The sequence below is a fragment of the Carassius auratus genome, chromosome 38 (genome assembly GCF_003368295.1).
Source record: "Carassius auratus strain Wakin chromosome 38, ASM336829v1, whole genome shotgun sequence".
NCBI classification, from domain to species: Eukaryota; Metazoa; Chordata; class Actinopteri; order Cypriniformes; family Cyprinidae; genus Carassius; species Carassius auratus.
Window position 1 is genome coordinate 19984664 of NC_039280.1, and position 288358 is coordinate 20273021.

The following is a 288358-nucleotide window of genomic DNA, read 5'->3' on the forward strand; positions in this document are numbered from 1 at the left end:
GGAAAGACCTGATCGACACAGGATTAAACCCGACGGGGATCTCATCTCACCTTTTCAAAAGACTCCAATTTGAAGCTAAGAGACAAGATCGAACTCTTACACCTCAAACTTATGAACTGAATGTACAGGTGTACAGACAGGATGACATCCAGTTTGAACAGGTTGTTTCCATTCACCTGACATTCGTTCCGATGAGTCTAATACATTCCATGTATGTCCCACCAATGAACACTCATACATTGCTCATCGACAAAGACCTGCTAGAACACTTTGACCCTTTTCTGAACTTCAAACAGCTAAAAGACTTCGCTCAAGTGCGAGAACCTCTTTCTCTCCAGCCACACAGGTTGCTAGAGCCAGACTGTCAGGTCGCAGAGGTCACGGGAACTCCCACAGAGCCAGACGGTCAGGTCACAGAGGTCACGGGAACCCCAGCAGCCAGCCATGAGTACAACGCCCTAACAACAGGCCCAAGTTCAAGCCTCTGTACCTTAGTCAACAAACAGGGTACGGTGGTACCAGCTTACACCAAAGGGGTCGCCGTTCGGCTCAACCTGCAAGGTGGTCAAACCTTACACCACACGCTGGGTTTCTTCCAATCCTCACCTGAATGTGTGGAACTCGGACTCACACTTGCAAACAACAAGCATGTCAAACACCAACACCTGTTCCAGCAATGTGATAACATCACAAAAACACACAATGTGATCGTGTACTGGAAGAAGGTAAAAAGACACTCGAAGTTACCAAGTCTAGACGAGGACTTTAAAGATCACACTGACACCCTTGCCAAAACTGGCACACTAAACAACATTCTGTGGTCACTCCCAACCCACCCACCCACATTCAAGGTTGAAGTGATTACACACAGCACAAGAACTTTACTAGCTAAACTGCCTACCTCAGAATCGCTTACGCAGGCTCCGTTGTCTACAAAGACCAACATAGCGGACATGCGGGCTTCTGAAACCTTGATAATGACTTTGCTTTACCACCTCTCAGACCCCTCCATCCACCCTGGCAACCAGTCTACAGTCACTGACAACCAAAGCCCCAGACCACTGCATGATACACAAACCATGCTGCGTGCACAGAACAATATTGTGGGTTGTGCACCGTCTGACATCACAATGCCAGGGCGTGTAATGCCACGGAGCAAAAGGGGGATAAGGCCAATATGTTTCCATGACGCAGCATGTGCTGCACCACGCAGCACCAGAGCCACTGACAAAACACTGAAGCAAGCGTCATGCCAGCAGCAAGATGTGGCAAAACATGGGCGAGGGCGAGCTAAACCCAGTCACCGCCCACGAAGCAAAGAGACTGTCCTGTCCAACCAAAGACAGGCCTTGTTTGTTTCTTTCTTCCCTTTCTCTCTCTCTCTCCCTATTATCTGTACCAGGATGCTGCTGTGGTTTGCCGTGCCGTGCTGTCAGCCAAAGAGAGGACAGCTGCCACCGAGAAAACCGCTGAGACTCCTGACTACCGATGACAGGGCACACTACCCCAGCACTGTAACCGAATACAGCTGTACAAGGTTCAGATGGAGAGAGGACTCCCTCACTCACACTGAGGCCGATGTCAAACACCTGTTCAGCCAATATGAGAAAGTGACGGTTACACAAATGGAGTTAGGTGGACACCACCACCGCTCCAAACAGTTCCCGGGAGCTTTGCTTAGAGCCGCTGCTGCCGCCAGAATGTTTAACATTGTTATGTCCAGTGTCAATGCAGCGAACCAGACTGTAAACTCATTGAAACCACTGTTCACTGTCTTCCAGAAGGACTTTACCCAGACTCAGCTGTTAACAGCATTAACAACAGACATGCTGTGGGAGGTTAGCTCCTCCAATGTCAGCCTAACCACGAGTAAAACCCCACCATACATGATACCCTTAAGCCTCGTGTTAACTGTGTTGTCTTACACCATCACCATGCCAGCTGACCTGCTACGAATGCACCTGGCCAACTCTCTGGATAGCGCCTTCCTACGGCACGCAAACCCCAAACAGAGAGAAGTGAACGTGCCCCTGAACCAACTCATCAGCGAGTCAAACCAAGTCTACAGACCTAAAGACATTGTCAGTGTCAGGATGTGGAAGAGCAACACCCACACCAAAACACACATTCCAAATGTGGTGGCCTACCACGACACGACACACAGCTGTACCTGGCCCCAAACATGCACATGTGTACTTTAACCAAAGACATTCATTATCTCTGCCTTAGCAAACCCTTCCTCAGACACAACTCTGAAGGAATCTGCGAGCTGCAACCCTGGGTCAGCGATACGCGCTGCCCTGCCGAAGCCAAGCCTCGTACACAAGTCACAGAAACGCAAGCAGAGATTGTGGGTAACAGATGGCTCGTCAACACTCCTGTGCGCTCAGCTATGCTGACCTACGACCAGCATGACACCGCCACCCGTGCCAACCTGCTGGACCAAGTACTGAAAGGTACCACCCAACACATTGACATTACTCCTGTCGACACAGCCCTCCAAGCACAGCCTCGACAGCCCGTTCTGAACCAGTCATCTGCGGTCCTAGCCTGGACTGCTGCCGACACTGCACGGGGCATCTCCACTGTCAGTGGTCCCAACCTGACTCTTGGCGTGACCTTCATCCTATACAGGATACTCAACGAGATGCAAACCTCTACAGCCAAACTCACGACAACTGTGGCTGGAGGTCTCTGATGGAATCCCCGGAAAAGGGGGTGCCCAATCAAAGACAACACCGAACCTCATCAAGCTGAGTCCTCAGCTTCAGGAACCACCTGCCATCATGACCCACCTGCTACATGACCATCACGATTCACCAGTCATCTGCCCATCCTGATGATTGCCGTCCGATGATGTCCACACAGGGACTTCATCTGACGAAAGGGGGAGGTGTAACAGATATGCAGGTCATCGATTCATGGGTTCAATTCAAGCCACAAATGAAACCCCGTTTGTACTAAACGCCTGGCCTGGCGCCAGCCTGGCTGGACTTAAATTATTTTACGATACCCATGCGAGCCTCAAAGGAAACCTGAAAACCCCCCCCAAATTCCTTAACACACACACACACACACAAAGAAACTTTCTCAAAGTTACTTTTTTTTTGTAAGTCCTTATTAATATGTATTTTGAATGTTTGTGTATTGCATAAAAATGGTTAATCCTGGGTAAATGGTTAAAGTGCTGACTTATAAGTGGAAATGCGTGATTTAATTCTTATACTTTCTCAAAGAGTCATGTTTCTGCAACCCCCACTCCTGACCAGGTCGTAAAGCTTTATGACCCCTGGGCAACAGAACAGGAAATCTAAGCCTTAGGAAAGAATGGTCAAATGTAGTCTAAATGTGTATATATAGTATTGTTTCCTTTTTGTACATTAGATGTTTCCCATATAAATTGGGACTATCTGCAATTTATTATCGTGTGTTAATCTTTAAAGGTGTGTAATTCTGCATTTGAATGTAACTTTGTGTTTCTATCAGTTATATATATATATAATATATATTGTTTGGTGTTTTTCAAATCGTCATGCTTTGACAGACCCACTTATCTAAAGTAAAGTAATGAAAAATGTATTATTCTGGAATTACGAACATGCTAGAATATCCCTGATGAAATCGGACAAGTCCTAAATTATTAGGGTGGGTTGGTTCACGAGACAAAGGAACTTTCCCTCCACTTTAGATCTCGGATGTTCATTGGCTGTTTACGCAAAAAGGGGCGGGAACCATCTCAATCTATAAGGGTCGACCGAACAAGGCCCGCCTAGTTTTTCTCGTTCTTCCGACCTGTGCGTTCTCGGACACGTCGCTCCGCGCGGCCTCGGGCCGCGCTTGGTTCTCCTCCCCCCTCAGCACACGGACTGAGGAGAGGAAAGCCATTTTCATGGCTCATTTGGAAACTTTCATTTTCGTTGTTTTCTTTTCTTTTCTTTACTAAGTTTATTCAACTATTCGCCTCTCCACACAATGAAGACGAATTCTGGAACATTGTTTGTTGAACCTTTCAAATACCGCGCGAAGATGAACGAACACCTCTTTGCAACAAAGGAACACGTGACTCCACGCTCACGCCAAGATCCAGCGCAGCTTGCACGCGCGTCACACGGCCTCCGGCCCACGCGCGCAGTTTTCAAAGGACCACGTGACATCACACGTGCGTCGCCCCTACCACGCTCACCCACTGGGCCATGCAAGTATCGTTTTCTATGGAGATTTAAATGCTGCTTTAAAGTGTTGCTATTATTTGATTCGTTGTTGGTTCCACTAAAGTTTACTGACTGATTTTCATACCTGAGCTCATTCTGTGATCTCTCTCGCTTTCTCCACTTCTCTCTCTCTCTCTCTCTCTCTCTCGCTCTCTCTCTCTCTCTCTCTCTTTTATTTGGATTCCGTTATGTCTTGTAAATGTTTATTGTCTGTATTTTCGTACGCATATTTACTCTGTGTGATTTGTAGTTTGATGTATTACTAGTTGAATTATTAAAAACCCATATATAAAATGATTGGCTTGGACTCCACCCCACTCACATTACGAGTCACTGAAATGTTTTGGTCTTTAGCTACAAGCTTTAAATTTAGAAACTAAATTTATCATAATGATAGGATAATGTTTTCGTGGCCAGAGAATATTTTTCCTTGAATTATAAAAAGTGATATCTTTATTGAAAATTGATAGGTCAATCTGGCTTGCTGGACAATCCACTGTTTGATCTGCAGTAATTTACAGTAAGAGATATCACAACAATTGATATGAAGAATGGAATATTGACATATTAATGAGTAAATTACAGTGCCCTGTGATTAGTATTGGTATAGGCAATTGAGCTATTTTTCATAATCAATAAAATTTAATGTAACTGCCATCTGAGATATATATTAATCAAATTCCTGATTAATAATTCAAATTCCCTATATATCATTTGAGTTAATTACTACGTAAAACTCATTGTTGTTACATTAGCTTGTGATGTTGACTCAAGTACATGAGAGCCCAGAGTAGCATGGACATCCAAACTCTAAAATCTATGAATGTGTGCAGAGAAGACCAACCTGTCGCATCACAAACCTGTTATAAGGGGGCACCCCTTGCTAAAGAACTAGAGGAAGTGACCCCCCTTATGGAGTGAGCTCTAAGACCTATAGGCAAAGCTTGACCATGCGCCTCATAAGCCAAACCAATAGCCTCCCAGACCCAGTGAGACATAGTCTGCCTGGTGGCAGCTGCTCCTCTGTTACCACCACCATAACAGACGAACAGCTGCTCCGACTTATGCCACTGGCTAGTGCGGTAAGAGCACGGACTGGACACAGTCTATAAGATTTCTCCTGCTCCGACGTTGTGAACGGCGGAGGGCAGAAGGCCTCTAGAATGACCAGGTGTACAGCCGAAGACGGAACCTTAGGCAGGTAATCAGGATGAGGATGCAAAATCACTTTTACCCTGCATCCCCAATTCTCTTCAAATAAGTTATTGCCATGAGAATTTTTTTTTTTTAAGTCAGAAGTGTATCAGATGCTGACTCTAAAGGTTCAAAGGGAGGTTTTAACCAGACCCTCGAGAACTATAGCTTAGTCCCAAGAAGGCATCAAGGTTTTCACTGCAGGCCTCAGTGGTCTGGCCTCACAAAGGAAGCAAGAGAGCAGAGGGTGTCTCCCGAGTGGCATCCCATCAATCAAGGCATGGCAAGCCAAAATAGCGGCCACATAAACCTTAAGAGTAGCAGGGCATGTGCCTGTTGACAATTTCTCTTGCTTGAATTCCAGAACTGAAGCAATGTGGCAATTGACTGGATCAACATTGTGTACCACACACCGCCTGTCAAATACACCCCATTTACTGGCATAACTCTCTCTCTGGTAAAGGAAACCCTAGCACTAAGAATGGTATCAATAACCTCCGGCAAAGCCCTGTGTTCCTCAGTTGGTACCCTTCAGGGGCCAAACATGAAGATTCCACAGGTCGGGCCTGGGATGGAATATCGTGCCCCTGCCTGAGGCAGATGGTCCCTCCTCTCTGGAATCGCCCACGGCGAGCTGTCGAGGAGAGATATTATCTCCCTTGAGTGCTTTGACTGTACAGTTTCAGCCTCAAAGTTTGAAGATTGGGCACACTCCACCATCCTTCTTAGGAACCAGGAAGTATCTGCTGTAATATCCCGACTCTCTCCTTGGACGAGGAACATCTTCTATGGTCTCTTTGCCCAGAAGAGTCTGTAGCTCTCGAGACAGTACCTGCATCAGCTCCAGTTTCACGGAAGTGGAGACCATGCTGTTGAAGCGTGGAGGATGAAGAATAAATTGGATCCTGTATCCTATACGTACTGTATGTTAGATTTTCCGTGTCCTGAACGATGGCAGGAAACACTGGAACATTTAACATCTTGCTGGAAACCACCGCCCTCCGAAGCACAAGAAGTGGCAGGGATGGAGGGGTTTTATGAGGGTAATGGGAAGGGAGGATCGCTCCCTTGTGTGCTTAGAGCCACTAGCTCAGTGCCCTGAATCGGTGAACCAGCAGGGGACGACCATACTAGCTGCTCTAGAGACCTCCATAGAGGTAGTGAGCCTCTTAGCACCGCTAGTTTCCAGACGGTAACCGAGAGAAGCGCTCGCTGGAGATCGCTGCGCCCTGAAACACCGGCAGGGTTGGCAGAACGGTCTCCTGAGGGCAGTGAGGAGAGACGGGCACCATGTAATATGGTGCCAATGGCCCCTCCCCTTGAGTCAAATCCATGTCTCGACGCAGCTCAGCGACTGCTTCCTCGTGTGCCCATAGCCACTAGCTGAGTGCCCTGAAGCGGTGTACCAGCAGGGGATGACTGTACTAGCTGCTCTAGAGACATCCGTAGAGGTAGCGAGCCTCCCAGCACCGCTAGTTTCCAGGCGGTAACTGAGAGAATCGCTCGCCGGAGATTGCTGCACCCTGAATGACTAAATCTGTTACATAGAATGGCCAAAAGCACGAGCCGGTTGCTTAGTTGCACAGGGAGACAAATCTATTGCTCGACGAAGCTTAGTGCGCCTAGAGCCACTAGTTCGGTGCCCTGAAGCGGCGGACCGGCAGGGGACAACCGTACTAGCTGCTCTAGAGACCTCCGTAGAGGCAGCTCAGCGACCGCTTCCTCGTGTGCCCAGAGCCACTAGCTCAGTGCCCTGAAGCGACGGACCGGCAGGGGAAGACTGTACTAGCTGCTCTAGAGACCTCCGTAAAGGTAGTGAGCCTCTCAGCACCGCTAGTTTCCAGGCAGTAACTGAGAGAATTGCTCGCCGGAGATTGCTACACCCTGAAACATCGACAGGGTTGGCAGAACGATCTCCTGAAGGCACTGAAAGAGAAGGGCACTGTCAAATTAAGCCACAGATGTCTCCCTGTGCTGACTAAAGCTGTTACATAGAACGGCCGAAGGCACGGGCCATTTGCTTAGTCGCACAGGGAGACAAATCTGAGGCTCGACGAAGCTCAGAAACCTATCCTCCAGCTTACTACGTTTGGGGGTCTCTTGTTCGCGTGGCCAATCAAGCTGCAACCTGTCCACCGCACGAGTAATCTCTCGCGAGTGGAAAGCTCATAGGCGGGCTGCTCATGGCACGAAAACCCAAGAGATATATAATCCTCCTCGTGAACTGAATAAACACCAGAGCGAGCTTCAAAATCATGAGAGAGGATGCGTGGATCCGGTGATACCACAAGCGAAAGGGACGAGCCCGTCGCTCACTCGTAAGGGACAGTGTTTTCTCTACTTCCTGTTGGCCTTCTGTAGCTAATCATAGCTCCATGTAGCTGTTTTTATTTTATATTTTTTCTCTATAATCTTTCTTACTATCACTGTCTGTTTGTTTGTTTTTTAAATTGTAAAATATAACTTAATTCACACCATATTTCTGATATTACCGATCAATCTCATCAGATTAACTTTGATCGTTCACTCTTCCGTGACTGCAGCACACCTGCAAAGCGTTAGCACTCGTTAGCTTGTCATTAGCGTTTTCTTTTCTCCTCTCCTCTCCTCTCTCACGCTGCAGTTTTCCACAAGTTCATCAAACAACCGCAGTAAGAATATTTCATCAAGCACGGTGAGTAATGGCTTCTCCTACAATTGTTATTTGCACCTCTTGCCACATGTACAGTTTATCTATCTCTGTCGCTGATGAGGGATTTACATGTGATAAATGCAGGGAAACAGTTAGGCTGACAGAGAAGATTTCAGAATTAGAGACACGCATCCAAACTTTAATTGAGGACAGTAAGAATGTTAGGGCTCTAGATATGGCTTTGGATGCGTCTAGCTCAGGGATTCCTGTACATTGTCCGGTTCCAGCAGAGCCCCTGCAGCAGGGCAACTGGGTGACGGTGAGGCAGCGTAGTCGTGGGTCAAAACACCGCTCTTCTGTTCCGATCAAAACATTAAACTGGTTCTCCCCACTCAGTGATGCACCCACTGAGAAACCTGATGAAAGTGCTCTAGTTATTGGCGATTCTATTGTACGGAACGTGAATATAGAGACACCAGCCACCATAGTCAAATGTTTACCGGGAGCCAGAGCGCCTGACATCTTGGCAAATCTAAAAGTGCTGGCTAATGCTAAACGTAAATACAGTAAGATTGTTATTCATGCCGGCGCTAATGATGTTCGACTTCGCCAGTCGGAGATCACTAAAAATAACTTTAAAGAGGTGTGTGAACTTGCCAGCACGATGTCAGACACTGTAATATGCTCTGGTCCCCTCCCTGCTTACCGTGGTGACGAGATGCATAGCAGATTGTCATCACTCAATGGCTGGATGTCTAAGTGGTGCCCACAGAATAACATAGGTTTCATAGACAATTGGACGAGCTTTTGGGGCAGACCTGACCTGTTTAAAAGAGATGGTCTTCATCCCTCCTGGGGTGGCGCCACTCTTCTGTCTAGAAATATGGCAAATAGTCTTAGTGTTTATACTTGACTAACTGGGGCCCAGGTCAGGAAGCAGACAGACTGGCTAAACCGACCGTCTGCTAGCTGCCTCCCGTCACAGAGGTCAGTTAATTCTCAGCACATAGAGACTCTTTCACCTAGATATCACACTATAGAGACTGTGTCTGTTCCACGAACTAGAAAATACAAAAAACGTCCAAACCAAGTTAAGGTTAACAATTTAATTGAGGTTCAACATATAAAAAACAAATGCAATATGGATAAACAAATGATAAAGATTGGCTTATTGAATATCAGATCCATTTCTACGAAAACACTTTTTTTAAATAATATGATAACTGATCATAATATAGATGTGCTCTGCTTGACAGAAACCTGGCTAAAACCTGATGATTACATTATTTTAAATGAGTCCACCCCCCAAGATTATTGTTATAAACACGAGCCGCGTCTAAAAGGCAAAGGGGGAGGTGTTGCTTCAATTTATAATAACGTTTTCAGGATTTCTCAGAGGGCAGGCTTCAAGTATAACTCGTTTGAAGTAATGGTGCTTCATATAACATTATCCAGAGAAACCAATGTTAATGATAAATCCCCTGTTATGTTTGTACTGGCTACTGTATACAGGCCACCAGGGCACCATACAGACTTTATTAAAGAGTTTGGTGATTTTACATCCGAGTTAGTTCTGGCTGCAGATAAAGTCTTAATAGTTGGTGATTTTAATATCCATGTCGATAATGAAAAAGATGCATTGGGATCAGCATTTATAGACATTCTGAACTCTATTGGTGTTAGACAACACGTTTCAGGACCTACTCATTGTCGAAATCATACTCTAGATTTAATACTGTCACATGGAATTGATGTTGATAGTGTTGAAATTATTCAGCCAAGTGATGATATCTCAGATCATTATTTAGTTTTGTGTTAACTTCATATAGCCAAAATTGTAAATTCTACTTCTTGTAACAAGTATCGAAGAACCATCACTTCTACCACAAAAGACTGCTTTTTAAGTTATCTTCCTGATGTATCCGAATTCCTTAGCATATCCAAAACCTCAGAACAACTTGATGATGTAACAGAAACTATGGACTCTCTCTTTTCTAGCACTTTAAATACAGTTGCGCCTTTACGCTTAAGAAAGGTTAAGGAAAACAGTTTGACACCATGGTATAATGAGCATACTCGCACCCTAAAGAGAGCAGCCCGAAAAATGGAGCGCAGCTGGAGGAAAACAAAACTAGAGGTATTTCGTATTGCTTGGCGGGAAAGTCCTATATCCTACAGAAAAGCATTAAAAACTGCTAGATCTGATTACTTTTCTTCTCTTTTAGAAGAAAACAAACATAACCCCAGGTATTTATTCAATACAGTGGCTAAATTAACGAAAAATAAAGCCTCAACAAGTGTTGACATTTCCCAACACCACAGCAGTAATGACTTTATGAACTACTTTACTTCTAAAATCGATACTATTAGAGATAAAATTGCAACCATTCAGCCGTCAGCTACAGTTTCGCATCAGACAGTGCACTATAGACCCCCTGAGGAACAGTTCCACTCATTCTCTACTATAGGAGAGGAAGAATTGTATAAACTTGTTAAATCATCTAAACTTACAACATGTATGTTAGACCCTATACCATCTAAGCTCTTAAAAGAGGTTCTTCCAGAAGTCATAGGTCCTCTTCTGACTATTATTAATTCCTCATTGTCATTAGGATATGTCCCCAAAACCTTCAAACTGGCTGTTATTAAGCCTCTCATAAAAAAGCCACAACTTGACCCCAGAGAACTAGTTAATTATAGACCAATCTCGAATCTCCCTTTTCTGTCCAAGATACTAGAAAAGGTGGTATCCTCACAATTATATTCCTTCTTAGAGAAAAATGGTATATGTGAGGATTTCCAGTCAGCATTTAGACCGTATCATAGTACTGAAACTGCTCTCCTTAGAGTTACAAATGATCTGCTCTTATCATCTGATCGTGGGTGTATCTCTCTATTAGTTTTATTGGATCTTAGTGCTGCGTTTGACACAATTGACCACAACATTCTTTTGCATAGACTTGAACACTTTGATGGCATCAGTGGAAGTGCATTAGCATGGTTTAAATCGTACTTATATGACCGCCATCAGTTCGTAGCAGTGAATGAAGATGTATCATATCGATCACAAGTGCAGTATGGAGTACCTCAAGGCTCAGTTCTAGGGCCGCTACTCTTCACACTTTATATGTTACCCTTGGGAGATATCATCAGGAAACATGGTGTTAGCTTTCACTGTTATGCTGATGATACGCAGCTCTATATTTCCTCGCAGCCCGGTGAAACACACCAATTTGAAAAACTAATGGAATGCATAGTCGATATAAAAAATTGGATGACGAGTAATTTCTTACTGCTAAATTCAGAAAAAACAGAGGTGTTAATCATAGGGCCTAAAAACTCTACTTGTAATAACCTAGAACACTGTCTAAGACTTGATGGTTGCTCTGTCAATTCTTCGTCATCAGATAGGAACCTAGGTGTGCTACTTGATCGCAATCTTTCCTTAGAAAGCCACGTTTCTAGCATTTGTAAAACACTACTGATCATAATATAGATGTGCTCTGCTTGACAGAAACCTGGCTAAAACCTGATGATTACATTATTTTAAATGAGTCCACCCCCCAAGATTATTGTTATAAACACGAGCCGCGTCTAAAAGGCAAAGGGGGAGGTGTTGCTTCAATTTATAATAACGTTTTCAGGATTTCTCAGAGGGCAGGCTTCAAGTATAACTCGTTTGAAGTAATGGTGCTTCATATAACATTATCCAGAGAAACCAATGTTAATGATAAATCCCCTGTTATGTTTGTACTGGCTACTGTATACAGGCCACCAGGGCACCATACAGACTTTATTAAAGAGTTTGGTGATTTTACATCCGAGTTAGTTCTGGCTGCAGATAAAGTCTTAATAGTTGGTGATTTTAATATCCATGTCGATAATGAAAAAGATGCATTGGGATCAGCATTTATAGACATTCTGAACTCTATTGGTGTTAGACAACACGTTTCAGGACCTACTCATTGTCGAAATCATACTCTAGATTTAATACTGTCACATGGAATTGATGTTGATAGTGTTGAAATTATTCAGCCAAGTGATGATATCTCAGATCATTATTTAGTTCTGTGTTAACTTCATATAGCCAAAATTGTAAATTCTACTTCTTGTAACAAGTATCGAAGAACCATCACTTCTACCACAAAAGACTGCTTTTTAAGTTATCTTCCTGATGTATCCGAATTCCTTAGCATATCCAAAACCTCAGAACAACTTGATGATGTAACAGAAACTATGGACTCTCTCTTTTCTAGCACTTTAAATACAGTTGCGCCTTTACGCTTAAGAAAGGTTAAGGAAAACAGTTTGACACCATGGTATAATGAGCATACTCGCACCCTAAAGAGAGCAGCCCGAAAAATGGAGCGCAGCTGGAGGAAAACAAAACTAGAGGTATTTCGTATTGCTTGGCGGGAAAGTAGCATATCCTACAGAAAAGCATTAAAAACTGCTAGATCTGATTACTTTTCTTCTCTTTTAGAAGAAAACAAACATAACCCCAGGTATTTATTCAATACAGTGGCTAAATTAACGAAAAATAAAGCCTCAACAAGTGTTGACATTTCCCAACACCACAGCAGTAATGACTTTATGAACTACTTTACTTCTAAAATCGATACTATTAGAGATAAAATTGCAACCATTCAGCCGTCAGCTACAGTTTCGCATCAGACTGTGCACTATAGACCCCCTGAGGAACAGTTCCACTCATTCTCTACTATAGGAGAGGAAGAATTGTATAAACTTGTTAAATCATCTAAACTTACAACATGTATGTTAGACCCTATACCATCTAAGCTCTTAAAAGAGGTTCTTCCAGAAGTCATAGGTCCTCTTCTGACTATTATTAATTCCTCATTGTCATTAGGATATGTCCCCAAAACCTTCAAACTGGCTGTTATTAAGCCTCTCATAAAAAAGCCACAACTTGACCCCAGAGAACTAGTTAATTATAGACCAATCTCGAATCTCCCTTTTCTGTCCAAGATACTAGAAAAGGTGGTATCCTCACAATTATATTCCTTCTTAGAGAAAAATGGTATATGTGAGGATTTCCAGTCAGCATTTAGACCGTATCATAGTACTGAAACTGCTCTCCTTAGAGTTACAAATGATCTGCTCTTATCATCTGATCGTGGGTGTATCTCTCTATTAGTTTTATTGGATCTTAGTGCTGCGTTTGACACAATTGACCACAACATTCTTTTGCATAGACTTGAACACTTTGATGGCATCAGTGGAAGTGCATTAGCATGGTTTAAATCGTACTTATATGACCGCCATCAGTTCGTAGCAGTGAATGAAGATGTATCATATCGATCACAAGTGCAGTATGGAGTACCTCAAGGCTCAGTTCTAGGGCCGCTACTCTTCACACTTTATATGTTACCCTTGGGAGATATCATCAGGAAACATGGTGTTAGCTTTCACTGTTATGCTGATGATACGCAGCTCTATATTTCCTCGCAGCCCGGTGAAACACACCAATTTGAAAAACTAATGGAATGCATAGTCGATATAAAAAATTGGATGACGAGTAATTTCTTACTGCTAAATTCAGAAAAAACAGAGGTGTTAATCATAGGGCCTAAAAACTCTACTTGTAATAACCTAGAACACTGTCTAAGACTTGATGGTTGCTCTGTCAATTCTTCGTCATCAGATAGGAACCTAGGTGTGCTACTTGATCGCAATCTTTCCTTAGAAAGCCACGTTTCTAGCATTTGTAAAACTGCATTTTTCCATCTCAAAAATATATCTAAATTACGGCCTATGCTCTCAATGTCAAATGCAGAAATGTTAATCCATGCATTTATGACTTCAAGGTTAGACTATTGTAATGCTTTATTGGGTGGTTGTTCTGCACGCTTGGTAAACAAACTACAGCTAGTCCAAAATGCAGCAGCAAGAGTTCTTACTAGAACCAGGAAGTATGACCATATTAGCCCGGTCCTGTCCACACTGCACTGGCTCCCTATCAAACATCGTATAGATTTTAAAATATTGCTTATTACTTATAAAGCCCTGAATGGTTTAGCACCTCAGTATTTGAATGAGCTCCTTTTACATTACTCCTCTACGTCCGCTACGTTCTCAAAACTCAGGCAATTTGATAATACCTAGAATATCAAAATCAACTGCGGGCGGCAGATCCTTTTCCTATTTGGCGCCTAAACTCTGGAATAACCTACCTAACATTGTTCGGGAGGCAGACACACTCTTGCAGTTTAAATCTAGATTAAAGACCCATCTCTTTAACCTGGCATACACATAACATACTAATATGCTTTTAATATCCAAATCCGTTAAAGGATTTTTAGGCTGCATTAATTAGGTAAACTGGAACTGGAACACTTCACATAACACCGTACTTTCTACATCATTAGAAGAATGGCATCTACGCTAATATTTGTCTGTTTCTCTCTTGTTCCGAGGTCACCGTGGCCACCAGATCCAGTCTGTGTCCAGATCAGAGGGTCACTGCAGTCACCCGGATCCAGTACGTATCCAGACCAGATGGTGGATCAGCACCTAGAAAGGACTTCTACTGCCCTGAAAGACAGCGGAGACCAGGCCAACTAGAGCCCCAGATACAGATCCCCTGTAAAGACCTTGTCTCAGAGGAGCACCAGGACAATACCACAGGAAACAGATGATTCTTCTGCACAATCTGACTTTGCTGCAGCCTGGAATTGAACTACTGGTTTCGTCTGGTCAGAGGAGAACTGGCCCCCCAACTGAGCCTGGTTTCTCCCAAGGTTTTTTTCTCCATTCTGTCACCGATGGAGTTTCGGTTCCTTGCCGCTGTCGCCTCTGGCTTGCTTAGTTGGGGTCACTTCATCTACAGCGATATCATTGACTTGATTGCAAATTAAAACAGACACTATTTCAACTGAACAGAGATGACATAACTGAATTCAATGATGAACTGCCTTTAACTATCATTTTGCATTATTGAGACACTGTTTTCCAAATGAATGTTGTTCAGTGCTTTGGCGCAATGTATTTTGTTTAAAGGACTATATAAATAAAGGTGACTCGTCACGCAGATCCGCACAAGAGCCCTTCGATGAAAAGGTGGGTGCAGTCTGAAAATAGCTCAGACGAGCACAAAGCATCTTTACGGAGAGCAGTTCACAATGCTCCTACTCGCCCATCTCTAAAGCCAGAACCACGTTCTCTTCCCCCAAACAAACAAAACAGTAATAATGTGTATCCAGCTTATACATAAGGCGAGAGTATGGAGGAACACAACACTTACCATTTCGTTGGCACATCCTACGAAGATCTGTAGCTGATGAAAATAATTTTAGACAAAATCTGAAGACAAAAGACCTGTGGATGCACCTGTGGCTTAACTATTTATAGCCCCGTGTTGCGGGTGGGTGCGCGCCCCGATGCCGTCATCAACCGAAGCTATATTACCACCGCGTCAATTTTATTGACGTGTTACACACATTATTCACAGCTGGTCACGAATAAGATGTTTCCAAATGTGCTGAGCAGCGCAGCATCGACTGAAGCTTTCGAAAGGGAACTGGGCTAATATGGTCATACTTCCTGGTTCTAGTAAGATCTCTAGCTGCTGCATTTTTGGACTAACTGGACTTTGTTATTAAGCATGCAGAGCAACCATCCAATAAAGCATTACAATAATCTAACCTTGAGGTCATAAACGCATGGATTAACATTTCTGCATTTGACATTGAGAGCATAGGCCATAATTTAGATATATTTTTAAGATGGAAAAATGCAGTTTTACAAATGTTAAAAACATGGCTTTCTAAGGAAAGATTGGTATTAAATAGCACACCTGATGATGAAGAATTGACGTATACTGTTGTGCCTTATACAAACTCTGGTTAGGGAATCCATCCTTATAAATCAGATTTATAACCAACACTAAGGTTACGGTTATACAGTGCATTCATTTATTCATTCATTTTTGTAAAAAAACCATTGAAGAACATGCGATTAATATATATTTGTATTAGCTTATTTGTGCATCTACCTCTGAATATGTTTTATAATCAATTGAGAACAATACACAAAGTAATGATTACTTTTAATAAGTGCATTGCAAGAAATAAAATGCAGTGTTTAATTTTGCAGTAAAGTTTAACTGTTTGGTTTAGATAACTTTGCATGGCTGTGTTAATTTTTTTTAGAGTGCATTGCAAAAAATGAATAATAGATGTCCATCTGTTTCCATGATGGGCTAGAGCAGTGGTTCTCAAACCTGTCCTGGAGTACCCCCTGCCCTGCACATTTTGTATGTTTCCTTTATCTATCACACCTGATTCAACTCATCAGTTCATTAGTGGAGACTGCAAGACCTGAAGTGGGTGTGTCAGATGTGGGGAGACATACAAAAAGTGCAGTACTGGGAGTACTTCATGGAGAGGTTTGAGAACCCCTGGGCTAGAGTTTAGCAGAATTTAGCTCCAGCCTTAATCAAACACAGCTAAGCCAGCTAATCAATAGATTACTAGAAGGCTATACAGGCAGGTGAGTTTATAAGGGTTGAGGCTAAACTCTGCATGGCAGTGGCCTGAAAGGGCTAAATGCAGTTTTTAAAGCATGAATAAATATTAAAGCATAATAAATTAAAATGTATTTTTGTAGAAAACTTTTAACTTGACATTATTTGAAAGTGCCCTTTTTGAAAATGTGTATCTAAATGTGTTAAGCACGTCATGAAAGTGTGCACTAAGTGTGCTTTTATTTCATTAGTAATATATTATCTGTAAATACAGTTGTTGTTTTTTTTTTGTTGTTGTTTTTTTATCCTTTTAATATAAGTGCACATTCAAGACATTTATCCCAATTCTTTTTTACAGGTGTGAAGATAGAGATACATTTTTACAATTCTTCCTGTTTCAAAACTCTATGGACTCCCCTACATGTGACCATGTTAACACATAACCAATCATAAGTGTCAGTTGTTCAAAATTTTGAATTATACTTGATCTGAAATCTGAATAAACAGGCTTTCATTATTTAAATGAACCAATACAAATAGAAATATATATATATATATATATATATATATATATATATATATATATATATATATATATATATATATATATATATATACTCAGATTATGTAATACATATGAAACATGCACACAGGTGCATGCTATGGGGATGACGAGTCAGTGTTGCAGACTTCATCTCTTAAACTGAAAACAAAGCAATAGTTTTTGCATGCGATTGAACACTTATTAGGCTATCTAGGCAATTAAAGGCTCATAATTATGGTTTATATAGTTTATTAATAAAGGTGCAACTAATAGTCAACTAAGGCTTAAAATGAACTAGTCGACCAGAAAAATCTTTAGCTGAGGGTAGCCCTAATGCATATTGACTAATTGTTTATGAGAAGCTTACACATAAGAGGCTGACAATTAGCTGAATATATAGTCTTCTTGTTTAATTAGAGATAGTTAGCCTGCATTTTAAAATCTTTATTTGAAAGTGGCAATAAACAGTGTTATTTTAAAACCTTTATCTTGCAACATAATATTGCACTCTACAATATTTTTATGAATAAACCTATGACAGAGACTATGAGCCAATCATTGTGTGCATAGTTCGTAAGTATGCTGACTTTTAGTTTAAGACTTCTGTCTATTTTTTAGTAAAAGTTTGTGTCAGTAGCTTTGTGAATAGGTTTTAAGAGAAAATTCTAAACCAAAAACTTGTACTGCTATTTAGGAGAACTCTTTGTGGTAAAGTAAAATATTTAGTGAATACAGGCCCGGGAATCTAAGGGTGCAAAAAAATCTAAATACTGAGAAAAGTGCTTTTAAAGCTGTCCAAATTAAGTCCTTAGCGATGCATTTTACTTATCAAAAATTATATTTTTATATATTTATGGAAGGAAATTTCCAAAAAATCTTCATGGAACATGATTTTTACCCCAGAATTTGTCTTTAGCATTTGAGAACAATGGCTAGTCAGTGACTGAATTTCCACAGAGAACCTCAACAACCTGAACTGGCTACTGTCAAGTTATTCCTGAACAATTCTGTCTGCATCTTCCCAAAATGCATAATGCTTGTGTGATGTATTTTTATGGCAGCCCACTCCCAGAGCTCAGAAACAATGTGCGCACTGATCGGTGTTATATAACGCAACCTTTGTATCCTGTTTTAGTGGGGGCTTTGTTTTGGATATCTAACTGCAGATTTCAATGTCTATACCGCTTTCCCACTCTCTGTGTCTCTGGAGCTGTCTCTCTCTCACTCTCAGAAGGCTCCGCAGTGCTGCCTAACTGATGGAGACGACCCACATTCCCTAATCCTCTGTATTGTTCCACTGTGCTGCGGAATTATGGCAGGCACTGGGCTAAAACAATGGAGAACCAAATGTCTCATATCCACGGGCCCAAACAACTCTGCATTTTATCTCTGTGCTGACGGAAAACCTGCCCCAGATGACGTGACATAGCTCACAGGAGAACTCATTATGCAATGCTCTTCATTGGCTCAAACATTCCCTCTCAAGACTCCGACTCACAGTAGTGCGAACATAACCCTGTGTTTAAATTTCAATCGAAATTAATTATTTGTTTATTGATATTGATATTAATGATATTAATTTATTATTTGCTATTTTTACCTTTCTGGTAAGTGTGTAAAATAACTAATTACTGATCATTTACAATACAAAGCATTCCTTTAAACATCACGAGGGAAATTAGCTTAATGAAAGTAATAAAGCGCTCAGAGAAATAATGCAATTATTGACTCGGAGAGGAAAATCTGTGTATGTTGTTGCTGCCATATAAAGTTGAGGTCATTTTTCAGGCCATGCACATGCTAGTGTCTCATCTCCAAATTGATTTTTGAAGCATGCAAGCTTGCATAAAACAAATGATCAGAATATGGTATTATCCATCTAACATATTATCAAACAAATCAAAATCTTCCATATCGAGTGGTGTCGGAAGGTGAAGGGAACAATAAACATAATCTTCAATAATAAAGATAATGAGGAATTAATTGGATATCACATTAAATAATGGCATTTCTTCTCTGCCATTGTTGTTAGACCCAGCTCCACTAGATTGATTCAATTCTTCAGTTATGCATTGTCGTAATAACTAATTGTGGTTAGATAAGCATAATATCCTTAAGATATTATTCCAAACCCAAGGACTAACAGTTAAATGTTGAGGACACTTTAAGTTGCGCATAAAATTCACGAATGTGCCCAAATATGTTGTTATAGTTGCTTTGCATTGCATGCAAATTACGAAGTCACAATCATTATTGACAAATCTGTCCCCCATACTATCATCATAATTAGAAGCCTAAGAGCAATGCACAGTTTGAGAAATTCCATTTCAAAACAAGACCTTTAACATATTGTCATAAATGACACTAGTAGGGGCAGAACTAATCTACAATGCAGCACATTTCCCAGGAACTCCATTTATCACTCACAAAATAACAGCTTTAATGTTAAGGAACAGAGAGGCTGGTGATACAATATTATGAGAAATTACATTAAAAAGTAACCAGATACTATATAAGTAAGGCTATATAAGAACATAAGAACATAAATGCCATGTAATCTATCCAGAATAGACATGTATGCTAATAGAACAATCTGCTGTTTAGAAAGTTGTCAAACTTGTCTTACAGACAGTAGTGTCATTAGCATATGTTATAAAGTTAATGAAAAGCTGAAAAACTGGAACGCCTAATGGATCTTAAATGCATCCAAACACAACCCAAGGTCTCAAACAGACAGATGGAGAGAGAAATAGAGATTTTGAGAGATCAGGGATTTTTATAGAGATACCTTATTCCATAGCAGCAGGGTACAAACATTATGTTTAGCTCAAACTGGGGGGAATTAAACTTCTATTTATGCTATGATTCCAAGAAAAAGTGTCTCGACACTCAGGTGTACTCTTGGGTGACCAAAGGCAATTACAGAAAGATAATATATATATATATATATATATATATATATATATATATATATATATATATATATATAGCCTGTACTTCTTTGTAGCTTTAGAAATAATGTTTAAAACATATAGACATCTGCACTTCAGCAACCACATATGACCACACAATGCCTTAGAAATCGTCTAGTAGTCACTCAAAGCAACTTAGCAACTGCATAGCAAGTGCCTAGCAACCACTCAAAAAAAACTTAGCCTTAAATGCTTGGCATTGCTTGATAGCAACCATCTTAAAAACTGCTTACAAACCACCCTCCAAAGAGTGCGAACATGTGACACACAATAGCAAGTAGCTATTAAGTAAACTAGCAAACCATACAGCTGCTTTCAAACGTCACAAAAGCTTATATAACATATATTCAGTCTGCAAATTGCTGTTCAAACTGCACAAGTATTCAAACAAGGGAGCTAACTGGTATAAACTTCCAAAACATGCTAAATATGTCTTGATAAACTAATTTTACTACACTTGCATTTCAGCTGAGCTACTGACTATTAGTCTTGTACACAACAAACCAAATATCCAGAATCAAATAGCCTACTTTTTGTAGCAGCATGCAAATTCTTGAAAAAGTGCTTGCTGGTTTGCACACAACTTTATCTAAAGCTTGCAAGTTTGAAGCTGTCTGCTTAATACTGTAATAGACGTGGCTGTCTCATTGCAAAATAAAATGCTACTCATAGGGGAAAAATTGTGTCAGTAAGTCATCTGAGCTTTGTCTGACAGACAAAAATCAATGATCAATTTCAGACAAGCACTACATGCGCTAGTGAAGCCAACTAAATTGTCACATTCACACAAAGAGCAGAAATGCTTTGCTAGCTGATCGAAGCCTGTCTAGCAGAACAGTCTGACTGACACCATCAGCCAAACCTGAAATCACTGAGAAGGACTTGATTTGCCTGTTTTTTATACATTGACAAGCTGAAAATTTGCTGTTGTGATTCATCATCTAAAATAAATTAATTAATTAAAATAAAAAAGCAGCACTTCTCAGGCATGATCGATTTCTCAAAAATCCATAGTTTAAACAATTTAGTGTCTCTTGAAGTACAGTTATGTTTTTTTTTTGTGTGTGTGTAATTAGAAAACATTTCTTATAGGTGATTTGTGTCTTTTGTTTGTTTATTTAAATGGGCTATCAACTGTGTCAACTGTAATCCCGGATATACACTATAAAATTCTAGGTCTGATTTTTATGTTTTCTGGAAATTTTGAGTTGCATTTAAATGGTTCATTATGTCAACTTTAGCATTACATGCTGTTTTTGGTTTGAGGTAGAAAAACCTGTTTGTGCGATCAACATGGGAGGACAGTTTGGGGAAACCTATTCATGATCAATATTCATGCAATTATTTTTGGTATTTCAGAAATAACAGGCAACTAATTTGTGTTTTAAGGCATTCGATTATTTCTATGTTGTATCTTGATTCCCAACAGAAGTAACCACAAATCTTCATATAGATGCAATTCATAACTTCTTATGAACTGAAAATGTAAGACTTAAAGGTCTGAATCCAATGTATATTTAAACAGGATTGTGAGGGATATATATATATTTACACTCTTTACTATAGCTTCCACTGCATAAAGGTCCTTGAATATGTCATTTTTACAACTCATAGCTTTTATGCTGTTTGATAAAGTTTTGGTTTACTGAAAGTCTTTTAGAAAGATTTTGTCAGCTGTACAATTGGCATGATGTCAACAGTATCCACTGATCACACAGTACTCCCTCACAGCCTTATTTTCATCCCTGTTCAGAATTAAATATGGTGCTATGTTTTAAGAAAGTAAATAGGGTCAGTGTTTTTTCTGATTTTCTATCAACTTAAATTGATATTTGATGTGCCATGCACCGACCAAACACCAAATGATCAACTAAGGGCGGTCATTAGGTGTAGCTCTGCAAATGGTGAGCTCTGAGCACCTGGTGTGGGGGCACTTTGTTCCTGGAAAGGGAGTGCTGTCAGATTGGAGGGGCTGTAACCATGGGAGACTGGTCATAATGGGCGCCTGGCCAGGCCAGACATGAGGACAGCTTTTCCACTGGCAGGTGTTGTAAGAGCTCACCCAAGGTGGCCTCTCTGAGCATAGCAGGGCTGATTGGCTGATTGAAAGGAATGTGTTATCTCGCTCCACTGGGTGTGGTGGGCTCATGCTTTCTCTGGCAATAAGACCCCCTATGACCAGAAGCAGCCTACAAAAAAAAAAAAAAAAAAAAAAAAAAATCTATATCTATCACCCAGCAATGTCATGCATCCACTAAGAACAACTTTTTTCTAAGAACACATTGGCTGCTTAAAAGCACATATAAATGCCTTATTCTGCATATTTTCCATATTTCCCTAATTCTACCCCATACTTAAACTTAACAACCTTACGGTTAATAAGAATCAAATTAGGAGTTTATTGAGACAAAACTAATTTGTTAAAAGTTAGTTAATAGTGAAAATTGGTCCCCATACTAAACTGTGAGCAATATACTATATAATATGATATTTCTTGCCATGATTGTACAAAATAACACAGTATTTAGTCACATGCTGCTATTCTTCTCCGTTCTTTATTAGATATATACTGTAAATATTGGTCTTTTGTAGTCTTATGTGGCATTGATGTAGGAGTTTACATAATACCCTAGTGTATATAAATAAAAGTGTAGAATGGGAGAACAACATAAAGGAGTTATCATACCAGGGGAAATTATACCTGTATTATATTTGGCAACCATATGGCCAATCAATTAGGAAATGCAAATTATCTGTACAAGATGCAACTTGAGCAATTCCTTGGACTCTTGCACACCTAGTACAACCACGGTATGGCTTATTAAAAAACTCATTTAATAAGCTTTTAAATAAAGTCACTTGGAAACAATGGAAAACATGTTTGCATGTGATTAAATGCTTATGGAGCTTCTTTTGATTGTTCACCTTTAAATGGTTTTCATCTGACGAATTCCCTTCTCCTGCAGTAATAAGATTACTCAAGGGAAGTTTTCTCAATTTATATTTCAGATACAATTACTGAGTAGCTGTTTTTTTTTTTTTTTTTTTTCGTACAGTGTACTTCATTCCTTAGAAGAACCAGTCCCACTTTATATTGTGTCAGTAATACCTGTGTACTTACATAGTGTCTAGTTGTGTACATAGTGTGTAATCACAGTGTGAGTATACATTGGTATCTACAGCTCTAATGTCTGTTTAACTACACATACTTTATTTAACAACCCACTGAATGGTATATGTAAGTACAAATGTGTAACAGGACATTGATATCAACACTTTTTGGTAATGAAAGTACAAATCTACTCCACCCCCTGGATCAAATGGTTCCAATTACTCTTATACCTGTTGTGACTAAATGTAGTTATATAACTATAGTACTAAGTGAAGTGAAAAAAAAAAGTGTTGTTACCAATGTCCTGTTACACATTTGTACTTACACAAACCATCCTGAGGGTTGATACATGTGTGTAGTTATTTAAATATTACAGTTATAGATGATATATACTGTATCAATCTGTATTTACACTGTGGTTATATGCTACGTACACATCTAGTTACTATGGAAAATACATACAATTACAATACTTACAATACATTACATTTGTAATGGTTCTAAAAATAAGCTTCATTTATATATCTCTTCTTTCTCTCTCTTTTTTTAAGTCACTGAGGCATTTTCTTGACAATTTTCACCCTAACACTTTTTTTTTAAATTAATTATAATTATAATTAATTATAATTTTTTTATTATTATTATTTTTATATATAATGAATTCACTATTTTATATACCCTGGCATTAATTGAGCATTTGAATTGTCTGAGCAGTGCTGCTGATGTAATGACTTTCCTGTCTCAAATAACATTCATATACATGCAGCCAAAATGCTAATTGGGGTCCTTCTAAAAACCAGCTTAATTGACTGAGGCGCTGGCCTGCTTGTCTGTTTATTTGTTCGCTTATCAATCTGCCATTTATTGGCACAGAAAGCTTTTCTTTCTCTGTCCTGAGTGGATGTTTTATTTTTCAAGAGTAAATTGTGATGTGGAATTGCTTCTAGGTAAAAAACTGAATAAACAGCTGATAAGCAAAATGCATTCGTGGTGTAGACTTCTGCGTTACAAATGGAAAGGGTTCGCTGAACCTGAAACTGTAATTTGCATATTACCATGGGTCCAAATGGAAATAATTATTTTAAATACTAAATGCCTATTCACAGCTCAGCTTCCCTCCTGGTTATTCTAATCAATGCTTCACAGACATGAACTTTTTTCTTTCTCTCTCTCTTTCTTTTTTTTTATTTTTGCAGACTAAATAATGAACCCATCTGCCTGTGGTATGAGTATACTGTTTCTATGCATAGTCACTGTACAGAGCTCAACACGTGTATAAAAAGACCAAACACAGTTCTCAAGCTTGTGAAATTCAGCATAAATAATTAATATTCTTTCCAAGACTTTTTAGTTATTCTAAAATAAGGGGACAGAAGGAGAGGAATCTTTACTCTTGGGTTAAATGTTGTTTTAGTATCCCCCTGATGTTATTAACGCTGAAAGCAGTCTCTGAAGCGCTGAGCAGGGGTTTCGCTTTGAGGGAACCAGAAACCAGAGGCGTGTAAGTGGAACTCAGTTTCTGGCACATTTCCAATAGCATTCTGGGATCAAATCCTCTGTATGGCATGAGTGGTGTGCACCATTGAACTACTGTTGATTCATTTCAATTGGTTTGAAATGCAGTTTGAAAGCTACTTGTGCTGCTCTCAAAATGCATTTGTGGACTGGCCTGAAACTGTGCAAAGAGAGATATTGATAATATATGAATTTAAGATGCTTGGTCTGGTCAACATTAGCATATGCACACGTGAAGGACTGGGTTTGACAGTACATCATTCTCATACTGTCTTTCCTCTATGAATATATATATATATTTTTGAATGATTTATGTTGCCAAAACACAATGAAAGTAGCATAAATGTATTCCATAAAAGCATGCACAATATTCCAAGCCTACCTATGAAAAACAAAACTGTTAAAACATTCTGCCAAAAATCTTCTCTGTCTCACAGAAGAAAGAAAACAATGGCAATGGTAAATTGAGTGTTTAAACCTAGACTGAAAATTAGTTTGCAGTTCTGCTTGTAGGATAGAAACACATTTTACCTTTTAGAATTTATAACAGGCCATAATAGTTCTGCATATCATTTTGTTAATAAATGTATTTTCAAGCTATATTCGTTTCATTAACCGTTCATAATTCTCATCATTATCTTCATTTTCTAAGTTTGCTTGATGACAAGCATTGCTTGGGGCAAGAGTGGACCTTTTGAAATCAGTCCTCTTTATGTAGTCTGGAAGGAAAAGTCTATAATTTGGGTATTTGACGTGATGCATAAATGTTTAATGGTGTGTCGTGATAGTATAGTTGAGATGCAGAGACAGTTGATTGTCATACACACCTGGAGTCTGGAAAAGGTCTGGGTGATTAACGAGCAGTTTTGTGAAAATAAAGAAAGAAAGAAATAAATCCCAGTAAGTAGTAGCTATTCTCATTTGGGAATCTAACTAACATATCTCACACAATGCATGCATTTGTTCAAGGACAACGAGTAACAAATAAGAAAATGCCATTATAGTTCAAATGTGCTGGGAAGCATAAAACCTGAATGCTGCATAACTCTATGAAGTCAGTCATTTGTCATGCTATGCGGTTGTTGTGCGTCATTCTCTTTCACGGTGGGTGAATCTCATCCTAATTTCCCCATTCCTTTAACTCAGTTTTGAAAACCACTCAACATAGAGGACACATTTTACATGTTCTTAGTGCAGAAAGGCAAATAATCACTACAGTGAGACGATCTCTTCCTTTCAAACACTTATGTGCATGCAGACACCTGAGAAGACACACTTGTAGTGTTTATTTTATATTCTTAAATGAACAGCTCTTAAACCATCATTTGTATTTGCTTAATGAAGACAGTAATTAGATGCCAGTATCTTTGTGGTTTCTGGATAAAATGAATTTGAATTCCATGTTAATCAAGTTATTTAAGTCATTAGGTTTATCAGAAAGTGACACTTAAGCTTGAGTTTTATTCCATGCTGGCTAGATTTAAGGCTAACATTTATACAGTATATACATACATAGTTGAAAATATAAATTTTACACTTATTTATTGACCAAATACCAATTTTGTCCAAGAAAATACTGTCTAGATTGAGATAGGCTCTCTCCTTTTAATTCCCCCTGCCACCAGCTAGCAAGTTTGTCAGTTTTTTTTCTTTCTTCTTCTTCTTCAAGCTGTGCTCATAGTTTTCTTTTTCAATCAATAGTGAAAGAACTGTCTCAAAAAGGCACAACAGTGTTATTTTTGCCCAGTTGGGTTGTGTTGAATGCTTGATATAATATATATTGAACTTTTGCCTAACTATTGTTAAAATAAAAAATTAAAAAAATAGATTAGTAATTAAAGTTGCTAAATTACAAAGCTGCTTTTAAAATATTCCCTGAATCAATTTTGACCAGTTATTTCCTTTATTTTTAATTCCACCAACAGTATAGTCCAAAAAACATCAACCTTGAGTGCAGCTGAGGATCACACAGACTGAAAGCCTGTTATAAACACTGAACGTCAGAAATAGTGTGTGTATTATACAGAATCGACAGGATTAAAGCATTTTAATCACTTCTCTCAAACACTATTTTGGCTTTCTCAGTTCCTGCTCACCAGTCAACGGTCACTGCTTGAGTGATTTTGGTGTGAGGGAAAAAACTCCAACAAAACCTTCAAGTTTTAAAAGAACACAGTCTTCACTGCAGGCAGTTTCAAAGTTTCGATTAGTTTTCTTCTACTTTACACACATGTTGCTGTCACAAACACGGATAGACAAAGTGGTATCAGCATTCAGAGAATGGTTGGATCTTGCTTAACTTGTTATTTCATATCCACATTCCCAACTCCCAACACTGTTCGGTTACTGATTCTGAAAAAATAATCAACCAAATGGGTCAAATCAACCCATCTTCTTTACCAATCACTCTCAACTCAGCGTTCACGTTGAAAATAAAATAAATAACCCATTGTGTTTTCAGCATGTGGCGAAGAGTTTAGGACAACCAATCAGGGGAGCGTTTCCCAAAACCATAGTTGCTAACTAAGTTAGCAACTTTGTTGGTTGCAATACAATTCCCCATTGCCAACCAACTAAGTTGCTAACAGGTTAGCAACTATGCTTTTGGGAAACGCACCCCAGAGCTGTCCTAATATTAGTTATTTGACATTCATGGCTCAGCTGATTAATCTATAACTGAGATCCCATGAGTAAAAATGAAGCAACTTGAGATGATTGTTAGAAAAATAATAATAATAATAATAAACTTTTTCCATATGGTCAACAAAGAAAGGAAAAAAAGAGAGTCTTCTGCAAAAGTTCTCTTACAACAAGACAAAAAAGAACTGAGAAAAATTGGAAAACGTCTTTGTCTTCATCTCCTAGTTATAGCAAATAAAACATGTTTTTATACTGTATCTTAGGTCTATAACATCTTGAAACATACACTAATTTTACCGCTCCTTCGTGTTAGTGATGATGAAAGCCACGGCTGCAACATCACATCGGATTCATCAATACTGTAGGACATCTGGACAATAGACAAGATGAAGGCTGGTTGTAAGACAGTGTTTTCAGAAAGATTTAATGCATTTTGTTCTCTCAGATGCTAAATGCACATAAATAAGACCCTTCCATTTTCCATTTGATAGTTTAGATGGTACATAAGAACGTCAGGCGAGTGAATTTAGGCTGTAAAAGATAAGAGAGAAAGTTTGAGAGGAACTTTTAATTTTTGTTAATGAAATGGAGTGTAGTGTGAACAGCTGACAAGCCTCACACCGCTACGACTCTCATTTTAGGCAGCCGTTCGCGTTTATAAGAATCTAGACATTTTCTGTTGGCATGGCTTTCTTTTTTACTCAGTGCAGTGGAAGCTAGCACATCTTCAAAGCATGCTCACCCACACTCAGATTATCTGCCAGTGAAAATGCTGTGTGCACTCGGCAGTGATAACAATAGCAAACTTTTTTAACTTCAAAGTAGTCTCAGATTCTATTATGTATTATGTATATTTTTGTTGTGGGATTCCCAAGGGGCTCTTCAATGAAACATTATAACTTTTTTCCATTTACGTGCCGGTTATTCAGAATGAATTTAGCAGGAAGTAGTATCATTTTTAAATATGCTCTTGGACGAATAAATCCGAAGAGTGACCAACCAATAATAAAACAAATAATAATAATTAATAAATAAAATCACAATATGACCTTTACTCAGTGCTATTATTATTATTAGAGGCAAAATGAGATTGTTTATTATATTATTGTAGATACATTAAAGATATTTTTTAGTAGCTTTGATTCAGAGTACCTACACACTAAAGAAAAGGAAAGATACAACTTGAAATAAAGCAGAAATACAATAAAATATATTTACGAAAGTACAACTGAACTGTTCAACTTCTCTACTTATTGGTAAATAGCATGTGACACTTCCTCCCCTTTGCAACCAATGGATTTGCAAGCATTTGCTTACTCAGTGTAGGCTCCCTCAAGACCAGAAACAAATATTGTGATAAAAATAATTGGTAAATTTGATTTACTGACCTGAATAAGTTCAAACCAGTTCAATCAATCTTATCAAATTCCTTATTCAGTTTTTGTTTGTATTCCCAGACATTCAAAGAAGTGTCAGTGTGTCATTTTGCATGCATACAATGTTGAAAATATATGTAGTAAAATATAGCTTTTTCATTAGGGCTACTGTGCACTTCCATATAGATGTATATAAATGATCAAATTACTCATTAATCAAATAAGTAATTAATTTAGCTGGGTTCTAGTTTAAATTTACATTAATAGCTGTTTGATTGAAATTATGGTTCTTTAAAATAAATACTGAAGGTTTTTGTTTTTTTTTCAGCTATTTTGTCCAGTCCTATCATGCTTTTTGTTTGACCATGTTCCCCATACTGATTCATCAAACTCACTGAATTACGGTGTTAGAGGGACCTTATTTTGTCCACATTACATACTTTTCAGGTTTGTTTTCTCACTGGAAATCAAAGTGTAAAACAGAGCCCAGTAATCTGGTATTGTGTCTTTTTTCTTCCATTGGGTGACTGCAGGTTGCAGAGATTTCATAATGGGACATCAGTGCCACCATGTGGTGTTCAGTCTCACAGGACCATGTTTGGTGGTCAGTCTGCCATGCAAGCACTGGTCAGCAACAGAACTACAACAATGACTCCATTAGAATTCACTGCGGATCGTCTATCGTGCAGCAATGGCATTTCCAGGCTGTGTGTGATATTGTCAATGCTTTCTGTTGCATAAAATTATGAACTGATGCGCCTCATGTCTTGGAAGGGAGTTGTTGAGATAGTGTGTTGCCATAGAAATCTGTGAGTTCAAAGCAAATAATTTCACTGATTAAATTTTCATATTTTAATTAAAGTCACGTTTGAAATCGAAACAAGTTCAATTTCCCACTTTTTAATTGTTCCAATCAAATTCCTATTGAAGTGAACTGATTACTAAAGTTATTTAATCAGGAAAAAAAAAAAAAAAAACTGAAACAGTGCCACTGCTTGTTAGTATTAAAAAAATATGACCTCATTATTTAAATATTATAGGAGGAGCCAAATTATAAAAAGCAACACTGGGAACATAGATAAAGAGGCCTGAATGAGAGTTTGCATTGCACACTTTAAAATGTATCAGGTTCTTAACATAAAACACATCTGGCAGATTCACAGTTTTGTTTTTGTTTTACCTATAAAATCAAGAGAAGGGTTGCATCTTGAATTGTGCTCACAGAAATCGCTTGAAAAACAGTTTCTGTTCCACGGCTCGGTAAGCTTTCAACACTTTTCTTTTTTCAGTCTCGAGGAAGACTGTATGACATTCACGTTACATGATTTGACTGATTATTTTATGTAGAAAGGGCGACAGTGCACAGCATTAATATTAATTATCATTTATGTTTTCATAACCATTGGCCAAATTAGAAAATTCAACTAAAATGAAATCATCGAGAGCAAGGGGGCCCCGTGGTGTTTTGGGGGCCCTCACAGCTTGAGTATTTTGCATATATGGAGGATCGGTTCTGCCTACACAGGATCGTTTTCACCAAATAACACAATACCAAAAGAAGTGGTATTTATTTGACAGAAAAAATACCACAAGCAAGCTTTTCATTCAAACACTTGTTTGTTGGGTTTCAGATATTAAAACAATAGGTATACTGTTCAAAATGAAGACAAAAGTACTACTTTGTAGTTGCGAAACATTGATGGATCAAGTTCTTATTTACTGTGATGAATTACAGTGCACCTGTGTGAACTTGAGGAGAACAAACTTTATACATCCACCAAAAATCACTGGCACGCCAGTTTATTAAAACTCGATGAACAAAACTGATGAAGAAAGGTGAAAAGAAAAGATCTAGCAGCATTTTTTGTCCACTTGGTTTAATAGTGTGTTATTTAGCACAACAAAGAATGTTTTTTTAGAGTTTCACTTTATGGTCGCTGTATACCACATGCATTCATTTCAAAAGAGGTAAAAGTGATTCTGATTGGAGATTTGCCAGGCAACCCAAATTGCCAAGTCATGCTTTGTGAATAAGAGGGTAGTGGTGCATTCTTGGCAGCAAAGCACCTCAAGCTAGGTGTTCCATATACATGAAATGATTTGTGAAGTACAACTGGCTCAAGAGCCGAAGAAAAGTGCTGATGCGTTTCAGATTGGCCAGTAGCTTCTGTAATCACATTCATATTTTACTATCAGCGTGTGTGTGTGTGTGTGTTTGTGTATGATGTAAAGGTAGGGACGACACGGGTAGTGATTTCCAACTCTTTTATTAACACAAAACCAAGAGAAAAAGGTGAGGACGTGAGACGAGGTTGAGAGGAGCACTGATGGTCTCGTGGCTGCTGCTGGATCCTGCACTTTAAGGCCATCCATCTACCGAAGAAAGCAAAAAAAGAAAAAAGAAAAAAAAAAGCCTCTGGATTTCAGTGGCTAACTGAAGGAGCAGCTTTTAAACCGAGATTTAATAAACTAACATCAAAGCTTTTCCCTCAACCACCTCAGGGGAGAGGGAGCCAAATTCATTAGAGGCCCACTCAGCTTAGGCAACCCAGATGACAAACTGTTTCACACATTTTCTCGTGGCACTAAATATAACTTGCCCCACCCTCCCTCACACACACTTACTCTCTTTCTTTTCATATTAGATGCTTGTTCATTTTATGATACGATGATGAATTCGGGGTGAAAAATACTACCTACTTTTCAATTCTACTTTCTTTATTCACTGATTTATGCACTATAGTCCAATTACAGTGTTTGCAAGGCAGCATTACATTGATATTCCTCAAATATTCTGGTTTGGGTTTGAGCGATGCTCGTGCTTATTTTACAGATTGCTATGTTTTTTGGTTTTCATGTTTTCTTTGTGCATATTTAACTTTGCTATTTTCTAATGCTCAGTTAACTAATTGCACACTAATAATCTAGTCTTATTTTAATTTATTATATAATGATGCCTAAATTAAGTTCTATTTCAGTGTGTCACTGAAGCACAATTTTGGAGAGTATCCACTGAACACAAACAGCGTATGCTGTTCTGTGTCAGCCGCACCACATGGATCCATCGTTTTCGTTCAAATCAAGGCTTAAATAAATGTAGAAAACATATTTGTTTGTTTCTACCATATTCTACTGGTCAGACGAATATTCCCTTCCTAATCTCACAACATTGGTTGCGCAAAAGTTGATGTGTCGAGTTGCTATGGATGCTCAAACAAACAGAGCAACACAGAGCTAAAAAATGTGTCCAAATATGCCTTCTTTCATACTTTTATAGCCATATAATAAACTGTTGATTTTGTTGATGGAAGAAAACAAGACATGAACCAAAACCTACACCCAAACTTCCTTTGCTGCCTTGCAAACACTGATATTGAACAGAAATGTAAATCTAGTTGTTTTTGTGTTGTTGGGGTGAATGAGAGGCAAGGGCTATGCTGTTACTTCTTCCTGCTGGGAGTGGGGGACTTCATGCCACGGGGCGGAGCAGAGGATTTGGCATTTTGGGGAGGAGCAGGAGACTTGGCCGCAGCAGGGGCTGGGGTGGCAGGCTTAGCAGTGGGAATTACGATGGGAACCGTGGGAGGCATGATCCTCTTGGGTGAGGGTGTGGGTTTGATGTCCGGAACCCTGTCGCCGTGTTTGTACACGCTGACGACGATGTCCACTGACTCGCCGCCGTACTTGTTTTGGACTGTCATGGTGTATTTGCCGGAGTCCTCCAGGGACACGCCTTTGATGGTGAGGCTGGCGAACTTGCCCGAGTCCATGGCAATCACGTACTGATCGCCGGGTTCTACTTCTCGATCATTCTTAGACCAGCTGACTAGAGGTTTGGGGTCACCGCAGACTGTGCAGGTCAGACTCAGAGTCTGAAGAAAAGGAAAAACCAAATGCATAATGCATATTTAATCTAAAAGCATTCTCAGAGGAAGTAGCTTGTCATTATCATGCTAAAGGCATAAATATGAGAAACAGAATGACTACGTTAAGCAGATGCACATAATTCCAAATGATAATATGATATTCTGATGGTGCAATGGCAACTAAAAATCCTATGTATCTTTCTTTAACAATTATTACTAGAATCGATTTATACAATATATTTGTATTTAAATATACTATAAATATACCATTTTACATATATTCATTATTTTTTACATGTGTAAATTATGTATGACCCTGGACCACAAAATCAGTCATAATGGTCAATTTATTGAACAAGTAAGCTTCCCATTTATGTATGATTTGTTAGGATTGGACAATATTTGGCTGAGATGCAACTATTTGAAAATATGGAATCTGGGGGTGCAAAAAAAAATCAAAATTCCTGAGAAAATCACCTTTAAAGTCGTCCAAATGAAGTCCTTAGTAATGCATATTACTAATCAAAAATGTAGTTTTGATAAATTTATAGTAGGAAATGTACTATACATCTTCATGGATCATGATCTTTACTTAATATCCTAATGATTTTTGGCATAAAAGAAAATTATTAATTATAAATGACCAATTAATTAATTATGACCCATACAATATATTGTTGGCTATTGCTACAAATATACTTTTGAGATTTAAGAGTTCTGTGGTACAGGGTCATTTACTTACATTCCCACACAAAGAAATACATCTAAAATGTTCTTCACCCTTTTAAATAATTTGTACATCTACAACTTCTTGATGCTTTTTTTTTTTTTTTTTTTTTTTTTTTACTTTAAGAATTTTTACAGTGAAAAACAGATTTCTGAAGAATGTTTTCTAGCCTCTACATGACAACATAAATCTAATGCAGTTTTTAGATTTATGTTGCTTCTATTATGCCACAGTAGGATTTTTTTCTAGTTTACATGACATTTCACAGTAATGGATTTCAACAAAGTGACTCATTTGGGCTTTTTAGGGAGAAGAGCAGCTCAATGAAAACTCAGATATACAGTAAGAAGCCCTGCGGTGGGGAGCTCTCACTGGAAACCCACTGTGTATGTGACCTCTGCAGATCATCATGTGAAAGGTCTCATCCCCCACACGAGTTCACCTCATGTTTGCTTTAATGGATCCGAGAGCCTCTGACCTACTATGTTTATTTGATCTGAAAGAGAAAGGGATGCCAGGCATTTCCAGCATCAACTATTCAGGCGAATCCTAATCCCACCAATATCCTTTCACTAGCAGAATACACCATATTCCCCAAGATGGCTTCATGCTGCTTGCAAGCAATGGATTATGAGGCCAAAGACAATGAACAGATCTCAGGGAGTGGAGGAGTATGATGCCCTCCAGCGCACACTCCCAGGGCTGAAGTGAAGAGCCACAGAATGGCACTCACCGGCACGACTGCCTGCGGCAATACTGATCACTAATGCATTGGCTACAGCTCTCCATGAATGCTCTGGGTGCAATGCAAGTTTAGGTCCATTGATAACATTTGAGGCATAATGGTGATTACCACAGAAAAAAATAATGTTGTCTCATTGCTCAGTTTCTAATAGCAAACAAAATCCATGGGTACAGTCAAGCATTTTCAATGGATAATTCTTTAATAATAATTCTTTACATTTATATAGCGCTTTTTTTCTAGACACTCAAAGCGCTTACATAGTCAAGGGGTATCTCCTCATCCACCACCAGTGTGCTGGATGATGCGACGGCAGCCATAGTGCGCCAGAACGCCCACCACACACCAGCTTACTGATGGAGAGGAGACAGAGTGATGAAGCCAATCAGCGGATATGGGGATTGTTAGGAGGCCATGATGGTCAGAGGCCAATGGGCGAATTTAGCCAGGATGCCGAGGTCACACCTCTACTCTTTACGAAAGACATCCTGGGATTTTTAATGACCACAGAGACTCAGGACCTCAGTTTAACGTCTCATCCGAAGGACGGTGCTTGTTGACAGTATAGTGTCCCCATCACTACACTGGGGCGCTAGGACCCACACAGACCACAGGGTGAGCACCCCCTGCTGGCCTCACTAGCACCTCTTCCAGCAGCAACCTAGTTTTCTCAGGAGGTCTCCCATCCAGGTACTGACCAGGCTCAGCCCTGCTTAGCTTCAGTGGGCAACCGGTCTTGGGCTCCAGGGTGATATGGCTGCCGGATGTCTATGGGGCCGATGTTACAGTTACAGTCACTATTATCTAACTATTAACTATGACTTGTGCCTCAATAAAATTGCTGCTTAATAATTGTTAATAAGGTAGTTGTAGGATTGAGGGATCTAAAATATGGTCATGCAGAATAAGGCAATAATATGGGCTTATAAGTACTAATAAACAGCCAATATGATGAGTAATATGCATGCGATTAAGCAACTAGTTCATAGAGAGAAGTGGCCCCTTAACTAAAGCGTGACCCATCATTTTAATCTGGCACTTACAAGAATTATTCAGTAAAATTAAATTATTTACTTTAATTTACATAAAGACATATAAAAAAATCCTTTTGATATGTGACTACTTTTCGAGGTAGATTAACTTTTGTTTTAGAGTAAGACTTCTAAGTCACCGAAAGTCTATGGGTCTTTGTAAGTCACTGGGAGTCTAATTAGTAGTTATTTCAGTTTGCTTTATGCAAAAAGTCCATCCCAGGCTATTTCATGATATAAAAATGCCTGGGTTCACTGTGTTTACCAGGTGTGGTCAAAACATTGCAGTTGAAAGATTGGTTTCAACTTCAGATAGACAAGGTCAGTAAGCTATTGTACTGCACTAACCTCAAGCCAACACTTAGCAAGTTTGGATACACCATTTGGCAGCGTAAAAGTTTGGACACAATTAGTTTCTTATGATCTTAAAAACCTTTTGATCTAAAGGCTTTTGCCTAAATTCCTGAAATTATGTTTATAGACAAATTATGTTTATAGACAAGGATTTCTGCTTTCTGGCTTCACTACTGTTCGGATGCTCTTGCTTACTTCTCTGTTGTCCCTGTTTATGTACTTTTCTCAGATTTTTCTAAGATTTTAACTTCAGCAGATCAGCACAGGGCTCAAACAACAATTTTTTTGTCACAAACAGTAAACTAAAAACATTTCGGGTCTGGAATAATACTAAAAAAGAGAAGACTATTGGCCCCCACTGCCAGAGAGACACAGCTACCTACATTCAAACGGACAAGAAAGAAAATGCCTCTTGTGGAATCTATTTGCTAAATGAACTGCCACAGACTTCTACAAAGAATTGCAGTACTTGAAACAAAGTTACATGCTGGACTTCCAAAACAGGGAAGAGCATGCAGCACATCGTCATCACGGACCCCCTACAGCCAGAGAGTCCTGTGAATCTAATGAATCTAAATGGTTTTTACCAAGTGTAGGGGAACAAGCCAAACTGATTGACACACTAGTCAATGGCACAGACAGGGAATGAGACCCAAAAGCACTCGAGACATCAGATTGTCATGAGTATTTCGTATTGCTGCAGTAGCCTCCTCTACCCCAGATACAGCTATGACAAGGCTTGCAAACACTGGTATTAAATCACCCCCTATACGCCTAGACAACTGATTAAAGCATTTGATGGGACACTACTCTTACCCCCATGTTGTTTCCAAACCTGTAAAAGCTTGTTCATGATCGGAAACCAATTTAAGATATTTTGGATGAAAAACATGAGGCTTGTGACTGTCCCATTAACTGCCAAGTAAGTTACACTGTTAAGGTCCAGAAAAGTATGAAATACATCGTCAGAATAGTCCATCTGCCATCAGTGGTTCAACTGTAACTTTATGAAGCGATGAAAAGTAAGCAAAGTAAGAATTTTTGTAAGCAAAGAAAACAAAAATACAACAATACAACATTTACGACGATATAACAAGAATTCAACAATTCCTTTGTCAACTGTCTCCTCTGTCTCTCTCCATATCACCATATGCTGCATAAAAATAAATAAATAAATTGAACACTTTTGACCTGATTCAGCATGCACATGGACCCACACACAATCCTTAAACGGAAGATGATACTTGAAAATCACTAAAGCATCTATAAAGACAGCCTTCATGCTTTTAATGTGAAACTAGCCGCAACTAGACAGACCTTCTTCTCAAACCTTATAAACAGTAACTTAAACAACACCCATACTCTTTTTGCTCCCCCAAGTCAGATCCCCAGTGAAATTCTTTCTGAAAGCAAATGCATTGAATTTGTTTCCTTCTTCTCTTTTAGCCTGTCTAATTAATATTCATTAGCCTCTTTTCTGATTGGCCTGCTGTTTTCTGAGTGCCGCATTGCCAGGCAAATCACAGGCCCACTCAAACCATGTAAGAATAAATGTCTGTGCAAGTGTGTAAAATAAAAAACTGGTGATATATATAATAATTTGTAGTTGTATATACATTATGATTTATTGTGGCTGTAAAAATAGTTGCCTGCTGAAATTGAAATGTATGTACATCTTCAACATGATGTGCTAGATAGACACGATGAGTTTGTCTTTACTATACACATTAGTTGTGATCCACCTCATATTAACAATCCTGTCAGATCATCCATCCTTTGAGTGAGAGTGTAACATTACAGGTCGTGGTTAAAGTTAACCTTTTCTACACGTTTCAGTGCCATTGTTGCTCAATGCTCAGCAATGGCACGGACGCGATGTGGTCTGGGGGTTTGACAAAAGGAGAGTGGAATGGTGGGCACTGCTCGGGGTGGTGACTGAAGAAGGTTATTGTGTAGTTCTGATGTCAACTTTATACGGAAGTCACAATGGTTCGATAAAAATCACAGCTACTTTAAGCAGGCTGTGTGCATTTTACTGTGGACTGACTGTTCTGAAATGTATATAGTAGTTAAAAGTTATCAAAAGCCAGGAAATTTCAACTTTGACAATATGGGACCTTTGAAGAATAGTATACACTCCTGCATTTAAATGCATCTGCAAATTATTATTATTTTTGTTTGTTTTATCTAGATATATAAATGTATAAAAGCAAGTAAAGGCAGCTCCCTTTAAAATCACAGAAGTTGTAAATTAATCAAGCTCTTAATATATTGTGTGCACTTTGTTGATTATAATGAGAGAACTTGAATTTAGATGTTAAGATGTTTTATAATCCATCCATTCTTCCTAAACAAACCAAATTAATCCAAGGAATTTTAAAATAAAAATGTAAATAATATTTACTTGTGACAAATAGGCCTAATATGTGAGGGTATTGACATTTTGAATATAGATCCATGTATGTAGCCTAGCTCATTAAAATAAGCTACCCACTTTTAATGCTCCGATGCAAAACGATGTTAAAAGTTAAATGTTTAAAACCTAAAATATGGTGTAATACTGTGCAGCTATAAGCACAGGCTCATTTGGCTTGACATTTATCCTGCTTGAATTTGTTCAAAGAAATGCACATAACTTCTTAAGTAGGCCTACTAAATTTTCATTGTGAATATTAAATGTTTTAACTACAGTGTTTTTATTTCATTTTCCCTGACTACAACCATCAAATGTAACACATCCGCTAGGCAAAGCTGACGGCTATTTGCGAAAATTTGCTTTGATGCATTTGTTTGATAACTTGTGGTTAAAGCGCCACTCATGTGCACTCATGGGCACTCGCGGCAGTAAAAAGGTCACTCTGGTTGGCCACCTACTGTACCTTGATTCTAGAGGTCAAAAAACTAAACATCAAGTCAAGAATCTTTGTGTGATTCTGGAGACAGACCTTAGTTTCAGTAGTCAAATCAAAGTAACTAAATCAGCATACTATCGCCTCAAAAATATTGTACAAAATAGATTTTTTGTTTCCAGGCAAGACTTGGAGATACTTGTTCCTGCCTTTATTACAAGCAGGGTGGACTATTGAAATGGTCTCCTCACCGGCCTTCCCAAGAAGATTATTAGACAGCTGCAGCTCATCTGACTAGAACCAGAAAATCTGAGCAATTCAAACTAGTCCTCAGGTCCTTACACTGCCTTCAAGTTATATTTAGGATTGATTTAAAGTACTTGTTTATAAACCACTCAATGAGCTAGGACCTAAATACATTGCAGATATGCTCACTGAATATAAACCTAACAGACACTCAGATCATTAGGACCGAGTCAGTTAGAAATACCAAGGGTTCATACAAAACAAGAGGACTCTACTTTTAGCTAATATGCTGCCTCCAGTTGAAATCAGCTTCCAGAAGAGATCAGATGAGCTGAAACATCAGCCACATTTAAATCTAGATTCAAAACTCATCTGTTTTGATGCCAGCATCCATATTAGCCTGCAGCCCAAGGACCTGACTCTCTGTGGTCATTAAGAATTCCAGAATGTCCTTCAAAAAAGAGTAGGGGTGTAACCCTGGCATCCTGGGCAAATTCGACCACTGTCCTCTGACCATCATGGCCTCCAAACCATACCCATATCTGCTGATTGGCTTGTCTCCTCTGTTCCTCTCCACCAATAAAAAGCTGGTGTGTGGTGAGCGTTGTGGTGCAATATGTCTGATGTTGCATCATCCAGGTGGATGCTACACACTGGTGGTGGTTGAGGAGATTCCCCTCTTCTATGTAAAACACTTTGAGTGCCCAGAAAAGCACTATATAAATGTTATACACACACACACACACACACACACACACACACACATATATATATATATATATATATATATATATATATATGTATATGTATATGTATATATATATATATATATATATATATATATATATATATATATATATATATATATATATATATATATATGTAATGTATATGTATATATATATATATATATATATATATATATATATATATATATGTATATATATATATATATATATATATATATATATATATATATATATATATGTATATATATATATATATATATATATATAGTGGTCTTTTCAAAATGATTTTCAAAGAAAAATCATATCAGAATTACATTACTTTATGCATTTTGGTCTATTTTTCACATTTATTATTATTATTATTGTTTTATGGCTCAAACAAACCTTCTTTTCCATGATAGTCGCAACATCAGGAAGACCACCAACCACTTTGCCACGATCTGACAACGAAAACATCACAAAGTTAATTTTAGGAATATAATTACATATCAAAGCAGGACCCCCGAGAGTTTTGGAAGTGATTGAGTATACTCACTCTTTTCAGCATATGCTTCCGCTCTGAAGGGCAAAAGAAGAATAGCAATGTTGAGTTCATTAGCAGTCCTTAATATTTTACCAAAACACTGATGTACAGCTCACATGCTTTGCATCTCTAAACATTTAGGATGTGGAAAGCCATGTGGTGGTCTGATGCACTGGTTATCTTACTTGAGTCTCTGGAATTCTGCGTAGGCGTTGTCGTAGACTACAGTGGGGGGGATGGGGTCAGGGAAAAAAAGAATAAAAGTTAAGAGCATATAAAACATATATATATATTTTTTTTTTTAAGGAAAACAGCACTGTCTCTCTATTCGCCGAGACTTGTCCCGGAGGCATGACATAAAAAGAAAATCAGCTCTCATTATTTTGATAGCATTGTTTTCCTGCTTCGCTGGAAATAGTTGTTCTTCCCCTACTCATTACTGTCACCATTCAGCAAATCGCATGACCTGTCAGATACCAGCTCTTCATTATGTTTGTCATCAAACAGTCTGTTGACTAACTGAGACCACTGCCAGTATCTGCACCTTTGATACTATAACAGCATTTTTTCATACCTGGATTTCCCTAAATACATTTCCTGTGTGTGCAGCTGCAACAGTAGCATTTACTTCCAATTATAAACATGTCTAGACAAGATCAATGCAATAACAAGAGTTTGAGTTGACCATCTTTGTTATAACTCTTGTGGTGTAGTGTTTTGGAGTGGAAAAAAACTTTAAAAATAGACAAAAAACACTTCACATGACAGTCTTGCCATCACCTCCAGCAATAATGTTTTTTTCTTATTAATGCCTATTCTGGTAGTGAGGTTAAAACTGTTTGAGCTGTTGTTGGAGTAGTTAAGGTTAGATGTAATTGGTTTCTCTTTCACAATGCTCCCTTTTAAAGACAAAACAGATATAACTTCATGTGATATTTACAACCATCTCTCTGCCCATTAAAACGAAATGAGAAGGAAGTGGTTGTTTGTTTGTTTCTTTTTTTACTTTTTTCTCTTAATACCTCTGGAAGGCTCCAGGGTCAAATGGCAGGTTCACCAGGTTCAGATTACACCGGCCTGCCACAGAATCTTCAGCCCCTGGTCAGTCAGATCTCTAATTTTTCCAGGTAGGAGTGCTCCTTAAACATATATCCAGGCATGCTGTAGTATTCATGGATGCTTCGGCCACCGGCTGGGTGGCCAGGTACAATGGCATGCAGTATCAGGGTTTTGGATGGGTCCCCAACTGCACTGGCATATCAATTACCTCGAGTTGCTAACAAGGAGGTTTACGCTCCCGTCGCTTGTTGCAACTCGCGAGCCACCTCCTCCTGTGGAGTCAGAAGCATCTGAGGTTCCTTTTGTGCCATCCACATCCTGGGAGTGTTAAATTGAGCAGCACTTCTGGGAGAGTGGAGACTCCACCCCTAGGTGGTTCATCTACTCTGAAGACGGTTGATCTGGAGACAAGTTTCTTAGGGGGGCCAGGAAGTTAAATCCTCCTAGGCCTCCCTCCCTGCCCTCTTGGGGTTTGGCATTGGTGCTAGGAGCCCTGCAAACTGGCCCCTTCGAGCCTTTGCAGACAGTCGAGGTGACATTTTTATATGAAAACCCTGCTCCTGACTGCATTTGCCTCGATCAAGGGGGTGGGGAACCTGCAGGCATTTTTGGTCTATGAATCTTGCATTGAGTTTGGGCCGGCTGATTCCAGTGAAACACTGAGACCCTAGCTAGGCTAAGTGCCCAAGGTTTCTATCATTCCCTTCAGGGACCAGGTGGTGAACCTGCAATCGCTACCCTTGGAGGAGGTAGACCCAGCCCTAGCTTTGCTCTATCCTGTATGCTCACTGCAACAGTATGTGGATAGAACTCAGAGCTTTAGGACCTCAGAACAGCTCTTTGTCAGTGAAGCATAAGGTGTGTCCTTCCCGCTCAGGCTGCGTGCTCACTCCACCAGGAGTGTCACATCGTCCTGGGCGCTAGGAAATTTGTAGAACTGCGAGCTGGACGAGGCCTAACATGTTCTCTAGGTTATATAGCCTGTGTGTTGAACCAGTTTCCTCCTGTGTTCTCACCTCAAACAGGTAGTGGCACTGAGAGGCCCAGTTCAGAGTGGGCTTGCGGCATCCTGGGTGCCTAGTTCTCCAGAGAGTCCCCTGACCAGGCAGACTCTGTTGAGTCCTCCAGCATTGGGTGGCACTAGAGGGGGCAGCACCTGTGGCGTGTTGGTAGGAATCCCATTGGCCATCACCGATGTGAAGTCGAGAGTGACCGACTGAAAGGTAACATCTCGGTTACATATGTAACCCTCGTTCCCTCAAGGAGGGAACAGAGTAGAGCTGAAGATCTTTGCCCGAACCCGACGGGACCCGTCGGAACCCGACGGGTTCGGTCGGGTTCGGGCTTAATTTATATCATCTTATGCGGGCTCGGGCCGGGCTCGGGCTTGCGCTCCGGTTTGCGAGGTAAACGAGCGGTCATGTGATGTGTTTCGATTAGCGCGAGAAAGATGCGAAAATGAATGCTGAGCAGGTGTAATGGAGGCTTGACTCTGGTGATTACGTTTTGGTTGCACCAGCAGGCACCAGCAACTAAAGCAAACTCGTGAGCGAGAAGTGGAAACGTTTTGACCATGTCTATAATGAGAATAATGAGTGAATAATGACGCACCATCAGTGAGCGCAGGAACGCGCTGAAGACATCTACAGTGGATTCAATCATTTTCCTCCACAAAAACATGTAGACCTAGCCTAATCTCTGTGAGTAAAGGTTTTACAAATGATAACTAAATATTCATTGAGTCTTAAATGCATAATGTTGACAGAGTATTTACACTAATGTTGGCATTAGGCTATTCTTTTATAAAATAAAGCAAATCCGGCAGAGCCTTTATCTTAATTTCGTTATTGCCAAATACCCATCTTAATTTAAAATTTATCTTAATTTAATTTTTTTTAAATGACTCGTTTTTATTGGTGCGTTGGTCTATTTATAGGTTAAATGAGCCCATATGTGTAGAATGCTGAGATGTTACGATGTTACCGAGGATTTATTTTATTTCTTTATTCCAACTTCCGAGTGGTCTAGTCTACGTTAGTTATGAGTAAATTATGTTAAAACATGAATAAATTACTCATTGTTGACAAAAGGCAAAAGAGCTGTGTGCGTGCGCACATTTGAATAATGTCGGGCTGTAAACGGGTTCGGGCTTTAAAAAAGTTGTCAATCAAAATGTACTTGTCGGGCTCGGGTCCTGTCGGGCCTAACTTTTAAGGCCCAATTACAGCTCTAGAACAGAGCTGTCACATTCCATCACCACAGTTGCTGTACCACCACTTAGCTGCCGGTTTACCGGCTTGTCTCCTTAGCGAAAACATGAATGAATGTGGTGCACTTGCTGACTCTTATACTCACACAGTGATCAGTGGCAGCTGGATGCAACAATGGCATGCCAATGTGCATTGGCTCGTTTAGTTTACACTCTAAGTGCATTGGTCTCTCTAGCAAGATCACAATTTGTCGGTCATCACCGACATGACGTCTCCATTTCCCCATTCAGGGAACAAGGGTTACATGCGTAACCGAGTAGTTTTCAGAACACTTTGCATAGGGCTGGATCGGACATATGTTATTTTATGTTTTAACTAAAGGGAAAGACCTGTTAAATGTTCATTTAAAGGGATAGTTCACTTTCAAATTAAATTTTGGTATGTTTTAGCTTACCTCAAGGACATCCTAGATGTAGGTGTCTTTGTTTCCGCAGTAGTTTCCATTTTGATATTTTTAGGTCAAAAACGTTCTTGTCTGTGACTCATATAATGGAGGTCTATAGTCACCACCTCAAAGAGCATGCACAGAGGAGTCCAAATTAAACAATTACCCATTGTAAGTAAACATTGATGACCTAAGACACGAAACGAGCGATTTGTGTAAGAAAACGAACAGTATTTATATAATTTTTAACTCTTTTACACAACCATGTCCAACTGATCTGAGGGCGCGCGTGCTAAATGATGTGACGTGTGCGCGCGGAAAGCACCGGAAGTGATCTCTCGCATGTGTACGTCACTCATTGTTTACTGTTTACCACACGATACGCCACCAATCTGCACTGTCTGAAATATAATGCAGTAATTGTAATTATTTAATTTATTTATAATGCACCCTATAATCCTTGCGATTATAATAAAAATACAACACATTACTCACTCTATTGACGGCGTACGATTTGGTCCCTCTGGCCTTGGACACCGCCTCCAGTTTATACGTGGCAAACAAAACACAATGTGCAAACTGCTGCGACTCAACAGCGGAGAAAACTCAGGATCTTCAGTCAGGCAGGTGTGTGATACGATACTGTCAATGTCCTCATCATCGTCCTGTAGCTAGTTGTGACAAAATATGCTCTCCACTTCTGTTGGCATCTCACAACACTTGCTACTAAAACACCACCAATTTTGAAGAGATCTCTATCTCTCTGAGGCTTCAAGACGTGCTGCCTGCAGCGGATGCTTCCTCCATTGCTCTAAATACTTGATCTGTTCAAATAAATATGGTTGTGAAAAAAATTAAACGTTGCCTGTTGATATATTGAAAACGTCTTCCATTGCAATTTCCTGTACGTCTAAATATGTTTAGATCATCACAGTGAAAGGTAACACTTCCGAAATCTCTGTCAAAACCATAGACAGTAAGTGCAAACAATGAGTGACGTACACGTGCGAGAGATAACTTCCGGGGCTTTCCACGCTTGCGCAGACTAAGCCAGAGCATGCGCAAACGTCACACGACAACAGGAAGCACACATGCCCTCAGATCAGTTGGACGTGGTTGTGTATAAGAGGTAAAAAACTATATAAATACTGTTCGTTTTCTTACACAAACCACTCTTTTCGTGTCTTAGGTCAACAATATGGGGAATTGTTTAATTTGAACTCCTCTGTGCATGCTCTTTGAGGTGGTGACCATAGACTTCCATTATATGAGTCACAGACAAGAATGGTTTTACCTAAAAATATTAAAATGGGAACTACTGTGGAAACAAAGACACCTACATCTTGGATGCCCTTGAGGTAAGCTAAAACATATAAAAATTTTATTTGAAAGTGAACCATCCCTTTAAGTTTTGTGGTTACCACTGTGCTGAAGATTGGAGCTTGTATTTAAGTGAATTAAGTTGATAGTGCATATTGCTCCATTCAGTAAGGAATAATTGCATTAACATTAAGCCAGTGACAAGTAACTTCCTATTTGTTCACTGCAAATGTTTGCAACACTAGCTATAGAAGGTATTATAAGTGTACAACAACAATTCATATTAGTTACTTTTTAGAAATAATTAGTAGTATGATGTATTGATGAATATTATTTAGACTTTACCTTATTTTACTGTGTCATAGCTGGTAAATTTAGGTGTCTTTAGTCAACACATGAGATGTTTTTTTTTTACAACTCACGTTGTCCGGAGAGGTCCAGGCTACGAGAATTGGTCTTCTCCGGATCCACAATCTCAATAGTGTACATTCCTTTATCCTTATCAGTAGGCTCGACTATCTCCAAAGTTGCCATTGCTGGGTTGCCACCAATTCTCATCCTTTCTGATGCAGCAATTTTAGAATCCCTTGAAGTAAATGAATACAGAGTAAATGAATGCAAAAAAACAAACAAAACATTATTATCTGTTTATCACTGAATGACAATACAAAGCCAATACAATCACATGCATGCTTTTAACATGTTACAAGGAAGGCACATTTAATCCCAGTCCCTTTTTAAGATCAATTGTTTGCTAATTTTCCATAGTGTAAATGGTCTCAAAACGTTAGACATGCCTTTTTTTCAAGTGGGGCATCAAATTAGCATGTCCCTAGTGTAAAATTAGACACGGCGGGTGTTTTTTTGTGTCGCAACTGAATGTGAAATTTTCCCCTGCGCTAATACCTGCTCTGCGTGTGATTCAAAATGTGCAACAGGGGGAGGAAAGACCCAGAATAGCCACTTCAAAATGCTAATACGGGGATTTAAGAAGCCATAAGAGCAGGAAGAGGCTTTTCTCACTACGTTAGAATTTCACATGCTACTGAATCACCTCCAGGGCAGAGCATTAGGCAACTGCAATCAGAATGATTTGTTTTGTGTTGGCAACAGAGCGAAAAACAAGACAGACTCTTTATTCTTGTAATTTCCTGTAGTTCAATAGTCATTTATTTTGTACACCTCACATTTAACCAACACAAAACTATAGACCAAAATCTGAAAATCATGTTTACATGTACAGTCGTTGTCATGCCTGGGGACATGAAGAGGCATGTGCATTTCATTTTAATGGTATTTGTGTACCTTTTTTTTTTTTTTTTTTCTAGGAAATCGTTTCAAGTGAGAGTGGAAAATGTGCATACTTTTGTTTCCAATGGATCTTCATCTCCTCTGTGTAATATTTCATATGGCACTGAAGCATAATGCCCTCCGCAGTGCACTGAATCGACAACTCAGAGGCGCTGGATCCTGTCCAGGTCCAAACAAGAAGGAAAGAGATCTTAAAATTCACCAACACGGGCTGGTTGGACAAAAAGCTGCATTGCTGTGATTCACCATGTGTTAAAGCTTTGAAATTTATGCAGAGATTTTCAAATAGGCACCCAGCTACAATGAATGAGTGTTTTTTTTTTTTTTTTTTTATTCAAAAATAATCTTTTTACTGTTATTTTATTGTCTTTTGTTTGTTTGATTTTTTTGGGAGAAAGAAGAAGAATTGTTTTAGTACAATGGAAACTGAAGTGGGTAGAAGTGCAGTGGATTGCTGAACCACTGTAGTTCACATTAATTGTGTATAAACAAGTTTGTGAATCTGATGAAACATACTTAACCTCAAAATCATATTCTGTAATATTTAAGTAATATTTGACCTCAAAATCAGAAAGAAATCAATTATATTTTGCTTAAAGAAAAAAAACATACAATTAGTTTTGCATGGTGAGAAAAAATAATCACGCAAAGTTTCCTTACAAATTCTCATTACTGTAATTCACTGTTTGTGTAGAATCACAGGGATGCTATAGTCTATTCAAGGGTCCCAATCAATAACAGAGAAGCACCCCGGATGGATCCATGACAGGGCTCAAAAATGATATATTTAATTTAAATTATTGTTATATATTTTACCAGTCTAAAGTTTGGACACACTTGACTGAACTTATGTTTCTAATAATATTTTTGAATTAACAGCTTATGCTTAAAAGCGTGAAATTAGTTTTATAAAATTGTAATATAGTGGTATCTTTATCTACTGTGTATATGAATTTTAATCAGATGGCTTTACTGTTGTGCTTATTTTTGCTCTTTTTTTAAAATATGGATATGCTTTCAGAAGAATCACTTAAACACCAAATCATCATGACATGCTTTTTAGCATAATAGTATCAGAGTCACTCTTGGGTTTCAGTCATACAATTCATCACCAAGACCCCGACAGCTCCAGCACAGCACTAAAAATGAACTATGGGAACCATAAAAAGTTCCTAATTGAAGTTCTGGTCCATTTTAAGTTAGATGACCAGATTTAGACTCAGATTTAGAAGATGAGAGAAGGGCGGAAGGCGGTTGATTTAAAATCAGTTGATATTAACACGAGTAAAAACATCCTGGCTTTAAAGAGCCAAATGACAAACATGATGATACATGTCATACACACCAGCGAGACGACTGAGCTTGTTAATGATGTCATCAAAAGCTGTGGGCGAGAAAAAGACATCTTTAATACACGTTTTATGGAACATTTTCCAGCACACATTTACATTTTTCTATATTTGATAAGACAATCCTGAGAGATGGTACCTTTGCCAGAAACATCAATCTGTGACACATCTTGGCCTCTGTCATCGGTGATGGTTGCTTTATATAGTCCCACATCCTTCTTGGAGAACTAGATTATCAGGATAAAAAAATTGAAGAAAAAATATACAGCATCTCCAAAAACAGGCCACCTGAGTGATGCTTTTTTTAGAGCATTAACGGCAGAATAGTTTTTGTGCTACATTGTCTTGGGAGTAAATTATAGCTTTTTCATATAGTTTTATAAAAATAGTTTCGACAAAAAATGTCAAAGAAAACCAGCATTACAAAAAAATACTACGGCACTCAATTGATTGAGACCCCTGGTTTCAGTCCTTAGGGAATCAGCTTTTAAGGTTATTTCTCATGTGAAATCTTGAAAGATTTCATCTCATGTGAAATCTTCCTGTAGTAGTTCTCATAAGATTTCAGGAGCGATTATAACAAATGCAGTATCATTTTGTCATGCGTCAAGCTTCTTTGTATTTATGGAAGTTGCACAAGCTGTTTTACTTTGTAACTGGGAAGAATATCGACTGAAAAACCAGAGCAATTACTCATAACAGTCCAACAGGGATTATTTGTCGTTTTACTGAAATAACCTTAGCTATGGTACTTAGCATTGAGCATGCTTCAGAACACTTTTGATACATTTTAAACTTTGATTATGGAAAGCACAAACACAAACATCTGTTAATGTCTGCACCAGTGGCCACGAACCCATAAATGGTTCACAGATCTGTTCTGCTCTCTGGACATGATAAATAATAATAAATTTAATTTTAAATTTAATACTGCTAATAAATTGGAATTAGCCATATATTTATATGTATTGGATTGCCATATCAGGATACCATGCATAGGAAAACATTTAAGAGAAGAAGAAAAGCTTCCCCTTATATTTAGATGTTGACATTAAAAGGCTGGTCATTAAACTCAGTTTTGTTTTGTGTTTAAGCAAATTCACCAATGCTTAAAACAAATTTAGCCCATGTGTAAGGCTTTTAGATCACTTTTCTATTGTTTATGTATTCACTGGAAATATTAAATAACCTGGAATATAATATTTGGGTCAACTGCTGTTTTAATAGATGTGTTATTTTAAAGCTTTTTTGGTAACCTTGAGTGACATTAGACTAAACATTTTTTAGTTTCAGTGTTTTTGAAGTGAAGTGCTCACATTAATTAGGGGGAACTTGCAGACTCCTGAGTTCAGGTCAGCAGGCACCTCAGAAATCACCTTTACGTTGTCCTTATACCATTGGAACACAGAGTCCTTCTTCAAATTAGCCACCTGAAGGGGGTCACACATGCAAGAAAACACCATTTATCAGCACCCAGTCTTCAGTTTGATGTACAATTTGCTTTGGCTAAATCATTCCCCTTCAACTCGCCTTGCAAACAAGAGTGACAGAGGCATTATCCCCAACTTGAATGGAGAGGAACTCCATAAAGTGAGGGCCTGGGAAAATAAAAATGGAAAGTGGACAATATGGGAAACTCAGAATCAGTTAGAAAACTATACTTAAAAAAATCAACCTAAACCAGCCTAAGTGGTTTGCTAGTCTAAGCCTGGCCAAGATGGTTGTTATCTGGTCTAGCTGGGAAGTCAAGATACAAAATTTGGGATTCAAATTCTACTAGTCTGAGAAGAATCTACCACATAATTCAGTATAAAAACTGGCATATTATTAAAATCTTTTCTAGCATGTTCTACGGAAGCAAGCTGTACAGGTTTGGAAAAACAATGAGGGCAATGAAAGGACTTTCATTTTAGGATGAAATATTCATGCAAGCAATTGTTTTTCATGAGGGAACCAATAAGAGATTTTTATATATAATGCAAAGCTTGTTTGTAAACCACAGAAAAGGAATACCAAGAATGGATTACAAAACCGCAGGTTGTAATTCACTCTATCTGAAGTTTATTTCAACAGCTACATCAACAGGATGAGTGCCGTACCCTCTTTCACACGAATGTACTCCTTCCTTTGGTATTCCGCCTCAGCCAGCGCTGCCTTGAAGGCTGGAAAAGGAAAACAGAGCAGGAACTATAAGAGGTCAGTGAGTAGAGTTCAACAGAGGAGCACAATATCTCAAGATGAGAGCTGCAGAAGCCCTCGAGCGATGCTGGCTCTCACCGTCTCCGATCAGCACCAGAGAGGACTGGGCCTTGCCTCTGCCATCTTGGATCTGCACGGTGAAAGTGCCCTCGCTGTCGTCAGTGAAATGATCCATCACCATCTCAATAATGCCCGTAGCTGCATCATGACTCATTTTAGTTTGCTGTGAAAAAGCGGGAGAGGTAAACATTTCTCTCCTGGGCTTTTCTTAGGAGGCTCACGCAAATGGAACAGAAAAACATAACAGATGGTAGTATTGCAATAGAGCTGAATCTATTTATTTGGAATGGTTATGTTTTCCAGCACAGCAAAGGTCGGAGCTAAGCTTAAAGGGATAGTTCACAGAGAATTCAGTAATCAAATACAAAACCGGAATGGCTTTCGTTCTCCCGCAGAACACAAAAGGTATTACTTATAGCAGAAAGTCCATGCTGGCCTTTTAGTTCAGTGAAAGGGATGCAGCAGTACTATATCATAAAAGAATAAAAAAAAAAAAAAAACAACAAAAAAATTAACATTTTAAATTGCATAATTATACTGTATATATTCACAGAGATCTTGATCTTGAACTGATTTAAAGCTGCAGTAGGTAACTTTTGTAAAAAAGATATTTTTTACATATTTGTTAAACCTGTCATTATGTCCTGTCAGTAGAATATGAGACAGATAATCTGTGAATAAATCGAGTTCCTCTGGCTCCTCCCAGTGCTCCTATTGCCATTTGCAGAAAGTCATCCGCTCCCGGTAAAAAATAACCAATCAGAGCTGCGGTCCGTAACTTTGTTTGTGTTCAAAATGTAGAAAAATGTATATAATAAGCGAGTACACCATGAATCCATTTTCCAAACCGTGTTTTTGTCTTGTCCTGAATCACTAGGGTGCACCTATAATAAGTGTTTATATTCGGACTATTTTAGATTGCTTCGTGGGTAACGCGGTGGAGTAACCCAGTACCTTTGTGATTCTTCATAGACATAAACAGAGAGAAGTAGTTCCGGCTACGATGTTCTTCCGCAAGACGCAAGCAGTTCTGTTTATTAACCGATAGAGCGTCAAAAGTTCCCTACCGCAGCTTTAACTTATTCAATTATTTGTGTTTGTGAATATTAAGTTGGATGTCAAAGGATATTAGAATATGCTAAATATATTCACACTAGAAATATACTACGATATTGCATATAATATATCAGCCAATAGATATTGAAAATAATCTGATAACCAATATGATACAGAAAATTTTGTGTATACCTGAAGTTAAATATTTTCAATACATAATGACTTTAGTCATTTTGAAATTAGTACAGAAGTCATATGGGCGCTGTTTATGATGCTTTTACTGTGTTGTTAAACAGCTTATTTTATTTTTCATAGAGGAAAGAAAGTCCTATGGAGTTTGGAGGAGTAAATGATGACAGAATCTTCATTTTGGGGTACACCATCTCCTTTAATATAAAACTCTCTGCTTTCTGTTTATGAAATAATGAAGACGTTGGTTGCCTGTACCACTTTATTTGCAGTTGTTTACCTCACAGTTGACAAGCTCCTTGTTACTGGCAAAGAATTTGTAGGTCACGGCAGAGGTGATGGCCTCAGCTTGCAGCCAAAAGCGCACACGGCCTCTCTCTAGAATCTTATACGCCAGTTGAGTCTTCAGAGGAATAACTGCAACACAAGAGAGGTGATGTGTGACATGTTGACATGTTGTCTTGTGTGTCGTCCCCGTTCATTCGCATGACTTTACACTTGAGTAATAACACATGCCAATCCCATATAAAAATATCAGAGTTTATTTTAAGCAACAAGCCATGTCCCTTGTTACAGTGAATGTGAAAATGCTTAAATGCTATTTTCAGGCACAGCATGAAGCTAAACCCATTTAACTTTGGTAAAATCAATGTAATAGCCTCAAGTGTTTTATAAAACAGTGGTACTAGTAATTTGGGGGTGAAAAAAGACACTAATGTTCAATAGATAGTCACATTATTATTAATAATATGTCATGTCATCCAGTTTATTATTGCAGGGTAATTTATGGTTGCCAAGCAATGAAGCAATTAGGCAGATTAAAATTCAGGGTTCCCATGCTTGAACATTGACATCTACTGTATCTAATGTAGATACATTTCAAACCTCAGAAAAAGTAATTTTAGCCAATAATTTTTGTTTAGTGCAAAGAATATCGAAAAATGTATACACACCATAGAAAATTTGGAAACATGATAATTCTATACATTAATAGTAGGTAATTAGTATGCAATCATGTTTTGACATTCCAAATACTATAACAATAACTATGAATTAACATGCAGCAAAGGATGTTAATAAACAAACAGTGAAATGTTACAATCATTTCCATGACCTTTTTCTGATTTACTTGAATTGCATCATTTTACAAGCTTGGAATATTTCCAAGACTGTGGGAACCCTGAATACACTGTTCAGTTGAAGTCTCGAGTACACTTGTTGAACATGCTTTGTGTTCAGTCTTTACTATCCAGGGTCACTCACTTGGGTTGCGTATGTCATAGCTGAGGGCCAACATCTTCTCAAGCTCTAAAATGGAAGACAAAGGCAACTTTCATCATTAGCAACACTTCAACAATCAAATCTTATTAGCATTATTATTTTTATTACTAAGGATCTTTGTACAATATGTAATATTATAGCAGCCACTTCACTGCAGATGATGTAGCATCCATAATACAGATCAACGTACTGACAAGTCAGCCAAATCAAATAAGATCTGAATCTGTCAGAGGAATGTTTTGATAGTGTCTGGCTCGCTATATAATTTTGAGGAAGGGCATTAATAATGAAAGTGATAGTCATAATATATTAACAGGCCTCACCTTCTGCTGAGATCTTGTAGCTGGCGGAGACACCATCAGTCAGGGTAACAGACACAGAGTATGTGCCCAAATCCTCTTTGTCTGGGTTCTTAAAAAGCAAAGTTGAGCTAAAGAAACAAATGAGCAAACATTAGTGTCTGTTCAGTGGGACAACAAAAGGAAAAAAAAACTGAATTAAATATGCACAGACTGTGGCATTGCCCTAAATATGCTTTAAGCTAACATGTTTCTGGTCCAGATCTAGTTAGGACACATCGTACGTGTGTTTTTCTTACTGGCTGCCTGATGTCTTCACGGCGATTCCCTTAGAGAAGTCAGTGATTTCTTGGTAGGACTTCTTCCACACAAACTTCGATTTCTCCGCCATTTGGCAGCTCTCAAAAGAGAGATAAATGTCACCTGATTCCTCGTCGACTCCACATTTGATTTCCTGGGTGCCTTAAAAATAGCAAAACAGAGAAGAATTTGTGCAGACTACAAAACAGTTCTGTTCCTTCTGATGAGAACAAGCTGGAGAACACAATATTAAATTGACCGGATTTAAATAATGAATATTATCTCCATATACTAATTCATATATATATATATATATATGTGGATACATGTGATCTTAATATTAATTAGATTATATTTTGCTCCTCTGAAGATCTAAAATGGACTACAAATGTCACGTATAAAAATGTCCCGTTGATGACATTTAACACCACTGACGTCAAATGCCATTGGTTCCAATGTGTCTTGTAACCAAATGTCATTGAAATCAAACCTGATGGAGCACCCTCTTTTATTTTCCATAAAAATCAGCTTATATTTCTGTCTGTTTGTCACACAAAGCTATAGAATGGCTTCAGAAGACATACTATATATTTTATTAAGGATGATATAATATTGTGAGCACCACTTTTACGATAAGTCTCATTTTGTGGCTTTACAAACCCAGTTTTAATTCATTTTCATTATTTGGAAAGTGGCCATGATGTTCTGGAAATCCACTTTTTCCACACAGCAAATCATTCCGGAAAATAAGTTTAAACCAAGAAAAGAATAGCGGTATTTTTATGTGCAGTCGTGACCTTAAAGATATCTTTATACCTGATTTAATGCATAAAGATTACGTTCATAAATTAGTTGATATAAATCAATGTATATAGGTGGACACTATTTTTTATTTGAATAAAGCCAGTTAATTAAGATTTTTAAAAACATTTTCAGTGTAATGGTGTACATGCATATTCAAATTTGCTTCATGATAAAAGCAAATGAAATATGCAAGGTGTGAAGAGGTTTGTGAATGATTGTTGCAGTTATGACCAATCAGCCTACACAGGGCTTCCCTTCTGAGTCGTGCTAGAAGGAGAACATCTCATACAACATCACACACATACTTTATATAGACAGACGAATCCACAGTGCACTCTACTGGCTGACAGCATTTTATCAGCCTCAAAACCTTTCAGGTTGCTCAGAGTGAATCATCGTGGATCATCCCATTTTCCTTATCTGCGAATGTGCAGGCAGCTGCTCCCCAAGACACTTCAGAACGCCTCCCATGGTGCCATCCACACTGCCCCGCACGGCTCTGAACTCCTCTCATTTCATCCAAAATACAGATCCCTTCTTTTAAATCCACTGATATTCAGCTATTCTGAATTCTGGGTGGTTTTGTAAGTGCTTATAGACTATACTGACAACATGTGTAACTGTCAAAACGGAATGTAACTTCTGGTTTTACTGTGCACAATTCCAAAAAGCCAATCTTCATATACTCTAGTAAAAACCATCCCTTAAAATGCAACTACCCAACCAATATTCACATAGAGGATTACATCCTCTCTAGCCAAAAGCAGGGAAACACCCTGGATGGATGACTAGTGTCACCAAGCCAATGAGGTCCATACTGAAGGAAGCCATCCGTTCATCCCTCAGAAGTATGTTAATTGAAATCTGCCATTTTTGCTCATAGACACTCAGTTCCGGGCACAGACATTTGAGCTAATCTGGAGCCATACGTCATGTGACTGATTGGCTGACAAGGCACTATGCTGAGATGTGACATCAAAAATGGTTCCAGCCCATTCCATGCTTTAAGAGCCTTCAAGAAAAAAGTAGAAAAAATTTAAGTAGAAAAACATCTATACGAAAAAAAAAAAAACATTTTGTCAGAATATTCAATAATTTTTACAAAAGCAGTCTATTGAGAAAAACTGGTAAGTCATCGAACATGAAAGGCTAGTTGGGCCATGCTAATCAGTTAACCATCATGTTGACCTTTTCCAAAAACCTAACTCTGTTCTGTTATGTAATGATTTCCACAATATTTTTCTGGTTAAAAAATCATTTTTCATGTGTAAATGAATGACATTTCATATTGACTTCGAACTAAATTCCTCGAAGCAGTGGTTCTCCACAACTTTAACACCTAAAATATCATTATCATTAGTTTCCCAGGGATGTTGACAGAAATTACTTTTCTGAGGGTTAAAAAAATACAAAGCAATTGGACATTTAAACTTTAATTAGATTATCATCACAAAAAAAGCAGCCAATCAATAAACAAGAACCATTTTTCTTCTTAATTTTATTATGTAATATATGTTATAAATATGTTTCTGGATGCTAGACACAAGTCCGACAGCTGTGCTACACAAAACTGACTGAAAAACTGAAGTAAAGAGTAGTTGCTATGGAAACAATACTTGTTCTCGTCTAGTCTCATTGGTGTAAACTGCCATGTGTTAGAATGATGCAGAACACATTCTTTTGCAAGTACTTGCAAGTTTAATTTTGTCTTGGTTTGATCTTTTACTGTAAACAAAACCCCTTTCAAAAGTATATCTTCCAGCACCCCCAATATTCTCTCATTGAGATTCGCTGCCTTAAAGGGAAAGTTCAACCAAAAATGAAATATGAATCTAAAAACACAAATTAATTATGAATCTAGCAATTTAATCCGAGTCTTGAGAAGAGATTAGGTTGCTTTATATATAAAAATATATAATTTAGCTTTTTATTCACATATAAACACACACATAAACAAAATTAATCACATACTGTAAACACGAAAGCTTGTGCATGTGTTATAGAACAAACCTCATTGATTCTCACGCAACACATGTGCGCATTTGAGCTTTCGCGTTGACCATATGTGATGTGCTCTATGTATGTGTCAATCACTGTTTAGATGCAAATAAAATCCCAAATAAAATCTGTTCATCGTATAAATTGATCATATCTCTTGACAAGACTTGAATAAAATCACTTGATTTATATGGATTTGTTTAACTATGCATTTATGACCTTTTTAGTTACCTGGACTTCCATTGGAAGGCAGTTTTATTAAAAATATCTTAATTTGTTTTTTGAAGATGAACCAAATTCTTATGAGATTGTAATGACATACAGGAGAGAAATTGGTAACAGAATTTTCTTTAAAAGTACTTCCAATCAACCATGTCATCTAACAATCTATGTACGAATCAGCAAAAAATCCAACACTAATCGTCTCATAAATTGTGATTCCTAAACTCAAACTGAACAAAAATGCTTTTCATTCAAGTTCATTCAATGTGCATACATGCTCTAGAATAAACAAATGACACTAGTATAGGGACCAATTCTCACTATTAACTAATTGCTTATTAACATGCCTATATTGGCTTTTTATTAGTACTTATAAAGCACATATTCTGCATGACCATAATATACATTATTTAGTACCTAAACTCAACAACTACCATACTAACTATTAATAAGCAACAAATTAGAAGTTAACAGAGGCAAAAGTCCTAGTTAATTGTTTGTTAATGTCAGTGTGACCGTAAGGTTTTTCCCATTTCTCTATGTGTAAGTATTCATATTCATATATTCCCATTCAAATATGTACGCATATTCATTCACAAGTATTTCCTTCAACTGTCCACTCTACAGAACTGTTTTACCTGGCAGTGCCTTGATGCATACAGGGTCAGAGGGGGTTGAAGCCACGCCAATGCCATTGGCGTTCTCTGCCCGCACACGGAACACACAAGACTCGCCTGTTTCTAGACCCTTGACCTGCAATCATTCAAACAATACGTTTGATAAAGCCATAGAGAAACACACATACTCCCATGTCTAGCTGAAGCAATAGTACAAAAGATCTGAGGATGTGAGTTTGACGGCACAAATCGATACCTTAAGATAGCAGTGGTTGACTGAACTTTCGTTGACTTTGCTCCAGTTATCCGAGCCTTTCTTGGATTTCTCAACAAAGTATCCAGTAATGGCACTGGCACCGTTGTAGACAGGAGCCTTCCACTCCACCACCACAGAATCATCCCTTACTTCAGTGGAGATCACGTCATAGGCTGGACCTACCGAAGCCAAACACAAGGAAATCAATGCTCAAGTTTTTCTTGCTTTCAATCATGTTTTATAAACATTTTGGTGAATCTCATGGAAATATGTGCAGATGACATTTCAACCTAAAACGAAACAAAGAAAACGTGACTTTCATGTTAATTATCACCCTTATTCTCATCACTGTAATTAATATTGATTCTTAAATTCTGAAATTCAGCTGTAATGTGAAATAATTTTTTTGGGGGGATTTTAGGGAAACTATAAATGGAAATATAACTTTACAGCTTCCAGGAGAATCACATTGGTCCATTTGTATTTCTTGTCTGGTCTTGACTGTTTAATACACGAATATTGAGAGGCAGAGAGAGGAATATTATCAGGATATAATGCATGCCATATCTGAATATGTGTGTGAAAACGGTTATTGATCATCTTCGACTCAGTTCAACTGAAACAAAGTAACACTGTAACATGTTTTGAAACATGTCCTGCTAATGTTATTAATACTTCAGTTTTAATAATGGTGATATAGTGGATTGGTGGCTGCCAGCATGGTGGTGGTTGCAGGTTTATTCCCTGCAGGGTCAATATAAAACCAGTTCACATTTGAAGGCTTTAAAGGGGTTTTTAACCATGCAAACACAAAGACATCTTGCTGTTGAGGATCTGTGCCTCTAATAAGAAAACTGTCATCTGCTAAACGACAAGTGCCCATGTAATGTTTTCCAAGTGTTGTGGTTTGGAAGACTCATGCATGAGAGTGTTTTGCACACATGAGACTTTTACTTCCTCTAAAGTGTTCTTAGGGCAGCACATAAAAACACCAAATTTTACCATATTTATATTGTGCCAAACATATATTTTCTTCTTTCTTCTGTGGAAATAAAGAGATACAACTATGAAGAATCTTCATAGAGCTCTTTTCCACCAACATCAGTTAATTGAGAAAAAAACTCCAAATAGAGTAATACAAATAAAATAAAATAAAATAAAATGAAATGTAATGAAATAAAATATATTTGACTACCATATAAAATAGAAACATACCAAAGAATTGTTGTCTTTTTGAATTCAGATTCTATATGGTGCAACAATATCCTGCCAAAAGACCATTAGTTCTTGAATGTGTTGCTTAAAAAATGAGGAATGGAGAATAAGATTCCAGAGCTGCAGAGGGGGGAGGATTCTCAGTGACAGGGCTCAAGAATAAAGATGGCCTTTTGGCCCGGGACCAATGTGAGAAAGTTTTGTGCCAGCTTGCAGAACTGTCAATTGCCCTTTCAGCCCAGTGCTGCATTGCCAATGAAAATCTTACATTTATTGATCTTGTACATCCTTTGTTATGCCTTGGAAACTTAAACATTTAGCTTTCTGTGATCTAATCTACATTGCTGATTCAAAATGAAGTGAAGTGGCAACACAACATAGCCCATAATTAACACTAATTAAAGCATCAACAAATAATAACTTGCAATGAGCAATACATTTTAGTGCTTCTAGTTCTGTGTTACCCAGCATAATAGCTGGTTAACTTAGATGATGTTTTGTCAAAAAAGCAAAAATGCCTTTTTTTTTTCCATTGTTTTATGTATAGATTTACATTACATTACATTTCCAGCTTATTCTACTTTTTTTCCTAAGGAAAATAAATCTCCGTATTGGGAACAGCTGATGGAAGATTCTTAAAAATGTCTTCTTTTGTGTTACACAGAACACACAGCAGCATACGGGTGTTCAATGGCATGGAAATTAGTAAATAGTGTTATAATTTTAGAAGTAAAACTATGTTCACATGATGCATTACCTGGCTCAGGCATGGTCCAAGCCTCACATTTGAAGGGAGCGCTAGGGGTCGAAACATCCCCCAGTCCAATCAAATTAGCTCCATAGGCCCTAAACTGATAAACTGACCCAGCTGTCAGACCTCCAGCCTTCAGAAGGAAAAGTTCATTTTAGTAATTATGTTATGTATATTATAAATCAATCAATATAAGCTGATAACAATGACATGCACGTGATGCTGCAATACATGGCCACCTTGTGCAGTCTTTCCTTGATGGGTGGGACGTTGACCTCCTTCCATGTCTTCGTGGCCACATTGCATTTGTCAATGTAATAATCAGTGACGTCTGTTCCTCCAGAACGGAGTGGCTGCTTCCAGTTGAGCACCATGGATTCCCCGTCACAGTAGAGAAGAGAGATGTCATAAGGGGAAGAGGGCAGCTCTGTGGAGAAGACAGATTTCTTTAGCTGGTCCTCCCCATTACTCAATGTCTTGGACAGAGAGGAACATGCGCTGGCGTGCAAGCCTCATCTCGGGCTTATAATATGCAAATTTCTGGGCGAAGCGTTGTGTCTGGAGGAGTAATATAGGAGGGTGGAATGCATTGGTGTAAGCCTCAAAATATGGCAGTGTTTTTTAACAAGAGAATTTAGGGCTTTATTCTGGAACAGCTGCTTTGCTATCTACTGCCTACATAAACAACTGCCTTGTAAAGCAGCATCACAAGCTAAAATAGAACCTGAGGGTTTTTTTTTTTTTTTTATTCATTATTCTTTTTTTTTTTTTTTTTTTTTTTTACGGAACTAAAACTTTTATCCAGCAAAGAGGCATTACACTAATCAAAAGTTATATTTGTATTTTAAATAAAAGCTGTTCTTTTGAACTTTTAGAACAAATAAAAATAAATTGTATCACCGTTTCATATATTTTTGAGCACCAAATTACTGTAGAATAATGTCTGAATGATCATGTGATTACCCTTGGTAAAGGCTGCTTAAAATACACATTTGCCATCAAAGGAATAAATTATATTTGGAAATATGTGAAAACCAATAAACCAGCTGATCTTAGCTTGTTTTACTGTATTATTTATCACCAGACAAAAGTGAATTCCTTTGGAAACTGATGCTAAAATGTTTAATAGTAGTGTAAATAGAGAGTAAATTAGATAAAAAATGGATTATTTTTAATCAGGCTGAACAACTTATACTAGACTGAAATAAAATTTTGATAATGAATTAATTATATTTCTAACCTATTTTTTAGCCATCTTGAACTGAGTTCAAAGCATAATGGGACTGCATCATACACAAAGAATACCTTACAGCTGACCAAATGTCTTTAACAGTAAAATGATCCTGCTGAAAGTCTCCAAGTCAGACGTGAAGCTATAATGCTAATTGTATGATGAAAATGGTCGTTGCCCATTCAAAACATGCTATAAAAATGCTCGGGTGATATGAGAGCATATCACAGTTTTAGTGCAGTTGCTAGGTTGTTTGGAGTTGTTGCTAGGTGCAGATCAAAAGAGCCCACCTTTAGGTTCCTATGATATTCTTACCCCTGATATGGCTTGGGTCAATGTAAAACTAATTTTAAGGCTATATTGTGTGTGTGTGTGTGTGTGTGTGTGTGTGTGTGTGTGTGTGTGTGTGAGTGTTTGACTGTCAAATAGAGTAAATGAAACACTCTTCTCAAGCCACACACGTTATCAGTAATGTCCATAGCAAAAAATGGTATGAGATTAGATATACTACATCAGAGCTGCTTGATTAAAACATCTTATTCCATCTAATAAATCAATGGAACGAAATCATCTAATTTAATTTCCTAACCACTGTTTTGACTGGCTCTGTACTACAGACAGGCCAGCACTCTTAGGACAAAAAGTTTTTTTTTTTCTTTTGAAGTCTCCGAGCATGGAATTGTCCCCCAGAGTCCAAACAGAGGATTGCTGTTAGCTAAATCTAAAGACTTACAAAGCAAACAGCTCTACAAATCATCCAGATCTGTAAAAATTTAATGGTCTGCTGGCTGAAATCATTTCTACTTGTTGACTAAGTGTCCCACAGAGACACAGAAAGAAAAAACATTCTGACTCATTTGGTATAAATTATTAAACCAATTTTGCAAATGGTATGAGGTTTGAGGGAAATATAAAGATTTTTATAGCCTCTTCCATGTAACTGTCTACTAGGGGTGGGTGGTATGATATCTTTTGTATTTATTGTCTGATGGTTACATATATACATATACATATATATATTAGGGATGCACGGTAATATTGGCACAACATTGTTCACACCTGACTTGATGTTATAGTCCATGGTACTGTAAAATCACTGTAACAAACATTCTCTGATGGCCTTTAATAAAAATAGCAGAATATCTACTGGCATTGGCACACTTCACCGCTCTGCTCTACTGTATACTAAAGAAACCTTTGACGTCTAGAATTCATCATTTCTGTTGTTATTGTGAGTACCTCCTATGAATAAAGATAAATAAAGACCTTTTCCGGCTTGTTGTAAAGTCATTAAAAAGAAGTCTGGCGAGCCATTTCTGGTGGGTGCTTTTTTTTTTGTCATTTGTACACCATGGGTTTATCAATACCAAACACCTCCTGCTGAAAAACAGCTTTTGGATGTGTTTGGCAAGAAGAAAAGGATAAAAATAAATGGTTTATTGATGGAATATCAAAGGCAGACTTACTAAGAGCGGCTCTCACAGAAAGAGGAGCCGATTCCTGGGATTCATCACTGAGACCATGCTCATTGATGGCTTGAACACGGAAGACATACGTCTCACCGGTGGTCAGTCCGTGCACAACAAACCTGTGAGAACCCAGTAATGAGGCAGTGAAAGAGGAAGTTTCTATTTCATTATTTACGGAATAACATCCTCAGAAGAAACATGTCAGCAACACAAACTAGTTTTCTGGTTTTCCAGTGGCATTTAATATTGTAATGTGATCGCATTTTGTTTTAATTTTTGTTAATAACCACATTCACAATCATGCACTTTAAGACACTTTCTGCAAATCAGATTTAATTTGGTTTCCCATTACTTTTTTTTTCCCCCAAGCATAAGAGACACAAATGTAAAATACTAAAGTTATTGCTAAAATTAAGTGAAATTGTAATTAAAATGTGATGCATTTTGTGATAATTCCTGAACCTTTGGAGATTTTTTTTTTTTTTAGTTTAGGCTTTATTAGGTTAATTAGTTTGTTGTAGATGCTATTTTAGTAAACACACCTACTTCTAGCAAAAAATTAAAAAAAGGAAAAATTATAAATAATCATTGTGAGTACCTCCTATGAATAAAGATAAATAAAGACCTTTTCCGGCTTGTTGTAAAGTCATGCTATTTTAGTAAACACACCTACTTCTAGAAAAAATAAAATAAATAAATAAACATTGAAAGATCTGCTGTTGGGGACTTGCCATTAGCTGTTATATTTGTAACTAATTTAATAAGGATTGGGCACGGTTTTGGGGATGTTTTTAATTGTCAATTATAAATATAATTATGTTTCAAGTTGGGCTTTGTGTAATACAGGAGCTAAATATGAATTTGGTTGAAGTATAATGGGTTATTTTTTTTAATTTTTATTATTTATTTATTTTTAAATACCAGAATGGCTAAATAGACATAAATAATGTCATTTGTTCTCAGTAATTTGCTGAATGTTCATACAAAAGATGAATAAGGCAAATTTTTTAAAGCAATGTACCTCCTAGCTCATCACTATAGTCAGTATAGCTCCATTATCAATATAGCTCCTAGTTCAACAATAAAGTAACAAAATAACATTTTTATTTCAACACACAAGATGTTTGACCAATTTTTGCTTCAGTTTTTGATGCCTGGGAATGAGAACAGCTTGCTCACCTAGAATGAGCCCATACCTGGGCTGTATTTCCCAAAGCCCTTGGCACCAAAAGCCTCTACGATCTATACAAGCTTACAATGCCTTTGAGAGACACAGCGCTGGTCTGCTTGTGGGGCCTGTGATTGGCTTAGGTCTGGTTCTCAGATCTTTCAGACGAGAATCAATATAATATTGAATAAGGTTAATGAGTTCCCTTGGAGGAACTCATTAGGTTAAATCGGCAGCACCTTTATTATTATTTTTTATTTTTATTTTAAAGTTCATTAAATGTTAAAAAATATTTTCAAGAGTATCTCAGAGTTTCTGATGCTTTCATACCCTATTCATGAGAAGTGCCTAAAATCATTTCACCTAGTCTAAGCACATACCTAGTCTGCTTATGGGGCTTGTGATTGGCAGAGGTCCAGGCTTTAGATCCTTTCACGCAAGAATCAATGTAATATCCAATCAGGTTATTGGGATCCTGTGGAGGCTCCCACTGGATTAGAACAGAAGTGTCTGTCTCTCTGGTTGCAATGACTTGTCCAGGAGCAGAGGGCACACCTGAATGAACATAGAACTTAATTTCAGGGGTGATTTCACCAAACAGTCCAATCAATCCCTTGACGACCTATCATGCATGAATTAGTTCCACTACAGAAAGGCAGATAAAAAATCATTACTGTCTTAATGACAACATCAAAGGCAGAGCAAACTTCAAAGATCTATATGCCATTTCATATGCATTTCAATATGTCAATATCTTAAGTGAATACATCAGAGGCACTGTACCCTCTGTGACATGCTTTTTTAGGGCATTTACCCTTCAGCTGCAGGGTTGTTACAGTGTCGGTGGGCTCAGAAGGCTCGCTGACGCCGTGCATATTAGCAGACACCACACGAAACTGATAGTCCTTTCCCTCTAGCAGGTCGAAGACGGCATAGCGAGGAGATCTGATAGGTACTTTAGTGTTAACTTTCTGCCAGGATCCAGCTCCGACTTGAAGCTGTAAAGATCCAGAATGAATAAAAACACACTATTGCATGAGTATATATTGTGTGAGAAATGATAATGACTGCTTAAACCTCAACAACAATAACAACAGTTGTATCTTCTAGACAGTAATTCAATTTATTAAATAAAGATTAAATAGAGCCAAAGATTGACAATGGATTTGTCACAATGCCAAAGTCTGCAATCACAACACATTTATTTTTGTTTTTATTTTTAGAAGGAACAGCTGAGACAGCTGGGTACTGAAATAACTGAGAACTCTGTTAATTTAATATTGGGACAACAGATTAAATAAAATGAGAGAAAATTAACTTTGTTTGCATAATTGCATAAGCTTTTACAGCTATTCATACTCAAGTCAGAAAACATGTAGCATGTAGCATTTGAGACATATAGACAGTCGAGATAAAACAAAGACAAAAATACATTCGCAACACACAGCTTTGCCTGACTATTATTATTACATTAATAATAATAGTAATAATCTTGTAATGCCGTTTTTAGTAATAGTCAAAAAGTAGGAATAATACTAAAACTAAAAATGGGTCTTCGATATCAGTTACTGGTTTAAAGTATATATACTATATAATTAAAACAACAATATAATTCAATATCTATCTCTGAGCCAAGAAAGATTCATTTCTGAGAAATAAATTGTTCCTGTGGGCTTTGCTGCATCATTTAATGCAAAACAAAAAAATATTATTATTAAACATTCTTACACCATAGGTGCTGCTTTGTGGATTAAAGGTGACAAAAGAAGAAAAGTAAACTGCTGAAATAAAGTTTGTGACCACTCGGCTGGGTTAACGTCTGGCAGTGAGCTGAAACTAACCTTCTCAATGTAATACCACATGGGAGCTTTGCTATGGTAGACTGGAGGGACCCAACTGAGCACAACATATGTTCGGTCCGTCTCTGAAGCACAGACTTTAGAGGGAGGTCCCGGAGCTTTTCCCTCGGCTGCAGGCAAAGCACATCAAACAGAATTACTGTTTCTACCCTGAACACACACACACTAGGAAATATCTTAGCAGTTTCACTAGCTTTCAAAGCAACTTTAATATTATGGACTGATATGCGAATATCTTTGCTGCCGCCACTGCTGCTATGTATATACACACACATACTGAACACATATACATGCACATGGGTGACACTGGTTGATGTGTTCATTTCAACTTGAAAAAAGAACCACAGATGTTTGGACGTACCCTTCCTTGTGGAATTCTCATCAAAAACTAATCAGTACCTCTCAGAAGAGAACCAATTATGGGCTAGATAATTATTGCTCGTTTTGAAAGCAAAAAGCATGAAAGAATAGGGGGGAAAGCACTAAGTGACAGCTGCTGTCATCTAATACGTTATACAAATTCAAAGACACAAACTTGACTGAGTGACAAAAGGAAGAATATTTTAAGGCAGCTCCACCCCACAATATTTTGGGATGCAGGTAAAGTGGTTTATAGATAATTTTTGAGCTCTTGAAGGTCACTGAAGGATAGGAATATCTCCATTGGATTGTCCAACAATAGAAAGCAACTAGGCGGAAGCTGTGTACATGCAATGGTCACTATAACGTAGTAGCCATTAATGATCATGTGATCATGCCATTAAATAATATATGCTATAGAATACAATTTACAGAGACTGCATCAACAAATAAACAATAATAATTCAACGGTTACCTTCAAGGTCATCATAGTAAGTCACAACGTCAAGTCTTCCACCAAGTTTTTTGGCTGTTGAAACAAAAAGCAGTACATTAAGGGCATTATTAACACGTACAGAGTTGATCACTAAATGTAACTTCGTGAGGACTTCGTTTTGCTCACCACGAATTCTCTCAAACTCTGTAGGGTCCAGAGCGGCGATAGGCTCAGACATTCTGGAGGGTCTGCCAATGCCATGAGAGTTGACGGCACGCACGCGAAAGTAATAAGAGTGCCCTTCAAGCAGGCCCTGCACAGCATACTTGCAGTTCTTTACAGGGGAGTCATTACACTGCATCCAGCTCTCTGTTCCAACTTCACATCTGCCCAATAAGAGTGAAAGAATAAACATGGACGACAATAAATATGGACAGTAATCAAGAATATCCTATCATTACTTCCACGCTGCTGTCAAAGAGTGAAAATTACAGCCCACTTTTACACTCCGAGGAGATGATATGAGCTAAGGAGCATTCATACGTAATTGCAGAACCATGCACCACTTAACAGTCTGATTACCGATAGTCCGACGAGAGTACATTTCAGCTCGATGCTAATGCAGCTCAAAGTGACAGGGAACAAAATAATCACAGCATCTATTAGCATATGCAAAGCATGTTTCTGGCAAGAAAATATGTGTTAGTAAGCAATTTTCTAAGTAGCCTATATTGGAAGGGAAAACAAACTGTCTTTTGTGTTACAGACAACCTACAATTAAGCAACTTTAATATAACACTTAAACCACATTTAAAACTTAAGCAAGTTGGCGCCGTGGCTTAGTTGGTTAAAGCGCTTGTCTAGTAAACAGGAGATCCTGGGTTCAAATCCCAACGGCCTAATGGTTAGAAAGTTGGACTCCCAATCGAAGGGTTGTGAGTTCTAGTCTCGGGCCGGACGGAATTGTGGGTGGGGGGAGTGCATGTACAGTTCTCTCTCCACCTTCAATACCACGACTTAGGTGCCGTTGAGCAAGGCATCGAACCCCCAACTGCTCCCCGGGCGCCGCAGCATAGATGGCTGCCCACTGCTCCAGGTGTGTGTTCACAGTGTGTGTGTGTTCACTGCTCTGCACTTCGGATGGGTTAAATGCAGAGCACAAATTCTGAGTATGGGTCACCATACTTGGCTGAATGTCACTTTCACTTTTCAATTTTAAGAGACTGTGCAAATGTTATCTAGCACAAACACACTTCTCATGCAAAACATAAGAGGAAGTTTACGTTTTAAACAACAAAACACAGAATACAGGAGGAATGCAACTGAGAACTGACACTATGGTTTTTGAGCCCACAACAGCAATTTGCAGACCCCTATGATTTGCAAGATACAGAATCCAGTCATAAAAACAGAATTTACTGAATAACACAGAATGTTATGGACATTGACATATTTTGGATTTATATATCTAAAGTAGGTCAGTACACCTAAATCAGAACACGATACGGACCAGTGTCTGTGAATATTAAGATGCAAAAATACTATTTAAATATGAATCCTGCATGTTCTGCATGTTTCTGTGAATGAATGTGTAATATGTTTCATTTACTATGCTCACAGTGTTTTCAGCCTCATTTTATGAGTACATGAACATACAAACAATCTTAAGAACTGCTCTGGAAGCCATCATGAGCATTTTACTGTTTTAAGTAAAACTATGAGCCTGTCCTCCAACAAAAAACGACCAGATAGGTCGTTTGAGCAAGCACCGTATTACGACCTGTATTTACGATTTATAGTTAAGTGCCCTCTAGCAGGCATAAAAATAATGACAGTATCGCTTTCCGTCTGTCGTCATGATGTATAACGTCATTACCAATCAAAACACATGTTTATTATGCAATGTGTGGACATATATAAAATATATATAAAATTAATTAATTGATCATTTATTTATTTTTTTGATGATCATGATGATGATGATGATAAATAAAATTGTATTTAACCATTAAAACAGAGTCTAGAAAAAAAAGAAAGAATAATAATTGAATCAAAATTTAATTAAAAAAAATAGGGCCCTAAATTTAAGACAGGGCAAATATGGGTGGGACCAATTAAACATATGTTCTGTACCAACTGGCCATTCTATAAACAGCAGTTAACTTAGTAACACCAGTAATTTACTGGTGATGTTACTGTACAACAACTCGTCCTGCGAAATAGAAAAAATAGAGCCCAATATTTCAACATCCAACATCCCTTTCAATTTACAGACTAGTTTCTGTAGGAGGCTAGCTAATTGCATCGGGCATATAACGATAACATTTGTCAATCAGGTAGATTCTATAATAATCCTCAGTTGCATAGAAAGAAGGCCTACTTGCAATGAAAAGGCTGACAGTGACTTTATTTAAATACTCTAAGTAGGTTGTTGTAGCGCATTTAGCACCTGATTAAAATGGATTGCAGGTGATATGTGGATATTGTGAACGATTCTGCAATGAAACACTGCACGCTAAGCTAGTGCTAGTGCTAGTGCAAGTGTTATTCACATAGAGAATTCCTGTACTGCAGTTCAAAAAAGGATGTGACAAACAGGTTTATTCCAGCAAAAAGTCGAGCAGATATTTGACATTTTCCTATCTAATGCAATGACATTTTAAATTATCCAACTTGAACTTGTATAAATGTATTCCATAAAATAACTCCCACTGGGAAGACACCTTAGTCAGCGCAGTCACCTGTCAACAAAGTATCCAATGATGGGGCCTTCGGTGGTGGTATTAGGAGGTTTCCAGGACACAATTACATAATCTCTATTAGCATCATGGATCTTAATGTCCATTGGGGCTCCGGGAGCTTGAGGAACTGGAGGTGGACCATCTGCCAAGACAAAACATGATGACTCCTACACACCACTGATACGCTGAGGGAATCACTCCGAAACAGAAGTATGTGCTATATAAAATGAATTATGCTAATCCTGACCTTTAAAGGGCAGGAAAAAGAATCACACAAGATTTTCAACAAGCCTTGGAGAAGTTCACAACTCTTTACCATCAACGAAGACGTAAGCCCTGTGGACCGCATCTCCTCCCTTGGTGACCATGCGGAGGGTGTAAAGACCCTCATCATCTTTAGCGAGCTGAGTAAGCGTGAGCTTGGCAACACCTCCGCCAGACTCCATTTTCACCCACCTCGACTCTTTCAGGAGGTGCTCTGGAGAGCCCAAAACACAACATGGGGTATCAGAGGAGAGAAAATGAAACTATTTATTTTGCAGAATCTGTAGAGTATAATCTGATGATTCAGGCAATGAGATTGGAGTGAAATGAGTCATAAACCACAAATGGACATAAAAAGTCATTTTGTTCTGTACACGACTCGACTGTAGAACAATCACCTACAGAACAACTGGAAAATTAATATATGACTGGGGTGAATGCCACAATAAATAAATACAGCTGTCATTAGGACAGTTACTGTCTGTAGCTATATGAAAAACAGTATCTAGATCAAAATATATTCATAATGAAATATAAAAATTATTATTTATGCATTTGTAGATGTAAAATACACTACAAATGTAGAACAAATATCTATTTAACAATAAATAGCAATCATTTCCTAAATATATTTGATTCAGTTTAATGCTGGGCAGCAATAAATCGCGATTAATCACATTTAAAATAAAGGTTTCTGCATATTTATTATATATATATAGATAGATATAGATATATATATATATAGATATAGATATAGATATATATACATGCATGTATATATTTAAGAAAAATATTTTATTTTTAGATATTAAGTATATTTATAAATATTTTCAAAATATATAAATATGTGTCTTTATTTATACATAATAAATACACACACACACACACAAACTCACACATTATATAAACAAAAACTTTTATTTTAGATCTGATCAATCATGATTATTTGTTGCCCAGCACTAATTCAAATATTTTATTACATAAAAAAAAAAAAAAAAATCCACTTTTATGAAATCCAATTCAATTTCGAGTGATGACAGATACAAATCATTAAATAAAAGTAGCGTCCCAAGCTAATGAATAATTGGCTAAATTAAAAGCATTTTAAATTAACTGCAGTATTTGCATTGCTGCATATTGTCAAAATGCGTAATTTCTGCATCATTAGCAGCATTACAATGGAATTGCAATCTGTTTGTTTGAGCAGCCATCATAAAACACTAGCTTAATCAATAATATGCATTAGGGGCGGGACATCTGTTAGCTAATCAACAGATAATGGGGGATTGAAAACAGTCCTTTTTCCCTATTCATTTTGGTGCAAAAAAAAAGTGTTTATTTCACATTCAGCAGCTACTGTAACTCTTGTAGTTACATGTAATCATGGAATTCATATAGGGGCTGGTCACACTACACTTGTCATCCCATTGACTTCCATTCACGCATAAAAGATGTAAAGATGATTCACATTTATCTGTGTTCCAAACTGTGACCTGTAAATGTGTATCATGTAAAATCCTGTGACCAATAGAAGATCAATATGTCATAGCAAGACCTCGCAGCTGAATTAAAAGCACATACATCTATCATTGTTGGTTGTTTGTTGAATTTATGTTTTTAAGAAGATGCTGCAGAGCGTGGCGTCATTCCACCACCGTTGCAGCATCACATGCTCAAAGTCCAGTATGACCACAGCTTTATTAACAATAACCACACATTCATACAAAAATGTTTTTGCGTTAGCCTTTGCTGGACACTTCCTACCATCTCTGAACCACATTGCCTCAGGCTGCAGGTTAGCCATGTTGGGGTTAACAGTCATCTTGCAGGTCAAAGTGGCCTTATCGCCTTCTCTTCCAAAAGTCACGTCAAACGTCTCAGTGAAGTTGATGTTAATCTTCGTATACTTGATCTCAGGTAAAACAGAATCTGAGAAACACCAAAACAGTTTGTGTCTTTCATGACTTGTTTTTAAATCATATCAGATATTCTAGTGAATAGAGAGCTTCACACTTACACTGGGAAGGCATCCAGGAATAAGGAGTGGGCGTTTCTTCCTCTTTGCACCCTATGGAGTCGACACAAAAAGAAATTATTCATAGTCTAAATTTGGTTCTCCAGCAAATGTATCTCACTTAGATTCCAGAAAACGGGAGGAAAAGTCTTACTCTTCACAATGATGGAGGCCTGGGAGGAGGCCTGTCCATGACTGTTGGAGGCTACAGCCGTGTACATCGCAGTGTCATCAGTTGCACACCTACAACAGCATGCATAACTCATTCACAGGTGTCAACAACTTTAATCAATACACGGCTGGATCACAACACCGCTTCACCCACTCCACTAATTAACCAGTCAATAAATAATCAGCATGATGGCTATTTGATTGGATATATGCCACAGTCATTTCCTAATTGACATTTGGAAAGCACATAAAGTGCTTCACCCATCATGATGGATAAATTGGCAGTTAACTAATGCTCTAATGTCAAGAGGATAATTGCCCCAAACTAAATGCTAATGTAGACGTGCGCCTGTTTTCGGAAAGTGTTCAACATGGGAGGCTGTGAGGCTTGAATAGCAAACACGAGACGCAAAGGACAAGACTGTAATGTGACTTTCAGAGTGACCGTACTATATAAGAGCCTTCTCCCCCGGCCCCTGCGGTCTTGAGGAGATTGGCTGTGTGTCAAAAAGTGAAAGCTTCGGCCATTTTAGATGAAATGTGGAACGCCAAGCTTCACCTGTGAGGTTCGGGCTCTGAATGCAAGCAGCCGTCAGGAATGTGACATAAGGTCCAGGGTCTGATTCTGTGGGACTGACAGGGTGACAGCAGTGAAAGTCATCTCTCTGTAAGGCGCCGGAGTGTCAGATGACACCAAGCTCAGCACTCTGACATTAACAGCTGACAGGAGCTCAAGACGTGGGCGGCGCACCGAACGGCCCTGGACTAAATTGGAAAAGTTTGCATGCAATCCCAATGACGTGACTTCCTTTTGTGGAAATTCACTTGCTAGTTACTTTTTATTATGTTTTAGAGGGTGAATCACATGACCCCCTGCCCTGTGCCCAAAATATTGTAAGAAAAAGCATTAATAAAATATATTTAAAAAAAATGGGATTATAGATATGCATGAGAATATAAGGACAAAGTAAGCATAATTTTCTTAATCTCATTACTGTAAAAAAAATTATAATAATTATGTAATTATTATTTAATTATGAATTATTTGCACATTTTTATATATATTTTTTGTACTTCCTTTAATTTATTTAGATTATTTAAATAAATCTTCTAAAAAGGGATCTTTTCATTCTTCTTTCTTTTACCTAGTGGTGAAGATATAATAATGTCACAATGCAAAATATTATTGGATCTAAAATGGGCTATGATATATCTATATGTGTACGTATTTTGGTGAAATGTAACCTGTACATGTTTCCTGCTCTCTGTGGTAAATGAATAACTAGGAGGTGAGCATGTAATGAGCACTCAACCTGAGTCTTGTCACTCATTCGAGTTTGTCACTCATTCTGTTCAATACAGATCATCAGTAAACCACATTCTGCCACCGCATCACTAAAACGTCCAAAGGTACACAGAAAAGTTCAATTTACTTGAGGATGGAGAGGGCATGGAATCCAGCGTTGTTCTCCACAAAGTACTTTCCAGAAGAAACGTCCAAGATGACATCATCCTTGAACCTGTAGAATATTTATGATAAAATAACAGCAGATCCTCTTGGAGTTTCATTATACATGATCACACATATAATGGAATGTTTGATGCATTTGAGAGCAACTGCACTGAACCCCAGCAAACCGGAAGCATGGCAGGTCTGTTTGTGGGATATATTCTCACCATTTGACTCGTGGAGTGGGATATCCCTCCACAGTGCAGAAAAGTTTAATAGCACTGTTTTCATACACTGTATGGGACCTCAGTCTAACCACAAACTTGGGGCCCCTGATCATGGACTCCTCGCGGATGTGTTTCTCAGGCATCTTCTTCTCCACCTCATGAGAGGAGACAAACAATTGATTGAGCTGTTGGATCATAAGAAGCGATCACGAAAAATATATATGTCCCAATATAGACTCAGTCCTAATTAACCTTTGTTTCACTCGTCTATTACAGCAAAAGTCTTTAAACTGCATTAAAATACAGGTTGATTTTACTGTAACAAAAGCATGTCAAAAAATGAATGTTTAAGGGGCTTTACCACTCCTTGGATTCTCTTCTGTGTTTGGTGTTGATACTTCACCTCTTCTGCCACAGAGCTAAAAACACACACATTTTCATACTCTACAAAAAGTTACATTTTGTACCACTAAATGATACATCTTAGTACTTTAAAAGTGCATATTAATACTTTAACAATATATTTTAGTGTCTAAAATACATACATATTAGTACCTTTTTAAAGGGTACCGCCTTAGTGACTCAGTTTTGTACCTTTTTTTCTAAAAGTGTATTAAAAAATTATAATAGTATGCTCATAGCATTACTCTATACATGCAGAATGAGAGAAACAGAGATCAGGATTCATCTACGCCCCATGTCATCTCAGGTTAACAATCAGTTATTTATTATGGTATGCATCCAAACATGCAGAAGCATATCATAATTCACGCATTTCAAGCAACACAGTCTTAAGTGTAAAAAAAAAAAAAAAAAGAGAAAGAGAAAACATTTGATATTTGATCTTCTTATATATTTGACCCATGGTTCACATGAATTAGCAGTTATATGTTTTAACCTACAATAAAAATGTACAAAAGAATATTGACATTTTGACCCCTCAGAGGGTAAACAATAAATACCAATATATATATAGAATATAATTAATTTTGTAATAATACATTTACAATATAATCTCCTTTTGATCACCATTTTAGGGCAAGTTTTTAATTTTAATAAACAAAAAAACTGTAAATGTTCTTATCGTTAAACAATTTTAATGTCAAAGCTTATTATGTTGGCTTGGCAACAAGCCAACATACTGTTATGCTATTTAAACTTCTTCTTTTTTTTCTTATTATTATTTTTCTGACAGAAATTCTAAACGCTACTCCTCCTAGGGCTTTAAAGCCACAAGCCCCAAACTCGGCAGACACCTGCGGGATAGAGCGGTGGTGTGTGCTATATCTTTTCAGAGTGATCAGACTTAAAGTTTTTTTTTTATTAATTTTTAAATGTCAAAATTCATTACCCATAGACTTACATTGTCTGAGAAAAATTGCGCCCCTACAGTTGCAATGACATTTAAGGGCGGAGTCGGGTTTCGTTTCACTTTTAAACTGGTTAAAAATACTGCTGCTCAGCCCAGGCTGTCTACACGGAGCCGAGAACTAGCGAATTCATTCTTATTTAAGACCTTTTAAAAACGCGATTACACGCAATCCACACGTTAGAACACACCAAGAGCTAAATTCAGATGTTTCTGAACTGTTTAAAGTAATAACATTATATATTCGCGGCAGCCAACTGCTCGCGAGCTGGCGATGTATTTCTCTGAACACTTGAAGTCCACAGAGAATTTACAGCCTTTCGCATTAAAACACTGCAGCGAAACGGCACAAAACAATTAGAATAATATATTATATGGTTTTAAAGTAGTTTTGGCCACTGTCACGCTGGTCTTAGCTGGTTTCTAACTGAATCATCATGTTGAACGTCACAGATGAGCTCGCGATGTATTTGTCTGAACACTTGAAGTACACATTTACAGCCTTTCACATTAAAACACTGCAGCGAAACGGCACAAAACAATTAGAAGAATATATTACACATATGAAAATGAGTGTTTATATGTGCTTGTGAGATTTCTCTGTCAGGCTTAACGTCGCAGCAATTGCTCAGCGTTGCATGGTAAAGCAGGGAGCTACACTGAGACCAAAAGGGTCGCATGCATCACTGATTATTTTTGTATCTACTTATGTGTTATGCTATGATTTAATATGACCATTTATTAAAACAGAAATGTGTATTTTAAGAATACGTTTTATAACGTGCTCCGAGCATTCAACACATCAAGTTGGCTTCAGCCCCGCGCTGCGGGAAACTGAACTGAGCAGCTGATGGCGCGTGTGCACGAGAGAGAGCCGCGCGTATCGCGGACAGGGACAGCAACACTGAAGAGAGCTGTCGTTCAGGACGTTCACTTCCTCCTGGACCTGAACGAACAAATTCAAATCGCAGTTTAAATAAACAGAAAAAAGAGCGAAAAGCAAAAGAGCTCAATTCAGCAGCGCGGTGTTGTTCAGGGAGCAAGCAGAGACGCGTCTCAAAGTCTTCTTGCTTTTGTACCGACAACAAATACATACAAAATATGTCGAAATACCCGTGTTGGAAAGTGTGTTCGAATAAGTATGTGGTTATGTCTTAAGTGAAAGTAAAGATTTGCAAAAAAAAAATCGGATGTGTATCATCATAATGGATGCGTTTGTCTCTTAAAGGGACCGCGCCTAATTTACTAGCTCTGCTGTCAGTGTCTTTAATGTATGAAAATTAAAGTAATCACTCACTGCTCTTGACTGAATTACCTTGTAGTACAAGAATTTATCCAAAGTCAATCCAAAAATAAGATAGAATTGTTTTACTAGTGGGTGCAGGCCACTAGTTCATTTATGTAAGTGAGTATGGCAAAATAGTGATCTGTGAAATATTATACCCACTAATTCTTCATACAGTAGGCTACCAGTGAAATTGATTTAAAAAAATAATAATTAAGGACCTGCCCATGTTTTGCTTAAGTGTTTCTTTCTTTAATTGTTAATGCAACCTTTTCACACCACAGACTGAACCAAATTAAGCATTTCTTGCTTGGTAACTGTTCAACAAAGTATTGATAGTTGTGTAAATATTGTCATACTGACAGTCTGAAGTTTTGGTTGATTCCATTACATATCTTTTTATCAAAGTTATCCGAAATTATCAAGATGAATTTGTTCTGAGTTATTGTCATATATTATTACCAGTTTCTAAACTACAGCAAATAAACTGTGATTATGTGAGAAATGTTGAAGGTGTCTGAATACATTTTGGTTTGATTGTGTATTTTATCTTACAGTGAAGACTATGCAGTGCTATTTTACATTAACAAAAACAAACTTAAAAAAAGTAAACATTATGTAAATAGCACAAATAAATAAATAGAATGAACATACAGTACAAATTAAACAATTTTAAACAGTGTGTAACTGCATCATCTATACAAACCATTGTGCTTGGACCCCTTATGATCTCCTTGATTTAAAATGCATTGTTTCAGTAATCTTGTGTGTCGTTGCCCACAACGCAACGGTGGCAGGACTGTGAAATACATACACGAGAAAAATAGGCATGACTTATTTCACATCCAGCTAGACAACCCTGTCATAGCTGTTATCATAGCCCAGGCTTTTTATTAAAAAAAGAAAACAGCAAGGGAGCATGGAAAAAGACTGTTGCAGGTGTATTTTTTTATGGCATTATTATGTGTATTAATTTTGCAGCGGGGCAACTCAATGTTGGGCACACAAGTACTTTGGCTCTTTTGCTCCATGGCCAAGATGGCCAAGCCAACATCAAAGTTAGTTCACTAACTTTTAATTCTAGTATTATATCTGAAATGTTTAATTGTTTCCAGGCAGTATTTGGGTATTTGGTGCAATATGTGTCCATAAAATATATATGATTGGTCAAGTTAAAGTCTATACCTTAGGCCCTGTAACTGATCACCATTTCTTTTCAGTTCCTCACCATTTGAATCACCTTCAGTTCAATTTAAATGGTCCTGCGGTGTGATAAATGCAGCCTGTGGTCTCTCTCACCAATATGAGGTCACATAAGCCACATGCATAATTAGAAAAGAGTTTTACATGGAGTATAGCATGTCACACTGCAGGCCTTGTCAAGTATTTCATGTCAACTACCCAAAGGACAGTAGAGACATGAAGGGATCAGTTATAGTTCAGCTACTGTAGGCAACAGGCTGTATTAGCAGAGCTCCAACAATGTTATATGTCATACAAGATGTTGCTATTTTATTACAAGTAGTTTTAGTATTGCCTTAATTATTATGTTTAGCTGCAATGATTCATTGAACTTGAACTTGCTGCTATATATATGTGTATGTATATATATATATATATTTTTTTTTTTTTTTTTTTTACCTTACCTGCTGTATTCCTGAACAACATATTTAGATTCAATACTGAGGTATTCTTGATCGAAATGCTTGTGTCTGGTAACAACTGCAGCCATGTTTGGCAACCCCAAGAACCTATGAATAAAACCTGGAACAAAAACATGCATTGTCTTTGCACGCAAGACAAAACATAATGCGTTCATTGACAGATGCATCAATTCCAATGCTTAATTTCCAATTTCACTGTTTCACATTATTGGGGAAACAGGTTCGTAGCTCATTTTGCCAAGTGTGGCCTACTCCTGGTATAATTTAGGTGTTAGGAAAGTGGACCTGTTTGTGGAGGTGAAGAGGAGGGGGTGTTCTGGAGCTTTGGGCCTCAAGGAAGCCAAAACTCACAGCAGTTTAAAATTAGAGATTGGGGGTTGGGATATCGGACAGTCCAGGAAGATGGTTTCTACTGTATAGTGTACATTAATGCCAAGCTATTCTTGTGTAAATATCCTGAAATATTGATGGATAACCAACTGCTCATGACTGTTTATCTTCTATTATGGATAAATAAATTACACTACAATACAAACAAGAACACATTCCTCATTTCTTTTTGTTGAATAATTACACAACAAACATTCATGCATTCTCAATGCAACATTACATTATCTCATTCACATATGAAGCCCACATACAAGCATCTGCTGTTTATATTAGACACTTCTTATATATGCACAGATTCCTTATTTGGCAGACGACATGTAAAAACGAACTGTTCCTCCTTTGCATTAGGCATCAACAAGTGCGACAAATATTTCAAAGGTCATTTCATTCAACAGGTCAACAATTTTTCCACAAACAAAACAGTGTCAAAGTTTGTACAGGTATTCATTCACCCATATTAACAAAGCACTGAAAGTAGTTCAATTGGCAACTTTTTGTGCATCATTTCAAAGCCAAGTGCATCGCCCTGTCAAGCAAACATCATTCTAGACAGATCAACATCCAACCAAGGTAAAGTTCAAAAGTTTCCATCAGCCTCAACGATTTTGTTTTTCCACAAGGACAACTCTGCATTATAATTTCGGATCAAAAGTGTGGAAATACGGGGCCAGACATAGGCTACTCACCTCAGGAGAATACAAGAGCGCGACGCGGAGGTAGATGAGCCTCTACCCGCCTGTGAGAGACCAGCTGATGAAAAGCAAAATATTACCCATGCGGAATGTTGCCTCTCCCGCAACCCATTTATGGATAGGCCTTAGACTATATATAGCATTTACACTAACTTACCACATCATTTCGCACAGCTATTAAGATACCAGACAGACGTTTAAATTGACTCTGGATACTGAATGACTTACAAAAAAACAAGAGATAGTTGAGTAGGTGAGTCGAACGGAAATCATTAATAATTTTAAAATAAATGCATAGGCTAATTGGTTTTAATTAGTGAAAAAGACTCAATACCAAAAGACGTAATGCACTCTTTCCGTATTTTTTGAAGCCACAGTTTTTTCCTTTTATTTTATTTTATTTTTTATTATTAATTATTTTTATTGTTTTGTATTATTACTGATAAAACAAAAATTTTGTTTTTATTGTTTAATGTTTTATGAGAAATTGTCTTCTAAATACATATTCCATCAGTAGGCTATGTGGACCGAAGGGTTACACAAACAACGGCCTCGAAATTTCCAGTTTTTAAGGGTGAAAGGGGAAAAAAGCAAAATAAGGTGCATTTATAATGCCAGAAATATTTTGTTGTACAGCAACAAGTCTAAATTGAAACATTTTATAAAGTTCTTAAATGTTAGTTTTCAGAAAATCAGAAAGTGCCAATTTAGGACAATCCCGTTCATACAACATTTTCTAGAAGAATCTGTAACAATAATGACATTAGAAAAAATCCAAATTGTAACATTTTACATCAATCTGCATAATCCTCCTTCACGTGACACATAAATTGTTGTTGATCACATGACTTGACAGCACACGCGCAGTTGCGACGTCACAAGGCAAGCAGGATCGTTGCACGCAACAGAAGCCGCAGTCTCTGTCAGGAAAGGAAGTGACTCTATGAAGTGACTCGACCGCACAGTGTTTCGGAAAGATAGTGCCTAGGTAGTCCTACTTTAAGACTTACACCCCAGACTAAATAAAAACTTTTAAAACCAGCGCTCTCGCATATCAGTAGGACGTAAAAACTGTGTGTAAATTGAACCGGCGGCATTTCAGACAATAACAGGTAAGTTAAGTTAACTGACGTCTTAACATAAGTTTGTTCAAGGTTATATTTATTTAACTTGTTTGTTTATTTATTTATATATCTATCTATCTCACACTTGAATATGTTACTTTTGGTCGCAACGTTGATATGCTCTCTATGCTATGACTTTGTCTTATAGAAGTTTTTTGTTGTTGTTGTTGTTTTTGTTTGTTTGTTTTTTACAGTGTACGCTTTTGAACGTTGATAAATCATCTTTTGTCCTCGGTAAGGTAACAGGACTTGTACCATCAGGAAGGATGAGATTCATTGCAGTTGCTGTCATTCTCTGTGCTGGATGTTTCTGGCCAACAGCCTCTGCCCATCCTCGGTAGGTCACGCAAATACATTAAGATGCGTGTATTTATACATACATTTAAGTCTGGGTGCAGTCAAAATCAATATTGCACAAATCCTGTATGTATTTTCCCTTCTTTGTTGAACAAGATACACTTTAGCTTACAGTGTAAACATTATATACTCAATACAAGATGTTTGAAAGGGTATACATTAGTAAACAAAATATTATGCAGACTTTTTTAACGACTTTTTACAGCATTGATAACAGAAAACAGTTCTTAGTACAATTCCGGATTAATTCAACTACTTTTGTTCAACTATTTAAAAAAAAACGGCTCATGATTTAGGAATCTTGACTACACTTGTCATGCTGACACAAATGTCATGAAAATCATTGTTTTTTCCCAGTACTGTTAAAGGAAATGGTATAAAAAGTTGTATGTGAAATTTCTGCACAAATTATGACTGTAATAATAATAATAATAATAATAATAAAAATAATAATACTTAAACATCATGGTAGTTTTTGTTGTACTTTTTTATTTTTTTTATTTGATTAATGACATTTAGATAATAGTACCACTAATAAACATGGTCACAGTATTCATTATTGTAAACCAATAAAAATTATAATAATGAAAATCTAAATTTATTGAGAAATACCATTCAGAATTAGCAAAATGAGAATTTGGTGCATTGCAACTAATATAATTTGGTTAATTGTCTTCAACTATTCACATGCCCACTTTAATGGTTTTAATATGCATTTGATACTGTGACCATGTTTTCTGCCTAGGTTCATACCATTTATTGATTCCATGTTTTGTGCAAAATGTTTGTCAGATTGCAATTGTCACCCTGAAGTCATGAATAGTGAATTGACTGCTTCTTTTAGGAAAGAATGGACAAAACTCATCCTGACCCATCAATGGCCAGAGACATTTTGCAGTGTATTGTATTGTATTTTCTTTCCATTGTTTTATTGCCATTACTGCAGGTGCACCACATACTGCTCCTCCACTGGGGATCAGAAGATAAATTATGTTGTTTTTCATTTATAGGTGGAAAAAAATTGTACAACAAATGTAAGCTTTTGGACTCTTCACGGATTATGGTAGGTTTATGATCAGTGAATATATAAGAAAATTGTTTGATTGCAAGGAATTGAAAAAAAGTCCTGCTGAATGAATGCATAATACACTTTCCCCATATGTTTATGTTGGTGCAACCCTTGTTGTCATGCATTCTGAATAATAATCTTGTAATGATGAAAAATGCCATTGACTTTAAGGATGATTACAGTTTGTGTCAGTAGAAATGTTTGTTGTTTTTGCAGGCCCGACTCTGGCATGATGTGCAATACATCCTGGCATTTTAATGCCAGTTTGATTGAGGTAATTTACTCAAGTTGCTCACCCTGTTGAATGTCATATATTTTAGTTCAGAGGACATGTGCTTAACATGCTGTATGTGCATGTTTCCCAGGACTTGATACCAGAGATGAAAAAATATTGGCCAGATCTTTTAAAACCTTCCTCCCCCGAATTCTGGTATGTTACAAATGTACTTTTCATTTATTTATTAAAGTAAAGGATGGAAGTTTTATTGTGTTGTTTTATTGCTTAGGGAATATGAATGGACAAAGCATGGAACCTGTGCTGCAAAAGCAGACTCTCTGAACAGTCAACATAAATACTTCAGCAAAGCTCTTGAGCTGTACAAGAAGTTTAACCTTACTAAGTAAGTTCTTGTTCACCTGATTTTGTGGCTTTCCAGTACATTAGGAAGTTGTGAGATGGATAGAAAGCAAAAGATGAGAGTATTTATAAATGACAACTATCAGATATTTCTGACTCAAAATTCTGATTGAAGCCTCACTCAAAGCTTTTGTAAAATAGCACTTTCATGCAAAACTGTGATGCACTACAATTTAAATTCTATATTAAAGGGTTACAATTTTGTCATTATTTATTAATCCTCAAGTTGTTCCAATTCCTGGATGAATGTCTTTATCCTGTTGAAGTCAAAAGAAGATATTTTGCAGAATGTTGGTAACCAAACGATTGCTGGTAGCCGTTGACTTCCACAGTATTTTTTTCCCTATAAAATGGAAGTCAATGGCTGCCACCAACATTTTTTAAAATATTTTGTGTTTAATAGAAGAAAGAAAGTCATAAAGGTTTGTAACAACATGAAGATGAATAAATTAGGGCTGCCCCCTAATAATTGACTAATCGTTAGTCAACCGGAAGAAGCTTGGTTGACCAAAATTTTATTAGTTGCTTACTTACATAAAAATATAATTTAAAAAACGTCCACAGACAAAGTCATGCAGTTCATGGCAGAAAGATCGTTAACGGTTGGTCTTTGTGGTAATACAGTACTCAGGCAGGACATCCAAATACTTCACTATCATTCATCAACCTCAAATAAGCCTTTTCATCTGAAATATGTTAGTATTAACTTTACATGGCTGCTCAATCTAATGTTATCCTAGGGAAATGTGCGCTATTCAAGTGTCTATGCATGAGATAGAGGCACCGGTGCAGTCACTTGCTCATAAAATACTCCCTCATTTTTGCTCATACAGATAAGAGAAATAAATTAAAATGTGGAAAGACTACATTTGTTTGTGCACTAACAATAAAAACAAAGCGTTGAGCTTTTGTAAAATAATGATAGCAAACAGGATGCGCTTTCTGCAGTCTTAACCTCTGTGAACTTGAGTGTGAAACTCCGTGTATACTTGTCTTACAGACATTCAAATTTTGTCTGTAGAGAGTGAAATGTCTTATTTTAAATGAACCAGTTTAAATGGAGATTAAATATTCTCAGAATATGTGTCTGTATGAAACATGCATACTTGTGCGTCCACTACTGCGGAGATGATGAGTCAGTGTCAGTGTCTCAGACTTCATCACTTCAGCTGGAAACAAAGAAAGCACTAGTTTATCAATAAATTAAATAAATGTTAATGCAGTCTCCTTACTGTTTTTTTCTGACACATTCATTATCATTAATTCTCTTAAAAGCTCAGTTCGTCTTCAGAACACAATTTAAGATATTTTGGATGAAAACCTAGAGGCTTGATATTGTCCCATAGACTGCCAAGTAAATAACAGTGTCAAGGTCCATAAAAGGTATGAATCAAAAAGGTAATCATCATCAGAATACTCCATCTGCCATCAGACGTGCAATCTGGGTTATATGAAATGAGGGGAACACTTTTTGTAAGCGAAGAAAACAAAATTAATGACTTCTTTCAATAATTCCTTTGTCAAAGGTCTCCTCTGTGTCCCTCCATATCATTGTGCTGTGTATGCTCTTCTGTGGCCTCCACACCACAAGGATGCACAGTTTTATTTCAAATCCAAGGTAAATACACACAGAAACAGTGCATCCTTGTTGGGCAGAGGACGCAGAAGAGCATACGCAGCAGCACGGTGATATGGAGTGACACAGAGGAGAACATTGACAAAGGAATTATTGAATAAAGTTGTTATTTTTTGTTTTCTTCGCATATGATCCGCTCCGTGAGATCGCATCTCTGGACCGGAATCAAAGTCCAGATGTGTGCTGCTTTTTATTTTATTTAAATGGTTTATTAATAAACATGCGATTAGTTGACTCATGCTTAAAATGAACAACTACTAGCCGAGCAGAAAAATCTCAAGTCAAAAGCAGTCCTAGAGTAAATAATGGCAACATTTTAATTTCTGGTTGAACTATCCCTTTAATGTAGCAAATAACAACACTGCTTGGCCAGCATAATCAATTCAAGCATTCATTCATATTACATGCCTTTTAATAACAAGTTTGGGACACATCCTAATTAAATCATTCCAGCCTATAATGGCTGCATATTTATATAAACACTACTGGTTAATTTATTTCTGCTATCTCAAATTAAAATGTGGTTCCCAACAGCATCGTACCACGCAGCAGTATTTGACATAGGTTTCCTCATGAATCTTGTGTGTTTTCAGTGTTTTAGAGAGCAACAGAATCGTGCCCTCTGAGCAGCAGCACTACACAGTAAGTAGCTGAACTGACATCCCTGCTTGCATTATCATTTAAGAGACACTGAACTATATGTGGTTCTTTGGAGATGAAGTAAATATACTTCTTTGACCTGACAGGTAGCACGTAGTTTGTAATTCTGTTGAGAGCTGTTTACTGTAATGGTTCAGCCTGCTGTTTTCGGTTCCTGTCTGTGATTCCACAACTTCTGATTACATGAATGATATAACTGAAATAATGATCAGGTTCAAAATTTCCCAAAAGTGTCATCCATCTAATAAGAGAACCCTTCACTGTGTGTGTTACTGTTGCCCAGCCACAACACCAGTATTTCAGCACTCATAGCCTGACTTCTCGCAATCTTTAGTTGGGTGTTTTCAACTTCTCTATTTTTGGGCTGAAGTAAACTAGAATCTTGTGATTATGGTCATCTGTGAATAAATGTGTCATTTCCGTGTTTTTTTTTGTTTTGTTTTTTTTAGCTGTATGAGGTGGAGACAGCCATTACTAGCTTCTACAATGTGAAGACAAAGATTCAGTGTGTCCATCCAGTAAAGGTATGAATGAAGAAAGACAGATTATTCTGACCAACCATTGTGGTTAGAAAAAAAGATTGAAACGGTTGTTTGAAGATAAAAAAGACAGGAACACAAAAAGGAAAGTGTATTAAATATTACATTAACAGCACAACAGTGACTTACTGGTGACTACACGCACACACACAAAATAATTATGGTAAAGGTATGGAAAAAAGGTAAAGATATGTTACAGTGAGGCATTTCCAATGGAAGTGAATGGGTTTGATTCATAAATGGGCATTTCAGGTGTAGTATGATTTTAGTAAGAAAACATCACACAACCTTTTCTACATAAAATGTAACTTTTACAACTTTGTTGCCATGAAAACTTAAAACGTAATGCTTCACTTGATATATAATGGAAACTTAAATAAACTATATGAAAGCTTCACACTTCTGCTTTTAAGTCTTCGGCTTTTATAATGTCCCCAGTGTAAGTAAATACCTTTACTTCTGAAAATAGGAGCCAAGTCAAATTAATTTTTGTGGTAATCAACATAATTTACATTTATGCACTTAAGTGACTAAGTGACTTATCCAGAGCGACTTCTAATAGAGGAACATATTGTTTTATGAAAGTCTATTTTGATTTCCTCATGACTTGATATCGAGTGAGACTGATCTGCTCAGGACAACAGTTAGATGCACAGTGTGCACAGTTTGCCATCAGTTTTGCTCAAATGAAAATCTCATTTCTTACTGCATTTCTCAGGGAGACCAGGTTCAGATTTTGGGTCAAATAGAGATCTGCGTTGACAGGGATTTCCAGCTGATCGACTGCCAAAAGTCAATTGAAGAAATCTGCAGCAATGACATCCCAGCAGTGTCTGTCAGCGGCCAGTCAGAGCTCAGGGTGTGTGATCACTCCACGCCGGTCTATTACCCCCCAGTGCCCAGCAGATCATAGAGGTGGCAGCCCACTGAACATAAGATGAGGATTCTGTCTGTCTGAAATGCTGGAAACAGTTGAAAATCTTTCCTGTTTACACTATCTTTTTAAATAATTGCACATTCAATTTTCTTGTTGTTTTAATTGATGATGCTGGAACAATCTAGTGAAGATTTAAGGGTGTCACAGACTGCTGTATTCTGTGGTTACTGGGTTAATTTTTTTATTGGTCTTGTAGTTTTTACAGTCTATCTTACTGAGCCATACTGCTGTCTTTTTCTCCGTTTTTTTTTATTTTTTTTATTTGTCCTCATGTTAATTTCATAAAAACATGTCCAGATCAAATTTACCACAAAATGTCAAGGAGAGTATAATATTAATGTGTTTTACTTTAGGAAAGGTTTTTAGCTTTATAACACACATTTTCATCACAGTTAAACACATATCCCACCTGACCACTGTGCATCTAGATATTGTTCTTTTCTCCCATTCACATTGTTCTAAATGATTATCATTTAGTAGTGCAGTAGTTTTATTACTGTAAAACCATACAAGTTTGATGTATTGTATACATGTTTGACAATATAGATAATACACCACTGTTGTGTTCATAAATGATACATATTTCTTTTAGCAAATGTGCTCAATTTCCATTTAAAAAAATCACAATGCAATAAACTCAGTGATCCTTTAAGGCTTAAAGGATGACTGAAATTATTGCATTGAGAAAGAAACAAAGACTTAAGAAAATAAAAATGATTTGGTTTTCTTAAAGTTTAAGCAAACCGAATAATTTTTATTTTCTTAAGTCTTTGTATCTTTCTTTCAGTCTAGCTTAACTGTAAATGTGCCATTTAATATATTTCATCTGATAAATTTGTTCTGATGATTTGGATTGAAAGTGGCCATTCATGCCCTAGTTTGCGATGTTAATGTGTAAAATATGTGGTAGGTTTGTTGCTTTGGGCCTAATGGCAGCAGTTGCACATAATGCACATTTAAGCTTCTGCCGCTGGAGGGCAGCACATGCATTCTGCCAAAAAAACAAAACAAAACAAAAAAAATCAAAATGCTGTTTACAGATACTTTGTTCACATGTACATTTTATGGTAGTGGACTATAGGAAAAAAAAAAGTTGCCATACGCACAAAAATGTTACAGTAAATAAACAGTGTCTTTCTGGCTTTTAAACTGTATTTCAAACAATTATTAGATGACGGCCACATCAGATGTGGGCTTTTGATATGCAACTCAACTTGTGAAAGACATGCCTGTTATCTTTTGATTTTATACTGCAGGTCAAAGACTTTTTATACAGTAGGTACAAAGTTTTGCCACTTTTACGCTAGTTGATAAATGCCTCACTTAAACACCAGTAACTCAAACTTTTTTGTAATGAAATACCAATTAAATAAATGCAGAAAATTACATGTGTGTTTGAATCTTGGTTGTTTTGAAAACTCAATATGTGTCCCTGCTCAACTGTTTTTCTCAAAGTGGGTATTTCCTGATGGTTCCACACTACACTAACTCCCACAACAAGGAGCAAAAGTGAAAGAACGTGGAATGTTAAATTAGGAAGCTTAAAGTATACTGTTGAAGATGTTGACATTTAAACCTTCCAAACAGTTCAACACCAAAGCAGAAAAAAATTGAGAAATTAACTTGTTTTTGTTAAATACAATATTTTGTCGGTTATATAAACAAATGGTAACTATAGATGACTGTTGAAAAATCTAATAAGCTGTCAATGTAGGAAGCATTTTAAGTTATCACTTATACAGTGAAGGCATCCAAAAAGTGGAAATCTTGATTCTATACTTTTTTTTGGGGGGGGGCTGTGTTCTCAGTCAGTATCGTATGTTTTATTTGCGTAGAAGACAATTGTATAATTGAGATGCAAGTTCATTGAAATCCATCCTACAGTACCTGGGGATTACACAGGTCATGTTTATTTCTAAAATGGTAAGTATTTTTTATTCTAACACCAATCTATTGAAATCAGTTGAGAGTGGAGTATGTTTATTGTTATATTTGTATATGAATATTTTATATATATATATATATATATATATATATATATATATACATATATATATATATACATACACAGGTGCTGGTCATATAATTAGAATATCATCATAAAGTTGATTTATTTCACTAATCCCATTCAAAAAGTGAAACTTGTATATTATATTCATTCATTACACACAGACTGATATATTTCAAATGTTATTTTAATTTTGATGATCATAACTGACAACTAAGGAAAATCACAAATTCAGTATCTCAGAAAATTAGAATATTGTGAAAAGGTTTAATATTGAAGACACCTGGTGCCACACTCTAATCAGCTAATTAACTCAAAACACCTGCAAAGGCCTTTAAATGGGTCTCTCAATCTAGTTCTGTAGGCTACACAATCATGGGGAAGACTGCTGACTTGACAGAAGTCCAAAAGACAACCATTGACACCTTGCGCAAGGAGGGCAAGACACAAAAGTTAATTGCAAAAGAGGCTGGCTGTTCACATGGCTCTGTGACCAAGCACATTAATAGAGAGGTGAAGGGAAGGGAAAGATGTGGTAGAAAAAAGTGTAAAAGCAATAGTACACGCAACACTGGAGAGGATTGTGAAACAAAACCCATTCAAAAATGTGAGGGAGATTCACAAAGAGTGGACTGCAGCTGGAGTCAGTGCTTCAAGAACCACTATGTAAAGACGAATGTAAGACATGGGTTTCAGCTTTCGGATTCCTTGTGTCAAGCCACTCTCGAATAACAGACAGCGTCAGAAGCGTCTTGTTTCAAAAAGGACTGGACTGCTGCTGAGTGATCCAAAGTTATGTTCTCTGATGAAAGTAAATTTTGCATTTCCTTTGGAAATCAGGGTCCCAGAGTCTGGAGGAAGAGAGGAGAGGCACACAATCCATGTTGCTTGAGGTCCAGTGTAAAGTTTCAACAGTCAGTGATGGTTTGGGGTGCCATGTCATCTGCTGGTGTTGGTCCACTGTGTTTTCTGAGGTCCAAGGTCAATGCAGCCGTATACCAGGAAGTTTAGAGCACTTCATACTTCCTGCTGCTGACCAATTTTATGGAGATGCAGATTTCATTTTCCAACAGGACTTGGCACCTGCACACAGTGCTAAAGCTTCCAGTACCTGGTTTAAGGACCATGGTATCCCTGTTCTTAATTGGCTAACAGACTCGCCTGACCTTAACCCCATAGAAAATCTATGGGGTATTGTGAAGAGCAAGATGTGATATGCCAGACCCAACAATGCAGAAGAGCTGAAGGCCACTATCAGAGCAACCTGGGCTCTCATAACACCTGAGCAGTGCCACAGACTGATCGACTCCATGCCACGCCGCATTGCTGCAGTAATTCAGGTGAAAGGAGCCCCAACTAAGTATTGAGTGCTGTACATACTCAAACTTTTCATGTTCATACCTTTCAGTTGGCCAAGATTTCTAAAAATCCTTTCTTTGTATTGGTTATATTCTAATTTTCTGAGATACTGAATTTGGGATTTTTCTTAGTTGTCAGTTATAATCATCAAAATTAAAAGAAATAAACATTTTAAATATATCTGTGTGTAATGAATAAATATAGTATACAAGTTTCACTTTTTGAATGGAATTAGTGAAATAAATCAACTTTTTGATATTCTAATTATATGACCAGCACCTTTATATATAAATATACACACAGACAAAATGCATATAAATAACTAGTACATGTTCATGAATTAAATAAATCAATGGAATGAATTAGGTTGTGGGAACTTCATTTGAGCTCCTTTCAAACCACTTAGCACACACACAATACCTAATCTTGTGAGTATAGATAAAAGTGCAACATGTAATTCTTGAGTTCACACTGGCTTCAGATTTTCCCTTCTTCTGTTGATTAAAGACAGACAAACGTCACCTGGCTTTTAAATTTAGATGACCTCACTGTCTTTCATATGTGAAAAGAGCTCTGCATGTTTCTTGAGAGTGGACTGCTGGTGGACACTCAGGGCTGAGTCACCACTGTCCTTCAGCCTGAAAGAGTGATGATGAGTAAGAGCTTTGTGTGTGTAGATGTGAAACTGTGTCTCTGTCTCTAGACAGTTAATTTGCTTTATCTGAAGATGAGGGACCATTTGAAGTTCTACAGAACCCCTCAGTGGACAGAGGTCTGTTCCAAACCCTAGTGAGCTGTCTACTTCCTACATAGGATTATGTCTTATCAGGTACTGTAGCAATGCAACGTGCCATACAAATAGAAATTTAATAGAAATACAAATAGAATATAGTTATTGTAAACATTCAAACTTGAATTGAACGTTTGAAAAATGAACTGGAGTAGAAAGTGTGATAACTAACCCTTTATGGAGCAATTTTTTTAACAATATAAACTGTATTTAATTGATAACTTAAACATAATGTGTTACTTTAATAAAAGTAATAAATAAAAATCTGATTACAAAACTCACATTAATGTACTACATCCGACACTGCCAATATGCAATGTTTAATTGTAATTTAATGCATTTTAATGATTTAAAATGTGTGACACACACACAGGTTTCCAGATTAACGACACCAACAGGAACGAGCACCTTTAATTATGTTTTATTAAATAACAGAGATTTTACCTAAAATATGACAAACACATGAGGGTTTACAGAATAAGATTTCTCTGAATGATTCGAGCAGATATACAAGTGAAATAATTTGTGAACAAAATGCAGGTGTGCAAACATCTTTACACAGAAACCTGCCAAATCACTGTGTCTTTTTAAATAAAGAAAATAAGTGGCTTTTAATCAATTATTTGCAAAAGTTTGTGAATGTGTGGAACATTTCGCCTTTTATTTTCAGTTAAAAGATCTGAACATGTTTATGTTGGAAGGTCACTGTAGACAATGTCTACTCTAGATTTCACAGTTTCTGTCCTGCTGTAAAAACTCTAATTCCCTGAAATCCGGTTAACTTCACCTAATCCCTTAATGGGAAATCATAGACAATGAGGGAGAGCTTTGAAGATTTTCAGACAAATCCTTTGATGAACTAGAAAAATGACATAAAATAGAACTGATTTCTTCATCATCACTAAGATTGTACAGGAACTGGATACCAGTTTCCGATGCTGGTTATGAACAATTTATTTATTTATTTTTTTACTTTGTTTTTGTAAAATATCCCACATCCACAAATAAGATAACAAAATCTAAATTAGTACAAACCTGGCTGCACAATGGTTCTTTTAAATAAATAAATAATAACAAATATATATATATATATATATATATATATATATATATATATATATATATATATATTAGAAATCTCCTTTCTAAAAGAAACTTATATGAAGATTTACTTGAAACAATCTTTAATATCATTAACTATTAAAATCAATCATTTATTTATCGGTTTATTCAGTGTATTCATTATTCATTTAGTTGGCAATATAGCGAGGTTTACATAAAATTCAACTCAACTTTTCTTCTGTAACTGCCACTTAAATTTCTCTTTAGTAAAGGAGTTGGGATCTATGTATCTGTCTCTGTCAGAACACCCAAACAACTGCCTTGAATCCACGCACTAAACCTCACAGCACGGTCTACATTCCCTTAAACATCAAATCTCTTTAAGAATTCAAGCAGCATACGGCCTTTAAACTTGTCAAGATGATTTTCAAAGCTTGTCTTCTTTGTAAAAATTTTAGATAATATCACAAAGAAAATAAGAATGTCTCAGAATTATGATGTATTTGCATGTGTACCACACATTATAAACATTTTATGGATTAATAGAAAGTATTTTAAAGTAAAAATAAGTAAATTTCCATTAGACATTTGTATATAGAAATGTAACAGTGAGCGTATGAGAATAAATGTCTGCTGTTGCATCCATCCTTTCTCACTCTTTAGCTCTGTTTTAAGCAGTGTGAGGGAGAGAGAGAGAGAGAGAGAGATTATGTCAAAAAAGACTGAATTAAACAGCTCTCTCCTGTCTGATGGATTACTTTCAATATGAATGGAAGCAGCAGTGCACCTGTAAGTTAACCCGTATGGAGCACTGACAGACACAGCGGGTGGAGTTCTTTCCGCTCCTTTATCTCATCTGCCAGAACACCATCACTCATGGACGTGCAGCATTCACCACTGGACCGAGAAGGCCTTTGAAATTCCAATTCAGCCCCACAATTTTATTGAGGCAGCAAACCGGGTGCAGAATTGTAATCCAAATTTGAATTTAACCCTTGAGTATGTACAAAAGGATCTTTGTTGCCATTGATGATTCCATAAAGAAACTACCTCCATAGAATCTTTGGTTACACCTTATCTTAAGGTATCTTTGTTACAATTATACATTTAGGTAATGAGTACTAACTACATGTACACATGTACTACGTGGCTTAGGGTTACTTGTATGGCATGTAATTATGCACAATTTATTATTTTTACAATAGGTGTAACAATGACACCGTAAAATAAAGTGTTACCCAACCTTCCCATTTCACAAAATGTACTTTATAGTGGAAAAAGGGTTCTTTGAAAAAAGGATGGGAAAGGATATTCTTCACTTTGAGAAAAAACATCAATAATTCACTAAAAGGTTTAGGGGGACAAAATGATTCTTCTGTGAAATCCCTGCAAAGACCACATTTTGGAAACTTTATTTTTGTGCTTGTTTCCACTTCAGAATAAGAAAACCCATAAATGTGACATAATATGTATAATAAGGATTGCTTGACTGTGATATATAGTAGCATTTATAAGATATTAAGTTGAAATGAGAAAGGCACATTGTGAAATATAAATTTGGAGAATTAGAAATTGTGTCATGTTTCCATATGGGCTTTGAATTCCCATTGTAAACTTGTACAAGTTAGACAGGACACCAATCTCTGGCTACTGTTCTTCGTAATGATAATTTATGTTTATGTACACTTATTTACAGATTATTCAAGCTTGCGCTTTCCCTTCAATAGGCATGTGCTACCTTTGTAAATTATTAAGCACACTGGTCTTGGTATAAACAAACAACATATCATTGCCTGAGAAAATATAAAATTTTCATACGCCGCATTTCTTACATTTGCTGCTTGACTGCAGAGCTGAGGATAACTTGCAGCATCCTATCTTTAAACCTCAGGGCTATTACAGTCAGACAGTCTCCTTCTAGCCCCCACGGCAGGAGTTACACACCATTACACACATTAGCCTCTATGATAAACACACTCCATCCTAACACAGCACAGTGTGCTTCAGTGTGCTCCACTTGACACAGGTGTTCGGCACGGAGGCTTTTATGCTGCTGGATCAGCGTGCAGGGGACACCTGTAAACCCCTTGAAAGACCTACCATTTCTCAAGGCTGATTTAACTGTGCTAATTGGCCTTTGTCTGCGATACATCACAGGGCAAAGAGTTTATTCCACCCAGGAACTCAAGCACAGTCCTTTAGTCTTCATTTTTTTTTTTTTTTTTTTTTGAACATTATAAATTAACTGATTGCTGTGTGAATCATACAATGACTTTCAGTAGTGTTGGCTATTTTAAAAAGTATATCAGCTTTTTAAAGGTTAAAAGGTTTGTCTTGTGTTCTGTCAATTTTAATTGCCATTTAATACTTAAAAAGGAGGACAAACCGTTGACTTTCAAAGAAACAAATTTTGGACTTAAAATTAGTGCTGTCAAAAGATTAATTGCATTAATCGCATCAAATATAAAAGTTTTTGTTTACATAATGTGTATGTACTGTGTACATTTATTATGTATATATAAATACACACATATATAGCATATATATTGAAAATATTTGCATGTATATGTATATTCTAATAATCTATATTATATATAAATATACTTCATATATAAACTTAACATATTTTCTTAAATATGTACATGCATGTTTTCGTATTAATAAAATAAACATACACAGTTCACAGACATATATTATGTAAACAAAAACGTTTATTTTGGGTGTGATTAATCGTGATTTATTGTTTGACAGCACTAATTTAAATACATTCGCATGCATAAATAATAGTAATCTAACTCTAAAATAAAATGCTAAGAAAATTGATAAAATCGAGATATAAATTTTGATTTGAATCAAGGTGAGGATAACACCAAGGATGACATTTTGTAATATTTGGTGGATTCACCAGGATAAAAACAATAAAATAAAAAACCAATATGCAACTTATAATGAAGTTTTGAGTTCCCAAAGTGCCTTTCAAGGATGCAAAATGGTCTGGAAATCAGCCTGTATTTATGAATTTGTCAATAAATCACTGAATCACCCAATTTGTTCAAAAACGCTGAATCATTCAGCAACAAAACATTTAGAATTAGAGTCAGTTTAGAACTATTTTTCATTGGCAGAATAGAGCAAAAACAGTCAATATTGACAATATTATGTCTAAAATGTACGTCGTTCAACAATTTATTTATTCGTTTGTTAATTATACACTGGATAAAATATATGATCTACAGCAAGTGAGCATCCGGCTGAAGGCTGCGCTGGTAGACAGACATGATTCTTCAAATCAGTAGGGCTGTACATATAATCTATCACGTCGTAGTGATGTTCCAGATAAAAATGGCTTACAGCACCTTCAAGAATGGGGTGTAATTCACAACCTGAAAGCTGTGGGTACCGCCAGGCGTCTGAAGATGTCCCTGCTCAGCCTTTCAAAGCACGATTAGCCTGTGAGGCCAGGTCAGTCCTTTCTATTTATAGAGCACAGCCAGCTCTGATGACTCACCGCCTCATTTAGCCAATCAACATTAAACTCACTAAATAAATAAATAAATAAAGTCTGTGTAAACAACTGTCTATATCTCTAAAAAAAAAAAAAAAATTCTTAAATATTCTATTGGACAAATTTGGTGTGGTGAAATTTTTGTTGGATATTTCTCATTTGTAATAATTAAGAAATACGCAACAACTGCTTAGAAATTAGCAAGGCATTGTAAATGCAGACATGCCTCTTATGGAGCGTGACATAATAAAGTCAATGCCACAAAACAACAACAACAACAACTTAAAGCCATAAAATAAACACCACTATTATAGAACACAACATGTTTTTAACTCTACACTGTTCGAGGGGGTTGTATCACTGCAGTCTCTCTTTGCTCTCAGCACAAAACCCCTGTGGCTAAAAAGAGCTGCGGTCAGAGCATTTACCTGCTAGAAATGCTAGAAACACTCCAGGCATCGCAGGAAAATGCTGCAATAAAAATAAAAATTCATCTGAACTGATTCAGTTCAGCGAGTTTGAGCTTCATCACACAAAATATAAGTTAATTTATGTGCATAGTAGCACATATAATAACATATAATTCAGTTTATAATGATACGCTGAGGTTTCTCAACCAACACTTTGACCAGACAGAACTGTAAATCTATGGTTAAACATAATTTCATGAAAATAGAGCTTCTTACAAACTGTTCACAGAAATCTTTTCTTATAAAGAATCATATCTCTCTCTCTCTCTCTCTCTCTCTCTCTCTCTCTCTCTCTCTCTCTCTCTCTCTCTCTCTCTCTCTCTCCGCAGTATGTCAGATGAGGATGTTCAAATGCAGTATTTATGAAAGACAAAGAATATCTGGGTTACCAACCACATCCACTGAGATTATGAAACGCAAAACCACAGTACACCCAGCGTTCCCAGAAGTCCACAAAAGCTTAGGTTGTCCCTCAGATTTGAAAAATTGAATTACATATGTGACCCTGGACCACAAAAGCAGTCATATAACACGGTTGTATTATTAATTAATACAAATGCATTAGCCTATATGGGTCATTGATTATTCATTTATCCCAAAATTCATTAGGGATACATGAAGGGATTACATGAAGATATTTTGTACGTTTCCCACCATAAATATATCAAAACTTAATTTTTGATTAGTAATATGCTTTCCTAAAGGGACTTCATTTGGACAACAAAGGCGTTTTTTCCAAATATTTTGATTGTTTTTGTTTAGTTTTTTTTTTTTTTTTTTCACCCTCAGATTCCAAATTTTTAAATAGTTGCATCTCGGCCAAATATTGTCCAATCCTAATAAACCACATCAATGGAAAGCGTATTAATTCAGCTTTCAGACGATGTATAAATCTCAATTTAAAAAACCTAACCCTTATGACTGGTTCTGTGGTCCAGGGTCACATATTCTGAAAATACAGAAGTTAAAGTTTTTTAAACACTCCTCCAGTTTTCCATTTGCCAGAAAAACAATTCTTCTGCCCCAAAATCAATGCTGAGCCAACAATCAGAGCATTGGATGCATAGCACCAAAGAACCCCAGCATTAATTTATTTCAGGGGCATTAATATAAGGATGGTTTATTAATAGTCCCCTCAGCATATTTAGCTGAGATAGAACAAACAATTTAAACATAAAGAATGACAGCGTTCAGCTTTAAGGAGCTCAGTGTTTGGGGAGGGATCTTCTTCACTACAGTTGAGTGTGAAGGTGGTTCTGAGGAGGACAGCTCCAGTCATCTCCGCCGAACTACAGCGAGCAAACGTCCCAGAACCTGCAGGTTTGGCTCTGTCATGGCCTCCCCCCTCATAGATCAGCATTGTGGATTAGTGGAGGGAAGGCGACTGTAAATCCCCACTGTCGTGCTGATCTGGATTTAAACGCTGGACAGATACATTGTGGTTTGAGGATAGTAGCAGGCGAGCCGGTACAATGGATACGAACATGCGCAAATTTACGGTGAGAAGATGGTTTTCCGTGTACCTGCGCAGAAAGTCGCGATCCAAAAGCTCGAGTTTATGCAAACTAGAGGTAGGTGTCACTTCATTTGCTTCGTTCACCAAGCTGTGTGTCTTATTTCTTGAATTGAAGGTGTGGAGTGCTTGTAAACAATGTCGAAATCTGACGTTCGCGGTGTAAAGTTGTGATGAAGTGCGAAATGTAAAAACGCAACGCGAAATATTTCAGTGTTCGTTGTTGCCGAGATTTATAAACAATGATCCTTTTTGGTTATTTACATCAAACATGCAGTGTATTTTCGATTTCTCATAGGTTTGGGTTTGAAACAGCCTGAACTGAACTAGTCAAAGAAAGCAGATGCTAGCCTATAGGAATGTGTAGCCTAGAGAATTCCCCATAATTTGGAAACCATACTGAAGGATCCTAAAGAATCCGCTATAAAGATCCCACTGCTGTCCTTACAGTATGAATTGTTTCCTGTTGTATGTTGTGTGTCTTTACACGTTGCATATATCGTATGGGGTTAACTGCAGCAGGTGCATTTTCCAAAGCTATAATAGTTTTGAAAGAGTTTCTTTTCATTTCTGTGTTGTACAGGAGCATTTCATCACTGGTTTATAAAGCTTTTGGGACCCTATTTGATCGGGACTGGACACTGACAATGCAACAAAACAAACAAACATTTATTTTTATTTTTTACTTTTTTTATTGCACTATATTTTACATGTTTATAGGTAAAAACTACATTAATGTATTGCACATAAACCATCACATTCGTTTATGCTGTATTTAAAAAATAAAAAATAAAATAAAATAAGAAAATGTTATCAGGTAGATTGAGAATTATCTTTACAATATACTCTTGTACTCTTGATTTCACATTATGCCTTTACCAATGACACTGTATAGTTCTGCAAGTTCTTCCAGCCACAACATCCAGTATTTACTCCAGAATGTTTTTTTTTTTTTAAATATTCTATTATATTTTATATTATATTATATTATATTATATTATTATTATATATATTATTATTATTATTATATATATTTTTAAGTATAATTAGGCTCAAGATTGAACTACTTTTATACATTTGATTTAATTATTATTATACAATTTAGAACGACTGCAGTGAGATTCTCAGCAGAAGCAGTACACATCAATCTAGACACAAGTAGAAGCAGTAAACAACAGCATGTCCTGGTTTGATTTCTGGTTTGAGTCCTGTGTTGGTTTTGCTGAACCCTCAAATATCTGCTGGCAACAAAGATCAAAGCTGACAAACCTGTCTCTCAGTATTAATAGCTAAGGCCTCAGAAGAGTTGCATTCCATGAAGCATCTGTACCCGGATGTCCACTGGATGATGAAATGGACACAACTTTTATGTCTGTTGTTTCTGATACCTGCACAATAATCTGATGTGTGTGTCTGGAATGATAATGATAGACTACAGTAGCTTGTCATTTAAGCACTTATTAGTTTTTGTTTCTTCATGGATTCAATTTACTTTGTCTTTTTGCAATAGAGCTTTCCTTTTCAGTGTTGAGCAGCTAAATGTTTGAATGAATTTCTGATGGTTTAAAGCTCCATGCACCATTGAACCTGACACAACTCTAGACACAGGCTTCTGTAACGATGGGTCATGGGATGTTCTATGATTTAAATATTGGAAATCCATAATATGCTGTTTATTATTAGATTAGGAAAGTACTGCATGTACTCTACAAAGTAAATGACCACATTTAGCCTTCATTATTGTCATTAAAAACCATATTCTGAATGACGTTTATTCTGAAAAGTCTATTGGAGAAGCAGAAATAGATGTTCTTCATTCACCTGCTCCAGGTTATGATCCTCAGGCTATAATAAAGTCCCACTGCGTACTAAAGTTATTTTCTACAACCTTAATAACTGTATATATGAACTCTTGATTTGAAATGTCAGTAAGTCTGAGCATTAGGAGTTTAGATGCTCAGTCACAGTGTTTTGAGAAGGTCTTGGTATCCTTTAATGCAGATAAAGACAGTCTGCAGTCCCAGAACCCTGGAGAGCTGATCATATTTAGACACCAGTGATAAGTATAGTCTGCATATAACACAGGCTGGAAATGAAAGGGCTGGAGTAATTTAGTTAGTGCTAGGCCCATCACTAAGCTTAGCTTTGAAGTCATCAGGTTTGGCATAAGCAATCATGTGGAAGTAAAATGATAAGAAGACATGTTTAATTAAATGTGAGGTCAGTAATCAACATTGCACAATGCGAGATGAAAAGGTCAGTGAATGATGTCAGTCTATGATGTAATAGCAAACGACTGCCCAATGTGATGCTTACATGCAATATATTGCATTGGGTTTTTAGTATTGTGGTTTTTGATTTGTGATCATTTTAAATGAATAGTTCAACCAAAAATGTAAAATTGCTGAAATTTTACTTACCATGAATCCATCCAAGATGTAGATGAGTTTGTTTGAGAACAAACAGAACAGATGTGGAGAAATTGAAATCATAACTTGCTCACAAACGCAGTCAATGGGTGCCGTCAGAATTAGAGTCCAAACAGCTGATAAAATGTCACGATAATCCACACTACTCCAGTCCATCAGTTAACTTCTTGGGAAGTAAAAAAGCATTATAATAAGCAGTGCTTGTTTGTAATAAAGAAATCCATCTAAATGTTTATAACTTCAAAGTGTTTGTTCTGGCTAAAATATCAGTCCTCTATTCATAATATAGCTTTTTCTGTTGAAAAAGTCATCTTGTCTAAATCAGGAAAGATGTATGCACTGTTCAAGCACAGTTTACAATTAAAAACATTTCCAAAAGAACGTCTATAAAACAAAAACAGGTAATGGATTTCCTCAATGGAGTAAACATCGTTGTTTGAAGAAAATGTTTTAATATATATATAATTTTTTATTTTTTTTTATTTTTTATTTTTTTACAAACATGAAGGTCATGTGGATTATTTATATTTGAATTGAATTCTGCCAAAGTGCGCACTTGTAAGTGTTAGTTAAATGCTTAATGTTAATTACGTGAGTACAGGTCTGCTCACATATGAAAATAATATATGAAAAAATATTTTAATAACTGAAAGTTGTTTTGTTTTTTTCATTGTGTTCAGCATGGTTGGGCCCATTTGAATTTGTGAGGGGCCGTGGGTTGAGAACCACAGTGTAATAGAAACTTTAATGCTTTGTTTGAAAGAAATATATCAAAATATCAATATATCAAACTTTCCAGGCAGAGTAGACTGACCAGGTGTTTATCCAGCTACAGTAAGTCATTCTGGACGAGTGTGGTCCTTGCGCCTCCCCGCTTCTGCACATTATGTTTCTCTTCCCGCTTCAGGGGTTTGTTCCATTCGACTGTAAGTGTCCTGTGAAGTGGATATTCCACAAGATATTCCACCACGATTCCAGTTTGAAAGAAGTGAAACATGACTTCTATGCAGATCTCATGATTATGGTTAAAAAAAAAACATTCTCACTTCTATAGTAAGTGTTTTCTGTTTGTGAAGACACTGCAGGCAGTGGTGTAGCGCAATTCTGCGTTCTTAAGTGAAGAAAATCTGTCGATTTCCCATGTGCAGGGAGCAGAGAGCAGTAAACACTATGTAGGAAACATGACAATCGGAACACATTTCATTCACAAAGTTCTCTTCTAATGAGCTGGTTTTCTGAATAAGATGCTTTAAACAAAAGAGACATGCGAAATATGCAGAGCAGGTGGTCACGAGGACCAGGATAAAAACAAAAACACTTTCCTAGACCTATAAGTAAAAAAAATAATTGTGCCAGGAGGATATTAAGCATCTCTGATGAGCCTCATGTGGTTCCCATCAGACCATTTCAGCTACAAAAATATCAACCATTCAATTTCAGTACATTAGTATAGACAGATACTGTAGCACAGGAAGAATAGTGATATATTTGTCTCTTTAAACTGAAAGCTTAAAAACAGGTAAACCTGAGGTAAAAAAAAAAAAAAAAGGAGAACAGCATGAAGGTGATAATTAGCCCTCAAAGGCATTATTCTCTTATTCTCCATTCAGTTTTTGAGGTCTTTATCTGACCTATTCAGTCTCATTGTTTTTATTTAGGTATTAAAAATACAGCGACGTTAATTGAGTCGCTATGAAATTTACAATTGCTCACCGTTCCCATAGGTAGCAGAAACAAAGCAATATTTTTATGAAACAAATGACATTCTTCTGCTGTGGTAATAACATCTTTATCTGTGTTTACAGAATCGAAGAAATATGGACATGAATAGAGAATGAGATGAGAATATAAAGGTCACAAATGAGTATGCATCCATTTACAAAGGACAATTTTTATTTTTTTACTCTCCTTGTTGTTGTACTAGACACATATATTGGGCTGATTTATTTCTTTATTTAAAATTCATTACGTTCATGATATCAGGTAGCTATTGCCATATCATATCAGCAAGATTTCAGTAATCCTTTTTTGTAATTCTGCTCTCATCATTCTGTATCCAGGGTCACGTGTGGATTATTAACAATTCATCATATGGCTAATCTACTTATACACGAGCTGAAGTCAAATCTAAGCTAAAGTCCAGGCATTTATTTCTATATAGGGATCTTACAGATCAGTATCCATATCAGGTTATGTAATGCTGTCCAGATCGTCACGTGTCAGATTTGCAAAGATACTATAGATTTTATTATGACACATGCAATTGTTTTCAAATGGCAGGTAATTACTTCAGTAAAATTGACTTTCTGAAAAATATGTACATGCCAAGAACTACTGAGAATTATATTGTAAAAAAAAAATAATAAAGTGAAATAATAGCGTACTTAGTCAACAATAAAAGCTGTAATGTTTCTGAGGGCAATGATTTTACAGTGATGTGGTGACTGAAAACGATTTCATTTTGAAACTAAAACGAGTTTTTTTTTATGGTTGTGCTAATTGTTTTGAAAGCTTTGACCTTAGTTTGTAGAAATGTGTAAAGTATATCCATGATCATGTAAAAATATATCATGCACATCTATCTTATAAGTTCTGACTGGATAAAGCAGTTCATAAATGCAGGAAAACACACCCATCACTGCACATTCTATACTTTTATCTATATTTATTTTTATACTAATTAATATCTATTTTCAAAATGTGAAAAACCTAGAGTAGACTGCTATATTACTTTTCTGAGCACCTGGCATGTGATTTTCACCTGGTGGAAAAACTAAATCATAAAGTTTTACATTGAAGACTAATATTAATAAATGTGATTCTGGGCAAGTAGAGTCCAAAAGTGCACTTCTTTCAGCTTCTGATGCAATTTGCTGGTCACAGTTCTCTGATTGTTGGTAATTTCTGTGCAGAAACATATAGTGTTTCACCAGGAACTCTTCTGTTGAGCAGGATTATTAAAAACAAAATCATAATAATAATACAACAATGTGGGTTAAATTCATCAAAAGCATATACTGTATTATTGAAATTAATTGTGGAAATTGTGGAAATCTGACTAAAATGTATCAAATCTGAACTGTGGTGAGCATAAAACAGTGATTACTGGATATTTGTATTTCGATTTATGGCTTGTTATAACAATGTCATACTGTGTTGCTTGTGCTGTAGGACTAATGTTATTTGATAAAGTGAGTTTACATGCTGTGAGCTCTCACGCACAGACAGAAGCTGGTCTAGTGTGTAGGCTGGTGCAGAGCATCTATGATATTACTATACCACACTGAAATATTTCAAGATCCATCTTTAGATTACAGTACCATCACAGCAGTCCTGCCGCAGTCTACTGCAGTAAAATGTAAATAGATTTTTGGTACTGGTATTGTAGGAGAATAAAAATAAATAAATAAATAAATAAATAAAAATAAGCTGCTTGCTGGAAGTGTTGTTTATCTGCACACACTGTCCTGAATTGTTTTAGCACCCGGTTTATATCACATTAAAATTAACCTTCACTTTATTTGCCCTTTATTTCTAAGCCATCGAGCAAGCCATCAGATCTGAACATCAGATCAGGTCATACCAGCTCACTCTCATCATGCTGTTGATAATATCCAGGGATGTGATTAGACAGGGTTCACCATCCCTATCTAGAGCTGGTCCCATTGGCTATTTATATGTGATTTATACATATCATTTTAAATTTTCCAGACTTTACAAAATGAGCCATAGTTACATCTAAAGGAAGTGTGTTTCAACTAATTTTGAAAGCTATATGTATCAAATTCTGTATCTCATACACACAAAGCATATGGCATACTTATTTTGAGTGGAGTTTGGCATTAGCTAAGCTAAAGTATAATTTTACTTTTTTTTTCCCAACTGACTCCCAACTAGAGAAACATCTAAATGTAAAAAAAAAATTTAAATAAAGAAAACCAAGCAATTTAACATTAAACAAAATCAAACGCACTCTTGTTTAAACTCACTCAGTAAATGTAAATTTGGCCAAAAGTAATCATCTTAGAAGGCTGCATAACTGCTGCCTTTCATTTGAAACAGACTTCACGTGAGGAGTGATGATAATGTCATACAATTCACAATGGGTTTTTATTGACCCCCGTTGAGCAAAATAAAATGAATTTAGTATCTGTTTGTTTTTGATTGCAGTAGCACAGCTTTTGCACAATCAGAAGAAAATTATTTTGTGAGATGAGTCTGAAAATGGAACCACTCAGGCCGAATCCTAAATTGAAAACAAAATTGAAAAGCCTGTTTGGTTTGTTTGACAATTGGAAGGCTGTTTTTTTTTTTTTTTTTCTAGAAGTGACAAATTCAAAATCAGTCTTCATAGATCATTGCCTTGCACTTAAATTGGATTAAGAGTTATGTGATAATATAAAGGGAGAGTCCAGGACTACTTGTCACACTGTAAATATTTCTTTATGATTTGTCATATACACTCACCTAAAGGATTATTAGGAACACCTGTTCAATTTCTCATTAATGCAATTATCTAATTAACCAATAACATGTCAGTTGCTTCAATGCATTTAGGGGTGTGGTCCTGGTCAAGGACAATGGACAATCTCCTGAACTCCAAACTGAATGTCAGAATGGGAAAGAAAGGTGATTTAAGCAATTTTGAGCGTGACATGGTTTTTGGTGGCAGACGGTAGAGCTGAAGATCTTTGCCCGAACCCGATGGGACCTGGCGGGTTCGATCGGGTTCGGGCTTAATTTATATCATCTTACGCGGGCTCGGGTCAGTCTCGGGCTTGCGCTCTGGTCATGAGATGTGTTTCAGTTAGCATGAGAAAGATACGAAAATGGAGTATGTGTAACGGAGGCTTGCCTCTGGCGATTACGTTTTGCTAGCACCAGCAACTAAAGCAAAGTCTGAGGTGTGGAAAAGTTTGGACCATGTTTATAATGAGAATAATGAGTGAATAATGACACACCATCAGTGAGCGCAGGAACGCGCTGAAGACATCTACAGTGGATTCAATCATTTTCCTCCACAAACATGTAGACTAGTCTAAACTCTGTAAGTAAAGGTTTTTCAAATGATAACTAAATATGAATTGAGTCTTAAATGCATAATGGGGACTGAGTATTTACGCTAATGTTGGCATTATTCTTTTATTAAATGTCAGCTGCTAGTGGTGAAGCAAATCCGGCGGAGCCTTTATCTTAATTTCGTTATTGCCAAATACCCATCTTAATTTAAAATTAATCTCAATTTTATTTGTTAAAAAAAGACTCGTTTTTATTGGTGCATTGGTCTATTTATAGGCTAAATGAGCCTATGCCAATTTGATAAGATGTCACAGAGGACTTATTTTATTTCTTTATTCCAACTTCCAAGTGGTCTAGTCTAAGTTAGTTATGAATAAATTGTTAAAACATCTATAAATGACTCATTCTTGACTAAAGGCAAAAGAGCTGTGTGCGTGCGCACATTTGAATAATGTCGGGCTGCAAATGGGTTCGGGCTTTTAAAAAGCTGTCAATCAAAATGTACTTGTCGGGCTCGGGCCGAAACCTGTCGGGCTCGGGTCCTGTCGGGCCTAACTTTTAAGGCAGGATTACAGCTCTACCAGACGGGCCGGTCTGAGTATTTCGCAATCTGCTCAGTTACTGAGATTTTCACACACAACCATTTCTAGGGTTTACAAAGAATGGTGTGAAAAGGGAAAAACATCCAGTATGCAGCAGTCCTGTGGGCGAAAATGCCTTGTTGATGCTAGAGGTCAGAGGAGAATTGGCCGACTGATTCGAGCTGATAGAAGAGCAACTTTGACTGAAATAACCACTCGTTACAACCGAGGTATGCAGCAAAGCATTTGTGAAGCCACAACACGAACAGCCTTGAGGTGGATTGGCTACAGCAGCAGAAGACCCCACCGTGTACCACTCATCTCCACTACAAATAGGAAAAAGAGGCTACAATTTGCACGAGCTCACCAAAATTGGACCGTTGAAGACTGGAAAAATGTTGCTTGGTCTGATGAGTCTCGATTTCTGTTGAGACATTCAGATGGTAGAGTCAGAATTTGGCGTAAACAGAATGAGAACATGGATCCATCATTCCTTGTTACCACTGTGCAGGCTGCTGGTGGTGGTGTAATGGTGTGGGGGATGTTTTCTTGGCACACTTTAGGCCCCTTAGTGCCAATTGGGCATTGTTTAAATGCCACGGCCTACCTGAGCATTGTTTCTGACCATGTCCATCCCTTTATGACCACCATGTACCCATCTTCTGATGGCTACTTCCAGCAGGATAATGCACCATATCACAAAGCTTGAATCATTTCAAATTGGTTTCTTGAACATGACAATGAGTTCACTGTACTAAAATGGACCCCACAGTCACCAAATCTCAACCCAATAGAGCATCTTTGGGATGTGGTGGAACGGGAGCTTCGTGTCCTGGATGTGCATCCCACAAATCTCCATCAGCTGCAAGATGCTATCCTATCAATATGGGCCAACATTTCTAAAGAATGCTTTCAGCACCTTGTTGAATCAATGCCACGTAGAATTAAAGCAGTTCTGAAGGCGAAAGATGGTCAAACACAGTATTAGTATGATGTTCCTAATAATCCTTTAGGCGAGTGTAGATGACACATGTTTATACAATCCACAACTCTTAAACTTCCCCATGTGTCAACTAGCCCAAGTCTCTGCTGTATCACTTCCATCCCCAGGATCCAAAGGTGAATTATCACCAAAGCAGAGTTTAAAACTCATCATCATATTCTGCTGACCATCATGATGAGTTGTCATGAGGCTCTTTTGATGGCTTGGCTTTTATGTGCATAGCTCAACCGGAGCTGTCAGAATAGTTAATCAGGCCTCAGTGCTGAGGTTGAAGATTGCATATCCTCAGTGTACTCATCATCACGTTACAAGTAGTGGCCCGGTCTGGACTGTGGTTATGTAATGCAGCTGCACATTCATTTATTAGTTTGTGCGGCGTGCCATAAGATGGATTAAGCGGTGTCTCTGAGCTGTGTCAGTCCCAGCACGGGTGCATCATTCAGCTGTGCTCAGCATTTGAGTTCACAGGCACATTTCTGCACTGTGGCAGTACAGACTGTCCCCTCTACAGGCGCACACCCTCACTGCTGGGGTACCTGGCATAGACCCACTGAGAGAGAGAGAGAGAGAGAGAGAGAGAGAGAGAGTGGGCTGTTATCGGGAGATGACTGCATTTGGAACACAGCTGACCCATCGCTACACTCCTTGGTTACTGTTACTCACTCACTCTCTCACACAAACAATACAGAACAGAAGTAAATTAGAGATTTCTGTTATTTTAAACAAAATGTGCCCATAAATGGTAAAAATGAATGTAAGTCGTGGCATTTAAAAATATATAAATATGTATACGCATACTGTTTTGTACATCCACTTTAGAAGCTGAGGTAAATAATATATAAAAGGCGCACAGTGTCACACACACAAAGCACCGTCATTGTAACAAGCATGATTACTAAAATAATGTAAAAACATGTAACAAAATGTACATAAATAATATGAAAGAAAACTAGATTAATATTAATAATATTAATAATATTCGTTATTTCAATGAAAAGAAACATCAAGTGTGATTTTTTTTTTCGTTTCCAAAAAATGTTAACAACATTTTAATGTAAAACAACATGAAATGTCCCATTGCGTATATACACACAGTACAGACCAAACATTTGGACACACCTTCTCATTCAAAGAGTTTTCTTTATTTTCATGATTATGAAAATTGTAGATTTACACTGAAGGCATCAAAACTATGAATTAACATGTGGAATTATATACATAACAAAAAAGTGTGAAACAACTGAAAATATGTCATATTCTAGGTTCTTCAAAGTATCCACCTTCTGCTTTGATTACTGCTTTGCACACTCTTGGCTTTCTCTTGATGAGCTTCAAGAGGTAGTCACCTGAAATGGTCTTCAAACAGTCTTGAAGGAGTTCCCCGAGAGATGCTTAGCACTTGTTGGTCCTTTTGCCCTCTGTCTGCGGTCCAGCTCACCCCTAAACCATCTGGATTGGGTTCAGGTCCAGTGACTGTGGAGGCCAGGTCATCTGGAGCAGCACCCCATCACTCTCCTTCTTGCTCAAATCAGTGTTCATTTCGTTGACTAAATATTTTCGTCATTATTTTCGTCACGAATATATTTTTGCAGACGAAAACGAAACGAAAACTAAAAAAGAAGGCACTGATGGAGACTAAAACTATGACTAAATTGATTGACATTATCGTCAACGAATAAAGGACGAGACGAAAATAGACTGTGACGAAAATCAAATCAGCAGACGAGAGAGATGCGAGGAATGAACAAAAGAACCGGCAAAACAGAATAGGCGAGACTGCATGAGAGAAGAGAACCAATCCGAGCCTGACTTATTGAGACGTGAAGCGAAGGTTTTCAGTTTTTAAATGAGCTCCCGGGAAGTCGGCATTCGAAGAGGTGATGTCTAAAAAAGCGACTAAATGTCCACAGCTCACTTCACGTTTGACGACGAACAAAACAAAACAAAACAAAGCGTAAAGCACGCGGAGCGCTCATTCGTGGCAAGAACACAACCAATTTGAAAAGACATTTACAGACGAGCCACCCGGACATTTTCTCAAATGTAATTTCACAACGATGTTCTTTTGTTTATTGAGCTAAGCAAAACTGGAAAACTGCAGTTCGCTGGCGCCGATACAGGATGGCTGCCTCCGTGACGAGCTCCGCATATGTTTTTGTGTTTTTGTTAGTTTGTCCTGTCTTTAGTTATATTCCTGCCATCAGTTTCACCAGGGAAGAACTGCTGAACATTCGGCAGAACGCACCACAAGATGTTTTTCCGGATTTCAATTATTCAGATGTTTTAGTGAACGTTGTTATCGGAGGAGCGGCGGCGCTGATCAAGCGCTTCAGGACGCGCAGACGGGGGAAGCGAGCGGGAGCGCTCGTCAGACTCAGGAAGCGCGGATTTCGAACGCCGTTGCCTAGCATCCATCTGGCAAATCTCCGCTCTCTACCCAACAAAACGGACGAACTCCTTCTGCTTTCTCGGACTAATAAGGATTTCACACACTCTGCTGCTCTGTGTTTCACGGAAACCTGGCTGAATGACACCATACCGGACAGCGCGCTCCATCTGCCGGGCTTTCAGCTGTTTAGAGCGGATCGCGAATCAGAATCCACTGGGAAATCGCGCGGCGGCGGGACATGCTTTTACATCAATGAACGGTGGTGTACAGATGTAACTGTGTTAAAGAAGACGTGCTGCTCAAATCTCGAAACACTCTTCATTAACTGCAAGCCGTTCTATTCGCCGCGGGAGTTTCACTCGTTCATTCTGGTCAGTGTTTACATCCATCCTCAAGCGCATGTGAGCTCAGCTTTACAGAAACTCGCTGATCAGATCACAGAGACAGAACAACAACACCCTGACTCTGTTTTAATCATTCTCGGGGACTTTAATAAAGCCAATCTGTCCCGTGAACTGCCAAAATACAGACAGCATGTTACATGTCCCACAAGAGACAGTAATATATTGGATCACTGTTACACCACAATAAAGGATGCATTTCACTCTGTTCCACGAGCAGCTTTGGGACGTTCTGATCACCTTCTGGTTCATCTTATACCGTCCTACAGGCAGAAACTAAAATCAGCTAAACCTGTATCAAGGACTGTAAAAAGATGGACTAATGAAGCAGAGCAGGATTTACAATCTTGTTTTGACCTCACTGATTGGAGTGTTTTTGAAGCTGCTGCCACCGATCTGGATGAACTCACAGAGACCGTAACATCATATATCAGTTTCTGTGAGGATATGTGTATTCCTACAAAGACTCAACTAATTTACAATAATGACAAACCGTGGTTCACTGCAAAACTCAGACAGCTCCGTCAGGCCAAAGAAGATGCTTACGTGAAGGGGGACAATGTCTTGTATAAACAGGCTAAATACACATTGGAAAAGGAGATCAAAGTGGCAAAGAGGAATTATTCTGAAAAAATAAGGACTCAGTTCACTTCCAACGACTCCGCATCAGTGTGGAAAAGTCTAAAGAAGATCACCAATTACAAGACACCACCCCCCAGCACCGTAGAGAATCAACGACTGGCAGACGATCTGAACGAGTTTTACTGCAGGTTTGAAAGAACACCCATCACCTGCCCTGAACGCCTCCTCACACAACCATTCACACCCTTCACAACTCCTGCAACCAGCCCTGAATGCCTCTCCAAACTACCGTTCACACCATTAACAGCTCCTGCAACCCATCCTGAACACCTCTCCAATCAAGCACTCTCACCATTCTCACCTCCTGCACCCCCCCTCTCCCCCACACCTGCAATTCAGATCAGCGAGGATGCGGTGCGCCAGGTCTTCCGGAAGCAGAAAAGGAAAAAAGCACCAGGCCCAGATTGTGTTACACCAGCCTGTCTGAAATCCTGTGCTGACCAGCTGGCCCCCATCTTCACACAGATCTTCAACAGATCGCTGGAGCTGTGTGAAGTCCCTTCATGCCTCAAACGTTCCACCATCATCCCCATCCCTAAGAAACCCAAAATTACAGGACTAAATGACTACAGGCCTGTGGCTCTAACGTCTGTAGTCATGAAGTCATTTGAAAAACTGGTGCTGGGCCACCTGAAGGACATCACTGGGCCCTTGCTGGATCCTCTTCAGTTTGCCTACAGAGCAAACAGGTCTGTGGACGATGCAGTAAACATTGGACTGCATTATGTTCTGCAACACCTAGACAGACCGGGGACTTATGTGAGGATCCTGTTTGTGGACTTCAGCTCGGCCTTCAACACGATCATCCCAAACCTCCTCCTGCCCAAACTAAATCAGCTCTCTGTGCCCACCTCCGTCTGTCAGTGGATCAACAGCTTCCTGACAGACAGGCAGCAGCTAGTGAGGCTGGGAAAATACACATCCAGCACCCGTACAATCAGCACCGGAGCTCCCCAGGGCTGTGTTCCCTCCCCACTGCTCTTCTCCCTGTACACTAACGATTGCAGATCTAAGGACCCCTCTGTCAAGCTCCTGAAGTTTGCAGATGACACCACACTCATCGGCCTCATTCAGGACGGTGACGAGTCTGCTTACAGACAGGAGGTAAAAGAGCTGGCTGTCTGGTGCAGTCTCAACAACCTGGAGCTTAACACCCTCAAAACAGTGGAGATGATCGTGGACTTCAGGAGAAACCCCCCTGCACTCCCCCCACTCACCATCATGAACAGCACTGTGACTGCAGTGGAGTCATTCAGGTTCCTGGGAACCACCATCTCTCAGGACCTGAAGTGGGACATTCACATTGACTCCATCGTAAAAAAGGCCCAGCAGAGGTTGTACTTTCTCCGCCAGCTGAGGAAGTTTAACCTGCCACAGGAGCTGCTGAAACAGTTCTACTCCACCATCATTGAATCCATCCTCTGCACTTCAGTAACTGTCTGGTTCAGCTCAGCTTCTAAATCTGACCTCAGAAGACTACAGAGAGTAGTCCGGACTGCTGAGCGAATCATCGGTTCAACTCTCCCATCTATTCAAGAACTGTACTTATCCAGAGTGAGAAAAAGGGCTGTCAAAATCACTCTGGACCCCTCACATCCAGCACACTCCCTCTTTGATCTGTTGCCATCTGGTCGACGCTACAGAGCACTGAGCACTAGAACGACCAGACACAGGACCAGTTTCTTCCCTCAGGCAATCCATCTTATGAACAGCTGACAATAATGGCGAACACACTACACTTTATATTTATATACACACACACTTTATTTATCTAACACACATACTTAGTATACACTTAAATTTTGCACACAATATATATGTACAAACATAACTTCACTTTGTAATATACCTGCCTACAATTGTCATTTGTATATTGTCATTCACTATCTACATATTTGTATTTTTTATTCTTTTATTATGTGTTTTATGTTCTGTCGCTGTCATTCTGTTGTACTGCGGAGCTTCTGTCACGAAAACAAATTCCTCGTATGTGTAAACATACCTGGAAATAAAGCTCATTCTGATTCTGATTCTGATTCTAGATGTTGTAGCATTACATATTACGAACTGAAAAGTACTGTAAAATAGCCCCTTCTTCAAGTTAGATGGTAATACGTAATATTATGATACATACATTTGATTAATACTAATGTTTAGTATATTTTATAATGTTCTACTTGTTGACAATATCACAAATATTTCTATATTAGTCATGTGAAACGTGAATGTTCACATCCTATCATTATACATACTAATCTAGCAATATTGTAGTATTTAAAACATACAATATTGCTAGACAAATGAATACCTTATAAAATCTTGTTACTTTTTTTATCCACCCAACTTATTAAATATTTACTTTAAATGTATGCACTTATTGTTCAGCTCAGCTGTAAGCTTTAAGGTCCTGGACCTAACGTTATTTTTCTTTTATTGATGGTCAATTGGCAGCTAGTTATTGTTTACATTATCATGACAGTGTTTGTTGTTGCATAAAAGCTTTTGAATCGAAATAAAGACACAGTTGTGTTGAAATAAAGTTGAATTTGTGTTTTGTATATTTTGGTTAAGTTTGTTTCCTATACCAGCTGTAAAAAATTGTCTAGTAAGTCTGCTATTGATTTTAGTCTTATTTTAGTCGACTAAAATACCAAGCAATTTTAGTCGACTAAAATAAGACTAAAATTAAAACAAATCAGATGACTAAAACTTGACTAAAACTAAAAAGAATTATAGTCAAAAGACTAAGACTAAAACTAAATTAAAATTTTGTGTCAAAATTAACACTGGCTCAAATAGCCCTTGATGCCCTCAGTGTGAATCTACAATTTTCATAGTCATGAAAATAAAGAAAACTCTTTGAATGAGAAGGTGTGTCCAAACTTTTGGTGTGTACTGTATATATATATATATTACAGTTTTACAGAGTAAAGGAATTTTACCATAGCATTTTTACAGTTTTTACTGTTAAATTGGTATTAATTTACCTTGGAGCAATCGTACTGTAAATGTGTACTGTAAATTTTAATTATAATTTTGATTGTGAGTGTGTTTGTGTGTGTGTGTGTGTGTGTGTGTGTGTGTGTGTGTGTGTGTGTAACCTTAGACTGTGCCAGATAGAGTGTCACTATAATTATACTGTAAATCACTTTGGATAAATCACAACCTGCTAATTAGTTTTAGTTTTATATTTAACTAGGCTTGTACACTGTAAAGGCTCTTATTTTAAGGAGCTTTTTGTAACTGATAAAGATGTCATGAATGCTTCATAGTTTAAATTCTTTATAATGTTTCTAATGGTTTTTTTTTTAGATTTTTTTCTTCTCAAAAATCTAATCAAATCTAAGACTATCAGAGTGAAGAACAACTTCTGCCCAACTGCAGCCTGCATACTTGTTATAATGAGCAACTGTTAGCTGCTGTACACTGAAGACAAAGTGTAATGTCTTTTTTTTTTATATATATATTTATATGTTCTGTTATGTATAATTAAATTAAAAGTAACATTTTTAAAATGAAGCTAGCCAGTATTTGTTCTAAACAAATAATAAGCTGGTGTCAAACCAAAATACTGTTTATTTTTTTATTTTTATTTTTTTTTCTTTATTTTTTCCTCTGACAGAATTTGCTTCTAGACAAACTGAAAAAAGAAAAGAAAAGAAGAACAGGTTTAAGACATAATCCATGATTTTCAGTTATAAAATTTTATATAAAAATATAATTATTTTTAGTGTAGTTAAATGGATACTCCAACCCAAAATGAAAATGTTATTATTAATCACTTACCCCCGTGTTGTTCCAAACTCGTAAAAGCTTCTTTTGTCTTCAGAACACAATTTAAGATATTTTGGATGAAAACCGGGAGGCTTGTGACTGTCCCATAGACTGCCAAATAAGTTACACTTTCAAGGTCCAGAAAAGTTCGAAAAGCATCGTCACAATAGTCTATCTGCCATTAGTAGTTCAACTATAACATTATGAAGTGACAAGAATACTTTTTGTATGTGAATAAAACAAAAATAATGACTTTATTCAACAATTCCTTTGTCAACAGTCTCCTCTGTGTCTCTCCAGATCACCGTATGCTGCGTATGATCAGTGTTGCCAAATGCTTTCAATTAAAAGTAGCGAAAACTGGTAGCTAAATCTCACTAGATGACATCATAATGGTAAATTCACTGATCTATGTAAAGATGAATGTAGATCAGTGGGCAAGATCAGAACTTAGAAAAGAAGGTTTGTCCAACAAGTTCCTATATTTGTTTCTAAACTGTTGAAAAAAGTCTCAACAGCGCCAGGAAAGTTGCTAAATCTAGCTACAAAGTAGCTAAATTGGCAACACTGTGTACGCTCTTCTGTGTCAGTCGCGCCACAAGGATGCAAAGTTTAGAGCATTATCAAATTAGCCAAAATATTTAAACAAAGAGACAATAACCAGTTGCATGTAGCTCTTTGTAGATGATAGGTTTTCTAAATTCTGCTGAAATCTGTCAAGCTTTCTGCAGGTTCCACATGGACCTGTGATTCTTTATTTTTTTATATTTTTATATTTTGTATATTACGCATTTTTGCAAAAAAGCACATCATAAATGAATACGGCAATGAAATTCTACACTAATGATCACACCATCTGAACACGTTTCCTTGACCTGTTTACTACTGCTATTCATAATCCCAGCTGGCATCATATCACCAAATATGTTTAAACACACAGCTTTATAGCAAAAGCATTTGTTTATTTCCCTCTGAGTCGTGCCTTTTGTTGCTTTGCTTTTGCAGGATGACAGCATCTTAAAGGAGTTTGATATCAGCCATCATGTGAAGGAGGGCTTCGAGAAAGCAGACCCGTCACAGTTTGAGCTGCTCAGGGTGTTGGGTCAGGGCTCCTACGGAAAGGTGAGCTTTGAAAATTCTGCATCGGACTTTTTCTCTGTTTGGTACTATAATGCAGTCTCATCGATTGCTAAAATTAAATATGCCATTTGTTTGGATCTACTTTAATTAATGCAAATGGACTTTGGGGTAATGGATGTAAAACCATTTTCAGTGTCCTTTTAAACCCTTCAGTTGAACTTTACAGAGTCAGGATTTGTATTACATAATTTGAAATGATTATCCCATGTCTTAAAGCAAAAAATAACAGCCTATTCTAAAAAATAGTAAGCTGTATGTAGGCAGCACATTATAATTGCATGATTAACACATGGGCCATTTAGTAAGGTTGGCTGCATAATCAGAGATACTTTTGAAAGAAATTGTAAGATAGCATTCACAAATGTATTTATTTATTTTCAGCAGAGAGGGCAGTCACAGCATGCAATGCATTGATCTAAAATAAATGTTTAATAGAGTACTGCATTGTTAGCTTAGCAACATGCTAATGCCAAATTCCTCTGAAATCAATTGTGTGTTGACGTATCTAGGTTATTTATATGAGTTCCTTCCTATGCAGAATATTTTAGATTAATCATTCATGTTAAGTGTTAGTTAGGATGTTGCCTTAGCTGGTTGTGTTGTGTTTAGAAGTCACATGATACTGTAGCTGTATGTGAAGAAGACTTTTGAAATTTTAGCCTTCATGCCTTAAAATGCTGGCTGCACAGGGAGTTTTAGAGCATGTAAACAATGTCTGTCAGTCTTTACACAAAGATGTCATAGATCTTAAAACTACTTCACATATACTGTCATCTTTTATGGTGTTTTATCACCTTTTTGGAGCTTGACAGCCCCTGGACTCTGACTAAGGACTTGTTTACACCTGGACGCTTGTGTGTTTTAAGCAATCTGATATTTATCTGATTTGTTAAAACGGTTCCATTTACACTAAATGTGTTTTCACAAAACGAAAAATAAATCTGATCTTCAATTCCTATGCTATATGCAAATTCAATGAAACGTCAATCAAAAAACATCAATGAAAGCAACCGATATGAGCTGCATTTGATTTATCATCAAGCCCTAAGATCAAAGCAGACCGCGTGAGAGAGAGTGGCACAGGTAAAATAATCTAGTCTTACTGCTTTTTACAAAGATAAGAGTGTATTTAGCATCTGCAACTTACTTTCAGTTTCATTTGCGTCAGTTTGTGTGTCAGCTTGCTAAAGAGATACTCAGATACTTATCTGTGGTGATGTGTGTTGCTGTCATATCCGGCTTAAACGTCATATAGCCTATATTAGACGATTTTACACTTATTTTTTTAACATTTTGGGAGGTGCAAAATTTACATATGTGGTTTCAACACCCTTTGTGTGTTTTTTTTTTTTTTTTTTTTTTTGCCTTACGTTTTATTTTACAGGTGTTCTTGGTTAGAAAAATCAAAGGTTCAGACACAGGACAACTCTATGCCATGAAGGTCTTAAAAAAAGCAACATTAAAAGGTAAAACTGATGCTTAAGTATGTGCTCTGAATTGTGATTTCTAGTGTACAATTTGTGTGCTTTGCATTTGTCAATCTTTCCCTAGCATGCATTGATGTAAAAGCTTCAGTTATTATTTCACCGCAGCATGACATCTAACCTGTGAGTCATAACTGAGCTGCTAGGAGGCCTGAATGCTCTGCTCTCTAATTGATTTTTAAGGAGTATCTGAATCATCAGATTGTTTAACATGGGGAAAAGGTCCCCCTCAGATACCCAGGCAATTTTCCCGAGTGACAGTTTTTCATTACTGTGCACTTCAGATCCGTAGCTTCCCTGGAACAAAGACAATGAATTAATCTCAAACAACGAACAAAGCAGATAAACCTGAAGCCTTAAGCAGCAAACTTGACTTTCCTAATCACCTTTGTTTTTACACAACAAACACAGACACAAAACAGCAGTTATCACAGTGATTCATTATGCTTGGTTTGGAGTGGTAGTTTATTTCACAACCTGTTCACAACCCACATAACTTACTCACTAAGTATAACCATGGTTACATCCCAAAGTCTTGGCTCTCGGCGGACGATGTTGTGCGAGTTTTTCATGTGCGTGTGAATGAAAATAACAGTATTGGTAACTGTGGCACCTTACTGTAAGACCACAGCAATGCTGCAGCTGTAACGTAAGACAGACCATTCATTGTAAAGCACCGCATGAATGACCAGTCAAAGGTTTGTAGTTAAGTCCTGCAGGTTTAAAGGTCATGTCTGTAATGTTTTGATACTAATATTCATAGAAGCAACTAAGAACAGGTCATTCATGTAAACTGACTTTAAAAAAGAATATAAATCATATATCAGGCACAGTTCAGATAATTTTGCATGCATGTAAACATCAAAAAGAATGAGATCTGATATTTTACATGTGGTTTTATATGGTGCATATCTAATTACTGTACTTGTGTCTAAATGCCCATATCCGATCTTTTCTTAATGACTGTGTTTAATAATCACTGTAATGTAATACTCATTTAGACATCTGCATATCCAAACTAGGATCTTGGGAGCTACAAGATGGCAGGCAGCTTTAAAAATTTGTCAAGTGCACAGCTTATTAATAGGGTGACAAATTATTAGTTTTTCTGCAAACATTTAAACCAATGAGTAGTAACCACTACAACATTCATATGAAGATGCTGTCAGGTTATTTGTGGTCATTAAAACCCATTAACTGAATTGCCATTATTTGGTAGAAATCCATATAAATGTCACAGGCATTATCTTGTTCTGGAGTGCATTTCACAAAAACAACTATGGTTGCAAGTTTCGTCATTACCAATATAGTTCAGTGGAACTTTTGACCATAGTTAGCTAACAATGCTTTTGGAAACATACCCCAGTTTAGCTTCTAATCATTGTTTTCTTTGTCACTTTTCCTGAGTTGGTAGTTTGTTGCCATAGTTTCTAATTAGTTTCACACCTGTTCCCTGTTCTGTTGATTATCATCAGTGATGTGTGTATTTAAGCCTCGGTTCTGTGTACATTGTTGATGTGAGATGTGTGCTGTGTTTATTAAAGTCTTGTTTCATGTTCATTCTGCGTCACGAATGATCCCTTTTGGGATTTTACTACTTCCTAACCATGACAATAAGACTGCCGGAGTATGCCAGTATTAATAGAAATTCGGGCTGTCAAAATAGCTGAAAAACTAAATTCAAATTTTGTACTGAAATATTATCAGAATTCCAATTATATTCTAATTTCAAATGCATAATTTCAGTTAGGGTGAAGAAAAGCTTTCGGCTTCTCTTCTGAGGCCACAAAAGGGCGCATCGAGCAAAATATTACTAATGCACGTTTATTTAAAGCATAAGAAAACATGACTGTGGAAGAAAAAAAAAACATATTATTTAAAATAATGTTTATAAACCAATTATAATTAATTAAGTTGCTTAAACAACTATAAATAAAACAGCGTCATGTAAGCATGCATAGTTTAATACAAAGGGCGGAAAGCCAGTCACGCAGATTACATTTTTTTTTATTTAAAAACATGAGATGCAGTGGGATGGGGAACAAAAACCCACCATAAAGTCTTGAGATATGTTTTTAAAAAGTTGAACTTACATTAATTTGACGTGGCTTTCTAAACAAGCAGCTCTCTTGTGCGAAATGCGAGTCCAACGGTGTCAGCTTGGTTTCAGTTTTGATGTAAACAAGAGCTTCTCCACATTGATGTTCTCTTTTTTTTCTACTGGCTGAATAGGCAACATAAACCTTATAATGCAATGACACTTACGTTGTCATCAAATCTCGAAAGCAACTGATAAACTCAGACACTCTTCTCACTCATAATAATGTTGTGGCATTCATGTGCGTTCAACTCGTAAATACGATCTATCCAACATGACTTTTGAAGACACCATTCATCTCATGTAGACTACAAATCTGTGAAAACTGTCAAAGTGTATTACATGTTTATGTAGTGTTTCTTTACATAGTGACATCGCCAACTACTGGCCTGGCATGCATACTACAGCATCTTCATTTGTTTTTGCAGATCAGCGTGAATGGGGATAATTTTTACAGCTATGTCACCTGTTTACAAAAAATGCAAAGGGAAATCTTTTCCATTTTTGGCATATTTAGAATGTACATAACATTTTTTGACTGAACACTTAACTTTCACGTGCAGATGATCTGTGCTTTACAATTTACTGTGCACTTGTGTGTTTTTGTCAAGGGAATTAATAAGAGTGAATCAATTATTTGTGATTATTTATTCAATATTTTATTTGTAATGCCTCTGCATTTTGTTTCTATGTATTTTAAGTGCGGGACAGAGTGAGATCGAAAATGGAGAGAGACATTCTTGCAGAAGTGAATCATCCCTTCATTGTCAAACTCCACTACGGTGAGTTTTTTTTTCCATTTCTCAAGAGGAGACTGTAAGCAACAGAACTAGAACATTTACACAGGAACCCCCTGTGCACTGCTGAAATGACAATGTTGTGGAGTGACGAACTACATGTAGCAATGCTTCTAACTAAACAACATTCTACAGTTGTATGACGGTAGCTCAGATGTTTACACAGAACTATAGCAGTATAGTACTATAGCTTACAGTAATGAACTATCATGTATTTTTTTTTTTTTCCATTAAAGATTATGTCTGATCTGATTGTAAAAATGTATTATATTATCTGATAATTATTTAATTAAAAATAGATTCCCAGTAGCTTGACTGCAGCATTTAAACTGAGTGGCATGTAACTCTTCAGGTTTTTGCAGTTTTTTTTTTTTTTTTTTTTTGTGCTTCTGAAAATAACTGCTTAAATGTCACCTTTGTTGCTTTTCCACTCAGCCTTTCAGACAGAAGGAAAGCTGTACCTTATATTGGACTTTCTCAGAGGGGGAGATCTTTTCACACGCCTCTCAAAAGAGGTCAGTTTTTATGAAATAGCTCGAGTCAACTAAATATTTCTGCTGTTACTATACAGGCAAACGTGGCATGCTTGTTTGGTTCTAAATGCTTCTATAAAAGGAATAAATAATTCAAAAATCATCTTTATATCATAATTTCATGTTGTTGTCATTCCCAAATACTGGGTGCGTATACCTGGTGTGCAAAATAAAATATAAAAAATAAAATAAAAATAAAAACCAAAATAAAAAATAAGTCAACAAGTTCAGACCGCTCATTTGCATACAGACATGGCATTTACTTTCTTGCAAGCAACCCGCCAAAATAAAAGCTTGCCGATTTTATGTTTGAAAATGATGAAAATTCATTAAAAAAGTTAATGTTAGCATTGTATTTTTAAGTACAAATATAATAGTGTTATCACACTGATTATTATGTTTATTGTTTTATTAAAATCAAAAAATGCAATAATACTTTAATGACTATTTTTATTTATTTAATTTATACTGTTATATTTATTGAGTCACACTGTGTGCAGTGTAAGAAACAATCCAAATCTCCACCTTTATTTTCTCCATGGTACACAAAAGAAGATGTTTTAACAATGCGCTTGCTGCACTTTTCGAGTGAGAGTCAATGGGAAGAGATGTTTGTGTTTTGTTCTCCTGGGGAGACAGTCGTAAATATAGATTTGGGATGACATGACAGTGAGTAAATGAGTAGACAGTTATAATACCAGTTTGTGTCCACTCATTATAGGTTGAGCTGAGTTGATATTGCTCAGTGATAGGCTGTAAACATTTGGTCATTCAGTGATGACCAAAACATCCACATGTGCATTATGAACTGTAATGAAGATGTCATTTGGTCTGAATGCCTTGGTAATTAAAGGCATGTCTAGCATCTATTTTCTGATGGGTGGTGTAATTGGTCTCTCTTAGCCCTAACTCAACTGTAATTCTCCTTAATGGAGTGTTTGATTTTCTTGATCACATCACTTTCTTATCTTCTTAAACTTTCCTCAAGGATCTGTTTCCTTCACGCTTGGGAACAAATCTGATTATTGATCTATTGACAGCAAAGCCTTTCTGAGCTGTGAATCACACATTAAAGCAGCAGAGACTATCGCAGTGGAAAATGATCAATGCTGATAAGGATTAAGGGGAAATAATTTGTTTTACATTGATTAGCACAGTTTGTGTCTGGCAGTTGTATAGAGTTTGTAATTTATCCCCTGCTGAAGATATTCTCATCCACTGAAAACAAGGACATGTGTGTGTGTGTGTGTGTGTGTCATATTTATAACAGAGTTCTTTAACCAATAAGTCAGTGGTTTAACGCTATAAAAAGTACATGCGGCAAACCACCTACTGTAGAATAACTTTGTTGCCGTGGCAATCGGAAGAGAGATGACAAGGTTTATTTAAAAGCATAATCTTGGGCTTTTAAGATGTGACATCATCGCGTGTGCTGGTAGTTATACTGATAGGTAATGTACTGTTTTCCCCAAATGATGACATCTATTTCTGTGCTACAGACGTGTGCACTGAAGGTTCAAGGCACAGAAGCGTTTATGGCTGAAAGCAAGAAAGAATTGTTTGCATTATCTATGACAAGGCCAGTATTTTATAAAAAAAATAAAAAATAAAAAATAAAAACCTCAACAGATGGCTCATACTGAGTGCATGTTCTTTATTTTATTTTATTTTCATTTATGGAAATCAGTTGTTGCTAAGTCAAGCATTATTACTACGGCCCATACTTCTAGTTTAAACAAACCCATAAGCCTAAGTTTTGTAAATGGGTTGATACCTCAAATCATGCAGCTTATTGAGGATATGTGTGCTATTGCTTATGCCCAGACTTGTGATTTGCACGTGATGGATGATAAAATTAATAATATCAGAGTTTATAAAGCTCTTTTGACTTGGGTGAGTAGGCAGCCTCTTAAAAAAGCCCGTCAGTGCTGTAGAAACCACTCAGAGCTTCTTGATAGCTACCCAGAATGCCCTAGCAACATGACACAAGCTCACATTTTCTTCTAAAATATATGTAAATTGTGTTTTGTGCCATTTATAGATTCAGTTTAGATTGGGTTTACACACATTATTCCCGTGGGACTCTCCCACTCAAATGCATTTTGTTGTTCTGCGTTTGAAAATCTCCAGCACGTAGAACGACTTCACCCCAGTATCTGGCCTCTCTGTTGAAAACAGCCCCACACTTATCTGGAGCAGACGTTTCCTTCAGACATTGATTAATGTGACTCGTTCGCTCAGCTAAACATGCTGTTTTCTCCACCTGTCTGGGCTTTATTTTGCACGTCACTCTTCATCAGTCACATCATTCTGTCTTTATTCTGGTTGTGTAGAGAGAGTTGTATTTATTAATTGCCTGTGGAGGTCTTTGTGTCATTTTAACATCATATAGGCCACTTTGCTTTAGGATAACGAGATTATATGCAATCAGGCATGAATTGTTGAAATCACTTCTCTCCACCAGGCCTTTTTAAATTAATAATTAACTGGTGTAATTTTAGAAAATGAAAACGATTTGCCAAGTTTTCAAACAGCAAAAGGGGATTGAATCACATCTACGATCAGTCACTCACAGGAAATCGAGAACCTTTTTTATTAATTTTATTTATTTGATATAATTTCTTTAAAATGGAAACCTTTTGTAACAATATGCATTACTATTCAAAAGGTTGTGTTTTATTTCCTTCGAAATAAATATTTGTATTTAGTGCGAATTTGTTAAATTGATTAAAAAAATAAGGATAGTAATGACTTATATAGTTACAAAATAATTCTAATTTGAATAAATGCTGTTCTTTTTTACTTTTTATTCATCAAAGAATCCTGAAAAAAAGTATCACAGGATCCAAAAATATTAAGCAGTTTCCAACGTTGATAACCAATCAGTATATTAGAATGATATCTGAAGGATGTAGTAGTAATCAAGTAGTAATGACTGATAAAAATTCAGCTTTGCATCACAGAAATAAATTATATTTTAACGTATATGAATGTAGAAAACACTACTTTAAATTGCAAATATATTTCACAATATTACTGTTATTTGATATAAAAAAATGCAGCCTTGATGTGCAGAATAAACGTATTTTCTTCATTAAAGCTGTTTATTTTTTTGTATTTATTTGTCTGGAACAATGCACATTAATAATACATAGATGTACAATGTGCCAGAATTAGCCAGAAGGCTATTTTGCATATGCAGTCCCTGGACTGATGGTAAAATTGTCACCCAAAAAAAACCTATATATAATACATACATACGTTATAATACACATAAAGTCATGCATAATACATACTGTGTAATTCTATCCCAACACAATAAAAATCATCATCCGCTTAAATATTATATTATAAATAGTACCAACAAATTAACATCAGTTCACTCATACACATACAATCCAACTATTAGACAATATCAGAATCAGAGTGAGTTTTATTGTCATAATAATAGATAAATAATATGTAAAAAAAATAATAATAATAAAAATATACAAAATAGACAATGCACAAAAAGCCAAAAAATAAATATAATATAGACAGTTATGATGTACAGGTATGATGTGTGCAAATTTGAAATGTAAACGAGTATGGTGTTAAATGGGTAGAACAACAGTTTGCCAAAACAAAGCACAAACAAAATATAATATATACAATTATGATGTACATGTAAAATGTGTGCAAGTGTAAAAAGTAGGCAAGCAATATACAAATAAAACTGATATAAAATCAATAATAATATAAGCATACAGACAAACCTTAATCATTCAGTCAGTACTAAACCAAACAACCTCATACATAGCATAAAAAAAAAACTGGTAGAGTGTAAGTTTTAGTGTCTAAAATTAATGTTGAAAACGTTGTCTCTCTATTAACTTCTGATGTGCAGTCTTGTACCTTTTGGTGCCGATAAAAGTTTGATCCTGGCTTATAATAAGATGACTTTTTTTATATGGGAAAATGAATGGGGAAGATACTTGAGAAACGCAGGACGATGATGGCTGGGCACTGGTGTATAATTATTATAAACAGTGAATAGCCTTAAGTTTAATTACAACCATAAACTGTTTTTGCTAGATTGCTAGTGCTATGCAAGTGTTTTTAGGGTGAGTGACATTCTCATCTCACTCTGTAGATCATTTTGTTGGACGAAAATGTGTAACGATAGCTACACTTTACATAAAGAGCAACCCCTGCACATTTACTTCCTCTGACTAATCAGACTCTCTGTAAGTGTGAATTAAAAAAGGAACTGGAGCACTTTTAGCGAGATATTCGTGCACTTGATTCAATTTGGATTCTCTGCACAGAAGCGTGCCTGGGATGTGAGACGTAAATTAATTACCTCTGGTGCTCAGATCTCTCATCTGGCTGCAACAGCTGCTGCTCTCCTGGCTGGAACTTGTTACGCCAATCTACTCTCCTCAATATGGCACTCTCTGTCCCCTGATGCTCTCCACACAGTCGAAATAAATCTCCCGGTGATTCAAATTAGCTTGGAAAAGAGCAGTTTGTGGACTTCCAAATGTAAGAACACACTGTGTTATTGCAGTCACTGGCCAGGTTCTGCTTTAAAGGAATATGCTGAGTTATTTACAGCTGACTTTTATTTTAAGTGCATTAGCATTAATATGATTCCCATTTGATTTTGTGAACTGCAGGTACAGAGACTTACTGCATAGACATTCATTTATAACTTAGAACTATCAGCCAATTAAAAATGCTATTTTAAGAAATGCCACGCAATATGGTATGACATCATTTCACGTCGAGGTTGACTTGTTCACTTATTTAATAAACACAGGTAAGACCCAAAAGAGCTGGGTTCCTATTAACTTATACAGTACATTTTAGGTAAAGCATTAGCTAAATAAAAATCTAGATTTTGGTCTTGTGGATGCTTGGATCCCCACTTCAATGCAAATATTTTTTCTCCAGGTGAAAATCATAAGCCTAATTTCTACGAAAAGTAATAATACATCTCTCTTCAAATAAGCCGCATGATTTGAGGTATGATTTGTGTCCAGGATAAATAACATGACAAAATGTAATTACTCATTTATGATGTTTTTTTTTTTTTGTTTGTTTGTTTTTTTTTCTAGGTAATGTTTACTGAGGAAGATGTGAAGTTCTATTTGGCTGAGTTGGCCTTGGCTTTGGATCATCTTCATAGTCTGGGCATCATCTACCGTGATCTTAAACCAGAGAAGTAAGACCAAACCCCATGTATTATCAGTAAACAGCAATCATGTGTTCTAATTTACTCTGCAGCCTACTTAAGTGCCCTAGATAGTGACCTTATGCCTGTAAGACCACAAGAGTGACCTTGTGTTGATAACCTCAGCATGACTTCGATTGGACGTAATGCTCAGGAGGGCTTAAGTCCTGCATTTTCAAGCAGCAGTATAATCCACATCTGGATTAGAGTCAAAAGAACTCTGTGAAACTCTCATGTAATTACAGTCATAATTCAGAGGTTCAGACTGGGTGATGAGAGCGTCCTGTTTCTTTGGTGCAGTTACAGCAGCATCTGTTTTCTGTCCTTCTGCTGGATTCAGAGGGCTTGGCAAAGCTTATTCCCTAACATTACACTGAAATGTGTACAGTATAGACGAGCTGTACTACACTATTGTATAATCTAGCACATCATTGAGATGTTTTGTTCCAAAAGAGAAAAAAAGAAAAGAAAAAATAACATTCTGAGTCCACTTTAGACATTCTACTAACAGTAAGTAACTTTGCAACTGCATGTCAACAAGCAATCATCAGAGTATTTGTAGACTATCTGCTTAAAATCTACCACAGCATACAACATACTACGAAAACTTTGCAAGAATGTCAATTTATTCTACAAACCCTAACCTAACAGTCTACTCTGAGAGTTAGTAGACATGTAGTTGCAAATAAACAAGAATAAGTTGACATGTAGTTGCAAAGTTACTTATAGATAGTAGAATGTCTAAAGTTGACTCAAAATAAAGTGTAACAAAAAAAACCTATGGGTTATCAACAGACAGAGAGTTCTTATGAGACCTCTTATAGAGAAAAGGATAAACTAATCATTAAGCTTGTCCATTGTTGAATTTATTGTAGTAAACAAGGTAACCACATGAGTAGGCTAGCATAATCAATGTCATTCTTAAGAACCATTCCTGACCTAGACCAGCAGAAAAACATCCTTATTGTTGAGCCATGATAGCCTTACTATAATCCTTCCTGTGCTCCCACTTACAATAATGCTCTTTCATGGCATGTTTCTCTCATATCTACTCAAACAATGGGCTAAAACCAATGTCATCTGCACTCTGAATTGGCTCATGTGGGAGATTCATTGCTGGAAATAATGAAAGGGACACTCCATACGCTGGAAGAGCTATTTCTCCTTGCTCTTGTCTGAGAAGGTGAAAATGGAGGTGGCCTGAGAGCAGGTCTCGCTGGAGCGCTGTATTTCTCTTAAGGGCACGCTGCTCTGAGACCTGTCATAGGTGATTAATGGCATATAGGCAGAGGCAACCCAAAGGACACTGCACCAGTACATTCATTAAGAAAATATACGCTCAATCCTTTCACCCCTACACACTTACAAGAGCTTTAAAGGAAGTGTAGCGTTTACCTCGTTGAGCTATGGTATTCTTGATTGTGGTATTTAACTATATTTTTATGTATATTTTAATTTCATTCAATGTTATTATTATTTTATTTACACATACAGTGGTGGCCAAAGTGATTAGAACACTAGTATTTTCACCAGCTAAAAGAAAAAAATGGTTTAGGTCAGTTATTTTATTTTGCTGTAGTGTGTCAGAAGAAAATATCAGTTTGCATTTCTAAAAAGAAAAAAAAAGAACAGAAAGTGCAACATTATGATACCTTCAGAGTATCAGTACAGTACAGTAATACAGTAATATAGAAATTAAGTGTAATCCACTGTTGTTTCACCTTCCCAGCATTCTCCTTGATGAAGAAGGCCACATAAAGATCACAGGTAAGCAGGATTTGTTTCATGCGCTCTCACCACATGACCCAACTCTTTGTTTGTCATTGATCGAAGGCACAGTGTGTTGATGGTTTAATATCTTCTCTGCACTCTCAGATTTTGGCCTGAGCAAAGAGGCAATCGACCATGACAAACGAGCGTACTCGTTCTGTGGGACCATTGAGTACATGGCCCCAGAGGTGGTCAATAGACGAGGTCACGCTCAAAGTGCTGACTGGTGGTCCTTTGGTGTCTTAATGGTAAGTGTCCTTGCAGATTGTGAAGGATCATAGTGGGCTGTGTGAGCACTGCAGTGTTTTAGTGTTATGAGTGTGTGTAGCATTAGCCTGGGGCTCAAGGATAATGTGGCCGCAGCTCTGTGGGGTTCCCACAGCCCATTTTGGTACAAAATTACACATTACATTAGTTTGACTATGTTTTAATGTTATGTTAATGCATTAACTAGCCTTACAATGCTGCATTCCATTCAACTCAGAATTGTACATGTTGAACTGCATTTATTTTTGTATTTATTTTTTTATTTGAAGGTAAAAACGCAAATAGGTCGGCAGACAAAAAGACAGACAGACATTCAATCATATTTACTTGAAGCTTCCAGTGTTCCAATATAAAATATTAAAGGGGTTTTGTATTTTACATAAAAATTATCATAATTTAGAAGTAACAGGCTATTTTCTGTCTGGTTCTTTACCCCCCTTTTCTGAATGCTCTGTTTGAATAGGCGTGGTAGATTGTAGACTTGATAATAAACGGCCACTACTATGATTGGCTAATTGTTGTGTTTAGACAGTCTACATCCTTCGAAGATGGACGCTTCCACGCTTTTGGGCTGAAACATAAAATAACTCATATATACACATTATAAATATCGAGCAATCTGTAAGAAGAGACAAAGCAATAGTAATCACGTAATAAAACAGTTACTTACACTTGTGTGATGTGACATAACTGTCAGGTCTAATATAGTTGGCATGTCATGGTGTGCCTACTATGAAGAGCGAGGAACTAGGAGCAAGGAAGAAAGAGAACGCAGGAGGATCATAACCAACTGTCTTTAATGACATCGAGGGAAACACACTTTCCAGAACAAATAGTTGACGTTGTCGTCATCCAATGCCGTCACCACGAAAGGGAGATCTCTATGTGCTAGTGTGATGAAGCATGCAGCGAGAAAACCAGAGAAAACACTATTAAAAAACAAAAACAAAAACTAGGAGAAAGGGCCCTGCTTACTTTTTGTTAGGTGCTGTCTTCTGTCATGGTGTGTCTACTGTGAGGAGCAAGGAACTAGGAGTCTTTAATGACATCAAGGGAAACACACTTAAGACACGGAATCGACGATCAAGACAGCACAGAAAACTCAAAACAAGAAACCCTTTAAATACACCGAACTAGAGGAGGGACACAATGAAGAACACCTGAAATCAATAAACATAATTGAACATGAGGGAAAACTGGGTCACGGAAAGCACATGGGGAAGAAAACATGGAACGTAGGACTGACATGGCACAGTATCATCTTTTAATTAGCACAGCAATCTATCTGACAATCCCACATCAAATTGTGCCATGTTTGTAAATGAATGCATGGTAAAAGGACAGAGTTCTTACTGATGCTGTCTGGATCTTTTTTAAAAATAAAGTAAATTCACTACTTCCTAACATATTAGGATCAGATGGAAGGCAATGCAAAGACCACAGCTCTCCAGCTGGAGAGAACAGCAGTCCTTTTCTTCTGAGGGGTGTTCGTCCTTCCTTCGTGTTCGTTTCTTCTCATCCTCCTCATTCTTCTCATTCTCCACCTCCTTCTCATCCTCCTCCTCATTCTTCTCATTATCTATCTCCTTCTCCATTTCCTTCTTCTCATCCTCTTCTTAATTCTTCTCATCCTCCTCCTCATTCTTCTCATTCTCCATCTCCTTCTCCATTTCCTTCTTCTCATCCTCCTCCTCATTCTTCTCATTCTCCATCTCCTTCTCCATTTCCTTATTCTCATCCTCCTCCTCATGGTGCTCATCCTCCTCCTCATTCTCCTCCTTCTTGCGGTCAGTGTCGTATAATTTTATTTATTTGCTTATTAAATGTACGTTGAATGAAGTATACACTGGTTATAACCAACACTTCTATATTTAGCTGTAGATCATGCTGTAGACCATTACTCTGCCTCAGAAATCTGTCCAAAATCGGTTCATGAGGAGAAAACAGACATGTCAGCCAGACACTCTACTCTGTTAATGGCACTCACGTGGTGCTCGCATACTTATCACAGATGAAGTAAATAAAATGCAGAATTGTCAAATACGCTGCGTTTCAGACATTTGATGAGCACGGATACTTTATACTGCTTAATACAGCGCCATATATTTCGAGAATAAAGTTCAACATGATCATATGCTGTTTAGATGCTAATACAGAGGGATAGATACGCTTTGATCTGTGTAGTTTGATGAATGTGACTCAATACGACAGACGACTAATAAAACACAAATTTCTGGCCATTATTGAAACTGGAAAATGTTGAATAAACCCAAAACAATCATGAAAAGCTGTTTCATCATTAGCGCTCCTGCAGTCACTCTAGATAAACTGCGGCAAGTGAGTCATGCAGCTGCACTCAAAACACTCTCGCGGTACTCACGCAGTCTCAAGTCGGACAATATTTCTTACCGGTATGCCTAATGCCTGATGCTCAGCGAGTCAGCTGCCTAAGATCGGATGCAGCCAGTACTTCTCATAAGAGATTCCTGATGGTTTTAGAGGGTGGTTAGTCCTCGTCGCCCCCTGTAGTTCACAGAATGGTACACCAGGGTTCTTATGCCTTCAAGTAAATCCAAGCACTTCCAAAGACATTTCAATTTCCAGCACTTTACGACTGGCTAAATTACCTTTTTGCATACATACTCTTACCTTAGTTCAGCACATTCACGGATATCCCACAGACACCCTTACTTGTAAATTGTTGGATTTGTAGGCGCATTAGCAATTTCATTGTTCTAAACAAAATCCTCAAATTGCCACAGGCAGTGCATTTGGACCGGTACAACGTTTTGTATGAATTTCCTTACATTTATTTGATGTCCTTAGATTTTGTCACGATAACGATTAATGTTTGTGGGGGAATGACACATCATATTCATACATCTTCAATAGGTGATTTTAGTAGGGTTCCCCAGCATCATAATTAATCACACGGCATTGAACGCTACAGTTGTGTTCAGATCATGCGTCACTTCACTGGACTCTCTCCAACATGGCCATCATAAACAGCGGAAACAACGTAAATAAGAATGAATTTTAGTAGCATAACAGATGGTTAACCCATTCGGATTTTATTTACAGAACATGCACGAACATTCCTGATTAATGACTGATGATTCCACTGCATCTCACGGACTATGCCACAATTAATTCTTGTTTACGTTGTTTCCGCTGTTTATGATGGCCATGTTGGAGAGAGTCCAGTGAAGTGACACAAGGGGTATGTTTCTGAGGAACAATGTGGGACACCTTGCGCGGCGGTGCCCCCACCCCATGGGCAGACTCACTGATAGTGGTTTACCCATTTCTAGCACATACCACCTTACATGGTATATTAATAATGCCCAATTCCCCTAAACGTATTATTGCTAATGTATGCTCATGACATAATTGATAGATGCACTTCCACTTACGATTTACTTTAGCTATTTTATTTATTTTTCATTACAATTTATTCACATTAAATAAATTATAATATGAAATTATAGGATTAAAATTAATTGTAGTTGCTCAACACCACAGGAACAGTTAAAAAAAAAGTCTAACATCACAACTCAAGGGAAGGGAATTCACTCTTTCACTAATCCCTATATAGTGTATGGCAGTTGAGTTCACTATATCAGGAAGGAGTGAACAAATAAATAAGTGAACGGATTCGGACAGTGACGTATAGCCTACACTGCGCGTGAGACTTGGAGCTGTTGCAAAAACATTGCCATGTGTACTTTTATATTACATGTACCTAATTTTTAGAAAATAATACTAATAGCAGTAATACTCAAAATTACTTAATATTGCAGTTATACACATGCCTCCCGTATCAGCTTTGTGGTATATAATAAAATCGATGGTATATAATAAATAAAAAATGTGTAATGCTTTTATTTTCATAATCATTAAATCCTATTAAAATAACATACTGAGAACAAAAATTAACACACATAAACGTTCATAATTATGTATTTATTACTTTTAGTATCTTGATACTTGCTCAAGCAGCATTTTGCGCTCAGATAAGATGGTTGTTGAGCGTCCTCAGGTGACCGTTAATTTTACATCAGAATACACTACCTGTTATTAACGGAAAAATGTAAATTATCCACCAAATAATCATAATTTTTGTAAGTTAACAATGATGCCACCTCAGTAAATTAGTCAAATATTAAACTGAGTTAATCAAGCATTGATTATGCGTGACACAGTCTCAATTTGTGGGACGCATGAATTGGGCTTCAAACACTGTGTGCGCACGTGCTACCCAGGATGGGTGGTCACCCTAATTAAAGGTGAAATTGCCAGTTGTTCGTGGATGCTTTGATTCTTGTTGAATATCTAGTTTCTTCCAGCGGGGGAGCAGATCTTGTGTAAAGTTGTGAGTAGGTTGTATTAGTACGACTTTGACAAGCAATCGGGGGCAAAGTATCTACAGTATATCAAGTGCTCGCTCATATCAATTCAGTCCATTGCTTGACAAACAACACGGCGAATTCGCTTAAATTCATGACTTGAAATATGGTAAGATACTCTGTGGGAATCCTGCCAAATCCTGATTGAACGTTTCTTATGGAGATGGATTCTGTCAGGATCCTGCCAAGTCAAGCACCCACACCTGTTTCTTATGAACGAGCTAATCAAGGCACTAATAAACAGGTATCTCAGCCTCAGTTCTGGGTCAAGCCTCGAATAGTATTCGATCAGTTCTCCATCAAGCAACCAACAGGAACAGTCTCATCGTACTTGTCTTCCGAGCTCCTGCAAGCCGGACGTAATGTATACTCACCTTTGTGTTACACTAACCTGTGTCCTTGTTCTGCTGCCCTCAGGACCGCAGATCACCGTGTAGGGTCCAGTGATTCGACGGTCGCTGTAGTCTCCTGTGATTATCCCGAGCTGGTACTGTCTTCGGCATCTAAGAAGGAAGAGAACATTAGTGAGCGTTCCGTGACTGTGGCTTTGACACCTCTGTACCGATCGAACTCACCTGTTTGCTATCCCGTTCCATGTGATAACCATATAGCCCGCACTTGAATAACGGAGCTTTCACCGTGCACCTGAGGACTAAGGATACACAGAGCACTTGTACCTTTTAAATAAATACACTGTTCTGAATTCACCTACCTCTGTGTCCCGAGTTTATCCTGACAGGAGGCTCGACGCAAACCGAAAGTGAATTCAGCACAGCCCAAGGACAGTGCTTCCGCTAACCCCGCTTCCACGTTGGTGTATATGGCAAGTTCAGTCTCACGACCAGCGCCCTTCTCCGGCCTGGAGGAGGACTGCAATTAATTTTTATCACAATGCTTGCTCATCATGGAGCAACACATGACCCAATACCCTACAGAGAGATTCAAAAAATTTTATTATCCTGCAATTATCTGGGGCTGCGTTGAGATGGGCAGAAGCGTTGTATTTTCAGGAAACTGTGGTCACCTCATCCTTCCAGAACTTCATTTGCCATTTCAGAGAGACGTTTGGGGAGCCTATAGACGATGACTCTTCCACAGATCTTCCACAGATCTTCCCCCGATCGATCCCCCATTAACCCCAGGATGGGTTCCCGATCCCCCGTTAAGCCCAGGGTGGGTTCCCGATTCACAGTTAAGCACAGGATGTGCTCCCGATCCCCAGTTAAGCCCAGGATGGGCTCCCGATCCCCAGATAAACCCAGAAGTGGCTCCTGAACCCCAATCAAGCCCCGAAGAGACTCCCGATATCCCATCAGGCCCCGAAGAGGTTCCCGATCTCCCAACAGACCCCGAAGAGGTTTTCCGTTCACCAGCTCAGGTTTGCGCGGAGTCCCCTGCTGCACTGCAGCCCTTCAGACCCGTGTCTCCACCTTGGCCCGTCAGCCCGCCAGCTCCACGCCGTCTCTGCATCCCTTCGGCTCCACCGAGGCCAGTCTTCCCAAGGACTCCTCTGGGCTCCCTCATCCATCCAGACAAACCTCGGTCGGTCGTCGCCCAGCTTCTGCCATGGACTTCCATGTCTCCGGCTTCACCTCGACCCTCCACCCCTTTGGCTTCACATGGCTCCTCCCTTCCTTTGGTACCTCTGCACATCCTTGCTCGTCTCATCGTCGTCCTGGTCAGCCAAGTTCTCAGCTCTGTCTCAGGCACCGGCGACGTCGACCTGGTCCGTCGAGCACTGCGTTCTGCTGGTTTCCGTCATGCACCCTGGGTCCGCCTCCGTGGATAGGCCTGGGGATGTTGCCCAAATCCCCCTGTCAAAACTCCCCCTTGGTTCCTCCCACTGTCGGCTCCACCATGGTGTTGGCCTAAAGATTCTCCAGGCTCCACGTCCTCACGACAGACCCCCACATGGCTGGAAGGAAAGGTCCACTGGGGCGGACCCTGGAGGGCGGGGTAGTGTCAGGATCCTGCCAAGTCAAGCACCCACACCTGTTTCTTATTAATGAGCTAATCACTAATAAACAGCTATCTCAGCCCCAGTTCTCGGCCAAGCCTCGAATAGGATTCTATCAGTTCTCTGTTAAGCAACCAACAGGAACAGTCTCATCGTACTTGTCTCCCAAGCTCCTGCAAGCCAGACGTAACGTATACTCAACTTTGTGTTACACTAACCTGTGTCCTTTTTCTGCTGCCCTCAGGACTGCGGATCACCCTGTAGCATCCAGTGATTCGACAGTTGCTGTAGTCTACTGTGATTATCCTGAGCTGGTACTGTCTTCGGCATATAAGAAGGAAGAGAACATTAGTGAGCGATCTGTGCCTGTGGCTTTGACACCTCTGTAACGAGCGAACTCACCTGTTTGCTATCCTGTTCCATGTGTGACTACCATTCAGCCTGCACTTGAATAACTGAGCTTTCACCGTGCACCTGAGAACTAAGGATTCACAGAGCACTTGTACCTTTTAAATAAATACACTGTTCTGAGTTCTGTGTCCCGAGTCTATCCTGACAGATTCGCTGTCTGATAGTTCCTGGCGAGTGATAGCTGTCGCAAGCAGTTTGAGCCGTGCGAGCCGTTGAGCATACTTACTGAGCAGTGGTGCCACGTATATATGTCCCATGTCTAATAGGAGAGTGGTAGTGATTGGAGCGATTTGACAGCTGACTGCATCAACTGGTCACAGCCTATGCCTCCGTGGCCTGACTGAAATAACGCTGCACTTGATGTCTGAAAATTATATTTATTGGACACTTCCTCACAAGATATACATCAGTTGATCTCTTCTTGCTGCTGTACTGGGCCATAGATTATTCTATTAATTAAAAAAAAAGATCTGCTTAGGCAAAAACACCTTCTATTATTGCCTTGCAGCTGTTGCTGGTAATTGCTTCTAGATGAGGGTACGTCCTCTGAAAATTTCCATTTCCTTTGAAGCAACTGACTCACAGCCATTGTTGGAGCAAATCATTTTTGAAGAGGTGCACACTTATAGGTATCAAGAGCTCAGATGAATACGACACCTGATTTCAAGAGCTTGTGATTAATGTTGAGATGAGTGAAGTATAATTTATGCTCAACTAGCTACACCCACCAAATCTACCATTGGGGACTTACTGGAATACACAGCCAAATCTTGACTCATTGGGCAGACAAAACACAACTGGCTCAGCAACATGACCTTTTGTGGTACAGAAATTAGCCAAATGACCTTTAAAGGTTTGACAGTGAATTCAGGACATAGGGACTATTTATAGGGTCAAATTGATAGATCAGTATTGCATTCAAAGTTCTCTAAGCTCTACCTTAGTAGATTATTTTAAACTGTATTATCAGCCAGCTCTCAGTGTAAATACATTTGACCCGAGTTGTTGTTTAGTGGAATTGTTGTGGACTCTCTTTTTAAAACTACAGCCCATTTTAACTGGCTCATTTTAAAATATCCACAGCATAACCCAGCCTTAAAATGAATTTACTCACAGGGAAAAGTGTTACATAAGAATGAGCACGCTGAGACAGATTTAGTTTCACAGTATGCGCTGTTACTGTGTAGCAGTGCTGAATACACACTTCTCTTATTGTATCATCCGTACATAAACTTGCTAGAGCAAAGCCTAATGCTTCTATTACTGTCCCCAGTTTGAAATGCTGACTGGATCCCTGCCATTTCAAGGCAAAGACCGCAAAGAGACAATGGCACTTATTCTCAAGTAAGAATTATTGTTGTATTTGTGCATTTTCTGACAGCCTGATGTTTTTATTTTTTTCTTGGTTTAAAGATTTGTAATTCTAAAGTTGTCCCCACAAATGGATCTGTCAAGATGATTTGTGATGTTTCTGGCTATGTATCATAGTCTCATTTATTTTCAGAAGTAAATAACAGATTTAATGTTGTTTTTTTTTGTTTTGTGTTTTTTTTTCTCAGGGCAAAACTCGGTATGCCACAGTTCCTCAGCCCAGAAGTCCAGAGTTTACTGCGGGCTCTTTTCAAAAGAAACCCTTCCAATAGACTAGGTAGGCTACCATACATGAACCAAACACTGCCATAAAGCAGCAAATATTCAATTCACCTGCAAGCTACAGTCTCTCATCCATAAAATCCTAATCCAGCCAAGATGGTTTGCCAGTTATAAACTGTAAAAAGTGGTAACCTGTGATTATGAGAAAACCAATACATGTGCATAATTTCTGGAAAGCCCGAAAGACCTTCCATGAAAGTCTTACTATTGAAGTTCTTTACTCACCCTCTTTCTTTTGTTTTTTATATTTCCCTCCCACTGTTGGATGTAATTTAATGTTTGCATGCAGATAGTACAAGTGCAAAGAAGCAGAACCTCTAATAAACAAAAAGATATCTTGAAGCATTTTAATAAGCTTAGACCTTTAGTGCACTCAGAAGGCTCTGTTATTACGTAGAGGTTACACTATTAGCTTGGTGTTTTTCATTTATTGTCCAACTGAGAGGAATGATGATGATCGCAGATTTTTGTATCTTTGTGACTGTAAGGATGGGAATCATAAATAATTTATTGATTCTTGGTGACTCTTTTAAGAAAATGTATGTGTTTTTTAGGAAGAAAAAAAAGTACAAATTTAGAAACAATTTCTTTATGTGAGATAAAATATAAAACAAAACAAGCAACATAAAATGACACAAGAGGAGCTCATTTCAGTGGACTAGGGGTCATCAAAGACCAGCAAATCACTGATTTAAATTGTTTATTCCAGTAGAAGTGTAAACAATATGAAATGCTGAGCACAGTAAATATCAAATGGTCACAGTGATACCTCTTTTAGTTGAACATAGTGTAAAGCAATTGTGTATTGTTCTTATGACAGCAGCAGTGGGCATGAATCTCATTTTAGTCTGAGATGATTTCCTATGTGAATGACTGCAGTCAGACTTCCAGACGCTGCTGCTGAATGTTTGTCAAAGCTGAGATTGAATTTAGCTGGGTGAATCATTTTATCCATAATTTATAAGGCAGAGATAAATGCTATCGAGACCTTGTGTTGACTGTGGCTTAATATTCTTCTGCTTCAGATTAGTTGTATACATTCCAGCCAGGTCCCGACTCACTCGTGTATGACTACTAACATAGTTTGAATGTTAAAATGAAAATTTCATTTCATTTCATTTATTTATTCTCTTTTCATGGTAATGCAACACAAAATACCAACACAACAAACCAACAAACACACAAAAATACATTCCATGACAAGAAGAACAGGAGTAAGATGAAGAAAAAAAAATCTTATAAACTCCTACCCCATTCTTATATTAAGAAAATTACAAATTACAAATTAGATGGCCTCACTGACATGACATATATAAAAAAACAAACAACAACGACTCCAGCAACAAAAACAATGACGAAACCATCATTGTTGTTATAGTTTTAATGATTTTCACATTCATCTCCGTACAAATTAAATATCTTCTGTTTATACTTATATTTAAATTGAAGAATATTTGAACAACATTTTAAATCATTTTCTAGAAAATTCAATTTTTTCACACCAGAAACTGAAACACACATTTGTTTGAGGGTATTTCCAGCAAAAGGTTGTTTAAAATCATTATTTCTTCTGCTTGTCTCAATATTTACAGTAAAAAGGGTTTGCAATCCATGTGGTAACAGGCAGTGTTTTGCTTTATGAACAACTAATAAAGTTTGTAAAGAAACCAAATCCTTCAATTTGAGTAGTCCTGACCTCAGAAACAGTCCTGTAGGATGTTCTCTTGGAGCAACTCCATTAATTATTCTTATAACCCTTTTTTGCAAAATAAATAAAGGCATTAAATTAGTAAAATAAGAGTTTCCCCATACCTCCAAACAATACATCAAATATGGCAAAATAAAGGAACAATATAAGATTCTCATTGCCTTATAATTTAACATAAACTTTACTTTGCTCAAAACGGCAATGTTTTTAGAAATTTTATATCTTACATAAGCTATGTGTGACTTCCATTTAAATTTTTCATCAATGAGTACTCCTAAAAACCTAAATTCTGACACTCTCTCAATAATTATTCCATTTAAAGTCAAACTAACATTATCAGGACATTTTTGATTTGTAAACAACATAAATTTTGTTTTACTTAAGTTCAACGACAGTTTATTTTTATTAAACCATTTCTGAAGTAGGACCAATTCTTGTTCAATAGTTTTCATTAATATGTTTAAATTTTTCCCCGATACAAAAAAAATTTGTATCGTCCGCAAAAAGAACAAAACGCAAAATCTTTGAATAGTCACAGAGGTCATTAATATATAAAATAAATAATTTAGGCCCCAGCACAGAGCCTTGAGGGACTCCACACTGTATTGTTACCAACTTAGATTCATGGCCTATATACTCTACATATTGTTGTCTATTTTCTAAGTAACTAATAATCCAATTTAATACTACACCTCTAATTCCATATGTCTGTAATTTAGATATCAATATAGCATGATCAAGAGTGTCAAAGGCCTTTTTAAGGTCAATAAAAACTCCATCTGTGTGATTTTTATTCTCCAATTCAGTAGTAATGTCTTCTGTGATTTTCATCAAAGCCATAGCTGTTGAGCGGGTACTTCGAAACCCAAACTGATTATCAAAGAATGTTTTTCAAGAAAACAATCAAATTTTTAACCAAAAGCTTCTCCAGAATTTTTGAAAATTGAGAAAGCAAAGATATAGGCCTATAATTTGTGAGACTATGTCTATCACCAGATTTAAAAAGGGGAATAATTTTAGCCACCTTTATTTTATCTGGGAAGAAACCTGTATCAAAAGACAAATTAATTATATAGTTTAATGGTCTAATAATACAACGTATAGTTTCTTTAACAATATACATATCTAAGCCATCACTATCGCATTGAAAATTTGCTTTTTAATTTAGAGACAGTGGAAATAATTTCACTCTCACTAACTTCATTTAAAAAAAAGGGACTGCATGACTCTGCTTTCACTTGTCCAGCTTTTATTTTCATCATGTGATGGTATAGTTTTGGCAAGATTTGAACCAACATTGACAAAAAATGAATTAAATTCATCAGCCATTTTTTCACCACTTATCTCAACGTTCTGTTCATTCATCAAGTATAATGGCTGACTATAATTCATTTTACTGTCCATAACCTCCCTTAAGACTTTCCACATTCTTTTGATATTGCTTTTGTTTTCCATCAACAAATTTGTATAATAATCTTTTTTTGCACATCTCATTATAGAAGTCAGCTTATTTTTATAAGCTTTATATTTTTTTTCTGCGTTTACGGTCCGATATTTTACAAAATCCCGATAAAGCTTATTCTTCTTTTTACAAGATTTCAATATACCCTTCGTTAACCAAAGCTTATTATTATTTCTTGCTTCATCATTCAATATTTTTATTGGGCAATTTTTATTATATAACCATAGATACTTTTCAAGAAAGAATTCATAAGCCTTATTTACATTATTTGTACTATAAACATTGTCCCAGTGTTCTTTCATAAGATCATCCCTAAATCTGTTTAATCTTTCCTCAGTTCTCAACCTAATAACTTTACTAAACTTTTCTTTATTTATTTTAACTTCACAGAAGTGAGTTAGAAATATCGGCAAATGATCAGTTGTGTCACTGTTTTTTCCAATATATTTACAAAAATGTTATCAATTAATGTGGCACAACTGGAGGTTATTCGGCTAGGCCTAATGGTAGGATAAAGGCCTCTGCTATACATTAAATCTAGGAAATCTAAACTACTAGTATGATTAGACACATTCAAGAGATTTATATTGAAGTCCCCGCAAATTACAGACACTTTATTTTCATTCATCCCAACTAATAATTGCTCCAGCTTGTTGTTAAATACTGTAATACTAGACCCCGGAGTTCTATATATGCATGTGACAACAATATTCCTCTGTTTCTTCATTTCGATCTCAACAGTCAAACATTCCATTAAATCTTCTGTTGCAGTAGTCATACACTCAATTTTTTTGCATTTCAGATCACTACTAACATATAGAGCAACCCCACCTCCTCTCTTATTAATCCGATTAACATAAAACAATTCATAACCCTCAAAATAAAATTCTGCACCTTTCTCATCCGTTAACCAGGTCTCAGACAAAGCTATAACAGTAAATTTATTTTGTAATGTGTTCAAATAATCATGTATTTTACAAAAATTTGAATACAGGCTTCTACAATTCAAATGAATAAGAGAAAATGAACCAGCCGTTTCTATTTTACTAGTAAATTCTGCATCTGTATAATACATACATGATGGAATAGTTAGTGTGATGGAGAAGTGTTGCACAACAGTAGGTTTACTGAATCAAAAATTCTAATTATTTTGTTCAAAGAGAAAATGATTTCAGTGATAATATGTTCACTTTTAATAAGACTTTTAATAAGACTTGCAGCAGAAATGCTAAATTTTATATATATATATTATATCATATATTTTATTTATATATAAAATGAACTTTAATTTTTTGTGCTTTTGATCTGAAACATGAAAAAGAGTAAACACTGTTCATTTACAGTACATATACTACAGACCAGTGTTCAGGGTAACACATTACATGTAATGTGAGGTATGTAATCAGATTACTTTTTCTAGTAATTAAAGTAACACATTACTTTCTAATTTACAAGAAAATATCCAAGTTACTTTTTTTTAGGTAAGTAATGCCAGTTAATTAGTTTTCCCATTTATTGACTGGCAGCCCTCTACTACTGTACAGAAGTAAATTCACATTTCATTCTGAGAATTATTCAATTCACTTTTGGTTTGAAATAGCTTTTACATTTGCCAAAAATATAACTTTATATTAAAAACAAACAAACAAGCAAGCCAAGCCCAGATGAGAAAAAGTAATGTAAAAGTAACATAATGCATTCCATTCCATAAAAAGAAACTAAGAAACTACCGTCAAAGCTTTTTGCAGCCAGCTGTTAGAGCATCTGCTAACAGGGGCTAACTGGGTTATGCTAACCAGACAAACATTCACCATTTAGTTGTGCATTATAGCTTAGCACTTTTAGATTCCTATTTGTTGGGGCTTTAAAAGTTTAGCTAAAGCAAGTGGGACACAGCTGTAGAGGATTTTATCAGAGTGCTTTCAACACTTGTCTGACTCACAGACCGACCGATGGGATTCATGGGAATCTTATCCTTTAAATAGTTTTTTTGTGACAGATGGGTTTTAGGAGAGGTTTGTTTTATGAGGCATTTCAACCCATCCAGGGATTGTTTGTACAACCTGTTAACTGACTGAATGTTTCTGGATGTTTTGCAGGTGCAGGACCTGATGGAGTTGAAGAAATCAAGCGGCATATATTTTTTGCAACAATAGACTGGAATGTGAGTTCCAAACTTTGTGCAAAATACTGTGTAATATTTTGTAATGTTAATCGTGAATGTTAGTCTTGAATATGTAGGCTGGTAACTTGCTGTGTGTTATAATGTGACTCGGGTCTCATTCGTAGCATACTGTTTTCCACATGTTGCATGGTAAACAGGTTTCCATTAATAAATCCTAAATTACTGAATTCTGCTAACAATTTTTTTTAAACCATAAATGCCATGCGAAGTTGATCTCACTGGGTATTTCACTATTTTAAATGAGATTCCAATCCAAAGAGACCATACTGTTAATGTTCAGTTTTAGGGGAGCTGTGAACAGCACAGGGAATAAGGGAACATCGCTTCCCAGGATGTGCAGAGGGTCTTTTACCCAACAGTTATTGCACATCACTCCTGCACTTAAAGAAGTTTGAAAAAAAGTAATCTATGTGTATCATGTCAGAAATAAAAACAGTTTATTAGTAGTGATTTTCAAAATTACATTTGAAGTTACTTAATATTTTTACTTCTCAAAAATACTGTGCACCTTTTAAATAATTTATTATTATTATTATTATTTTGAATGATCAACTATTAAAGTAATATTTAAATATCCAGACATAAGTGTAAATGCTCTATGTATTCACTTTTGACTAATCCAACACTTCACATTGATTTGTAATGTTCTATTAAATTACTTCTCAATATTCACATGAAGCTCCATTATGTCTTGATCCATTTTGTTCTGAAATATGTATAACCTCTAGCATTGGTGTCTTAAATTATGTATTTTTGGTCAACAGAAATTGTACAGACGAGAAATCAAGCCTCCCTTCAAACCAGCAGTGGGCCGACCAGAGGACACATTCCACTTTGATCCTGAGTTTACCACCCGCACACCGACAGGTGATGAAAATAGATTTTCAGATAACTCATTTAGCACTCCTTTGCTATTTTATTTAAATTATGGCTGGGAGAATTATTGTAAGGCTTTGCTTTCAAGTGTCACAGACAATGTGCAAGCTGGAAACTATTCTTACATAACAGTCTGTGCCCAGCAAGCTCAGAGAGAGTGCAAAATCAAATTAGAGTGTACTGCTGCAGCAGAACCTGTTTACCAAGAACCCTCGGGTCCTGCCGCATAGTGCACCCAGTCAATTCATACTGCTCAAATGGGATCAATTGTGTTTCTATTCATAGAGAGACTGTGTCCATGTTGCCTTTCTAAATATGTTTGTATCTGTGTGCTTCTACAGACTCACCCGGTGTTCCACCCAGCGCTAACGCACATCAGCTCTTCCGCGGCTTCAGCTTTGTGGCCTCTAACCTGGATCAAGAACCACCACTGGCGGAGACCAAACAAAACTCTGTGAACCCAATAGTACAGGTGAGCATCACTTGGAGAACTTTTACGGTGTTGCACGCCGGCAACCATCCCATCCACAACTGCACTGCAATGTTCTTAAAACAGCCCAAATGAAGTTAAAATTCACTCAAAATACCTTAGAGTGCATAGCGAAAAGTATCTTTTCAGCTGCAAAGAAACATGATAAAAACCACTCAAAATACCTTAGCTAATGTATGACAACTAAAAGCCATTCAAAATAAATTAACAATTCTGAATACTAATGTATTTGTGAGCATTTAAAAAAGAAAATCTTAAAAAAAAATCTTAAAAAAAAACAAAAACACGTAAATTACATTTTCAAAATACAACTACACAGTGAAATGCTAAAAGTAATTGAAAATACCTTCCAACTACATAGTGATGCTATAAAAACAATCATAATACCTTAACAAAGGTATAACAATTAAAAAACATTCAAAATACTTTAGCAGCCACATAACTGCATGCAAAAAAACACTTAAAATACCTTAGCATATGTAGCAACATGCTAAAATCAACACAAAATACTGCAGAATGCATAGCGAAATACTAAAAATCACTCATAATACCTTAATAACTGTATACCGACATCCTTAAAGCCACTCAAAGTACCTTAGCAAGCCTAACGCATCTATAAGAAAAAATACATTAAAACATTAAAAATACATTAACTATCACTTAGCAACATCCAAAAAACACTTTTAGTGCAACTAGCGATATGCTAAAATCTACTCAAAATACTGCAACTGCATAGTGAAATGCTAAATGCCACTCAAAATCCCTTAGCAAATGTATACCAATTAAAAGCCATTCAAAATACTTTAGCAGGTACTTAGCTATATGCACAAAAACTTAAAATACTTTAGCAAATATAGCAATGTGCTAAAATCAACTCGAAATGGCCAAAATGCATAGTGAAATGCTAAAAATAACTCAAAATATTTAGCACCTGCATAGTGGCGTGCTAAAAGCCACTCAAAATACCTTGTATACCATCTAAAAGCCATTCATAATACTTAATATAATAATAGTATTATAAAAGTAACCATGTAGCCACAGTCGACTAAAAATATCGCATAGTAACACTCAAAATACCTTAGCAACTGTGTAAAAGTACCATAGGAACCACCCACTTCATTTAATCGTCAATGCAGCAAATTTTGCACTGGCAAAAATCACCTTCCATTTCATCAGAAAATGTACAAATGCATTTTCTTTCGTGATGCAAGATACGAGAGAGAGAGGATACATAAGTAATATTTCACATATGCATGCTTCGCTACATTGAGGGCTATTTGCTGACATATAAGAAATATTGCAGTCAGCCAAGCCAAAGTTGATTTATGTATCCGTTTAACCTTGGCTTTACACATGGAGTCAATTCAGGCGGATTCCTCAGGGCAGCAATGCTGCGTTGCACAGCACAAAGCAAGAAGAAAGAGAAGGAAAAAAGAGCCCTGTGTTACATAAGCTGAACTTATTCTGCCAGATGGTTCATACCTGAAGAGCTGCTTTATTGAAGTGTCTGCTCTGTGGTGGCAGTGACTGGAATGATATGTATTGATTGGTGAGGATGCGCTGGCACACGAGCGGATATCTGCTCTGCGGTGACATTGTTTAGATCATTCTGATCTGATGTGGCATCTGTCGAGCATACGATATTAACTTGCTCTGATAGTGCTCATGAACATGCATGAGTGCAGCTATTTGTGGAGAATTTCTAAACATGTGCCGTGAATTGCTTTTGTTTTCGGGAGGCGTTTCATTTACCTGAAGATGCTGTCGGTTACTTGCATCTTTGACGTTTATGACTGTTTCACTTTAAGCCGATGATAAATGTATCTCCATGCACTGTTACAAAGCACTGAAGACCAGACTTGTATTTCCTGAAGGAAAAACAATGCTTGTAAAGCAGCAAAAAGTGGTGGTAAAGTTTTAAGGGAAGTTTAGGTTTGAGATAAAAACTGAGCTTCAGCCCCTGTCCCCAGAAAAAGGAGGGGAAAAAGGGATTCTTCTGATCTACATGTGTGCAGTTTCTGTCTGGAAGGGCAACATGTGTATAGCAATAGCTTTAAACCATGTCAGTATTTCATTTTTGTCTCTTGTGTAAAAAAAAAATGTTAAATTGTCAACACAAAAGTAATGAAAAAGTTTTAATTTTAAAGCGACAAAGTAACATATTTTTAAATTTTTAGTTGGACTATCCCTTTAGATATATGGCACAGACCAGCCATGGACATATCGATGTACATACTTGTGGCTTATTGTCAAAAAGAGGGAATTAAGAAAATTAAAGGGAATCTAGTATAAAAAAAATTGTTAAAGAACTAGAATTTATTGTTCAGTAATGCACTTGACCTATTTTCAAATTTGGTTACACTTTGTTTTAAGGTCCAGTTCTCGCAATTAACAAACCATTAACTACGACCTTTGCCTTAATAAACCCCTAATTTGCTGCTTTTGATTGTTAGCATGGTGTTTGTTAAGTTTTATAGCACTGATCAGCCCAGGTGAGAAAGTTGGTTATCTTGTCGTGGTACACTGTCTTTGCAGCACTAATTTTCAGTTGTTTTTATGACATTTTTTCACAATTTATTAAGCACGTCAAAAAAAAAAAAAAAAAAAAAAAGCATATATCCAGACCTGTGAGCTTAATGGTGCGTGGTTCTGTGTAAATGAAATGGGACGTCAGAGTCACCTTGTCGTTGTCAAACCTTGTTGTTTGTCAGCTATGCATGAGTGTCACATAACGTGTGATCACAGAAGAAATGGACCAAACACAGTTCATTATGCAAATGTTAAAATGATGCAATCCTGAACATTCAACAAGGTCAAGGTTTTTTGAAAAAATAAGTTGTTAAATAAATAATTTGTTAAAGAATCACAGATGGGGAAATTTTCAGTCATTTTCATACAGGGTGAAAGATGTGGGCCGGTAAGTGAAAGGTCTTCTGGTCAAACCCCTGAAGGGAGAAGTCAATTATCATCAATGTGCCCTTGAGCAAGACACTTAACTAATTAGCCAATCAGTGCATGCTCCTGGAGGACAGTTAGACGGTGTGCTATAAGATGCTTGGGGATAAATCATCTTCTACAGTAGACACTAATCCACGCTTCAAAATGTATGAATGCCGCTGTATTAGATTACAATAAATGATACAACTGTTTGAAATGAATAGAAGGTTAATGGGAAATGTCCATAGCTGAAGTGATATTGTCATTTTACCACTCATAATATCCAATAAATGACCAGTGATCATGCATGCATTTTATTGCAGCAACTTCATGGCAACAACATTCATTTCACTGACGGCTATGAGCTGAAGGAGGATATCGGCATTGGAGCGTATTCGGTCTGCAAACGTTGTGTCCACCGAATCACCAGTGTGGAGTACGCTGTCAAAGTAAGGGTGAAATCTAATCTTTGAAAGCACTGGGTTCCATTAAATGCTCTTTGTGTGACAAAACACAGTGTTATTTAGTGAACAGCAGAGGTACTGGCGGTTACATGCAAGCATTTTGATGAATGGCTGTAGAGCACAGCTTCACTCAGTGTCAGTCGAGGCTTTATCAGACACCGCTGTGACCAGCCCACTTCATTTCAGATCATCGACAGAGCCAAGAAGGACCCGTCTGAAGAGATTGAGATTCTCCTGCGATACGGCCAGCACCCAAACATCATTACTCTGAAAGATGTGAGTCACACTTTGAAAGAAATGCTACTTTAGTTGAAAGAAAACCCCTTACTATGCCATGCAAATGAGAATTTCTGACAATTTAAACTGTGCCCATTATTTTGTGATCTGCATTTAAAGTTTCAAAACAGTATTCATGGATTTTAACTGTTCTGTATGAATGGGCAGAAATTTCAATTTGAAGATGCAATTGTTACATTTCTGGAAGCATGTTTCTACCACAAAATAAAAAATAAAACTAGGTAATTGTGACCTTTTTATCTCACACTTCTGACCTTAAAGTCAGAATTGCGTGATATAAACTAAAATTTGCAAGTAATAAAGTCAAAATTGTGAGTTATTGAATTATTACCTTGTTTTATATATTTATTTTTATTCAGTGGCGGGAACATGCTTCCATATAAATGTTTCTTATTTGCAGTTTCAGAAAGTGTAGTTTTCAATAATACATTTCTCGTCCATACATATGTTTATTAAATGAATAACGTATAACAAAAATTTTATGAACTATATATTAACTTTTATGAGACAGTTTCCTAAAATGCTCTAATTTGCCAGTAATAGTCATTAGTCACTAATAGTCAGTAAATGTTGATATTCATTTTGATGACATTAAGTCTGATGTCTTGGTGCGACCTTGGACAAAACGTAGTTTAGAGAAATGTCTAATCAAAAAAAAAAAAAGTATATATATATATATATATATATATATATATATATATATATATATATATATATATATATATATATATAATAAAAACTAAATAAAATATTATTCTTCATATTAGGGAATAAATAGACATAATTAGTCCAAATTAAAATAATTTTCTTATTATTTTTGGACTTTTTTTTTGTACAAATATCTAAACCTTCTTGCATCTATTTCAGAAGCAAAATGACTAGTTTTATGGAAATATTTATAAATATTTTGTTAGTTTTTGCTTAAAACCAAAAAAAAAAAAAAAATCAAAGGGAAACCAAGATTATTTTTCTTACCCCATTGGCAGATATGTTTCTTGCTTTAGATATATATAGATATAGAATTTGTGGAATTTCATCCTCATATATATATATATATATATATATATATATATATATATATATATATATATATATATATATATATATATATATATATATATATATATATATATATATATATATATATATATATATATATATATTTTTTTTTTTTTTTTTTTTATTATTATTATTATTATTTTTTTCACTGATAGCTAAAGATCTAATAAAACTCTTTTGATGTGTGTTGAAATTCCATAAATCCAGTTTCAAATTCCCTTCCTGTCATTCCAGTTTAACTTCCTGTCTTTTGTCTTATCTCAGCTTTCCTACCATGTTAACCTGCATTACTGTTGATCCAGTTTCACAAGTTTCTCCTCCTGGGCTCTCTCTGGTGTGCTGATGTCTGCAGTGTGCAGTGTGATGGAGAGAGTTACCCGTGCTGTGCTGTGTGCTGCAGGTCTATGACGATGGCAAGTTTGTGTATCTGGTGATGGAGCTGATGAGAGGAGGAGAGCTGCTGGACCGGATCCTGCAGCAGAAGTGCTTCTCAGAGCGCGAGGCCTCAGCTGTGCTCTGTACCATCTCCAAGACTGTGGAGTATCTGCATTCACAGGGGGTCAGTTTGCATGTGCTCACAGTGGGGACGCTAAATACTTCATTGTTTGGTTGCTACTGATGATAAAACTGCCATAAAGTTCAAATACAGCAAATGACACAAGATTTTAGTCACTTTGTGAACTACATTGTTTCTTCATCTGTGTCCAGGTTGTGCATCGAGACTTGAAGCCCAGTAACATCCTGTACGTCGATGAAACGGGCGACCCAGAGTCCATCAGAATATGTGATTTTGGGTTTGCCAAACAGTTAAGGGCTGAAAATGGTCTGCTCATGACACCGTGCTACACTGCAAATTTTGTAGCTCCTGAGGTACTTACAATATCCAAACAGAATAAGAGAATAAGGGTTAATCTAAGGGCCAGTTTTACTAAGCAGGACAAATCAGCGCAAGAGTGCAATTCCAAAACAGCACCGATGGGTGTGAAAAATTCTGCATGTGAATTTCTAACAACACACAAATCGCAACATCTCATTTACATATCGACCAGCACAATATACCAAGCGCAGTGCAAATTGCTAGCAGTTTTGATAGACCTGGTATTTTGTGACTCCTAGTTGAGGGTTCCAAGTTGTCTTTTATTTCCTTAAGCAAAGTAAAAATAACATGGCTTGGCAAACAATATTTTCTGATAATGTGTTCTTCTGGCATTCAAAATTAATACTTGTGTAAAAAATCCTGCGGTGCCTCCTCCTAACAACAATAATTGCAGCCATTTCAAGCGCAAAATAGTTTAAGAGATGCTTTTTGTGGCATTAAATAATGCTGCAGATGCCAGTAATTTGACAAGCACAAATGTTAGTAAAACATGTTGCATGATTCATTTTCCACCATAACTTTTGCCTCGGAAAGGGACACTCTTTCAAATGCATATTCAGTAAGGTGCTAATTCTTCATTGTGCATCTTTAGTAAAACCTGACAGTATTATTTTAATGCCAAAAAAAGGTTTGCGCTGGTGCAAGTTGTTATTAAAACAGGCCTTAAGTCTTTTATTATAAATGTTCACAACAAACCTGTGATTCGTTCAGGTCCTGAAGAAACAGGGATATGATGCCTCCTGCGATATCTGGAGCCTGGGAATCTTACTCTACACCATGCTGGCAGGGTAAGTTGAGTCAGGATATATGCTACATTTTATATATTCACTACCATTCAAAACTTTAGGATCAGTAGGATTTATATATTGATTGATTGATTGATTAAAAATATATATAATACAGCTATTCAATACTTTTATTCTGTAAGGATCGTTCAATTTAACAAATGAGAACTTTAGGACTTTTTGTACTTTAAATTTAAGCAAATAAGAAAGATTTTTAAAGGATCCCACGACACTGAAAACTGAAGAAATGGCTACAGTAAAATCAGCTGTGCCATCAAACAAATAAATAAATACCATTTAAAATTATATTAAAATAGAAAAATTATTTAAAATAGTTTTACTGTATTTATTAAATAAATGCAGCCTCAAGAGGCATGAGAATAATTTTAGAAATCTCACCAGCACCAAACCATTTAAACAGTAGTTTATAAAGTATAAAAACAATCACAATTTTACTACCAAGTTTGGACATTTTCTTGTGATATTAAATCTTCAGATTTAATTAAACAAAAACATTAATTATTAAAAATTATTTTCTTCTTTTGACTATACTAGGCAGTAATTATAATAAAGAAAGTTGAATGGCAGACATAATGAAGGAAAAGTAGACATCAAGGGTGCTTCTCATTTCTTGTGCATCCTCGTTTTCTTTCGTCTTAGCCCCGCCCCCTTAGGATATGAGGGAAGGATGCAAGGAAAGAACATGAGGATGAAGGAATCAAAGGATGAACAGATGTGAAGGGGGAGGAGAATTTATACATGTGTCACGTTTGGTTGATAAACCCCCCTTGCTCATGACTCCTCAGAAAGCCTCCTCACTCCTCGATCCTCGCCTCCTCGAGGTGCAGTTAGAGAGTTCGGATGTCCAACAAGATGTCTGAGCTTGATCAGTCTCCAGGTCACAGGATGGAGGACGGAGGAGTTAGGAAACAAGGAGGGATTTTGAGAAGCACCCAGGTGTCCAGGATACATATTGCATAAAGTATAAGTTAATCAAATTAAGAATACGTATCTGTGTCCAAACCTAGTAGTTACAATAGTAAAAACTTTCAACTTAAAACTTTAAAAAACAGCTAAGAGTAGTCCTAGTCAAACAAAACAAGCAACAAGTTGAAAAAATCCTGATTCAGGTGTCACCTTGTAACCACGCTGCAATGTTTATTTTCTTAAAGTGTGCTTATTATGGGGAATGAAAGGCTCATATTTTGGTTCTAGGAGTCCCCCATAAAAAGCTGACATGCATACAGGGGCAAGCAATACTTGCATTGTCTTATAATATGCATTTTTATTTTTAACTTACAGTATTTGCTCAACGACCCTCAAATGATTTGTTGAATGATACATTTTTTTAACCCCCTCCTTTGCGTGACTGCGGTGATTGGTCCGATTGGTCTCATGTTCATTTCATCATGCCTGTAATGCCATTTGTGAGTGCAGTACTCCTTTGTGTACAGCGTTACTCAGAAAATCATTATTTGAACCACTACAAAAGTGGCACCTAGTGGCAAAGAATGAATTTGCATTTTAATTCAGACAAATGTGAAAAAAAGTGGGTGGGCAATATGCTAATGTTTAATGTTGACATCAACATGAAATGGCTTGGGATTTTGTTTTAAAACTGACTTGTTTCAATAATTCAGAGTCGACTTTTTCTTTTGAGAGACTATACACGGTGCACTTTTTAGACTTGCAGGATGTTTTCATTCACTTAGAGCTGCGTTACAAACTGCATAAAGGTCATTTTCAAAAATCCATAATAGGGGCACTTTAATCTCAGTATGAACAGATTTGTGTTGCTCTAAATGAACTGATAGTGCTCATCTAGGTAACGCTAACACTGTTTCTGACATCAGTCTGCCCACATTACCTAAAAGTCCTGTCTCAGTTTTCTTCATTTTCTATGACATTATGATTGACCTGTCAAAATAAACAAACCAGAGCTCTGTGGCACATCCTTTCTCCCATTGCCCGGTTGAGGGACTAATTTCTAGAGCAGGGTGGAGGCGATTACTAGGTACGTAAGCTGGGTCAGGTCACAGAGTATTGTCCAGGATACTGAACACAAAGACAGAGCTATCACGAGCCAAGCAGCTCTCTCAGTTTAATGTCCCTGACTATGGGTTGAGCTTTAAACCTCTGTGAAATCAGAGCATTTGGAAAAAAAATGTGAACGCTAAAAATAACACAGTGGAAATGGGAGTATTACAAAAATGAAAGCCACTCTTTTCTTTCTCTTCTCACCCTTTCTCTGTAAGGGCACATTCACAAGTTCTTTCACACACTCAGCACTCGTTCTGTCCCACAGTTTCACGCCGTTCGCTAACGGCCCTGACGACACACCAGAAGAGATCTTGGCTCGCATTGGCAGTGGGAAATATGCCCTTTCTGGAGGCAACTGGGACACAGTGTCTGACGCAGCCAAGGTATAGAGTCCATAAACCAAATTTCTTCTGCCTTTTGACAATATTCAGTATGGATGTTAACATCTTTTTGTTGTTTAATTCAGTAAATAAAGTAGAAATGAGTTAATGTAAAAAAAAACTCTTGAAATAATTACAATTCTGCTTAATTGCATAATTTAAAAAATCATGTTTTCCTGAAAGAATTCTTTTATGCTTTCCAAGACTGCATTTATTTGACCGAAGATAGAGTAAAATCAGTCATATTTTGATATATTATTACATTTTAAAATAACAGTTTTCTATACAAACATATTTTAAAATGTAATTTATTCCTGAGCAATAATTGAGCACCGAATCATCATATTATAATGATTTCTGAAGGTTCATGTTTTATATATGTATGTATTTATTTTGAGAATAAAATACTTTTTTGAAAACATTAAGATTTATTTATAATTTTTTTGACTTGTAGTGTATGTCAATATTAAATTTCACACTAATAGACAGCAGTGTAGATAGATTATTTAGGCAATAAAAACCATGCAGAGATTGTTTTTGAGTGGTGACACAAACTAAAACTTTGGAATTGTATTATTTGGTTCAAACAGAATAGATTTACAGAAACTAGTTTATTGACTCTTACACCGTATCGGGAGAAGGAAGGTTTGGAAAACTAGTCTGTTAACACACTCTTCGCCCAGCCCTAGAAATATTGTGCATTCAGTCTAATGTGTGTTTAGTCTTTACCATCAGCTGTGAAGATGCTTCACTTTCTATGATTTCAGCTTCAAAATATGTCATTTTTTGTCATCTTTGAACAGGACATTGTTTGTAAAATGCTGCATGTGGACCCTCATCAGCGGCTGACGGCTCCTCTTGTTCTCAGACATCCCTGGATAGTGAACCGCGATCAGTTATCTCAGAGCCAGCTGATCAGACAGGACGTGCAGCTGGTGAAGGTACTGCTCCTGTCATCCCATGATTCCCTTCTTCCAGAGCCACGCGCCGCTATCAAAGTGCAATGTCGCCACCTCATGTTTACCTGTAAAACTGCATCTGTTCTGCTTTACAGATGAAACTAACAACAACACAAAAAACTTTAAACCTAAAGAAATTAATCTTTCTTTTAACTTAATTAAAAGGAACTCATTATAATTTCGAAGTTTATAATTTTTAGTCCTGTTAAATACATTCTGGATTCATATCTATTCTACAAAAAATAATGTAGAAAATGTGCAACTTTGTATTAACAATGCAAAAAGGAGGGGAAATATAGAGGATAGATATTACATCAACTGTTTTTATTTTATTGTATTTATATATTTATTTATAACAGTGCATAATGTACCATGCCCAAAAAGTTAGATGTTTAAAAATAATAATAATAATAATAATGCTCACTAAAGCTACCTTTATCTAATCAAAACACAGTGGAAAAACTGTGAATATTGTAGAGTATAAAAAAGAGAACATTTTCTATTTAAATATATATTTTAAAATGTAATTTATTCCTGTGATGCAAAGCTACATTTTCAACAGTCATTATTTTAGGCATCAGTATATCATTATATCATAAAAAAAGTATTATCAATTATCATTATTATCATTATCAGTTGTGCTGCTTCATATTTTTGTGAAAATCGTGATACTTTTTTTAGGGTTCTTTAATGAATATGAAGCTTAAATCATCAACATAAGCAATTTATTTGTAATAGTAATCCTTTGTAACTAACAATGTAAAAAAAAAAAAAAAAAAGGTATACTGTCACTTTAATTATTTTATGCACCATTGCTGAATCAAAGAATATCTTACTGACACAAACCTTTGAACGGTATGAGGTATTGTTGCAGGCAATTTTAACTGATCGCAGATCACTATTTGTACTTTGTCATTGTATAATTTATGATATATTAATTCAGCCCATGACATTATTTCCTAGGGGGCAATGGCTGCCACATACTCAGCTTTGAATCGGTCACCTCAGGCCCCAAAACTGGAGCCAGTGCTTTCTTCTTGTCTGGCTCAGAGAAGAGGCATGAAAAGACTCACATCCACTCGTTCATAGCACTCCAGCCAGACACATGAGCTTCTACAGCTTTAAGAAATGTCAGAGCGCTCCGGCTTCGGACAAGCCACCAGACGACCGCCAGAGCATCCGGAGCAGAGTGGAAAAATTGGATTGACCACAGAGTGTCAGAGCAATCTCCAAAGAGCGACAAATGATCTGCCAAGTGTCTCTGCTGATGTCAAGAGATTGATGAGGGCCAGATGCAAACATCACAGCTATCAGGGCTGAAAAACAGATCTTCTAGAGCATGACACTGGTGTTCTGTGTGTGTGTGTGTGTGTGTGTGTGTGTGTGTGTGTGTGTGTGTGTGTGTGTGTGTGTGCGTGTGTGTGTGTGTGTGTGTGTGTGTGTGTGTGTGTGTGTGTGTGTGTCTGTGTGTGTTCCACCCCTGTGGACTTCAGGAGTGGCGCATCATGAAGTCTGTAGTTTTAACGGTGCATAACAAAGATCACAGTTATCATTCCCAAACTGTTGCTATCACTTACTGCAGACACTTGGATTAGAGCCATGTAGAAGATGCTGTGGTCTATCATGGTGACCGTGCTGCACCTTTAGCAGTGTGCCAGCATTATTAGCATCTTTTGAACATGCATGCCATGTACAGGATGTATTTTTATGACAAACAAATGGTTCTAACATGCTAATCAAAGCACAAGGAACATCGTTGATGTTGTTTTTGTTTTTCTAACCTTCTGTAATGTCCCAGTTTTACTTTTTTAGTTTATCTTTTTGGGGATTTTATTGGGACTTATTATTGAGACTATAGAAAAGAGACGTTTTTAATTGTAATGTTTCTATTTTTATTTTATTTTTTCCCTATTGCGTATTTGCACCACACTAGTTTTATTTATTTATTTATTTATTTATTTATTTATTTATTTATTTATTTATTTATTTATTTATTTATTCATGCTTTCATTCATTCATTTATGTTTTTGTTAATATAACAGTTAATTTATATTTATGATTATTTAAATATTTATGTTTTTTTAAATATGTCTGCTACCTTTTTCATCTATTTATTTTTAAGTGACCTTTATGCATAAACATGAAACCTAAACAAGTGCCACACTTTACACTAGATAAACTGAATGATGATAAAAATAAAAAATAAAAATTGTTTAATATGACAGTGTATGAATTTTCACTTTCATGGAAATGTAAAACAAAACAAACAAACAAAAAAAAAAAAAAACCTGTAAATACAGTTTGGACAACCAAAATGTACGTCTTAATATCACCAATCTTAAAAACACAAGACATGATTTATGTACTGAGGTCATTGCTATTACACCTATAGCTATCCATCATAATCTTCTATTAGTTTATGTTCAAGTTTACCATCATTCTTCCATTAAATGTCACAAATAGCCTATATGCATTAGCTCATGACCATGTATTAGGAAATCTGTTTTCCACACATAGCGCTCTCTGTTCTGTGAAACTCCAGAAATTATGTTTGCATGCCATACACAATTTGTAGCAGCCTCTGAAAGATTAATGATAGCAGTACAGATGAAATAACCTTTTTTTTTTTTTATGATAAAGCGACAGTGATCAACACATTTTCCAAAATGAAGCTCTGAAATGTAGACAAACACCTTCTGGGCTGTTTGAGGACCTTCAGCCAAACTTTATCTTCTGTTGGTGTGGCTTATTTTTTACAGGTGAAAAGCTTTACATTTTGTGTTGTTGTTTTTGATGATGCTGATTGTTTTTTTTCCCCTTCTGTTTTAACAATACCCCAAAACGGGGATATGTCAGCGCATAAGAGCTTCTACTAGCTTATGTTAATGCTGTACATCTGATGTAGAGACTCTACCAAACAGCAAGAGCATTAGGATCTGTCCTTGCTAGAAAAGAAATTATACTCTTATGCCTTGTGTTGGCTCGTATTCCAACAATTTATAAATAAACAACATAAAAGTGTGATCAAACTGGTCTCAGTGTTATTACGTGTGCTCATGAAAACTGAGCCAAACTAAAACTGAAACGAGAAAATTCAATCAAATTCTAGTGAGCGAGTTTTTGGATGGTCAGATTAATCTTATTTTAGTGAATAAAGTACAGCTTTTTAGCTATCGCTTCTTATCGAGTTTAACTTATGGTCCGAGAGTTTAATTTATGGTCCGAACCCAGAGTCTTTGCTGGGTTAGCCTCGAACAACAATATACAATGCAGAAAAGGCTATTAACTGGTTGATTCTGCAATTAATTGTACTATAAATTAAACACTACGATTGGAAAATACTGTAAACTTATAAACTTAGTGATGACGTTCAAAGTCTCCGACAGGGCCTGTAGTCACATTTAGCAAATTGTTAGCTAAAATGTAAAAAATGTAAAAAATGTTTACAAAAAGTGGTGTGTAACTTGTATGTTACGTCGTAGAATAAAACGTGAAAGTATCTTGACAGTGAATCACAGACCTTATTTTAGGGGATTTAACCAAACTCCCATTCAGAAAACCCACTGTCTCTGGGAGGATGGACCCAAAAGTGCTAAAATGCTAACACGCTTCTGGGTTTTTGCCTACAAGGTGACATCATAGTTTTTTGACTGGCACTGGCACTTTAAAACAGTATCACGTCACACCGACATATTCGCAAAGCCCGCCTCCTACGTCAGGATTGGCTATCGAGTTTTAAAATCTTTCTACGATTGGTCAGTTTAGAGGTCAATCATTTTAGAACGTCCAACCATTGCGTTCGTCGGTAAGATGAAGGGCGGGGCTTATCGGAACACGGTTGTGTGTCAATGCTGAACTTCGAGGAAGTGTCAAATAATATCAACTGAGCACTGTTTCACCCGACGAGCTGCGATGGACAAGTTGCGCCGTGTATTAAGTGGAGGAGACGATAATGAAGAAGTGGGACTTACATCACAGGTATAAGGAGAACGTGTGTTTATTTTGCAATGTGTCTTCGTCTGTAATTGATAGGACATTCCCTTGTGATGTTTTACTTTCAGTTTTTACAAAAGTGCTATGATACAGTAGGCTAGATGTAGCAGAAGTTAATTCCAAGGTAATAGAAGTATACCATATTTATACAGCATGGTACTCCAGTGTCCTTCAAAAATACTATGTTATTTAATGACAGTCATGACAGTGTTAATGTCAAACATCATGTTAGTGTCATATCACAAACCATAGTATTACCATGGAACTTTTTAGTCAGTGTAGTGTTGCTCATTTTTAACCGTGCTGATATTCAATTTAGTCTTTCTTCTGTTTATTTGCATATAATTTTTATGTGTTAATGATATTTGTTAACATTGCTGATTTTTCATGCTTCCTGAGGGGAAGGATCATGTGAGGTAAGGTCATGACCTCCGGATGTTATTTAGTTTCTGCAAGCCAATCTGAAAAGTCTGAATCTGGGCTTGAAACACTGTTGCAGACCTTACTTGTTTTTCCATTTACACCATGTTTTACTGTAGGGTTAATATTATGAGGTATCACATTTTATGTGATCCCTTTAAGATTCATCATGCTTTAAAATCAAACTGTGAGCTCTACAGTGCTGCTGTGATGTGTTTTGTTTAGTTATGTACACTAATTCTGTTAATCTTAACAGTTTATGATGTGATGCATGTATGGTTGTCATGTGAAGTTTTATAGGGAAAAGCATGAACCGTAGTCCATTTTCTTCCTGTCTTGTTCTTGTTCCTGTGGGTCTGTGCAAATATATATACGTCAGAGCCCTTTTAATGAATCAGATACAGTCATTAGCAAGTTAAAAGCATGAACTCTTGGTATTCATGGGGCATTATGAACCATGTGACATCCTGTAATTGTTCTCTGTAGATCATGGACAGCACATCACTCAGTTTCGGCACACGGGTGAAGTGGTTTATCATTTGTTTCGCTGGAGGGGTCCTGTGCTCAATACTCGTGAGTTAACTTTCCTCATTATTTCCCAGTAAGGTTTTATCTGTCCAACAATTTGCAGCCTAGTTTATTTCTAAGACACTTAGTCATCTGTTGTTACGTTACTCTTTAAGGAATAGTTAACCCCATAACTACTGTACCATAGAGACAAGTACCACTCAATTATAAGAAATGACCAAAATGTTTTCTTTAATTTGATGTTTGACAATATTTTACATTTTACTTTAACTTGACATTTATGAAGGCCAAATTATCACCCTAATTTTAGATATTTGACACACACTTATAGATACATACATACATATGCACACACACATATATATATATATATATATATATATATATACACACACACACACACACACACACACACACACATGTATATGTGTGTGTGTGTGTGTGTGTTTGCACTCATCAGTAATGTCAAAATGATTAAGATGGTCAATCAAATCGAGAAGGCGTGCTTTACTGCTCACAGAAACTGTGCAAATTCCAACCCATTTATTTGTTTTTACCAGAGAAAAAGAGTGCGGGGTAAGAGGAACATTTCAGAGTGTTAAAATTAAACCATAGTCTTTTAAGTCATTCCTATCTTTCAGTTGAACGTGATGAGACAGAGGTTTTTTCTATTTTTATTATTCATACAAATGAGATCGAATGAGTACACATTTTAAAATAAAAATAGTATTTGTAGAGAGTTAAAAATGTATTACAAAATGTCTTAAATATGTTCTTTTATAGTTCTTTCTTTTCTTTTTATTTATTTCCCTAAATCATTTAAATCATTGATTTGTTTAATTCCTTTAAAATAAAAACATCACTGCGATTTTTAGTCTTTTAAATGAAAAGATATACCCCTTACAAAAAAAGAGGTCCCCTAAATGTTCATGATGTGTTTGGTCCACCCAAAACTTAATTGAATTTCTCACCCTCGAGATGTTATTATTTAGACTAATAGGCTTATCTTCCCCATAAATCTCATTCATACTCGAGTTCATTTAAAAATTATGAAATGCTACTAAGCACCATAGATTATTGCATGTCACATAAGCGCTTACCATGCAACGCATATGCACAGTTTAATTGAGAAGTTTGAATAACAGGTTCGATTTTTGTGTTTTTTACAAAAAAAAAGGTAATTGATAGCAAAACCCCATCGCTTTTTGCAGTGCAACACATGTGAAACCATGATAACAAATGTGTGAATTGGGTGCCTAACCCTGTTCTTCTTCCCCCTGCAAATTGCCTTCAGTTGGTGTGACAGCACATTACTGATAACACTTACAGCAGCAAGCGTACACTATGCATGTATTCTGATGTACATCATGCCAGGGAGGAGTTTTTAAAAACTATAACATCTGTGTATATTAGAAATCTACTAAGAATCACATTGACACCAATTTCTGGACGGGTTGTAATAAAAACTCGAGCTCCATTTAGCATACCACTTTATATTTTTGTTATCGTGTGCGACAACATTCAGTTTAAAATGTGAAAGTGAAAGTGAAAGTGACATACAGCCAAGAATGGTGACCCATACTCAGAATTCGTGCTCTGCATTTAACCCATCCAAAGTGCACACACACACACACACACACTGTGAACACACACCTGGAGCAGTGTGCATCATTTTTGCTGTGGTGCCTGGGGGCATTTGAGTCATGGTATTGTCTGCCTGAGACTCAAACCCACAACCTTAGGGTTAGGAGTCAAACTCTCTAACCATTAGGCCACGACTTCCCCCATATCAAATAAAGTACAATAAGTACACTATTTGGGGCCACTGTATATTTTATGCACGGAAAAGCTTTGTAACACCACTAGGTGGCAGGGCTGCTTAATTTGTTCATGTTCAAACTTTGAGTCTGTTAGTGGATTAATCAAACTGGGTTTCTTTTAGCACAGACACGTTGTTTCAGAGAAATATTTGAAAATGTACTTACAAGTCTTATTACATCTTCTGAAACAGGGAACTGGACTCCTCTTCTTGCCCAAAGTTGGTGTTAAGTTGTTTGCTGTATTCTACACGCTTGGAAATATTGCAGCAATTTCAAGGTAAGTGTAATTATGGCTTGGTGTTGGGCATGCATGCAATCGAACAGTCTCATAAATGTTGATTCAGTGTCATTATTCTGGATGTGTGATTAGATTTACTGTATATTAAGTGCTTTATAGTTTTGACATTAAATTTCTATATGTAACCGGTAAGAGGCACAAATCCTACATTTTTATTGTGAATATTATTAAGTTTGCTACATAATGTTATCAAACATAAAATCAATAATTAGTCAAAAGAACATTTTGCAGATATAAAATATTAGTGTTATTGCCTGGACGTCATGCAGGCTCAAACTATCGACCCAGCTAACACAATTATTGAAGCAATCACGTTTTCTTTGATTTAATATACATTTATCAGTGACTACAACATGTAGTCTCAAACTGGTCAACCTATTGATTATATGTTTTTTGCTAAAACTAGAAACCTGATATACTTGTTTTTCCTGCATGTATGCAGTAAAAACATTTTTTGCAATGAAAAACAACAACAACAACAGCAGTCAGCTGACATTTGCTACATAATAGAATTATATATACATTGGGTACGGAAAGTATTCAGACCCCCTTACATTTTCACTCTTTCTTCTATTGCAGCCATTTGCTAAAGTAATTTTAAGTTAATTTTTTTTCTCATTAATTTACACACTGCACCCCATATTGACAGGAAAAAAAAAACAGAATTGTTGTCATTTTTGCACATTTATTAAAAAAGAAAAACTGAAATATCACATGGTCCTAAGTATTCAGACCCTTTGCTCAGTATTTAGTAGAAGCACCCTTTTGATCTAATAAAGGCCATGAGTCTTTTTGGGAAAGATGAAACAAGTTTTTCACACCTGGATTTGGGGATCCTCTGCCGTTCCTCCTTGAAAATCCTCCAGTTCTGTCAGGTTGGCTGGTAAACGTTGGTGGACAGCCACTTTCAGATCTCTCCAGAGATGCTCAATTGGGTTTTAGTCAGGGCTCTGGCTGGGGCATTCGAGAACAGTCACGGAGTTGTTGTGAAGCCACTGCGTCGTTATTTTAGCTGTGTGCTAAGGGTCATTGTCTTGTTGGAAGGTGACCCTTCGGCCCAGTCTGAGGTCCTGAGCCCTCTGGAGAAGGTTTCCGTCCAGGATATCCCTGTACTGCCACCACCATTCTTCACTGTTGGGACTGTATTGGACAGGTGATGAGCAGTGCCTGGTTTTCTCCACACATAACGCTTAGAACTAAGGCCAAAAGTTCTATCTTGGTGTCATCAGACCAGAGAATGCTTCAGGTGTTTTTTAGCAAACTCCATGGGGGCTTTCATGTGTCTTGCACTGAGGAGAGGCTTCCGTCGGGCCACTCTGCCATAAAGCCCGACTGGTGGAGAGCTGCAGTGATGGTTGACTTTCTACAACTTTCTCCCATCTCCCTACTGCATTTCTGGAGCTCAGCCATCATCTTTGGGTTCTTCTTTACCTCTCTCACCAAGGCTCTTCTCCCCTGATAGCTCTGTTTTATATATATATATATATATATATATATATATGTATGTATGTATGTGTATGTATATATATATATATACATACATATATATACATATATATATATATATATATATATATATATATATATAAAAAAATTTTCATATTCTGTGAGCAGAAGAACAAAATTAACTGCCCCTCACCCTTAATATCAATGTTTAATATTGACCTCGACATCAGGAAATTGTTCATGCCTGAAGGCATGATTGCATGAAGAGGATTAGTCCTCTAAAACCCATCTATTTGGTGTGGTTTCATAACTTTTTGCTTTGTCAATGCACCAGCTCAGAGGATGGCAATATAACACTCTTTTTCAAGTTTTCAAAGTCTTGTAAGTTCCCTTCAAAGATGTTCTCTTGCTCCCATAGGCACGCATTGTCTTTTAAGTAGGGCATCAAAGTTTGTTCTCCTCAATTTACAGTGTCTTTGGGTTGCCATGTGGCAAGATGTTCTGTTCTCAAAGATTGAAACGGGTCTGTCTGGTTCTCTGAAATCACCAGCAGACTGAATGTTCTCAGTAATCAATACAATATTTGAAATGCACGATTGAATTGTCTTTACATGGTCTAGGATTGAATAAATTGATGATTCATTTGTCAGTGTTTAGTGATAGGTCTTGGTAACTTTCCAAAAGGAAAGATATAAAGCACTAAGAAAGAAGAAACCAGGTCTTTTTGCTTGATTTATCCCTGACCCTTAGTTACACTTTGAGAATGAACAATAGCCAAAATTAATCCAGGCCAGATTATTCCTGCTGGTCGTGGTTCACACCATGGCCGCTGTCAGCATTTTTAAGGGGTCATATGATGCGATTTCAAGTTTTCCTTTCTTTTTGGAGTGTTATAAGCTCTTGGTGCATGAAGAAAATCTGTAAAATTGAAAAGACTAAAGTCTCAAACCCAAAGAGATATTCTTTATAAAAGTTAAGACTCGTCCACGCCTTCCTAAAACCCTCCTCGTTTAAACATGCCCCCATGTGTCCACGTCATGATGTGGGTAGATTTGCATAATGCCACCCAAATGTTCACGCAAAGAAACTAGCTGTTACTTTCATGTCGTGGAGACGCGATTTCATTGTGAAAGCAAAACTACTTTGTTTGGCCTTCCAAAAGAGGACACAACTAGAACTCAGTGCTTAAGTTGTATTTACAACACTGTTCCAGAATAGTTCAATTGAAATATACAATACAGATGTGTGCAGCGCATTTCATGGAGGACTTTTCTCTGATCCTGGGAGAGAAGACTACAGTGCTGCTGTTCTGACTCTCAGTCTGTAAGTACTTTTACATATGTAAAGGATTAGCAATTGATGATTCAAACGTGAGTTTTGAGCAGTGTAGAGCAGCTGTTCTCAATTCCAGTCCTCGCGCCCCCCTGCTCTGCACATTTTGTATGTTTCTCTTATCACTTTAGACGTTTGTTCTATTCAAACGGAAATGCCCTGCAAAGTTTACATCACTGGATATTCAATCCAATCAAAGTGCACTGAAGTGTGTGAAATGTGAATTTGAATTGTATTTATTTACAGAGCTATATGATGTCACACGTGTCCAAGTGTGAAAACGTTACGCAGCACAAATCTGTGAATGAATTTTCCAAAGTGAGGTAAACTTCAGTAGATTTTCCCTGCTCCGGAAGTAGGGAGCAATGAACACTGTGTAGGGACCATGTCAATGGGAACACAGTTCATGTACAGAGCTTACTTCTAATGAGCAGATTATCTGAATCTGGGCCTGTATTCACAAAACAAGAGAAATCTTACCACTAAGAGTTCTCCAAAATAGCAGTAAAAGATTTTAGCTAAGAGTTGCTTAAAACCTATTCATATTCATAATATTTTAGTAAGAAATAGACAGAAGTCTTAAACTAAAAGTAAGGGCGGGGTTGATCTCGTTGCTATGCATGATGTCTGCATGCTTACTAACTATGCACACAGTGATTGGCTGATAGTTTCTGTCAGAGATTTATTCATAGAAATATTGTAGAGTGCAATATTATGTTGCCACATTCAAATAAAGATTTTAAAATGCAGGCAAAGTGTTTATAATTAAACAAGTAGACTTTATATTCAGCTAATTGTCAGCCTCTTATTTGTATGCTTCTCATAAACAATTAGTCAATATGCATTAGGGCTGCCCTCGACTAAAGATATTTCTCGTCGACAAGAAGTAGTTCATTTTAAGCATTAGTCGACTGTTAGTCGCAATTTTATTAATAAACCATATAAATCATAATAATGAGCCTTTAATTGTCTAAATAGCCTAATAAGCACTCAAGAGCACACAAAAAAGGCTTGCAACAGCGCACAGGCAAGTACATAATAATTATGAATTTGATAGGGAAAAACACCACATTACAATTTATTGTAACATTGTAATTTATTGTTTATTGTTTATTATTTGGAATGCACTAGTTCTTTCTGTTTTTGGTTTAAGAGATGAAGTCTGCAACATTGATGCATTAATTTTATCTGTATGACCAAAAATGAAAGTATTTTAAGAGCAAATGATCGCAACAGCCTTTTAATAAGAAGAATAACCATGGCTGATAGTAAGACATGCAAACATAAAAGAAATTCAAACTGGACACGACAACAGCTACTGTAAATATTAAGGATATAATAAAACATTTGGAGTTGGGATAACCTCTAAACCAAAGCCAATAACTTTTTAAAAGCTCATTATGGTCAAATGTTTCTTAAATGTTCATATCACAGATTTAGGAGCTAGAAATACTCTTAGTCCTAAATTTAGGACTGACACGCCCACTATTTTTAAGATTTTCTCCTAAATCTGCAAGTTAGGAACTACTTTTAGCCTTAAGATGTTTTGTGAATATGGGCCAAAGTTTGTTAACAGAGAGACATTTAAAATATGCAGAGCTTTGGGGTGCGAGGACTAGAAGTAGAGCTTGTTGTTTGTCATTTCTCCGATCAAAAATGCAGTTTTATATTTGCAACGCAATACGTAAAAAAACAGTATAAGTCATTATAATCCTTAATTATGTCTCCACTGGATGCAACCAATGGCTCGTTTATAATGGATTATATAGTTTTTTTTTTTCTTGCCGTGCCAGTGTTCTGACACATCACAGTATGACAAGGGGAGTAACATTTCCATCACTCGTTTGAGGCATTCGGCCAATCACAACACACTGGTTAGCTAGCCAACCAGAACACACCTCTGTTTTCAGACCATTGAGCTTTGTAAAAAAAACTGTGCATTTCAGAAAGGTGGGGCATAGAAGAGAAACAAAAATGTACAGTATGTGGAAAATAATGTGTTTTTTTTTTGTGTTTTTTTTACCTTAAACCGCGTAAACAAATTTCATCACACCAAATCCGTAAGAAAATATATATTTTTACCAACATCATATGACCCCTTTAATGTCATGAATAATAATAATAAAATAAAAAAAATCTTCTACATAAAATGTATTTTTCCCCCTTTGATTTTGGGATAAAATACTTACTACCTGACATTTTTTGGTTGTAAATGAAGCGTAATGTAGCTAAAAGTCCAGGAAAGCATGACATTGCAGTCACTTATTTCCATTCGTGATGCAGGAACCAGGAAGAGACCCAGTTAGTAACCAGGGCAGTGAGATGGAAAAGTGACCCAGAAGAATTCTGCCAGACTGCACCTTTGCATATCCAGAGATAGATTTTTACTTTGAAGAACTCAAGCCTATGAGAAATCATTAAACTGAGCCATTTGGCCACTTCAGTAAAGATCTGAGCAGGTTTGATCAGTAACCAGACGCTGTCCTTAATCACAGACTTGTCCTGACAGAGCTACAGAGGTGAAGTCTTTAGAGTGAAGGGTCATGCTGTCTGGGTTACCTGCTTTGAATACACAACATTGGTTCTGGGCATGGTAGCAGTTTGGAAATCTACTGGCATGACATTGTAGTAGGTGGGTGAGTGTGATTTTACCAAGTACAATATGTTCCTGGATCAATATCCTTGTCAATCCTGGAACAACATTCTAATCAACCAATTACAATCGAGATATAACTTTTCAAGAAATATCTGCTTTAGGCTTAAAATCAGGGTTCGGTTCTTCTACACTCTTGTTAATCAGCCATCATTTCCAACCTATTTAAAAAATACATTATGGGTAGGGTTAGGTTTAGGGGCAGGGATTGGGTTAAGTTTATATTTTTGGATAATAATGTTGATCCAGGATCATCAAAAGATGTTGATCCAAGAACATTTCTTACTTGACAAAGTCACTGCAACCGTAGTTGGTACTAGCATCAGGAAACCTCATTTAAAGGCCATGACCCAGACTGAAGAGATGATGTAGATCAGGGGTGGTGAACATTGATCCTGGAGGGCTTGTGTCCCTGCAGAGTTTAGCTCCAACCCTGAAAAAAAAAAAAATCTACCTGTATCTTGAAGACCTTGATTAGCTTGTTCAGGTGTGTTTGATTAGGGTTGGAGTCAAACTCTGCAGGGACACAGGCCCTCCAGGATCAACGTTCCCCACCCCTGATGTAGATCATGCTGTTTATTTACTACTCTGCATTTACATTTAGAAGACCTGGTGATAATTTTACAAAATAGCATTTTCTTTTTTGCAATATAGTAATGAGAATGATGTTTGAGTTGTTTTGGGTGTTTTGTATTAGGAACAGATTTTTGGTGTGTGTGTGCACTCAATTTTTGTAAAAAAATCCTAAAAACCGGTTTTATTTTCTTGAAGATAAATATTATTTCTTATTTCTTTTGAAAAATTATCTGAGCATATTCTTGACTTGTGAATTCAGATTGTTCATTTCTCAGTCTTTGTTTTTGGCATGTAGCTTGAAGTAATTCATACGGTAGTGGACAAGCAAGCCCTCTTTTCTTCTGTAGACGGTTAGGCAGCGTTTGAAAATGTCAGATTATATCCGCCCTCGATGCCTGCTCTCGTAGGAGAGAGAATGACATCATGGCTGGCTCATGCATTAGTGTTTCTATGATCTAATGAATGTCCTGGTTAAGGTTCCTTGAGTAATGCAGGGGAGATGGGTTCAGCCCCTTGGGACCTGAGCACAGACCATCTACTCTCAGTGAGTCTGGAGTCCTTCTTCCCCATTGTGATACTAACTGATTTGGCCGATGTCTCGCATCATAAATTAATAATAAAAAAAGTTATATAGATTTAGGAATTATGCTAATTGGTGCCTTTGGTGACTTCAAATCACTCAAGTGAAAATCAATTCAGTTTTGCTTTTGTGAATTCGGGAGATTTAAAATGTGTAGCTTCTACCAAGAGCATTGCAATATTCATGATAAATTTGTGATAAAATTGCCAACCAATCAGCAAACAGCAGCTGACTGTGATCCCAGCAGTCTATGATATAAACAGATAGTTTGGCCTTAACAAGGCCTTAACGTTACACCTGATAAGGATGTTGCCAGATTGGAAATGTCCAAGTATCGTACCAGAAGTTAACAATTATCGTATTTGGAAGAAAATTATTACATTTACATAACTACATTTTGACATGACCTGCAAATTACCAATAGGAGTATGGTTGGATGGAAGCAGTGCGACAAAAATACTATCCCATAACTTTGCACAATAATCTGACAATAAATGTGGCACACCCAGATTTTCATTTGCACACCCAGAGTCTCTTTTCTGGCTACACTACTGGTTTCAATTTGTCTGTTTCGTTTCCTAGACATCAGATGATCCTTCATTGAGAGATCTTTGTAATGGTCTGAACTCTATTTCAGTGATTAGACTAATATTCAAACATCTGATTCAAATAAATAAGTAATGATTAAATGATTAAACATCATTATTTCTCATGTTTATAGTTTTCCTAAATCACTTTTTCTTGATTTAATTTTTTTCTCAAAACAGTAGGTTCAGATCTCTGAACAAGGCAAGCCAAGTCACCTTTATTTATATAGCGCTTTAAACAAAATGCATTGTGTCAAAGCAACTGAACAACATTCATTAGGAAAACATTGTGTCAATAATGCAAAATGACAGTTAAAGGCAGTTCATCATTGAATTCAGTGATATCATCTCTGTTCAGTTTAAATAGTGTCTGTGCATTTATTTGTCAGTGATATCGCTGTAGATGAAGTGACCCCAACTAAGCAAGTCAGAGGCGATGGTGGCAAGGAACCGAAACTCCATCGGTGACAGAATGGAGAATAAAACCTTGGGAGAAACCAGGCTCAGTTGGGGGGTCAGTTCTCCTCTGACCAGACGAAACCAGTAGTTCAATTCCAGGCTGCAGCAAAGTCAGATTGTGCAGAAGAATCATCTGTTTCCTTTGGTCTTGTCCTGGTGGTCCTCTGAGACAAGGTCTTTACAGGGGATCTGTATCTGGGGCTCTAGTTGTCCTGGTCTCCGCTGTCTTTCAGGGATGTAGAGGTCCTCTGTAGGTGCTGATCCACCATCTGGTCTGGATACGTACTGGATCCGGGTGACTGCAGTGACTCTCTGATCTGGATACAGACTGGATCTGGAGGCTACGGTGACCTCAGAACAAGAGAGAAACAGACAAATATTAGCGTAGCTGCCATTCTTCTTTTGATGTAGCAAGTACATCAGCTATACAATCTTTGATAGGGAGCCAGTGCAGTGTGGACAGGACTGGGCTAATATGGTCATACTTCCTGGTTCTAGTAAGAACTCTTGCTGCTGCATTTTGGACTAGCTGTAGTTTGTTTACTAAGCATGCAGAACAACCACCCAAAGCATTACAATAATCTAACCTTGAGTTCATAAATGCATTGATTAACATTTCTGCATTTGACAATGAGGGCATAGGCCGTAATGTAGATATATTTTTGAGATGGAAAAATGCAGTTTTACAAATGCTAGAAACGTGGCTTTCTAAGGAAAGATTGCGATCAAGTAGCACACCTAGGTTCCTAAATGATGACGAATAATTGACAGAGCAGCAGCCATCAAGTCTTAGACAGTGTTCTAGATTATTACATGCAGAGTTTTTAGGCCCTGTAAATAACACCTCTGTTTTTTTCAGAATTTAGCAATAAGAAATTACTCGTCATCCAGTTGTTTATATCGACTATGCATTCTATTAGTTTTTCAAATTGGTGTGTTTAACCGGGCTGAAATATAGATCTGAGTATCATCAGCATAACAGTGAAAGCTAACACCATGTTCCTGATGATATCTCCCAAGGGTAACATATAAAGCGTGAAGATTAGCGGCCCTAGTACTGAGCCTTGAGGTACTCCATACTGCACTTGTCATCGATATGATACCTCTTCATTCACTGCTACGAACTGATGGCGGTCATATAAGTACGATTTAAACCATGCTATTGCACTTCCATTAATGCCAACAAGGTGTTCAAGTCTATGCAAAAGAATGTTGTGGTCTTTTGTGTCAAACGCAGCACTAAGATCCAATAGAATTAATAGAGAGATACAACCATGATCAGATGATAAGAGCAGGTCATTTGTAACTCTAAGGAGAGCAGTCTTAGTACTATGATACTTAAAAATAGTCAGAAGAGGACCTATGACTTCTGGAAGCACCTCTTTTAGGAGCTTAGATGGTATAGGGTCTAACATACATGTTGTTGGTTTTGATGATTTAACAAGTTTATACAATTCTTCCTCTCCTATGGTAGAGAATGAGTGGAACTGTTCCTCAGGGGGTCTATAGTGCACTGTCTGATGCGATACTGTAGCTGACGGCTGAATGGTTACAATTTTATCTCTAATAGTATCGATTTTAGAAGTAAAGTAGTTCATAAAGTCATTACTGCTGTGGTGTTGCGAAAGGTCAACACTTGTTGAGGCTTTATGTTTCGTTAATTTAGCCTCTGTATTGAATAAATATCTGGGGTTTTTATCATTAACATTTGTTTCTCTGGATAATGTTATATGAAGCACCATTACTTCAAACGACTTATACTTGAAGCCTGCCATCTGAGAAATCCCGTTGTTATAAATTGAAGCAACACCTCCCCCTTTGCGGCTCATGTTTATAACCGTAATCTTGGGGGGTGGACTCATTTTAAATAATGTAATCATCAGGTTTTAGCCAGGTTTCTGTCAAACAGAGCACATCTAAATTATGATCAGTAATCATATTATTTACAAAAAGTGTTTTTGTAGAAATGGATCTGATATTCAATAAGCCAATCTTTATCATTTGTTTATCCATATTGCATCTGTTTTTTATTTGTTGAACATCAATCAAATTGTTAATCTTAACTTGGTTTGGACGTTTTTTTTATTTTGTATTTTCTAGTTCGGGGAACAGACACCGTTTCTATAGTGTGATATCTAGGTGAAGGGGTCTCTATGTGCTGAGAATTAACTGACCTCTGTGACGTGAGGCAGCTAGCAGATGGTCGGTTTAATAGTCTGTCTGCTTCCTGACCTGGGCCCCAGTTAGTCAAGTATGTTATCAACAATGAATTACTTGTTCGCATCAGATTTGAATTTCTTATTAATATACGCAAGAAGCACGTTTTGGAGAGTACAATTAAGTGCATAAAAAAGTACAACTGCCAACAATTTTCACAATAACTCAATGCACATTACTTTATGAGCCAACTTGATGCATTAAATCTCAGTTGAATCTTATCAACTTCTGAACATTCTTTCATCATGTGAGCCATCACATGCAAAAGGATTCGGTTATCAGACATACATGTATATTAAAGAAATATCGTAGAATGTTTTCGGTTTACATGTTACACTACATACAACTTTGTTGCATACTTTATAGTATTTTAGTATTTTACTTACAGTTGACATCTGTATAGAAATAAGTTTGGAGAAAATGCATGAAAGTGGGAATTTCTTCAACATTTTGTTTTCCTAAGTGATTATTGGCTGCTTAATGACTGATTAATGCACCTAATGAGCACCTTTTGGTGTTTACTGTGAGTGATGGGTACATATGCCTTGTGAATTTAGCTCATTCTGTGTGTCTATTCTTCACAGCACCTGTTTCCTGATGGGCCCATTCAAACAGCTGAAGCGAATGTTCGAGCCCACCAGGCTCATAGCCACTATTATAATGCTGGTAAGAAAGCCTCTGGCCCGCCACACTGCGTCACCACTGGAGAACTAATGAGAAAAGACATTTTGGAAAGGCGAATTAAACCTTGTAGCAGAACAGTTGACTCATTCTTATTAGATATTCTCCTTATTAGATGTTCTTTTTACCTTGTCATTATATTAGATACAAAATGTCAAACCAAGTGCATTTAAGAAAATAACAATCCAAGAAAGACACTGTTGAGTTATATGAGAAGATGAAACTAGCTTAGCTACATAGGCAACAGTTAGCATGGGATATTACAGATATGCACATGCATACAGGCTAGCAGGGCAGAAGGAATGCTTCAGCCTTTTACAGTCACAAATCTGGAGGCTCTTAAAGGGACTACGAGGCATTAAGAGATTCAAAGGACTGTTGTTGTAATCCAGAAAAATCACTGTGTGACACTTTCACATATAATCTCTTTTGGGTCTGAATCTGTTCACACTTGCTCCATCACAACGCAATAAGAAGCTTGTTGTAACCAGACTATCAAAGGATTGCTACATATTTCTATGCAGAATTATGATTGGCACCTTCTTATAATGTTATTGATGATTGCCATTCTCATTCAAGTCAAAATATAACTAGTTATTTAATTACTCTGGATTACTATAAAGAGAATAATAGGCGTTTGACTCCCTAATATCTCATTGTCTGGAGTAATCCCAGATTGTTTATCTCACCAGCTGTTAATAGAATAATTGTTTCTCCATATATACAAACATAAACATTTATGAAAAATATGTTTCTATGCCATGGTTTGTTAAGATGCGTTTGCTTTCCCTCCAGCTATTCCTTGTGTTGACATTATGTGCAGTGTTTTGGGTAAGCTTTTTTAAACCGGTTTATTTCTGATATTTGGTTGACTGTTCACTTGAATGTATATTATACATATTTTATATGTTACATACAAACATATCTTTGTTGCCTTGCAGTGGGACAAAAAGGGTCTGGCGATCATCTTCTGCATTTTGCAATTTTTGGCTATGACATGGTAAGTTATAGGCTGTCAATCATCATTAAAAATATATATACATATATATTTATAAGATAAGTTTCAGATAATAAAAAATTATTATTGTTTGAAGCAAACAAAAAAAATATATAATTTTTTTTTTATCTCTTTTGTTTCTGTTTGTTCTTCGTATACTTTTGTATTTTTAGTGTAATTGAAAGTAACAAGAAAAGGTTTTGATTTTCAAAATAAAACAGCTTGACAAAACCTTGAATTAATTTAATAATTAATGTTATTGTTATTATTTATTTATTAATTTTTTTTAAATAAGTGAATGAATGAGTGATGTTTCAATAAAACATTTTACAAGAATGGGTGGATAAAACTTTATTGAAAGTATGGAATTTACGATTCTTTTTACTACATTGTTAAGAAAAAAATAAATCTTCTCCCCTATAATTACAGATTCTCTGATTTAAAAATATATATATATTTATGTTCTTTCAAAAGTCTGTTTATGAAATAATATATTTATGAGTGTTTTAGTTATAATTTATTCTGTACAAATCACATTTAATTTAGTTAAGCCTAGCCTTCTGACTTTTCATCTAAAGATAAAGTCTCATTGTACTTGTGATACCATGATTTAAGTGATATTGTGTATCTGTATGAGTGTTTCATGAAGCTTATCCTGGAATTGAACTACTAGGCCAAATGCTAATTCATGCTAGCAGCTAAAGACCTGAGCATGTTCTGCAGTGCTGTGCCCAGGGTACCTAAAACAAATCTTCCCTGGAACCCTGCTGCAAGAGCATCTAATAATGTAGACTGATTACCTGTTAATTAAACCGTGCATGCGATTTGTCACCAGTGTCTGGCTGCGCGGGTTTAGAGGCAGGTGGTTGAGTCCTTGGCAAGGTGAGGAAGTTGGCCAAAAATAGGAGCATGATGGGAATGAGTGATGTGACTAATAAGAGCAGTGATTATATACTGTAGGTAGAATATTGTAGGTGTAACTGATGGAAGATATCGATCATTAAGAATAAAGTTAGACATTCTGATAAGAAACTAACAAGAAAAAATTCAAGCATTTTATAATTAATTTGCAGGCAAAAAACAAAACAAAAATTGGATTGCGGTGAATCCATGTGAACAACTGTGAACCATGTGATTTTGCTTGCAAATTCTGCAAAATAGCAGAAAATGTGACCATACCTTTAGGTTTAGATATTTTAACCAACCCAACACACTATTAAACTTAAGCAAGGCAAGTCACCATAATTTATATAGTGCTTTTTACAATGCAGATTGTGCCAAAGCAGCTTTATAGTATTAAACAGGGAAATAGCGTGCCATTATCCTCTGGCAGGATGAAACCAGCAGTTTAATTCCAGACTGTCTTAAAGTCAGATTGTGCAGAGGACTCATCTGGTTCCCGTGGTCTAGTCCTGATGCCCTTCTAGATTACGTATTCTGTAGTGGAGATCTGTCTTTGGAGCACTTCGAGTTGACATGGTCTCCGTTAGGGTTGGGCCGATAGACAAAGCCATCGTCCAGTGCCCTAATCCCGCCCCACCACCGATGTCTTTGTCCATCATTATATTTCACTGTAGACATCGCACCAATTTGGTAGACATCGCCCAACCCTAGTCTCTGCTGACATTCAGGACTGTTTAAGCCAAATTTAAAATGTGTGGCTTGTGCTATTTCTGTTCTAAGCAATCAAACTATTTTCATCTCCTGGATGTTAAAGCAGGTGAAAAAGAGAATCGTAGACCTATACTGAAGGAGGGCCATATCTAGAAACTACAATAGAGAAACTACCCTAGCAACCACATCCATTTGAACGTATATTTGTTCACGCTTTGACTTATATGACCCAAGAATGATAGGTAGAGAGAGATGGGCAGATGTGCAGTATTCCCTTGCCACTGGTGGAACTGGGCAGCAGAAATAATCTGATCCTCTAAGCGTGTCCTGGACCCTTCACGTGGCCACGAGTAGCGCACAGGTGCAGAACCGGTTGGACGAGAATCTACACTTCACTACTCTGAAACAAGCTCTTCGAGATGAGATAGGAATGTTTTGTGTTTGTGGAGTGATTTTTATTTGCTATATTAAATCTACATTTCTTTACTTTATATGCATTCCACATGGTTTTCCTCTGTTAGAACTAGAAAAGATGTTCAAAACGAACTTCGGCTGTTGCTTTGACAAAGCTATGCCTGAACATTTAAGAAAAGTTTCAATAGGCCTTAAGCTTTGAAGGTTTTGTTATATTTTACACAGCATTTCTTGTATGCTGAGTCAGAGGAAGAGAGCAAACACTGTATGTGTGTGTGTGTGTGTGTGTGAGAGAGAGAGAGAGTGTGAGGATGGCCGTTTGAGGGCTCCTGGCTGCCCAGTTTTTCACACGTCAATGGGCCAGATTTTATTGGCCGTGTAATTGCCGTCAGTTTCACTGTGAGGACATTCTCTTCCTTCTCACTGTGACACAGACCACCGCCAGCCTTCCTCTGACTGCAGTCACTCTGGCAACCGCTTTTACCGCATGTATGAAGAGGATACCGGGAAATCTGTAGGGAGGATTCCCTGATGCTAGACATTTCTGAGAAGCTGTCAGTGCATTCACATTTCAGTTGAAGTCAGTTGTGTGTAACGAAATCCCTAATTAGTTGTTTAATCAGCTGAAACATGGGGTTTATATTGGGATATATTTTAGACTGTATATTCGTTATACTTTGTATTGTTGTACATTCTGTCTGTCTGTCTGTGTGTGTGTGTGTGTGTGTGTGTGTTTGTGTCTGTCTTATAAGTGTATTTATATAATTTATATATAAATGCATAGATTGTATTTATTTGCATGTAAATGTAATTAAATGTAATTTTATTTAACTAGGATACACAACATTTATCAAAAGTGGCAGTAAAGGCATTTATTTGTTATATGTTACAAAATATTACTGAAATACATAATATTTTTATTTCTAATTACTATTATTTTTTTTTAATTATTATTATTTTATCTCAAATGTTGGTCAAATAAATGTAGCATTGGTGAGCATAAAAGCCTGAACACTTGAACTCGCAGGGAAAGCACATCTACTATTACGTCATTTCATTACTTTTACTTTAAAAGCAAGCTGTAACTGGCATCTCTGACGTACTTATGGATTTACTCCTTTATTTTCAGATTGTTGTGTTTTTGAATCCGCCAAGCGTTTAATGGGACATTAGATATTAACACTGTGTGTTTGTGTGTTTTTAGGTACAGCATCTCCTACATTCCATTTGCACGGTAAGTAAACACCTCCTCACATGTCTTCTTCAAAATTGATTAGATTTTTTTCCTACATTTTTTTTTTTAAACCCTTAGTAACATTTTGTTAACTTAATAATGTTATTATTCAGAAAATGAAATATCACAGAAGAAATGATTTAATAAGCCATGTCGATGTTGTAAAATAAGGCAATGACAGGCAGTTCATTCCAGAGATTTTACCACATTGAAGTGTGCAGTGTTGCCTGGCAACTGTAAAAGTTCAACAGGTAAAACACAGAAACAATATTTGCACTGTTATTGCAGTCCTGCAGCTAGTTAAGTCTGATGGTGTGGCCTTGGTTGTGTGGGCTCTACCTGTCATGTGCAACACCAAAGTTAAAACTGTAGTTTACCAGTTTAAATACCAGTTAACTTTGGTGGAAGCTAGGAGTTTGTCTCCAAATGGCAGCGTGTCAGACAGTGACACCGTCTCTCTCGGTTCATGTTTGCTGGGTGGGATTGGGTTGTGTACACATGGGGAGCTGATTCTCTGAATGAAAACATGTTGTTATTTACTCATGGGCTTGCCTTCACCATATGGCACTAATCCCCCGCTGGAGCCGCTCTCCCGGTGCCATGCAGACAGCTGCTTGTTTATCCACTGCAATCCTGAGCTCAGTAAAGTTCTTTATCTGAGACCTTTATAAAGACATTTAAAGGGTATTTTGCTTATCCATATCTGTTTCTTGTTTTGAGTTTTATTGTGGCAACCTACACTCAGGAAAAAAGCTGTCACTGGGGTGCTACAGTACCTTTCAAAAGGTATATTTAACGTAGCTTTTAGGGACTAATATGTGCCTTTACGGTACCAATAATGAAACTTTTTAGGAACAAAGGTGTACCTTTAGAAAAGGTACCGCAACAGTTACTTTTTTTTTTTTTTTTTTGAGAGTATACTGAGACTGATTAAAAGTATGTATGCTCTTACCTGTTGAAAGTTTGTTACATCTTGGATAGGCAATTTTAGTTAATATCAATCCTTTATAAATCTTTTTTATAAGCATGTATGTCATGACTTCTAAAAGGGAGCCCTATAAATAGAGAGTAATTCATCCAAACTACTAATTCCGTCACGGTTTGCTTACTTTCAATACTTTTTTTCTTTTTTCTTTTTTTTTCTGTGGAGCACTAAGAGAAGAAATTCAGAAAAAAATGTTTGTGCTGCTCTTTTTCATACAATGGAGTGAATAGGCCACAAAAAGATCCAAAAAAGACGATAAAAGTACAATAATCGTACTGTTAGGGGGGCTGTATGGCATCCTTTTTGACTGTACTAAAGAAAAAAAATCCCATAATATGTTTGTGGATATTTAGAAAACATGGCAAGGTCACGTGCTTTTTTTTTTTTTTTTTTTTTTTTTTTTCAGAAAACAATGCTATAGCCAGTTATTCTTCTTTAAAATTCGCGTTCCGTGTTGGAATGTCTGTTTTTATTTTGGTCTGTGTGACTCCACCCACTGCCAATTTACCGAATTGAAATGCCAGATGGTGGAAAACACAGCATATTGTAGCCATGGAATCCAGCAAACAAACTGGGTCACAGATCACCGGTTCTACCCTAAAAAGAAACTTCTATGGCATACCATACAGTATGAAGCACCGTTCGCACCAAGAACGGAAACTATAGAGATAATGATATTAGAGTCTACACCAGCGAATGATATCGTCTGTTTAATCTCAGCGCAGGATGGATTCTGATTGAATGTCAATGTTTGTATCGTTCTTCAGTTGAAAATGATTCCAAAGATATTGTTTCTCTTTGCCCTTATATTTGTAGTGTGGACATTCTTTATTATTGAGAATGATTTTTAGAACTATATATTAATCATTATCCTATATAGTTATCGTCCTAAATGTGACCGTGGCTTTTATACTCAATATGGCATCCAGCGTGGGTGCTGAGTCTGAGTACGAGGTGCGGGAGAAACAACTCTCTCCAATATTTTGTATTTGGACAATAGTGTAACTGCAGTGGAGAGGAAGGTTATCAGTGATTAATGAATAAAAAAAAAGAGCAGCCATGGAAATTCTACAAAATGTCCTATTTTGTGTTCCATTGAATGCCATGAGAATGAGTAAATTACAACAGAAAGCAACAAGAAGAAAAATGTGGTGTAGAAAATTGCAAGTGGAAATCATGAAAAGGGGTGGTGCAACACATTAATGTAAAAAATAGCCTGTGGTAACACTAGAAACTAAACAAAAGGCATCGTAAACAGCTTACAACACACAAAGTATTCAAGGGGCTTCGACTGGAATGTCAAGCATCATTGGATTTCTAACTAGAAAATAATCTTTGTAACATATAGCATCTCTTGCTGAACCAGACAACCCCCTCCTTTCCTGACAGAGGTAATGGTGCATGTTTCTGATGGATTCTGACAGCAAGGATGCCCCATCCCCCCAAACTTACGCCCTGCCTGCTTCAGAAAACAGTTCTTTGCCAAAGATTCCCTCTGTATTCCACCTGCTGCTTTAGTTTCATTCGCAGACCAAACCCTTGACTCATCTTTCCATTTTTCTGTAGATAGTTCATCTTTGGATGCCCCTCTCACACTTGTTTCATTGATGATCGTTTTCCTAGAAATAGCCGCACACTTTGACAAGCTCAGTAATGCTGTTGATGGGTGACTGGGAATCATGGGTTAGGGCTCATTTCATTGTGTTTTTGCTGGATTAGCATGAGCTGTTTATCCCACTGATCTGTTTTGAACATTGGGCTGTGCACATGTTTTTTTCATGAGCATGCTGCATATCTGCAATCTAATATTGTGATGCTTTTAATGCGCTTTTTATTTGGCCATTAGGAAGTCCATGTCATTAGATCCAAAGTCCATGTCATTAGATTAAATTCACTGTTCTTTGTCTCTCCAGTATGAGAGTGTTAAGATGTTTACACAGTGATTTAAACCGTTCATCCATATCTTGTTTGAATTCTGTATGAATTTGTTCTGTGAAACAAATCCAAAAAAGAGTGCCATGATTTATTTATTTGGTCTATAATGAAAGTTTGGATCACAACAATGTTTATAATCTTTACAAATATTTTTGTATTTGTGTGTGTGTTTCATGGTGCAAATTATAAATTCTAATCATTTCCTTGTACAGTTTTGAAATGGATGAATAATTGATTTCAGTTGATTCAAAACATTTTTTTGATAAGTACAGTGATGGCCAAAATAATTAGAACACTAGTATTTTTTACCAACTACTTTTACTGCAGTGTCAGTAGGAAATATCAGTTTACATTTCCAAACATAAATTTTGGCCATTAATTGTAATAATCCATTCAGGTTTTTGTTTGCACAAGGACCCTGTCAACAGCCAGTGCTCCACAAAAACACACAGGGGCCACAGTATAAAAGGGTGCCGGGAATACACATCATCCTCTATTTCATCTTCAGGAATATTTAGTTTGAAGCATGCATTTCCGGTAAGAACAGTTTCTCTTCTTTACCATGGCAAGCACTAGTAAGGTGTTTAAGAAGTGTGTGGATCCGTGTCCTCAATATTTGACACCTTATGACACACAATCTTTTTTTTTTTTTTTTTTTTTTTTTTTTTTGCGCCAGTGTGAGCTTTTTTTTTCTATGAAAAAACTCCGCTCTCATTCGTCTCTCTTTTCGGGCTAAGAGGGACAGCCATTGGCCCCCATGGTTCAGGACCCTCGGTTGCTGAGGCACTGAGGAAAATGAGATTGTGGGGATCTTAGATAGACCTGGCTGATGAGTTAAAAAAATGGTCTTTCCCTTTCGCGCTCATCAATCAAGGACTAGAGTGAGCTGCTGGACGACGATGGTCTGATCCAGCAGCTAATGCTTTGCTGGCTCAAAGCCAGGATGAGCAGGGGATGTCAGATGAGGACGGAGTCCTCCCAATCCTCCTGCCTCGTGTATGATGAACTGCTTGAGCTTATGCAGCCATGCCACGGAGAGGCTTGAATTGCCATTGAAGCAGGCCAAGAAAGTGATGCCTCAACGAGTGTTTCCTTTTCAGCCTTAGCCCCACCAGCTTTCAAGAATGAGAATTATTCCTTTCTAGCCGTGAGTCTTCCATTTCTTCCCGATCTCCACAAAAAGGCTTAGAAAAATACATTCTCGTCTTGCATCCATAGATTTCAGCATACTAGTTATGCCATCATTGAGGGGATATGTGATAATGGTTATGAGATCATTACACTATATGCTGGCCTGCTATCTCTATATGGTGGAGTCATCTTCTCTTAAGGCTCCCTCCCTGCCGTCCAAACCCCTTCAGGATACATCTCGTTTGAATGGCAGGTCAGGCTGCAGCCTCGTCGCACACCATGGTGGTGATTCAGGTTCATCTGCTTAAAGACCTGGATAAAGGTCAGGGTCTTTCCCCTGATAAGTTGGCTGAGTTGCGCTGCACCACAGACCTTGCACTCCATGCAAGTAACCATTGGCAGATCCCTGGCAGCCATGGTAGTTACAGAGAGACATCTGTAGGTGAATCTGATGGATATCAGGTTGAAAGAGAGAGGCTTTCTTCTTGATGTGCTGGTTTCCCCTTGTGAGCTTTTTGAAACTTCTGTTGAGATGGTGGTCGAGAAGTTTAAGGAAGCCAAGATGTGTTGGCTACCTTCAAATTCTTCATACCACGAAGGTCTAAGTTTGAGCCCAGACCAAAAAGGGGTCCTGGCCCATCTCGATCTAAGGATCAGACGCAGACTCAGAAGACTAGTGTGGCAACTCGCGTCCCTCCCCTAGAGGACGTAGTGTCTCGTTCCCTTCTCAGGGAACCATGGTTATATATACGTAACCTGAGAAAATTTCTGTGAGGAGCACTGGCTGCTGTCATGTATACAGTCAGGTCCATATATATATTTGGACACTGACACAATTTTCATATTTTCAGCTCTGTATACCTCCAGAATAGATTTAAAATGAAACCATCATGATGAATTTGAAGTCCAGGCTTTAAGCTTTAAATCAATGGGTTGTAAAAAATATAAGATGCTTAGAAATGACAACTAAACTTTATACACAGTCAGTCACCCCTTTTTTTCAGAGTTTCAAATGTAATTTGACAGAAATATAATCTTATATATATAAATATTAATATTTTGTTGAGAATCCTTTGCAGGCAATGATTGACATAAGTCTTGAACTCATGGACATCACCAAAGACTGGGTTTCCTCCTTTGTGTGGCTTTGCCAGGCCTTTACTGCAGCTGACTTCAGTTATTGTTTGCTTTTGGTTCTTTCTGCCTTTAGTTTTGTCTTCAGCAATTAAAAGGCTTGTTAAATCAGGTTGAGGTCAGGAGAATGACTTGGCTATTGCAGAATATTCCTCTTTTATTACTTTCAAAAGCTCCTGGATTGCTTTTGCTGTAAGTTTAGGATCATCGTCTATTTCTACTATGAAGTACCATCCAATCATCTTTGCTCCCTTTGACTGAATCCGGGCAGAGGGGATATCCCTGTACACTTCAGAATGCTTCCAGTGCTTCTGTCTTCTGTCATGTCATCAATAAACACCAGTAACCCAGTATCACTGGAAGCCATGCATGCTCATGCCATCACACTGCTCCACCATGTTTCACAGATGATGTTGTATGCTTTGGATCATGACTTGGTCAATGCCTTCTCCTTACTTGAAGGGTCACATGATCTCCCTGAAGTCTTCTTGTGATTGTAGACTTTGACAGTGACACACTTACCTCCTGGAGAGTGTTCTTCTCTTGGCTGGATGTTGTGAAAGGGTTGTTCTGTACCATGGAGAGGACTCTCCAGTCATCCACCACTGTTGTCCTCCATGGACATCCAGGCCTTTGTATGTTGCTGAGCTCACCAGTGCCGCCTTTTTTTCTCAGATGGTACCAAACTGTTCGTTTGGCCACTCCTAACGTTCCTCTCTGATGGATTTTTGTTTTTGAAGACTAACATTTGTCTGTTTCACTTGCATGGAGAGATCTTTTGAATGCATGATGTGGGTTCACAGCAATTAAATTATTTTTTTAGGTATTTGAGTACTTCGACTTAAATAAAATTCAAATAAGTTAAGCTTTACAGTTTTTATTTGTTAATGTTAATTCAAGTAATAAAAATAAAGGTTTAATTATATATATATATATATATATATATATATATATATATATATATTATTTTTTGTGTAATAATAAGTAATAGCAAATGTTTTTACTTTCAGTTTAATCCTTGTTTGTGTGAAATGTCTTGCTGACTGTAAACAAAACTTTTCCACTTTTTTTTTGTTTTGTTTTTTCACCATTTGAGATCGAAATATTGACACTGAAAATATTAGCCTGACAAATATGTTTAGCCACATCAGCCCAGCCCTAATATGCAGCTCAAGGTCTTGTATCCCTGCTTGAAATAATGGATCCTTTGAGTAAAACATGTAAAGAATATATAAATGAAATAATAAGAAAATAAAGTTTATTGCCCAGCCTTAATATCTACCCCTCCTTCTCTGTATAGTACTTATGTGGAACAATATAACACATTTATATTTGTGGGAATAATATGCTAAAAACAATCCCTTAATGTCTCTACTTTTGTATTAGCCCCAAATGTTTTTTTGCTCTCTGGCTTATTCAGCTTTTATTTCTATTTTATTTTTTGTGAAGGAAATCCGCTCGCTGCGCTGTAGAGCCAGGGCTTCCGTTGCTCCAATATTTCATCAGACAGCACGGGGAGTCAATCATCATTTATTTATGTGCTGTATGTGCAGAGCTTTTAAGGCCAAGCTCTAAACAGTCTCCTGATCGCACGGCTGTGTGGGTGCGTGTAATGCAGGAGGGATGAGTAACAGATCTGCAGACGTTCGTCAGTCTCCCTCCCTATTCTCTCGTTCTTTTTCTCTCTGATTCTCTGCTCTTTCTTTTAACCTTGACTGCTTTCACGCCTCCTCCACTTCCTGTGAATTTTGAGCATGACCAAGTCTGCATAGCAACACATTTAGAGAGGGTGATAGAGGCAGAGGCGGAGGAGAGAAGAAAAAGGGTGGATGCTGAAGCGAGGAAGGCACCGTGACCTTGTTCTGCTGTTGCCTTGGAGACCGTGATGGTTACCTCATCGTTTAGCTCCATATCAGGACTGAACGACGTCACTAAAATATATATTTCAGCCTAATAATTTCATCTTAATATTTATTATGCATTTGCTGTTGTGTCCTAATAAGACAGGACCGTCATTTTCGAGCAAAAAGCCATTATTGTTGTGTGTGTGTGTGTGTGTGTGTGGTCTATATTTTTAATTTAAGCATTTTACAGAAATTGCTTACTGTCCTTGTAACAGAAGTTTAAATCTGATACATAAAAGATCAAAGAAATGTGCCTAGAAACAGAAATAAAAACCGATACAATTTTTGATTTGAATATTTATAAATGTTGAAATTAAGATTAATAAATGCTTTAGAGCTATTTTTTATTATCTTAACTAATGCAATTGACAAATATGAACAAATGGAACCTTACTGTAAGCGTTACCAAATCTTTTACTAAATCTTTACTAAAATCTTTCACTAAAACGACTGCCCCAAATAGTGCATTACAGTCATCAAAATCTATAACCCTCACTCCACAAGGGGGTTGGTCATACGATGGATTCCCGCCAAAACACAATAAAATATGCAAGAGCTCTGTCTAACTACAACAAAGAAAAGAAATCGTTCAAAACAAGCCAGGTTTTTTTTTTTTCTCCTCAGAACAAAGAATTAAATTGAATGTTAAGGTAATAAAGCGCATTAACATGCAGCTGTGAGTTTATTTGGGATTAGGTCTGGTTTTCATAATCAGTATTTTCATTATCCATCTGTTTCTCTGGATTATGCCTGTGACCCCCCCCCCCATCCATACGTTTGTCGAGTCATCAGCTGTAAGCATAAATGTCTTTTTTGTTTTCACAGGGATGCTGTTATTAAGTGTTTCACCTCCTGTTTGAGCTAAACTCTCCAGTATTTCATCTGACGACCAGACCTGCAGAGTAAATACGAAAAAAAAAAAAGTTTGTTTTTCCCTTCGATCTCCAAGCCACGCTGTCCTCCGTGACCTTAAAACCTTTGCTCTTTTGTCTTAATATAATAATTTTAAATGAACATTGTGTAATATTAAGGGTGAATATGTCATATCTGCATTTATTACTAGCCTTACTTTTTTTTTTCTAAGGTTTTTTTGATATTTTTATTTTGTGTGTGGCAGATAAATGCTTAATAGAGGATATACTGTGAGTAAAAAAGTGCCTTGTTATTAAATGTGATTTTTATGAATGAATACTACTGTTCACTTTTGTACAGAAAAAAAACTGCATTTCTACCAAAGCAATTCTACCTTTCCGTATGATACCATACACCAAATGAATAAATGCAATCCTCAAAATGTGTTCTTTCATTGGTTTGTGATGTTATGTGTCTGTTTAACAGAGAGTTAACGTGTCAGATGTTATAATCTTCTGACTGATGTGTTCAGAATAATAATGTTGGTTGTTTGAGCCCAGGGCACCTCAGACATCTGTCTCACCACACACTCCGAGTCTCTGGAGATCAGCTGAGGGTGTTCCATCCGTATAACCTGCGCTTTCTTTTGTGCTCGAGAATCTACTGTATGTTTCTGTTTAATACACCTATACCATGGACAGGTTTGTTCCTTGCCTCCGAGCCTCACGTGTTCTTCACATGACCTAATAACCTGGAGTCTGTTTTTAGACCACCTCAGCAAGGAGACTGTGGTTCCACAGATGCGGTTTCCATGACAACTGTGGGAGGGCTCTGTGTTCTTGAGCATCCCTCCTCCACCGCACACTTCTGTGCACAATGCTGATCACGTGGCAGTAATTACCTTGGTGGGATCGTGGGTATAACTGTGGATAGACCCTCCAGCCTATGGCTGAGAAGATGCTTTAGATTTCACACTCCAAAAAACACAAAGTGAGAATATGTAGGCCATTTCACATCGGGTTGCAAACCATCAGTTTTCATCTTGGTTCATTTTGATTCATATGAAAGCGTTTTACTGTAATCTCTCATTTTACATTTCATTCTGATGGCAATCTTTGGATGTTGTTCATGAGAAGGAAGCTCTTTTTGTGTGCTGCTTTATATTAAAGAGAAACCTATTGATTTCCCCCATCATTTGACTGGAGCTGGAGCACTTCACAGTGGCTGGGTGACAGAACGGCTGTCATTGAGGGGGGCGACGGATCAATAACGATGGAGGTTGCTTGTCTTTATCCTCCTCTGTGTTATGCCATGGTCACCAAGGAGAAAATATTGACAATCAGCAAAAAAAAAAGTGCATTCAATTGCATCAGCGTCCATTCCAATACATCACTATTTCAAATCTGATATCCGGTTCTAATTATATAAAGAATAATGTGCAGATAATCATTATCCAAAAACTTTTTTGGACACTTAAGTGCAATTTTATGTTTTATATTAAGTATTCAATATAACAGCATTCGTTGTGTAATGCTGACTACCACAAGAATGTATTTATAAACTGTCTTTAAAAAAGAGCAAAAACCAAATTTATAGTTAGACATGATTAATAGAAGTAAATGGAGAGAAAAAATGCAGAACTTAAAATGTAAAACTATACCTACAATTTATTTATTATTATTATTATTTTTGTGTGTATGTGTGTTAAAAGTTGTGTATAGGCTTAAGCTTTAAATCTATTATTTAAGCCAAATATATATATATATATATATATATATATATATATATATATATATATATATATATATATATATATAAATATAGAGAGAGAGAGAGAGATTTACGTTAATTATTATTATTTATTTATTTTTTTACTAAAAATCATGATAAAATAATTGTAATGTTAACGGATGGGCCCCATTTCCTCTTATTATTTTATTAATTTATTTATTGAAGAAAATAATATGGTATGGATTGTCATTACATTTATAGAAATTCAATATTAAACAGACAAACATTTATTTAGAAGCATTTTTGTTTGGTTTAAATAAAGCAATAGATAAAGCTATAGCTAAATATAATCACTCATGACATCCATGGTTAATGAACCATAGAAGTGATTACGCAGCTACAACAGTGAGGACTTGGCTGTATTGTTTTGTGTCGTGTTTAATGCAACGAGCTTTTATTAGGTACATTCATAGAGGCACTTGTGTGAGCATGGCTTTGTTGTTTTTATCTTTATGCTGTGACCACGCCCCTTCTGCGCGACGCCGGATAAAGCCCGCAGATGCCCCGCCCCTTGTCAGTCTAGCGGAGAGATGCGGAGCGAGATGGACTACTGCGTCTAAAACCCAAAGATCAGGTGGACCGAGGCGAATGGACCAATATTTCTCCCATCACTCACGCACAGATTATTACTTCATTATTTCGCGCACCGATAGCGTTCAAAATGCCTTTCCCACCAATAAACCTGCACTCACGGATATCCTCGCCTAGAAAGGAGCTGTTCAGGAAAAAGAAGAGCAGGGACAATGTCGCACCTCCTGAACCCGCGTTCAGTCAAAGGACAGGAGACGACAAGGAGTCGGAGAAAGATAAACTATCCACATCGTGGACATCTGCCAATCTAAAGCAGCTGGGACGAAGCAAGCCGAGCAGAGTGCCTCCAGATCCCGAGACGGACAGCAAACATTCGTGGTTGAGCGTCCCCAAACCCTTGGCTACCTCATGCGAAAGCGTCCCACGGTCCAGTTCTGGAGAGTCCACCCATAAATACGCCTCCAGGAACTCTCTAGCAAAAGAAGGCGGCGAGCAAGAGATCCACTTCTCCCTCAGCCTGACCCCCGAAGCCATCCTGGTCATCCAAAAGCGCAACCTAGAAAAGCAGATGATGGCCAAGCAACAGAAGTGCTGCGCTTCCGCGGACTTGCGACACCGGCGGGTTTTCCCGTCCAAGAGAGCTCAGGGCAGCTCCAGTAACAAGAGCTCCGGACCTGTTGCCAAACTGGACGCTTCCAATGACATTAGCACCATTGTGAAGATCTCCCTCCTCAACGATCAGTATAAATATGATGATGTGGAGTACGAGGAGGAGGACGGAGACGTGGACGAGACAGTCATGCGGAAATGTAAAGAGTGGCTCAAAGGTGTAGAGAGTGCTGCTGCTTTTGGGAAAGTGGATAAACTGTCACCTCTGCCTCATATTAAAAGCTGATTAACCCGAACTCAGCCTACTTCATTCCACACCGAAAGGTCCACTGTGAAGTCTTCAGTTCACGAGTTATGTGTCAAACACAGAAGTCACCTAATTTGCGTTTAGAAATAATGTCACACAGAATGCGTGCTTGCGTTGGACGGAGCGCAATGTAATATAGAATACTGAGTCGCCTTTGTAAAAGCTGAACTTCAATTTTAATGCACATGTGGCTCTCGCACACAGGACGCGTTCTTCTTTTCAGCAACAGATTTTAACTTGACTGTGCGACTTAAAATCTTGGCACACACACACACATCTCTCTCTCTCTCTCTCTCTCTCTCTCTCTCTCTATATATATATATATATGAAGTTATTGGAATGGAACAGAATGCAGAGGTGTTCTAAAAATGATTGTTTTCACATTGATGCGCCATTTAAACCTGATGGCGCAAGTGGCGATGCACTGGCCAAAAAACGACCTTATGACGCAGCGCACATAAAGCAACAATAAATAAACATGTCTGACTGAACGCAAGAACGCGTCCTTTGCGTACACACACTCAGCGTTTTTAATGGACTGACTGGAATGGTTTTTTTTTTTGTTTGTTTTTTGTTTTTCTGGATTGAGATGTATTGCTGATCACTGAATTTTTGCAGGTTACCTTTACGCATTGAATGAGAAGCAGTAGTGTTTTTTGCACATTGCTATTGTTTTCACTTTGATGGGCTGAATGACGGATGTTTGTTTCGATCTGTGGAAGTGAGAGGATGCGAATGTCGACCGGTGAAAGGCATCCAGAGGCCACGGTCCTTCCTTTGTGCCAGAAAACAATAGCCATCAAGGCGACCCTGTCTGAAAGCCTTAGAATAGACACTTAATATCTGAAACTTGTTAAAAGTTTGTGTGTAATATGCACTCGGTGACTGTTTGATCGACGAACCAGCCGTGTACAGTATTTATTTTGCAACGTGTGTTTATATGCTGTGTGTTGTTCCAGGTCATTTATAAGGTTTCTGATAATAAAATCGAAAATACATGTTTTCATTAGTATTATTATTATTATTGAAAGAACATCTGTGAACAACCAGTAGTAGCTTTAAAATGGCATACAACTTTAGGCCCTAGGTGAATTATTGGTTATATTGGGTATGCCTTACAGAATCTCCTCTAGGCCCAAGTGTTCCATTTATTTTATTAACATTCCAATTCTAGACATTCTAACATTCTACAGTAAATTGTTTACATCTTCAAAACACTCGATGAATATGAAAATAAATCAGAAACATAAAAAGGTTAACAAAAATTTTATTGTGTGAAAGGCAGATCGCGCTTCCTTCCTTTTTCTGCCGCTAGTCTTTACAAACCTTAAATGGGAAGACTTCTTACAAATATTAACTGAAGTAGGAAAAACCTGAGCACAATGCGCCTACAGTGAACAAAGTGAAATGAATGAGCTATAAACTATTAAAAGAACTGAGGTTGTGAAGCTCGCGCCCGGGCAACAACCACTAAAACAGATCAGGACTGAAACTCATCACACTCAACTTTGAGCTTTTTCTGTGGAGCAGCTGTAACTGCAGATTGAGTTTAACAATGAAAACAATACTTAAAGTCATTCAGAACATTGCTAATTCTTGAGGTTTAGCGTCTGTTATCACAAATGCATGTACAGCAGTTAACACTACTGTGTTTAGCTAGCTGTTAGAAAAGCTGTTTGCTATAGTGGGGTGGTTCTGATGCAAAAACACTCAAAGACATAAAAACACTAGTTTGGTTTGGTACCTAATATCGAAAGCTTCAATAACTTAATTATTTGAGTTTTGTATGGGAATAATGTGTAATAACAAAAAACCTTCAAAATTATGCATTTAGGTTTTTGGCTCTATCCAAAATGACTTTCTTTAATATGCATTTTGACTTCATGTCAGTTGAGAGTTACAGTATTTATCCATATCTAAGTCAAATGCAAAAAGGCGATTATTATGGTGAAAACTTAATTAAAGCTAAAACAAATCAAATATGTATTTATCTGATAGATCTATCGCTTTTTTTCCAACTCAAATGTCATACAAACAAACAAAAAGTTCATTTTCATGTAGTTAGTCAACATCTTCATAGCTTCACTGGCCTGATTATGACAATGAAAACTGAAGATATTTATCATGTCAGTTTACTGCCACCTATCCTGGACTCTTACAAATCAGCACAATGTCCAGAAAAGGTAGGACTAACAGCATTCATTACAGTTAACAGAATAAAACACTTCTAAGTTGAAGTTTCACACAAGTCCCAAATGAACAATGATTGTCTGTTCCTCAATCAAGCCACACATTTCTGCATTCATGTCAGTTCCTCTATGGGGTATATTGCATGGCTTCAAAGTGACTGTAATCGTCTTACAACATCTCTGAACCTTATAAAATCCTGTTCTTTTGTGTCCTCATCCTCATCCATGGAAAATGGTACAAACGAAAAACTTTAGTATTGGTCACCCTAGTTACAACTAACACCAGGTCGGCTTCAAAAGTCCTTTTCATTACCCAAAGGCCCTTATTCTTTTCACAAACCTTTGCAAATTCATTACCCCACACTGTTATAGTCTTTGTACCCATACTTCAAAGCTTTCGTTCTAAATTCTGTCCCAATTTAGTCCACTCAGGTGGAGCTTACAAGTTGTTTTTAATGGGGATAACTAGATAGAAGTGTACTTGTGCATGGGCTCATGTTTGACCCCATCCAGCGTATTGCAGCAACCTGGTCTTCAAAAACCATCTTGACAGCTCTAACATAGAAATAATCATTGCCCACATTATTTTTTAAGAGTGGCTGTGTAAAGCTATAAGTAACTTAAATGTGCAAGGCTTCCAGTTATTTTAGCTCTGCAAAACATTCTGTTGTGCTACTTGATTGCAAAAAATTGCAAAAAATGTTTTAAAGTTTCCCAAGTATTTCTTTCTGAAAAGTATGTTAATGGAACCAAGGAAGAAGAATCATTTATGGGAATCAAATTCATATTTGCAGTCCTGTTTGCTCAGCTGTGGTGTAAAACTGTCCAGCCTTGATTCATGCTGACACAGATGCTGCTAAAGCACCACTTCCTTATTTAACACAAAAGATAACTGTGTCCCTTCACCTTCTCTTATTGCTGCGGAAACAAACTGATTAATGTTCCTCTTTGTGAACAGCCACAAAGCATCCACTTCCTGAACAGCCCGAGCCTGTAAAATATAATAATGTTTGCCAGCCAGCCTGGCCGTTTCCAGAGATGTGCACACCATGAACTGATGAAGTACCTGTACTTACACAACAAAAAGGACAGTCTCCTCTCTTATTTGTGTTACTTATTAAACACGTATATGTCCCACATGTCATTCTTATTGGCATATTCAATACTTGACTAGTGTAGACATTTGATGGTCAGGATATTTTCAAGATATTTTCATTAGCATCTGTTCCCATACATAGCAGTGATGATTATGATTTGTTTGGAAATGTTATTAAATACCATCTGTTAGACATTATTCTATATCTACAGGACACCAGTTGCATATGTAAGTTAGGCAGTTCATGTCACCAGTGCTGGACCCTTTTTGTGTGTGTGTGTGTGTGTGTGTGTGTGTGTGTGTGTGTGTGCATTCCTTAGTCAGTGGTGCACAGAAAGAGTTGTGTAATGATAAGTGCCCAGTATCATAAGAGGTCAGTATTGCATAAGAAGTGCCAGCAGCAGGAGGGAATTGTCTGTCCTGGACAGTCGCGTATTGAGGTGCCGCCAAATAGCAGCCTTATGAAATGGGTTTCTGGGAAACTGAACAGAGACTGACAAAAATCTACTGGCTGTCTGTGTACTTAAGTGTCGTTATAAAACAGTTCCACTTCTAAATTTGGACTGAGTCACTCAAATAAAAAAAATTACAATATACACAATATCTATATTAAAGCTTCAATATGCATATATTATAACTTGGATTACTTGTTTGTTTTTGTTGTTGTTTTTCCAGGTAGCATGATAAGTGTTTATTGGACATTATACCCATTGTATCTTATTAATAGCTCTGCCATTTTCAAAATCAACAAGCCAGTTCTAGCAAATGTATTTCTGTAATTGTTTTTCTACAGTAAGATGTTTTCCAAAATATTATGACAGAGACATGAAAATGTACTGAAGAGTAGGAATGACTCAAGTCTTTTACCCATGGTAAAATCATCAGCATCTTGTGGATTATTACTCTAATCTACACTCCTTTAGTTCTCAGTCATGCAAATTCAGGAAAACTCACACAATTGCTCACTGCTGCGTTGTGATCTCTGTGACGAGAGAAGAAAAATCATCCAAGTGTGATTTTCTTTCTGAAAGGCAGCCGGTCCATCTGAATGTCAGAGGCAGAGGAGACAACAAAGCCCCAGCAGAACAGAGCCGATGGGGATGACTTCTGCTCATGCTGTCGATCCTGATCAAGTGCTTATGAGGGAAGTCGTGGCCTAATGGTTAGAGAGTTGGACTCGTAATCGAAGGGTTGTGAGTTCGAGTCTCGAATTGCTCCCCGGGCGCCGCAGCATAAATGGCTGCCCACTGCTCCGGGTGTGTGTTCACAGTGTGCGTGTGTTCACTGCTGTGTGTGTGCACTTTGGATGGGTTAAAAGCAGAGCATGAATTCCGAGAATGGGTCACCATGTCACGTCACTCGCTGCTTGAGAGAAAATGAAAGGTACTATTATCAGTATTCCTTTCCTAATCAAACAATCTCTTATCAGAATGTGCTTCATATGAAGTGTAGAGAAACCATAAGATCATATTGATTTCTACCTAAATTGAAGCTAGTCTGTTTAAATTAAACTGCAGCACATAATAAACCCAATTCGTAATCAGGATTCCTTGATGGACTAAATGGACTAAAGCGCAAACATTGTCAATGAAAGACAAAACTGAGTAGACACAAAGTGAAGTCCACAGAAATACCGGTGTAGAAAAGGACCACAAACATCGTGATATATTTATATATATATGGTTTTCACTTTATAGTGTGTTAATATTTACTAGCTGCACTGTAAATATAATAATGAATTAATGAGGCATTTATATAGTTTATTACACTTTCACAATTGAACATATTATTGTTCTCCTTTGCTCTATGGTCTCATGCTTCCGTTGTCTTTTTCTTACATTCTAGCGCCATCTAGAGACAAGCGCTTGAAAGACTGCTACATTACTGAGGGAAAAAGTTCAAAGATATAGACAAGAGATGAAGCTCCATGATTCCAAACCTAGAGAAGGATAGAGAAAGCATGTTTACTCTATTTCTAAGAGTATGAATGAATTTCACTTCAGTTTGAAACACGAAACAGCTTAGTGATCATTCATGAACATAAAACTGAACTTTGATTTTTGTGATATTTAAATGTGTAAACCTTAAAAGTGGACAACAACACAGTGCCCTTCAAATTTATTGTGCAATTTAGAGTTAAGTATTCTATTCAAAATGTATTCTTCTAACTGTAGGCCTCAGCAGTAGAGTTTTTACATCTTAGAACTAAATGCTAGATTTAAATATGAACCTTTTATCACAGCAAAGGTTCTAAAAATAACCACCAACAAAAACAATGGAACATTACAAAACCTTTAAGTTCAACATTAAACCATTTTGATAGTTAGAAGTTCATATTTACATTTTAAAGTTCTTTATTGAACTCTAAAGGTGCAGTCCCTTAAGAGTGTACACCCTCCTGGAATCAAGGACTTATTATTACTAATGAATCATTGAAGAGAGAGAGAGAGAGAGAGAGAGAGAGAGAGACCTCATAGTGGTTACCAAATCTGCCAGTAGATGGCAGTATTGAGAAAACTTAGATAAAGTGTTACATTGTTTTCTGTTGGACCTCTTTATATGTATGTATATATATATATATATATATATATATATATATATATATATATATATATATATATATATATATATAGAACAGCTCACTTCTTCTAAACATGCAAAATGTACATTTCTTATTACATTTATTCTACAAACTTTTTTTCATTGGTATATTTGACTGATTCTGTTGTCAGACAACGGGATGCATATAATATAGTGACTGAAATGTGACCCATTAAGAGTAACCAGCACTCCTTTCCAAGATGTTAATCTACACAAATTTATAATCATGCCGTGCTGTGATTTTGGCTAGACTTGCATGTAAAATTAGAGAAGCAACATATTTGAATATATATATATATATATATATATATATATATATATATATATATATATATATATATATATATATATATATATATATATAATATATATATTTAGTCAGTGTAATTAAATCAAAGCTCTCTTCTGGTTATTATTGTGAATGTTGTTTAGAGGTGTATATTTCAAACTAAACTCACAAGTCAGCCTCAAACCTCTTTTAACATCCAAAATGAGCTCCCGGACATTTGGATCAAAGCACACCCGCTCAACACGTACTGTATACACACACATGTCCATACACCACCTACTGTATAGTAACAAACACATCATCCTCATCAGTGGGGCATCCATTACCATTTCAAATAAAGTTGACCATTTCCTTTAGAGGAAGTCTCTGTACTGAAATATTCATGACAGTGCCCCACTGCAACCACACCAACAACAGCATCGACAAGTTTACAAGTATTCACTTTCTCACTGTGGCTGGTTTTAGTTCATAGCCCTGAAAATGTGTTGTCCTTACCTCGCTAAACTCCCATAGGAATGAAAAATCACCTGTGAAACCTCTTTAATGTCTCAGTTGTTTCTCCAAGACAGGGCTGAGAGTCAATTGAGATCAAATTGAGAACAGGGGTCTCACAAATGCTTCCTGTAGAATTTAGGAAGAAATCTCAACAGTGTCTCAGACTATGTTCAAATATGCCAAAACACTAAAATATCTACAAAAGACATCGATCATTTACTCTCAAAACCAAATGATCTATACTATTTACAGAAACTGAATAGGTCTATACTCTTACTATACATCACAAATTGTCTCTGCATATTTTTATTCCTCCTAAAATGTATTTTAAGCAAAACCTCCAACCTAAAAAATTCCTGTGGCCCTGCTGAGGTGAATATAGGCTACAATGAGGACAAAACATCATGAAAAGTGAATGGCAAAACCCTCTTGAGCAGAAATGTATCTAGATCCATGTAGTGTCAATTGTGCTGCAGTGTAATTTATTGCAGGACAGTAGATGTGTGTCTCCCAGAGACACTTTGAAGTGTTACTGAAGTCTGGAGGATTGAGGAAGCCTGTCGTTGTGATATGGGGGAGCAGTTGGTGTGGACTTGTGATTGACTTTGATTTTGGCCGTCTGGGTTGAGGACAATAAGAAATTTTGAGACTGGGGGTTAAGGATGTGGGGGAGGGGTCACTGACTTATCAGTCTCCTCATATAAAAGCAAGACTTCTTCAGCGGGCTGTAATTGTGTCCTCTAATGACCAGCACTGGAGGAGAGGACAAAGGGAGAGCTATAAAGGATTTTATGGGCTGCCAGTAGGAAACCAAATTGCTGAGCAAATGAAACTGCCCTGTTGTTTCCTCAGCCCAGCCAAAATCTTTGTCCAGACTTCATGATGTTGAGCCGGGACCAAAGCAGGCTGAGCCAAGGACACCTGCTGGGGCCTAATTGGTCCCCGTTGCAGTTAATGGCTTCCTGTGGTTGCATGTTTACTTCTCATTGGTTTAGTATGCTGGGGGTTCCCATCTCTGCTAAAAAAATAGTGGCCCTTATGAGGCCCTCAGATTAAGATTTCAAGATCTCAACTCTTCCTCAATGTATCAAGCTGTGCATTAATTTGCCAAAATATAAGAGTCTGCGTTCACCAGTTAGAGATCCTCTCTACATCCTCAGTTCACTGTTTCTGTCACAGAAGCTTGTCAGCATTCAGAGGCGCACCAGGTCAACCCCGTCACATACGCTGATGCATACTTGAGGTGTCTGCCTAAAACACACTACTATCTGGTGAGACCAGCATTATGCCCTGCTTTCTTTCCCTGTAGATATTTACTTAAACTTTAAGTGATTAGACTTTAAGTGATTAAAATGCCTGTGAATAACCATCTCTAATCTGGCCTTCATGAGGTTCTGGAGCTGCAGAAACAGCTAAAATGACTCGGGTCTCTTCAGAGAGGTGTTCAGGGTCTGGACAGAACAGCACAGAAGCACACGTCAACTTCAGAAGCAACTACAAGCAGTGGGTGAGAGCTGATGCTATGAACAGTGCTGTTTCCACACTGGATCCATGATCAATTCACAGAAGGTAAAACCTATTTGCTTGAAGATCAAAAATAAAAAAAGTAAGTTTTCCATATTATTAGAATTTTATTTATTTAATTATTATTTTTTTATCATTATTATTTTATTATTATTAAATACACAAGGTGCCACAGTAATAACTTGGGCGATATAAGTAAAATATTATTGCAATCATTTCAACCAAACATCCATTGTATCCATGTTGGTAAAAAAAAAAAATATATATATATATATATATATATATATATATATATATATATATATATATATATATATATTTTTTTTTTTTTTTTTTTTTTACATTTTTTTTTTTAGAGAGAGAGAACTAAACAAAAGATTGGACTGAGTTGAATGAGTTGTGGATCAAACTGACTCTTTGAACTGATTCACGGAAAACTTTCCTACTTAAGTTTGAATCTGGAAAATGTAGGATTCTCATTTTTTTATATTTTTCACTCATGCTGGAGCAGCACAGCAGTTATTCCAGCTCAGATGTGACTCTTGAGGATCTCCTGAAACTTCAGATCACACCTGGTGACTCCACAGCTCAACACAAACATGTACGCTTATGATCATTCAATCAGTCACTGACCACAACACTTCAGCTGAACGTACAGTTCAATTGCCTTTCCTCATTCTTTCTGTGCTCATGTCTTACTTATTGTTACAAAAAACATTTCAGTTCATTTCAGTTACTGAAATGAAAAAAATACATAAAATAAAATAAAACAATAATAATAATGACTTCTATTTAATTCAGACGATTTAAAATGCTGCCAGGGTTGTAAAGGCCTGCAACTATTCTTGCTCCCCATGCTGTTTGCCCTGCTGACCTTACACAAACACACCTTCTGCTGGAAGCCGGTTTAACCTCAACTTTATGGGAAAAGAGAATTGATTGTTCACGTAGCAGTGAGATGACCAAACAGTAGTGAAGGAGGATCTCCTTCAGTCAGCACATCATGGACAAACATCACCCAAGGGAGAATGTCTAATTCATTTCACACACAAAAGAGACTGACCAATTTGGCCTGGGATGTCACATGATGCCGGAGGTCAGGGAATGCGTTTAACTGTTTGGAAAAGAGCTCTCTGGACTTTAAATAACCTTTCTCACCAAAAAGAAAAAGTCTAGCAAGTGAGTCAGCGACCATCCAGAACAGCATAAGGAGAACGAATATCTCAGATAAGCTGTTGTCTGATGTCCTTTTAGATTTATCTCATAAGGAGATTACAAATCTCAAATGTGTCTCCTGTAGACCAATGTCGCATGTCAGTTATTATGAATTTTCTATATAAAATCAAACGTTCTTCCAAGACTAAATTATCTGAACTGTACTAATTAACATCGACTTTATCACCAACAAATGTCTCATTTGTTCCTATTTTTATCCCTCTTAGGCTCTTATAACATCTCCTGAGCTATGAAAGAGCGACCTCTGAGCAATAGGATTTTCCCCTGGTTCACTATTACTTCTAGCTGGCCGGCTGGTTACTTAGTTCTGTATAGACTGTCAAACTTCACAGCCACAGTAATTACAGCTGAGCCCAGAAATAGAGATATTTCAGATCCATAAATTACACATTCAAGTCTATTTCTTTTTATATTTACCTCCGATTGTTTGGTTTCTATGAGAGATGCTGAGTCCCAATATCTATCATCCATGTTGAATTTCACACCTTTTTATTTTCAGGATGGACAGTCAAATATGTCTGAGGAACCTCGCTCCATCGTCACTGAGTTGAAAGGAGAAATAGACAGAACAAACTCTTCCAAAATCTTACACACCCACTTTTTTTTTCCTTTTCTTTTTTTAAAAGCATTAATTTTGAAACCAACGTTACTGGTCTCTCTCTACGCATAGCTAAAACCACTCATCAACAAATTCTTAATTTTATTCTCATCCTCTCTGCCGGTCTACAGACTTGTTAGATGTCTGTTAGCTGCTACACAGTGCTGTGAGGAAACGCTCTGTATGGCCAGTTTGCACCCAGCAGACAAAGTGTGTCCTCACCCGGGTGTGCAGTGTTATCGGGTGTGAGCTGGGTTGTGTCTGAGGCTCTTCTTGAGAAGTAGCACATCATTAGGAATATATTAGCAATCCTATGCTCACTCCATTGGTTACTCACACGTATCGCCCAGGCTTGGCCGTGTTGCAAAGTGGGGAAAAAGGTGGAGATCCATCTCAATCTGAGAGACAGTAAAGAACGATCTTGTTACCCAGACACTGTGTTTTTTTGTGTCCATTTTCAATAACGTAACCTTAAAAGATCGAACTGAAAAGAAAGTATCATTGTCTCAAAGTCAATAGGGATGACTGACTCCCGTTGTATGGGTAAAGCAATAAAAAAAATTTCTGAATCTTCTTTTGTGTGTTGAAAAGAAGAAAACTGCACAGGCTTGGAACTACATAAGGACATACGTTTACAAACTTGAGCATTGTAGTAGAACAGTGTGTCCAGCTCAAACTAATCAATGTACATTTCTGAAAAATAGCTCTCAAAGGGTGTTTTAGTTATATAAGTTGTTGACTATTAGTATGTCTACTTTCTTCACAGATGCCAGTCTCAGTAAGAGTTGTGAATGCTTTCCAACAGCAAGGCAAACAGAGTTGGGGACAAGACGAAACTGAGCTAATGTTTCCTGAGGTAAGTGTCAAACCACAGCGTCTGTGATCCCAGTAAGCAGCAGTGAGACAAACACACCTGCAGCAGTCTCACACACAAACATACATAACTCTCAGTTTCATCTACAATTATACAGACAAGTGAACTTTTAAAATGAGCTCTAGATATAATAGTTTTCCTATTAGATTTCAATTAGAAAAAAACAGTGTTTGCTCACTCCTTTCATTACACAATTTACTGATTATATGGTTTGTTGTAAATACATTACATAACTTTAGCAAGCACACTGCTCAGTCTACTTTCTGTTTACATTCTGAATTAATCTATTTTCAATATCAAGAAATTAACCTTTGAAAAACTATACCTTACTGATTACATATTACATACATGACATGTTGAAAATTACATTTATTTATGTAATCAGGTTTGCTAATTTTAGATGTGCATTCTGAATACTTTTGGGTTACTTCTAGATTACTTTTGACATAACCTTTTTTATAGATTTAAATTGGATTAATGTTATAAAAAATATTTAAAAAGAGAAAAAAAATGTAATGTAATGTAAAAGTAACTGTAAACGGATTATGAACATTTTAAAATGTAATATAATATAATTACAAGTACTTAATTTTTTAATGTAATAAATCTAGATCACATGTAATCAGTTACTACCAGCACTGGCAATTTTACTAATTCATATTATAATCCATTCCACGTAGTGCAGTCCGACTGGCGATTGAACCATTGACAGACAGCATGGGAGTCAGATGCTCTAAGGAAGCAGTCTCTATAGCCTCAGTTGCTAGCACTCCTCTTAAATCTGGAGAACTGAGGTTTACCTGCACAACATCTTGTGCCAGCTTGGCTCCATTACACACATGTCACTAATCCTATCATCCGGGTCATGGCACCACTATAAATGATTCTGCTTGCGATCAAATTGACAATTGCTGACATTGGATTTGGTCAGACTAGCAACAGTGCTAAAGGCCAAAGCTTCTTTAGTGTTAGTTAATTGTGCACCTTTTAAAGCCAAGAGCTGGCCTCTAAACCTAACTCTCACCCGGGTCATGGCACCACTGTAATGGTTCTGATCAGGGAACAAACCGATTATTACCAGAGTGGGAGTTGGACACACTAACAACAGTGCTAATGACCACAGCCTTCTAGTGACAGTTGCTTGTGCACCTCTAAAGGCCAGGGGAGTGAGGTTTACGTGCACAGCCATCACATACCACCTGGCCTCCATTAAATATATAATGCAAAATGTTTCTGATTAGAAGAACCGGGAAAAGGACCTGTAGATGTAATATCATTGGTCTGTGAAGTCTGAAAAGTAATCCATCACAAAATGTTTAAAGGTGAAAAACTAAAGCCTCAATGGTTTGTGGAAGACTTATTAAATTGGATTACTTAGTTATTAAAACAATCTCTTAACTTCAGTGAACATTGCCTCAATATAACTTTTGGGGATATTTGAAGTTTTAATTGGAAAAGGGCCATACAGACTGAAGGTGTGAAAACTATAGGAATTGTTGGATTCAAAACGTTTTACAGAAAATCTAGAAGATATTATGTATTTTTGGCTGCTTGCTATATAAAAACTGGTGTTAAAGTAGTTAACTGCAAGACGCCAGTTGTTGCCAGAGTCCAGACCGCATGGAGGTGAGAGAAGAGGATGAAGAGAAGGAGCAGTGAAGCTGGGATGAGAGTGGAACCTGTAGAAAGACACGTTTTTCTCACACCTCCCTGTCATTGTGGACGTGTGCAAACAGAGCATTGGTCTGGAGGAGGGAGCGTGATGGCAAACATCGGGCAGACAAGAGTTGGGAAGAGCCAGCAGTCAGGGGTATTACTTAGCCTTGCGGCCCACTTACAGCTGCAATGCACAGGAAAACACAGTCGGCACTAGACATCTATCACATGGACAAATGTGGGAATATAGATATAAGATATCTAAACATATTTCTTTTTTTGTTGTTAGCCTTTTAACTGAATACTTTTTTTGCATAAGAAAATAAGTATTGAATTTTTTAAGCAAAACCTTTTATGTGACTAATATTTTGGAGACGTGCTTATTTACCGATGTGAATAATTTTTATGTCTCCCAAATATTATATACAGGATACACACACAGTATATTACATATCAGTATATATATCATCCAGAAAGAATTTACAATGCTTCACTTTTTCCACATTTTGTTATGTTATAACCTTATTCCAAAATGGATTAAATTCATTATTTATTTATCTATCAAAGTTTTGAGCAATACTTATGTATATATTATTTTCTGTTTTGTTTTTTATTTGTAATGAATTTGCAAACATTTCAAAAAATCTTCTGTAACTTTTTGTCATTGTGGGTATTGTTTTTAGAATTTTGAGGAAAATAATTAACATAATCCATTTTGGAATAAGACTTTAACATAACAAAATGAGGAAAATATATATATATACACTCACCGGCCACTTTATTAGGTACACCTGTTCAATTGCTTGGTAACACAAATTGCTAATCAGCCAATGGCATGGCAGCAACTCAGTGCATTCAGATTTATCTAGACGACTTGCTGAAGTTCAGACTGAGCATCAGAATGAAGAAGAAGGGGATTTAAGTGACTTTGAAAGTGAATTGGTTGTTGGTGCCAGACGGGCTGGTTTAAGTATTTCAAAAACTGCTGATCTGCTGGGATTTTCATGCACAACCATCTCTAGGGTTTACAGAGAATGGTCAGAAAAAGAGAAAATATCCAGTGAGCGGCAGTTGTGTGGATGAAAATACCTTGTTGATGTCAGAGCAGAATGCGCAGACTGGTTAGAGATGATAGAAAGGCCGCAGTAACTCAAATAACCAATCGTTACAACCAAGGTATGCAGGATACCATCTCTGAACGCGTCAAACCCTGAAGCAGATGAGCTACAGCAGCAGAAGACCACACCGGGTGCTGCTCCTGTCAGCTAAGAACAGGAAATGGAGACTACTATTCGCACAGGCTCAACAGAATTGGACAACAGATGATTGAAAAAACATTGCCTGGTCTGATGAGCTTCGATTTCTGCTGTGACATTCAGATAGTAGGGCCAGAATTTGGTGTAAAGACCATGAAAGAATGGATCTACCCTCCCTTGTCTCAACAGTTCAGGCTGGAGGTGGTGGTGTAATGGTGTGGGGGATATGTTCTTGGCACACTTCGGGCCCCTTAGTACCAACTGAGCATCATATAAACGCCACAGCCTACCTGAGGTATTGTTGCTGACAATCTCCATCTCTTTATAATTACAGCGTACCCATCTTCTGATGGCTACTTCCAGCAGGAAAATGCACCATGTCACAAAGCTCAAATAATCTCAGACCGGTTTCTTGAACAGCTTGCAGCTTAAGGATGTGGTGGAACAGGAGAGTCGCATCATGAATGTGCAGCTGACAAATCTGCAGAAACTGTGTGATGCTGTCAATATGGACCAAAATCTCTGAGGTACGTTTCCAATACCTTGTTGAATCTATGCCATGAAGAATTAAGGCAGTTCTGTGGGTAACCTGGTAAGGTGTACCTAAAAAAAGTGGTGTGTGTGTGTGTGTGTGTGTGTGTATAAACTATGAGTCAAAAGTTTTTGATCAGTAAGATTTTAAATGTTTTTTTAAAGAATCATCTTCTGTTAGCCAAGCCTGCATTTATTTGATCCAAAATACAGCAAAAGCAGTAATAATGTGAAATATTTTAACTATGTTGTTAAACGATTATTCCTGAATAATCACATCCAAAATATTTTTTTTTTTGTTTAAATAATATAAATGTGTGTACTGTGTATATTTATTATTTATATATAAATACACACACATACATGCATGTATATATTTAAGAAAAATATGTTTTATATATTAAATATATTTATATATGATATAAATGATATAAATGTAAATTCATGTAAATATTTTCAAAATATATGTTGTACGTGTGTGTATTTATATATATACATAATATATACAAAATACAGACATATATATATATATATATATATATATATATATATATATATATATATATATATATATATATATATATATATATATATATGTGTGTGTGTATATGTAAAGAAAAATGTTTATTTTGGATACAATTAATCGTTTGACATCACAAATTTTTGCTATTTAAAATAACTGCTTTCTATTTCAATATATTTTAAAATGTAGTTTATTTCTGTGATCAAAGCTAAATTTTCAGCATCACACACACACACACACACACACATATATATAAATAAATATATATATACACACATGTACACATATTATATTTTTTTGCCATATGTGGAATAGCCAAGTTTGGGCTGAAAGAGTTTAGGCATGTAAAATCAGTCATGGATCCTCATGTAAACAGTTTTGTTGGGATCTAATGTCACTTTCATTTCATTCTAAAGGGTTTTCACACAATGTTACACCTGTTCCTCTTCACATTACAATGTGCTTGCATACAAACAGAGCTTCTCCACTGCATTCATTGCTGTTGTAGAAGCTGCAGACGTGAGGTCCACCTAACATCATTCATACAATGACGTGTGCCTATAAGCACCTACAGTATGTCAACAGTTCAGATGTGTGAGATGGCTCCCTCACTCACATCCTGTCACCTCAGGGTGTGAGCTGACACACTTTGTGGCCTGAAAGATTGTGAGGTGCACAGAGTAATACAGCAACTGTGAGAGATGGCACTTGTGTCTTCTGACTGATACGTCCTGCTGTCATGATATAAGCCATGGAAGTGACAAATATCAGCACTGAATGAATACACAAAACACTCTTCACACCTTATTTTTGCTGCATAATTTAATGTAATGTCAAAGGGAACAATACTTTCCATAAGGGAAAAAGAGGACAGGATTTGTATCCTCATTGGATTGTGAAACACGGGTGTTAAATATCAGAGTGGTGTGCTAAATATGTTTATCCCCTTCCTAAAATATGAAAGCAGCACTATACATTTTCATAAAGAATGATACATTCATACTGTGAAAAACACCAAAATATTATGTGTAAAATATTATCTGAAAAATAATATTAAATAATAATAAAATACCTAAACCGGCCTTCAGACCAAAAAATACATGCAGTAGGCCGACATGTTTTCACTTGGAAAATCAAAGTGACAAAATTTTCTAGTCTGCAGTCCACCTTTCTGGAAAAAGACAGCTCCAAGATGCAGGTCGTTTTTATCATCCTACATTCACATTAATATAATTAATTTGGCAGACACCTTTATCCAAATCTCTCCAGGCATAATACTAGAAGTAGTGCTACCAGTTAGGTGCACATGTTTGGATTATATGTTCATGAAATGGTTGAATCTGAAGTTTTGTTGTGGAGATGCATGCTTCTTCTTGAAAGAAAGGTTTGGTTTTGCATTTTCAGCATTGTTGTTGTTTGTCTGTGTTCATTATTACAGAAAAGCCATCAGGTCACAGACCATTGACATTAAACACAAAATGAGATTAATGCACAACCTTTCACTCTCTCCTTTGGCTGACACCCAGAGGTGAAAAATGTAATATCATCTCATTTAAATGTATAAAAAGATATATTAATTTTTGTGTGCAGAATTATGGCAAAAATGGACTCAGTCAGCAATTTACAGAAGTTTTCAGCATTATATAATTGGCAAGTAATAAACAACAAGCTTAACTCTAAAAGCAACTCTAAAAACTTGCTTTAGTGAACTTTCTTTTTTTTTTAAAGGAGTAGTTTACCCTAAAATAAATTTTCTCACCCTCTTGTTGTTCAGAACCCTCATGAATCTCAAAGGAAATTTATGACAGAATGTCCAAACTTTAGTTTTCCATACAGCAATATATGATGATTAATCCTGAATTAATTCCCTGTGAGAATAAACAGATAAATAAATTAATAAATAATACATTTAATTGTTCATAAATTACCATAAAAAGTAAAGTAGTCTGTAAGATTAATGCACTATATTCCATGTAATGTAGCAAAAATTACCTTTATAGTGTAGACCAAGCTGTTCATTAAAGGGTCTCCTACCCAAAGTTTAAATCCCATTCACACTTTTATTCTCTTCAAAAATGATGCCTTTAGAAGTATAAATGATGACAAATTATGTTGAGGCCACGGCCAACTATTATTATTCAACATCATCTCATTTATTCTGAGGCGATGGAGCATGAATGTCCTCAAAACACCCAAACTCAGATGTCCAGATGTGCCACGGAGCCTGACCGTACACACCTGAGTGCTAAGGGTTCATCTGAGAGCCCAAGATCCTTCACTGAAAGTCAAATACACATTTCTCACCAAGGTTAGGAATTACTGTGAAGGACAGTGCTGAGGAACGTGTCAATCACTTCGCTTTAAAACTCTATCATTTTTCATTCATGTATGTAGTCTCCATCCAGTTGGGAGAGACACAGATGAATCCTCATATAGTCCTGCTGGAGATATGCATGTATCATGAACAGATGTGCCTCTATGTATTTCTGACATCTAGTCATGCTGTTAAGGTATGTGTTTTTAAACCCTATAATTTCTATGATAAAATACAAAGAACCATCAAATATAATGATCATTAAAAATTAGACTTATATTATAAAAGTTTACTGCAGTTTTATTTTGTGTCAGATGAAAAGCTGTGACGATAAGATGTGGACCAATTATACATTGAGGATTGGTGATGATCTGTCACTTTAAAACAAGTCAAAGTTGCTGTTATTTGATGAAGATGAGGGAAGTTAGAAACTTCCTGCTTAACCCTCAAATGCATTGTTTATCACATTGTTTAATTCACTTAATATTCACCCAATAAAATCATAGTCGTTAAAATGATATTTTGTCATAGCCTACACGCTTCACACATAAGTTATATGCTAATGAGTCTGGTCTTAATCATTGTCTCTAAATGGATGTTAAAAACTGAAGCCTGTCTTCATTTGTTGCTCACACATATTTTTATATTTAAATGCTTTTTAAATGAAAATCATTTTAGAAATGTTTTCTTGTTCCTATGAAATCATAAACTTTTACCGGAAGTTTTGTCGCCAACATGACGCCAAACATGATTTTATGAACGCCCATTGTCGAGTCGGATGCCGTTTCCTCCGCTTTTGACACCTCTGGACGAGAAAGAGTCCCACGGGCTTTAAACGCATAAAAGCCAGGGACTTACATTACACCAATGAATCAAATATTTTATAGATGTTTTACAATGCAATTAAAAATAAATAAATAATAATACATTATAAAATAAATGTAATAATTGTTGTTTGTTTGTTTAGCACTTCCCCAGTGGTATTCGGCAGAAACCATTGCATCTTACACACGTTCATCGTTTGAATTTAAAGTCTTAACAGTTAAAGTGATTGCAAACCTACAATTTGACATGCATTTATTTTTATTAAGTTTTTGTAAGGAGGAAATTGTCGACATTTCACCTTTAAAATGCAAGTTAAGGTGCCGATGTGACTATGAATATGTGTAAATATTTACGCAACGCCTCACACTGGATCTCTGAACCAATAACTGTCCGGAATGCCCACATCAAAGCGAAGATCAGCCAATCAGAACTTTCCTGAGCAAAGCATGGTGAAAGTTTTACCTGGAGGGTATTTATTTGGGTGCATCTCTTCAAGTCTTGAGCCTTTTTTGACTGGAGAGCTCGCGTAGTTTGGATTTTATTTTTATTTTTTCTTGTTGGAACCAGTTGGATAGCAGAATGGCATCTGAGGCCAGAGACTGTTCGGAAAAGAGCATCCAGTATCGAGTGGATCATTTATTAACTGCGGTGGAGAATGAGCTTCAAGCTGGCAGTGAGAAAGGAGATCCAACAGAAAGAGATCTTAAAGTCAGTTTGGATGAAAATGAACTTTGGCAGAAGTTCAAAGAACTGACCAATGAAATGATAGTGACCAAGAATGGCAGGTATTTTTATTTATTTATTAGTATTCGTCTTATTATTAGCTATTATTAATTAGCATTTTTTTCCCCAGCAAGTTTACAAACTCGCTGCACAGAAGAAAACTTATTTTAGTAATGAAAAAAAAAAAAAAAAAAAACAGAATTGCACTCAAACAAAGAAAAAAAAAAGTTATGTAAGTTCCTTAACTTCTTGCTTTGATTATCATATCAAATAATATTAATAAAATAAATTAAAGTTTTACAAAATGTTAGCTTTTTCTTCTTCCAGCGTACAAACGCAACACCGAGCATAAAACAGTTCCACATCCAGTTTTAAGTTCCAGATATTTTTTCCCCTTATCATTCTACTTTAACCGAATTAATATTAGTGGGAGTCGTTTCATTTATTTGAAAGAGAAACGTGATGATGCTTTCTTAAATGTCTCTAATTAAATTGCTGTGATCAGGCGCATGTTCCCAGTGCTGAAGGTGAACGTGTCCGGTCTGGATCCAAACGCCATGTACTCCTTCTTACTGGATTTCGTGGCAGCAGACAATCACAGGTGGAAGTATGTGAACGGTGAATGGGTCCCGGGGGGCAAACCCGAGCCACAAGCGCCGAGCTGCGTCTACATCCACCCAGACTCGCCGAACTTCGGTGCGCACTGGATGAAAACCTCCGTCTCCTTCAGCAAAGTCAAACTCACCAACAAACTGAACGGAGGTGGTCAGGTTCGTGGACATTTACATGATTTATAAACTAAAATAAGATGTGGAATAAAGTTTAATCACCATTTTGTGCGTAATTCAGCCTATTGTTCATTATTTCATTTATTTATGTCCAATAAATTGTCTACCAAAAAAAAAAAAAAATAGTTTAAAATATATCCCGTTTTTCATAGATTATGCTGAACTCGCTGCACAAGTATGAGCCCCGTGTCCACATCGTGCGCGTTGGTGGTCCACAGAGAATGATCACCACTCACTCATTCCCTGAGACACAGTTCATAGCAGTCACTGCCTACCAGAATGAAGAGGTAGTGAGTCTTTTTAAACTCTGATTTCATAAAAAGCTTGTAAACAGAATGAAAGTGCAATGAATGCACTCTGAATAACATCCGTATTCTTCTCTTTTAGATTACAGCTCTCAAAATTAAATACAACCCATTTGCCAAGGCTTTCCTGGATGCCAAAGAAAGGTATGGTTAAAATAAATAAATAGATATGTTTTTATTGTTTTATTGTTTTTTTCTTAAATGTCTATTGTACACGAATGAGTGTCTAGTTGTCACTTTTTACTTCAACTAGGAAAAGGTTTTGTATAAACATACTTTTAGTGGTCGTAGTATAAAATAAAAATGCATAAACCATAAAGGCTACCTTGTTATACAGTTATTGTAACAAATGTATGGGAATATGTTGGAATTTCACTTTGTAAGATAAAATTCAGTAAAAGATGTCCTAGAAAAACAATGATATTTAATATTATACTCTTTTTTGTTTTTCAGAAGTGATCATAAGGACATAATAGAGGATGTCAGTGAAAGTCAACAGTCTGGCTATTCTCAGTGTAAGAGCAAACTTCTATTAATCCTCACAATAATAATCATCTGTGTGATTCATTTGGATTTAAGTTATGTCACAATTCTTTATAAAATGATGGCTAGTCCTATCAAATAAAGGCGAAAACGGCAAAATTAAATCTTTTATGGTTTATGTTGTGTAGCAGTTTTGTATTTATAATAATTTCTTACAGTTATGTGCCAAATAAATTTCCCATTTACTATCATTTTACTGTTGGTCAAGTGAGTAGCTGGTTTCTGCCAGCCACAGGGTCTTTCTGCCCTTCTGCAAACCCTCACGCACAGTTTGGCGGCCCGCTGTCTTTGTCCTCATCCCATGGCTGTGAACGATACTCTACTTTGAGAAATCCCCGATCCACACCATACCCCAGCCCATACTCCCACCGGACGACCTCTCCCAGTAAGTTACCCCCTCCCAGATCTTACAGTCCCTGCCAAAGTCCACACATGTAAATTCTGTAAAATCACAGTTTAGTTGTAGTTTTATCAGCCATCAAAGTGTTTTCAGCAACTAAAATGCCTTTTAGTGTAATTCTAAATATGTGCCCATTCAGGTCATGGGACATTGTCTTTTTGCTGTGAAAACTTTACACGATTTTAAATAAGAATAACTTTTACATTGCTAGTGTTATTTCAAGATTTGGACCTGACAGCCCCTGCCTGGAAATGAAATGTTGGAGATTCTGCTTGAAGTTTGTCCTTAAAACTTGTTCCATGAGGGTTATAAACGAGTATCTTCTTTTCTGCGTGAACTGTTCCTTTAATGAGCCACTCAGGAAAGTTTTACTGACTGCAGAGCATCCGACAGTCCTACAGCTCTTGTGTTTGAGTTGACGCTCATAAACAGGGGAAGTTTGGTGGTGGAATGCTGACCCACACTGGGGTTTGAAGCCTCAGCCTGGATTCTGTGCGACTGGAATCTGATTCTGTGGTGTTTGTATTGCAGTGGGTTACTCTGACAGCTCCACCTGTCTGTCAATGCTGTCTTCTCATGATAACTGGTCCAGTCTGCAGATGTCCTCCCACTCCAGTGTGCTCCCGATGGGCCACAGCTCTCCCCCAAACTCAAACTCCAGGTGAGGCTCTTTCACCACATCACATACTTCCACTACAACTGTATTTTAGCTATTTTATTTTTATTACATTATATATGTATATTTTTATTATTATTATTATAACATTTCCTTTAGAAGGTGAAATCACAAATAAGATATCTTTAGTGTGCCAGTTGTTTCTCCTAAACAACAACAGATTAAAGGGATACTCCACCCAAAAATGAAAATGTTGTCATTAATCACTTACCCCCATGTCTTCCCAAACCCGTAAATGCTTTGTTCATCTCCGGAACACAATTTAAGATATTTTGGATGAAAACGGGAGGCTTGAGATTGTGCAAATAAAATACACTGCAAAGGTCCAGAAAAGTATGAAAGACATCGTCAGGATAGTCCATCTGCCATCAGTGGTTCAACCGTGACGTTATGAAGCGACAACAATACTTTTTGTATGCAAAGAAAACAAAAATAATGACTTTATTCAACAATTCGTCTCCTCTGTCTCTCTCCACATAACAGTAGCACTATTTTGAAGAATATGAGCCGAACGCAAGCAGCGAACGCTCTTCTGTGTCAGCTGATGTGTCACACGGATGCACTGTTTTCTTTCAAATTAAAGTGTAAATACATGTAGAAAACGTATCCTTGTGTCGCAGATGACACAAAAGAGCGTATGCTACTTGCGTTCAGCGGATATTCTCCAAAATGGCACTACGGTTATGCGGAGAGACAGAGGAGAGATTGATTGTATACGTTTTTGTTTTTGTTCACATACAAAAAGTATTCTCGTCGCTTCATAATGTTACTGTTGAAGCACTGATGGCAGATGGACTATTCTGACTATGCTTTTCATACTTTTCTGGACCTTGACACTGTTATTTACTTTAATTTACAGTCTATGGGACAGTCACAAGCCTCCTAGTTTTCATCCAAAATATTGTAAATTGTGTTCCGAAGACAAGTTAAGCTTTAACTGGTTTGGAACGTCATGGGGGCAGGGCTTGAAAACGGAAAAAAAATTAAATCGGTTCACTCCGTGCAGAATCGATATTTTAACGTTTCTGTTTTGCATTCCTCTGATATTATTACCGTTCCGAAACCGGTTCGGGTGGAAGAAATACCAGTTAATAACGTTATTTTTTAAAAACAATATTATTTGCCTATAACTTGCCTACTAATAATAATAATATAATAATAATAAAGTATAGCATTTTCTTTACTCAGAAAAGGAAATAGAGATCTAATGCTTAATCACAGCCAATACAGCATCATCTTCTCTAGATTTTGGTCAAATGTAAGATACTTAAAAAAAAAATAATAATAATAATAATCTAACAACACTTTAAAGACAAAGTATTTTAAAGATATTTATAAATGTTTTGCTGCATTGTTAAAAGAAAAAAAAAAACACTTGTATAAGATGTTTTGAGAGTAAAAAAATTAAAAAATAAAAGTCGCGGCTCGTCGCATTTTATTAGCGTCTCTTATTACGTCTCTCATTCGGCACGAATCCAAATGTTTCCATGTTCCCGACGTATATGGATGCTAAAATGTTATTTAATATAAAGAATATACAATAATAGTAGTAAATGTATAATAAATAACGCTGTATATGCGTCCGACAGTTGGACTGCAAATTTCATTCTAAGAATTATTTTGAGGTTAATATCAAATGAAAACTGTTCAGCTTCTGGGAAATTTGTGAAGCTCCACTGGGCTATTTTAGTTCCCCTCACTCCACAACAAATAATTTCAATTAACAGTATTTAGAAAATAACAAGAATTAAAAATATAAGAAGCTTTTGCAATATTAACGACAAACTAAAACGAATTAATTTAGGCTACAACAAAACTGAAACCAATGTTGGGTCTCATGCAACACAAAATCTAAGTTTCCGTATCAGCGATGTCTTTGAATGACAAATGATTATACAAAATAGCCTAGTGTTTATTATAGCCTAATGTTTGAAAACATTTTGCGTCTGCATTATGTCTGTTCCTGGATGAAATAATATTTTTTTCCTCTAAAAAACGTATTGAGAGTGAGGAGTCACGTGCCAATTTGGGTTGATTTGGGAGGGGTCTGAGCCGATCGACCATGATGGCAGGATACGCTATCGGTTGCCAGGGGCAATGCCTTCAGAACTTCACAGAGGCACGACTAAACTTTACAGAGATCTTTAATTTTTGCGCATTTATTTTATCAGCGGAACAGATCGTGACGGATCTACGAATACGAGAAAGAAAAGGAAGAAAGTAAAGCAATGCAAAAACATAAGGCGAAAGAAAGGGGACCTTACAGGAACAAGCTCACACCAAGCGCAAAACAGCGGTGTTTGGAGAAGCTCTCAGACATCCAAAATATCGACCCATATACGAGCTCCCTGTAGCGGCACAGAGACCTGAACCATTTACCTCCATGCACACATATGGACATTGGAAAATTATATTTTTTACGATGTAAGTCACCTCGCATTCACGCTGTTAATGGCTTTAATCTAACCAGGACATTTACATCTTGCAATCACACATTTAACTACCCTAGCTAACCCAGAACTGGTTTGTCCACTTTGCAGCCCCCAACACAAAAACCTGGTACAGTATGTGTCATTGGGTTAAAATCAAATTATAACTAAACATACACAGCTTTAGCCTACATCAAAACATGTTGGAAACGTTTGTATATATTGAACATCTCGTTACAATCTAGTGTTTACGAAACAGTCGCAGTTAATTACTTTGTCATTTTGATCAAGAAGTGCATTCTAAATGCAATGTAATTACAACACACTAAAACGCATGTGAATAAACTTACTTTGGCCAGTACAACACTGTTTTCTTCACCTGCTGTAGATGGACCCAGCCACAGCAGAAAGCCTCGTAACTTTCCAAAGACTTGTGGCTTTTAAACTCCTGCATTCTGTAGTAACGTAAACCAAAAACAAGATAATTCCCAATGTCCATATGTGTGCATGTAGTTAAATGGTCCAGGTCTCTGTGCTGCTGCAGGGAGCTCGTATGGGTCGATATTTTGGATGCTTGAGTGCTTCTCCAAGTACTGCTGTTTTGCGCTTGGTTTAACCTAAAAAAAACCTGTATTCCACTGTTCCTATGTTTTCCATATCAATCGTGAGAGGTACTGGAGCAGTTTTTAACGCAGCAGTAACTTCCAGGCATGGTAAAACAGTGCATAATTGCGAGAACCTCCTCTACTACCGAGTTAACAACACATGTAAACAATCCTGTTTCGCCGGCGGTATCCTGCCAACATGGCGTGATATCGAGGGAGGGGCTCTCTGCCATGACGACAACTTCTCATTTTCAATATACACGTCTCTGAATCTTTCTCAGACGTTTCCATATGTCAAAATTGGGTTGCGCATCTATCTGTGCATGATGATGTCCAATGCCCCGGCAAGCGGAGCTTCTCAAAGTTGAGAATAATTAAAGGATAGCTGCGGTCCTCAGTTGGGAAGGAAAGCCTAAGCATGCTGGTGCTTGAGTGTCGAATGCACATGCACCAATGCAGAGAAAAAACGCTGCAGCATCAAGCCCAATTTGGTCTTTATCCGGCCCTGAAGGCAGTGCGTTGTCATTGAGACTTGCCTATGATGAGTTCACAGCCGAGTGGACATTTCACCCGTTGGCAACAGAGTCACTTTTGCATATGCCCCACTGCTGGAATTTGTGATTGGTTGACAGCAAATTTCAAATATTAAATGGAACGGTAAAATAACGTTATTAACCGGTTAATGGCCATTTCTAAATTTCGATTCTGTTCGGAACTATAAAAATTTGATTTCGTTTCTGTGTCTGGTTCTGTTCCTGTCAAGTTTTCGTTTTCGTTCCTTGAACCGGTTCAGAGCCCTGCATGGGGGTAAGTGATTAATGACAACATTTTGGGGTGGAGTATCCCTCTATAACTGGAGTTTTTTTCCTAAGTTTTTTGCTTTACCTTAAGAAAAACTTTAGTAATCGCACATCTCTTCTAAAGTTTCAGAAGTGCTTGCTTATAACAAAATCTCAGTAGGAACTCAAAACATTTCAAATACATTCAAGACAAAATCAGAGTAATGTCACGTAATGTATAAAGGTTCTTTTTTTGTATTATTTTAGTATTATTCTTACTGTTAAATACCCAGGCCACCCGTAAGAGCATTAATTGTTTGTTATTTCTTATTGGTTATTCACGGTCACATGGGCACAGGTGATCACTTCTGTTTTCTTTATTATTATTTCTTTATTATTTCATTAGCCAGAATGTTTGTAAGGTTGGAAGGGGTGAGCAGTGGAAGCCAACTTTCTTTTAACTGTATTGCATAGATCTAATGTTTCAAATGCTTAAATAAAATTCAAGAGCAAGTTAAGATTGTCTTCGTTGAGATAATGAGTGCGAATGGGTCACGAGCCCACTACCTAGCCTCTATGTGGTGACTGAATGTAGCTTATACCACCTATATATCAAAAATAATAAATCAATAACGTAGTTGTGACTATTTGGACTAATCTTTAAACAAAATGAAAAAAACAATTTAGTTTTTTTTCCCCATATTTGATACATCAGGCTGTTACGGCTCATATAGCATGACATAGGAGAATATGAAGCCAAAACTATATCATATTTGATGAAAATGATAATAATAATAATATATGACTAATCAGTAAATGTTCATCTTATTAAAACACAAACGTTATTCTAATGTTTACTTAAAATAAAAAAAGACATGTACCACAGGCTAAAGGGGGACATTTTACAAAAACTGTATGCTAAAAGCCTGTCAGTGAGAGGACAGAAGTCATGGAGTATAGGCTTTTCAACAAGGTGCTGGACATGCTGATAATTTAGACTCTTTAGAACGTTGTGTATCTAATAGGGTTTAATCATTAGGTTAAATTTTTTTTTTTTATTATATATTTTTTTACAGACACCCAAGCACACTTTTCCATATTCCTGTGTGTTTCTAATTTTATAAATACTATTTTCCACTTGGTTTTTAATTTCGTATTAATGGGATGTTGAATAGAACTGGAAGCTCTTTATTATCATTTGTTTGTCTGTTTGCAGTCAGTACACCAGCCTGTGGTCCGTCGGGAACTCTTCTTTGACCCCAGTGTCTCAGACTGGAAGTATAGGCGGCAGTCTGGGCTCCCAGTTCCTCCGTGGCTCTGCCGGTCACTACAGCAGCCTGGCTCACCCGGCCACAACGCCCTCTTCTGGCTCTCCTTTATATGATCCCACTGCTGTGCCTGAGGTGCACGAGGCTTCACAATATGACAGTTCAGCACATGCACGCCTTCCTACAGCCTGGACCCAAGTCACATCACCCTCCTTATAGGACATCCACCTTACGGATTAAATTAAAGCCATGTTTATCTATTATTGCTTTTATGCAATAGCTTTTGACATCAACATACTAGCTTGACATACAAAACTAGTTTCAAGATTTGAATACAAATCTAAAGCATATGTTAACCTAACCAAAATCTTCATATGAAAACTCACAATTGTAAACAATGTTATATGATTTCATCATTAAGTACTATGTTAAGCTTTTAAATACGCAAGTCATTATTTCATGGCATATTGTACATAACGCTTATTTATATATATTTTTGAAGGAAACTGTATGTGCACAGATGAGCAGACAATCTTTCATTCAAAGTGTACTTTGCATTATCAGACACATTTCTGTACATTTATTTAACAACTGTTATTGTTCTTGCTGCATGTTGAATTGAATTTAAAGTTTTCATAAAACGTAAAAAAGTTGTACGTTTCTACAAAACTTTAGATTTTTACAAAATAAATAAGTAAATAAAAATGAAACATGAACATCACTGTGAAGAAAAATAATATTCATAAAAAAGTAATAAGAGCTATTATTCTCTCAAAAAAGAGGAAAACATACAGAACTAATATAATAAATGCATGCATGTAAATTAATGCATGCCATACATGGATAAAACATTTATACTAACATCAATATAGTCATGCTGTGTCCATTAAAACTAAATACTGAACCTATCTTTATAAACAACTTTTATCTAAAACATTTCGCAGATATTACATCTGTTCATAAGCATGTATTGTGATTAATTTCAGATTTAAATAAAGGGTTGAGTAAGACTCAGATGTAACTTTTCCCCCCAAGGACTTTTATAAGTGATTCTGCACCCAGTCAATGCTGTGTTCTCCTCTCTCATGTGAAAATTCCACTCACTTAGGTGAGGAATTGCATCCATCTTCAGACACTCCAGTCATTTAACAGTGGGGCCAGAGGGGAACATGACATATTGCCAAACCTTTCCAATGTCAACACAGGAAAAATACTGTGGTCTCTAAGAACTAAGTAAACTTAATTTACACATTCATGAGAGGGGAAAATTAAATCAAGCTGATTACTGTGTTCCTGTAGCTCTATTGGTAGAGCATTCCGCTATCAGGCACAAGGTTGGGGGTCCGATACCCCGGGAACACCTGATAGGTAAAAATTGATAGCCTAAATGCATTGCAAGTCGCTAAAGTGTCTGCTAAATGCATTGATTTAATTTAACTTCTATTCTCTCAGTGTCTAAACAAATTATAGTACAATCAGAATTATATTATTAGATAAGCAGTAAAAAAAACAAAAACAAGGAAATAATAGTAACTAATGTGTTGTTCCGTTAAATATAATGAGTGTAATGGTCTAAAATTAATGCAATATGAAAAACATAAGCTCTGTTACAGATAATGATGAAATGGTGTGTTTCTAATCTTTCTATTAAATATTATGATTGTCCATATATGACAGGATAGCAAAATTTTCAGAAATCACAAAAACTGCACTCATATTAATCATTAAATGAATGCCAAAGTGTCTTACTTTATATGCTTCAAAAAGATGATTTCATGTTTCATGATTTATTAATAATCAAATGCCATAAACTTTGTAGCACTAAAATAAAAACCCATAGAAAGCGCGGGCCAGATGTGGGCCGGTTCTGGGCCGAAACTGCTTGCTGTCTGGGAAGGGTTAGTAAACCCTCCTGTTCTGTCTGTGAGGAAGAAGGGGACTGAAACTGAACCATCTGTAGCACTTGAATTTTAAACTGAAGATTAATCACTTTTGGCAAAAAGCCAGAGCTAGTCCAGAGTGACACCCCTGTGCCATCTGATTTCCAATGTAGACAGCCATAGCTAATGGAAAGAGCACACAATTCTCCTACCCTTTTTATCAGAGTAAATAGCCATCTTTTTCAGGAACAAAGCTTTAAAATCTGCATCAACCATTAGTTCTTAAGGGGGGTTGAGTGAGAGAGACTAATACGAGAGGCAAGTCCCAATTTGGTGTCAGTAAAGTGCAGTTTGGACACAAACTGAAATCCCTTTAGAAACTGGCATACCAAGGAATGTTGGTCTAATGGCTGGCCATCAACTTCCCCCTCCATGAAATGCAGAAATAGATGAGGTATGTACCCTGATTGTACTGGCTGCTTTTTCTTGGCCTAGTTGCCATTTAATGGCATAATTAACACAAGTAGATGGGGCTCTAGCGTTGTTAAGAGTCTCACGCACAGTTTCGTCTAGTCATTGAGGGATGGGCTCTCCAAGGGCCATACCCAGAAGTGCAGCACCATTGGGTTTGGATGCAAAATCTGCCTTTTGTTTTGTAACAAGACATTCACTTTTGATGATAGCTGCCACTGGTGTCCACGAATCACCTAAATGATATCTAGAAATGATGGCTTTCCTGGCCAGCAGGGAGGAACTAGCAGAATTGTGTAATGACCTTCCATGACCTTCTGAATGGGATTGCTCTCAGTGAGGACAGGTGTTGCCATGCCCATGGTAAAAGTTCTGATGCCACCTGAAGGCATCTTGGTAATTTCACTCCTCCTTGGTGATTTATATGGTAAACTGCAGAGTGACTGTTCATTCTTATCAGTACATGTTTGTGGCATACAAATGGTAACAATGCTTTCAGAGCAAGATGAACAGTCCTCAGTTTGAGCGCATTTATATGTTCTACATAGTAGTACGCCGTAGCCTACGTGCACACAGAAGTATAAATTAGCATTAAGGTCAGTGTGCAGGCCTATGACACAAACAGTCTCTTCCTTTAGACTTCTTTCAGAAGAACCATACCATCAATGTATAGGGTGTGCCCACAGCAGGCCTAAGGACAATACTATTGATGCTGCCACTATAATTCCTAACAGTTTTTGGACCCTTAGGCTGTCACAAGCTTCCCTGTCTGGAAGTGATTATTACTTTTACCAGGCTGTCTTCTCTTTGGGGAGTGAGACATGCTTCTATCACGATGGAACCGAAATGCAGACACAATAAATATACCTGCTGTTTGGGCTTGAGATTGTTCTTCTTCCAATTCCCTGCAGGAACTGAATATGGGCCAGAACTTCCTCCATATTCTGAATCACCTGCCCTAGAGAGGAGCAGAAATTAGCCAATCCAGATATGGCAGGATTTTGATTCCCTGTAACTGAAGGGGAGTTTGGGCGACCACATTCACCCAGGTTAAGACTCTTGGTGCTAATGACAGTCCAGATGGTAGAACCCTGAACTGAAAGGCCTAACCTTTAATAGCAAAATGAAAGAAGGGCCTGTGCTCTATATAGGCAAATGGGACATGACAATAGGAAACTTTTAAATCCAGGTATGTAACTATTCTCCTGTACTTATGGACTGCATTACTATCTTTGTATGAATCAATTTGAATAGAAGAATTTTCAAGGATTGGTTGAGGTGCCTAAGAATTGACAGATGCCCTTTTTCAAATAAGTTGAATAAAATCCAGTCTGTTGTGCTTTGAAAGGCACCTTTAAAATTGTTCCTTATTGTAAGAGAGTCTCTACCTCTTCCACCAGTATGGGTTTTGTATAGTGTGCTCTTGATGACTTTTGAGGGGGAGGTGGGGCATCAAAACCACAGCCGGTTCCCCGTGAGTTATGGTGGATAGAACCAATGAGTCCGAGACTACTTTCTCCAAACTGGTCCACAAAAGTTTGGAGGAACAGTTCACGGCTGGCCCCTGATCCCTATAGCTGGTCCCACACCTCTGTGAGCTTCCCTGTTTGCCTTTCTCCCGGGACTGAGTTTTCCTCTGGGAATGTGTGGCAGAATTTTGCCTTCGGACATGAAGGTCCTGCCCCTCGATAACAGCTCAAACACTACTTGTGTGCATAGACCAAGCAGGCTGTTGTATATGGAAAGTTTGTTACAGGCTTGCTGGACAGTTTCTCACATTGCGTGTGAGTGCTCAGACCTATCTAGCACCTCTTGAGAGTCTAAAAATGAACAGGCAACACTGGCTCATTAGTTTTCCTCTTACAGCATCAGTCAAAGCAGTTTATGGCTCTTTAATGTGTTGTGACAGATCGCCGTAGCATTTCAGTTCAAGTGGCATGAGAACTAATATCTTCATAGTTACAGTATGAAATAAACATGAACATGAACATCAGAAGGTATCTTGTTTCACGACTCTCCTGGTTTGTTTGTTGGACAAAAATATTGGATTCTGCATTGTGATTGGTCAGATCGTCTGTCAATCAAACTCCTTGCGAAGGGTCAATCATATGATTTACTAAGGAGCATAGTATGCACAAAATGTGTGTGATGTACATTAGGTTTTTCTGACCGCATGTTCACTAGAAGTTCAGCTTGCACATGCACCCAACCAGTTGTTTCACAGTGAGAAAAGAAGACAGAACAACAACAAACTATTTGAGACCTCAACAGCATTTTTATCACTCATCATTTCTGGAGAGTAATATCACAGACATTGGCAAAGGTGAAACTTTATAGTAACATTAAATAAAAACGTAAAGCACATAAAAACGTAATTATATTTTGGGGCTAAAAAACAGACTGAAACCGTGTCTGGAAAATCTGTGAAATGAACTTATTAACTGCATTCAGTAGTGTAGTATTTAGGATCAGAATATGAACTTAATTAGGCTACTGCTAAGAACTATGAACAAAGGGTAGACTAGTTTGTAAATCACTTATGAACTGGTCAATATAGCAAACAAGAGTATGGTGCAGCATTTGAGAGTCAAGCCTCAAAACCCAATTGACGTCATAGCTTTGTGTTGCGCAAACACGGGGAGGATTAATTCTCATAAGGCATTTACTCAATATGTGCCTTAGTTTTCAATTTAATATATTATATTGTATATTGTGAATGGTAGATGTCTTATCTACATGTGGATCTATAAAATATTTCACACAGACTAGATAAATTATAGTTATATTTCACATTTTAATAGCCTATTATATTTCACATTTTAATAATGCTTCAAACGAGAGGCTGAAAATGTCGTTTTACTAGCATTGAAAAGACCTGTGGGCATTTTTCTATAATAATCCTATTAGGATCCAAGGGGGGAAAAAAACTCTTTCTGTCAAAGAGAGAGCATTGACGCAAGCAGCTCTGACGTCAATAGAGCTGCAGTGAATGGGGGGGGGGGGGGGCGCTTGCAGCCTGTTTGCCCATAGAAAACACTGAAGGCGAACGTCACTCGCAGTGCTAGAGTGATCTGCGATAGTCCTCTTGCAGAAAATGAAATGCAATTTCTGAAATACAAAATGTAGAGATACAAATGTGTATTATGTCCACTTTACAGTGCAGTGGCTTTTATTCGATTTTTTTTATTATTTTTTTTTTTTTTTTTTTTTTTTTTTTTAGGATAGTATTTCCGACTAGACTGTTGCTAAAGATCAGAAATGATTTGCCCAACAGTCGCATACAATAAGCCACACCTGATAAAACGTACAAATATGCAGTCTCGTAGTAACTGATAAACATGCTCAACAGGTGTTCACGCTTCGAGTGAATTGGTCAACTTGTATAAATTGTTATGCTGATGAGTGCAACATTGACAACACGTTTAAGACAATTTAAGATCATTTTGACACAAAAAAATGGCAACAGCTCATGTGACGCTGTGACAGCTGTCATTTCTCGTGATGTGAAGTGGGGTGCAATGACGCAAACTGTCCATGCAAATTAATAATTCATTTTAATAAATAATTCATGCGTTTTGTGAAGAAAAAAAAAATAAGTGAGGGTCTAGCTTAAACTCGAAACTGCAGAAATTATGAGTGCATGCTTTATTAATACTGTATTATTCTTCATGCCTTGTTTTAAGATTTGTTCTGGTTACGCATTAGACTACCTGTTATCCAAAAACTGTTAAGTCGTTTCAAATACAACTATTTACTGTAGGCCACAGTTCCTCACGTGACACCTAAACATGTTTAAATTATAGCTCAAGTGTATTGCAAACAAAGTAGCTGACCGATGGTAACATTCTTTGCTTTGCTTTTCTTGAAAAGTGTTTTCTTGTTTTCTATCAAATTCTGGCTTTTGGGTCCAGCACAGGTTTAGTGTTCATCATTTGAGTCAATCTAAACTTTAGCCTTGGCAGCATTTGCGGAGGAGCCTACTGACGTCATCTGTCTCTTGAATGGAAACGCTCGAGCGCTGATGCTGCTGCTGATGATGGAGCCTTTATTTATACAGAACTCTTTCTGTTTCGTGCCACCAAAACACACACAGAACGTTTACGCTCGAAAAGCTACGAAAACTAGCTCTGCGCAAAGTTTAAGTCACTTCCAACCGAGAGAGCGCATCACTCCGCGGTTTCCTAGCAACCGGATTAAGAAGTTTTGAGAAGAGCGTGCTCAACATAAGGCGAACATCGCTAACGCGTCGCTGGACGGATGATCTCTGTGAAAGAGCAAAGGTACAGTGTTTTGTTCTGTCCGTCCGGTATTTGACGAGTTGGTGGTCTATTGGCGCTCTTAACTGGACCCAGACAGAAAAAGATAAATTCTCCATAGATGAGCTTTGTTTTCGCGCAGACTTGAGTTGCAGACAGCTGTGACTCCTTTCAGCTCCTTCACAAGAAGTTCACCGGCTGTAAGGCGATCTCGGCTGACTGGCAGCTGGACACAGTGGTTATTGAGATATCCAGTATATCTGAAAATGCTACTACTGATGTGTAGCACAAATACATGTTTAAAAACACCCTGTGTGTTCGTGCTTCTGCGAAGAGACGAGCGCGATTTGAGTTGCAAACTGTCAGGGATGCGTGCTTTTCTGCTTCAGTATAATCCAGGGCACACGTGATGCGCAAATCACTTTTGTAGCAACATCTCTCATTTGTCGGAGGAAAATCCGTGCGTGTTTCTTATGCTTTAAGCCCGAAGCTTAACATATTTGAGGGTTTTTCGTTTTTCTTTTTTTTCAGTAATTCACACATCGCTTTACCAGCATCATCATTTACGCACCATGCCAACTTTTGCTCGCGTTGCGTTCGTCTCGTGGAGAGAATTTGAAACTGTGGACGCCTGAATGAATGAATGGGGATCGTGCTTTGTGAAGATTTCAACTGTCAACCTTTTGCCAATTGTATGTGCTTGTCCAGACAAGTGAGTGTTTATCGTCCTCATTCGTATATCCGTTTTAAGCCAAGAACAAACAGACAACAGAGAACGCGTCATATTATTCCGCCAATGTCGAAGAAACGCAAAACTCCAGACGACGGCGGCGGCGAGGATTCCCTTCAAGAAGGTATGAGCTCATTCCTCCATCCTTAGACTGGCTTCTCATAGTGGGGGCATTTCAGAAAATGTTGGACTGCACCAGCACATACATTAACATGCAGCTTACGCAGTATTTTAAAACCATTGTTGAAACTGATTTAGAAAGTACAAGCCAAAATTTACATCTTATTTCCCCCCAGATATGTTCCTCCGAATCCAGTAGGAGGAAATGATTGATACTTTAACCACCTTTTGTATTAGTTATATAATAAGGACATTCTGAACTTAGAAAACAAATGGACTGACAGAAGCTATAGCTGCATAGATAGATAGATAGATAGATAGATAGATAGATAGATAGATAGATAGATAGATAGATAGATAGATAGATAGATAGATGGATAGATAAAGTAAAATGCATGTAACTGTGGTTGCCAGGCCTTTTTAAAAATAATGTTACAAGCCAAGCATTATGCTTTTCGGAAACTGTATTTTACAGTTTCTAATCACATTTTTGGCAAGAGGGTTGTTGTACTGATTGTGATGATCAGCATCAATCTTTGCTTGTCACCAAGCAATTCAGTGACTGAAGGCTGGGGTTTGAGCAGCAGGAGTTGAGTGGCATAATGTTGTGTGATCGTTTGGTTCCAGTTCCACTACATGTTTTCCATTTACTCACTCGTGAGAGAAACCCGCTCAGAGTGTAAGAGAGGAAACACTTCAAAAACTCGCCTCTTGCCGCCTGCAAAATCACACAAATCATATTTCCAATCACACACTTTCACAAACATGTTCCTCATATAGTTGTATAGAACCAATATAGTAAAAGCAAAAATACATTGTAACTGTATTAAAACGACTGCTAGTTAATATAGACTGTAGGTAGAAGTCAACTGGTTTGGATTTTGCACTGAATTGTGTCATACAGCCTAGTTATGCTGTCAGTCTTAACACTTTTGAGTAAACCACTGTATTTTAAGGCCACATGGCATGCATGAGAAAGAGAACAACTTGGAGGTGGAGCACAAGAAAGCACATAGGAGCCTACTTTGGCTCCCACAGCATGAATTCCATCATTCCTTGACAAGCACGAAATGTCAAGAATTGCTTGAATAAATTATAAACACTGGATTCTTTCATAGTATCATGGCATCACAACACATTACATTTTTAATGCATCATATCAGCATAGCAGTCCATGCATGCAGTGCACTGCACTGATGTGAGCCTTTTAAGAATGTAAGCCTCTCACATGTTTTACATGGAAATGTATTATCCCAATTCATATTGTGTTTGCTGCAAGCATTTTACTAAAATCACCATAAGCATCTTTGATATTAATCCCTACAACAACAAAAAAACCAACACACAAGCTCAGCTTTGCTGCTAGCATGCATGGCTCTGTGCTCTGTGTCAGATCCATGTGAAGGTCAGGCCTCTCTCAGGGTGACTGGGAGAACACTGTCATGTTGTTTGCACACATTGTGTGACCCAACAGCAGGTTTGCTCGCTGCGTTCTATGAGTGTGAGCCAGAACGCGAGTTTCCCTTGGCTAGCACGAACGGGAAAGCAGGCACTTCCTTTAGCCTGTGGAGCATGACATCTGCGTAACTGTGCAGGCTTGTACACAGTGCTTCATGTCCATAATGATCTCACAAATAAACAATTAACAAAGACTACATAACTACACAGTCCTTAAAAAGTTTTAAAATGCCTCTATTATGGGTTAAGAATGATTCATATTTTGTTTTTAGGAGTCCTCAACAACAGGTTGACATGAATGCAAGGTCAAAAAAGAAACCTTTCAATGTCTTATAATATGCATTTATTTTCAACGACTCCCAAACAATTTGCTCAACGATTAATTTTTCCAAACCTCTCCTTTGCGTGACGCTAATCTGTGGTGATTGGTCTGACTGATCTCATTTTCATTTAATCTTGCCTGTAATGCCTGATAAAGCAGCGTTTGTGAGCACAGTACTGCTTTGTGTATGGTGTTTGTTTACATTATTTTCACCGCTCCAAAAGCGGCATGTAATGGCAAAGAATGAATTAGCATTTTCATTCAGACCAACGCAAAAAGACCAACAAGTGGGCAGGCTATATGCTAATGTTTCATGTTGACAACATGAAACGATTTAGGGTTCATTTTAAAAACATCGACTCCCAGAGCTGAGTGTGCACACTTTGAAGGCCACAGACTTTGGCCTTTGAAGGGACCTCCAAAGTGGTTGAAGGACACGCCACCTTTGCAGGATTTCCTAATTGCAACACCAGAGGTTCCCAATTAGCATTCTGCCGCATAGCAATGGTGTTGGAGGAGAGTTGATGAAAGGACAAATGCCGGGAAAGTGGAGCCAGAAGCACTCATTTTTGTTTTTATATTTTACGCCATAATGGAGGAGACAGTGATGTACCTTGGGCTTAGCCAAGACTGAGGCCAGGTAAGTTACACTGGTTTGCTGCTTCCTTTGTTGGATTACAACTTTAACTAGAATTAAAAGTTAGTGAACTAACTATGATGTTGGCTTGGCCATCTTGGCCATGGGGCAAAAGAGCCACAGTACTTGTGTGCCCAACATTCTTGAGTTGCCCCGCTGCAAAAAAAAATAATAATACCATAAAAAAATACACCTGCAACAGTCTTTTTCCATGGTCCCTTGCTGTTTTCTTTTTTAATAAAAAGCCTAGGCTATGATAACAGCTACGACAGGGTTGTCTAGCTGAATGCGAAATAAGTCATGCAAAAACCATAATCTCCTAAATACCATTCAATTTAATCTTATTTTAATAGTACTGACAACATATTTTAAGTTATCACACATTACTGAAAAATTAAAGAAGGGATACTATATATAGTATACTTCGGCGAGTCAAGAGCTAAACAAAAAGTCCTGTTTCATTACACAATACTGTAACTTTTATAAACTTTATACTATCACCACAAAATTTTAATTAATATTTATTATAAAATAAATATTTCATAAAACTGAAACTTAAATATATTATTTCTATAGGCTATACAAAACAGAAAAGAAAAAAGGCTAAATAATAAGGCTGAATAAGCTGATCTATAGCATGTTAAATGGTGGTTGCCTGTCTATGAATGGTACACCCCTCTAAGCTCACAGAAGTGGTTTGACCCAAGTCCTCAGCAGCCAATGACATTGACCTCTTCAAACTGATTTTTAACGTGTACTTCATGTGTATTTCACGTGTATTTGACACGTGAAATACATGTTAAATACCCACAGATTTTTCACGTTAAACAACACGTATTTAACGCGTTAAATAATATTGGATATAATATCGGAGTAATATAGTATTTTAAGAAGCTCTTAAAAAAATATATAAATGACTTTACCATGTTGTGCAGCGCCGATAAATAATATTAAATACGTGTTGTCTACGCATGAAATACACATATTTAACGTGTTGTTGACGCGTTAAAATTCACGTGTATTTGACCCTCTTGGCCTTCCATACACATTAGATATAATGAAGGGAGACGTGAAAAAAGGACATTGCGTTGTTTTGATATGGATTACTTTATCACAGAATATTTGTTTGGGAGCACTTGTTTAGTTTAAAAGTAGACCTGTCAAGCTTTCTATAGATATATCTGTCATGTCTCTTCGTTGAGTAGTATTCATGGAGTTACAGTTCATTTTAATGACGTGTTTGTAAATGAAGATCAGCGCAGACCAAGGCTGCAGACAGCACACCTTGTTTGTTATCTTTATTTTATAAGTGCCCAAAGTTTTGTTGTTATTATGTTTGTATCCAAAAAAAGTAGACCCTTTACAGAGACACGTTAAAATTCACGTGTATTTGACCCTCTTGGCCTTCCATACACATTAGACGTGAAAAAAGGACATCGCGTTGTTTTGATATGGATTACTTTATCACAGAATATTTGTTCGGCAGCACTTGTTTGGTTTAAAAGTAGACATGTCAAACTTTCTATAGATATATTTCTCATGTCTCTTCGTTGAGTATTCATGGAGTTACAGTTCATTTTAATGACGTGTTTGTAAATGAAGATCAGCGCAGACCAAGGCTGCAGACAGCACACCTTGTTTGTTATCTTTATTTTATAAGTGCCCAAAGTTTTTTTGTTATTATGTTTGTATCCAAAAAAAAGTAGACCCTTTACAGATTCGATTGATGTATTGCTCTTATCTGTACGATTAAAACTGAAAGTGTAATTTAAGTAATTGTCGGGGTTATCAGGAGAAAATGACTCATAACGCGTATATGCGTTAATCAACTCCAGAGGTAAAAGGCTGTCGAGATTTTTTTTACTTCCAGTATTCATAAAGCTGTCAAATTATTTTTCATTTTGCACACATAAACAGCCCAAAAACACCTGAATTCTGCGCTTGTTGTGTTCTAATGGGTGGATTAGTGCATCTGCTGTGATATTATTTTCGGAAGCTCTTAAAAAATGCTGATGAAGCGCTCATTTCTCTCTAGTCTTTCTCTCTGTTCTTTGACCAGAGACATAATTTATTAATGAGATCTGACCCAGTAATAATAACATATGTTGGTTAATGTTATTATGTTGGTTTAACATTATGTTGTCAGTGTGAATGAAATGTGTAGCCTATTTATTTGTCCGATCTCGCCCCGAAACGCGGCTGTCATGTGGACTTCAAGTGTTCAGAGAAATACATTGCGAGCTCGTGGACATTTGGCTGCCGCGAATATATCATGTTATTACTTTAAACAGTTCAGAAACATCTGAATTTAGCTCTTAGTGTGTTCTAACGTGTGGATTGCGTGCAATCGCCTTTTAAAAGGTCTTAAATAAGAATGAATTCGCTCGTTGTGAGCTCCTTGGAGACAGTGCCTGAGCTGAGCAGCAGCAATTCTTCTCTCGTCTTTCTGACTGCTCTCTGCCCAGAAATCAATTATTAATGAGCCCTGACCCCTGTAATAATAAGATATGTTGGTTTAGCTTGTCAGTTTGAGGCAAATTGTATTATTTACTTGGTATTTTTAACCGGTTTAAAAGTGAAACAAACTCGACTCCTCCCAATCTCTCCCGGGTATTGCAACGGGTAGGCTATTGCAACTAGGGGCGCAATTTTTCTCAGACAATATAAGTCTATGGGTAATGTATTTTTACATTTAAAAATTTATAATAAAAAAAAAACTTTAATTCTGATAACTCTGAAAAGATATAGCACACACCACCGCTCTATCCCGCAGGTGTCTGCCGAGTTTGGGGCTTGTGGCTTTAATGCCCTAGGAGGAGATACGTTTAGAATTTTTTAGTCTCAGAAAAATAATAATAAAAAGAATAAAAATAAGAAGTTTAAATAGCATAACAGTATGTTGGCAAGCCAACATAATTACAGGATTGGCTTGGAGTTTACTTACATGCAATGATACATTTGGTAAACTACAAAACACACACACACAGCAGTTAAAATGCTGACTGATATCTTACAAAGGTGCGATTTTATATAATTTATTGCCTTGACCATGGTCATCATATGTAGACAGGTTTGCCAGTTAAGTTTAGATAGTTAAGCATAAAAATAAAACTGTGAAAAAATAAAATAAAATAGAGCACTATGCAGCTCAATGTGACAGCTGAACAGTGCTCTGTTTGACCAGTCCGAGTCCTTTAGATGCAGCCTTTGATTGATATAGTTAGCAAAAATGTGTTAATATTCGGACAGAATGTTGATACTTTCATTTACAAAATAATCAGATGTGGACTGTAAGGAAGTATATTCGTTAAGTACACTCTGACAAATATGAACTACTAAGTTTTCTTTTTTTAACACTATACAACAATGCGTCATGCTGTAAAATACCATATTTTTGTAGAATAAACTACCCAACTGTAAATTTAGTAGGCAACTTAACATTTTATAGAAGTAAAATGCAACATACAGTATTGCAGCAGTAATATTAATACCAAAACCATCCTGACAAATTCTTTTTTAGGACAATACTGTATACCTTTACTTTTACTCTCAATACCTGAAGTATATTAGAGTATGCAAGATAATACTTTTACTTAAAGGACAGTTCAGCCAAAAATGAAAATTCTATAATTATTTACTCACCCTTAAGTTGCTCCAGGTTTAGAATTTTCATTTTTGGGTGAACTATCCCTTCCTTTATAAATGACTATTAGTTTTTAGTATTAGTAGTTACTAAAAGTTGTTTACTAAAGAACCTCAATATTTCTTGTACTAATTACATTGTTATAGCTCTAAACAGTTTCTCTTTTCCTTCTTTCCCTAAATCAGAGAGCCATGGGAACCTTGGTTACATTCGTAACCTGAGACGTTCCCTGTTAAGGGAACTTTGAACTGCGTCCTCTGAAGGGACACTATGGGGAACAGTATACCCACGTCGCCATGCTGAGGGGAGTGCAGGCCAGAATCATGGCAAACACTAAGTACCAACTCTACCATTTCACCGGGAGTCGCCCCTGGGATGGTTCGATGGCTGTCCATGACATTATCCCTTATGGCCAAAAGCCTAAGCTACATACCCAACTTACCTGAAGGGCCTCGGCCCGGGGTAGAGTTGAAGGCTTGGAATCACGAAAAAATTCTTATAAAGGGATACGACTAAGAACCTAGCACTGTTTATTACCAAGTCTTGCCTGTCACAAAGGAGGGGCTCTCGTGGCACTCTGATAGAGCAGCTCAAAGATGGAATGGCCCGGGAGCAGAGCAATTGGAGGACGGAACGTACAGATGAAGCCTCGGCCACGCCTGTACCATGGCGTCCAGCCCCAATGGAGCTGGATGAGTAAGAGGAAGCCAGAGGGGATAGTGCGACGCTCTCTTGAGCCGCAAAACCGATCCACCCAGGTCTGGCCAACCTCTCTAACTCTGCTTCAACACCTTGGTGCGAAGGCGCCATTCCCCGAGCCTCAGCCCCTGCCTCAGCAGGATGTCTGCTCTCACAGTGCGTCTCAAAACAGTATGTAGTACTGGAGCGCTCTGATGAAAAAACGGAGAATTCAGTCTCCCATGAGAGGAGGACTCCGATCTCCGAGCAGCATGCTCATAGGCGACCCTTTTTGAAAAGGGGAGCGCTTCTAAACTACCGCAAGAATTGCCCTCACAGCCCTCGATGTTGAGGGGCGGTGCTTGAGGTGTATAACAAATACACACTGGTTGGATGAAGCCCAAGGAACCCCGGGGCTAATTATCTTAAGAAAGTGCGTAACCCTTACCGTACAGGATTCCAGAAAGTGCGCAGAGCCTTGCGTGCACACTTACCACTTATGTGGATTTCACACTGACAACCATGTGGTTTTGAGAAAGTACACAGGCTTAGCGTGTGTACTGAAAGTTACCTGACAACCACTGTATGTGAGAGCTCACCTTCAGAGAGACCTGTGAAGCCTACTATCTGATAACCACAATATGTGGGAGTTCACCTACAGAGAGGCCTAGAGAGGCCTACTACCTGTTACCAGATAACCACCTCAGTGGAAGGTAATATGGAATTTGACTCCAGGGAGGCCTGGTGAAACCTACTACCTGACAACCACAAACCGTGGGAGCTCGTTTTTTTTTTTTTTTTTTTTTTAGTGGAAATGCACAGTATGTGGGAGCTAAATCTCCAGGGAGGCCTGGTGAGGCCTACTACCTGAGAACCACAGTATGTGGGAGCTCACTTTCAGAGAGGCCTGATGAAGCCTACTACCTGATAACCACAATATGTGGGAGTCCACACAGCCCCTCATGTTGAGGGAAGCAATGCTTGGGGTGTATAACAAATACACACTGGTTGAATGAAGTCCATGGACCCTATCTTCAGAAAGGGAATGAAGCAGAGCTCGTAACCCATACCGTACAGGATTTAAGAAAGTGCGCAGAGCCTTGCATTCACACTTACCACTTACGTGGATTTGAGAAAGTGCGCAAAGTGTTCAGGTGCACACTGACCACCATGTGGTTTTGAGAAAGTACACAGGCTTAGCGTGTGTACAGAAAGGTTCCTAAGCATCGCAGAGGCACTGGTTCGCACGGGAGAGGTGAGCTCCAACCCTCAAGCGAGGGGAGCATCACCTGAGACAGTACATACAGAAGGACTCTGTAACTACCACCTCCCCGGATACGCCAAGCGGCCAGTAAAGGAAAGCACTGTAAAGGAAACTCACAGAGTTTGTTAGTAGACATATAACCACCAGCCACATAACACCCATAAGCAGAAAGGGTTACATACTCACCCTTTTTTAATTGTAAATTTTTTTTCTAATTTTGCAGCGGCGCGATCCATAACTTCTAACAGTTCCCCATACGCAGAGCAGGAGAAATGAGTGGCTCAGCCTCAGCTTCTTCGCCACTCTCAAATATCTCCTGCTCTTTCTGGGTAGAACCCAGCAGAGCACTAACTTCAGTGTCAGAATGGGTTAATGACAAGTCATCTTCCTCCCGAAGTTCGCTCTCGTTTGCCGCCGGAGAGTGTGAGAGGAAAAGTCCCTCTCTACACTCCTCAGCGAGATCCACCTGTGACCCCCACGAGCTCATTCTCCTCCGTGCCTCGGCAACGCCGGGTCCTGAGCCGCGAGATCCAGATGACAAACGAGAGTGGAGCTTTTTCACAGAAAAACGCTCACAGTGCGCGCAGATTGCCCCCTCAAGGACATCGCGCGCGTGCTCTTCGCCCAAACAAGAGACGCAAAGACTGTATGTGTCATCAGGTGTCAAATAATGCTGACATGGATGCACACACTGTTTAAACGCCTTGATAGTGGATGCCATGATATTATAATAGATCGCTCTTACCGTTCTGGTCGTTTCTCAGATGGACGCTTCAAACAAAACAGTCAATGAAGACGAAGAAGATAAGTGACGGGTCCTACGGGCGCGTATTTATAGTCGCGCCGGAAACGACGTCAGAGGCTGTCGCCGGCCAACACGTTGGCGATTTTCGAAGTATACTTCAACACTTGTATCCTTTGACAGGGAACCCTGGTTTTTATCACTTTTGCTACGTATCTGAGTAAATGAAAACACAATCGCTTACATTTCAACTTGAATTCCCTTAATGAACTCACATCCGCCGTGTTCTTTGAATATAAACACCATCGTCATCTGTATGCAAGTTCTATCCCTGAAGGGATACATTAAGCCTTGAATTCCACTAAAAAGATTTGAGATAGTGTGGATTTATTGTCCGTTAAAAGCACTTGGCATTTTTAAGATCTGGACAGTTTTGCACATTTACTTCCTGTCTAGTGCACACGATTTCAAGTGGCCAAGACCGCAAGTGTGAGGATTTGGACAAGGCATTCAGTTTGGCACAACCTTAGTTGCGCCGCTATGACACAATCGCACTTCAATGGACCACTCCGGAGTCCAGGCACTGCAGTTTGGGACACAGCTAAAAATTTTATTCACTTTCAGATTTAAGAGTTTGCAGGATGTTTTCATTCACTTAGAGCTGTGTTACACACTGCATGAAAGGTAATTTTCAAAAATCCATAATAGGGGCACTTTAAAAACCATATATAACATCGCGGTTACGTATGGTAACCCTCATTCCCTGAAGGAGGGAACAGAGATGCCACATCAGTGACCAACAAAATTGGGATATCACTTCGATAGACCAATCTACTTCGAGTGTAAACTAAACAAGCCAATGAATATTGGCATGCAGTTATTGCATCCAGCTGCAGCTGATCACAGCGTGAGTATAAGAAGGCAGCAGGTGCAATGCATACCAAGTTTTCACTGAGGAGCTGAGCTGGAGACATGGCAGCTCAGCGGCAGTACAGCAACCATGGCGACAGGACATGGCATCTACGTTCCCTCCTTTGGGGTACATAACCGAGACGTTCCCTTTCAGTCGGTCACTCTCTACTCCACATCGGTGACCAACAAAAATGAACAAGTAGTTCCACTCACCAATGTCAAAGCACTACCTCACTAGGTGAGATTGGATAACACTGGGAAAACGTACCTGTTCCACTTGGAACAGGGACGCTGCGGAAGCCCCATCCTTCCTGAAAGAGGTCTGCCCAGGCCGCAGCTCTACAAATATCTGTCAACGAGGCGCCACAAGCCAACGCCCAGGAAGATGCAACACTTCTAGTTGAGTGAGCTCGTAATCTGAATGAGCAGGGCACACTCTGTGCCTGATAAGCCAGGGTTATGGCATCCACAATCCAGAGGGCCTTCCTGTACTTAGAGACGGCATTCCCCTTCTGCTAGCCTCTATAACAGACAAAGATCTCGATAACAATATCATTGACTTGATTGCAAATAAATGCACAGACACTGTTTAAACTGAACAGAAATGACATAACTGAATTCAATGATGAACTGCCTTTAACTATCATTTTGCATTATTGAGACACTGTTTTCCAAATGAATGTTGTTCAGTGCTTTGACGCAATGTATTTTGTTTAAAGCGCTATATAAATAAAGGTGATTGATTGATTGATTGACAAAGAGCTGTCCTGAGGTCCTGAAGCTTTGTGTCCGGTCGACGTAGCATATAAATGCTCAGGCAGGACAGAGCAAAGCCAGGAACCTTGGGCACGTAGCCAGGCAGGGGCCTCAGGATTACCTGGGAGTCAGACGGCCCAAACTTTAGGCACAAATCGTCGACCGAAAATGCATGCAGGCCCCCTACCCTCTTAATGGAGGCCAGTGCTTTCAATGAAAGAAACTTTAGCTCAACTGAATGCAAAGGCTTGAATGGGCCCTGCTGTAATGATTTAAGCACTAGAGTCAGGTCCCAAAAGGGTATAGAGGGGGGCCTGGAAGGATTTAACCTCCTGGCCCCTGTGAGGAACCTGATGATGAGGTCATGCTTACCCAAAGACTTCCCATTCACAGGTCATGGTACACAGCAATAGCGGTAACCTGGACTTTGAGGGTGGAGTGAGGCAGCCTTCGCTCCAGCCCTTGCTGCAGAAAGGAAAGCACGATCGCAATCTGGCATCTTCGGGGGTCTTCTCGGCGAGAAGAACACCACTCGACGAACAGATTCCACTTCAAGGCATAAGCATGTCTCATAGAGGGTGTTCTTGCTGAAGTGATGGTATCCACTACCTCCTGAGGTAGGTCACCTAGAACCTCCGTGTCCCATCCAGGGACCAGACATAGAGTTTCCAAAGGACTGGATGCGGGTGCCAAACGGTTCCCCTTCTCTGAGTCAGTAGATCCTTACTCAGAGGAATCGGCCAAGGAGGGGCTGTCGTGAGGAGCACTCGTTCGGGGAACCAGGTCTGAGTGGGCCCATACGACATATCTAGCAAGAGTTAATCCTCATCCTCCTGGACTTTACACAGTGTCTATGCGAGAAGTCTCACTGGGCAAAACGTATATTTGAACAACTGGCAATGAGAGGTCTCTGGAGAAGCAAACAGGCCTACCTGAGCGGCTCCGAACCATCTCCAAATCAGCTGGACCATCAGGGGATGGAGACGGCATTCTCCCGGGAGCATTGCTCCAGACAGCTCATTGGCAGTACGGTTGAGCAGGCCCAGAATGTGAGCGGCACGAAGTCACCTCAGAACCTTCCGACTCCAAAGGAGGAGGTGGTGGGCGAGTTGCAACATGCGACGGGAGCATAGACCACCTTGTCGGTTGATGTTGCTGTGTTCGCTGTGTTGTCCGTTCGGACCAGCACATGCTTGCCTCATAAGGGACCTTTGAGACAGTTCAAGGCAAGGTGCACTGCTAACAACTTTAGGCAACTGAAGCTGCGGCCCGTCCAAACCCCAGAGATTGCATGCCCATTGTACGTGGTCCCCCTGCCAGTGGTGGAGGCATCCGTGTAAACCACAGCATGCCTGGAGATCTGCTCTAGGGGCACCCCTGCCCATAGAAATGCAAGATCTGACCACGGTGTGAGGATTTGGCGACAGGCCGGTGTAACTTGGACCTGATGAGTGCCGCGCTTCTACGCCCATCTCGGGACTCGGCCATAAAACCAGTGCTGGAGCGGTCTCATATGTAACAGGCCAAGCGGTGTAAGTGCTGCTGCAGCCACCATATGCCCCAGGAGCCTCTGAAAAAGTTTGAGTGGGACCGCTGTTCTGCCCTTGAACATGCCCTGAAGGTAGCAGAGCCTGGTTCGCAGTTCCGAGATGGTCATCTTCACGTTGTGGGAACATGACTTATCCACGAAGGCCACCACAGCATGCTCAACGCCCAGACACTTGAGGCAGCGATCATGACCATCACCCCTTGCCAGGCAATGATGCACCCAGAAATGCACGGGTGAAATGGCATCCTTATGAGGAAGATCCGTCGTCTTTACAAAAACGCACCCGTGAAGCTTTTTTAGTGCTGAGGCGCACAGGGGAAAATGGCCGCTTGCAACACAACGGGGTAGTGCAGTCTGAAGTGCGCAAACCACTCGACACAGGAACAACCACCACTGAAGCGCTGTCTCACCAACACATGAAGCTTCCGAGAGCATGCTGAACTAGTAGTTCACAGCAGACTCAAAAGTTTGAGTAATTAAGTTTTTTTTTTCAATGCTGAATTTATTTGATAAAAAATACAGTAAAAACAGTCATATTTTTAAATCTCTCTCTGAGAATCCATGATTTTGTGGCCATTTCATGCCATATAAATGCTGTCCACACATTTTCATGGCAATGCTTTTTTTTTTTTTTTCTGGGGTAGGCTGCCAGGTCTTTTTCCCCCCAACCTTCCACATTACACAGCTTGGGACTCACATTAACATTCACACCTACAGCTAGTTTAGTGTATCAAATTCACCTACTGTATGGTGCATGTTTTTTGATTGTGGAGAAACCTGAGCACCCACAGGAAACCCACACTGGGGGAACAAACAAAAACTCCATACAACATCTCCAGCTGGGTCTTCTTGTGAAACAACAACATCAGCATGGCCAATAACACTGGGCAGAGTGGCTGATATAATACTGATATATGTAAATATAATCCTAAAATACTACATTTGGGACCAGACCACCTCTAATATAGCCAGTGGCGATGATGTCAAAATGGACGAATATTTAGCAGATAATGGGCCAGGCTGTTATATTAGTCACAAAAAAATATATATATATATATACACACACACACACACACGCACTCACACATACATACACATATATTTCTATGAAGGCACCACTGTTGGTCTGTGATCAGGTTAATATATACATTTCTTTAAAAAAATAATCTTTGTGTGATTTAAAAATATATATATATATATAAACATATATATATACAGGAAAGTAAATACATAATAAATAAATAACAATAAGTCGTAGATAATACTCATAACCACTGCATGGTATTAAAGGTTTGCGTCTCGTACTGTTGCAGGATCACAATGCCATCCATCCATAATCACACTTATCACACACAAACTTAATATAGAAGACTAATAATATAATATATGTAACAAGTAAAGAAAGAAAGAAAGAGAAAGACAGACAGAGACAAAATGGCAAATGTAAAAATGTAAAAATGTCCTTGTTATATGATGATCTGTTACATAGACTACAAATTGTGAACAATAAAATTAATACATAAAACACATTGCATAGTGAGGGTTTTTACTCAAATTAATGTGATTATACAGCCCTGAGAAATATTAGAAATATAAAGTGTGTGTGTGTGTGTGTGTGTGTGTGTGTGTGTGTGTGTGTGTGTGTGTGTGTGTGTGTGTGTGTGTGTGTGTGTGTGTGTGTGTGTGTGCGGTTCAGGTATACTCTACCTACGTTATGAAGACAAAATGTCCCCACAAAGTTGTAAAGTTTTTTGAAAAACTCAAAATAGAAAGTTTTGTGTGAGGGGTAGGTTAGGGTAAGTGGATAGAAAATACAGTTTGTACATTATAAAAACCATTAAGCCATTGGAATATATTTTCATAAAACATGGAAACCCAACGCATGCATACAGCCATCATTGGTCTCCACACACACACACACCAGTGATGGCTGTAATGTACATAAAGTGAGCTTTAACCCTCGCAGTTTTACCAGTCGATTTTATTGAACCGTGATCAGCACGTCCGCATTATCATTTAATTTGCAAATATTTCTTATATATTTCTGTATTGGTTAAATTTTCATTAAACTGTTTACTGCTTTTTTACCATTTAAAAATAGACTGCTAAAACAAGCTTAGACTAAATGTGGTATGACTCTAATCCAGTGATCCTGGTGAATCAGGTGTATGCTCCAGGGGTAATTGAAAAGATTTTGATTTTGTTACATTAGTATCTTTAAAAAATATATTTTACAATTCAGTTTATTCCAGAAATAAAAAGGATGTGTCTTGTGTAAACTTGTTAAACTTCTATTTTCATTACAACAGTAAAATGGCAGATACATTTGTATCCAGAACTGTTCAAACCTTGTAACAGACAGTAAAGCTTGGGTGTCTCAATAAATGGAAAGGAAAAATAGTAAATGTAAAGTAAATGTAGCTGATTAGTAAACTAAATAGTATTAGTAATAATACTTAATGTTATCCAGTACAAAATCATTTAAAGCACTGCCATGTTTGACCAAATTTAGTGTCATACTTAAGCTTTGCATTTGGGTTTGTAGGGGTAAACACTGGTCTAATATATACATATATTTTATTATTTTCTATTTTAAGATAAATGTTATATAGGTACACGTATTATAACAATGTCTAAAAATATATGGATTGCATTGAGTAAAGCCTAAAAATAATATCTGACCCATCCCATATTCTTAAATGAAGAATGTAATCTTTTGCCCTCTGACCAATTTCCATCTTGTACGCTGAGAATCTAATTTTTTGCTTATAGGCTTAAACAGTTGTACTTTAATTAGATTCATCATTTAAAGTTCCTTGTAGCTTGTATTAATAATGTCTGTTTAAATATAACAACAATGCTCTGATCTTTTTCCAGATAAATCTGAATTATGTTGCATGTTTTACTATTAAATAACAAATCTACATATCGTATACTCTACATCTGAGATATGTATAGTTGATCAAATGTACTTTTTGAAATTATTTAGCACATTATCTAAATCGAATTACAAAAGAGAAAATGCACAGGCAATTTATCATACAAGAGCCAAATTGTTGGGCCACATTATTGAAGAGTAAAAATAAAGAAGAGTAAACCATACATGATTGATGATTTATTAATAATTGCCAACAAGTTTTCTGAAATGTTATGTTTAAATGCGCAAATTAGGAATTCTCTAAATAATTGTGCACTGATTTGCAAACATTTGCAGAAAAGAAATTCTCCTTTCATGTTGTTGGCATATCAGAGTCAAAGGTTTTTACCTTTTTTATCACCCCCTAAATCAGCAGATGTCATACATGTTTTAGGATTAAAATAAAATCAGGCAAATTATATATGAACAAACACCTCTGTAAAAACCTTAAGTTTTTTGGCTCAATGAAAGAGAAAAGCAACTCATTTTGTATGTGTACATGTACAGTAATTGAAATATTGAGAAGCAAATAGTAAAATTAAATAAAGTGTATTTGGATGTTTTCTATCAGCTAGTTTGAAACAGTATATAATGAAAAGACAAATAGCCCACAATCTTAAAGTTTACCAGAACATTTAAAAAAATGTTAATATTTTTACACAATATATCCTTTTATAAGTATTTCATATTGTGCTTCATTTTCCATAGCTTTCACAATGTAATTTTCTTTCTTTTTCTTTTTTTTTAATAATGGGTCTTCATATTTTAAGATTAAATATCTGGGTCAGTGGTAAAATAATAAAATCTCTGTATAAAAAGAGCATTTGAAAAGTTGCAAAAATAAATGCTGAAGGCAAACTGAAAAGTTTCCAAGATGATCCCATGGAACATAAAAGTGCCCATATTTGAGGAAACACCTAATGGCATTAACAGGACAGTCATTATCTGTGTGTGTTTTCACTGCAATTATTCTGCTGGCCTAATTTCATGAGGAATTCAGCTTAGACAGAGGCCATTCACTGCTGCAGTATAAATGTATTATTCCGAGATCGTTCTGTAACCCTTCCACGAGAATGCCATGTACTTTCCAGGGGTTTGTGAGCCAGCATTAAAAAGATACAGGGGGCCGAACAACGTTTCTGTTCAGAGTCCTCATGCGTACACAAAATATCCTGTAGCAGACAGAAAGGCCCCTGACAGGCCGTGTGACATCACTCGTGTGTGAAGTAGGGAAACAGATGCTTTTGTGCAGGACGTACAGTGCTGAGTGCTGCTGACAGCCTCAGACTCTTCCTCTTGAAGATTTGTAGTGAGCATGTAACAGTCTTTTTAGTTTGAGAAATAAAGCTGATAAAATTAGTAAGAGAAAAGAGGTTATGTTAACATTTATCATTTACTGTAAAGCCTCATTCATATATATAGTTGCACACACACACACACACAAATATATATATATATATGTGTGTGTGTGTGTGTGTGTGTACAGTATGTGTGTGTACCATTGAATAAAAACCAATGTTGGCTCATTATTACTTAGCAAGAATGTATAGTTAAGACATTGATTATAATATAGATAATTCAAATAAATGGGGTTCTTTTAAACTGCCTATTTATCAAATAATCCTGAAAACAGCACAAAAGAGTGAAACGGCACAACTGCATTGATAGCAATCAGAGCTGTTTCTTGAGCAGTAAATCATCTTATCAGAATGATTTCTGAAGGATCATGTGACACTGAGGACTGGAGTAATGATGCTGGACATTCAGCTTTGAATAAAGGAGTTGTTTTTGAATATATCAAAATAGATAACCGCTCTTTTCAATTGATATGTTTTGATGAATAAATACTGAGTGTAAAATCAATTTTAGACGTCAAGTTGAGTTCAGTCATTTTAAATTAAAGCAATGTTCCGGGTTCAGTATAAAAATTAATTAAATGTATCAACTTGATACCTGAAGAGAAACATTTCTCACTCAATAAAAGAAAAAGCAAAAAATGTAGTAACAGTAACACATAGCTTGTATTAAAAGTCTAAGATAATTTAAAAGATCATTATACATAAAAAAATACATAAGATTATGGGTTGTTTTTTTTTGCGTGATTTCTGAAACTATGGCTCATTTTCTTTAGCTCTTTTCTCTGTTTCACTATGAAGTTTGTTACAGCACTCACATGTTCATGTTAGTGAAAAAATAGACAGTGTATATTCAGTGTGTATGCACGATTGATGGATTTTACAGTTTTTTAAATGAACTAATCAACACTGAACTGACTTGAGCTGTATAATGACACTGTTTGCTTTTGGGTTTGATTTCTAAGTGATGAAATTAGGTATATTTACACTATAAAAATAAATGCAGAGGGGGTATAAAATAATGTATTTCATACTCAAAGCTAAAAACAAAATAGTTTTTTTATAAGTGAAAAAATTATGTATAAATGTTTTTACACATGGTCATTAGGTGCAGGTAATCAGTAAGTAAGCATGGAATGTCCGGTGTTTTTATTTTTTACTGCTTAAACGCTAAAAGTGGTACTTAAGGCCCACTCAGTGAAGCATTCACTCATATACCTATATAATCTTTAGACCAAATCTGCAAAACTACAAGCACATTACCTGCTTTAAACTCAGTTTTCAACTATAAAACTATTTTTTTATTTATTTTTTGCAAAACTCTAAAAACATTACACATATCATTCCAACCTAACAGTTTTTTTTTCCTTTTCTTTACACTGTAAATGGAAGTGTTTCCCGAATGGAACACAAGCTGTTCGTTCTGAATAATGTGTCTAATGTAGAGAACAGTGATTCGAATTTTGGGTCCAACTTTTTTTAAGGTCCAATTCTTGCTATTACTATAACAAACCATTAACAATGACTTTTCCCTCCATAAACTCATTATTTGCTGCTTGTTGTTAGTAATAAAGCAGTTGTTAAGTTAGGGATGTAGGATATGGTCATGCATTAATAAACAGGCAATATGGTAATAGTAAGAATTGGTTCTTATACTTAAATGTTACTGACATTTGCAAATGTTTGTTTTTCAGTTGCAAACTGAGTGTAGAGCAGATAATGAGTTTGCAGTTTTTTACACTTTTTTTCTGAAGATTCAGTATGAGTGAATAGTTTTAGTCAGCTGTTTTTTTTTAAAAAGTAAAAGCAAGTAATTGAGGAAGCTAAAAAGCAAAATAATGGTTTAGTGTGTGTGGGTGTATATATTTTCTCTTTTGGACTGCTCTTTATATACCTTGATTTCATATCAGTAGTTGTAGCTGTGTGTTTTTTTATTAATTAAATTGAAGAATGATTAAAAAAGAACAACAATTTAAATAATCTTATCGTTTGGTTTTCTAATTGTTGTACGATCCAAAACTATTGTCCATGCTGTGTTAATGAATTCTACAGAGGGTTGGAAAGAAGACATGAAAAGAGCATAATGCGTGTGTTTCAACGAGCGGGGCTGTGTTACGTGTCTACGTGTGCTCGGTTTAATGTCACACACGCTTAAGAAGAAGTGTGAAGAAAGAGAATGTGTGGAGCCGTAATCGTGCGAGCTTTGGTGTTACAGCACAGTGAGCCCTTTTAGTCGTCCCTCACTGACGTCAGCAGACCACAGTGTGGAATATATAGTGCCTAAATTCGGTGCTTGTTTTATTTTTTCATCATTTGTGTTTTTCCCTCTTCAAGAGAGCCCAGGAGATGGTGACGTGGGTCGTATTTATCAGCGTAATCAGCTCTTGTAGTTAATGAGGGCAATGATTCAGGTTCAGAACGGCCTCTCTGAAATTCCAGGTCACTGGTCTCAATGGATGTCACATGCGGGTGTATACGTGTGTGTGTCGTCCTCCATATTGTCCTCAGAGTGTGTCACAGTGACGTAGACAGGGAATGTTTAGGGAAAACGGTGTCAGGTGTTCTGGGCTGATTGATTATGAGAATCGTCTGACATTCAGCCGTCATGGGTCTCAGCTGAACTCGGTGGTGACCAAATTCTCATTACAGAGGTGAACTGAAAGAAAGCAGCTTCTTCTTTTTTGTCCTTCAGACCACTGATACGATATTCCTGGATTTTTATGGAAAAGCACTGAAGCTCTTTAAAATGGGAGAGGCAAGCCCCCCCCCCCTCCTCCGTCCTTTGTCTCTGATGCTCAGACTCGACTTGCCTAATGAAGCCAATGTGCCACAAAGCCCTTTCTTATTTTCATGGGCTTTAGCCAATTTTCGCATGATCATTGAGGATTTGCGCTTTCCAACAGCATGGAGAAAGACACAAAAAGACAGAAGCATATTGAGAAAATGGCCAAAGACGAAAAGCAACAACAGAAAGTTGGAGATTTTAAGACCGAGATGACAAATGTTAGCTGTGCATAACACTGTAAAGAGCTTTTGTCAGGCTTTGTGTGGTAACATTGTAGTACGAAATTGTCAACAAATAAATAAATGAAATAAAAAGATCTCAATATTTTAGTAGATGTTATCACTTACAATAAGCTGACATATTTTGCAGAGTGTTTTTGTGCTGGTAGGATCCTTGGTCAGTTTAGGCCTATCAAAGACAGCTGACTCCATTTTTATATACTTCTCTTTTTTCTATTATTTGGCTAGCTAAACTGGTTAAAATTGACTCTCTGGGGCATTTTTACCTTCATCATGGTCAGTTTCTTCTTAAATTATAAAATGCATGAGTCATTTAATCAATAAATTCAGTTGGAATAATAAGACACTATAGGGCTGTGACCAGTCAAATGAAACCAGTATTAAAAAAAGAAAAGAAAAAGAATGCAATGCAGAAGCTGCATCTGGGAAGGAATTTGGATGTTATTAAACAGACAGTTTGTTGCAACTCAGAGATGGCATGAATGCATTTACTCTGTAATACTTTAGAATAGGTAACACTTGTTAACTATTAACTATGACTTTTCTCTCAATATCTTTTTTATCTTTTTTATCTTTTCAATCTTTTTTTTTTTCTGCTGATTAATAGTTAGTAAGGTAGTTGTTAGGTTTAGGTATTGGGTAAGATTAGGGATGTAGAATAAGGTCAAGTAAAATAAGGCATTAAAATGTTCTTAATTAGCACTAATACATGGCTAATATTCTAGTAATATGCATGCTAATAAGCAATAGGTGTTACCTTTTTCCAAATGAATGTTGTTCAGTGCTTTGGCGCAATGTATTTTGTTTAAAGCACTATATAAATAAAGGTGATTGATTGATTGACCTATTCTAACCTGTTACCGAATAAATAATTATATTTTTAAAACGGTCTTAATATATTAAATGGGTTATCGATGCCTGTTTTACACAAGTTGATATGATTCTTTAGCTCTTAATTAAAAGTCTATAACATAGTTTGTTTAAAATTTCTCAGTTCACACTTTATTTTAAGGTCCAATTCTTGCTATTTAAAAACCATTAACAATGACTTCTGCCTCAATAAACTCCTAATTTGCCTCTTATTAATAGTTAGTAAGGTAGTTATTAAGTTTAGATATTGGATAAGATTAAGAATGTAGAATATGATCTTGCAGAATAAGTACTTTATAAGTATTAATAAACAGCCCATATGTTAATAATAGGCATACTAATAAGCAACTAGTTATTAGTGAGAATTGATCCCAATACTAAAGGGTTACCAGATTTTTTGAAAATAAGTTTTTATAAGCTTTCTACAAAAGCATTTGTCATTGCTTTATAACCTCCAAGCTCTCGGCTGGTCCATCATGAAAGCTTACACAATAAATGAATTGAGATTTTTACCTTTGGAACACTACTGTTCCATTCTGTGTTCACATTGCTATGCACGTGTTGATGTGTATGTGGAGTTTCACCAGATATTGCAGCAAATCATTCCTGGCAGTTCAGTTGCATGTGACAGAAACAGTGTCTGGTGCTGGACCCCCTCCGCTGTATTGGATAGAGCTCTGATACAGATAAACACCCTCCCTTCCATCTTTTTTTACATGTTTAGATGGTGTTTTGATTCATGAGCTTTCTGCAGTTCCCCTCACTGCAGTCTTCAGCTCAACCTAACAGCACCTTCAGGCCTTACAACATTCATTTAAACCTTTGACCATCTTTACTTAACAAATGGTTTATGTTTTATCCTTCTTTCACCTTTTACTCCTGGGGTCTCATTCTTGTCTGCCTTAACTGTTGTTATTGCAAGAATAAATACAAAAATTAGATTCTTTTTATGGTTATCTTTATTTTAAGGTGACATTGTTACTGTGTATTTACACAGATGATGTACATTTGAGTTTTGGGTTAGTTTCTTGTAGTTATTCATAATTAACTGATATTACTATTTAGTACATACAACGTGTAACCACAGAATGTCACATTGACTTTCAGTGTTACTGAAAATATGAGTGGTCAGTTTAAGTAACATTTATGTATATTGCACTTTATATAATAGAGGGTTATCAAAAATAATAAACAGGAAAATAATATCACAAAATGTGAGAGAGAACACAAAATAATATCACAAAATGTCTAGAGAGAACAATAGTGTCCTTATTCATCTCAGTTGAGTTCAGTGTCAATGTGGCAAAGTTCCACAGTGTCAGTGTTTCCAAAACTCACCCCCCCCCACCCCTCCAAAAAAAAAACTCGTAAAAAAAAAATTAATCGTATTGATTGTGACAGATATTTAAAAGGTAAGTATTCTTTTGCACAAAAATGGAAAATTTCATAGTATGCATATGCTGAGGTTGGTCCTGTCCTAGATGGGTTTAAAGACAGTGGGCTGACAGAGATGAATGTGGCGTCTCCCCCCGTGCTCTGCTACAGTGGCACCTTCCGCTCATATTCTCTTTACAGCACTGCTCACGCAAGACTATAACGCTGCCCTAACGTCACTCTAATAATCTCAATATGCATCACTGTACGTCAGTGAATCTCATTTAACCAATGATCGCTGAGACTGAACGGCTTCAGAAGTGCATACAGTACCAGCTATACGCATTTAAAAAAAAAACAGGGTTTTATTTGTATCTGCTGGTCATCTAGCATTGCTTTTCGTTTGTTGCATAAAGGATAACCCAGTTGCCACAGGCAGCAATGTGGAGCTTATTTACAAAGACAAAACTGTCCAGGGAAAAATTACATTCACGATCAGATGAAACTAGAACATAAATAATATGAAAACCACGAGCAGTGTGTGTATGAAAGCACTGTCATGCATGTCTTTGTAGTCTGGATGTATTTTGGGTTTTCCTTTCAGACGCTGTGTAAATAGGGGCTAAATGCTTGCCTCTTATCATCGTTGTTGAAATAGTTACTAGCTGTGAAGATGAGTATAAGTTCCCTCAAGCCTCCAGGGACCCATTTTTTTTTCATAGGCCTGTCTCTGACGTCAATGCCCCGGCTGTCCTGTGGATTGTCACAGCAGATGTTTAAAGAAAGAGAGAATGTGTGTGTGTGTGTGTGTGTGTGTGTGTTTGTGTAAAGATTGCAGCAGATGCCTGTAACCTTGCAAAGCAATACGTAGAGGAGGAGTTCAAAATCATAAGTTGTTGCGTTTGTGGGTTTTAAGTAAATGTGCATGTGGTTGTGTCTGTAAATAGGACTGGGGCAAAATTCTGCATTTGAATGTTCATTTGTATTATATTGTCCTCACCCTGAAAAAAGGAACCTACAAAGTGAAAAATACAAATCTGAAAACATAAAAAAAACAATAATAACAAAAAAAAAAAAGCATCACTGAATCAACATTAATACGTTATTTATACCTTCGAAACAATATTTATTTTTATATTATTTTCTTAAATATCCTTTAACCCTCAAACACAACACAGTGTAATGCAAAACTATACTTTATCATTCAGTTTCTTTGAATCCTAGTTCTACTTCCTGAAACACTGTTTTAAATGAAAATTCTACATCCTGTTTGCTACCTCATTTCAAATTCAGAAACTATGATGTAAAGGACGTGGCAGGTTGAGAGCGGAAAAATAAAATTAAAAGATGATAGAAATGTTGTAACCTAATAAACACCACTCTCCTTCTCCGAAAGCACTTTGCAGAATTTCACGATGCCATTCTTTAAATGAATTACAGGCAAGAAGTAACTTTTCTGTGTAGTCTGATACAATCAAATACAGTGAGGCTAAAACCTACAGAGCTCTATGTTCAAAATTCACACGCATTACGCATAGGCTACTCTCAAAATGGACTAACATATTGTAACTAAGACATGTTATATTGTTACATGTTTTGAAGATCAGAAAATGTTCAGAAAGTCCCCTAATTAATAGTTCATTTAGTATATATTTTGGTTAATTATCATGCTTTAAGGCCATCGGAAGGCATATTCTAAAACAGTCTATAAACAAAAGTCTGAGATCTATTTTGCATTTTTCTAATTTGCCACAAAATGTAAAAACTATTTACAAATATTAACAATAAGCAGAAAAAACAATTTAAGTGAAAAGTCGAGCTGAAATAGAATTTCTTAATTTGAAATTTACCTTTAAGAATTTATTTTTAAGAATGCTCTATATACAGTACAGTATAAGGCATCAGCAAAGCAGGCTTAAATACTGCACTAATAGTGTTAATATTCCATTTTGAACATAACCTCTATTAAAGTTATGAGAATGAATATTTAGAGTGTACTGCTTTTTTTCCAGTGGATAAAAATCTTAGAATTAAACATATTACAGTTTTAGCTATTACAGTTTTGTGTTTCTCAAACAATCCTTTTGGCCTGTTATCAGAATCTGTCTGTTTACAAAATATGACAAAAATTATAACATGAGATCGTACTTACAGTGGGGCCACTGCTTCTGTTTTGCATTTATCTAATTTAATACAAAATTTATTATAAATTATAAGCAATACAACATTTCAAATAATCCTTTGGCCCACTAACAATATCACAACACAACAAAGTATTTGACAGATCCTTTTGAATTCAGAAACATTTAATACTTTAGCAAGAATCTGGTTAAAAACCTTTTTTTTCCGTCTTCTTCTAATTTTACAGAATTTTTAGACAAAAAATGATTTTGTTACAGGATCCCAATACAACTATATGACATACAAATCTTCATTTCCAGCACCTCTAAGCTCGCTGATGTTAAGAGTAATACCACTTGAACATACAGAGTTTAGGAAATCCCTAAAAGCCGCATGACATAATAACCGCAGTCTGGTCTGGGAATATTTCCTCTGCCTCCAGGCTCTAAACACAGGGTGGTTAGAATGGGAAAAAGAGGTAGCTGTAAAATTACTCTTTTTATGTCTTGTCCCGACTGACATTTCTGCTTTACATTTTCTTAATGGATCAGCATTCATCAGCCCTGAGCTCCCAACCACGTCACTGTTGGTCTCCTCTGATGTGGCGTCTTACTGTGTTATAGGGCAGATTCCTTTATACAGTTTTTACCCTGTAATTCACTCTGCCAGGGTATACAGTGTGGTTGCTTGGTAAAAGCGATGAAGTGGTAAACTATAGAGCTGCCGTATGTCAAATCAAACAGACACAGGATCTCTGGTTTAAAAGTATTGTATAAGTACATTTTAATAGATTTTTTTCCCTTCATAATGTGAGAGAGGAAACGCATTAGGATTATCATACGATGAAAATTTGACTCGATGTGGACTTATTCCCCATGCGGTATACTGTATCATCTTATGGTGATGTCTGAGGTGTCATGTGTTAAATAAAGTACAATATACAATCACCCATCCATTCATTTTCCAAACTGCTTCATCCTGTGGGGTGCGTTTTCTGTACAATGACGTAACTCATTGCTTAACCAGTGCAGTATGATGCATCAGCAGAAAAATTAAAGCCTAACTAGCTAGTCAAAACGGTTTTACTAAAAAGTTGTAACTTGGTGGCATGTCCATTATTTGAACCATGTTTGTTCAACAACATATAGAACTGCTGTTAAAGGGATAGTTCACCCAAAAATGAAATTCTGTCAATAATTACTCAGCCTCATATAATTCCAAACCCGAAAGACAGCTGTGCCATGCAAATGCGTTTTCTACATTATTTACACTTTGATCTGAATAAAAAAAATGTATCCATGTGACGCAGCATATATGTGATACTCTCAAAAATGGTGCCAAGGTGATGTGGTGGAGACAAATTGTTGAATAAAGCTGTTTTTCTTTTCTTTGTGCACAAAAAGTATTCTCATAGCTTCGTAAAATGACTGCTAATGTTACATGGATTATTTTAAGGATGTCCTTGCTACGTTTCTGGACCATGATCATGTTAATTACATTGCTGTCTATTAGGGGTGTGAATTGGCACTGGTTTCACGATTCAATTCGATTACGATTATCATGTCAATGATTCAATTCAATCTGGTATCATGATGCATCACGATTATATCAAATTTGTTTTGTGCATTTTTATTAAATTATGTAAGCAGGCTACTTTTTAAAATAATGTTAATTAATTATTAATATTATATTAATTGATATATTGATTAATATAAAATTGATTAATTATTGTTAAGAATTGAAAGTAAATATAGCTTTTAAAACATGCAAGCAAATATAAAGTAATAAAGGGGGAGTTACAATTATCATGATCTAGGAGTGCTTTAAGTATCCGAAAGTTTACAGATTGGCTTATCATAGTTATGGGTTTTTCTTTTTTTTTCTTTCTTTTCTTTTGCCATTTGATTATTACTGATGAGATCATAGATAGTGGCAGCTTAAATAGGTTGCATTCACACTAATGCACAGATTTATTTCAACATATTAGATGTTTTGTCCTAAACTGAAAACAGAACTGATTGTTTACATCAATTTTGTATCATAAAAGCAGATGCAAGTCAAGTGCATTTAACCACAGCCACGAGCTTGAAAAACAAAGTGCATGAAAGTCTGTCAGTCCTTGAGCTTCATGAGCATCTAATACAGAAGCTAATTGCAGAACGGCAGATATTAAAGCATATCTAAAGTAAAAGACTAAAATAACAGCGAATGGAAGCACAGTCAAGCAATATGCGCATGTCTCACAGCGCATATTCTGTGCAATGAAGCCCGTCGCGATTGTCTATCGCACACATGTGCCATGTGTGGAAAATAAAATAACTAAGCTTTGCTTTTATAATAGAGAGTGCATTTAATACTTGCCTGCCATTTTTAATACAATGCGAATGACATCAGAAGGCTATAATCGATTATGTTCTATTACTGCATCGATGCAATGATTAATTTTTACACCCCTACTGTCTATGAGAGGGTTTGAGAGCTTCAAAGAATTTGTATTCCGAACATGAATGGAGGTCTTATGGATTTGGAACAACATAAGGATGAGTAATTTATGACAGAATGTTCATTTTTGGTAGAACTAGGCCTATAATCATGCCACCAGTAGGTGGTGGAGTAAAAAACAGTGTTGGGGGTAATCAGGCTAAGATTAATCCGATTACTTTTTGTAAGAAACTAGTGAAGAACTAGTGTTTTTTTTTTTTTTTTTTTAATGTACAAAATATCTGAGTAACACAAAAGTAATGTAATGCATTATCTTTCTACAAAATAAATAACAAAATGAGTGACACAATTAGTAACTTTTTTCATGGAGTTTAAAAATGGTTTAAAAGTATCTTTCCCCAACACTGATAATAACTAATATCAGATTATTTCATAAAAAGCAGTGCAGTGCATCTCTATATACATGTTTTTCATTCAACAAATTTCATCACAACATCATTTTTCTGAGATGCTGCTATAACAAACAAGGCATCTGAGGATTACTTCACTATTTTTGTTTGCTGGCATTTTCCTATTTGATGTTTGATTCATTGTAAGCTCTCTCTCTCTCTCTCTCTTTCTCTCTCGTTCTCCTGGATTTCCTAATGTGCATACATGCATGTGTGTTCTTTAGAAATGGCACTGATTTTTTAATACGCTATAATATAGTAGGCTATAGAATTAAATAGAATGGAGGGTATAGAATGTATTGCATATTAATTTGCTTATTGTGCCCAAGAGCAAGTTCACTTGTTATACTAACTTCTAAACACAGGTCAAGAGCTGCAGTTCTGACCACACAAGTTTGCAATGCTGTTTGCCATTATTTGTTGGAACTATGATTTCAGGAAACACCAAATCCTTGACCTATGTAGGGTTTGTTTTTTGGGAACACACCCCTGGACAGATGGCCAGTCCATCACAGACCAAACATCGTATTGCATTCTGTGTATCATTCGTTCTTTCATTATTTAATTTAATATTGAAAGTAGAAAAAAAGACTCAAAAAAAAAAAAAAAAAAAAAAAATCAAGAATTCAGTTTAATTTTTAATTTTTATTTTCAGGGGTAGAAAAATGAATAAACAGCTTGAATATTTGATTTCTACACATGCATAGGGATGAAATGCCCCTCTCTGCATGACAGCCGAAGATCAAAGTGTTCCATTATCAGTTCTACCGCAGTATCACACAGCAGAATAATAGTCCTCCTCTGCTGCAGTTGTATGGATTCTTAATGCATTCATTCCAACTACATTTCATCTTCATTAATCAAACAAGCAGACTAATGAATAGCTTGACACAATCATACAAAGAAAACAAAACAAATACTTACTGAAATGTATGTATGAAAGCCTTTAATGACAGCTTCAAGATGCCTCCTGTACGGAGAAACTAGTCGCATTTATTGCTCAGGTGTGATTTTGGCCCATTGTTTCACACAGTTTCCAAATCTTGAAGGTTCTGTGCCTCTTATATTAACTGTGATCTGTAGTTCTTACTTTCTATTGAACTCAAGTCAGATGATTGGCTGGCCATTCTAGCACTTTTTTTCTTTCTCTGAAACCAATTGAGAGTTTCCTTGGCTGCTTTTGGGATCATTGTCTTGCTGAAATGTCCACCCTTGTTTCATCTTCATCATCCTGGTAGATGGCAGCAGATTTTTTTTAGCAAGAATGTCTCAGTAATTTTTTCTATTCATCCTTCCTTCACTCATATCATTTTCGTCAGCGCCACACCATGATGATTTTGGGGTGATGTGCAGTGCCGTTTGACCCCCAAACAGTGTGTATTATGGCATCCAAAGAGTTAAATTTTGGTCTCATCTGAACAGACTATATTCTCTCAATAGGGCTGCGAATCTTTGGGTAGACAGCGATTTGATTTGATTCACAATGCAAAGTTTTTCGATTCGATTCAAGAATGATTTTTGCAAATTTAGAACGATTCAGTTCGTTTCAATTCACAATTAAATTTGATTAGATTAGACTATAACCATTTGATTCTGTATCCTTTAAGTGCATTCACAGGATTATTTAAATGCTTAGTCAGGAGGCAAATTACACAGCAACCTTTATGGTTAGAAAACCGTAAGTTAGAGGGAAAAAACTAATACTTTTGTCCAAAGTTGGATGATAGTTTAATGATGCTATGGCATTGCATATGTAAAAATATATGTAAGCCAAGATTTTCTATAAGAATATTAAATACACTGCTGGACAATAATCAATCATTTGTAATCTATATTTCTTTCCTAATGGCAATTTTATGATTGTTTTATATACTACAAACATTTATTATTATTTTTTTTGCACAGAATAAGGTAGAAAATAAACCTCATAGTTTCTGTACTGTAATAAATTATGTCAATTAGCACTGAATCTGTAAATTGTAGTTATTTATGGTGTTTATTGTTTCAGTGCAGTCTGCTTTTTATTCACATAACACTTCACCTCATTTTCACAAAATAAAATACTATAGTAGCTATTTAACTTTTCCTCTCCATCTGCGAATGATGATTCTGAGAGACAACGTGCCCAACGTGTTTGCTAAAGCAACAAATGCTTTACATTCATCTTATTATCAGATAATCCTTGTGCTCTTAATTCAAGGTTGTTGTAAATGCTGTGGCTATTTTAACAGTTTCCTTCATACAGTCAGTTCAACAACATTGTTAAAACACATTTATCATTCAGTGAAACTGTGCATATGCTTTGGACACTTATGTTTCTGCTCCGTCTATGCAAAAAATAAGCAGCTTTCAACTGCTCAGTTAATGACGTCGGTAAGATTCTGAGAGCAATTTAAAAACTACAGAAAAGTAAAGCTACTTCACTTTAACCTTACTGGCCACGAGTCCTAGGAAGAGATCACACATCAGCTGCGTAATAGATGAACGGAGCTTGAGCACAATCCTGTGACAGTCACAGGCAATAAACAGTGGTGTGTGTGAGGGATAGATGTGAGGCACAAACACTGTTTAAGGTCTCCATTAAATCGTGCTTGTAGTTATTTAATGTGTATGTATTCATACGATTCTTAAAGTTTTAAATTGATTACTGTCCGAGATCACCGGTTAAAAAAATCATGTTTCGAGATCAATGCATTGCATCGTCAGGGTTTGTAATAGATGCATCGATAATACGAGTGAATCGTTACACCCCTATCTCCCAGTATTTCACAGGCTTGTCTAAATGTTGTCCAGCAATCTTGTTATGCCTTTGAAAAATAAAGAGAAAAAAAGAATGCGATGCTGGCGCATGCCACAAACATGAACCACAGTGAATACTTGTATTTTAAAAGGCTTTATTTATATTATTTGATGTTAAATCCATCATATAAGTCACTTTGGAATAAATCACAGTAGGCCTATGTATCATTATAAAAAAGCGACTTTACAGTCTGGAACTATGGTAGGCTGTAACAAATTATTTCACAGACCCCCTATAACTTTAAGAACCACTGGTCTACACAGAAGAAAACCCTGTCTAGACTCTGCCCAGGTACGAGTTGTGTCGAGCTATTCATTATTCTGTTTGATGAAAAAGATTCAATGTATTTGCCATAAGTACATAAAAAATCCCTACAACTGTAGCAGCGAAGGACTATTATTCTGCTGAGTAATAATGCTGAAGAACTGATGGCGATCAGTTTAAACTTTGGGTGACCAATCGGTAGAAAGGGATGTTTAATTTCCGCCCACGTGTAGAGATCGAATATTCAAGATTCTCTACCCCTGAATGAAAAACTATTTTTAAGCTGAAAATTTGCTTTCATATGCTGGGCTATTCTGCTTGTCTGTAAATAGTAGCTTATATGCTTATTATTAATAAGATGTGTCCTCCAGTGTCTTAGTAGGATACATTAAGGTACGTAAAACCAAAGTCACACTACACTTTGAGTAAACAAAATTAGTTTGGATGCAGCAATGATTGTGGTATGATGTCATGCTCTGCAGCATCTTTTAAAAGATGTATATTCAATACATAAACAATAATAATTTTAATTCTTGCAGACGTGTTATGAACTTTGAGAAACTGTGAGAAACTGCTTTAAAAATGTTCACATTGACACACATCCTAAAAGCTATAATTTTCTAAGTTATTTAAACAAGACTCACATTACAAAAAAAAAAACTAATGTGTTCTCTAACTAGTTGCTTTGACTAGACTACAAATTAACTACAAATCTAATAAATTAACCTTGTCTGAAAATGCATAGTTCTTACCAGTTGAAGAAACAATATGCAAGCTCTTATTTTCTCCTCTGACTCAAGAATCTGAATGCTCAGTCACCAGATGAAGAAATATTTCTAGGTTTTGGAAAGTGTGGGGTCCAACAGACGTCAATGGGACGTCAAAATGATACAGGAAATCCTTTGAATAAACCTCAGGGTAAAAAAGGATTCTGGAAAAGAAACCCAACTCCTGTAATAATTACAAAGAATTGTGCTGCAAACTTGTGCATGCTATACTAAAGCAATGAACTGAAACATGAAGGTTAAGGTGCATTATTGACTCAAGATGACATAAACAATACCAGTGTAAACAGAGATTTAGCATTAATATTTATTTTTATGCATGATTTTGGCAAATGAAAACATCTTGGTTACATATTGTAACCCTCGTTCCCTGAAGGAGGGAATAGAGACGTCACGTCGGTGACTGACGAATTGGAAATCTCGCTAGAGAGACACACATTGGCATGCGATGATTGCATCCAGCTGGCGCTGATCACAGTGCAAAAATATAAATAGGCAGCAGATGCACCGTATACTCAGCTTTTCGCTGAGGAGCTGAGCCGTTGACCCGACTGCTCAACAGAGGTACAGCAGCCGTGGCAACGGGATGTGACATCTCCGTTCCCTCCATCAGGGAACGAGGGTTACAATACGTAACCGAGACATTTCCTTTCAGTCAGTCACTTTCGACATCCCGTTGGTGACTGACGAATTGGGAATCCCTACCAAAGCTCCATGAATGCTTCCTTTTCCAGTGTCCTGTGCGACCCACCTGTGCCCCTTTTGGTGTAGGCCAGGGCTCGCAACAAGGAAGTCGGTCACTGTTGTCGTAGCACTACCCACTCAGTGAGATTAGATAACACTGAGAAAACTTGCCTGTTCCACTTGGAATAAGAATGATTCCGAAGCCCCATCCTTCCTAAAGGAGGTTTTGGAAGCACTTACACATATGAACAACCGTTTAGGTGCATACTGAAGGATTAGAGGTGATTGTAACCCTCTCGGGAAATGGCAGAATTCATTAATAATTCAGTGGGCAGAATTCAGTAAGGAGACAGCTGTATGGAAAAAGCTGTTCCTGAGCCTGTTGTTCCTTGTCCAAAGGCTCCTGAAACGCCTCCCGGAGGGCAGAATATTAAACAGTCTGTGGCCAGGGTGAGAGGCGTCCTTAAGAATGCTGCAAGCTCGACGTAGACAGCATTTTCTCTGGATGTCCTCAATAGTAAGAAGTGGTGTCCATGTGATGCTTTGGGTGCTTTTCACCACCCTCTGCTGTGCCTTGTGGTCAGCACCTGAGCAGTTCCCATACCAGACTGTAATACAACTGGTCAGGATGTTCTCGAACGCACAGCGGTGGAAGTGTTAGTAGGTTGGCTGAAGACAACTGCTTCTTCTTCAGTGTCCTAAGGTAGAAGAGGTGGGGGTGAGCCTTCTTGACCAGACTGGAGGTGTTTTTGGTCCAGGACAGGTCCTCCGAGATGTTAGTTCCCAGGAACTTGAAGCTGGAGACATGTTCAACAACCATCCCGTTAATGTGGATGGAGTCATGTGTGCTTCCTTTCTTCTTCCTGAAGTCCACAATGAGCTCCTTTGTCTTACTGATGTTAAGGAGCAGGTTGTTGTCAGCACACCATGTGGCCAGGTGTTGAACCTCCTCCCTGTAGGCAGTCTCATCATTGTCTCTGATGAGGCCAATCACTGTTGTGTCATCTGCAAACTTAATGGAGTTGGATCTATGCACAGGCTTGTGGGTGTAAAGGGAGAAGAGGCATGGGCTCAGCAAACAGCCCTGTGGTACGCCGGTGTTAAGTGTGATGGTGGTGGTGGTGGAGCAGGTGTTGCCTTCATGCTGAGGTCTGTTAGTCAGAAAGTCTATAATCAAGTGGCAGAGGGAGGCGTTACATCCATGTTTCCAGGTCATGTGGTCAGCTTGAAGGAAATGACAGTGTTAAATGCTGAGCTGAAGTCAACAAACAACATCCGTGCATATGTGTTGTTATTGTCCAAGGGTGTGAGTACCGAGTGTGGCCCTGTGCATACTGCATCCTCTATGCTTCTTTTACTACAGTAGGCAAATTGGTGTGGGTCCAGTGTGGGTGGGAGGCAGTTCTTGAGGTGTGCTATGAACAGTTACTCAAAGGACTACATAACATTAGGTGTGAGTGCGAGTCCCCAATACGCATTAATCCACAAATGACTTAAGCTATTTACTTTTTCAATGTGGCTGACACTCCCTCTGAGTTCAAACAAACCAATATCCCGGAGTAACTGTTTGAGTACACTGACTGAACTGCTGTGAAGAGAGAACTGAAGATAAACACAGAGCCAAACCAGATAACGAACAATAGACTTGTTCACAAGTCAAGAACCGTTTCTGTCAGACGCATCCGATTCGAGAACGGAGGAGCTGATGATACTGCGCATGTGTGATTCAGTGTGAAGCAGACTGATACACAGAGCGCCTGAACCAAACTGATTCTTTTGGTGATTGATTCTGAACTGATTCTGTGCTAGTGTTATGAGTGCGAGTAAACCGAAGGCTTGAATCAAGGGCAGTCATCGCCAATTACGCCATTAAGTAGAGCGCAAAAGAACCGATGAACCGTTTTCTTCATCCGGTTTATTGAAATGAACTGTCCGAAAGAAGTACTGGTGAGCTCTCGGACTAAATCTAAAATATCTTAAACTGTGTTCCAAAGTTAAACGGAGGTCTTACGTGTTTGGAACAAAATGAGGGTAAGTTATTAATGACATTAATTAAGGCTTTAAAGCATGTTGGCACAGTTGCTTGGGTGAGGGACAGGTTGAAAATGTCTGTGCAGACCCCTGCAAGCTGCTCTGCACATGTACTAAGCACACATCCAGGAATGCAGTCGGGACCAGCAGCCTTGCGTGCATTGATCCGGCTCAGTGCAGTGTAGACATCTGTGGATGTGAGTTTGAGCAGTTGATGGTCTGCTGAGAGTGTGATCTTGGTGGCCGTCTCCTTGCTATCAATGTTGAAATCCCTCAGGTTAGCCCTGGATTTGCTGTAGGTCTGAGCGTCATCTGATCTGAAGGCAGTGTTGCTGCCTTTCAGCAGGAGTCGCACCTCCCTGTTCATCCATGGCTTCTGATTAGGGTACGTTGTTATCTGTTTCTCTGTTGTAACACTGTCAATGGTGGTGTTGATGTAATCCAGTAGAGAGGAGGTATAGATATCAATTTCCGTGTGAGAGTCACAGGCAGCCTGAAAAGCAAACATACTCGTTTGTGTATTGAAACCTGTCCTGAAGTAAAGAGTCTGCTCCTGTTGACCCCACTTTTATGGTCCTCACTAATGGCTTCACAAGGTTGTTGAGGGGTGAATACTGAAGGGGTGAGAAACAAAGGTGGTCAAACTGTCCCAGGTGGGGTGGGGGGTCGCGATGTAAGCTCCATCAACGTTTGTGTAAACATGATCCAAAGTTTTGTCTTCTCTAGTGTGGCAGGAAACATGTTGATGGTTAAAATCACCCGCAACAATAAAAGTAGCCTCCAGGTGAGCAGTCTGTTGTTTACTAATGGTTGCATGCAGTTCATTCGTAGCAAGCTTTGCATTAGCATCCGGTGGAATATAGGCTGCAGTTATAATGATGGAAGTGAACTCTCGTGGCAGATAAAAAGGTCTAAACTTAACCATGAGAAACTCTAGGTCAGCTGAGCAGTGTCTCCCAAGCTTTGTTAACATAAATGCACAAACCACCATCTTTGGAGAGACGCTGAGCCTTGCAATGTGTATGAGCTGCCATCTTGGTCTTAGTTCCGCCACGTCTTGCTGGTGAGGGATGGTGGAGCTTCACAGGATCACAACGAACTCTCTGAAGCGGTTTTAGCAAGCAGACACTAAACTGAGGCCTCTCTGTGCTTCTACCCATTTGAGGTGAAAACACAGGAGTATACCACTTCAAAATGAAGGCTATAGAACCAAATTAATTTGTTGGGGGTCACCCAGTCCGCAGCTCTACGAATGTCTGTCAGTGAGGCACCATGAGCCAGTGCCCAGGACAATGCAATACTTCTAGTATCTAGTAGTAGAGTGAACTTGCAACCTGAACGGTCAGGGAACACCTTGTGCTTGGTAAGCCAGGGTGATGACATCCACTATCCATTGGGCCATCCTCTGCTTGGAAATGACATTCCCCTTCTGCTGGCCTCCGTAACAAACAAAGAGCTGTTCTGAGGTCCTGAAGCTTTGTTTCCAATCCACGTACAATCGTAATGCACGGAAAGGATAAAGCAAAGCAAGGGCTGGGTCTGCCTCCTCCGGGGGCAGTGCTTGCAGGTTTACCGCCTGATTCCTGAAGGGAGTAGTAGGAGCTAGGGCCTCAGGATTACCTGGGAGTCAGCCGGCCCAAACTCTATGCATGATTCATCAATCGAATTTGCTCACAGGTCCTCTACCCTCTTGATGGAGGCCAATGGAATCAGGAGCAGAGTCTTCATTGAAAGAAACTTCAGCTCAACTGATTGCAAAGGCTCAAATGGGACCCATTGTGGTGGTTCAAGCACCAGAGATGGGTCCAAAGAAGGTATATAAGGAGGTCAAGGAGGGTTCAACCTTCTGACCCCCCTAAGGAACCCAATGATCCAGTCATGCTTCCTCACTGTTCTCCCCTCCACGGGGTCATGGTAAGAAGATACCAGCCGGTGATGAAGGCCCTGTACCACAGCATGGCTCGAGATTTCTTCTAGGTGAACTTCTGCCTGAAGACACGTAAGGTCTGACCATGGGGTGAAGGTTAGGCTGCAGGCCAGTATGACTTGGACCCAGTGAGTGTGGTGCTACCACGCCCACTTCGGGATTCGGCCATGGAGTTGGTGCTGAAGCTGTCTCATATGATGCAACCCCAGCTGTGTGACTGCAGCAGCAGCTGCCAAATGCCCCAGGAGCCTCTGAAATTGTTTCAGTGGGACCGCCATCCTGCCTTTGAATAAATTTAAGCAGCTCAACACAGACTGAGCACCTTCCTCTGTGAAAGAAAGAGATCATGTGCATTGGGGAGAGATAGTTTTTTTCCCAGATGACCCGAAGTCCCAACAGGCTGATGTGGTCCAGTGAGGTAGAATGCAGAGACACATCTCGGGCAGCTCATGGACTGACCACAGTGGGATCTGAGTGTGTTGTGCAATCAAGCTGCCACCTCCCGCTCTCTTTCGTGAAGCTAAAAAGGACTTAAACTGTAGTTCATCAACTGTCCACTAGAGGCTGGCTGAAAAAGGGAGACAATCCCATAGACTCCCCATGTTAAATGCCGAACTTTACAGTAGAAAACGTGTACAGCTTGGTACAAAAAATATTTTGGTCTATGTAGCTAATTTTACTGTAAATTTGAACTGTGAGGGGGTGAATGTTTTTAGGACTCATCCATTTGAATTATATTAAGCCTTGAAGTTCTGCATAATTAAGGGCATGGCGACTTGATTGACTGTGGATTGCCTCTGCTGACACTGCCGTTGAGCTAGGTGGGCGTGGCTTTAGCAACCAGCTCCCGCCTCTTTGCCCATTTTCGATTATCCGAGAGTGATGCATGGTGACGTGCTGCCAAGATAGCAACGTCCCACCCACTTTGAGCTTAAAAAATGCTCCTCTGAAGCCTACGGGTGATGTCACGGACAATACGTCCATGTTTTTATAAAGTCTATGGGTGCTTTTATGTGTTTAGTTTTTAGTGCAGTAGCTGGGTGGGGACATACATGTGAGAGAGAGTGTTAGAATGAATTTGTTTTTGTGATTTCCTCTTTCATTTAAGATGCACAGTGAGGAGACACAAGTCAACTGTTGGCTACCTGAAGCACCTAAAGCATTTCAAGCTATACATTTCAAGAAATGTACACATTTTTTTGCATACATACATACACACATATTATATATATATATATATATATATATATATATATATATATTTATTTATTTATATTCAAAAGGCTATTTATAAACTATTGATGTACTTTAAATATTCTCTGTGCTGTAATTGACACTGTGTTGGCTGGGTAAACTTGGACAATATACAGGTGATGTGATCCTTTACACATTAAGGTTTCTAACAAAAATGTACAAACAAACACAGAAACCACATTAACTATCCTGGCCTATGTTTAATATTTTCCCGTCTTTGTTCCCCTCCATTAGATTTAGAAATGCATAACATTGGGTCTTCACATGGACAAATATGAATAGAAATGACTTTTAGTAATGGAAGAATAGCTATATGTATATTGATGATTAAATGGTTAGTTCACCCAAATATTAAAATTATGTCATTAATAACTCACCCTCATATTGTTCCAAACCCGTAAGACCTCTGTTCATCTTTGGAACACAGTTTAAGATATTTTAGATTTAGTCCGAGAGCTTCCTGTCCCTCCATTGAAAGTGAATGCATGGTATACTGTCCATGTCCAGAAAAGTAATAAAAACATCATCAAAGTAGTTCATGTGACATCAGAGAGTCAGTTAGAATTTTTTGTACCATCGAAAATACATTTTGGTCCAAAAATATCAAAAAGTACAACTTTACTCAGCATTGTCTTCTCTTCCGGGTCTGTTGTGAGTGCGTTTACTGCAGTGTGGTGATATCCGGTTCGCGAACGAATCACTCGATGTAACCGGATCTTCCTGAACCAGTTCACCAAATCGACACTCTGAGTTAAAACAAACCAATATCCCGGAGTAATTCATGTACTCAAACAGTACACTGACTGAACTGCTGTGAAGAGAGAACTGAAGATGAACACAATGATTGACTCATTCTCGAGTCAAGAACCGTTTCTGTCAGACGCGTCCGGTTCGAGAACCGAGGAGCTGATGATACTGCGCATGTGTGATTCAGTGTGAAGCAGACTGCGACAAAAGAACCGGTGAACCGTTTTTCTTCAAGCATTTTATTGAATCAAATTGTTTGAAAGAACTGGTTCACAGAAAAGAACCAAACTTCCCATCACTACTGGTGATCCAAAAACCGATGCAACTTGATCTTGGCTCGAGAACGAGTCAATCGTTCAATCGTTATCTGGCTCGGCTCTGTGTTCATCTTCAGTTCTCTCTTCACAGCAGTTCAGTCAGTGTACTGTTTGAGTACATTAATTACTCCGGGATATTGGTTTGTTTTAACTCAGAGTGTCAGTCATGTTAAAAAAGTTAACAGCTTAAGTAATTTGTGGATTAATGTTTATTGGAGACGCGAACCGTTTCAAACGATTCAGTTCGATATGGTGAACTGGTTCAAGAATATCCGGTTACATCGAGTGATTCGTTCACGAACCGTATATCACTACGAAGACAATGCTGAATAAAGTCGTAGTTTTTGCTATTTTTGGACCAAAATGTATTTTCGATGCTTCAAAAAATTCTAACTGACCCTCTGATATCACATGGACTACTTTGATGATGTTTTTATTACCTTTCTGGACATGGACAGTAAACCATGCATACACTTTCAATGTAGGGGCAGGAAGCTCTCGGACTAAATCTAAAATATCTTAAACTGTGTTCTCAAGATGAACGTAGGTCTTACGGATTTGAAACAACTTGAGGGTGAGTTATTAATGACATAATTTTAATATTTGGGTGAACTAACCCTTTAAGTCTATGTGCTCTGCATCTCAGAATCACATACGATCATGTAAAAATCAAAATGATATATTTTGAAAAAAGTTTGTAGCTCTTTTCAGATCCACTATAAAAGCTAATCACAGCATTTTAATTGTAGATTGGGAGCAATACAGGATATTTTGCATTTGAGAAAACACAAAAATTACACCTGGACGTTATGCAGATTTATAAAATTATTATTAGTAGTATGGGATTTTAATTACATTTTAAGGTTTGCAGAAGAAAAAAAAATGCAGACGAGGGTTTGCACAAAATTTATACAATATCTGAGTGGTCTTTTTATAGTTTATATATTCATATAGATATACATTTTTGGAGGGGAAAACGCTGTTGCTGCAGGAGTAGTTTGTCATAAGTAAGCTGTGCCAAAACGAAAAACGGAGGATTGTTCTCAACCCACAGTACACACACACACAAACGAGTGCACTCTCTCTCTCTCTCTCTCTCTCTCTCTCACACACACACACACACAACACACAGTCATTGACGCGTGCTGACGTCAGTGCGCGTCAGTCAGCAGCAGCAAACAGTTGATTTCTCCAGCTCTGCCGTCTGCCTCATCACAATATATGCGGTGGTTTATGGCTCCTGACTGCGTGATTTATACGCACAAACGGTATTACCAGAGTCAAAATACCCTCGGTGACTGTGAGATCCTAGAAGCCAAACAGTTCCGTACTGTATGTACTCAGAAGAACCCTATGCACCAACTTGTCTTAATGACGGATAATGGCCTCTAGTGGAAGCACACATGAACACCCATTTGTCCTTACACGCTGCTTTCATATTAATTCCCCAACGTCCTGCCTCGATACTATAACATAAGAGGATGTCCAACCCTGAGAAATGACGCCCCCATTACCCCCTTGAGCAGTGGGAAAACACACTACAGCAGTCCGGAGCAGAGCAGCTGCGCCAGAGTGCGGCGCAGCCGGGGAGGAGATACGCGAACGCCGCCGCTCTCAGTACCGTTCTCTGGCTCCACTCGAGACGAGCCCTCTTCTTTTCGCCTCTTGCCTTCATTTCTCAACGTTATACAAGGAGAAGAGGACAGGGCGCGCCTGTATACTGGACGTAGACAGTAGCCTACCTTGCGCATACGGGGCGCGTAAAACACGGCGCTCCACACAGACTTGACGCGCTTTGATGTCATCCGGCGGTTCAGGGTCGGATCGTATAATTTATAACAGCGGGTCGACATTAAACTAGACGCATATCATATCAAGAGTTATCATTACTCGCTTGCAGTCAGACATGGAAGATGGTCCGCCTTCCACAAGCTGTTTCCGAAGGTTCACGGACTGTTTCCTTGGCTCAAGTAGGTATACTTATTATTTCCCTTGCGTATAAGTAATTAAGGGTGTCGCAAAGTGTAACGTTTTTGTTGCGCACTTGCACTACGTTGCGGCTGCATATTGGCAAACTTTAATTTATTTTCCAACGTGAAGTTTGCCTGGCAATATTTGCGCAACAGCTGCAAGATAGTGTGAATGATTATGCCCTTTACAGTTTCGTTGTTTATATAATTGTCTGTCATCACCTGTTATGTGTGTTTATATTAAGTTTTTAGTGCAGTAGCTGGGTGGGGAAATACATGTGAGAGAGGGTAATGTCTCGTCATTTGAATTAAGTGTTAGAATGAATTTGTTATTTTTTTTTGTGATTTCCTTTTCCATTTAAAATCGACAGTGAGGAGACACAAGTCAACTGTTGGTTACTGGAATGCAAATTGGCCAGTATATTTTTTATTTATTTATGTTAAGTAATATAATGCAGCAGAATGCCAAGAACTGCATAGACTTGTCCTGTTTGTAAAAATAAACAAATAAACACATTCCCCTTGTAATCAATTTAGCCATTGATTAGGCTACCAGTGAGCGGCATATTAGCAGTATTTACCCTGTTGTTATATATCTACACTTGCTAATAGTACTATTACATCACATAGTAAGCAGATTTAGAAAATAGAAATAACATGAAGGATCTTTAAAACCCTTTTTTTAGATGAAGCAAGACTTGTTGGATGTTACATATGGTTTTAGTCTCAGTGTCTACTGTCTAGAAATACATATTTGGAGATATATGAGCTGCAATAATAATGTATGCGCATTTCAGAGATTTTTTGCTTCTAACTGTACCCATACATTCACTACAAGTGTATTAATTGCTTATTTTACATCTGGTATTAAAATTTCATGTAGAATTTTGCCTAAAAGTTCAAATGCACATACATTTGCTACCATGCAAAGACATAAAGCTTGGTTGAGTGTTCCTCTCAATGCAAGAATACACAAATAACAATTGTTAAATGATTTTGAAAGAAACCACATTGAGCAATTGCAAAGATGTTTCTTGTTGCATGCATACTGTTCGTAAGGTTAAGCAGTAAACTTTATATAAAGCTTAATATTTCCAAGTTAAAGCTTAAATAACATAGTCCATTAAAAAAATATAAACTATGTCAGTCACTAAAAAAAAGTAGTTAGATGGAAAATAGGGAACCATACTGTTGTCACAATGTAAAGATGATAAACAGTTAAAGGCCACACTTAATCAGTGCTCTCTGTTGCACACTTTGATCAGATGCCACAGTGATCAATCAAAATGAAAATGTTTAGATGAAACCTGGAAGATACTTTTTTTTTTTTTTTTCAGAGCTTCATGTGCAGATTAATTATTTGATGTAGTCCTCAGTGCATAGTAGCTTAAAGTGTGCGTGCAGGACTACAATGTCGAGATGTTGTTTCGGTGACCTCTGATGGATATCATGACAGAATTAGCATTGACTGCATTGACATGAGAGCACAGTGTAAGCTGTGTGCCGTGCTGCTGATGACAGGTAAGCAAGAATGTCACAGGCTTTACTGAGGAAGGGTGCCATTTATTGCAGTCTCAGTGGATACAAGCCAAATTCATTCTACTCATATCGTAGAGCATTTTCTTTAAAATGTTATAGGCAAATAACGGGTATAAAAGGACAGAAAAATAGCTCTCTATGAACCTATCCATACAGTAATATATAAACATTCAGAAGTACAGTGTGTTTATTTACGGTCTTTATTGTCATACTTTCCAGAAAATAGACTTTACACATACACACACACACACACACCCATATATATATATATATAATCAATATAATAGTCTTAATTGGTTCGCTTCAGAATCCAGATTTCTTGTTGTAAATCAAGTGGTACTGGAATGTAGAAAAAAAAAACACATTAAACTTTATTAATATTACTGTTAACTGCACAAACCTTATAACAAGGCATAGGCTTAATAAGAACACTGCTATTTTAATTTTACTTTGCTGATGTAGTAAGAGTGTTTGGTTTCCAAATGTTTTATGAATTACGATGGTTTCATACTGTCTGCAGCTGATCGTTTGTGGCACAGAACACACTGGTCTGCACAAACCATGTTTATTCACGTTACAAGTCAAGCAGTATTTTATTGCAGTCTGGGTTGTATTTTTCCTTACTTTGTGTAGTTTTACTCATGGTTTTCAAGCATATCATGCAGCCTCTCCATGTTGGCATCTGCCCGAATTTAACTCATTTCTACCTGGTGACAGATTAATTTGCTTCAAAATATTGTAGATTCTGATTCGACTCGTGGTCTTTGCCATCAGAAGCACAGATATGGCGAATACATTTAGTTGCATTTAGTTTTTAACAGTGACAGTGTTATTCCTGTAGTCCACAAATTAAAAAAGACCCACAGCCTATTTTTTGTTCTATTTTATTGCAGGAAAGAGATTACAATAAACTTTAATTCACAACCTATAAACTATATGTGAATGTTGCACTACATATTTGTATGGGTATTTCAGTTTTTATAAGACATAATATTCTGAACTGACAGGAAAGTAGAGGAGGGAAAGGAGGAAAAGGCCCGGGACATGACACAGGCCGCATGATTTAGCTGCTTAACTACATATTAACGGAGAATCTCCTTCCAAATCCATATCAGTCAATAAGAATTGTATCAAAATACTAAATCTGGAAGACAAAAATGTTATTTTAGATGAGTGTTACTGCAGTGCTCTGTGGTAAGAGTGCTGGAGTGTGGTGGTGAAGATGTTCGGTGTGTTGAAGGGAGCTTGCGGCTGGTGTGTCATTGCATCTCTCAGAGGCAGTGCTGAGTCCGGGCTTCCTGCTGCTGATGTCAGCAAGATCACCACACGCAAACACTGGCAATACAGCATTGTTTTCTACTTAGCATTTTTTGGCAGGTATCTTTTTTTTTATTTAAAATTGACAATTTGTATTATTATGTAAGTCTCGTTAAATCACGCAAACTGAATCACTCATATGCAAATTGATCGCAACTGCTGCAACAGATTAGATCTGAAAAAGTTGTTCTGTTTTATGACAGTGTATTATCAGAGTGTCTGGGACAAGTCATGCTACCGGTGGTGTTGTTTTATATCAGCCCTGCCCCAGTGTGTGTGATGGACCTCTACACAGAGGCCTTTCTTTGAGGCTACCCCAGGTCAACACTGATCTGATCTGACAGGCCATCTGCAGAGTTCTCAACTCAATGAAGAACACTGCATTGTCATGCAGGAAGCACTCATCGAAGACACTTCCTCCCCCAGCTGGATGTCATTTAATCATGCCAGCGAATTCGCTTCTCAGACAGCCTTTCACTGAACATGAGTCAATGAAACTGCTTCGCGTGATATACATTCAGCAGTCTGCCAGACGTACAGAATGTCGAGACGCACTTTGAAAAAGTCCAGCATCGGTCAGTGGACAATTGGACGATTTGACAAGTTTTCAACTTTTCTTGATTTATGGAGGTTGCAAGACATTAAGGCATGCCTGAATCCAATGTTTGCATAATGTCATATTTATTAAGATGTCTTTATCTGGTCTTTTGAAGGCATTTTTATTAATGTGTCCTTTCAGTGGGGTATCCCACAGTCCTGTCCATATGGTTCACCTTTTTGGTGGAAATATTAAAATGGTGTCTGATGGAGCAGTTCAAAATAAGTTCCTTTTTTATTTTATGTTTAATGCTCACTTGAACTGGTTTTATCATTAAATCAACACATTGGATCATTAGACCTAGTATGGAAGTTTATTTAGGATGTGCCTTAATACACATACAGTGTCACTGACTTCAATTTACAGAAGTTATGCTGTATATAGTTCATGAATTTTATTTGCAACATCATTACATGTTTTACAAATATATTTAGATGCAGAAGGTTTAATAAAATATTACATCAAAATATTTTCTGTTTTCAGCAGTACTTTTTATTTTTAACTGAGTTAAAAAGCTCTCTTAAATTCAGTTAATTGCATGTGATATGCATTTAAACTTTTAATTATTTGCATTTAAAAAAATTGCTTGCAAATAACATGCAATAAAAGATTTAAGTTTGCACTTAAGCATATTCTTTTTTTTGGTCTCTATTATGCTAAAGTGTACTTTTTTCCACATGGTTATGCTAATACATGAACGTAATTGCATATAGCTGTGCAAGTTGGATTTTGTAAGTTGTTGCAATATTTTTATATAAATATATTTTTAATGCATTTAGCAGATGCTTTTATCCAAAGCGACTTACAATTTCAATTCAGGCTAACATTTTTTTTACCTAACATGTGTTCTCTGGGAATTGAACCCACAACCTTGTGCTACTATGCTCTACCACTTGAGCCACAGGAACACTATAACTTGTCAATATGTCAGTTTGCAGTTTTCTTAGTGCCACAAGGGCCGCTAACCTCTACCATTCTTCCTATATGGTTAGTTCTCTCTTTCAGGTCAGCTATAGTCATGGAAGAGCAATTGTTTTAAGAGAATCTTGTTGAGCATCTTGTTGAGTTTCCATTTTTAATACTACATTCTGTTCCATTGCTGACGACTTCTCACATCGGCCATCCTTACTATTGAAACCTCTAATATATTTCAGCTTCATTGTGATGACAGTTGAAGAACATTTGAAATATGGAAAATTTAAGCAGGAATCTCATTTGATATAGACTCATGGGTCATCATATAAAATTTCCACCGCATGAGCTCACTCTGTCTGTTACTCGGCACCCTGTACTTCTGATGATGTCAGCTGACACTGCTGCAGCGCTCCTTTATGACCTTGTGTTAGGAATCTCCAAAAGCAGACTGTGAGTCTGCTGTTCTCATCAGAGCTTTCCTATGGTCCCATTGCTCTGCTGGAAACAAGAGTTCTCCAGATGTGCCGGGTGAAAATCAGCATCTTTGGCCTCCTGCGATAGCAGCGCTGTCAGATCAAACACTCCTCCCCCTCACTTTAACAGAGGCGTATGGGAAATATGGATGGGAGTCTTGAGGAATCTTACAATTCTTGTTGTGATTCCACTTAATGAATCAGTTTCTTTAATAGTTCTATCATCAACTAAAATAATTTCTATTGCTGGGGTGAAGTATAACTGATTCTCAACCCTATAAAGAACAGATATGTACTATACATAACTATAGATAGTACTATAGATAATATAGCTTACATTATCTCTAAGAATTAGCATGTTTTATTATTATTATTATGATTATAATTTATTTTTATTTTTTTGTTACAAAGCACTGTTTGACTAGTAAATGCATTACTGAGTTTTTCCTCAATATGATGTTTTATTTTTTTAGTGGTGTTTTCTAGGCCTGCCATTACGATTACTGTTTTTCTTACTCAGAATTGGGGATTTAAACAAATCTTAAATAGTAACATCTGGGACATAACTCTCGCTACACGCTTTGTGCGAAAAAACATAAGTGATTGCTCAAATCATATGGCTTTTTGCGATATTACTTTAATAAGAAATCAGGCTCATATTTTGTGCCTTGCTGATAGTATATTGTTACACCCTATGCAGCAATCACAGCAACAATCAAATAACACTCAAAACACCTTAGAAACCTACTGTCATAAATTAATGGGCTATGGTTAGTTTTTTCTTTTTTAATGTTACGTTGACATCTTAACAATTCCTTTCAGTTTTTTGGGGGGAAACAAAATACTGCACAACAGAGTTTACAGTTCCAATTATGGAGAGTGGAATATGGAGGGTGTCCACATAAACCATCTTCAGCTTAAATTTGTCTGAAAGAAGATGCACAGGCATGCCTAAAGTATGGCAACAAGACACAGCGTCTCGTTCCCTGGGAACCCTAAAATGTTCCCTTTAAAGGGAACTTTGACACAGTGCATTGTGTTGATACAATCGGAATGTTAATACCCACTATGCTATACTGTAGGTCTAACTGCTCAGAGCCGGATGCATTTCTAACATTTTGCTCCTCAAAGCCAAATGCAGGTTCGGCTTCTAACTCATATTCAAATGCAGTCAGTACAATCAACAAGACCAGTTGTTACCTACTCTGAAGGATATACTGAGTGTTTGTTTCTACCCATTTAAGGAGAAACACTGTACATGTATATCGGGAACTGTTTGCATTAGGGCTGCGATATTGGGAAAAAAATGACCCAATGAATGATTTTATTTTTCTGCGATTATATATTGCGATATGAAATCTAATCAAATTTTTTCTTACAAACAAAAATGGGGTGAGCACACTTACATTCTCATTTTAAATGATTTAAACATTGACACCATCGTGTCAATTGATTAGTATGCGTGAGGGAGAGAGTGCAAGACAGTGTTGTTTGAAGACGGTGAGTGTGCGGCTGGTGCTCTCTCTCTCTCTCTCTCTCTCTCTCTCTCTCTCTCTCTCTCTCTCTCTTTCTCGTGCTCTCTCTCTCACTCTCTCTCTCTCTCTTGTGTGCGTGCTCTCTCTTGCGCTCTGTCTCTCTCACACTCTCTCTCTCGCTCTCTCTCTCTTTGGCGCTCACTCTCTCTCTCGCGCGCGCTCTCTCTCTGCCCTGTTAAGCTAAAAGGACTTAAAAACACATGAAAATTATAAACTCTCACTCTTTGATGGTTAAGCTGTGCAATTAATCCGCGAATCACATTAGTCAAGGGCCGGGGAGCAGCTGGCCCGTACAGTTAATGAATAACGGATCAACTATGACAGCCTACATCGCACATCCTGCGATGTGACGATCGTGGATTCGTACATCGCGATATCGATGCTTAAACAACACATCATGCAGCCCTAGTTTGCATGTAGCTGCAGAGCGAGAGAAAGGTCAATGCCCCGCTCTCACCTAAAACTGTAAGTCTAATCCACATGACGCCTCAGCAAATGCGGGACTTGAGGTTGCAGCCTGAATCCCATTCCTTGAGAAGAGAGCCAGGAAGGAGCAGAGCTTCCCATTTGTAAAAGTCCATATCATGATTTGATTAAATGTACAAGTCTACTTTTTATTTATTTATCCAAATGTTGCCAAATTCCGTGATATACAGTACATTCCATTTTTTTATGATTGGATTCCATGATTCCACCCACATTTTCTACATCACAGAATCCATAGGGCCCTATAAGGTCCTTGAAATTGCAGAACACTTGATAAAGTCTGTTTTTGTCATCATAATTTGTCAATGTGCCTTCTAGTGTTATTTACACATCAATCACAGTTAGCTAAAATATTGATCTGTATTGATCTGTGGTGACAGACGTTTAAAGGTCATGTTTTTGACACCAGGTTGTTCTCTTTTATGCATCGTAATCAGAGTGGAATGCTTTATTTTACATTTTAAAAACATAAAAAAAACATAAACATTGTACTGGAAAAATAACACAAAGACTTTAAGCTCAAAAGCTTATGTTGGGCTCAAACTATAGTGGACAAGAAACCCCAAGAGGAAGTATGAAGGCTCAATTGTGTTGATCATTAGTGCTGGGGAAATACACTTTTAAAAATAATGCATTGCAATATTGTTACTCCATAAAAAGTAACTAATTGAGTTAGAGACTCTTTATAGAAAGTAATCCATTACATATATCTTGTGTTACTATTTGTCACCTAAAAACTAGGTTGTATTTTTGGCAACTGTAAAGGAAATTAATCTGGTCCTCAACCTGAACGAAGTGCATCCGCACCTAACTCCTAATTTCTCTTAACACGGGACAGAAGAGGTGTCAGTGAATAAATGGGTGAAATAAAGTCGCTTGCGTTACTTATTTGTATAGATTTGAATTACTTTACTAGTTACTTGAAAATAATTTAATTACATGACATGTTACTTGTAATGCATTACCCCCAGCATCGGTGATCATATAAATATATGAATCAACTATTTACCCTGTGGGCAAAAAGTTAATTTCTCGCTCTCATCATATTTGATGGAAAACTTACTCCACAGTATATCAGAGCCTCCAAATCATGAGAGTTTATAGTGGCAACATATTCTGAATTAGCTGACTGTGAATTCATAAAGGGCAAGGCCTTGTGAACCTGTCAGAAAGGGCTCTAGTTAGGGGAGCACACTTACAGTACAGCAGTGGCTTCTCTCAATCTCAACTGGCCATTTATAGCCTGTACCCTTTCCTCCTAATGACCAAAGCCAGGAGAGTGGAAATAATGCAGATTACCTTTCCAGGAATGTTACTGTGTGTGTTTGTGTGTGGTGTTACTGTAAATCGACTATATGCGTTTGTTTCCTGGAGTATGCCTGCATCTGTGTGTCAGTGTTTGTATGTGTACTTACTTTGGGCACACATTTAAACCTAAATGTGAGCTAAATATGACAGTGTTCTGTTAGGTTATAGTATTTACACTTCGCAGTACATAAAACAGAAACTTTTGTGAAGCCATTAAAATAAAAAGATTGTTATTGTATTAGTATTTTTCATTTTTGGTTTTTAATCTATCCCTCTACCTTTGTCCATCCCAGCCACACCGAAACTCTTTCTCAGATAAGAAACATATGCTCTTCCCACTTCTGGCAGGGGTGTCCCAGGCGGGCCGCTGACGCAGGCAATGCCCCCCCCTCCCTCTCCATCTCGTTACACACCCACCCTCCCGTCTCACTCATGTCAGGCAAGTGAAAAATAGTACCTTGGCAGTCTGCCCTTGACACCACTCCTGGAAGAGAGCAGTTCACATTAAACCAGCTCTTCTCTCTCAGACGCTCTTTCGGTTTTGCTCTCTGCTGTTTTTGGTAACTGTAGGTTTTTGAAAGCTCTGATTTTTTGGACACCAGTGGTGAGAGGCCGACCCCACGCGTTTATAGGCCTCTCTGGAACAGGTCTTAGACATACGGGCAGCCAAAGTTTAAATCCGGCCTGGTGTGATTTAAGTTATGATTTGTTTTATTTCACAACAGCCTGTAAGAATAGAGAGGGGAGAGTAGTTTGGATTTCACTTTAAAATGTTTATTTACTTCAGTCAAACTGAAGACAAAAGTCATTTTCAGGACAAATCAGGTGCCAACTGCAACTCTGTCTGAACGTGGGATTTTATCAGGACATCAGATCGCTCCATTGTAACCTCCTGCTCACCCTGTAAAAAGGAAGATATTATGACTCCAATGAAGTAGTTCGTTCTTTTCACTCCTGTTTTTCCACACATCATTCCCCAGATAATGGAGACAAAGCTTTGTAAACAGGTCTGTCAGCTTAGTTTGAATTATGTGGGGGAACGGATGGAGAAAGATGCTTTTTCTGGCAGGATTTACTGTACCAAGTGTTTTATTTTTACATCTCTTGAGTCGTGTGGGGGGAATCGAGACACTTAGACGGCCAGCAGTCGCACAGCATCAAGGATTAGACTATCTGTCATTTCAACCGTAATCTTTTATGGATTTATGTTTTTTATTGGTTGGCACACATTTTGTCATGCTATAAGCAAACATCTGGATTCTTCAGCGATAAGAGAGTTTCTTTATGGTGTGTGTATGAAATCATGATTTTTCTGCAAGTCCTCCAACAGAGTCTGAATGTGCATGATCTTTGGTTAAACATTAACTCTGAGCAGCCACCTAAATTCAGGAAAAATACCAGTTCCTCCTCTATTCTCAATGACCCATGAAGGGCACCCGGTGAAATATACTTCTGGACTTGAGTGGTGTTTTTCAGATACAGAAGTGTTTTGTTTTGATTAGAGTTGTGAATTGGCTTTCAGAAAAGCCTCAAATTAAGATAATTCTAGTACACTGAGATGAATGGACAAATCACTGAATAGACCAAAAGTGGCTTTTGAAGTGTCTTTTATGTTTTGTTTCGGTATCATTGACCATATGACAATCAGTGACTTATAGTCTTCAGCAATCCATTTAAAATTGTTTATCTTTTTATCAGTTTATCTGAGGCAGACATAGGGAAGGTTCACAAAAGATGCAGTCCATCAATTATGTTTTTAATTGATGGTCTATGTAGTCATGCATGAGGTGAACTGAGTTTTACCGTTTTCGAAGCCATTCAGCCAATCTCCGGGTCTGGTGGTAGCACTTTTAGCTTAGCTTAGCATAGATCATTGAATCAGATTAGACTGTTAGCATCTTGCTAAAAAGTGGCCAAAGAGTATCGATATTGTTTTTTATTTGATAATGGTCTAATCAGATTCAATGATCTATGCTAAGCTAAGCTTAAAGTGCTACCACCAGATCTGGAGATTGGCTGAATGGATTCGAAAGCTGTAAAACTCTAGGGGAGTTGTATGCTTATGTAGTTGTTTTTGATTCAATATTTATATTATTATTTAAAAATGTGTAATTAAAAGCCAACTTTTGTTCACTTGAAGGGATAGTTCACTCCAAAATGAAAATTCTGCCATTAATTACATACCCATATGTCGTTCCAAACCCGTAAGGCCTTTGTTCATCTTTGGAAAATGAATTGAGATATATTTTTTGAAATCTGAGAGCTCTCGCAATGCAACTGTAATGTTCCCAGGTCCAGAAAAGTAGAAAGGACATTTTGTGAAACTGTCCATGTGACAGCAGTGTTGAGAATACTTTTTGAGCACAAAGAAAACTAAAATAACAAGTTATTTAACTATTCTTCTTCCCCGAGTTTTGTCTAACGCCATTTTGGAGAGTGCCCAAGAGCATAATCGACATAATCAGTGTTGTTATCGCTCAGGGGAAGGTGTGCGTATGCATTGTGACCAGGGCCGTAGGATTGTTTCATTTGTATGTTAGTTCGAATTATTCATTTGTGCTATTTACACAATATATATATATATATATATATATATATATATATATATATATATATATATATATATATATATATATATATATATATATATATATATATATATATATTTTTTTTTTTTTTTTTTTTTTTTTTTTTTTTTTTTTTTTCAGAATTGTAGGTGTCCAGGTACAGAAATGGAACAATCAAATGTAAAGTAGCACTACATAGTCTTTAAAATAAAAATGTTATTTACATTCAAACCAAAATTTATTCAGACACCTTCAACATTTTTTACATTATTACAATTTAATTGCTATAGTTCAGAAAATGGTTATAAAATATGACAAGAACTCACAGAACAGATTCATCTTGATAATGTCAGACAGCTTTGATAGAAAGGTATGTAATGGATTACAATCAACCAAAAATTCTGATAACTGTTAGTATGACAATATTTACACAAATATAAATACTTTGTTGACCAATTACCAAGCAGTGCTTAATTGTGTTTAGTCTGTGGTGTAAAAAGGTTGCATTAGCAATTAAATAAAAAACACTTAAGCAATGCATGGTCAGGTCTTAAGGCAGTGATCCTCAAATCTGGCTCGCAAGATCCAATTTCCTGCAGTTTAGCTCCAACCCTAATAAAAGAGACGCGTCCCTTTTGTGTGCGCCCTGTGTGCACAGAACACAGTGCACGGGTGCTGAATTGGCTCTTTTACATCTTTTTCTGTTTGCATGATTAAACTGTGATTTGTATTTTTTTGTTCAGGTGCATGAGGATGCGAAGGAGAGCTCGGTTCGGTGTTGCTGTTCGTGGGTTGTATAACTCTCTGCGTGCAACTTTATGAGTTTTTCTACGTCTAGTGTTTGAAAGCTGTAATCTCTTTTGAATGTTTAAATTGGCAAGGCTTAAAAACATGTGCAAATGATAAAAACATTTTATAGTTTATCTTAGTAAATTTCTGAAAAATAAATCTCACTGCTGCTGCTGCTGCATCTAGCTGTTGTTTCTGAGATGTAAAATTCAGAGATCTTAAGAAATAAAATGATAACATAAAAAAAAAAATTGTAGGGAAATAGAATTGTACAATATACTTAAGTCACAACTGTAAAAGAAAGATTGGTCGAACTCTTACCTTTGAATAGGTCCATGTCCCAATTGTCTACACTTATAGATAAGCCATGATTTGAGACCTGAATAAATGAAACATATTATGACACTGTAAAGTAAGATCAGATGTCACTGTGAATAACTGATGTCTGTGGCCCCTCTCTCAAGAAGCATTACTCTTTCACTCAAAGCAGAACTAAAAAAAGGAGAGAGAGAAAAAAACTTGTATGACGCAATTAAAGTGTCTGGGGGGATCTTAGACTGTGCAGAACTAATCTAAAAAAGAAAAAAGGAGCAGCGTTATAGAATAAGGACATACGCAGAAAGGAAATGAGGACTTCTCAAGATAGAATATAGTGTAATCCACAGTCATATCAGGCCGGTCATAGGGACAGTTCTCCTGGATTCTCTCCCAGATCTCTTGACATGTGCTGTCAGAGTATATTTGACATGAATACAGTTTGTTTTCATCTTATTTAGTGGCAAGAAAGAGTTTGTGAAAATATACTGATTACTCATAAAATGGGATCATTCTGTCTAAACTAATAACACACAGCTGTACTTTTCCCTTTTTATTGAGTACAATACATGATCACTCACAGTGTAGAGTGAACAAAATAATTGAACCCTTGAATTTAGTCATTTGTAGTTCTCCATTAGCAGCAAGTCCTCCACCAAACATTTCCTGTAGCTGCTTGTTCTGTAGCTGCTTGTAAGACTTTAGGCCAATGTTGGACCATTTCTCCCTACAAATCTGTTTCAGTGTTGCTGGGTTGTCTTTATAGCACAGTCTGCTTTACAGCCACAGCATCTCAGTTGACTTAAGTACACATTTTTTCTTCAATTGCTGCCTTTTTTTTAAGCTGATTTACTTGCGTGCTTTGGGTTGTATAACTCAACTTATCTCAAGCTTGACATCATGTGAACCCCTGTTCAAATTTTATTAGTTATTTTATGATTAATACATCCGGAAATTCAGATATTATTAAAGGTTTACAAACTTAGTTTTGCCATTGTCAAACTAAATCTGTATACTGTGTTTATATATTTAATCAGTTCAGTGTGCATACTTAAGACACCCTTATGGCTGTTTTCTCTGTACAGATGAGTGTAGTGTAGTGACCGACATGCAAAGTGACTGAACACAGATTTGCTTTTGTTGTTACATTTTACTCAGGGATGCATTAATCTTAAATAGATTATACCACAATAACATTTTTAATAAATACAAATGAATGTGACTCATGATTTATTTCATAAAGTTGAAAGAATAAACTTTACAATTATTCTTACAGATTTCTAGTTTACTTAAATCAGTCCGGCTTAGACAGAACTCTGAATATCTTGAAGCCTCTAACCTGGCAAATGCAGTGAGTAGCTGTTTTATCCAAAACTTGAGTCTAGTATGCATCAGATGGTCAGTGAATTTATAGTGGGCAGCTAGTAGGCAGTGCTGTCCGAGACTATAGTTTGACCCACTGAAGGTCCCTGGGGGCTAAAGTGTCCTAAAATCTATGATAGATAAAGTTGTGTTGTAAAGTAATAATTCATGTACCAAACCTGAATTACTTTTGTTTCTTCCTTGGAACCGAGATGTTTGGCACACAAGAAAAAAAAATACAGATACCAAGCTCCTAAAAAGTGGTCCTATATTCCAAGTCTTCCAAAGTCATATAGTACAGTAGGTTTCTCTGAGGAACACAGCAAACTGTCATCAGTCTCATATCTCATTTGCACTTGCAAATATCCAAATTTGGTGGCTAAAGATGCTTCATTTTTGGCTCTCGTGTGATCATTCATTTAAGTTGAATGAGATAAGAGGGAACGAAGGGAAGCAAATCATCATAACACTATTGGACTTTCTACAAAATATATTGTTTTGTGTTACACCGAAGGAAGGTTGCTCCAGTACGAATCCAATGAATCGACTTGAAAGTCGACAAAACAGCTCAAACCTGTGTAGGTTTAGGGTTGAGTTTGGGGTATGTCATTTTCGAACATGATAGAGATTTAAAAGGTTTGTTCACCCAAAAATAAAAAGTAGCCCATGTTTTAATCACCCTCAAAACATCCTACTGTATGTGTATATGACATTCTTCTTTCTGACGAATCCAGATCAGAGGTGTCAAGTAACGAAGTACAAATACTTCGTTACTGTACTTAAGTAGAAATTTGGGGTATCTATACTTTACTCGAGTAATTATTTTTCAGCCGACTTTTTACTTCTACTCCTTACATTGTCACGCAAGTATCTGTACTTTCTACTCCTTACATTTAAAAAAATAGCTTTGTGACTGCTATTTCATTTCGGCTTGTTTTCATTAAAAATAAAATAAAATAAACCCTATCCAGATAAATCGCGCCATCCGGATGGAGTGAATTGGATTGTGGTTGGATGAGAAGTATAAACATATACCATTCCGACACCCTATTGGTTTGTAGGCGATCCATCGCACCTGGACATGACACAGATCACATCACACTCCAGCAAGGACATAGCCAGTTTTGGGTTTGTTTATCAAAAAATATATTTCTTAAAAGTAGGGTTGGGTATGGAACCGGTATCCGATCGCCTCAGAGTCAGTTCGCTTAAATTTCATGTGAAACCGGCATCTGACCGGTCTCCTCTCCATCTTTCAGTGCGCTCTTCAATCCGCAGACGTGAGCTCAAACAGAGACAGAGGACACAAGGTGTGTGTGTTTATCGATAGATTGTTAGAATGTCCGTATCTGTGCAGTTTTTTGTCATAAATACGGTTTACAAAAGGTCACGAAGAAGCAGTCCCTTTCTCATCTACTGTAAAGTTTTCGCTTGTCACAGCTCATCACACCACAGCCGTTTCCTCCAGCGACAATCTAGCCACAGACAATCTAGACAACACAACAAACACATACTTTAATTACACTTATTTAAATATACTTAATTTAATCATACGTACTTTATACATACACTACTGTGCAAAAGTCAGGCACGTTAGTATTTTCACTTAAAAGAGTGGTGTTCGGCTATTTATATATTTTGCTGTAGTGTGTCACTAGAAAATATCAGTTGTCAAACTGCTTGTGCATTCAAAATCGCACTAGATTATTATTTAAATTAATGGCAAACTGATATTTCCTACTGACACACTGCAGCAAAAAATATGAATAACTGGCTTAAAACCCTTTTTTGGGGTGAGAATACTATTTTTTCTTTTCCATAAGACTTTTGCACAGTACTGTATTTTAAAAACGACATTGTAGCTACTTTATAAAGAATGACCGTACAGTAATTCACAGAACTGATTAAAGACAGTGACAGACAGCACTCATCTTAACTAAATATCAGAGTGAGTGACAGAGATACAGTACAAACATTATGTGTGCTTTTGTATTAAATAATGACCCAGATTGTAAATGACATTTTTTAGCCTTAGATTAAGGGAGGCACATCTTGGAAAATGAGAGCATCCAAGGTGAAAGTTATGGATTTATTTTAAATATTTGTAATGTTCTGTTATCCATAGTTTTTTTTTTTTTTTTTTTGGTTCTTTTTTTTAAAGTATTGGTTTAGGCCACCGGTACCATTATAAAAGTATCGAAAAGGCACTGGACCTTACTTAAAAGTTATTATTTCTTACTGGCTCATTTACCAAATGAGTACTTTCTCTTCTTCCTCCGCAAATTAAGCTATTGTAGGTAGTTCGGTAGCGAGACGTTTTAATAAATTATCGTTTGCGATTGATGACGCGATTGACAATGTTGTGATAAGTAGGCTATACCGACTTTGTAACTCGTTACCGCTCCCACACTGGACATAGCAGACGTATGTACCGAATACAAGAAGCTATCAATCAAGAAGGTATCAGGATTATGAGTTATTTTTCATTTTTAGTTTTGATTACTCACTTGGATTGATCATTCATTTTGACAGCACTATAATGTTTATTGTATATAGACAACCTTAGAAGTGTAATTGTTACTAAGCCTGCACCACTGTTCTTGTCTATTGCCCTCGAGATTCCTGCAGCTAAGCCTGGATGTACATTTACATTCCATTAAAGGTTATTGATGACATGCCTCTGAAGTTTGACTTTTTGCACCATAACAATACTTACTGGCAACTAGTCATCATATCTCTAGTACTTTATTGTATTTGCATTGTACTAAAATGCATTCATTTTCAATGGGCATATATGCGGCTGAAAGAGGTAGCCTATAGTGCATCCCAAATTTTTCAACATGAACATTTTAATATAACATTATAGTCATTATGGCCTTTAGAAAAATGTTTTTTTGAGGAGGTGGGGTAGTGCACAATAGGCCCCTGTGGCACGGCCCAAGCTTTTGTTCTTAATGGCATTTTTTCCCTTACATTACTTTTATTTTATACTTTAAGTAGTTTTTTAAACCAGTACTTTTACACTTTTACTTGAGTAAAAAGCTTGAGTTGATACTTCAACTTCTACAAAAGTCTTTTTAAACCCTAGTATCTATACTTCTACTTGAGTAATGAATGCCAATACTTTTGACACCACTGAAAAAATGATCCTTGCTCTTCAAAGCATTTTTTTTCAACAGTCTAAAAGTAGCCAAATAAAGCATGTGCATCTATAATTAAATGCATCTCACTCGCCACCAGGGGGTGAATAAAGGCCTCCTGTAGCCAATCCATGCATTTTTGTAAGAAAAATACCCATATTTAAAATGCTCCGGGTAGTTGACGTAGGACTTAAGCGCAGTGCACACTCCTGTGAGATATGCTAGTCTTGCGAGTTTGTTTACAGGAGGAAAGGAAGCCAAGTTTCCTTACTTGGCAGTAAGAAAACTTTATTCACTCCCCAGAGCCATATAAGGCACATTTTATTATGGATGCACGCACTTTATTTGACTACTTTTAGACTGTTGAACAAAAACACCCACCTATTCCCATTCTAATGCTTGGAAGAGCAAGGAACATGTTTAATATAACTCTGATTGGATTCGTCTGAATGAAGAAAGTTATATACATCTAGGATACTTTAAGGGTGAGTTAAACATAGGCTAATTAAAATTTTGCGGTGAACTAATCCTGTAATGTTGTAGCGTCACTCCCCAGACATTTGAATTCTCAACCACCAAAATAAGCAGCGAACCGTACCAGAGTCCGATTAAAAAGGGTGGTCTGGGGTACTGTTCATGTGAACTTTGGTACGGTTCGCTGCTGATGAGAACACGATTGCACCAAATCGCGGAAGTGAACCACATTACATATTATTTGATAAAAATGTGTGTTTGTGTGTGTTTCACTCACTTTCCTGATGAGCGTGACTGACGCGCTTGTATATCTCGTATATCTCATTTCTGTATGCCTTCAGCATTGTTTAGATCATTTGCAGTACATTTGTAAGACATATGTAAGTGCTGTTATGTACCAAAGCTTTGTAAACAAAACGAACAGTTCAAATTGTAAATATATAAAAGTGCAGAGAGCAATGTTATGCATTTGCCACCGTCTCCTGCGCCGTCGTTACTAAACAATGGGTTAAACAGCTGCTGGCATGATGACGCAAACGAACCACAGTTTGGACCTAAATAAAATAATATGAATGCAGTCCAGCAGGGGCAGAAGGAGGGGGGAGCAATCGAACTCGGGGTTGGACCAGGCGAGCGAACCAAGAGTGAAAGCACCCTGAAACTGCAGAAATGTCACCACAGTCCTGAACCTGGGTTTAATATTTTACATCTAAGGGGTAAATTTGGGAGCCCCTCATCTAGTAGAATGCCTTCCAAGAAGAGTGCAAGCTGTTAGGGAGGACCACCACCTTACTGCCAATGGCTTTAAAATAAAATGCACAACAGACACATATGGGTGTGGTTTTTGGGTGTCCACATATTTATGGTCACATACACCCTACAGTTCTCAAATTACCGTAATATGTACATTATTTTGAGGCGTATAAATAAAGAGCACCATCTGTCACTATTAATATAGATTTTCAATATATGTCACGTTCTTCCTGTATCAGCCATGTAATATGAAACTAAATATTTATATTCCCATCCATCGAAGCATGCACCCATTTCCACTAAATAAACAAATTACGTTTGTATTTGAGGGGATGAGACAGCGGTTGTGAATATCCAGTGTCTAAACTCTATTGCACATTCCAAACATGGTAACTTGTTCCAGCTCTCTTAGGTCACAACCACAGTATAATTAGATGACTTAGTGTTGACGATGGGTTGATTCATCAGAATTATACTGAGTAAGGGTGACGTCATTTAGGCATATCATTATCCTGAGAGGGAACACTTTTGACCGAGTGATTTTTGAACAAATACAAAAGTTGAATTTTAGACCTCGATACATTAAAGACAGGGCTTTTGCTAATTAGGGGCCAACTGTATGCGTACCATCTCTGATCCGTGCAGCAGGGGCCACATCAGCTGGGAGCCGCGTGGGCCGAGAGGCATCTGTTTTAAGCCCGTGAGATAGTACTGGTCCCAGAGGACTGATGTTCAATCACGTCACATGTACTCTTATTGCATGTGCAAAGAGATGAAGAGCTGCTCGGAGGAATCTCGGGTCGATGAAATAAACAGCAAATGTCACTGAGGCAGCATATGAAACCAGATCCCTTTGAAACGATTTCCCACAAGCCGGATCTAAAGTTCAAAATAAAACAATTGAATTTTTTTCATTCCATTGTTTTCAAATTAGCTCTGCATTTATCATGTCAAGCATTAAACTTACAGTAGGTTCTAGTATCACGTGCAAACTGTAGAAAATATGCAGTTAAATAAATTATTACACAATTTAGACATTTTAAAGCATAAATAAATTGAATAGTGAAGGGAATTCTAGGTCTAGTTGGGAAGTAATCATTTTGAACTAATTTGCAAAAAGCATTTTACAAATATTTTTTTTTGCATATATTATTGTGCACACATAAACTTTTATTTGTAAACCTAATGTTTCTTGTCTAAACACATTCAGTTAGATATTACAGTATGTGAATCATGTAAATAATGCCATATTTTCATTTTTTTAAATGTCAATTTTTGAGGAAAAAGTTGAGTAGGTTGCATCACCGGATGTTACTGTATATATAATGTATAATGTTTCTCTACTTCCATCTTGCTATTTTTTACATTCTCTTTTTTATGTAAAACTGATGCATCTTGCTGGAATTTGTGCTCTGCTTTTGTGAACAGTAAACCCCACCTACTTTGATTAAATTTGCCATCTCAATAACTTTGATATTGACGAGCATTGCTAAACCATTGAGGCAGACCAGCCTTAAATATTAAAAAACAATTATGTATATTGAAGTTTGAAAATCTCACCACTCACTGATGTAATGTTCAGCATTCAAAAAGTTGATGATACCTTGTAATATTTGCATACAAAATTGCAACTGCTTCATAAATTTCTTTGCGTACTGAATTGGTCTTTTCTTCTTCAAACACGTGCAACTGATTCTAGTCTCCACTACACAGCACAGTGACCATGATAATTAATGAAAATTAAAAATAAGATGCATACCCAGTGCTATAATACCAGAAAAGCATTTACAGTTGTGCATTTGGCAGACACTTTTATACAAAGCGATGTGAACTACATTCAAAGTATATACATATTGTGTTCGTGGCATTCTTGTCATCATTTGCCAGCCATGCGTTGTGCATTACACTTATATAGTAGCAAAATCTCAACCATAAACATACTCTGACTAACACTATTCATTTACAACTTCAGGAAATTCAAATCTAATTTCAAATTGGATGATCTGCATAGCCACAAATCATCTGATACTTGCAAACACTGCTGTCAAAATGTAGTCTTGGTTGCTATTAGTGTCCCTGTAAGCTCAATTGGTAAAGCATTGCACTGTGAAGCGCAAGGTTGGGGGTTTGATTCCCTGGGATCACATGATAGGTAAAAATGTATGGCTTGAATGCACTTTAAGTCGCTTTTGGATGTATTCAATTTATATTACAAATTCACTTCTATGACTGTGTCTGTTTAAAACAACAAACTGAAAGGGGAATTGCTGTCTTAACTCTGGTATCATAACATCACTATGTCACTTATCTATAGTTTATAGTTGCTAGCTTGAGTTTCAAATGTTCATTAGGAACAAATGCTCTTTGTGTTCAAGGACAGCGTGGGCTATTTAAGAGACATTATCAGCAGCCTACGTCTACATATCACCACTCTCATCATTTGATCATAGTTCTCCTTGTTTTTGTGTTCTTTGCCCACTGTGAAAAAAAAAAAAAAATACAGAACTGTGTGAAGTAAGTGATTTTGCAACCCAAGAGTAATGTTCTGGACTGATGTGTATCCAGCTTTTTCCAATAACCAATGGCAGGAGACGCCACGAATCCCGCTGTTTTGTTTAAACCTTTTCTTTTTCCAAGTTATGCCATGATCACTTCCCCATGTCTGGAAGATGCCACAGAAGAGAAAGTGTGAAAAGTGTCAACCTCCCTGGATAAGTGAATCTTCTTAGCAGATGAATAATGGGAACTTAATGGGAAATCAGTAATGGAAACATTTATGAAGTGCTGTTTGCCATTGCTTCATATGGCAGAAAATATTGCAATAATATAAAGCTAGGTCTTTACATTTTATGAAAAATATTTTAAGCGGCATTGCAAAAACTCACAGTAACAGTCTTCTCACAGTCTCAGAGTATAAGAATTGGCTTCCTTACAGTTTATACAGTAGATTTTAAATGAATTGGCAATACAGGATGTTGAATTGAAATTTGATTCAGAATTCTGCATGCATCAATGACATTTTATTTAATGCTAGGGTTTGTGCCAAATCATCTTTGAAATTTAATTTATTATTATCATTATTATTATTCCTATTATTTTTAATTGAATTTAGATTAATTTGTATAATGCTTTTCACCATACATAATATTACTGTGAATTTTTCATGCAATAGTTAAATTTAATTTAGCACAATTATTGCGACAAAACATCTATAGATAATTCACAATACAATACAATTACGAATTTATATATATACTGTATATATATATATATATATATATATATATATATATATATATATATATATATATATATATATATATATATATATATATATATATATATATATATATATATATATACAGTCAAAATCAAGTTTACACACACCTTGCAGAATCTGCAGAATATTATTTATGTTATTATTTTACTAAAACAAGAGGGATCGCACAAAATACGTTTTTTTTATATGTGTAACATAAAATACATTTACATATTCACAAAATTTACAAAACACAAGATAATAGTTGTATAATTTATAAAAATGACCCTGTTCAAAAGTATGCTTGTTTCTTTATGCTCTGCTGTTACCTGAATGATCTACAGCTGTGTTTTTTGTTTAGTGATAGCTGTTCATGAGTCCCTTGTTTGTCCTGAACAGTTCCTGCTGTTCTTCAGACAATTCCTTCAGGCCCCACAGATTCTGTGGTTTATCAGCATTTTGTGTATATGAACCCTATCCGACAATGACTGTATGATTTTGAGATCCATCTTTTCACAATGAGGATAGCTGAGGGTGTCATATTTAATTTTTAATTACCCCATTCATGGCTGTCGCACATATTGTATGGGATGATGCTGAAGTCTAACTCTTAGAGTGTAGTTAAATCCCAAACCCTCAATGTGAGCAACAGTAGTAAAGCTTGACTTAGCAAACACCACCAATAACTATAAAATTATAATTATACACTAGCGTCCATTAGATAGGGCCTATCACTTAGTATTTCTTTGAATGTGCACTTCACCTTCACATGTTCAGCAATGAAACTGAAGCTGTCCTCCATTACAGTATTGCTACGATCGTTAAAGTTCAGTTCAGTTTGGGGAAGTGAAAAAGGTTGTTTTTGTCTTCGTGGAGAAAAACCCCCATGGGGCACGGCAGTCCAAGTGATCGCTATTGGCCGTTTAAAGTGTTATGCAGGGATAGAAAGGGTGGTGAGTCTTGAGTGCTTTGTGGTTTTGGGCTGTTGCTTTGGTTTGCTGATCTCTGGTGTCATGTGATGCATGCAGAAGCTTTGATGATGTTTCATGTGATTAGACCCCTCATATTTTTTTCAGCTCTTTTCCCCGTAACACACAACAAACTAAATGTAAAAAAATGGTACAGGAACAGTGCAAAGTGGACTTTGTAATGGGCCGCCAAAGGGCTGCAGATATGTGCCCTACTTTTTTGTTATGCAGCCTTAAAAAGGACTAGGATAATGAGAGGAAGTATTATAATTAGCGGTGACTCATATGGTGGGTTTAACATCAAGAATTTCAGTTTAAAATTTACAATTATGTGCACATAAATATATCTTAGGTGATTCGACTGTGCTCCGTTTCTCTTCACCCAAAAAAAGAAAATGTTGTCATCATTTACTCACACTCAAGTTGTTTCAAACCTGTTTGACTTTCTTTCTTCTGTTGAACATGAAATATTATATTTTTTAAGAATGTTGGTTACTAAATGGTTGCTGGTAGCCATTGAGTTCCATAGTATTGGGGGGAAATTCCACAGAAGTCTAATGCTGCAGCAACTGTTTGGTTAACAAATGTCTTCTTTTGTGTTCAGCAGGAGAAATAATTGGGGAAGTTGTGGCCTAATGGTTAGAGAGTCGGACTCGCAATTGAAAGGTTGTGAGTTTGAGTCTTGGGCCGGCAGGAAATGTAGGTGGGGGGAGTGCATGTACAGTTCTCTCTCCACCTTCAATGCCATGACTTAGGTGCCCTTGAGCAAGGCACCGAACCCCCAACTGCTCCCCGGGCGCCGCAGCATAAATGGCTGCCCACTGCTCCGGGTGTGTGCTCACAGTGTGTGTGTGTATGTGTTCACTGCTCTTTGTGTGTGCACCTTGGATGGGTTAAAAGCAGAGCACGAATTCTGAGTATGGGTCACTATACTTGGCCGAATGTCATGTCACTTTCACTTTCATAAACTCACACAGGATTGAATCAACTGATGATGGATATGCAAACACAACTTTTTGTGTATAATTATTTTCCTAAAAACCCTTTGAGCACTTTTAAACTATTCCACTGTTAGTTTGAGCATCCCAACCAACCAGACAAGTTAACATCAGCTTAACCAACGCCACAAGTTTGGGGTTTGCCAACCAATATCAAAGGGTGTTTTTTTATTTATTTATTTATTTATTTATTTTTGTGCATGCATCAGTATTATGTTGCTGGTGGTGCCAAATGAAACAATTTTAATTTTAATTTTTAATTTAAACCTTTCATTTTTAAAGGAATAAGTATTCCATGTAGTCATTCTATTTAAATGGTCAAAATGCATGCAAGATAATAATAAAGAATAAGCCAAAGAAATGTAATGCCATATAGCATATGGCAATCATTTCATGCCATATAGCATACGTATAGACTTAGTTGTCTTCCCAAAAGTATTTAAGTACTCATTAATATGTCATTAAACATACAACATATAAATGTTTTAATATGAAGAGAGACACAAAGAGCAGTTATCTGGTGAGATTCTCTGTGAAATGTGAGTCCATGCTGCAGGAAACCTCACAGAAAGCCGACAAATGTGTAATTTCTCTCTTCTTGCACTCAGCCTGTGTGTCTGCATCCCCTCCAGTGTCTGATTTATGAAGCAGTGTTCTCTGCCCATGTGCGTCAGCACTGGCTCTGGGAGTCTCGTGAGGCATTGCGCTCCTGAAGAGCTGTCTCGTGTCTGGACAGCATCAGTCGGCAGCAGCCCCCGGCCCCCTCTGTTTTTTGCTTCTGCTGTCTTTCTCTCTGCGAATACAGACCTGTGCCTCCATACATCACCATGCTCTTTCCCCCTGAGCTAAAATCAGCTATCAAAGGTTGCTTTAACCCAACATTTTCCTTAATTTACAGAACTTTTTTTTTTTTTAAGATAATTTTGAGAGAAAAAATAAGGTGTTTTCCATGCTTCTGTTTTTTTTACATACATTCAAACAGTAAAAGCATTCTAATAGGAATTATAAATGATGGTTAAAAATAACATTTTGAAGTGCCCCTGCAAAAATAGACCAGAAGACATATGTAAGTGAGAGTTCAATGAAAGAACCGAGAGATTCCGAGAGGAATAATTCATAGGATGGGCCATTCCTGTTCGGCAATACCTTTTTGATCCCTGCTATGCTTAAAATAGGAATATGCTTGTGTTATAATTTAAGAAAATATTTCTATAAAAGGGCTTACCAAAAGATCAATAGAAATATCTTGTCAAATTCAGGAACTTATGTGAACTTACTATAATTTTATTATTTACTAAATATCATGAAAATGAACATGGTGCCTAATAGAATAGTAATGAAGACCTAAGTTATGAGATGGAGCATTAAGGTCAATTGAAGTTCATTTTTTTTTTCTATATAATATTTCTCTAATAAAGCCTATATGTTGTTATTATTAGGCATGCTAATAAGCAACTAGCTAATAGTGAGAATTTGTCCCTATTCTAAATTGTTACCTTATGTTTATTTGTTTAATACATTTGCAGTTTTTATATTAGAAGTTAGAAAATATCAAAATAGATTAAAAAAAATTACATTTAATTTAGTCTGGGATAGCTCTTGTTGGAAGTAAGTGGGGGTTGTAGTCTGACGTATAATGATTACTTGTGCAACCTCTGCAAGATACTGTATACAGCTGTTCGTGTCTGAGGTTGAGTATGGATATGAATATTTTTCACACATCTGGTTTGGATTTAGTGTCCAAAGAGTGGAGGCTCTGCCATTCTCATCTGTTTTGTCCTTTGTTGTTGTGCACCAAAACAGTCTGTAGCCTCTTACTACCCTTTGTCTGCTTGTGGGAGCTCTTGTGGGCTAGTTTGTGTCTCAATATCTTCCTGCTAACGTGTATGTGTGTGTGTGTGTGTGTGTGTGTTTGTGTGCGTGTGTGTGTTTGTATGGTGTGGAACACATGCCTTCCAGCTGTGTTTCTCTCTGAGTTTGCACATTAGCTGAGTCCATCGTGGCATTTTACAACAAAAAAAAAAAAAAATTGTGTAGAACAAGGATATTTCATTTAAAGTTTCTGGAGGTCCATTCTCTGCATTTCCATTGACGTAAAGTCAGTCGTACCTTGCACTATTTTTGTGATGTAAGAACTTCACATTTAATTTCTCAGAATTATGTTTAACCTGGCAGCTGTAATTCTTTTTAAATGTAGGAAATACTTTGTAGTAAATTCTAAACAGGAAAACCAGCATAATTTCTGTGTAAATACATTTTCTAAAAAACACCATCCACTAATTTGTGATCTCTGATGTGGACTGTAGAAGTGGGTCTATGAAGGCTTGAAAGAAATTTAAGAGTACAGTATATATGAAATATAGCTTTTCCTGGAGGCTTTAGCCATTTTTGTCTGTAGCTTATTAATAATTGCAATTTATATTTAGCAGAAAGTTGAAAACATTTAAATATTACTTATGAAAGGGCTGCAAGGGTTAAGCAAGGTAAAAGCAGACTCTAAAAAATAGAAATAAAAATTATACTAGAACTACCCACACAAGCATGGGTTGTTTTGTTGTTCGCTAACGGAAATGTGCTTGGCTTCAGCAATGGTCTAGTAAATGGATGTTTGCCCCAACAACAAAGACAATAAACAACAGCACTTAGTGAGCTCTCAAACACTTAATTGTCTATTAAACACATTCAGCTTGTCCATCTTCTTCCTGTGCCTCTATAAGGCATCCATCTTCCTTCCTGCTTGCTGGAGATGACTCCATTACTATAAACACACTAGTGATGCACGATAAATAGCACCCGATATTTATCCTGCATCTTGTAAATAATGCTGGTTCTGTAATCAGCAGTAAATCTACACGTTTGTGATTTCACGTAGAGCAGCATTTATTACACAGAGCCTTTGTTTACTGACAAGCTGCGCATAACATGCAGAAAATATGATCGTGGTTTGGTGCAGCTTGTCAGTGAACAACAGCCAACAAGATATGCATTAAATATCGGATGATATTTATCATGCATCCCCAAAACACAATGAGCTGCATAATGAAAGTAGTCCCAGCACAGAGCTTTGCAGCACCCAACTTTTTTGCCAGTATCTGTCATATGACCAAACCGTGTATTAAACCGTGGATTTATCCAATGCATTCAATCTTATACATTTCCAGTCTAACCTGAATCCTCTAAACCTCCATCAAATTGATTTTGTTTATGATTAGTATGACATGACAATTTTACATAAATGGCATGATTCACTCAAAATTGCAGATGTCATTATGGACTTTTTCCAACAGTATAAAAGTAGTATAAAAGTTTACCTGCTATATATTTAGTTACTAGGCTGTCATTGTAAATATGATTGTAAATAATTATTAATTAAATTGACTGGCTAAATTAAATGTGAACAAAAGCTGAAAACCTTCTTCTCATATGATCGCTTTATGAACAGAAAAAAAGTAAAAAATAAAAAAGTTTTTCAGTATACAGTACAGTCCAATATAATTTAATTTGTGTAATTTGTGTAAGATGTGCTTTATAGTCAAGTACAACAGTCTAACTACTCCCATGTCCCGTCATGAAAGAAGCTTAATAAAAATGCCAAGCACATCTGTCCATTTCCATTTTCATGTCCATTTCCAGTGAAATTATATTTTGCGAACTTGTTCCCTGTGCCATTTGTAGTGTCTTTCTAGCAGACTATATACACTTTCTGTGAATTAGAATCACACTTAATATACCCATACACCCTGTTTGTTGTTATTTACAACAAAAATATGTGCAGTTATCAAGCCTGGGAAGGTTTTTTTTTGTTTTTTTTTTACCCTGTTTTTAATGCTTTTTAGTGGACATGCACTGACAAGATCCTGATATTTTCACACTGGGCTGATGCTCCTTATTCTTTTTTTTTTTTTTTGAATGCATGTGAGAGGAATAAACTAATCTTGTTCACTCTGTTGCAGGTCTGACGGATGAGAAAGTGAAGGCTTATCTCTCCCTCAACCCGCAGATGCTGGATGAGTTTGTGCTGGAGAGTGTGAGTGCAGAGACCGTAGACAGATGGCTGAAACGGAAGAACAGCAGCCAGCCTGCAGGTACGGACTCATGGCCGTGTGCTCCAATATTCTTCATTAAGAGCCCTATGCTCTAAAAATAGTGTTGTGTTTACTTTTTGGTGATGATGTCTTTAATTTTGAGGATGGCCATATTATGGACATATTATGAATGTGTTATGTTTCTATGCTTATTTGCTGATTAATGTACCATATGTAAATATATAACAGTGGTTCTCAGCTGATGGGTCACTGGTTTGGTCCTAAAAAGCAATCTAAAAATGCAACAATTAGTTGAGATAAAATATAGCTAGCCATTTAATGTTGCGTATCAAAATTAATTGACTTAAAATAATATGATTTAAATCAGTTATTTAAAGGAGTAAAAAGCACTTTTCATATCCCTTTTTTTTCTGATGTCAAAGGTTTGTTTATCCACTCAAACTATGGTATTTTGGAACAAATTCGGTCCCTTGGTAATATGGCTAGTACTATTATAATATATTGCCCTGTGTTTGCTCTAGCTACTAGGCTGGGCGTCAGCAATTTATGGTCATTTCAGTGCATTTCAAAATTATATCTAAAGCACTAATTCTTTTTTTTTTATATATATATAAAGTAAACGTTTATTGTTTTGTGTCAACACTTTGTTTTGTGTTTTATTTTAGTACTAAAACAACTAAACTACAACTGAAATTAAAATAAATATGAACTATATAGACATTTAAAAAAACAAAAGATGAATTGATAAAACATACAAATAAAAACTAATTCAAAATATTAATAAAACATATATCACTAGTATATCAGAGATACTAAAATAACACAGATCCTGAAGGAATTGAGAACACATCAACGATTGAGAACATTATCTTTAAATTGAAATTAATATCTAATTAAAATTATATTAAACTATTCTTTATAGTAACACACACATACTGCATATTTATATTTGGACAGATATTGGTACATTGATACAGTTTAGAATCAAATACATTTTGTATGCTTGCTCATTACTACAAATATTCATACACATATAAACATGTATTAATTAAATCAAATTAAATTTTTATATCTTAATCTAATAGCCATACAGTATATTGGATCTTTTCCAAATGGACAGAAGTCTATATGGCACAATACAGTTCTGTTTTGAACTTCTCCTGTGCATGCGTCTGTGTGTATGTAACCTGAACAGCAAAGATTGCAGAAGGCTAAAGGGTTAGGAAGTATGGGAGAGGGGGCTTGCTGAGTCCTTTAGGCATCATTAGGGCTGTTTAAGCGGGACTGGCTTCTCTGTGCACAACATGCTTCATGCCGCGGCCCGCTCCACTCGACCCATCACATCCATCAAGGGCCCACAGGGTTGGCGGCCGGCCCAGCTCAGCTACTGACGTCAGAGCCAACCTCCAGGGGCATACAGTCGGGCGGGAGGGGGACTGGAGGAGGGTGAATGTGTCGCATTTTGGGAATGTTTTCTGCATGAGTGCTGCAGCGCTCTCTCACAGGCTGCCGGCTGATGGTTAACCTCGGCTGGGTAGCAGGATTTTTCTCAGGCACCGTTTCAACATCAGTCTCTCTACAAACCATGTGTGCCAGATTCTGCCTTGGCCTGTGATGCATATCAAACAGTGCTTTGAATTATCATGCATGTTAGCTTTCAAATTCTTTGTGCACGTCAATGCTCAAAGGTTTTTTTTTTCTTTTTCTCACTGACCATAGATTATGGTCCAGAATGTGAGCTCAATCAACCAAGATACATTGCATTTCATATGATGTTTCATATATGTTCATCATGTTAATGCTGATAATCTTATGATAATATTATGATAATCTTTTATATATATATATATATATATATATATATATATATATATATATATATATATATATATAATTTTTTTTTTAATTTTCCAGAACTTTGTGTAGAGTTAACAAAAGTTATTATGAGCATTGTAATGTTTGGACCGAATGTCTAATTTCATTAGACTTGGAAGATTTTAAAAAACTAGCAGTTCATTCATAAATCCATAACATTTTACCATCAAGCTGTGGGAAACTAAACGGCAAAATAGGCAGAGCTACATAAGGTCTACACGAGTCTGTGAGTTGTCCTTTAAACAGTCTAGTGCAGCTTGTAGAAGTAGTTATAATGCAGTATCTGAAAATGTTGGTCAGGATTATGCTGATAATTATTATAATAATTAAAAATAAAATGGTACAATTCAAGGGTTAGTAAATAATTGACTAGAGGGCTGTTCTGTGTTGAGATTTTAGCACAACAACTTTTAAATCCTTATAATTATCTCTGTTTTCCAAAGAATGACAAAAACAATTTGCAGTATATGAGATTTTGATGTTTGGTGTGGAAAATTGTTAAAGGTTTTTCACCGTTGTTCACTAAATTAACAAAATTAAGAATGCTTTTTAATGCACCTTTGCACAATATGAATATGTTGTTTAACTGCACAATATTTTTTAAATGACCGCATTCATGAGACAATCGGTGCAGGTTACTCACAAGGCTCTAATTGAGAAAAACAAAAGCAAAGCTTTCCCAGAATTCCACGTAAAATCTGAACATCTTTTATTTGGATAGGTCACAAGTGTACTTGTGAGATCACTGATTAGTTTAATAATAGGTTGTCCTAATCTGGAGTCTTGAGCTGTGGAGATACCCGGACATCATATGATTCATTCCTCTGTTGAGAGCCTCATTACAGGCCTAACAGCAGGGCCAGTGGCTTCGGTTCATGTGATGCTCTTCCTATCTTTCTGTTCCAACTTTTGCAAAACTGTGACCTGTAATACCTCTAGCATGTCAGGCCCTTTTGAAATCAATAAAGAATCTAGAGTCAAAGTGCTATCAGTCTTTTTGTGTGTGAGTGCATTGTCTCATGCATCATACAGTATATACTGTATATGTATTGGTATATTATATGTGAATATTTCTAGTGTATATTCTCTGTCTCTGATCCTGAATGTGGTAGTCTTAGCTTCTGAAGTACCTCAGCATTAAAAATAAGGTTTGCAACATAAACAGTTCTGACAATGTGACACCGAATGATTTGTTAAATCAATAGGCTAAAGGACAGGACCTTTAGAATATTTTCTAATTCTGTCTCAGGGTCTTCAAGGGTTCAACGCTGCCTTCAAGTGTTTTCAAGGATGGGTCTTGTTGCTGGTGATGGAAAATGACTAGACTTACCATTCAGAGGTCAACATCTGTTCAATAAGACACGTATGAGTAGATCCTATTTTATTTGTATGATTTGGTTTGAAATTTTGGATGAAAAGATGTTAAAGGTGCAGCTTTTTTTGGGAGACGGGATCGGTCATGTTTTATGTCTTGTGACTGTTTTTACCCTGGAAGCACACACTCCCAACACTCTAGCCTTTATCTCTTTGTTGACCTTCAAATGATTCAAACTAGTGTTATATTAGCTATTTTTAACAAATAATCTATAACTATTTATGTGTATTTTAGATGTATTTATTCTCTAGGAAATCCTGGTCTGTAGATATGAGTTATTTTTTTTAAATAATTCTGTAGCACAAGGTGAAGGAGGAGTTGTCAAGAGCTATGTTTCCATCACCCTATTTTTATGCGCATTTGAAGTATCGCATCAGAAACGAGTGATGGAAATTTCAAATAAAAATCCCTTAATTCGCAAAAAAGTTTTTATGCTCACTTGAGGTGGATTTTGACTTGTGAGAATAAGGGTAATGCGACTAAAAGGAGATGGAAACGCATTCGCCGAGTAAATTCCTCCATCTGCATCAAAACAGTCATATGACTGCGCTATGGTACTGCAAAACCTAACCAGTGGACCAATCTCATTCCTCAGCTTCTGAAATGTTAGGGTCATTTTGAAATGTCCATGCAAAGTCATCAACGTATTTCTGTATAATTGCCTCCCTGTTACACGACTGTGTTCCCAAACAGAAGCATCCACCTTCGAAAGCTATGACCGCATTTATTTTGTTACGTCTGCTCGCTCTCTGGTGCAAATACTTTTTTATGCAGGGCTATGAAAATTATTATATTCCGGGGTTTCTCCTACTTTTCATAGTGATATATACCCTAGTGCCAGTTCTAGCAGGAAGTGACTATTTTGTTCTCTTTGACTTGTTGGATGGAAATGGTGCTTACTCGCAAATGTTTTATGTGATATTTCAATTTTGCACATAAGTAAAATTCGCAACTTTGGATGGAAAACCGGCTATGGTTAAAAAAGTATTTCTGTCATTCCTATACCTCGTGTTCCTCATACCTAAACTTCATGTTGCTTTAATAAATCTAATAATAATAATCTAATAATAGATTTGTTGATCCAGTTCATATATACCAGCGTAATAATAAATCGTACTGATCCAGTCTCAGCAGGACTGTTATTACTAAATAACGACTTAAATTTCAGTCCGTTCATCATAAAAAGCTATCATAAGACCTTGAATATGACGCAGGTCAAGTCACATTTATTTCTATAACGCTTCATACAATCTAGATACAATCTTGCTCAATGTTGTTTCAATTAATTTCAGTAACTGTTTATGTTGCAAAGTTCATCAATTATGACACAAGTTCAATTCAGCTATGAGCAGCTGTGGAAAAAAAACAATAATGTCATTATTCAGCTCAGTTTAATTCAGTGTTGTTACATTGATCTATGAGCAGCTCTGCATTAGACAACAGTGTAATGCAAAAAAAAGAAAAAAGAAAGAAAGAATGAAAGATCACAACACTCTTTAAAGACCTTCATTTATGTCATTTTCCTAGACCCTAGACCTGAGATGTAACACATTACTCAGCTCAAAAAGTCAGTGGTGATTCAGTTCAGTTCAATGTTGTTGCAAAGTTAGTGTCACTATCCAGCTTAATTCAATTCAAATTGTTTTTCTCATCCAACAGTATCAATGTAGTTAAATCGATAATATTACTGAATATTATTTATTTTTAAAATAGTAAGTCATGTATACTTCCTTTAGGATATTTTTATAGTGCTTTGTGTCCTTTGTGAAGGCTGAAAGCTCTGTTCCCTATTCACTGATGGAAGAGAGTGACAAGTAAAGTAGTAGCATTTGATTTGAATGACATGAGGGTGAATTAAGGATGACAAAATTCTAATTTGAGGTCAATTAATCCTTTAATACTTACGCTTAGTGGTTTTTTCAAATCCCTAACTCTAAATACTGGTGAGCACTACTAATGATGCATCACTGTGTGTGTGATAGTGTGTGTGCAGTATGTGATTATGTGTCTGTGCTTTAGTTGAGACTAACAAGAACCCCCAAGGCCCCAGTGACGTCTGCTCACTCCACCTCATTTCCAACTAGCGTTCCCCTGGCCCTGTTTTCTTCTCACACACATGCGATCTTTGAGTAATTGATAATCCCAAATCTTTTGCCGCTCTGCCTCTAGAGAAATCCTACATCTGGACTGATCCTGTGCCTCGCTGTCACACACACACACAAACACACACATGCACAGCGTGATTCATGACCTACTCATTCAGTCTGTCTTTAGCCTAGTGGCCCTGATGACCCGAGCCGTACAGGAGAGCCG

The 288358-nt window shown here is 37.3% G+C and overlaps 7 protein-coding genes, 1 non-coding gene and 1 pseudogene across 13 annotated transcripts; 7 read left to right on the plus strand and 2 right to left on the minus strand.

Moving 5' to 3' along the window:
- Nucleotides 1–30929: 30929 nt before the first annotated feature.
- LOC113057324 (myomesin-2-like) lies at nt 30930–77552 on the minus strand. Its single transcript, XM_026224670.1, has 36 exons — nt 77494–77552; nt 76400–76517; nt 72461–72518; nt 72100–72254; nt 71856–71942; nt 70406–70494; nt 70255–70305; nt 70002–70166; nt 68290–68451; nt 67974–68115; nt 65419–65618; nt 65272–65325; nt 64419–64546; nt 63392–63575; nt 62958–63132; nt 61407–61528; nt 58949–59136; nt 58716–58842; nt 56744–56922; nt 56509–56623; nt 52846–53008; nt 52571–52677; nt 52230–52274; nt 51247–51383; nt 49740–49884; nt 49562–49624; nt 48993–49060; nt 48779–48892; nt 47602–47689; nt 47459–47497; nt 46167–46272; nt 45225–45388; nt 39954–39990; nt 39781–39803; nt 39630–39685; nt 30930–32553 (listed from the first exon to the last, which is right to left on the minus strand). The coding sequence occupies exons 2-36, from the start codon at nt 76483–76485 to the stop codon at nt 32122–32124; spliced, it is 4254 nt and encodes a 1417-aa protein (XP_026080455.1). The 5' UTR covers nt 76486–76517; nt 77494–77552; the 3' UTR covers nt 30930–32121.
- On the minus strand, nt 34665–34781 carry LOC113057567 (uncharacterized; annotated as a pseudogene).
- Nucleotides 66061–66134, plus strand: trnat-agu (transfer RNA threonine (anticodon AGU)). The gene has a single exon. It is a non-coding gene; the product is annotated as a tRNA-Thr (tRNA).
- Nucleotides 77553–78363: 811 nt separating the features above from the next.
- On the plus strand, nt 78364–85842 carry LOC113057325 (ribonuclease T2). 4 transcript variants are annotated; one of them, XM_026224672.1, is made up of 10 exons: nt 78364–78611; nt 78818–78960; nt 79825–79879; nt 79991–80043; nt 80266–80323; nt 80415–80479; nt 80556–80669; nt 82916–82964; nt 83432–83506; nt 84240–85842. In XM_026224672.1, the coding sequence occupies exons 2-10, from the start codon at nt 78890–78892 to the stop codon at nt 84432–84434; spliced, it is 735 nt and encodes a 244-aa protein (XP_026080457.1). In that variant the 5' UTR covers nt 78364–78611; nt 78818–78889; the 3' UTR covers nt 84435–85842. The 4 variants fall into 4 exon arrangements, with proteins under 4 accessions (XP_026080457.1, XP_026080456.1, XP_026080459.1 ...); XM_026224671.1 differs by having other exon boundaries at nt 78863–78960; XM_026224674.1 differs by lacking the exon at nt 79825–79879.
- Nucleotides 85843–94885: 9043 nt separating this feature from the next.
- On the plus strand, nt 94886–151447 carry LOC113057326 (ribosomal protein S6 kinase alpha-2). Its single transcript, XM_026224676.1, has 21 exons — nt 94886–95223; nt 112409–112525; nt 113928–114009; nt 116827–116907; nt 117358–117437; nt 122555–122661; nt 124400–124437; nt 124546–124688; nt 132755–132825; nt 133041–133129; nt 138404–138468; nt 139254–139356; nt 139707–139837; nt 143116–143241; nt 143443–143532; nt 145013–145171; nt 145321–145482; nt 146201–146277; nt 148580–148697; nt 149498–149635; nt 150617–151447. The coding sequence occupies exons 1-21, from the start codon at nt 95125–95127 to the stop codon at nt 150740–150742; spliced, it is 2202 nt and encodes a 733-aa protein (XP_026080461.1). The 5' UTR covers nt 94886–95124; the 3' UTR covers nt 150743–151447.
- Nucleotides 151448–153474: 2027 nt separating this feature from the next.
- Nucleotides 153475–179885, plus strand: LOC113057327 (vesicle transport protein SFT2A-like). The gene is made up of 8 exons (XM_026224677.1): nt 153475–153631; nt 154553–154639; nt 156606–156691; nt 167147–167228; nt 168039–168074; nt 168185–168243; nt 171473–171502; nt 179417–179885. The coding sequence occupies exons 1-8, from the start codon at nt 153566–153568 to the stop codon at nt 179454–179456; spliced, it is 486 nt and encodes a 161-aa protein (XP_026080462.1). The 5' UTR covers nt 153475–153565; the 3' UTR covers nt 179457–179885.
- A 1846-nt stretch (nt 179886–181731) lies between these two features.
- LOC113057328 (proline-rich protein 18-like) lies at nt 181732–183683 on the plus strand. The gene has a single exon (XM_026224678.1). It carries the CDS (start codon nt 181896–181898, stop codon nt 182658–182660), a length of 765 nt encoding a protein of 254 aa, XP_026080463.1. The 5' UTR covers nt 181732–181895; the 3' UTR covers nt 182661–183683.
- A 17488-nt stretch (nt 183684–201171) lies between these two features.
- tbxtb (T-box transcription factor Tb) lies at nt 201172–210180 on the plus strand. 2 transcript variants are annotated; one of them, XM_026224679.1, is made up of 8 exons: nt 201172–201473; nt 201917–202181; nt 202352–202486; nt 202587–202648; nt 202958–203019; nt 203256–203432; nt 203979–204108; nt 209153–210178. In XM_026224679.1, the coding sequence occupies exons 1-8, from the start codon at nt 201268–201270 to the stop codon at nt 209421–209423; spliced, it is 1308 nt and encodes a 435-aa protein (XP_026080464.1). In that variant the 5' UTR covers nt 201172–201267; the 3' UTR covers nt 209424–210178. The 2 variants fall into 2 exon arrangements, with proteins under 2 accessions (XP_026080464.1, XP_026080466.1); XM_026224681.1 differs by having other exon boundaries at nt 201337–201469; nt 209153–210180.
- Nucleotides 210181–215841: 5661 nt separating this feature from the next.
- LOC113057330 (cAMP and cAMP-inhibited cGMP 3',5'-cyclic phosphodiesterase 10A-like) lies at nt 215842–283377 on the plus strand. Of its 2 annotated transcripts, none has more exons than XM_026224682.1 (2): nt 215842–216665; nt 282703–283377. In XM_026224682.1, the coding sequence occupies exons 1-2, from the start codon at nt 216455–216457 to the stop codon at nt 282888–282890; spliced, it is 399 nt and encodes a 132-aa protein (XP_026080467.1). In that variant the 5' UTR covers nt 215842–216454; the 3' UTR covers nt 282891–283377. The 2 variants fall into 2 exon arrangements, with proteins under 2 accessions (XP_026080467.1, XP_026080468.1); XM_026224683.1 differs by lacking the exon at nt 215842–216665 and adding an exon at nt 254722–255953 and having other exon boundaries at nt 282703–283373.
- The last annotated feature ends 4981 nt before the right edge of the window (nt 283378–288358 follow it).

Coding starts and splice junctions, on each gene's coding strand:
- LOC113057324 (XM_026224670.1), bottom strand. CDS start 76,485: ATGGCTGCAGTTGTTACCAGACACAAGCATTTCGATCAAGAATACCTC. Junction 68,116..68,289: donor GGCTTACGTCTTCGTTGATG/GTAAAGAGTTGT, acceptor TTGTCTTGGCAG/ATGGTCCACCTCCAGTTCCT. Junction 64,547..65,271: donor TTACTATGATGACCTTGAAG/GTAACCGTTGAA, acceptor CTTTGCCTGCAG/CCGAGGGAAAAGCTCCGGGA.
- LOC113057325 (XM_026224672.1), top strand. CDS start 78,890: ATGAGATTCATTGCAGTTGCTGTCATTCTCTGTGCTGGATGTTTCTGG. Junction 80,044..80,265: donor TGGACTCTTCACGGATTATG/GTAGGTTTATGA, acceptor TTGTTTTTGCAG/GCCCGACTCTGGCATGATGT. Junction 80,670..82,915: donor AAGAAGTTTAACCTTACTAA/GTAAGTTCTTGT, acceptor GTGTGTTTTCAG/TGTTTTAGAGAGCAACAGAA.
- LOC113057326 (XM_026224676.1), top strand. CDS start 95,125: ATGGATACGAACATGCGCAAATTTACGGTGAGAAGATGGTTTTCCGTG. Junction 133,130..138,403: donor AAACCCTTCCAATAGACTAG/GTAGGCTACCAT, acceptor GATGTTTTGCAG/GTGCAGGACCTGATGGAGTT. Junction 143,533..145,012: donor ACATCATTACTCTGAAAGAT/GTGAGTCACACT, acceptor TGTGTGCTGCAG/GTCTATGACGATGGCAAGTT.
- LOC113057327 (XM_026224677.1), top strand. CDS start 153,566: ATGGACAAGTTGCGCCGTGTATTAAGTGGAGGAGACGATAATGAAGAA. Junction 153,632..154,552: donor AAGTGGGACTTACATCACAG/GTATAAGGAGAA, acceptor TGTTCTCTGTAG/ATCATGGACAGCACATCACT. Junction 168,244..171,472: donor CAATTTTTGGCTATGACATG/GTAAGTTATAGG, acceptor GTGTGTTTTTAG/GTACAGCATCTCCTACATTC.
- LOC113057328 (XM_026224678.1), top strand. CDS start 181,896: ATGCCTTTCCCACCAATAAACCTGCACTCACGGATATCCTCGCCTAGA.
- tbxtb (XM_026224679.1), top strand. CDS start 201,268: ATGGCATCTGAGGCCAGAGACTGTTCGGAAAAGAGCATCCAGTATCGA. Junction 203,020..203,255: donor ACAGTCTGGCTATTCTCAGT/GTAAGAGCAAAC, acceptor CTGTTGGTCAAG/TGAGTAGCTGGTTTCTGCCA. Junction 203,433..203,978: donor CCACCGGACGACCTCTCCCA/GTAAGTTACCCC, acceptor TTTGTATTGCAG/TGGGTTACTCTGACAGCTCC.
- LOC113057330 (XM_026224682.1), top strand. CDS start 216,455: ATGGGGATCGTGCTTTGTGAAGATTTCAACTGTCAACCTTTTGCCAAT. Junction 216,666..282,702: donor CGAGGATTCCCTTCAAGAAG/GTATGAGCTCAT, acceptor ACTCTGTTGCAG/GTCTGACGGATGAGAAAGTG.